Source organism: Emydura macquarii, unplaced genomic scaffold, assembly GCF_026122565.2.
Source record: "Emydura macquarii macquarii isolate MOO-44397 ecotype Brisbane River unplaced genomic scaffold, CSIRO-AGI_Emac_v2 contig_1253, whole genome shotgun sequence".
In the NCBI taxonomy this organism is placed as follows: Eukaryota; Metazoa; Chordata; order Testudines; family Chelidae; genus Emydura; species Emydura macquarii.
The window spans coordinates 13,187,792-13,476,149 of record NW_027131390.1 but is presented as its reverse complement, the minus strand read 5'-3'; the positions used below and the strand labels follow the sequence as shown (position 1 = coordinate 13,476,149).

At 40.4% G+C, this 288,358-nt stretch overlaps 2 protein-coding genes and 1 long non-coding RNA gene across 8 annotated transcripts; 1 reads left to right on the top strand and 2 right to left on the bottom strand.

Annotated features, from left to right (window-relative positions):
• Nucleotides 1–57,576: 57,576 nt before the first annotated feature.
• STAG2 (STAG2 cohesin complex component) lies at nucleotides 57,577–221,255 on the bottom strand. Of its 4 annotated transcripts, none has more exons than XM_067548195.1 (35): nucleotides 220,822–221,255; nucleotides 187,273–187,348; nucleotides 159,404–159,546; nucleotides 146,054–146,132; nucleotides 138,180–138,341; nucleotides 134,332–134,428; nucleotides 131,184–131,260; nucleotides 129,849–130,053; nucleotides 127,416–127,567; nucleotides 124,902–124,975; nucleotides 124,677–124,800; nucleotides 117,071–117,169; nucleotides 116,887–116,966; nucleotides 115,446–115,553; nucleotides 111,715–111,826; nucleotides 110,874–110,991; nucleotides 100,538–100,641; nucleotides 100,219–100,311; nucleotides 99,884–99,973; nucleotides 98,631–98,834; nucleotides 96,548–96,618; nucleotides 96,095–96,182; nucleotides 95,914–95,994; nucleotides 91,281–91,373; nucleotides 85,449–85,623; nucleotides 82,886–83,025; nucleotides 80,531–80,632; nucleotides 77,455–77,603; nucleotides 76,518–76,646; nucleotides 70,915–71,120; nucleotides 70,212–70,401; nucleotides 70,011–70,124; nucleotides 67,745–67,871; nucleotides 63,693–63,770; nucleotides 57,577–60,306 (listed from the first exon to the last, which is right to left on the bottom strand). In XM_067548195.1, the coding sequence occupies exons 3-35, from the start codon at nucleotides 159,445–159,447 to the stop codon at nucleotides 60,283–60,285; spliced, it is 3,789 nt and encodes a 1,262-aa protein (XP_067404296.1). In that variant the 5' UTR covers nucleotides 159,448–159,546; nucleotides 187,273–187,348; nucleotides 220,822–221,255; the 3' UTR covers nucleotides 57,577–60,282. The 4 variants fall into 4 exon arrangements, with proteins under 4 accessions (XP_067404296.1, XP_067404295.1, XP_067404294.1 ...); XM_067548194.1 differs by lacking the exon at nucleotides 220,822–221,255 and adding an exon at nucleotides 189,560–191,124; XM_067548193.1 differs by lacking the exon at nucleotides 187,273–187,348.
• Nucleotides 221,256–225,881: 4,626 nt separating this feature from the next.
• On the top strand, nucleotides 225,882–231,675 carry LOC137153123 (uncharacterized). The gene is made up of 2 exons (XR_010919705.1): nucleotides 225,882–228,924; nucleotides 230,045–231,675. It is a non-coding gene; the product is annotated as an uncharacterized lncRNA (long non-coding RNA).
• A 15,972-nt stretch (nucleotides 231,676–247,647) lies between these two features.
• On the bottom strand, nucleotides 247,648–282,313 carry XIAP (X-linked inhibitor of apoptosis). 3 transcript variants are annotated; one of them, XM_067548190.1, is made up of 7 exons: nucleotides 282,253–282,313; nucleotides 262,687–263,600; nucleotides 259,993–260,092; nucleotides 255,884–255,962; nucleotides 253,869–253,902; nucleotides 252,171–252,374; nucleotides 247,648–249,408 (listed from the first exon to the last, which is right to left on the bottom strand). In XM_067548190.1, the coding sequence occupies exons 1-7, from the start codon at nucleotides 282,276–282,278 to the stop codon at nucleotides 249,215–249,217; spliced, it is 1,551 nt and encodes a 516-aa protein (XP_067404291.1). In that variant the 5' UTR covers nucleotides 282,279–282,313; the 3' UTR covers nucleotides 247,648–249,214. The 3 variants fall into 3 exon arrangements, with proteins under 3 accessions (XP_067404291.1, XP_067404292.1, XP_067404293.1); XM_067548191.1 differs by lacking the exon at nucleotides 282,253–282,313 and adding an exon at nucleotides 282,113–282,165; XM_067548192.1 differs by lacking the exon at nucleotides 282,253–282,313 and adding an exon at nucleotides 264,135–264,247.
• Between the last annotated feature and the right edge of the window lie 6,045 nt (nucleotides 282,314–288,358).

Sequence of the window (288,358 nt, the reverse complement as noted above, 5' to 3'; positions counted from 1 at the left end):
CACATCTGTCATGGGAGATTTTAAGCAGAGTAAAGAAATGAAGTGTTTGCTTAAAAGAATATTTTGCTTTTATTTCAGATGAGTATCACTATTATGCAATTTTAATCTGCTAACTAACTTTTTTATAGAAAAAGATCCGCGATGTACTTTGGGATACAAAGGTTTTAATACCAAAACTAGAAACGTTAATATCTGGTTCTGGTTTGGAACAGCTGCACTGTACTCAGTGATTATAAAGAAAAAAAACCGCTGACACACTGGCTTTGACCCAGTGCCACTGACTGTTATGCTGATTTTCACCAGCTGAGGATTTGGCTCATAAATAAATCTACTTGCTGATTTGTGCATAGAAGAGTTTGCTTTTTTAAAAGGTGAAATTGATGTTGGAAGAATAAGTCTTCTGTTCAACCAAAGACCGGATGCAGCCTGGGCAGCGGCCATGCAAGTCATTCCTACCTTCCTTCCACTCCCCCGCAGCAGTAAGGCCCACTCACTTGTCCGTCTGAGGAGCTAGGTCAGACTCGATATCATCCTACATTCAAGCCTGTCTGCTGGGACGTCCCGGGTGAGTGGAAGTGGAATTTGTGATGTTTTTAATTTTGTGGACTGAGATCCTCTACAACTCAGGTCTTATAGAAAATGGTTGTGGGTCTATGATAGCTGATTTGACGTGGCACACCCATGAACAGCTCAAACTAACTCATTATTCAGATCAGCTGGAGTCAAACCAGTGACTAGAGGCCAAAGGCTCCACAGCCCTCTATCACTTGAGCGACCCCAACACGTGAGGTTTGGTCCTTTTCCAATTCAGATAGAGGACCTGAAATGGCTCAGGGCATTCATAGAATGTCATATGAAACACCAGCAATTAAAATGTTCACAAACTTGAGTGAACAACTGTCAAACCTAGCAATCAAACTTCTGATCTTTGAAACAAAGTTGACCTACAATGTGTAAACCTTATGATTCACAGCCCAGGGTATTTTTCTTCATGAATCTAGTTGAATGGCCTTTTCCACTGTTATCACTTATCTCTCCAAGCATGCGCAATTGCATGAATATGAATCATACTTAACTAATTAATATGTTATAAGTGTGGGAGCCCTTCCTTGTACAGTCACTATATATGTAGTTGTGACTGCGGACTCCACAGAAAGGAGGAGGTTGTCCTAGGAGGGTGTATTATGCTACTGAATCAGAATTAATCTGAGCAAGACTAAGACAGATCCCACAGCAATTATATGACATGTTGTGGTTACTCAGTATAACAGCAGATGATAAAGTGCCTTAAAAAACCCAAAACATCCCTGACCATAGGTTAGCTATTCACAAGCTCTATACCAATGAAGTACATCTGATAGTTCTTGCTTCTACAGGTTGTGGTTGGTTTGTTTTATGTTTACACTTTGTGTGGTTTAACACAAATATCCATCACGATGGAGTATACTTCTAGGTGATGAACTGAAAAATTAAGTGTTGCATACACTCAGTGATGTATGTACTGACTTAAAGATCCTGTGAAAACCATTATGATAAACCTTTTAACACCTTGTTCGGAAGAAGACATGCAACACCTTGTGAAGGTCATGAAGTCTTGCTTCAAATAAAACAAAAAAACCCACCCAAATTAGCTTATGTATGTTCAGATGTATTATGTTCAAAATGTATTGGGGAAAGCTTGTAAAAGTCTCTCTCTCTCTCTCTCTCTCTCTTGTTTTGCTACCTTGTCTTCCTACTCCCACCCTTTTATACAAATCCTAGATAGTGAACTCTCTTGGGCAGGGACTTTGATCATTGTTCCTTGTTTCGAGACTTTAGGTGCTATCACAATATAAATAATGATAATTATATATTTTTATTAGATCCTTCACTAAATAAATTAAGCTTTTTTTTTAGAATAAAATCCTGCATTTTTTCCATTTTACAGTATAAATCAAAATAATCTCATTACATAAATCAATCTTCTTTTTGACTCTTAAAATGCACAATGATTCCTCCCCCGCCCTAGAACGCTCACCTCAAGATAAGGAAGATTTCATTTTATATGGATGCTTTTTCTGGCACACATTTTATCCTTTGTTCACAAATGCAAAACACTAAAAATAAAAATAAGCAATAAAAACTAGAATCTGAAGTAGCAATGTTATCCCATCGTCGATAGTGAATCCCTACTATACTTTCATATGATGCTTACTGAATCAATATTGATAGAAAAAAAAATCATTTAAGCCTCAGGTACTTAACAATGGGAAGTAACAAAACATACTTTTCCGTTTAGATATCTCGCCAAACAATCAGTCTGTGAAATTTCAAGTTCTAATACAACTATAATGGTTTGTAATGACACTAAACTGATAAAACTTTAACAGTAACCAGGATGTTAGGTTCGATATTGGCAGTCAACATCATTAGATTGTAGGAGTAATAATCCCCAGTAAATGTGCGCTTGTAAGTGGTAAATTCAGTGGGGAAATGGCATTTCATGTGGGAGTTGCCCACCAACGTGCATTGGCCAAAAGTGTTGAGTTTCCAGCCAAACTCTTCAGCATAACAGAGAGGAACAACGCTGCATAGTCTTTTCCCCGCTGAGAAAGTCAACAGAGTTCACTTTTTAAATGAGAGCGTGACCTTCATATTCGAAGTTTGTATGCAGTACATCACTGCCGGCTGGGATCATCAGAGCCTTTGATGCCTAGAAACAAACAAAAGAATTATAATTAATAAAACACAATATATGCAAAATATATCATACTTAGAGACTCTGCAGTGCCTTATGGTATAGTTAGGAGTGTCCATCTGGAATAAAATCTTCATATTGTATCTCAAGATCCACATCTTCTCTCTGTCTTATAACTTTTAACTCACTCTCTAAAGAAAAACCCAAACAAAATCTGTTTGTTCTCAGTTATTCTATTTGAAACTTACTCATTCCACTCCTTTTCATCCCAGCCCTATAGACATCACTCATTTGATATACTGTACCCGCCATAGTGCACTTCTTGTATGTATAGATTGTTGTCAGCTGTGAAATACTTTAGAACACATTTGTTTGAAAGATGCAAGGCCTGAATTGTATTATGTTGCATGGCAATTAATACACAGAAAGGATCCTGTACAATTTAACAATAGCTATAAAATTGCTTCCTCTACACTGGATGCTCAGAGAATAAATAAATGTTAGAATATGAACATTCTTTTTTGCTTCCACTCTGCTAAATCCTGTAGCATCCTTCATAACTCATTTCTTTTTCAAGATGACTTCTCGGAAGAAAACATTACCAACAGCTCTAAATGGAGTAACGTGCAATCTCAGTACAAGTCAAGGTTGTCTACTTTATTTTTTTAAGTGTAAAACTGTTGACCACTCAACAGTCCATAGGGAAAAGCTAGCTATCTGAAATCTAGCAGACTGCCAAATGTACATGCTAGGGAAAAAAGGGTATATGCAGCACAGTAACAAAGAAATGAAATGATTCATGTTTGGGAAAAAAAATCAGGTTTAATTAAGACTCGTTTCTTACAAGTTGCACTGAGAGAATCTTAATAATACTGCAACAGCAGATCATCTTTATATGGCTACAAATCTTGGAATGATGCTTCAAATATCAGTTCCACAGTGACACTAACAGGAATTGCTGGTTTGTGTCCTTTGACTATGAGCCAATTAATACCATTAATATTGCATCCTTGCCCAATCAACATAATCTGTTCTTTCCCCATGGTAATAATCATGTGTCTAAACAATTAATTGCAGTAATATACTACGTGAGAATGGTTGCCGTTAATGCACTATGTGACAATTTTTGTGAAAGGCCCAAGGCTATGATCAACTAAATATCCTCTTTTCAGTAACAGTACTCTTTGTAAAAAGAAAAAGAACAATTTAGTCAACATGAGAAAGAAAAGCACACTTCTCTAAGAGCTTAAAACTACAAGTTGCTAAGTCCCCCTTCAACTCCCACTGATCTAGATCATGCTCTTAAGAGAAAAGTTACAATTTTCACTTGTTTGGGGATCAACATTTTTTAAGACGACTATCTTTTAAAAAAGGATAATAAAAAAGACATTTTTATTATGGTTTTATTGTAACATACTGCTACATCTTTATGTAAGAGAACTCCCTATATTAAAGTTTGACCTGGCGCCTTTGAAGCCAATGGGAGTTTTGAGACTGAGCTTTACAGAAGTAGGATCAGACCCTTAGCTACTTATTCTTACACTCTGTGTGTAATAGCAGGTATATGTTGGGAGACATTAGGGATACTGAGGCCATGGGTTGAGGGACTAACTCATTAGTCAGTGTGTGTATAAATTTACAAAATGCTAGCTATTTTCATTTCTATTACTTTTGCCAGCGATCATGAGAGCAAGTTATTAAAACAGAGAGAGCAAGACAAGAGAAAGAGGTGGGGCTGACAGTTCCCCAAAAAGTTTCCTAGTACAAATGACAACCAAAGGAAAAGGAACTCAAGTTTTTTTGGGGGATTTGGTCAGAATTCTCTAGGGCATCCAGGATCCTTCCTCTCCCTCTTCTCCTCCTGCACAGCCTTGTCTTCTGGTTCTGATCTGTTCTCTTCTCTCTAAAATGGCCAGTGAGAGAACCTTCTTTTTATAGACTTCCAGTTCCCTTTGCTAGGTTGACCCCCTGGTTAGCCTCAAAAACCCAACCAGTAATCTGTTGCTTGATCATTACCCACCTGGAATCTAGACGTGAAAAACTGGTTTTCCTGATAGCCAGGTCTCTGTCCAAGGGTGGTTTCATTTGAATGGATGATCATCAAGATTATCGACCTTCCATTGTTAGCTCTCTGCAAGGTGCAAGAATTTTGTTTGATATAGATACATACAGAGAGCACATAACATCAAACAGAATTTGCATGTCATACACAGACAGGTACCCCCAGACTGTCAATTAAAGCATGGACCAAATTCAGGCTGGTGTAAGTGTATGCAATTCCTGTTAAAATCAGCTAGTATTGTGTCCATGTATATACCAGGAGTGAATTTGGCTCCATATACTTAACTGAAAATTAGCTGCTGTACATTAATCTTCTCATATGACAGGTGCTAAACATCTACTTTTTCAACATTCCTCTTCCTTATCTATCACTAGTGGCAAAGTATCCATTCAGCCTTCCTTACACCTTTTTATAAACCATCATATGTCAGAAACCTTCCTGGATTTTATTACTTTTCTACTGATATTGTTGTTAAAAGCTGTCCTCCTACCAGTCATCTGCTTCTTTTATGCACAATAAATTGCACTCATAGTGGGAAAGATTGGTCAATATTCACCTGATAGTTTGAAATATCTTTCATAGCCTGACAATAAACACTGATTTCACATCTCATGCCTATACACCCCATTCAGTTAGGACTCTACACTGTGTGTTACAAAAATGAGTCACTTTACCATCTTTCACATATAGTCTAAAAGCCACGTCTTAGTCTACAACAGTAGTATATGACATTTCTCACTATACTCTAAGATGCATTCACCCTAATCTCTAATACTGCTTTATGGAAACCCATTTAAAAATAAGCCAGTTACAATGATAAGCTTCCAATGCATCTAATCCGAAGATGTGCTTGTATAATAACACAGCAGAATCTCCACATTGAATATTCAAAAGCTCAACTTTCAACAAATATTTTATCAGTTACACATAGTTCTTCATTTCCACCTAACGAAGACACTCTCTAGATTACCTGAAAGATTCATTTCAATCAAGCACATCTTTCACTATGATGACTGTTGTTGTAAAATTGTTGTTGTATGATGCTGGTTGAAAAACAGCTTAGGAGAGAGAGAAGACTGAAATCCATCTCTCACTTTGAAAAACTTCCATTTCGTCCCAGTTTTACTGAGCTGTGGACAGTACCTTGTATTAAAGAGGATGTAGCAATGAGCATCACATTTGTCTATTGGATTAGAAATGCAAAATGAAAGCAGAGCTGAAGTTGTGGCTAGTAAATTGACGAGTTAATGTGTGCAGAGTCTTTTGAAATGGTGGAAGCATGGGCCCAAACAGGCCACCTTTGCTCCAGCTGAGTCGGACCTTTCTAAATTCACAGACCCATTGATTTCAATGGGCCTACTGTGCAGTAACTGTGAGGGGAGAGCCACTGGGCCCTAGGGAAGTGCTGCAATGTGTGTTTTTTGTTGTTACATACCAGAAAAACGAAAACTTAAAATGAAGTTGAAAGGGACCAATTAGAAATCGAAACATCTGGTCTAAAATGCTAGAGACTGTCTGGAACCACAATCCTAGCAACCCTTCAAGTCCTGTTAGGTAGATAAACTCAGTGCCATGTAATTTATCATGTATAAGGGTCTTTTGGATGGGACCTTAACACTTGTTTATGGTCAGAAAACCAGCTATTTTTAATGTGGCACTAATTTATTCAGTACTGCCAATGTCAAGCATTTAGAAATCATGAGATAGCCCCCTCAAAAATCATGATTGGGTTAAAAATCATGATTTTTTTTTAAAAAAAAGTTATCCACGGGGGGGTTCTTTTTCCTTTGCCTTTTGGTTAATGAGCCTGTAGGTCACCCCCAGGTCATGTTTCCAAGCGTTTTTCATAAGGGCTAGAAACATACTTTTAAAAAATGAAAGCTAGGATTCTTACTTAATTACCGGTCTCGGGGAATTGGAGTTTAAGGAAACATGCCAAACTTTGCAAGAGTTGTGAATCCTCATTACTCCATAATTGTGGTCCCTGGGTGTATTGAGAATCATATCTGCTTATTGTAGTGGTTGAAATAAGTTAGCAGTACTACCTACTCCCTGGCTAACACGGCAGACCCAATACAGCTGTGGCAGGGTGAGCTAGATTCTATTCTGCCTCTCACATCGTTAGCAGAATTGTGCACTAATTCCTTACTGCAGAATCTTTATATTTGGTGATACCCAGCTGGGTTTTTTCAAGCCTAAACACTAGGATCCAGGAAGAGTTTGCGGAGCACAAAGCGGACCCCAGCTGAGTTCACTCTTTTTCTGTGTTTAACAGCGAGTGGGATTTTAAGAGTTTTGAGCACGACTCAGTTGCAGGAGTGAGTACATGGGAGCAAATGCTGAGAATCGCTGAGCTGAGTTGACCTCAAAGTCCCCCTGGTCTTGCTACATCTGACAAGTTTAAAGACATTAAATGTTGTCATGCCACACAAATGGATTTCAACTAGGGAGGTTCACATGAGAGTGGTGACCCTAAAATGAGCACAAATCAACCTAGCACCTAGAACAATAGAAACAAAGGAGAGAGAAAAGGAGCACTTAACAAAATCCAGTCGTCATCCTTTCTAAATGAAAAGGAGAAGCAAGACAATGAGAGTTAGCACTGTCCTGTGCTGGCTGACACAGTGAAAGCCACAACCTGTGGGTGTATTTCTTTACTTGCAGGCACCGGCCAGCCCTTCCTGGACAAGTTAATACAACTGCAGGCCAGAAAGACTTGAAAAAAAAAAGATCCCTACATAAATCAGCACCCCTGCCACTGAGAAAACACGGGATTGGTCCAGTCTTCTCGTAAACCACCTGGTGAAGCCATTGCTCCTATGAATTATCTCCTAGCAAAGCTCCAGAAATACAAATGCTATGTTATTACAACACCCTCCCCGCATGACATGCCTACCTACAGCTGTTTCTTCTTGTTTTCCCTTCCTCACTGCAATAGACAAACCTTGTTCTGTTCCATTTCCAGTGCTTTTCAGGACCCTCATTCTGTAAGGCCAAAATTGAGTAGTATCATGGGGCTATTCATGGGCTTAAAGATAGGCATGTACTTAAATACCTTGCTTAATCTGGGTCTATTAGCCGAAGATGAAGACAAATCTCTGTGCTTCCTATTATTGCAGGAGTATGGGGAAAGTACCAGTTCCCAAGCGATTGAGTAATTGCTTTCCAGAGATAGTGGCAAGTATCCCCCTCCACAGAGCCCTCTGATAAGCCCCAAAAGTCACTTTGGCCTCCTAGCCTCATTTTCAAGATTATTTATTTTGGATAAAAGGAAGGACACTTCCGTTTCCACAAATGACATTCTATGCTGCAGGGCATGCATTTTATTTTCCATGTTGTTGGTCTGTTTCTCCATGTATCAGTTTTATTAATCAGATTAATAAAGGATTATTTAATTCCTGTAGGGTATTACTGATCTCGCAGATATGCCAGGCAATTTTTTTCCATCCCCTCCCCCCACACACACACAGCTCCCAGGGGGATGGTCTCTACATATTTGTGATGTTTAAAAGTGTCCCATGGACTTTCTTTGAGGCATGGCACTGTAGGTGAGGAAGAAGGCAGAGAGGAGGATGGAAATGCAAAACTTTTCATCATGTTGCTTCACGGTGCCGTTTTGCCTGAGTATTAGTTTGTCCAGCATGTAAAATGCATACAGGGAACTGGAGAAAAGGACCTTCATTGTAACTGGAGGTCTAATAGAACTTCCTGACAACTGCTATCTGGAGAGTTTGCTGTTGTGATTAAATGTATTTGTAGTGTGGGTTATTCAGATTCACATGGTTTTAAAATCCATAGGCTCATATTAATTACCGGATAATTTGGGGTCAGTTTTAGATCATGGTTCACATCAAGAGTGTGGGTGCAGCCAGTTCTTTCCCTCTTAACCATAGTGAAGCTGTCTGTGCATGAGATTCAGACATTTACCCCATTATTTTCCTTTGCAACTCATTCAACCCACCTGAGAGTCTCAATTCCATGGTGACTAAAAGAAAAGAACTGGATGGAATTTCCTTCCTACATCCTTTGTGCCCTGTGGGACCTGGTACACATCTATCTCGAGCAATGCGATCGGCTCTGTGCTGCTCATGTCACCCTCGCAGTGCTAGATGAGAGACGAAGAGGATAAGTTCCACGAGCTGCATTCATGCTACCGTGCAGAACCTATTATTAGCTCACTGGGGCCCAGCCACTTGGTCTGTTAGGTTAGAACGCATACAGCCATACTCATATTTGGAAACTGAGGAAGTCTGGCCTCTGCTTGACCTAGCTCAGGGTTTAATTTTAGACATATTTTGATGGTCCCCCTGTTGAGCACCACTTCAGTTTAACCATTAGGCCTTAATAAGGTTGTGTTTATTTATCTGGCTTTTGGCTTGATAGATAAAATAAAGTTATACCAAATCTCAGCAAATGAACCTAACAAGTGTCGGTTGCTCATAGATTGTAAAGTAAAATAACTGTGGTGAGCTCATTGTGCAAAGGAAATAAAAAGTGTTTTAAAACTGATGTGAAGACAGCTGTGAACCTTTTTGTCACCCTTATCTAAGTGGGTTACAATTGCGCTCATGAATTCAAAATGATATACTAACACTTTTACCACTGCTGCTGCTGGTTCTGTCTGTCATTTCCCTAGTCCTCTCCCATGACTACTACTTTAGAATAGCCCAGGAACAGATCCTAGCGCATGAGATGCACTTTTTTCCGCATACGAGAGCCAGAGGAAGAGGACAAAGTCATGAACTGCCATCTTTTGTGACAGAATAGTGATTTATGTCTGCTTCATTTCTGCCGTTGAAATATAGATCGAGAAATGTTGTCAACACACATTCTTCCCTGACAAACATTGAACTGATTTTTGGAATGTATACACAGGTTAATAGCAAGGCCTTCTGCCAGTGTCACAGCTGAAGTGACTTCTTTGCTTTCATAGTTAGTTTGTACTTGAGCTAGGAAGCAATGCAAATGTCTGATAAGTAGAAGCACCCGCTTAAATAGGGATCTTCTTACTGACTTCTCAAATGGGCAGATAACAATAGCATACAAGATAACAGTGTTTCTACTACAGGAAGCCACAACATACGTCTCTTCGATGCTGTGTTTTCCAACATGCCAAAAATAAGTAGGTGGTTTGTTCAAAAAGCCTGCTGCATAGAAAGAGAGATTTTGAATGAGTTGGACTCAGTCCTTGAGTAGTATATTTTGTACTTCGATATGGGTCAAAAATATTTATACTTAGTGGCAGACCAGAATAAGCTTAGTTAATGTCCGAGAACTGAGTCATGCAAGATCTACTTCAAAGAAATCCTCAACTTTCTTTGACTTTCAGATTGAGGATGCTCACCCTCCGTTTAATATTGGTCAAGCGTATGCTGCCTTCCAGCAATACATTAACTACCCTGAAGGAAGTTACTGTCACACCTAATTACATAGCAAGCCTACATTCCTCTTCTTCAGTCTCTATGCAGTGAGTCTCCCACCTGTGCTACAGGTGCACAGGCCCTCTGCTGGCTAGTTAGCTCTTGTGCAAGACTCCCGTTGGGGCTGGGATGTGGCAAAGCAGGTGTGTTTTTAAAACTATTCAAGTACTTTAAAACTGTTGTGAAGTGGGAGGGTTAAGACAAGCATTCAAGAGGAACTGGCCAGTAAAGCCTAGAGAGAGAAACACAGCTTTAAAAGGCTGGACATGAATGAAGAAAGAAGATGAATTTAAGGAACAAAAAATAAACGTTGATTTAAGACTGTTTGTGATGCACCTCCCTAATGCTGGGCTTTTGATTCATTAAGCAGTAGCTTCACAGCTTGACACTGCTTTCTGCTTGGCAGCTGAGTTTTAATGCAATGTCAGATTATAAAGCCCTGGTTAGAAAAACTGGACATTTCCACAGACTCTTGAACAACTTCTAAGCATATTTATTTAATGTAACATCAAAGAACTCAAGGTTTTAAGACAGGCTGAAACTATTGAAATTTTGGACAGTCTCTCCTCAGTAAAAGCCTGGATCTGCTCTGTTAATAATTATTAATACATGAATAGACTGCTGTCTGACAGCAAAGCGAATGTGCTATATATGATGGCACTGTGGATTACAGCAATGTACAATAAGAGTTCAAAGCTTTTCTTGAGTTCTTCAGGCTCACTCTGCACCTTGCGCGTGGTGACATGCTTGGTTCCAAACTCTTGATACTTTCAGAAAAGCCCAAGATGGTCCTGAGTCACAAAGCTTGGACTCGAGACAAACATTTCCAAAATTTGAGGGAAAGGGTAGGTTGGATTCAGACTTTGGGTCCATGCCATTGTGGAGAGTTGGACCAGCCACAGAATTCAGATGCATGGTGAAATCCTATCACCACTGAATTCAGTGGGGCCAGGTTTTCACTCCTGGATTCAGATGCAAACTGCTCCAATATTTGGGAGTGTTTGGACATGGAAGTTTCAGTTTGGGCCCAGGCCTTAGAAAAATGCAACATATTTGCTGGCGGTTTAATTATTGCACAAAATAAAGGGCATTGGAAAAATATTGACAATTTTGTGGTTTCTATAGTACCATTCTCTATATCATATTGCTTTCTGTCATTACCATTGAAATCATGGAGCGATTTATAGAACTCTCCCAGTTTCTCTATCAAGAGCAATGGCTGCCGCTTCTGACAACCAGTTTCTGACTGACAAGTGTCAAATCAGGTTTATCACTTATCCTGAAGAACAAAGAATATAATATACATTTATCAGTGCTCAGCGGGTACACTGAAACCAGCCCTCATCTTGCCCAAGTCTGATATTTTCCTAAAAAGCAACTACAAACTGACTGGATTCACCTTCGTCTTGATTTTGAGAAGGAATTAGAGAGTAAAGGAGAAATTCCTCTCAAAAATTAAAAGCATCGAGGTGTAACTGATAGATTTTATAGATTAACTTTCCCCTTCCCAAATAAAAGAGACAAAGGTATGAGCACACAGATTACCTAATAATATTTTAAATTAATACAGCACTTTACAGGGTCCCATCAAACACTCAGACATCTCTTCACTCGCTGCTCACGTGCCATCCGCCTATCTCTGGGGTAGAAGGCAATGGCCAAGAGAATAAACTTGCAGCAGAAGAGGAATGGAAATTTGGAGCCAGGGTTTACTGGAAGCATCCTCTCTTTTTGCAGCACCAGTGGGTGTTGAGTGGATCAAAAGAGGGCCACCTCTACCTTCTGTTGTTCATTTATAGGTGGGCCACTTATCAGCTAGTCAATCCTAGAACTTAAAATAAACAAAGAGGGATGCAATGGGCTGCTGTGGCCTATCAGTGTGACTCACCTTCCACGGACTCACCCCACAGTTGAGGTTGACTGTGAATAGCTAGTTCTAGTTCATACAAAGCATACAGGACCTTAGGTTTTAAAGCGCAGCTCAACTCTGAAGAGTGACTCTAAAATGCATCCTGCATAAACTACAACAGAATGGGATTCATGCAGAATCAGGCTTCAAATAATCTTGCTGAAGATGTTGTATTTCATTATAAAGGAATAAGTCACTTTGATTAACCTGATAAGCTAATCAGAATTCTGAGGAGAGAAATTAACCCTGTGTAATTCCAGTTTCAGAACTTGTTAGACTCATCACCAAGTTAATATTTTTAAATTACATTTTGTTCTAAAACATTAGAATCAGAATAAAATATTTCCATGTATGAATTATGGGGTACTAATTCATGTTTAATTGCTTTGATTTGCACTGAGAGTTTTAAACATCTGTCTGATAACTACTCAAACTAATTTATCATACAGAATACAATAAAATATTAATCGTGTTAGTGTTTAGACTAGATGATTCTCCTGCCATCAAAGGAAATGAAATGATAAAAGTTTGTTCAGGTGGAAAGCCTTGGCATCGTTGGTAAAAATCAAGCTTTCTTGGTCTCTGCATTTAGATTGTATGCGGAGGGATAGAAGGAGGAGGAGGAGGAAAGAGGGGCACGAATTATGTAAGTGGAATTACCACTAAAGAAAAGAAAATACTTGATGACAAAGAGAGAACTTCAAGCAGTGCATATTTCTTAACCTGTCAGGACACTGGTTTCTTCTAACCCCAGCTATGCCACTGACTTATTGTGTGACTTGGGTGAGACATTTCATTTCTGTCCCTCTGTTTTCCTGTGAATCTTTTCTCTCTCGTCTACCACACCGTAAGCTCTTTGGGGCAGTGACAGTCTCCCATTATATGTCTGTACAGTGCATAACGCACTGGGTCCCCATTCTCAGTTGGGGCCCCTGGGAGCTCCCATAATAAAAATGAATAAATAACACAAAACTAAAATGTTGAGAACTAAAGGAGTAGTTCCCATTTCTTTTGTACTTCTAAACTAAAAGTCTTTACAAATAAAACTGCTAGGACTATCAGGATATTCCCATATTTCCTTTTTTTCTCCTTTACCTGCCATTGTCTACCACTGATGTGTATGGTGATACCAGCAGTTCAAATTTAACAATAATTATAATAATGTGTCATACTCTGCTGAACGGCCTCCCTTGGAACTCTGGGTATTGCACAATTAAAATGTAATGTGCACATCCACCCCCCTCTGAAGGAATGAGCATTCTCTTATCCTGCAGTTAGCTAAACTGAAACTAGATAGAAAGGAGGCTTACAAAAGGGAAGAAGCCAAGTGCTGATAAATCCATCTATTCTCCCACCTATTTTGGAGTGTGTTAATTACACTTTATTCAACTCTTCTGTAGACTGAATTACTGAATCTCTCTTGGAGGAAGAGTTTGTGTCTTATTTATTTGCACAGCTGTGAGCACAATCAGCCATTGACCCATTTATAGTATGTCCATTCTGTGCACCCTAAAACAACTGAATCATTGAAGTCCGTTGTGATTTATTCTGATGAAGAAAATTTGATGGCTCAACTTTATGATGATTTTGTCTGCCTCAATTTACAGGTGTCTCACTACACACCGCTCAAAAGGGTATGATTTTCAGAGGATGGGTGCTCAGCATTTCTGAAAATTGGAGGCAGACAGACACACACACAAAACTTGTGTTCCCAAAATCATTAGTCACTTTTGAAAATCTTAGCCTAATTTTTCAGGCAGTAAAATGGCGTTATCATCAGTTACTACATCACTGATACAATTAAATAGCTGCTCAGAAACTAGATAGGTAACTAAAATATGATGTCCATCTCAAGGTGAAGTAGCTTAATCTTTAGTTTCTGTTTACATATGAATGGGGTGGTCACTTCTAAATATTAGCAGTGGATAGCTATGTCCAATGATAATCTCTCTCTCTCTCTCTCTCTCTCTCACACACACACTATTATCTACTCAACAGTTAAGAAATACCAGACTCATGGTTACCTGCTCAACCTTAATTTGGCCCCTTTTCCATATGTACTACAATAATGGATGGTGCTCACTGAATGAGCAACTATTCATTCCGTTTCTTTCTCCTTGTTTTTCAGTGTGCCCTAGGCATTAATTATTGCACATTGTTCAAACCTGCTCCGAAGACCAAATTATTAATTTCCGCATGGGTAATTTTATGGAACCCGTCCCTATAGTATCTGAGTCCTTCACAAACGTTCATTAATGTATCTTCACAATGCCTGTGTGAGACTGCAGGGGGGGTATTATCCCCATTTTATAGATGGATAACTATGGCACAGAAACACAAAGGACAAAAGTATCCAATGATTTTGGATGCCAAACTTGAGACATCTAGTACCTGATTTTTCAGAGTACCCATCTTACAGTATCTTACTTTATATATTCAAGCACAGCTCCCACTGACTTCAGATACATCAGTGAGTGTTCAACGCTTCTGAAAATCAAACCCCAGGGTGTCATGTTGGGCCCCCAGAAAATGAGGAACACACAATTAGTGACCACCTGTGAAATGTTGGTTTAAGTGACTTGCCCAGCATCATACAAGAACTCTGTGGCAGAGGCAGGTATAGAATCGAGTTTTCCAGGAAAGCAGGCAACCAGGAGACCATCCCTTCTCTTCCTGAAATCCCTCTCATTCGCTACACACCTTCCAACTTCTGCAACAAATGAGGCTGTGGCTCTACAGACAACAGCCTCCTTCAGTACACAACCCGGATTTCTCCCCAGAAGTCCATGCTGTGCACTAAATGAGACGGCAATCTTGTGGAAAAAATTGTATGCGAGAACGTAATTAAAGACTGTATAATAATGCATACACACAAAGAGGCTGAATTAAAGTTGCACAAGCCACCTTAATGGTGGCATTTCCTAACTGTTGACTTTACCATCTTAATAATGTTCTTTCAGTGCAGGCCTTTAGGTGTATAAATTCCTCAGTTTTTTAAAAAGCAAATTGAAAAAGCAGACATTGTGTCACGTGATATCAGATGACACCACACAGATCATCAGCGGGGTTGGAACCTTTAGACCCTCCATATGGAGCTCTGCAATTTGAGCCAACAGAGTAACTGAGAGCAACACTAGATATTCATGACCAGCACTGGAGGGGGATGAGACACACACTTCACCAGTGCCTTTCTCGGATATTTGCTGACAGCAGAGGAATGGTGAGACTCCAGAATCTCAGGTTCCATTCCAGGCTCTGGAGGGGATGTTCTCTAATGGGCACAGACTTCTGCCTATTTCACTAGGTTGAACTCCTTCTGCCTCATCCCCTTCAACATGTCCCTGTCCCGGTCTTATCTCGTCCTCGTCTCTGGCTCTTTGTCCCATTCTCCTCACTAACCTAGTCCCAGCCTCCACTCCTTAGCCTTCTCATCCCAGTCCTTGTCCCCTTGCCCCATAAAGCCTAATCTCACTACTCCAGACTCTGCTTCCCAGTTCCAGTCTCCATGATTGCCACCCCCAATCTCCCTACACAGCCACTCCCAGTCATAATCGTCTCAGTGCTTAAAGAACAGGTTCAGGACTATTTAGAAAGGCTGGACATGCACAAGTCCATGGGGCCAGATGCAATGCATCTGAGAGTGCGGAGGGAGTTGGCTGACGTGATTACAGAGCCATTGGCCATTATCTTTGAAAACTTGAGGCAAATGGGGGAGATCCCGGATGATTGGAAAAAAGGCAAATATAGTGCCCATCTTCAAAAAAGGGAAGGAGGAGGATCTGGGAAACTACAGACCAGTCAGCCTCACCTCAGTCCCTGGAAAAATCATGGATCAGGTCCTCCAGGAATCCATTTTAAGGACTTGGAAGAGAGGAAGGTTATCAGGAAGAGTCAGCCTGGATTCACCAAGGGCAAGTTATGTCTGACCAACCTGATTGCCTTCTATGATGAGATGACTGACTCGGTGGATGTGGGGAAAGCGGTGGACGTGATATATCTTGACTTTAGTAAAGCCTTTGATATGGTCTCCCACAGTATTCTTACCAGCAATTTAAGTAGTATGGGTTGGATGAATGGACTATAAAATGGATAGAAATCTGGCTAGATCATCAGGCTCAATGGGTAGTGATCAACGGCTCGATGTCTAGTAGGCAGCCGGTAACAAGCGGAGTGCCCCAGGGTCGGTGCTGGCGCCGGTTTTTTTCCACATCTTCATTAATGATCTGGAGGATGAGGTGGATTGCACCCTCAGCAAGTTTGAAGATGACTCTAAGCTGGGGGGAGTGGTAGATAAGTTGGAGGGCAAGGATAGGATACAGAGAGACTTAGACAAACTAGAGGATTGGGTCAAAAGAAATCTGATGAGATTCAACAAGGACAAGTGCAGAGTCTGGCACTTAGGACGGAAGAATCTCATGCACTGCTACAGACTGGGGACCAACTGGATAGGCAGCAGTTTGGCAGAAAAGGACCTGGGGGTAACAACGGACAGGAAGCTGGATGTGTGTCAACAGCATGCTCTTATTGCCAAGAAGGCTAATGTCATATTGGGCTGCATTAGTAGGAGCAATGCCAGCAGATCCAGGGAAGTGATTATTCCCCTCTATTTGGCACTGGTGAGGCCTCATTTGAAGTAGTGTATCAAGTTTTAGGCCCCCCACTACAGAAAGGATATAGATAAATTGGAAAGAGTCCAGCGGAGGGCAACGAAAATGATTAGGGGGCTGGAGCACAAGACTTATGAGGAGAGGCTGAGGAAACTAGGAAAAGAAGAATGAGGGGGATTTGATAGCGGCCTTTAACTACCTGAAAGGGAGTTCCAGGTAGGATGCAGCTAGGCTGTTTTCAGTGGTAGTAGAGACCATTGCTCCTAGTTCTGTCATCAAGTTGCAGTGGCGGAGGTCTAGGTTGGCTATTATGAAAAACTTTTTCACTAGGGGGGTGGTGAAGCACTGGGATGGGTTACCTAGGGAGCTGATGGAATCTCCATCCTTAGAGGTTTTTAAGGTATGACTTGACAAAGCCCTGGCTGGGATAATTTAGTTGGGGTTGGTCCTGCTCTGAGAAGGGGGGCTTGGACTAGATGATTTGCTGCGGTCTCTTCCAACCCTAATCTTCTATGATTCCATGATAACCCTGGCATGTGGATGAGTTCCAGAGGGGTAGCCATGTTAGTCTGTTTTTAGCAAAACAGCGAGAGTCCTGTGGCACTTTAAAGACTAACAAATGTATTTGGGCATAAGCTTTCGTGGGCAGAAACCCACTTCATCGGACTCTCGCTGTTATGATAACCTTATTGCGCCCTCCCCGCCTTCTTGGTCCCATTCTCCTTATCCAATCAGTCACAATTTCCCTTCCAATCTGTCTCTTTCTACCCTGGCCATCTTCCCTTTCTCTACTGGCTCCCAGTCCCAGTCTCCCTCTCAGGGCTTTTTGACCAATCTCAGTGACCACACCCCTTGGTTCCTTCTCCCATTCAGTCCCAGTTATCCCCCTACCCTCTAGATCTTCCTCAGATCCATCCCCTTCCACCTCCCTTTCCTCTTTCTCCAGTCCCAGCCTCCTTATCCAGTCAGTCCAAGTATCCCCGCCCAGCTCCCGTCCAAGCCTCCCCCCAACTGCTAATCCCAGTTTCCCTTCCTCCCACTACCACCAGACATCAGTCCCAGTCTGTCCCCCGTCCCCAGGGTCCTCATTTCAATCTACTCACCCCACCCTTCTCCCTCAACCCCCTTGAGTCCAGATCTTGTACTCTTTGCATTTGTGTCAGGCAGCTTCCTCCTCCACACAGCCCGGGCACCACCGGGGTATCGTTAGAGCAGAAGAAAGACAGGCTCTCTGCTCTGTTTCAGTGCCCAGCACACCCCAGCCAAGATAAGCTAGGAGCTTACAGGGAAAGGCCAGCTTCACCTCTGTAGCCCTTTGCTTAAGTGAGTATGGTTGGTCAACTCTGTAAGCATGCACCTGTGCATCTAGTCACACACAGGGGCTGTGAGGGGATGGAGCATGTTCAACGAGCATGGGATCATTGGACATTTTAGCTGCTGAAGTCTAAGTCTTCTCTACTGAACATGTGTGAGCTGAGACTTTTCAAATGGATGCATTTCAAATGGCCAGATTAGGGCATATTGTCCCAGGAAAGCACAAAGGCCTGACACAAGGCCACTCCCATGCCAAATTTCAAGACCCCACCCCAAGCATAGGGCCTCTTGAGATTTTTTAAGGAAGGTCTCAAGAATTTTTTTTTTTTTTTTTTTAAACATGAACAAAACAATGTATTTTCCCCTAGCCTTGTTCTTGGACACAGCTGAACTATTTTGACTGAAACTGTCCCCACAAACTGAGCCTGAGGTAGACACCTGGCATGGAAAAATCCAACCCAGACAGTTAAAGTGTGGCAACGTTATCAGCAACGGCAAACAGGGTCTTGTAATGGGAATAACAAATCAGGCCTGCCTGTAACCACTAGTCAGTCTCATGAAGCAAAACGAAAGCTGTGGGATTTCTCTACAGATGTGGAGAAGAGGAGAAAACGCTGTGTGTTACAGCTTTGTGTTCTGAAGCTCAAATACCTGGAAGGGCAAAGCAGCAAGAAGCAAGGAGAAGATATAACAGGGTTTGAATATTTTAAACTCCTCTGACAACAATGCACTGAAGTGCACTTTATCTTTGTGAGATCTTGCAGCAACCGGAGCTTTACAGCTAGAATCCCAGAGAGCAGACGTTATATAACGCTTAGCTTGCAGCATCTGACTGAATTTTACAACCACTGCAAAACTTCACTCTCTGTTTTCAAAAAGGGATGCAGCACAATGGTCTTTATTTTGCAAGTCATGACTTTAAAACAATTATAGTGGTTTTTAGAGAGAGAATGAAAGAATGAGCTGACTCAGAGGGGTTGTTCTCAAGAAATATATCATGGGTAGCCCTTCTAATTGGATTGAGTATCAGAACGACATGTCATCATCCCCTGTATTCAAGAACCTTTCACCAGTAACGTGCCCCAAGCAGGGACCATGTACTCAAGAACAAACATGATGTATAGGAACCCAAGTACAAGAACACAGGAGTGCACGATGTATTCTTGATCCTACCCCCACCACTCCCTCGTCATCTCCTGCACAAGTTGCTCCTCACATAATCATTTCATTGGGAGGTGGGGACAGACCATGCCCACACACCCTGCAGAGCCCCAAGGATTTGCAGGAGAAAAGGTCTGCCAGCACACAAGCCCCGGGCCTCTGCTGCAGTCCATGCTCCTGGTAAGGCTCTGGTCCCCAGAGCACAGCTCCGGTCATCTAGGAGGAAGCAAATTTTACTTAACTGAGAGTCATGTTTGCAACTTGCCAGGAACTTAAGGGCCACACGTTTCTACACACTAGAGCAGATTGCAACCACCCTTTCCTTTAATATATTGGCACAGCCTGCAGCACGTGGCCCCTGGAAATCAGAGATATCATTGTACATTGGGACCATGGGCCCCTCTCCTCATTAAAGGGCTAATTGTAGAGGTGAATGGGCCACACTCACATTTGGCCTAACGAATACACTTTGAACACCCTTGGGGAATCACACCCTAATCACAGTAGGCCCTGCAATAAATCTTGCATAAACCATTCTCTTTTCCAGGTCCAAATCCAGTGGTAACAAATGCCATCTTTTAAACAGACTTGTCTACAATGTTAGAAGTCCTTACCCCATGCATTCCACAAATCAATTCATGTTTCTTACTCTCTGCTATGGTCTTTCTTTTTTATTTATTTGCCTGTGCAATTTTATTGTTTAACCCTGTAAAACATATTGGGATACAATTTGCATGAAAGATGCTCTGCAAAATGAACTTGCATTCCATTAACTGGTAGAAAGGCAAGGAATGAGAACCATCAGCACACAGAGAATATTAGAGGGGCTCATGCATTTAACACGACATTAATTTCTATCTAGAGTCTTTCATACAAAGTATCATAAAATAATTTACAGTAAACTACAACCAAAGAGGTGGTTTATTTATGACACCATGTGTATTATTATACAAGATCCTGATGGAATATTTCTATCTGAAAATGTACAGATACTGCAGGAGTTTGGCTAAATTTGGATTAGTTAAAACTAAACTCAACCTGGATTGGGGTCCCAGGACTCCTCAGCTTTGGATGTACAGAATTTTTTTAAATGGAAGATTTAGACAAAAACAGGATCTTAGCTTTTGTGGTTTCCAATAGGCATCTAGAGTGCTTTTTCCATCAATCACCTTTGATATATGGGAACAGAAGTCCAAGTTACTTCATTAAAAGCACTCAGACATAACTGGATACATTTACATATTAAGCAGGCAACTGAGACTCTAATCTTTCTATTTTATGTACAACTGTAATCATTTGTTAGAGTCAGAATGCCTGTTAAATACCCTGAATACCACCGAGTGCTCTAAAAATCAAGATAAGTGCAGGTGACAAGGAAGGGCTTATATTTACAATGCTGATGTACAGTGCAGTTCTTTTAGCTCTGTAAATAATTTTTTTGCTTTAGTAGCATTAACTCAGCTCTCATAAAATGATTTTATTCCAGCAATGTATTTTACACCAGGAAATGTATTCCTATTACACTAAAGAGCTTCACAATTGTCTGGGAAATAGTGCATTCTGTTAAATGTTCTCCTTCCTGGAGCCTGAGCAGCAAAGGACAGTCAAGTACTCCATGGTCAATACTCAGTAGATCATGCAACTCCCTTCTACTGGACAGCAAGGTAAGCCTGAGGTATGCTACTGCTTCATACAGGCTGTGACACAATAATAGGGCTCAAGAATGTTGGGATATTCTTCAGAAAGTGATGCCTTTCGGGAGAGTGATTAAGAAGCAGGAAAGGCAAAGACTATACATCCTTTCACGGACAGAGCTGGACATGACTTTTACTTGAGAGGCAAAGGGTTGAACCCTTAGCTAAGGCTGAGCTCCATTCGGAGAAGCTGGCATATGGATTTATATTACTTTTATATCCATCCCTTTGCAATCACTCCTGGACCTGTTTGACATCTTCAGGGCTTCTCTAAATTGCACTGGTTGATAACTCAAGGGCTACTCCATCAGCAAGAGATCACTGGAGCACAGCGGTACTCCAGCCGTGACCCCTTCCCTAGACTCCCCACATGTCCACTGTCTTCAGGTGAGTGAAAATGTAAAGTATTTCAGACAGGGCAGATCAATGAGCCAGAGGTGTATGTTTTATGCACAGTAGATCACTCATCTCAAATCTCCATTGCCATGGTGCTCTCACTGTGTCTGCTCACATTATCTCCCCTTTTTGCATGTGAAGCATTTCCAAGATAGGAATTTGTTTGCTTAGCAGGTGTATCATTCTAACTGAGTTCATTCTTTTCCTCTGCTTTTTTTAATACTATTTCGTGAACTCAATGTCCCAACAATGGTGTCTTAATCCTCTTGCAAACTTTGTCCATTTCCCCAGCTAAAATTAGGATCCTAAATAATGAGGAGTTGACCCACCATGTGCTTAATAATCACATGGAAATGAGGAGCCACGGTCCTGATCCAAACACTGTTGAAGTAAAGCGATAGACTCCTTTTCACCCTAATGGGCTTTTGATCAGGCCCCAAATTCAGAGATGTTCTGTAAGGTGATATAATTATGCATCAGGAAATGTATTTAAGCAACTTTGTCCCAGCAGCTACAGGTCACAATGTAACATGCTGTAATTAACAAACTGAGGTGCTAAAAAGAGGTGTGAGATAATGTGGTTACTTTAGCATACATCTCCTTGAACACCCCAGTTACTTGCTTTTTCTGCTTCATTCCTCTATTCCAGCCCCATCAACTTTAAAAAATATGGCTCTTAGAGCCCCTGAGATCCATTTACTGACACGCAACATATGCAGCCTTGCACACCACCACAGAATTTGGCCTGAATTTCACCAGCCTTTGAGTTGCTGTTGTAGTTCTGATCATCATACGACAGCAGATAACATCTAGAAGAAGAAGAATTTGTGGATTCTTTAATATAACCTGTCCAGCAGGCTCTGTGCTTCTGAGTCACTGAAGTACATCATATCCGGGCAGACTGGCAGCAAGCTAAGGCCTGTCTTTTAAGAACATTCAGGAAAGATCGGCCCACATTGTCTGAGTGATGTCATGTACTCACCCACACCATATTTCTCAGCCACAAAAAAGAAAGGGGGTGGGACATGAAATTACAATTACTTTTGTCAAGGAAGTAGCCTGTGGTGATATTTCCTTTTGCAGACCTGCCCATTTATGTTTTCTGCTGTTTTATTAAACAAAGGGGGAAAAAATGTGGGAATTTATCAACTCACCGGAGAGCACTGACTGTGCCTGGCTTATTGCTTGGGGAGGGGGGATTCTTTGTCTGTTTTTAAAATAGACTCTCTCTGTTAGTTAAAAAGCTGTGAATGTGCGGAAGTTTAAGCATGGGTATTGGCAGGGATACGTCATGTGCCCCAAAGCATTCGCTGTTTTTCTCCAAGGGGCAGTAACATTTGTCTCGTTCTTTTTGTCCTTCATCTGCCCTTAAAATTGAAATAGCTGCCCTCTCTGCTTTAGTTCTGTATCTTCATTTTTGGTGTTAGACCCCCACCGCCCTTCAACACCACAGGAAATCATGGTGATACTACAGCCGGGGGGCACAAGTATCGACCAACGAGTGTGCACATTTCAAATTGCTAGCTATGCACATGTTTAAATAGAATAACCTCAATGCCCAGAGCTTTTATTTATTTAGTTTGTAATGATCTGTATGTGGTCCTGATTTCATTTCTCATTCTAAAACAGGGAACTGCTTCCATTGTTGCAGAATCACTCAGCTTCAGCAGAGTGTGTAAATCACACACACAAAAATAACAGTAAAGTAAGCAGGGTACAGAAGGCAACATGATGAATGTCACCAAATGCTGCATTTATCAAGGGTGGAGAAATCTCCAGTTTCTCATGTCATTCCCATAAGCAGCTCTCCAAAAGCCACTGCTATAATTCTGAAGTATCCAAAACATTTTTTTTTTCTAAAGTGTGTGGGGGGAGGGAAGGGAAGGTGGGAGGAAGGAGAATGAAAAACCTAGAGAAAACAATTCACTCCTGAAGGCCAAGTTGGAGAATGAAATTAAAATGTAATGGCCAGGCTGCGGTATCACCAAAATCTGGAGTCACTGGCAACATGACTGTTAGACAAGGGTATGCTAGCGAGCAGCCAGCTAATAAAACAAGTGACTTTTTGTTAAAGACGTTAGGAGAGATCATTACTGCTTTCGTTTTATATGTGCCTGGGCAGTCCTGTTTCAAGGCAGACACCTGTCCATTACCCAGCTGTCACATTTAATTCCTGTAAAACCTACTTCACAATTAGACAAAGAAATTAAAGTGTTTATAGGTGTCTCTGGAGTAGTTGTGTGTAAAGCAGCCCGGTGCCCACAGCTGGCACATAAATAGCAATGGTCTGCTCTTGCCCCTAAAAATATATATTTTAATAATAATTTTACTTAGAAGACACCACAAAACAGTAATAGAACAATGGACCTCCAGGCCTTCCCTTCCCCCCACCCACTTACAATCTTAAGGGTAAAATGTCTTCATCAGCTTCCATGGACTTAAACCTGCAGTCCCAGGATACCCAATAGCAGATGCACAATTGCATTCTGAGGTGTATGAACACTGGACTCAGAACTCTCCGAAGGCCTATGCCAATAATTATTTTTATACTCACTCTTGTGTTATGTTGGTAACAGGGTTTGTTGGTGGTTCAGGAAACTTCCAACATCAAAGTGCACTCAGCAAAATCCACTTTGTTTTTTTGCCTTTTCTAATCAGTGCAGAATTTACAAAGATGTCATCAGGGTAAGAGACAATCCCTGTTGCCTGTTAACAAAGTATTAGGCAATGTTACAAGTAACCAGGGAGTTAATTTTCTCAAAGGGTCTGGCACATGCAATAAGCTATAGTCCTGGTAGTGAACTGTTGATGTACAGTACTAACCGAATACTAACACCATCACTAGAGAGGTGTGTGCTTGCATGCTGCTGAGCCGTGAAACATATCTCAATGCAGTAGAATAAAATTTTAGGGACCTACCCCCCTCCACTATGAACACACTTCCTCAGACAGACAGGCCCACTGAACGGCTTCTTGCAGGAGTAAATGTTGCAGGACTGGATGCATATTTTGCGTAAGCTCTCTTACAATCATCGTGCCCCAAAGTGCCTTACAAAATTAAATAACCCAGTCACAATTTAACAGAACAGGAAAGGAAAGGAACAAAGAATTAAGGCCAGAAGAAGAGAGAGATGTGGTCAGATGAGAACTGATCAAAGAAGCAGAGCTGATAAGGAGCAGAAACAGAAGCAGCTGGCTACAGTTAAAGGGCTAAGGGGGCAGAGAGGACATTGGTATCAGTATCAGATGAGCCCTGGGAGCAGGGAACCATACAGAGAGAGGAGAACTCAGCAATAAGCTGGAGCAAGCTCATAGAGCAGTGGTTTACACCTGTGGTCCACAGACCCCTGGGGTCTGCAGACTATGTCTAAGATTTCCGAAAGGGTCCATTTGAAATTGTGTTGGGGTCCACAAATGAAAAAGGTTGAAACCACTGTCATAGAGGCTTCTTAGAACAAGGAGGCAGTTCTGATCTGGATTTATTTCAGTGTGCAGGGATTTATGCAAGTAACTGCCTTTATCACTAGTGGGAGTTGCATGTGCAAATCCCCATCCTCAGAAGGGAGAACAGAATTCCCTGGATTTCCTAATGGATTAGAATGACAGAAACATACAGCTCTGCTAACTTAGTTCTTGCTGATCTACTGTAGACAAATGTGTAAAGTTCAATAGCCTTCAGAAACTCGCATTCCTTCTCGAGCAGATGAAGTTCTATAATCCTGCTGTGGTTTAGACCACCCCAAGGACCTGTTCTATTGTTTTTAATTACTGTACTATGAAAAGGTCTCCAATCTCTATAGGCTGGACATAATTATACATAGAAAACAAGGCAGGACAACTGGATAGTACAAATCCAGAGTTTCCCATTGGAACCCTGAGCCCGGAATGCCCTCATGGAAGATGAATCCTGACCCCACGAATTTGGTTCTGAGAGAGAGCTCTTGTCCCGATCCAGCATGGGGAAAACCTGATTAGATCAACGAATATCTCAATATTCCCTCTTTACCGGGAATGAAATCTCACAAGCAAAGCTCACAAGATTTTTGGCGCTGCTGAATCCAAACTAGAATCCGCCTACATATTAACCCCAGCCTTGCCTCCTAACCCCACGCCCTCTCTCAGATCCGATCCATGACCCCCCTCAGTCCATATAGCCAAGACTATTTTTATTTATTTATTTTTTTAAAGTGGTAACCTAAAGCTATTTCCTGTACTTGTCCTTTACATTCTGCCTTTATAATCCTCACATTAGAAGAGCTGGCAGAAGCTCCTGGGTACGTACAAATGGCAATGCAAACATTAAAAGTCTCACATAAATTAAACAAATTGCTTGGACTTTAAAAGTGCACGCTGTGATGTACTGGCTCATGTGCACCGCTGCCCTCTGATGGCGAGAGTGACAAACCTTCTTGGACATTCATGATTGTCTAATTTTTTTTTAGTGGCTGGCCTACAGAGAGGTGATAAAATAATTCACTATGGTCTTTAGATTGTGTGTTCTGGGATCTGGGTTTAATTCACACATACATGAATGCTGCTCCGCTGGCAACTCTGCAAGCAGACTATAAAATAAAGCTTCCAACGACTCTAAAACAGTGGCAGGGATTTGTCTGTCAGAGAAGGGCTTATAAAAAGTCAGCTGCAATGTGGTGGTCCCCAAAGGGAACCCTGCAAATTCTGGTCTTTTGCCCTGTAAGATTGCTATGCTTTTCAAGGGATGGTAATGTGCAAGGCCAGCCAGACTCCTCACACGGAACAGAGTACAGAGGACATTACCAGAAGGGCCAATATGAAATAATGGGACCTGGCTTACCTGAGATGCAATAGGTAACTTTTAGGGATGCATAAATAGTGAATTCATCTCTGAGGCGGAGAAGGTTTTCAACTTTCCGCTGATGCTGCCTCTGCTTTGTGCTTCTCTCTCTGCATATCAACAGCCAAAAAACATTTTACAAAATCAAAAAGTAAATATTTGCTCCTGATGTTTGTGTTCTGGTGGATGGAGGTGGAAGGGGGATGAGGGTAGAGCAGTGAAAGAAAGAATAGGAGGGACAGAGAGTGTCTCTCTGCAGCCCGAAAGCCAGCTCTGATCACGGGCACCTCCCACAATTAATCCAAATGCATTGCCAGTAAGACTACAGGTGTACTCAATTGGAGCATGGGGAAATGTGATTGGGAGACGTATGGTGATTGCCAATACAGAACAATCACTTTTACATCTGTCATCTAGTTACATATTTTTTCCATAATACTTGCTTTAGCAGCCAAGCACCTGCACCTAAGAGAAAGGGGAAAGTCACCAAAGAGCCAGAGCTGGCACCATTAAGGGGCATTCCCAGCACACACAAAGCCTGAAGGAAGCAATTGAAATGACTAGCAGCCTTTTCACATGCCAGAAATGAATACAACTAAAACTCCTGTCCGAGGTTAGCAAAGCTCACCCCCTCCCACTCACAAACTCTCCTTCATTGGAAGAGTGTCTCGAAGAACATCAGTTACTGGTAAATAACCTTATTTTCTTCTTCGAGTGCTTGCTCATGTCCATTCCACTATAGGTGACTAACAATCCATACCTTGGAGGTGGGTAGGAGTTACCAGTGAGCTGCCCTCAGCACCGCTCTGCCAAATCCCACGTCCTCTCTCGTCTGCTGGACGATGGCGTAGTGTGATGTGAAGGTATGCACCAACGACCAGGTGGCAGCTTTGCAGATGTCCTGCAGTGGCACTCTCACCAGGAGGGCTGTAGATGAGGCTTGAGCTCTGGTTGACAGGATGGATTGTGGCTCCAGCCCCATCTGGATACCCCATGGGGCCCGATAAGGCCATTGCTGGGGTCATTGACCCTGGGGCCAACTCGGGTCTGACTGCGCCACGGGCTGTGATGCTTTGTGGGGGCGTTGGCTCTCCCGACGGCTGCCCCCCCCCCCGGGAGACCTCAAGTCACTGGACCAGAGTGCCATGTACGTCCTCGGTCCCGGGCATCCTTCCGTGCCGAGGACCGCCCTATCAACGCCTCTGATCTGGAGGACGACGAGGACTGCCTCCATCACCACGAACGGAGGTGCGCTCTGAAGAGCTAGAGGTACCGGAGCGTCGTCTTGGTACCGATGACTTCCAGAGCCGCTTGCTGTGTGGCCCTTTTGGTGTGGCCCTTTTGGTGACCAAGGTCAGCGCCACTCCAAGCTCCTCGGTGCCAAGCTGGACTCCAGCGACCAGGTTCCGCATTGTGCACACGGGTTCTGCGCCACCTCAGTGCGGGCAAACTCCTCAGTGCCTGGGAACTTGGACAGGAGCTGTCCGAGTGCTGCCTCCTGGCCTGCACTGCCTCTGGTGCCGGGGATCGATGTTGGCGTCGAGAGGGAGACCCCGCGTCCTGAGTTGAAGCAGGCCAGCTTGACCATGCCGACCTGGAGTGACTGCTGGGGGAGCATCCCTGCTCTATCCCCGGTGGCCGTCCAGCGGGAGATCTTCCTCCCCATACCAGGGATTTCCATCGCCCTTCGGGAGGACCCAATGCAGGTTTTCCCCATGACACCGGCACCTTCTCCCTCGGTGGAGGTGGCGTAGGCAAGGCCAACAAGGCTCTTGCCGCCTGAAAAGCCTCCGGTGTCGACAGCGTTGGCAGGGGCACTCTCCCACTTCCAGGAGTCTGGGGAAGCTCCCTGATTGGAGATGCAGGCACCGGAGCAGACTCAACGGGCTGGGTCTAGTGCATCTCCGTACTCAACCCCGCCTGTACCAACGGCACAGGGAAGTGTCCGTACTCCACGTGCTGCTTCTTCCTCTTCAGCACCGGAGATGTTGCTCGGTGCCAAGTTGAGGCCGGTGCCGTTGGTGCGCTCTGCACCGAGGTCACGCTCGGTGCTGAGGTGGAGCGAGCCAGCTCGGCCGCCGGGCAGAGCGCTGCCTCCATCAGCAGGGCTTTTAACCGGATCTCTTGGTCCTTCTGAGTCCTCGGTTTAAAAGCCCTGCAGATCTTGCACTTTTCTTTTCTGTGCGCCTCCCCCAAGCACTTAAGGCAGCGGTCGTGGGGATCGCTGAGTGGTAAGGCCTTCTCGCAGGAGGTACAAGGCTTGAATCCCGGCGACCAGGCATAGCCCAGCCGCTTTAAGTCCCCACAGGGACTTGCCTTATCTCTACTCCTTTTAACAACATTTAACAACTACTTAACTAACTAAACTACTTAGAATAATGAACAAGTTCAAAGAAGGGGAATAGTACTTGCAGAGAGCAAGGCTAGTTCCAGCAACCGTCATGGGCGGAAAGAAGAAACTGAGGGAGCGTAGGGCCGTCAGTGCCTCATATACCACAGCATGTGCACGGGACTTCAGGGGGCACCAGAGCCAGCCCTACGGGATCTGCTAAGGGGGGAAAAGTTCCAGGAACCATGCACGGAGGCGTGCACACACCTGTAGTGGAATGGAAATGAGCAAGCACTCGAAGAAGAGTTAATTTGGAAATAATAAAGTCTACAGGAATGGTAGAAACAGAATCCTGACCCGAGGGTGTATCAGCCAGTGAAAACTGTGCTGGTGGAGTTTTGTGGGGTTTAGGCTGTGATGTTAATGGGAGATGGGTGCTTCGTTCCCTTAGGTTCCTTTGATACTCCCAGACTGGGAACTGTGTTAAATGATCTTACATTGGGAGGCTTTTGTAGAGAGTAAAAGATAATTTTTCCCACCTTGTTGCCATTCACCACTCAGTTAAGCACTTATAAAATTCAGCTATTTTATCTAGCTTATCTTTGGACTCTTCTTCATTGTAGTTTCATTTCTAATTGTATTATTGTTCATTGAACCTGCAATAGTATCCAAAGTTCTCATTCAGGACCAAGTTTGCTAGGTGCTGTACAAACACACTACAGTGGTATCCAAACCAGTTCAGAGGTTCGCTAGGGATATGCCAAGTCCAGGCTGCAGAAGAACAGAATCAGGATTAAACTGCAATCATGATCATCAGTGCTGCTTGTGAAAGTGCTGTGTGTGTGTGTTACATTTTCCTACCTCATTGAAATGGGCAGATCTTTTGAGTGAGAATGTGGGAGTGGAGAATCATTGAATCTTAGGCAGTTTCCCAAGGAAGAGTAGTATAGTGTCATGTCCTTGAATTCAGATATGTAACTAGGCTTCTTAATTTGGGAAGTCAAATGCAGCAATTTCTAAAGGCCAAGAATTACCAAGAAAAAACATTATTATTCCTATTACAATGTTATTCTTACCATAGTCTAATACAGACACCTTTAGCATGTGACTTTACTTCCACTCAGGATCCCATTGTCTTACAAAGGAGGATGCCTGCCTTGAGACTCATTATCTCTCAATATTTTCCATCTTAACCTGCTACAATTACTCATTCAAGAATTGTAAATGAAGCAAGATGTAATGTCTAAATATCATTCTCTGATTAGACTGAAACTTGGAGGGGGGTGTCACCTCCTTCCTTTACTCCCTCTGCTGTCACTTATTGAGAACTAAATTTTATTCTTATATAAACCAAAAAGGGAAATGAGCTTATAATGATCCTGTAGCAAATAGGCGTGGCCTTCCTCGGAGATTAGCAGTGAGGGAGGGCCAGACCCCCTCCAGTGGGCGGAACCAGGAAAGCCGTACCCGCCACACCGGAAGCAGGGGGGAGGGACCAAGACAAGAAGTACAAAAAGCAGGTCCTGCCTACAGCTCAACTAGGAGAATGCTGCCAAGGAGGACAGAGGGATCCTATCAGCTCCGATAGCCAGAGGAGTTGCTGGGGCTGCTGCCAGAGGACTGGCCTGGGCCACTGACGGACCAGGAGCCAGCAGAGGTGCTGGGACTGCCATTTGCAGTGTATCCCTGGGAGACAGAGGACAACCCCGAGCTGCAGGTACACTACAAAGGGGGCGGGGGAAGTAGCCGGGGGTAGCTGACCTCAGTCTAGCAGGGCTCGGGCGCCTGTCAGCGAGTTTCGGCCGCAGCCCCGCTGACCCAGTGGTGGAAGGCTCTGCCACTGTTAGGGCCCTGGGCTGGGACGCAGTGGAGTTGCGAGGGCCCGCGTCCCATTCCCCCCTTGCTATCTCACCCCTGAGGTGGCAGCTTCACCCCGGCCTGTGAAGCCTCCCTGGGCTATAGCCTGCTTGCCTGTCCCACCCTGCCTGAGGGCTTGAGGCCGTAGACTGTGAAGAGAGCTAATCCCCTACCTAAAACTTGCCCACACAGGTATGGCCGCGAGGGGGCATGGCCTCCCGCCGAGATTGACAAGGAGGGACAGGTCCCCTCCTCTACAGATTCCTATCATAATCACTAGTTTATCCACTTCACTAAACCTCCATCCAATTAGTAACCACTATCAGTCACTGCCTGCCCACACTGGTTCCAAATAATTCTTTTAAAGCACTTTTTATAAAAGAGATGAAATCAATATGTTGGTTCCATATTTGATTATTTTTTGCCATATTTTTTATTCTCTTTTTTCCTGTGCTGTTTTTCCTTTATGCCCTTGGCATTTTGTGCTTAAGGATCTCAGTGTAAGCAGGTTCTTCAACATTCATGCTGGCATAAAATCTTACATAAATCAAATGTACTGTGGTTTCAATGCCATTAATGGACAGTCTCAGCTTGAAATTTAGGGAATTGTTTAGAAGTGACACAAAAGTAGTTTCAAGTACCTGCTGCCAATATTTTATGGCTTAAGAATCATGCTTTCATTTTTTGTGTGTGTGTTTCTTTCCTCCGTGGCTGCCTGAAAGACCAACACAGACAATGGATGGAGATTGAGCAAGGCGATGGATTTCACAAATACTTGAGCATATGCCTAAATACTTGCAGAACTGGGCTAACTGACTATAAACTAAAGGCCATCACTTTCACCAAACAAACAAGTGAAATAAAGAGCATTTTTTCTACTCTCCTTTAGTCATAACCACCTTAGGTGTTATAAACATTTTCCAATGGAAGTGTGGTTTTTAAACTATTGGAGACTATTTGACATGAAATGTAACCTTTAAACAAATATGATCACACCAGGCAGATTAACTGGATGTAACATGGTCATATAGATGTAACTTCAACACCACCACCAAACAACAGTAGCAGAACTTCCTTGAAATTAAAATGTGAAGACCATCAAAACATTTTTTTAAATACAGAATTTCACATGGTTTGTGTTCATTAATTTTAATTTAAAAAATTGTTCTTAGATGACATGTCATCAAATATAAAAATAGAATCCAAACCCAAGTATTACACAACGCTCCACTGTGCTCTGCAAACACCGCAACCTACATGCTTGTAGCTAATCCTCTCTTGTGGCTTTGTTCATCTGGCTTGAGCTGAGAAAACAATCATACTGTCCAAAGAGGGCCCTAGGCTATATGAAGCATTGTCTTCACTGAAAAAAAATGTGTGTATCATGGGTAACTAACACACATTAGCTATCCTGCTGTAAGATCCTAGTGGAGACAAGGCACTTATAGTTTTACCATTAGCTAAAACAAGATGATGTGAACCATGGGTGAGAGTATAGTGATGAATTCACCTAGCTATTCCCAGGCAATTTCCAGGCCAAAATGCCAACAAAAGTTGAGAGAACAACTGTTGAGTGTCTCTCCTTACTTTAAAAAAAAAAAAAAAAAATGCAAATTACATTTCACTTTATCAGCTCTGCATAGTCCTAGGTGTCAGCACTCTCCTAAACATTTTATCTACCCACAGAGTTACAGCAATGAGCTTTTAAAATGAAAGGGAGAAAGAAAAGACCCAACTCTTATCTATGGCAAGGCGATGAAATTACTTTTTAATCAGTGCTAAGCAGAGTTACTAAATGGGAAATACACTTTCAGAAAACACTTTGAAAAGTCCCAAACTAATCTCTCTGCTCTCTCCCTCTCCCCACCCACATTATTGTGTATCACATTAAATGTTTGCCAGCCAATCAGTTAGCTGGGTGGCTGACATTTTCTGATAAGGAGGGGGAGAAGGGAATTAAACTTTCAGCCACAGAATAATTTATTAATGGAACCACAGTATCCTTTATAAGACTCATTTAAGAGATAAACTACTCTCTGATTGGCTGAAGCACAGTACAAGGCCAATCCTGCAAGCAGATCCTCTTGCACAAGCCCCCATGTAGGGGTGTTGTAAGGCAATCAAAAGGAAGATTAATAATGTTACAATGGACAATTGTCTGTGCAAACTTTATTTGGTCTCCCTTGGGCATATTATGATACAGCCTTCAAGTATACTATCACATACTATTTTTTCCACAGGATCCCTCTTAGTCAGGGTCCAGGATGGACCTGCTCTGCGGAAGAATCAGTTTGATAGTATAGGAGGCTATTGTCCGTAGGAAGCCGTGTCTCATTTGTTGCAGAAGTTGAAAGGTGGGTACCTATTGTGGTACTGGGCGAGAGCAAACCTAAGCCCCTTTGTAAAAGTCCCCTGCTGTGGGTGGGGCCGGTGGCCCTTCCTCACCATCAATCTCTGAGGGAGGCCACACCTTCCAGCGCCTGCATCCGGTGGGGAGTTCTAACAAAAGGGAACAGTCTCCAGCCCTTAGTAGAGCAAGACTCCAGTTCCAGGCCCCAGCCCTTACGCAGGGCAGGTCAAGCAAATGGGGAAGTACTCTTTAGGCCTCAGTGGGGTGAGCACACAGTTCCAGGGCCCAGCCCTCAGGCAAGACGGGCCAAGCAAACAGGGAAGTAGGCTTTGGCCCTCAGGGCCTTGGCAGTGATGGGTTGTCCCATCACTGGGTCAGCGGGGCTCCAGCCGAAACTTGCTGACTCAGCTACAAGCCATAACACAGCCGGACAGGTATCTGGCTCCTCTGGGCTTCTTTCTTCCCCCCTTTCCCTAGAGTACCTGGTCCGCCGAGTCACTCCCCGTTTCCTTGGGATACTCTGCCCAAGGGAAGTTCCAGAATCCCTCAGCCTCATCGCTTGATGGCAGATTCGGGAACTCTTCGGAGCCATCCATGGAGGGCAGCTCCTCTAGCTTGCAGGGTCCTGGGGTCTCCTCTGGCTCACAGGGGGCTGGCAGGTGGGCAGCTCCTCCAAGTTGCAAGATCCAGGGGTCTCCTCCGGCACACAGGGCTCAGGTAGCTCCTCCAGGTCCTCAGGGCACCAGGCAATTAGCAGCTCCGGCAGCCATTCCACTGGGTAACAGTCTGGTCCAGGCCCAGGCCCCAGCACTAAGGGAGAGACGTCGTCCTCCCTCGGATGCCTTTTCCTTACTGAGCGAGAAGACCTGCCTTTTATACTTCCTGTTCTGCCTATCTGCTTCTGGTCAGGTGGGGTGGCTCAGAGGGGGTTTGGCTCTCCCTCGCTGTCAATCTCTGAGGAAGACCACATCTCCCAGCTGACACCATCCATAACTGAAGGCCCTCTCCTGCAACCAAGGGGGTTGAAAGGTAGGTAGTGAACAAGGCAGAGGAGTGCCAGAAGAAAAAGGAAGGACTTATGATTATGGCCCCAAAGAACTCAATTCTATCCCTGCCTCTGCTACTGAGTTCCTGTGTGATGCTAAGAAAGCCACTTAAACCTAATTTTTCCACAGGGGGTCACTGAAATTGTGCACTCCTCATTTTCTGATTGCCCAACCTAAGACCCTGGCCCTGAGTTGCAGAAGTGCTGAGCGCTCAGAGTTGCAACTGAAGTCAGTGAGAGATGTGCTTGAATATATAAATGCTGTATAATGTTAAGTATTCATAGTGGGAAAGGTAGGAAAATTTTAATTATACACAGTGCTACCAGCCCGCCTGTAATAACACCATTTTTAAAAGACCTCACAACAAAAAGTGTTTATTAAAAGACCTTCCCAAGCTTATAGGAACTTGGCAGTGAAAAGTGCCATTTATGTTACAATAATTTTAAAGCCAGAAAAATGATGTATTGGTTGATGTCACCCTACTTCAGTGGGTCTCAGCTGAGGATACCAGATTCAGGACAAACTGCTTAGAAATGGGGTAGACTCTTCCCACAATGGTGGTTATTCTTTCATAAGATGTATCAAGTCAGCAATAAAAGTAAACTTGTGGCTCACCACACTAGTTGACAAGAAGTCAGAAAAGCAGTTTCTTTAGATATCTCCGCCCTTGTTTCACCACCCAAACAATAGACTTTATGAGTGGTTATTTAAAACCAATTTAATCAAACAAAGGGTTCTTCCCAGTCCCAAGAGATCAGCCACAGAGCCAGGCCAATCTATAACTCAGATCTTACCCAATAAACACGCTGCTGCCAATCCTTTACTATCTAATATCTAAAGGTTTATTCATAGGGAAAAGAAAGAAGAGAGTTAAAATGGCCAAAGAATCACATACAATCATTGCAAAGTTCTTAGATCAGATTGTAGCAGTGGTGAAATAAACTGCTGATTTGCAAAGTCTCTGGAAATTACCCAAACAGCTTGGGGGTTTTTAGTCCTTATTTAAAGTTTCCTTGTTAGAAATCCAGTCCAGAGATATGAAGCAGGAGATGAAGACAAAATGGAGATGGTAAAGCTGCCTTACATACTTTTCCCCATGTGGGTAGGTGCTTTTAGTCTTAGCTCGTGGAATTTTACAGGCACAAGGTGGAGTCCAGGATAGCATGAGTGAGTCACATGTCCTTGCATGCTTTGTTGAGTCATGGGAGCAGCCATTGTCCATGTTCTGGCTAAAACATTTACAGGGAGGCCTATCGGGTGGGGACAGGCTTCTTCTATGGTCCACTGTGCAAGCTAAGTGTCCTTAAATGGACCATTAACTTGCATAGTCCATTCTCAATGAGCTGTCTGGCTTCAATGTATATTGTACCTAGTGGGTGTTACTCAGGAATGCAGTATATATGCAGGATGCCAGTACACAGTCAATATCTATAACTTTGGATACAAAATCTATATTTCAGATACAAAATGATATATGCATATAAACAGGATAATCATACTTAGCAAATCACAACATTTCCATTGACACCTTACATGACATAGTTTGCATAAGTTTTGTGCCCAATTGCTTAATTTGCAACTGGATTAGAAAATTAGATTGAAATGGGTGTTGGGATTTTCCAAAGTGCTTAAGGAAGTTAAACACTCAACTCCTACCGGAAGTGAAGGAGAGTTATGAACCTAAAACGGCTTTTGCAAATCCCACCCTGGGAGTCTAGGACTTTGAAGAAGTAGCACTGCAGCAATAATGGGATTTGGAGCCCTTGGTCAGGGCTCCCTGACCTGATAATAACAAACACCACCATGAGGATTTCATACCAGTTTTAATCAATTTTCAGATCTGGCACATTAGGCCCTCTGTTGAAATTAAACCATCAGGAACCTTTCCACTCCCCTTCCTAAACCTAGAAGAGAGATTGTATGTGGAGAAAGTCATGCATTTGATGGGATATAATAATCAAGGTCATTTTGGGGAAAATCAGCAAGGTTTCGCCATGTGTTTATGGTAAGAAAATTAATATGATGGTTATCTTCATGAGAACCAGCAAAATGCTCTCTATTGTTTGGCAGTTTTCCTGTCATATGGGGGACTTTTTTGCCCAGCTCCATTATTAAAGCTCTTTGAATGGTGAAATGAAAGTGGACTTTGAACATGTGCTCTCTGGTAGGCAAAGTACTGGTGAGGAAAATGAAAGAATTAAGAAGAGTGAAGCTGAGTATTTTTTCTCCTTCACACGTGTATCCTGAAAAATTTGGGAAGGCTAATAGACTTCAAAGCTTGGAAATATCTTCAAAAAGTAAACAGATTGTTGTAAGGATTTCACGACTAATTTGATATCACAGGCACATGGCTAAGGATGAATTCCTGCAGTAGTCTTGAAAGAATTTTGGTTCGTACATTTCAGTGTTGGAAACAGGCTTTGGTTGCAACTAAAATCTCAACGTGTGTAGGATATTTGACTCAGTGCAACTGTCACAAGTCTCTTGGCTGCAAACATGCTGCCCTCAACAAACAACTATGCCTCTCTGCTATCTCTGGGCTGTCCTGCAAATGCACACTTCCCCTGTGATACTGAAGCTTAGCGCTAGTAATTTGGCACTGTTGGGCACACACGAAGAGTCCTTCTGAAATTACCGTACAGCTTTGTGGGGCATACACTTTACATTTGTCAGGGGCTGCACTGGCTTCCAATTTATTTCTGAGTGAAATCCAAAGAGTTTGTTTAAAATCTAACAAATCTTCCGAGTTTGTTTCCCGGCTGCCAGAGACACCAACTCTCCATTGTCATCAGAAGGCAGGAAGATCTCAGTGGTGTTGACTATGGAACATACCTTAGTCCTTAGACTGTCAAGCTGGGTGACCTTTAGGGCCTGCTGCCTATTCTCTGCCGTTCCCAGAATGAGGCTGTTAAGGAAGAAAGGGTTTAGGTTTGGTCGGTTGGGAGTCTTTTATGGACCGATACTGCATCAGCCTACCAAATCGTGGATACACCTTTGAAGTATATGGGGCCTAGCACACAGGAAGGGCACTTTATCAACATCAAGGGGTTCTCACACTCATCCAGTAGGAGCAACTGGAGGGCTACTTTAGAATGACACATTGGCACCCAGGTAGTGCAGCTGTCCTACAGGGAAAGGTGGGGAGATAAATCTGCACTTTTCAAGGTTTTTTTAAAAGGAGAAATTCCATTTTTTCCCTCAAAAACCCTGATGGTTTTCAGAAGAGTTTGTCTGAAGTGGGGCTCTCATTCCTCCCCTTACTCTGCACTAAGCAATCCTTCTCTAATCTTTCAGAGCCTGGTAAAATGACAATGTCTGTCTTCGGCCCACACAGCCCCCTTGTGTGTTTTGTGAGGTAACATGGAACGGGACTGAGCTGGACACTACTCCTATTGTGATAGTGTCGGGTGTGCAGCTATGTCAGCAATGCAGCAATGGACACAGCCATGTTCTTTGGTATGTATTACACAATCCCATTTCTTCTTTCCATGTAACCAGGTAATTCAACTAGCCTGAGAGTGTGGAGGCCTTTTCATACCTGGATTATACTGGCCATTCTAAGCCCAGACAGTTTGTATACTTCTGGAATGTGCTCTTACACTTCGAGATCATTTGTTTAGTTTGCTAAGTTACAACAACAATTCTTTGCACTTACATTGTACTTTAAATCTGAGACTCTCTCAACCCTGAAACCCTGAATTAAGTCAGACAACGGCTTGTGAATACAGTATTATCATCTCTACTAAAGAAAGGAAAACAGTCAGAGAAAGGTTAAGTGACTCCCAGTCATGTGCACTCACATCCTTCTCTGGTCTCTAATTAAAACACATTAGTGAAAACCCATTCAGACTACTTCTTTTGGGAAACCGTACTTCTGAGAGTTACAGAAATGGAGTTAACAGTGGGACTGAATATTCATATATGGTGTTGGAAATAAAATCATAAACAATCAGTATTTACATTCTCATGAAGCAAATTTGTTATCATCCCACTTTCTTTCTTGCTGGTTTTCTCACAGCTGTTCAGTTAATAGTCTAAGCCAACAAAGACAAGAATTTCTGACTTAGTGGCACTTTCTTTGTCTGGAGCACAGAATATTTAAATGACTAACAGCTCTCTGTGTAGTGTCAGATTTTTATTTCCAAAGTGCTTATTTATACTTCAATTTTTTTCACTACTTGCACACACACAGATCAAAATTTCTTTCACATTATTTCACATAATTAAATCACAAAATTTCTTTCACATTCACATCTAAAAAAGAAGGGTCAGTTTCTGATAGTAACTGCAGTTCTTAGAGATGCGTGTTTCCTGGGGATAGTAGGAGTGGCATTGTTCTATGAGTCTGAGAGCTGATGATTCGTCACTTACAACATCCATTGGTCCATGCCTGCACCTCCTCGTGCAGCAAACTGAGGGCATAAGGAGTGGTGTGGACGTACCACCTCTCCAGTTCCTACTCTGCTAATATCTTGAGTTTGTCGGTAAGGACCTGCACTTTCTCCAGAGGAATCTTGAAAGTCTTCGCCATCCTGCTCAAGACAGCCTGGCATTGTCTATCATCTGGTGGCACTGGTGAGAGTGGGACTAGGTGGTGCAGCTGTTCCTCTTGCTCATAACACTCCTGGGGGCAGGTGGTGAGGCTCTTCCCTGAAAAGCAACCTTGGTCTAAATGCCCACTCAGTCTTAGTATCCAAGAGATCTAAAGTAAAGGTCCCAGGAGCCACAGTGAGGCTAGCAGGTGGGATCATAGGGATATGAAGGGGATGTCTATGGAGGATACCATTTGTTTTGAGTCCCATAATGTGCCGTACAGGAGTGAGAGGGTACTCAGAAACTCTGGAACCCCTGTTGGGACTTCTGTCCTGTCTCAGGACCATCGTGGGGTGGAACATCCTAATCCCAACACAATCTATAGAGAGGCTATTTACAGCAAGAACCTGAATGAGAGCAGGAATGCTAACAAAGCTTGTGGACTCCGAAGGGTTCTGTCTCAGACCACAGGTGGTAGAAAGGAACTGAGGAGATGGCTGGTCTGAACCACCCCTTATGCCCTCAGTGCGGAACATGAGGTTGAGCAGGCATGGACCAGAAGACACTGCTGGTGAAATAGCTTCCAGTCTCGGGTGCATGGAACACATGCACACCCACAAGGAAGATCTATAGCAGGGGTTCTCAAACTTTTTTTTGCTGGGACCCCCTTAGAAGATATTTCAGGCTGTGATGAGCCCCCCCCCCCAAAAAGTGATGACCCCCCATGTCATGCCACCCACCAGCAGCCGCTGCTTTCCAGCCACCCAGCTCTAAATGGCTCTGGCTGTCAGCCAGACAGCTCACAAGCCCCCTGAGGGGTTGCAATCACCAGTTTGAGAACCTCTGATCCATAGGAACCATCACTAGAAGACCCAATATTGTATTCTCTTATTTCTGGATATAAGGTATAGTCCAGATATACTAAGGGCCAGATATTCAAGAGTTCAGTATCCAGTAGCTCCAATTTTGGCACCTAAATAAATAGACACTCCCATTTAAGCACCAAAATTAAGTTGCCAGATTTTCAAAAATGCTCAGCTCCCAAGCAACTCTTTATTCAGATCTGGCTCCTGCTCTTTTGAAAATATGGCCACAGAAGTGTGCTAAATGATACAGTTCTGTTTCATAAGAGATTCTTAATAATGAAAAACAATATTTGCCCAGCTGAGTTAAATGTCATGTAGGGCTTTGAACATGGACAGTGAAATAAAAACTCAGCATTTCTGTATTATTAGTCATCAAAATCAAGATATTCAGCATGTAACCTGCAACAAAATCACACCATGATTATTTTATCATAATCAATAATACTTTATGCTTTTATAGCTCCTTCCACCTGAGAAGTTCAAAGTACCTCACAAACATTAATGAATTAGGATTTGAACCTCTCCCTACCCATTTTACAGATGAGAAAACTGAGTCATGGACTAAATGACTTGCCAAGGGTCACTCAGGAAAGCAATAAATGGAAAAGTCAAGAACAGAAACCAGAGTTCCTGAGTCGTAGTCCATCTTCTGGCCACAAGACCATATTTATCACTTGTGGTTCTCTGTTGTTCTATTCAGTGATGAAGTTGTTCTTCAGCGACTCACCAATGGAATCTCATTGCTCCCAAAGGAACATCTAATTATTTATCACACTTCCATAGTTACTCAGGTAGGAAATCAAAGGCATCAAGTTCACCTACTACTTCCCCCTCACAATCATCTCCTTTGTCTGTAAGATAATTAAATGAGAGAGAGTCCACCAGACCTGGAGAGATTTCCTAGAATCTGTCAGATTGCATATTCTGGAATACTGACCCTGCTATTGAGAGGGCGGGGGAAACAAACCCCAAATAAAAGCAGTTTAGACCTAGCTCCTGGGCTGAAGTGATTAATCAATAAATCCAAAAACAAGCTTAAAGTTTATACAGAAGATGGAGCTCATTTTTTTAACTAACTTCTTTCACCTAAGGGAAGCGTTAATATTGCAGCAGTAGCATCAATACTGCTGCATTGACTGCTCCATGGTTACTACAGGTTCAGATGAGGGAAGAAAGAATTATCAGTGTGATTCTAGCATAACTCAGACTCGCTGCTATAGAGTACCCCTACAGTGCTGTCTGCCCCAATTATTTGAAAGGGTTCTGATTAACCTTACCATGGAAACAGCAGGTATTAAAATATCTGCCGCCTTATATTTAATCCAAGAGGATAAAACCACTCATTTAGCTATTAAGAATGATTCTTTATTTGATGTTATGAAATCAGACAGCTAGAATTCAGCATTTGATCTGTATTAATCTATGATCTGTGCTACTGAGAGACAGTACCACAGCTCCTGTTCCTTTTCTCTCTCTCTTTTTATTCCCATATTCACCAGCATATTAATCGGGCTAAAAAAAAATTGCAGATCCTAGAGCTCAGGTCCCCTTGCAATTTCTACTACTCTTTACAGACTCCAAAGTTTTTTTCTTTTTGTAAGTGAATGTTTTAATCCCTTTCCATTATAAACCCTGCAAGTGCACTTTTGGGACCTTATCATGCTACTGAATCTCATGTGGAGCACTGCTGACTGCAATAGGAGTCTACCAGCAGGGACCTAGCTGCAGGATTAGGGCCATCATCTGTTAAACCAGACCTAATAATGATCATTTTGTGTTTATAGCAGTGGTTTTCATCCCCTGGGGATACGCAGACTATGTCTTAGATTTCCAAAGGGGTCTGCACCTCCATTTGAAAATGTATAGGAGTCTGCAAATGAAAATAAGGTTGAAAACCACTGCTTTGTAGGGTGCTCATATCCAAAGACTTCTCAAGAAAACTATCTCCAGTCAAAGAAGTTATGAAGTCCAAACCAGAAGTTCTTACTCATATGGTTGGTTCAGCTGAAAAGTATGACTGACTAGCCAATGGGACCACTCAAAGGAGCAAGGGCTGCAGGACCAGACCTGAGCCAAAGCCCAATGAATTCAATAGGGAAGGTTCCATTGACTTCACTATGTTTTGGACAAAGCCCTATAACAGTAGCAAAGATACCCTCTCATTCGTATCAATGTGCCACATTTTGACTTGTAATGAGTGAACCTCAAAAGCCTTTAAATCTGATTTGGAGAAGCATTAAAAATTGTGCTAATGGAAGTTCCACCAGTGAAAGTCTCTCTCTCCTCATCCTAGCAGTGAGTTGCATTTCCTGTTTTCCCTTGTACAAGCAGAGTGTCAACATATCATTTCCCATCTTATCATTAGTAATTAGGTTTATTATATTTAAGTTGGCTTCCTAATCACTCTATAAAATGGAAAGGAAAAGTATTTCCACAGAACATCACCATTTTCCTGTAAGCACAGATTTTAAAACCCAGTTCAACAGTTCAGACATTAACTAAACTGCAATCCCTCTTCACTTGTTACTGAGTTTACCTTCTTTCTAGTATTAAGCCCTTGCAAAAGCCCTTCTAGTTACCAGGTAGCCTCTTTGGCTACTAATTAACTCTTTTCTTTTGTTGTGTTTTCTTGTATTTTTCCTTGAAGCCTTAGCTCACTACATTTTGGCTCCATTGACTCCCCTCCACTTCCAGCACAGGCAATTTTTTGTCCTCAAATCTTACAGCCGTTCTTCTGGCAGTTGCATTAGCCATTTTTGTTCCCTGTGATTTTCAGTCTGGTTTTTTCTTGTCTGCGGAACCATTCCCCATTTACACTCTCTCTCCCTGTTGTTTCTACCAATATTGTATCTCCATAAAGAATGATTATAATTATATGAATGACAGAGGAGAATGCTGAGCTATACAACAGTTTATAGCAAGCATGTGATGCTAGTATGAAAAACTCTACTCTATGAAAGTATGCAACTGCAGTCATGGACCAAAACTCCATTGTGTTAGACATCGTGCAAACACAGAACAAAAAAACAATCCCTGCCCCAAAGATCATACCATCTTCTCTACTCGTATGTAAATTAGCTACTCTTCCCCCCTTCCCCAGCCTCTGTCTGCTTGTCTATCTGTCCTGAGGGCTTGTTCACACTTACCCGGAAATCCGGCGGCAGTCGATGGAGTTCCCGTCGACTGCTTCTGTGCGCTGTTCATATTGCGCTGAGCCGATGGGAAAAGCGTTCCCATCGGCTCAGCACTATGCTAGTTGAGGAGGTGGACTTATTAAGTCGACTCCCTCATCGATTGATTGAGTGGTCAGTGAGACCCGCTCAATCATGAAAGATCGATCTGGCAGCGGCAATTTTGCCGCCGCCAGTGTAAACATAGCCTTAGATTGTGAACTCCTGAGAGCAGGGACTGTTCTTCATGAGTGTCTGGAAAGCACATAGCAGGTGCTTTCATGATTTAATAAGCATGGGGCCCTCCTTTGTTTGTCTGCAGTGACACAAATCAGTTCATGGTGGAAGTCATTGTAGGACACAGTTTATAATCTTTCCTAATACCTTTGAAATGCTCAATATAACCAGTTATGTGCCAGGATAATGGAAGGTTGAGTCCATACTTCAGGTTCTGTGTTCTGTTTGGCTGTGCAACATTGCATTATTTGAATGCAAAAATATGGCAAATATTAACAATCCAGAGACCAGGGTTGATACGAGTTTGCAGATAAATCTCCACAATGGGTTAGAAAGTGGACTATTGCAATACATGTGAATGAATGACCCGGGGAATTGCAGAATTTAGTTGACAGCAGACAGACCAGCATCATTGCACATTGCTGGTGGCCTTGCAGTTTCTCCCAATTCTGTAATATATACCCAAAGAATTTCTGCAAATTTGTCAACTTTTTAAAAAAACAATCCACGCTGGCTCCCCTGAAATATTCTGTAATTGTTCCCAGTATTAATATTTCCAATATGCCACCCACTATGGAAATCGGTACTCTAGATTTTGTGGATCCTACAGGTCAGCCTCTGTCTCACTGTACAATTCTAATGCCAGAGCCTCCCTTTTTTGTTCAAATTAATCATGGTAATTCAGCAGATGGCAATGTCTGTTGAGTTCACAAGTTTCTGGGCATCCCTGAGTGAATTATTCCTATCCTAAAGTGCACAAGATTGGAACACGGCAGGTTCAAAGCAGAGATTGTAGGCCAATGATAGAATATCCTAGAAGGACTCTGCCAAAGAGACAGTGAAGTCATGCCCCAGCTAACTTTGGCAGACTAAATGTCATAAGCGCAGAAAGCCTCTTCTCAGCCCCAGAGCCTCGAGTCTTCTGCTGTGGAATTACCTCATTTAACCACCTAAATCCAGGATTGCATCTCCAGATACTAAGAAAAAGCAGCAAAGGAGACACTCCTTCCCAGAATTCATCCCACTGGGAGAAGAAAGAGGCATGGAAGTACTAACAGCAATCTGCTCTCCCTCAAAACTGACCATTTCTTCCTGGTGGCTAGGGTAGAGAGCAACTGGGACCTCCAACTAACAGAAACTGTTAGCACCCCCTTCACAGAGAGTATCTACTATCCCCCTTGAAGCATATAATAAACTGATCAGTAGTGAAGAAACTATCATTTAATGTCAGACAGCTCACAGATTACTGCCCAGATCCCTAAGTAACTTTTCTAAGCAAGCAAATCAAAAAGTTAGTTTAAAAGAGTCTCCAACATGACATGCCAGTAGCCAAAATCCTAGAGTGCTCTCAGTCAGGCATCAGACCAGGGAACATTATGGAGCCAGTGCAAATGGATGATCCGTTCCTAGTAATTTATAAGGAACACATTCCCATAGTCCCCCTTCCTGGACTTCTCTGTGGCATTCAACACCATTGATCAAATATTCTTGTTTTGTCTCCCAACAGGCTGCAGAAACACATGGAAACACCCTGAAATGGCTCGAATGCTTAGCCTGAATCCAGAAGGTCAATGTGAACCTCTCAGAAGAGTTTACAAACATTAAGATTCACAGCGCCTTGTGAAATAGGTAAGCTAATGACCTGAATTCTTAGTTATGCTAAAGATAACAGGGACTTTTATAGTTGAAAATAAGTCCCAGTATGTTTATTACATAAATGGGCAAACTGATTACATTGTTACCCAAGTTCCTCTGCTCTAACCACAACATATGCTTCCTTCTATATACATAATAATATCTTGCTGATACGTGGACGATCCTACAGAATTTTACTATTGTTTAAGATAAAATCACCTCCAGTACTAAACAGACAAATTATCATCAAGAGAGAAACTTGTTATTTAACTGAGAAAACAGGCAAATTTGATAGATTCTAGAAATTTTTTTAATGGTATTGAATAAAACATGAAGGGTAGCGTTGCAAATATATGACATTAGTTAAGAAGTTCTGCGTACAAAATGTAAAATCATTTAATTCAAATTTGAAGAGTTTGTGCAAATTTGTAAATTAAATTGTGTTTTCTTGTCCGTATACTATGTAAAGAATTTTTTTGACAGTTGATTTTTCAATCATATGATGAGCTATGTTATTATCTGAAGATAACATCTGTTTTAGAAAAAGGAAGGTTTAAATGCTTCAGTACAATGGAGAAAAGCATGTATGCAACACACTTTATAGTGTGATGATTTGATGCATGCCACTTTGAAGAACTGATTAGGTTGATGCATCGTTTCAGTAACACCTACTTGTAAAATTTATCATTTATTATTTAATAAATAGCACTGGGATTGTTGTTTCTCTCACATTATCGGTTTTATAGTTTATAGGCGGCTTCCTAATGTTATTCACTCTATTCCATATTACAGTAGGGCTTCTGGTGTGTTGGTTATGGGGCTCTTTAGCTTTGTTCGGTGTGGAATCAAATCTTATTCATTGGATTAAGTTTTGTTTTAGTATATAGTTTTATTCTTTTGAACACTGTCAAAACATGTATGGACTCTCCTCAAATCCCTGATCAAGTGACAACTATGAAATCCTCCTTCCCCAAGCCCAGATGCACTCATTGCCAAGTGTGTGGCACTCTTTCATAGTCTCAATGGATTTCTGACCTCAGTCCAGTCAAAGCCATATAATCCACCTCTGACACTGATCTTCTTTCCTATGGCACAAAATGACAACCCGGCACTCCAACCCACCTCCCAAATCCTCACCACACTGCAGAGGTGCCATTTCATGTCAAAACTGTGATATTCCAAATCCCAATTGAGACACAGTGAAATTGTGTAATCTCTTTCTCATCCTCCTCAATCCCAGTTAAAATCCTGTAAACACCAACCGGCATTTTCCCTTCCCCAGATGAAAAACCTTCTGCTCCTACACCTTCCACTAGACCTTTTTCTCAAGGTGGTAAAGTTTTAATGGAGATGCATAGAAGTTGGTGCATTTTAACATATCATTGCAATCTATCTAAAGATAATGGGGATTGCCTCTTTTGTTCTTTCATTTTGTTAGCTGAAAGACAAAAAGGTCTAGAATTACAGCTTTTCGTATGTCCAGTTAAACACCGCATATATAGAGAAAATGAAAAGAAACAACACTGAATGAACAGTTTGCTGCCAAACAAGCCTATGGATACAGGGAGAAATTTACAAGCATCCTTCTCAGCCCTGAAAAGATCTCAGCTTTGAAGCCACCATCAAAACTAGCCAGGCAAAAACAAAAATGAAAAAAATCACACGTACTGTCTGTACAATACACATATTGAAAGAGCCTCAAAGCTGTTCTTATTGTACAGACCAGAGCTCTGGAACCTGCTTTAAGCAATATATTTTCTTCATTTTTATTCTTCTTCTGGATAAACACAGTAATAATATTAACTAATTTTTATCTTTTTCCGTAAGTGACTGATCATAACCCTTTGATGATTTTCTCTGTAAAAAGCAAAGCCTTTAAAAGAAAATGGTATTACTATATGCAAAAGATATGTTCTCTGTGAATACTCTGTACGTTGCTCTTGTGATGTGGCTGATGATGTGTGAAGACCTGCAGGTGCAATGTGAAAAAATGCAAGGAAGGCTGGAAGAGTTACATACAGGTCATTTTATGCACAAAGTTTTACAGTAGATGACAAAATGTAGCTTTATTTCCTGCTAGTAGTTAAAAATAGGGCAGATCCTCAATGGAGCTATGACAATTTACACCAGCCGAGGGTAGGCCCCTAGTACTTTCCAACATCCAATTAAGCTTTCTTCATCTGGCAAACTACTACAAATTACAAAATGCTCAAGTTATTTGGGAAGTACTTACAGTATCCCACTGGAGTCTTTGCCCTATCTGGTTTTGAGGCAAGTACAACATGACCATTGTCTCTTGCTGTAAATGGTCTCAGAACACAGATTTACATGTCAATGTTAAATTACCTGCTTTCAGATGTACCAAACTCCATGTATAACAGAATCAATAGCAACATTACATAACTTTCTGGTGACAGAAATTAAAGCGCTGTCTTAATTTAGTAAGAAGTTTATAAACATAATTTTCTGGTGCAGGTTTATGCATTTATAGAAAACAAGGGTAAGTTAATGTAAAACAAACTGAAGAAAAGTCTGGGAAAGAAACCAAGACAATGAACAATAAAGACGCTTCCTCGAGGTTAGAAATTTCCTCATTCTTGCTCACCTCTACCATCTGTCTTTCCAGACAGAACCAGACGTTACACCCTTCACAAGGTAACACCCTACATGTGCCTACTGAAGAATATCATCTTCTAAACAATAATATTTTACATGTAACTACCATAAAGTATTTTGCTTTGGGGAATTTCTGTGGATATACATATTGCAATTAAAATGAAATTTAAAAGAAAAAAGTAAGTAACTCAATGTGCCAACTTGTGTCTAAATATATCACATTCCTCAGACAGGCTGTATATGACAGCATGGTGAAAAGTACACCATAGACATTTACACTTCCTAGTGTCACAGAGCAGCACTGCAGCTTTCCAAACAATTCCTGTTCAGGATGAGTGCTGCCCTACAAGAGTACAGCTAAGATAGGAAAAGTGGTCCAGTGTACTTAACATGTAGCTACCCTTGACCATTTTCCTAGTCTAGATGCTGAATAAACTCCTTTTCCCTCAAATTAGCAGATTTCCATAGGGTCAGCTTTGACTAGCTAAATCAAGGTAAAAAGTGTTTATCTTGCACTTGGCTGAGTAAAAGGTAGAGATTAGCTACAACATGTTAACCAACCTCAACCACTTTTCTTAGTCTCAACATATCCTAAGTGCCTGCTGCTGGTCAGAGCTAGGAGAATATTGGAAAAAATCCTAGAATATTCTTAAATTTTTTTTAAACAAATTTGCTTTGACTATATTCACAACGCTTTTGCATGAGCAGCGGTTATAATAGGCTTGGGGATCCCCCGCAGTCAGTTCCCAACCCAGGGCACTTTGGGAGCACCCCGCCTCCGGGGCCATTTGCAAGCACTTACCCCACTGATCCTCTGCCACACCCGCCCAGGGAACGGGCTGCACCTTGCACTGGGGTCCCTCGGAGCACTGGAGCTGCCAGGAAGGGAATGGGTGCTTCGCTGTTTCCGGAGCTGCTCAGCTCCAGCATGCAGGATACTCCTCTGGTCCTGCGTAGCCAGTTGGTGCCTTTGGCATCTCAGCACCCAGCGCTAGCCCCTGCAAAGGCCAGGCATCTATGGTGAGAGGATCTCGGGATCCCTCCTCGAGGCCTGCCCGCCACTCACGCCTCTCAGGGGAAGTGGCAGAGCAGGGGGCAGGACCATTGTCCAGGGTGCTGGTGCCTCCTGACCAGCCTCACCAAAGGCAGGAGTCACGTGCAACCCTTTTGTATTGGCTCTCTTAAAATATTCTAGCAGATGCCAGTAAAAACTAACAGGGATATGCACTAAACAACCATTTTAAAGTAGATATTAAAGAATATTCATGGAAATTGAATTCTGAATCCACAATCAGGAGCCTAAAGAAAATATTCTCAATCTAAGAACAAAACCAGCCATTTGTCCTAGGTGACCAACCAAAATATCAGAAACTGAGAAGTGAACACTCACTAAGAACTGTATATGAACGCACTATAGAGCATGTTTTATTTTCTTGATAATTTTTAACAAGTATATTTGAGAAATACATGATCTGCCTGGACAATCAAAGCAGAAAGAGAGGCCAAAATCAATAAATTATTTGCCTGATTCTGCTGCTAGTATAGTGTTAAAGGGATGAGATTAACCAGACTTAGATATATGGTGATAAAATGCAGTGGCAATAAGAGACTTTTGCTGACCTTTTTTTGGTATGATTACAAGTCACTACTTTGAAGATGTCTTCGTGCTGAATTGAGTCTGATATTGAATATTCCTGTTACTACTAATTTGAGCAGTTATTTCTGGCACAATTTCATTAGTGCTGTCATTTTATAGTTTAATTCTTTAGTAATCAAGTGCCATAGAACATAATATACTTAGTTTACTTGATGAAACATGTCCATTCTCAATCCATAACAAATATACAACGAGTCTTTCCCCTCTCACACAATCATATAAAAAACACTCTGGACCTACCTGATAACTTAATAGAAAAGCTTCTTTCTTTGGAACAAATCTCTCCAGATTCACCATTCTTAAACTCAGAAGGGAACAGAAGCATACAGCTTTGTTCATGTTACACAGGTTGAAGGGTTGCAGATGTCATCTTGATGGAGATTCTTCAGAATTCACTTTCTTCTCATTTAAATTCCCTATGGTGAACACTTACCTCCCCACCCTGCCCCTCCCCCCGCCGCCCATCTACAATAATGTTTGAGGAAGATTTGATGGAATCTATCTTGTATTGTTCTTCAGACTAGTTAAATATCGGATGAGAGATTGGAACAAAAAGGCCATCTTAAAATCACATTGAAAATGGAAAATAAAGATAAGTGGACATTTCAACCCTGAGGCCTTCTTCAGGAATAATCTATAAAAGAAATAGCAAAGTCAGTTGATTCACTTTACTTTTTCTCTTTATAAAATATTTCCTGAAGAAGTTTTCATAGGTAAAATGTCACCACTACCTTTATTTTCTATGTTCAGCATAGATTTAAGATATTTTTTTTGTTCCATTTGCAGTTCTAATGCTGATGTAGCAATACTCCTTTTTTATTCCCAAAAGATGTTATTCTAACAGCTTGCTTGTTGGCCAAGACTTTGACTTGCTCCATAACTTTTTTCTGGTAAATTAAAAAGAAAATTTAGTTATTTCACTTTTTAAATGGGTTACTCCACTCAATCCATTTCTGTTAACCATCAAAAAGAGGAAAAGCCATCAAATAATCTGAAAACATTAAAAAGGAAAGTCACTCACCATGTGCAGTAACTGACATTCTTTGAGATGTACGTCCCTATAGGGACTCCACTGTATGTGACTGTAGAATAGTGTCCCTAGGTGTAAGGCTAGAGCTTCGGAGTGGTGACCAATAAGGAGAAGAGGATGGTGCATCCTAGTAGGGCATCTGATGCTGCATCATGGGTAATTGCATAGTGTTGGCTAAAAGTGCTTGCAGATGCCTAAGTGGCCGCTTTGCAAATGTTAGTGATTAGCATATGGTTGAGAAAGGCAATTGAGGTGGGGGGGAGGAAGGGGAAGAATGTACTCAAGTTCCAGGTGGAAGTAACTGGTTGCGCAGTTGATATGCACTTACAGTATGCACTGTAAGATCCACTTGGAAAGATGTTGTTTGGATGCAGCCACTCCCTTCGATCATTCAGCAGTTGAGAGGAATAAGTGTGGCAATTGTCAGAAAGATTTAGTTCCATCAAAGTAAAAGTCTAATGTTTGCTTAATGTCTAAGGTGGATAGCGTTGCTTCATGTTTGTATGTATGTGGCTTTGTGAAGGAAGAAGGGGAAGAGATGGGTTCAAATGGATGGACAGCACACTGGATACGAATTTTGGATGCATGCATAATGTGACCTTATTCTTATGAAAAACTGTGTACAGGGGGTATGCCATGAGAAACAGCCTATTTCTCCTATTGTTCGGGCAGATGTGATGGCTACGAGAAATGCTGCTTTCATGGGAAGATGATGTAGGAGTAGTTTGCCAGGGGCTCACATGGTGGTCTGGTGAAACTGTGCAAGATGAGGTTGGGGTTCCAGGATGGGAGGGGATGACATACATGAGGGTAGATGTTCAAAAGACCTTGAATACCTCATGAGCAGGTGGGTGAATTCAGGATAGCCAACTATATTGGGGTAGAATGCTGTGATGGCAGCCAAGTGCACATGAACGGAGTTTGTAGATAGGACTGATCTTTTAAGATCTAGAATATATATATATTAGAATGAGTGGTAATGGGGTGCTCATCACTGAGGAATAATTGGCTGTGCACTAGGATCAGAATCTTTCCTATTTTTCGAGGAAAATACGGCGAGTCATGTTCTGTCTACTATTTAAGAGAATCTTTTTTACTGCCTCTGAAGAGGTCATCTCCAAAACCATGAAGGAGTCATTCCTTCAGATGAAAGAGACAGATTGGGATGGAGGATTCAGCCCGCATCCAGCGAAGGGAGGTATGAATCAATTTCAGGGTGATCAGGTTGATACTATCATGCGTGGGAGGTAAGGATACCAAATTTGTCGTGGCTATGTTGGGGCTATGAGGATGACTCAGACTCATTCCACCTGTTTTTTGTGAAGAACCTTGAAAAAAGGTGGAGAGGTGGAGAGTAGTGGAGCATCCCATGTAATAAGGAAGGCGTCTCCCAGAAACCTGTAGTCTAAACCCACTCATGAGCAGAACTGAAGGCATTTAGTGTTCTTTAGAGTGGCAAAGATATCTATGTGGGGAAATCCCCAGTGGTTGAATATGCGCTGAAGGACTCTTATATCTACTTCCCACTCCTGATCTTGTAAGAATCATCTGCTCAGTGAGTCTGCCGTTGCGTTCTGGTATCCAAGCAGGTATGCGGCCAAAATGTTGATGTGTTGGATACACTGGTTCCACAATTTCAGTGCTTCTGACCATAGGAAGTGGGACCTCGCTCTGCCTTGTCTGTTGATAGAACATGCAGGTGATATGGTCTGTCACAACCTTTATGGTCCCTACATTCTCTAAAGGACTCTAGAGCGACTCTTCCATGTGCTCAGCAAATAGTTTGGAACTCTCAAAGAATAGATCCCCAACTGTGGTTTGTACCTCTTTAGGGAGTCTGAAAATATGAAGCTATGATACTCATCTCTACCACAGTTGTTGCGATGGAGTGGGCAGCCTTGTCTGTGGAATCCAGGGAAGCTTGTAGTGCTGTGTGGGCAGCAATGTATCCTTCAGACAAGTGCGTGGAATTGCTCCTTCTGATTGTCTGGCAAATGTTGACAGAATGTCTGTATTTTAAAACAGTTTGTATGATTGTATTTGGCCATAAGAACTTTGTAATTGGCAATACAGAACTGGAGTGTCGCAGAATAATATGCTTTGCGACTGAACCAGTCTAATTACTTCAAGTCTCTGTCAGAGGGGGTTGCCCTGGGATAGTGTTGATGTCCCTTTTCCTGTACCTTATTCATGACCAGCAAGTTTAGAGTAGGATGGGAAAAAAGACATTTCAAGACCTTAGCAGGGACATAGTATTTTTTGTCTACTCACTTGCAGGCTGGCAGTATGGATGCCGGGGACTGCCAGAGCACCTTGGCAAGGTCCAACAGGGCCTCATTAATAGGGAATGTTATCTTCGCCGATGTGGAGGCACGTAGGATATCGAGCAGCTTGTGTGGTTGCTCTTTGACTTCCTCCAGCAGGATCTGGAGAGATTCTGCGAATCTGCAGAATAGTTCTTAAAAGTGTCTGAAATCATCTGCCAATGTAGGAGATAGTGGAATGATGGCCCATCAGGGGAAGAGAAGTGGAGTGGCGATGTAATCTCTTGCTCTGTTTCTTCCTGCTGTTCCTCTGTTGTTACTGGGTCGACATCAGGTGGTCGAGGGATGGATGAGGATGACGATCATGCATGTTTCTGACTGCTCTATGGGTGGTTTGGGAAACTGTGCCCTATATATAGCCCATGTGTCCAATAGGGCCAATGTGGAGGAATTGGTATGTGGGGTTGCATCCATTGGGGTCCGTATAAGGGCCCCGGTTCAGTTCTTGGTTCTAGATAAGATGGACAAGCAGGGGATTGTTTGTGTGTGTGTTTTGGATATGCAGGTGGAACAGAGTACTCTTCTTCATCCTCTTACTTGCTGGGAAAGGGCGGTGCAGCTCTCGGTAGTGAAGAGGAATAGTGCAATTCTGGGGGGGAGGCATGAAGTATAGGGAGCTCACTACAGAGAAACAGACACTCAGGTGTATCAGCAATGACCAGGTCTCTCTGATATCTGAACTGCTGTGGAGGATGCAAGAGCATAATTGGCACCAGTGCTTGTTTGGAAAGTGAAGGAACTATTGTTGCTGAGGGTGGAGTGCATTCCTTTGAGCAGCCAGTAGATGGGGTCTCATCGGTGCTGAGGTTCATGCCAGTGTCAAGGGTTTACTTGATGTTGAGGATTTGGAATGTGCTGAAAGAGTTGTTGGTGCTGAAGCACCCAAGGTTGGCTTGGACGAGGCACTCGATACCATTTTGGAAGCTCTTGCACTGTGCTTCTTGGTCCCGAGAGACAGCGTGTCTCCCTGTAGTCCTGTCCATTTAGGGTTCTTGGACTTCTGTTTAGCTCCAGTACCAGAGATACCCTGGTTGTAGGAGCTAAGTCTCATTCCTGAGAACATTGAGGATGCTGACTTCACAGGGGATGGCTCTCTCTTCTTGAGTGGTCTTTGGAAGGCAATGTAGTGGCCCATTTTTTCCAATCTGATTTCCTCTTGGATGGTCACGGTGAGCAGAGGATGGCTGATGACTGAGCCATGGGTGAGAGCCACTCCAGTCAGGTATCAAGGCTGGGGTCTAAAGCTGGCCATGGAGAACTCTTTGAGAATTTTCAGTCTGAGATCACGGTCCCTTTGGGCCCAGGCAATCAATACAATGGGTGCACTTTTGTGCAATGTGGCCCTCCACATTGCAGCTGATGCACCGTGACTGATGCTTACAGGAAAGGCCTCCTGACAAGAGAGGCACCTCTTGAATCTAGGGGATCGCAGCATAGTCCCGAGGGGAAGAGCTCCCAATCGGAGAGGGTGGGAAACAGATAAGTGTAAGGTAATCGGGAGAGAAATGTAACGAAAACATTTATTTTTGCTTTGGTTTTTTTTTGGAGGAAATTAATGGTAACAACTAATCACTACTAATGTAAGGTAAGTTAATGAGAGTACTGCTAAAGGTTAAGGAGGTAGAAGGGCTCTGCTCTGGATTCCATCCCAGATCAAAGATGGTTGAGAAGGAACTGATGACGGTTGGACTGCACAACACTATATAGATGTCGCTCATGGTGCAAGACAGGGTGGAGCGCATGTGCAGCCTGATGGGCACTGCTACTGAAGATCTCCGATCCCAGGCACAGGGGGGTGTTGCTGCAGCTACAGTGGAGCACCCATAGGGACACTACTTGAAGAACCAATGCTTTACCAACAGGGACCCAACAAACTGAATGACATGTCCTTCAAATTCTGCATATGGATAGAATGACCCAAACACACTGCCTCAGACTGAAAAAGAAAAGAATTTGTGATTGGAAATTGCTTCCAGACTGTTAGTCCAGATCCATAACTTGAAGTTTAACTTTGACAAAAATCTCAAGTTACCCTACCATAATAAAAAACCTGTAATTAACCAGATATTCTGCTTGGTCAATTATGAATGAATCCCAGAGAAAGAAAGGCCAGGCACCTGAAACTCCTCAGCACCAAGCTGGAATCTCACTACAAAATGTTTCACACACTGTGCCACCCGCTTTATATCAGACATACAAAGTCAGTTCTGTCTGTCGTGCATATCATTTACCCATCAAACACAAGGGGAACCAGAAAGATTTTTTAATTTACTTTTATTCTAGAGGGGGAGATGCAGTGTTCCAAGAGATAAAGAGCGAGACACTGTAAGGAAAGTCACTTAAAAATAGAATCTGTTACCTTTTAGTTTTAGATCATATGTTCCTGCAAACTTCTTTTAGCCAAGTATTAGCTATTAAAAGTAATAGGAAACATTTTGTTTCTTAAATGAAAGACTCCATCTTCCAATTGTCTAGTAATATTTCTGATAGAGTTGTCACAGCAAAAATACAAATTCATCAGCTTCTACAATTACGAACACAGTATGGCTTTGAAAATTGTAAGCCAAGGCATCTAAAAATAGTGTAAAAATTTCACTGGCAAAACTGCATTGCTAGAGTTTAGAATCAGCATTATTCACACTTTAATTTATTTCAACTCACGGCTGTAATGGAAAACTTCAGTAATTGGAACTGGTAAACCACCTGCTATTTAGAAAGGAAAAAAAAATTTCAACCTGATGAGAAGGGACATGTTGAGATCTGTGATCAATTGGTATATATGAAACAAAATTGTGTAACGCAATTCAGTATTTTGGAAAAGTGAAAATCTACATGTAAAAAGATAAAAAGCAAGGTGTTAAAACCTGTCTAACATCACATCTGGTTTTCAGTAAGGTTGTTCATGCATAATATGAAAAACAAGTGGATGTGGTTTGCTTTTGCTTATTGAGGTTCAAACGTTAGAAAAACAGAATGTAAAGCTGTGACAGCAATGTGATAGTAAAAAAGATCTGTCTACGTGTCACTCAAGAACTGTGGTTTAACTGCTGCTTAAAAGAAAAAAGCAAAACACATGGCTTCCTGGAATGATCATATGGTGTGGCAAATAGCAAGCACTGTTTTATGGAACTGCTAAATTTTCAACATGTTGAAGTATTCTGTAGAACACCTAGGTTAATGGGCAGGCAGACCAGTTAACTGAGATGATGCTCAGTCACTCCATAGCTCTGAGTCAACCAAAGAGAAACATCTATGGATGGAACTATAAAGAAACATATTATCCTACTGTACCTCTGACAGTTGTAATAACTTTAAGGTCAAACCCAACATTCAAGACTGAATTTGCGTCATGGCTGAGTCCTAGTTGATCAAGCACCATCCCTAATCATGATGGGAAACCAGATTAAAGAAAAGCACGTCTCCCCAACTCACACCACTATATCCTTTAGTTTTGGCAGCTCAATTATAACATTGCTAGTGTCTAGGATGGAAGTTTCTCAGCTAACAACATTATTTAGAATAGAGGAATGGAAAACTTCTTACCTGGTAATTTTCTTCTAACAAATTAGCTATTCCTCTTACCTACAGAATTTCAAACACTGAACTGGTGTTGCTGGAGACTTCAGGATTACTGCCCTCCATTTCAGGTCACCAGAAATTCTGCCTTTGGCAGCATAACAAGTTAGAGGTTCAATTTCTCCCAATCATTTAGTTTTATAACTTCAATTTGTATTTCTTTTTCATGAATTAGTGACCTCATTTCAACACTTAGCTCTTCTCAGGTGAAGAACCTTTGGAGCATTGAGGCTGTATGTCATTTTAAATTTTACATGCCATGTACACTTCATGTAATTATTTCCAGTTCTATTTTTTTAATTGACTTATTTTATAACTCCTATTTTATAAGACTTTTAATACAACTTCTTTAAAGGATGGATTTTTTGAGGGGTGAGGGGTAACTACAGAATACTAACTGACTGCTGCTTGTCCAATACTGGGATTTCATTTTTCAGGATTTGTAATATGGTTTTCATTCTTTATATAGCTAGTGATATAAACAAATTGTTCTTCTATCAAAAACCAGCTCTATCATAAAGTGAAATTATAAAATTCAAACTCTGATTATATGTTTTAAAAGTTAGTTTTGGGAGATCCATAATGATACCCTGAAAAAAATGCAGACATGGATTCATTTATAAACAATGGCCAAAATTCAAACATAAGCCTAATCCAAAACCCATTCAGTTAAATGGAAAAAATCCTAGCACAATAATCAGTCTTTTGGTATAGGAAACTGTATCTGTATTTAAATATGTTAAAAAGTTGCCTGATTTTCAGAAGGGGATAGTATTTACGAAAAGCAGAACAAATATGCAATTAAACCTGTTTAAATAGGAAGGGAAACACATACAAAGTTTTAGTTTCAAAAAGGTCCACTGTAAAAAAAAAAAAAAAAAAAAAGGTGCCATGATTTTTCACTCAGGGAAAACTAAGGAATTTAAGTAATCAGACAGACAAGACATTTAAGGCTCATCAGCGTGGGAATGGGAGGAAAAGAAGAGAGGTGAGCAAAAAAGATGAGCTGACAAGTTACCACGAGTTGCACTTTTGTTCTTTTTGTATAAACCACTATCATATGGCAGATATTCTCTTACATTATCTTGTCTTCTTGGTACATAAATGGCTTTTGAACAAACATACGTGTGTGTGTAGCTGATATCACTGCAGACCAAACCAGAAATATATAATCCCAGGCTATGTTTACAGTACCAAAAATGGGGCTAGGAGTGATCTGGGGAATTACATCAGTAAGCCTTTACATCAGCACCACATAGAATTCTATTTAATATTTAGTTTTAACCAGTTTAAGACTACATGATCACAATATAGAAGGGACTGAACAGCAAAGTTTCTACAAAAGAAAACTGAATTTCACTCATCTATCAGAATTCTTTGGACACATCAGCAAAACCAAAGATAAAGGAGAACAGATTGCCAATTATATGCACCTTCTAAAGGCATCTGACAAAGTCCCTCACAATAAGTTATTAAGGAAACTAAGTAGTAATGAAAGGCAAACTACTGTCATGAGCCAGAAACTGTCTGAGACATAAAACAGTAGGTGTACATTTCATTATAGGTAAAGGTTAGCAATGGGGTTGTTAACCTGAGGTTCTGTGTTAGGACTGATGCATTTTGTTACTGATCTGAAAAAGGATGACGAGCAGTAAAGTGGCAAAATTTGCAAAGGACACGAAGTTAGTTAGATAAATCAAGACCAAAGACAATCACAAGTAACTTCAGAGGGACCTTGCAAGCTAAGTGAATGGGCAACATGATGGCAGATGAGGTAATGCATACTGATAGGAGTAATTTGAATGTACAAATTTTACCAGGCTCTAGATTAACTCAGAACTCAAGGGGAAAAAAAGACATTGGTCATCACTGTTGGCTTCTCTATGAAAACATATGCTCTATTATCAGAGAATTGGAAGTGACTTCCATAAGCAAAGGGATTGAAAAGATTGGGACTTTTTTGGGAGTTTTTAGGAGACACATTAAAAGTATACAAAATAATGGATAAGTACAAAGAAGGTAAAGAGTGTGCTGCTATTTACCCACTTCCATAGTACAAAAAGGCGACCGTGAATGAAACTGTAGGGGAACAAATTTAAAATTGATAAAAGAAAATACCTTCTATAAAATGCAGAAATGTCACAAACTATTATTTAGGCTAAAGGTTTAACAGGATTTAGAAAAGGTCAGAACATTTATAAGGATAATGAGAACATTCAGAGTTATATACTTCTAATTCTTCCTAATGTATCAATAACTTTTAAACAACCATTAATTTGCAATGACAGGACAAGTAGAGGAGGGAGGCCTGCCAAAGCAGATCTTTTTAAAAAAAGATACCAAAAATGTGTGTATATTTGTTTTATGAAGTTCATTTTTTGTATATTTTAACTTTCCTTGCTGTTTCTTTCTCTTAATTAAGCTTGATCGGTTTAATTTCTAGTATCAGGAGTAAATTTATTGTGTGCAACAAATGGAGATTGCTCAGCAATGAGTTAGTGATCACAGCAAAAGAACCATCACCTTTAATGACATACCAACTCATGTAACCATTCCTGCTCAATGTGATCATTTTCACACACTTTCAGTAGCTGAATTAAAACAGCAGTTATAAATGTCAGACAAGGTCAGTTAGTAATGGAAAAGACTCTGACATACCCTTAAGAACAGAAATGCTACAGCAGCTACTGTCACACTTGATCAGGTTTTTTTAAACCAATTAGCCATTGATTTTTTGGCATACAAAAGTATTGTACAAATCTTAAATTTTATTTTCAGGTACTACCCTCTTTAAAAGCTTACTTTGTATTTACACTGCTAAAGTTTTGTATAACAAGTTTATCCCAAATTAAAGAATATTTAAAACAATCATGATTGCATAACTTTTCTACTTTAAATTATTAACCCAATTAGTGCTTTATTTACATTTTAAAAACTTGTACAATTTATTACAAATATAAAACAGTGCAGTTTTCCATACATTATCCCAACTCTGAGACAAACACTTAAAAGACATGGAAAAAGATTTAATTTCTATAAACATAACATTTGCATCACTCACATCCTTATTTTCAACATCCTTCCCTACACCCCCTGATTTAAAAAGATCAAACATACAACATACTGTAGGTTTATTTTTATTCAAAAAGTTACTGTCTCAAGACATAAATACAAATCAGAAAACAGTACAATTAGGACAATAGAATGTGGAGGACAACAGGTTAAGGTAAATATATAAAACATTTTAGCTGGTTGAAAACATAAAGCTGTAAGAACTGCTTTCACAAAGAAACACTCCTTCAAGAGTAAGAAAAAAATCAATTTAAGTTTAAAATCATATATACAGTCCTCTCAGCAGTTCTATTAAATGCAGTGGTGTGAAAAAACAATATAGGCAGTTCTTTTAGACATGAGAATATTTATTTATGTAAAATGAGTTAGGCAGATCTGGTTTTGAGTATATTGTTATCCCATGACTTAGTAAAATAATTACATTTTATCATGATCCTTTAGATAATCTATGGTTTTTGGCTACCACAGCCCAATGTTTAATTTCTGAATCTAAAAACAGGAAGCCTTTTTATGTTCACCCATTTGGGAGATTCTTGTATTGCAAGCGTATTAAGGCATGGAATGATTAAAATAATATACCTCAAGAACTGAGAGACAACTGACAAAAAATATACCTATGTAATATAAGTTAATATTTCCTTTAAAATGATGTCTAGCTGCCTAAGCCTTGCAAAGTAAGTTGATGTCAAAATGGCATAGATCCACTTTATTTTAAACTGATTTAATTTATTTGTGAAAGAACAAAAAATGAAGTTTAAAGCTTAGCTTTCAAAGAATATTATGGGAGGTTTATGAATTTCTATTATCCAATCTAATTTACATACAGAGGAAATGTACTGTAACCTGTTAGAAGTATCTTTAACCTGAAGACTGCTTGCAAAGACAGATAGATAAAACAATATAAAATACAAATTTAAAAATCATTTTTAAAGCATGAATTCTCATGCTTTTCTATTTTTAAACATTGTTAAACTTTCAATATATTTCTGAAACCTCATAATTTTAAGTTGGAATTTAAAAGTAAGAAAAAACTAAACAAACTGCGCAATTATAAAATCAGCACCAATTTATATATATATATAATTTTATTTAAAATTTAGATCCCTATTCCCACACTCTAATAAGCTGTATAATTTTTGTTTAGAATTTTTCTGCAAACATACTACAATAAGCTTCTTTTATTTGGAGACAAAATACAGTGGCACTACTGGAAGGAATTTCACAACATTACATTTTTCTTAAAGGACAAGCAAACTTTCAGGGTTGATAATGGGGCAAGCATGATTGAGTTCTGTTACTTTCTGGCAGTTCATGGTTTCTGGACATTTCTGAGAAGGCTAGAATGAAGCTTTTGGACTTGAAATATATTTTAGATGAAAAAATTGACAAAATTCTGCATTAAAGTTTACTTTTCTCCATGATTATCTTAATTAAAACAAAGCCTCTCAATGCAGTTTAAGCATTTAATTTAAAATGCCAAAACTCTTCTGGTTCTACAACTCTAGGAAATCAATCCATCTGTCATTTCAGTTCCTGGATGTAAACAAATCCATCAGAGCTCATGATTATTTAGTACACCCAATAAATGTACAAAATGAGGGGCTCAAATCTGTACCAAGCACCTCTCAGAATGTTACATTAAAATAAAGATGGAATACTTCTTATGATACGGAAATAAATTGATAGCACATAAAATATTGGTTTTCCAACAAAAACTGTAGCTTATCCTTAAATTGTTTACTTGTCCTTTACATTTCATTTTTCAGGCAAACAAAACTGCCTCTTCAATGCACTTGATCTTGAAAGCACGTCATTCTCCTTAGAGAAAAATCTGTTCAGAATTTCACTGTATCTACCACAATTTTGTATTTAAAAACTTCCTCTTCCACTTAGAAAATGACTTCATCACGGATTTATCTGCTGCTCTGGTATTAAAACATTGACACCCCAAGAACCTAAAACAAAGAGAAAAAGGGTATGTATTAAAAATGGCCTGTCAATCAATTTATATTTTTCTACAAATTCTAACTTAAATGTAAAGAATAAGACACAGAATGTACTATGTAGATTACATCACTTCAAGGCACATACAAAATGCCTCCAATATATTTTAAGCTTTCTATCCTCCCCTCAATCCAAAATTAGCAAAAAATAAGGAGGAAATTACCAAGTATGTAGTATTGGAAACAAGACATATCGTATCTATTTATTAGAGGGTCCTCAAAAAAATTAAAATATACGCATCGTCAAAAAACAGTACAGCTCTTCATCATATTTCTATAAATTTTGGTAATAAGTAAAAATTAGCTAGTTTTTCATGAGTTACCTATCTGGAATTTTTTGAAGATGATAATTTCTCAAGCCCAAAATAGAAGTCAAGTACCTTGTTATGCAGTCTCCAGAACTGTTAAAAAGCAGTTAGTCTTGGATGGAGTGGCCTATATGCACCTACTGTCTGGTGCAGAGACTGTGTCTATAAAGAAGACATCTGGCCTCTCAGTTGCTGTCCAGGATATAGAGACTAAACGGGGGGGTACTGATGAAGGCAACATATTCAGAAAAATACAACTAGTAAGTAACCCAATAAAACCAAAGCCTCATTTAAAAGAGGCTACATGATTAAGTGAAGAAAAACTGGATCTGGGTGAAGAATCTGCTCAGACTTCTAGGACGAATCTGACACTAATCAGAGCACGCTGCTCCCTGAACTATAAAATCAGATTCTAGGACTGACGGCCCCAAACCAAAAATATCTGGATGTGTTCATTTTCCTCCTTTGCTTTGCATAGGACTTTGAGGATCAAAAAGCACAATGCAGCTGTATAAAAGGTTCATGCCCTATTATAGCAAGGATTTATCTAATGTTGATGTTCACCTACTCCTCTCTCTGGCATCAAACCAACTCTTAATGTTGATCTTGGCACTGATAATTAATTCAACATGCAACTACAAGTAAACTACAAGAGGCGTACTCAGAAATACATTGTGATGACCTATCAGTAGTCCAGGTGCCAGTGACATTGTATGTGCCACAAAACAAGTGAGACTGAAAGGAACTATCATGACTTTTTTATAAACTAAATTTTGGATTCAGATGGCGTATGTGTCAAGGCACACAGACCCATTGTAACTTAACTGCTTTTAATGTGTCTAGGGTCCATGTCAAAAGGCACAAACTCTAAGAGTGAGGGATCTGTACAAGCACTTCCATGAAAAAACCTACACTAGCCCTACCCAGGAAGAGTGTGTTTGTGCTTGTAAAATTTGACGGCATAACTGATTTAGTTTTTTTTAAATATTGAGTGATACAATTCCTGAGTGATGTTTTTATATGGATTACTCATTGTCTTTGAAATAACCAGTTGTTCAAGACAGGTTTTTCTTCTTTAAATGGAACCAGATTAATTTAGTCTTGCAAATTCACTTGACTCAAATATGCTCTGGATGCATGCACTTGCAATACTGTAATTTATCGTTTGCTGCCATCATGTGGTAATACTGATTAACTGCAAGTACAGATGCATGTTTACATTTAAGCTCTATTTTAGGGTGAAAATCCTAGGTAAAAGTATAAGCTCTGTGTGGGTGTTTTAGTGGGCATGGAGTAAAAGGAGGGGGCAGGTGGCAGCAAAGGCATAGAAATGAGCTTATAGTAAATATGTAACATGGTTTAATTTTAAGGTCAGAACCATCAGACTGGAAATGTATAACGGTCCTGGATTCAGAGGAATGATCCCTGTGTCATATGAAATTGGTCACTGGGCTGAAAATCATTAACATTTCAGTAAGATGAAAAAGATGTTTACGACAGTTCCACTATTTATAATTAATGGAAATCAAGGAATATGGGGAAGGCATTGTATTTTACATTTGAAATAAAGCTTAGTGGGTGGTGGTGTTCCCCACATGTGCTATCTGAAGAGTACGCAAAAATCCTATTAAAAAAGTCTACTAGTGCATACCGTGGAATGCCTGACAATATGTATGTGGGTGAGGTTGATGGATGGATGGATGGATGTTAAAAGTGTTTAATGGCATTTATATTGTCTAGCCTTCCACTAAATAAATACCACCCCGCTATCATTTTGACTATATGTAGAGGTCAAGTGATTTTTTTCCTAATTTCAAATTTTCTTCCTCACAACCCTAGTTTCCTGGACCCACAGAACACCTTCTCCAGGTGCTCTTCACTACCAGAGTCTGGCTGCCTGGGTTGCTGCAGCTTGTTATTCCCAATGTAAATGTGTAATAATAGTAAGAGAATGCTGAACATGGTTAAAAATGACAGCTGGTTCTGAGACAGAAGGGAAAAGGATGTTTTCAGCTGTTTCCTTTCAGAATTTCTCACTCCATTTCTGCTGCATTCCACCCAGACAGCTGCAGGATTTCAAAGAAACATTGCCATTTCTCCTTCCCAGCACAGGCATTGTGCTCAGCAGCACTAAAAGAGTAACCAAACTACTCTGAACTGGACCTGACTGATGAAAGTTGCTGTATTAAAGGTTCCTGGCTTAGCTTGTTGACCTATGATGACAAGTTTATATGGACACAGCAGAGAAAGTGTGTAGAGGAAGGGAAAAAACAGTTCAAGTGGGGAATCACAGGCTTTAGTGGTCTGTGCAGCTAAAGCTTTCAATATGAAAAAGAAAATGCCTCTGCCCACTATATATAATAGGGGAAATATATTTAAACAGTTCTCCCCTATTTAAATTTTGAAACCTATGTAACAAAGTATGCAAGTGACACACATTTTGATCAGTAAGGAGACCCCAGCCAACCACTGCTGACAACTGGCTGTGAAATCACCTGAATGGTTCAATCAGTCAGAACAGGGATGTTTGCCTTAGAGTCTACTCAGATATTATATAATACATACAAATAACTGCTACCAAAGAAATCTCCACATTAGCAGTACTATCCCTCTTTTTCATTTTGATTTTGACCTAACTACAGAGAATTACATTCAGAACCCTGGAAATCAGATACTTGCAAATACCTTAGTATCAACAGACTGTGGTATTTCTGTTATCCCTAGTTAGAAATTGAAGAATACCATTTACATTAATTACTTTTCCTGGGATGAAAAAAAGCCATTACTGATCTCATATGAAATATCTTAGTTTCAGAATTTGACTATGTAATATTTTACAAAGCAGAATTACAGCAGAAGGTAGATTCATCAGCTGAATACCAGTCATCAAAATAATCACAAGGTAGTCCTTAGTATCTGATTAAGTTGCCACCATCTTGGGTATTCCTTTCCAATTACACACCCACTTTTATGATACATTTAATTTCAATTAACATTGGTATTAGTTTTCCCCCCTTTTACTGAACCTACTGATTCATCCATGATTGAAGCAGGGTCAAAGAAATCTGGTTTTAGCTCCGTTCTCTCTCTCCTGTTCTTTGATGGTGGCTAAAAAAAAGGAAGCAAATAAACTGTCACCAAATATAACCAATAAGTTAAATTAAAGATAAAGAAAAAAAGAACCACTTATTTTGAGTATAGATGATGTTCATACTTAAAAAGGATAAAAAGTATTAAGGTAAAAACTAATTTTTATTCCTGCATAACTGTCTTTTTTTTATGACAGTTTGAACAAGTAGTTTGTTAAGTGCCAAGTATTATTTTAACAATACACACAAACTCAACAAAATAAACTTCAAGAAATAAAGGAATGTTATTTCAACTGAAATTCTTTGAGATGTGTGGTCCCTATGGCTTATCACTGTGCGGTGTGCATGCACTCTTTGCACCCAAGATTGAAAAGTCTTCAACAGCAGTGTCCATTGGTTCGTGCCTGCACTTCATCATGCTCCCAACCAAGGACATAAATGGTGGCATGGTCCAACAACTTTTCCAGTTCTACCCGAGCAGAGGGGAAGTAGGGTGGGTTGTAACTATCCACAAGAACCACACATCTTGGAAAATTCCAGTTATTATAAAGTAACCAACCTTCCTTTTTATTCAAGTACTGGTCCCTATGTATCTTCACTGTGGGAGACTCCCAAGAAGGGCCAGTTGAGGAGGAGGGTATGAGGAAGTATGCTGTATGAGTGGAGGACTGTTGAGCCAAAGGAGGCATCTCCAGCCAAAGCTTGAACCATAGCATAATGCCTGGTGAAGGTGTGTATGGAACTCCAAGTAGTTGCGCCATGCATTTCCAAGGGAGGGATTCCCTGTAAGGAGGCTACTACCAATGTTGATTGGGCTCTCATAACATGGGCCCTGACAGTTTAAGGAGGAGGGGCTTTCAAAAGATCACAGCAAAGGGCACGCCATGGAAATCCATAGGAAATCCACTTACAGAGCCTTTGGGAAGAGATAGTTTTCCCTTAATTCTTTTGGCAATAGTGTGCCAAGGCACTCCTTGTTCTGTCAGGCTACAAAGAGATCCCAAGACTCTCTCCTCCTCCTGCCCCACTGCTGAAAGATGTGCTGCACTATAAAGGTGTAGAGTTCCCATTCAAGATCTCTGTGGAAATGCCTGCTGTGGTTGTCTGCCAGGGAATTCACTACTCCTGCAACATGTGCTGCTGGGAGTGTGATCTAATGCACCAATTCCAGACCGAGACTGCTTCTCTGCAGAATGGGGTGGGTCTCACTCATCCCTGCTTATTTCCATAGTAGATGATTGTCTGGTTTTGACCTGCATGCATGAGGTCCAAATAACGGATACAAATGTCTTGCATAGTTTGTGAACTGCCCAAAGCTTGAACAGGTTGATTCGTAGCCTGGATTTGTGAGAGGACCAGGAAACTTGGGCTGTCTGGTTGTCAAGATGCACTCCTTATCCCAGTAGGGAAGCAACCACAAAAAGAGTGTCTTTGTAAACCATGTGGGAATGAAGACGACTCCCGCACACACACTTACTCTGTGTTTTCCCAACAAGTGAGCAACGTCAACATGTCCTATGGAGAAGAAACTTTCTTGTCCAAGGAATCATTGTTCGGGGCACAGACGCTCTGTAACCAGATTTGAAGGCACCACAGGAACAGCCATATGAATGGGATGACACAGGTGCACACTGCCCTGTGGACTAACAGGACTAAGCACGATCAGACTGTAATCTGAGATGTAGCCAGCTGATGAGATTCCTCCTGGCAAGGAATCAGTCCTCAAGTAAATAGGCCCTCCCTGTGACTGAGTTCAGATCTGCCCCGATGAGTTGCATGGTTTGTGAGGATATTAATAGGGGCTTGCCTAAGTTTACTTGGAGTCCCAAGGAACGAGTTGAAGTGCAATGGTGGTTGCTACATACTTCCTGACATGGCTGACCTAAGAGCAGCCAATCCAGATAGGAAAATATTGGTCTGCTTTGCCTGCAAAGGTAAGTTGCCACCACTGCAAGCACTTTTGTAAAGACCTTGGGGCTATTAAGAGGCCAGTGTAGCACCCTGTATTGAAAATGTTTCAGGCCCACTATGAAGTGAAGGAACCTCCTGAGAGAGCTGGGTGAATTTCCAAATGAAAATCTGAGGCTCATAAACCAGTAGCCTGAGTTGAGGGAGAGTATTATAAAGGCCAGAGTGGTCATCCTTTGAATGTCGTATGAAGACAGTCAAGTGTCTGAGGTCCAAAATGGGTTTCCAGACCTCCTCCTTTTGGGGGGTTAGAAAGTACCTTCGGTAAAAGCCTTTCCATATGTCAGAAGGTGGTAGGGGCTCTATTAACCCCAGCTGAAGAAGGGAATCCAATGCCTGCTTAAGAATCTTCTTGTAAGAGAGGTCCCTGAAAAGGGATGGCGAGGGATGTTTTGGGAGGGGGTAGGGTGAAGCAATTCTAGGGTGTAACTTTTTTATATAATGTCCCATCTATCCATTGTAATAGTGTTCCACTTTGGGAGAAAATGGGCCAGGTGGCCACAGAACAGAATGTCATATCTGGACTGCAAAATCTGGTAAACTGCTATTTGGAATACTAAACTGTCCAATGAGAAAAATCTTCCTTCTGAAGAGGGCTAACTGCGCTTTGCATCTTTGTCCAGAGGAGTGGACTTGGGCTGGTGCAGCCGCTTTTCCTGTGACAGCCTGGACCACCAAGGAGTTTGGATTAGGCTGAGAAAAGAAATATTCTGCTGCCAAGGGGAATGAAAACATTGTTTCTTGGGCCTCTTTGGGGTAAAGTCACAGGTAGCCAGTGTGTGCCAAACCACTCTGACAGGTTCATAATGAGCTGGGTTATCAAAAGTAACACTCTGGAGGGAATCACAGCCTGGAGAATATGCAGGAACTTCTGGGTCAGATCTTGGACCTCCTCCACCAGAACCGGACAAGAGTCCATGATTCTCCTGAAAGGTTCTTGGTGCTGCTTAAAGTTGTCCATTGGTGATGGAGGAGGAATAGCACCATATCCACCAGCTGTGCTTTCTTTGTCCTCTCCAGATGAGGCAATATCACCAGTCTCTCCATCAACTGTTCCAGGATCTGGAAGTACCTTATAGAGATCTCCATCTGGACAGACAATCAGGTGGATGGTGCAGGAGGAAGGGTCAAGGAAGCTCTTTCTTTAGAGGATTTAATAAATTTGTCCCTCTTCTTGCAGGTGTGTTTGCCCTTACCTTCCTCATGCTTTCACTTCATGGAGTCCTTATGTTTGCTCAAGGACAAGTGGGACAATGGACAAATCCATTGGGAGCAGATGCTGGGGGGAGGAGAGGAAGGGGGAAGCGCTGCCCAGACAGAGATCTCTATAAGGAGATTGAGCCTGAGATTGTCTGGGTACATGATGTGGGAAGTGCAGCAGATGCCACATTTCAAAGAGATGTGTGCTTCTCCAAGGCAATACTGATAGGTCTTGTGTAGGTTACTCACCAAGAAAACCTAGGAGCATTCCACACAAGGCTTGAAGCCTGGAAATTTGGACATAATAGGTGCCTGAAACAGTGGGGGAACTGAAGGGGTTTAGGGAGGAGGGGACCCGCCTTATCCCCCCTGACTATCCAAAAGTTTAACCGCTCTTTATATTTACAGGTATGATGATGCAGAACACTGAAGAGCAGAAACAGACACTGGATGTCTGTCCCAGACCATGTGCGGTAGAAAAGGAACTGCAGAGGTGATCAATCTATTACACCCTTAATGCCCTCAGTTACATGCATGAGGAGGTGCACGGGCAGACCAACAGACACTGCTATTGAAGAGTTTCTGGTCCTGGGCACTCAGAGTGTATATGCGCAACCAACACTGAATACCCATAGGGACCGTAACTTGAAGAGAAACTTTGAAAAGAAACAAAAGAATCTTTTTAAAATTTTTTTTTTAAACATGACCACTAATTGTTCTGTGATGCAAAGAAAAGTGAAGTTTATTTAAGTAGAATCACTGGCTTTAACTAATATTGAAATAATACTAGGCTTAAATTTTTTTTAAAAAAATCAATTTTCTTACCAAGTCTATGTCCATGGTGTCAAAATCCATGCCTTCATTTAGGTCTTCGATTCGCCCTTCTGATGACATCATCACATCTTCAACAATCGGCTCCTCATCATCTTCCATCAGGCTTGTACCACGACGACTGAAGAAATTAGAAGAAAAAAAATTATTTAACATTGGATCTGAGCTACTAAAAATAAAAAATAAAAAATTATTAAAAAACCCTCAAGTCTACTATAGAACTGAATATGAATTACAATTGTAATGAAATGTGATGGAACTAAAGAAAAGAAGTGAGTGTTTGGTTTGGTGATTTTTCACTGAACTTGATTGATGTAAAACCAAGCCCAGACCATGAAAAAAGCTCTCTTTTGCATTTCGTATGAAGAAAGGAGACTGGGAACCATAACAAGGTTTGTTTTGCACCATCAATATGCAAACGTAGAAGATCTCAGAAAATATCACACTCGTGGCCAATTTATGCGGCTCAAAGGAATGATGATTGTTATTACTTTTCACAGTCTAAGATGCTTAAATTGCCTGGAATTTTTCATTTGGATTTGAGATCTTAATGAAGCCCAATTTTTGTTTTGCTTTATCACATAAATGAACAGAACCAAGGGCAAGTCTGCTTGAGACACTATGGGGATCTTCTCTCTAGGAAGGATCAGAGGGCTAGATTTTCAGGAGTTTTTTGAGATCCCAAACTGAAAGTGTTGGAAAAAGAGCTCCTTTGTGACAGATGAAGAATCTGTATGCAGGCCAACCTTGGATATCTTTCATTACACAATGGGCAGCCTTCACCTTATCAACCATCCTTTTGATACCAAATGGCAATGTTAACAGCAATGCCCAACATACTAAGAGACTGTAGAAGTTTAATTAAAAAAATAAAATAATGGAAAAGCACATCTAGAAACACTAGAGAACACAAGAGTTCAGAGCAGCTAATAGAAAGCAACTAGCTGGAGGAACCAAGAGTGATTCCCACCGGATAACCTGGTAGCTCAAAGGAACGGAGAGATGAGTCCTTTTATATGCCTGGGTCCAAATGTTCAGAGCCATGAGGGAGCATGGCTTCAAAGGCCAAAGCTTTTTAGCATGTTCTGGTAATGATGTGGATGTGAAGGTTCTTCCCAAATGAATGGATCTGTACAGGTAATTCTTGAACATACCCTTCCAAAGCCTCCTTCACACTTTCCCAATCCACTACAAATTATTAGCCCAAGAAAGCAGCATTAATGCCACAGAATACACTATGATGGTGACATTACACCCATCACTAACAACAACCTCTGAGTATGGGATGTGTGTTTTCCCTCCCTGCTTAACAAAAATGAATTAAAATTTTAACATTCTTGGTTTAAAAAATTAAAAATATATTTTTATTTTGCAAAATCATGCAATTGTTAAAAATATGAACTCCTGGAACTTCTTTTATCCCTCCCCATAAAACCTAGCTCTGGCATATGAGTTGACCAGGATAATTAGCCGTTGGTGACATAACACTCACTGAGTGACAACCAGATTGGCACTGAGAATGCTTAATGTGAGAGACACAGTGTTTATTAATTTATAATGTGTTAAATTCCATTGTTAGTCTCGTCATTTGAAACAACTAGTCAATGTTTTACAGTTCTACTTTTTTAGATCTGTGTAAGTCAGTCTGGATAATCATGAGTATACAGACCACTGGACTTCTTGAACTCAACAATTCTCTAAACTTTTAGGGTTCGTTTTTCACAAGTCACAAAAATTGAATAAGATCTTGGAATCAAGGCTTCAGAGCAAATATTATCCCTTCTACATTCTATCCCTTCCTTATTTTAAGAATCTTTTTACTTAAAAAGAAGATATTGTATTCAAAGTGTATTCTCAACTACAATTCAATACAGTATACCAAAATTTGCCAAAGATAACAGTTCATTTAGCATCAGATTTAAGTTCACATTTGTATCAAACTCATGTCATGCTAAAAGATATGCTATTATTTAAAAGCTCTGGAATTTGTATGAAAAAATAAAAACAGTAAGAAACCAAGCAGTTTAAATAGCTTAGTCATATGAGCTAAGTTCGTCTTAGCTTCATTTCTATTTTACCATTGCGTCCATCTCTAGGCATTTCCAAAATGCCAATTTCCAAGATATCAAGGCAACTCAAAAATAGTAAAATTTTAAAAAATGTATGCGGGGACTATATAGATATAGATGTTGTATGAATGAAGCCATGCACAAGAAAACTGGAAAAAAAAATTATAATCTTTTAGCTCAGTCTTACTCACATGGCATGCTGCAGGTTAGTTCGCAGTTTGACGTAGTTCATCGCTGCCCTCTCCTGCTGTTGCCTAGCTGCTTCTTCTTGTTGTCTTTGAGCCAACATCCACGTTACTTGTGTGCTTAAAAAAAAGTATGCCTCCTTTAAATGTGAACTGGCTTCATATTTGAACAGTAATATTGTGTATATATTAGCTGTCTCTACATACTTGTAATCAAGTGGAGCTTGATGGTGTTCTGGCTGCATTGGATATACACCCATGTAACTTTCTTCAGGTCGCAGCCTCTTGGGCTCCCTCATGATTGTGGAAGTGAGTTGTGGCGTCTGCAACATGACTGGTGTGTGCATTGTCTGCTCCCTGTTCAACCACATGCTGTCACTACTACTGCTTTCTTCAGCTGCAAGTGAAAAACAGTACCAACATACACTTTTCAAACCAATTTAAAATCAAATTATTTAAATATGACAAATATATAGTGATATATCTTTCAAGTATATGTGTTGGGGATCAATAATGAATGTCTTAACTTTTAAGAATCTGCAGAGTAAAATGTACTCAAGAATGCCATGGCACAATTGACCATTGCATAAATTATTTTAAATACTTTAGCACTCCCTCTGCAATTCTTTCATTAAAAGTACATTGAATTTTTCCCTCACGTTTTGTGCCAATGTCATATCATTCAGACTTCCTATTCAAGGTAGCATTATATGAAATATATATATACACAAAATTAGGTTATAGAGATACATTAAAGGACTGAGATACTCTTATCAATCTGACAAATATGAAGACTTAAGGTCAAATCTCCAGCTTGTGTAAATGAGGTTGGCTCCCTTAATGTCTGAAGATGTCAGTATATTTTGTAAGGGGGGGGGGGGGGGGCGGCGGGGGCGGCGGCGAATCATACCTTCAGGTATTTTCCGCTTCCCTGTTGCTGGTTTTGTTTTCTTATTCCTTACTGTAGATCCTCGACTGCTGATTCCACTAATGACTGACATAGTATCATCATCACCTCCAGCTAGTAAGGAGTTCCTATAAGACATGAGAGGAAGCCACACATCTTCTCTTCGTAGAGACATCTGAAAGGTCATGAACTTCTCCAAGTAAACATACCTTTAAAAGAAGTAATTATTATAAATATGCAGAATATCTTAAGACAATTCTATATTTCAAAAAATGTAAACCTATTTGATTACTCAAATATTTGCTTCATAATGTGGTCTTCATTCCTAATTTCAAAGATTTATAATTTAATTTAAAAAGAATCTTTGCCAACAGCAAAAAACCTCAACAAGGTATCTAGACTTCTTCATCCACCCTGGTATGAAAATAACAAACAGTTTGCCTTGTTGTGATCATACTTGTTTGTTCCACTCTAAAAGTTACTCGTGGCATATCAAAAATTCCATTTTAGAGATTATATACACATTTAGTGTATGCAATAAATGAAGGTTACTTGTAACCGGAGTTCTTTGAGGTGACTTCCCACATTCACACTGATGGGTAATGTGCTGACCGATGTAGCCTAACAGTTGAACCTTCCCTAAGCAGTGCCTATGACAACGCATGTGCGCTCTACTACCCCCTGCCATCAGTGTTCATAAACATTCTGAGGGTGAGAGGCTATATAAGTGGGTGCTATGCCCTCCACCATCTCAATAACATCTACTGCTGACCCAGAAAAACCAAGATAGGGCTCTGAGAAAGAGTGGAAGGTGGCCTCAAATTACAAGTAAGAATACTTCATTTATTCATATCCTAAATGTATATATAATCTATAATATGGATTTTTGTCACTTTGCTTTGACTAAGGCTTGGATTTTAATGAACTCGTCTTTTGTTGAGATTGTAAGGAAGAAGCTGTTTGCTGGTGTTGTTACTGCCTTTCAGTTGAAAGATACAATTTTATCCTCAGTCTACATTGTATCTGGTAATGAAAGAAAAGAGCAGCAGTGGAAAACAAACCAAGCAAATGAACAATAGACTTACTCTTAACTTTTGCAAAAGCTTGTCCTCCTTGTTACTGAAAAGACCATCACCCTCAAAGGTGAGATCCTCAACTTTAAACCTAGTGTCCATGGTCATCAACAGATCATGGATGTCTTCTCAAAGTAAAAGCAGATGATAAGTCTCTGCCTGAAGAATCAAAAACATCAAAAGAAGCCCTGGGAGCATGCTTTGTCACATTATGTCCTTCTCTTAAGATAGCATTGGCTATCCTCTGATCGTCTAGTAATTTGCACAAATGTAGCCACTTTCTTCCTACAGATAGAATTTATAATGGGACATTGCCACTTGGCAATTAGCTACTCTAGTATTTAGAAATTAAGAGGGAAAAAAAAAAAACCTTCCTTCTGAGGGCATCCAAATTCTTCCATTTGCTATCTGTGGGGGTTGAATGAGCTTGACCAGACCTAAATAGACTACTCATTACTGCAGCCACCAAAGAATTTGGCAAGGGACAAATAAGAAAACACAAAAATCCCTCACATGAGATTTGATACAGTACATCTGCCTTCTTAGAAACGGGCTGACAGGAAGCAGGGGTAACATACTGCCTTAGTCTCTTGCAACTGGCTATCCAAAATACATAAAGACATCCCATTCTTCAAAGGAGCACAAAGAATGTCAAATACTGGATGTTACACCTCTTCCATAGCAATTGAAGGAAAGTTCAAAGTAAATGTCAGAGCATCCTGTGAAGGAGACAAAGCAGACCAGGAGCGTGCGCAGGAATTTAAATTCTAGCACTTTTGGAGGGGCACATATTGTGCCCTGGCCTGGGCCCCAGAGGAGTTCACACACCTGTCCTGCTGATTACTGGGGAGCCTGAGCCCTGGCTTGCTGGACATGAGCCCTGCACATGAGCAACACATCTCGAAGAACAGCTATGGAAGGTCAATAACCGTTTTTTCTTTTTCGAGTGCTTGCTCATGTCCATTCCTGTAGGTGCCTCCCAAGCAAATGTAGGAGAAGGGTTCAGAGTTCATTGACAAGCACACTGTAGCACTGCTCTGCCAAATCCAGCATCATATCTGGCCGGCTGAGTGGTGGCATAGTGCATTGCAAAAGTGTGGACCAAAGACTATATTGCCACTCTACAGATGTCCTGGATGTGAATCTGTGCCATGAATGCAGCTGAAGATGTTTGTGCCCTTGTGGAATGTGCTGTTAGGGCCGGAAGCAGGGACTTTCAGCAGGTCATAGCATGTGCAGATACAAGAAGTGATTCATGATTCTCTAAGCTGAGACTGGGAGACCTTTCATACTGTCTGCCACTCCCATGAAAAAGCTGAGTAGTTTTCCAAAACAATTTAGTCCTTTCTATGCAGAAGGCAAGTGCCCGCCTGACATCTAGTGAATGAAGTCTCTGTTTCTGCCTATTAGCATGCAGCTTCGGGTAAAAGACTGGGAGAAATATGTCCTGGTTATTGTGGAATTGTGACCCCACCTTTGGGAGGAAAGCTGAGTGAGGGCACAGCTGGATATTGTCCTTGAAGAATACCATGTATGGAGGCTCTGAAGTGAGGGCCCTAATCTCCAAGACCTTTCTGGCCAAGGTGATAGTCACCAGGAAGGCCAACTTCTAGGACAAGCAGAGTAGAGAACATGTAGCTAAGGCCTTGAAAGGGGGAAGTGTGAGTCTAGACAATACCAGGTTTAGGTCCCAGGACAGGATAGGCTGTCTCACCTGTGGGTACAGTCTGTTCAGTCCCTTGAGAAACTGGCTACAGATCTAGTTTGCAAAGATGAAGCTGTCATTCACCCATGGGTGAAAAGCTGAAATCGCAGCCAGGTGGACTCTAATCAAAGACACCAATAGCTCCTGAAGCTTCAGGTGTAGCAAATAGTCCAGAATACATGGTACTGATGATCATGGGTGAGACCCCTTTTTTCTGACCAGATCAAGAACCTTTTCCACGTTGCCAGGTACATGGCTCTAGTAGGCAGCTTTCTGCTCCCTAGAACTTCTTGAATTGGACTGGAGCATGCTAGCTCCAAGGGGTTCAGTCATGCAGCGTCCAGGACATGAGATGAAGGGACTTGAGGTTTGAGTGATGTAAGCATCTGTGATTCTGGGAGATGAGATCCGGAAACAGAGGTAGCTGATTGGTGTTTCCACCGAAAAGTCCAGAAGGGTGGTGAACCAGTGCTGGTGAGGCCAGGCCAGAGCTATCAGGATCAGGTTTGTTCCATGGTTCCAGAGACCATGCAGAACTGGGTCTGAGACCACTGTTGGCCTTTGGGATTAGGAAACAACAGGAGTAGAACCCTCTGCCCTTCAGTTCCGGAGGAACCTCCTCTACTGCTCCCACTTGCTGGAGTATTTGCACCTCCTGGATTAGAATTTGCTCATGAGAAGGGTTCCTGAAGAAAGGAAGAACTGAATTGCAGGGTGTGCCCCAGTCTTAGTGTGTGTAGTACCCAATGGTCTGAGGTGATATGGGCCCAGGCCCAAGAGAGGTAGAATAACCAGTCCAAAAAATTAGGGGAGAGTGGATCCAGACACTGTCCTGGTACGCCATCCTCGGGAGTACAATCAAAAGATTTGCTTAGACCCTGACAACTGCCCAGCGTGGCCAGGCCTGTGGGCTGACGAGGAAGCCTTCTCTTGTAGCCCCTACTCTGCCTCCTATTGTAATTCTGCCTTGACCAAGGCTGGTAAAAACGGGGCAGTGGCAAGGGCTTAAAGTGCTTTCTTGATAGAGTCCAGACATGTAGCCCTAGGGATTTTCAGGTAGCTCTAGAGTCCTTTAAGATGTGGAGCTTAGAGTCTGTCTGTTCCAGGAAGAGCTACATGCCCTCGAATGGGAGGTCCTGGACCATCTGCTGCACTTTGTAGGGGAGGACTGAGGCCTGCAGCCATGATCTCCTCCTCTGACCACAGCTGAGGCCATGGTTCATGCAGCCTCGGTGGAGAGTGCAACGGTACCAGTCTCGATGGGTCACTTCCCTGGGTCAGAGTCAACGGTACCTATCTGGCCACTGTTGAGTCCAAGTGGCCCGGCATGGGTCTTGCTCTGCCGGTTTCCATGTGACCGGCTGGCTTCAGAGCGGGGGAGCGCTCCCTGTCTGTTTTGTTTTGCTTCTTTCTAGGCTCCGGTGACAGAAGCAGCGCTGAGAGTCCCGTTGAGGCCCCCTCTGCAACGGAAAGTCCTGATGGTGCTGAGAGTCCTGGGACGCAGACAAGGAGTCCTTCCTTGGTGCCGAAGAGGCTGAGCTGCACTGCCTGTCTGTCAGAGAAGCTGGTGTGCCTCTCATTGAGGTGCTCAATGCCGAGTTGGCATCACTCAGCTCTGAAGGGTGATGGACACCTACCTCCACAAGGAGAAATCTGAGCCTCTGGTCTCTGTCCTTTTTGGTACGGGGTTTGAACCCCTTACAAATCCTGCAGCACTCTTGCAGGCTGAACTCCCCCAAGCACTTAAAGCAGGTAGAATGGGGATCACTAATAGGCATGGGCTTATGTCAAGCCGCACTTGGCTTAAACCCAGGAGACAACGGCATGCCCTGCTGCTGGGAAAGGGATAACCCTGGAAAGCGGGTTCTAATCTATTAATTAATATCTAACACTACAAGGTAAATTCTAAGTACTATATTATTAACTGTATACAAGAAAAAGTCCACTGGGGAGAGCACTTGCATGAACACAAAGATGAGCAGAAGTTCCAGCGACCATCATGGGTGGTAAGAAGGAACTGAGGGATCAGCGGGTTGGCAGGGCCATATATATTGGTGCTATGAGGACGCGACTCCCAAAGACACCAGACCTTAACTGATGGATACCACTGAGGGAAAAACTTTCCAGCAGCGGTGCTCGAGACGAGCACACTTTGCAATGGACACGAGCAAGCACTCAAAGAAGAAAGAGTGTGACTGTCAGTGAGGCACTAAAAACACCTCAAATGATCATCCAAGACACTAAGGAACAATTCACTTCCATCTAGCATTAGCAGTTGGAAAGAATTGCAGTGGCAGAGGGTACAGAACACCTTTATATAACCTCACTCTGAGAACATTCATGAAATTGGTATGAGGAGATGCACCTGCGTTCTAACAGGCACTGCTCAAAAAGGCTACATACTTAGGCTGAACTGGTCAGCTGATTACCCATATAATAAGGAATATACACAACCACTTGAAAAAGTGCAAGCTTTTTGAAAGGCTAATGCTACTTATTCTTTCTATGAAAAGCTATGATTTCAATAGCTGAAAGCAAAACAGGAGAAATCAAGTAATCTATAGAAGAGCTAACATTTCCTGCTTAGTTTTTAAGTAATGCTATATACATATTACAAAAATTAGGGACTCTACTATACTGGCATGCCTTTTCCTGGCTTTTCTATTAATTCTAAATGTTACTGAAGTTTATTTCAATATTAGCAAAGGCAATTTTTTGCCTAGTTAATAATAAAGATGGCATTAAAAATAAAATGGTATAAATTTTTAACTATGATGTTTTAGTCATTTAATATTTCAGAATATTAAGAATTTTCAGAAAATACTTACACTGTTCTTTTGTCTTGTCTGAGAAGTTTGGAGGAGAACTCACTCAGAATATCAAGAAATGCCAAATTTAAAGGTGGATGACTCTCACCTTGTGGATTAGGCTCTTTAAAAGCAAACTCTATGCCATCCCTGAAAACAGAAGTTAAAAATTAAGATTTAGAAGAATTAACTATTTTTACATTAGGTTACATAGGATACCAAATATGTGGGGGTGGAAGAGAGGAGGGAGGGAGGACGGTGTGTGTGCGTGTGTGTGTGTGTGTGCGTGCGTGCGTGCGTGCGTCCGTCCCCCTAAAGATCTATTTTACAGTTTTATATAGCACCACCCACACGACCAAAGTGCCTAATCACAGACAAAGCTTTGTCATTTCACTCCTTTCCCTCTGCGTTAAATCATGAAGATGATGATCCAGGTCAAATCCAGCAGTCTTCCTGATGTATTGGCTAGGACACCCTTGAAGGCTGTCAGTGTTACTCCTATATGAACTGAAGGTATTGCTGTTTCTATCTTTCTTGATCCTCTCTATGGAGGAACCTGGTTCTCCCACATGACAAGGAAGAGTACTACCAGTAGTCAACTGGGTCAGCCCTATTTAATCAACATCAAGATGTTGAAAACACTTTTTCATGACACACTGCACGAAATGCTGTCAAGTTAGAGGACCTAAAATGATGCTGAACAGTAAAATTAGTCAGTGCTTTAAGAGTTTTAATTTTGGAATAGTAGTGCCAGGTGCCACATAAAGCTGTGGAAAACATGGTTCTTAGAATCAATTGAAACTACAGTAGCAAACTACTTTCTTCACCTCTACCTGATTGGCAAAATAAAAAATCCTCAATTAGTATTAATGCATTTTGTATTAACACACTACTTTTGTCAAATCAGAAACAAAATTTGTTTGCAGGAATGAAGTAAAAAAAAAAATCTGACAATTACTTGTGTAACATGGCGATAGCTTCTCTTGTTTTCAGTTGATCAAGTCCAAATGTTAAAGCAAAACGTCGAGCAAGTTCCTTAATACCACTAAATGTCGGTGATGATCTGTCAAAATTATAACCATTTTCTTGTATCATCTCATTGAAAAGCTGCATGAAATCAGAAAGAAAGACATTTACTGTTTAAAGTATACCAAATGTTGTAAAAAACTAGATTGAGAACTAAAGATTTCTCATTTTTGTGATTGTAAGAAAATAAATTTTGTATAATTAGGCTAAGTTGACAAGATAGTGAAACCTTGCAATTTAGGAAAACCTCGGTCTACAAACACATCTCGTTGCCAAGTCAGGATTGGTCCTTAAAGTATATTCTCTAATATGTTTAGTCTAAATTAAGATACCCTGGGATACGAGACTTACAGCAATTTTCTAATGAGAAAACTGCAGTTTAGCACACTGTTCTCAGGACAATTCCTTGGATTTCTATCCCAAATATCTGCTATTTGTCTATCTACATGGGTTCTCATGTGACTCCTATTACTGTAGTATGTGAGTGCCTACTCAACCCATTAATTTCTAGTTCACCCCTTTGTACCACCCTAAATAAAAATTCCCTCTCTCCACCTCTATGGTGAAATGCTCACCCCACTGAATAAATGGCAAAACTCCCATTGATTTCAGTGGGGCCTAGATTTCACCCCCAGCGTTTATATCCTTCATTTACTTATAGACTTTATGGTCAGAAGGGACCAATATGATCCTCTAGTCTAACCTCCTGCACAACTAAGGCCACAGAAGCTTGGTCACCCTCCCACTCCTGTAATAGACTCCTAACCTATGACTAAATTATTGAAGTCCTCAAATCATGTTTAAAGACTTCAAGGTACAGAGAATCCACCAGCAAGTGAGCTGTGCCCCGTGCTACGGAGGAAGAAAAAAAAACCCCAGGCCTCTGCCAATCTGTCCTGATGGAAAATTCCTTCCCGACCCCAAATATGGTGATCAGCTAAATCCTGAGCACATGGGCAAGACTCACCAGACAGACACCCAAGAAAGAATTCTCTGTAGTAACTCAGAACCCAACCCTTCAAACATCCCATCAAAGACAATTGGTATATTTACCACTAGTAGTTAAAGATCAATTAATTGCCAAATTAGGCTGTCCCATCATACTATCCCCTCCATAAATTTATCAAGCTCAGTTTTGAAGCCAGCTAGGTTTTTTGCCCCCCACTGCTCCCCTTGGAAGACTGTTCCAGAACTTCACTCCTCTGATGGTTAGAAACCTTCATCTAATTTCAAGTCTAAACTTCCTGATGGTCAGTTTATATCCATTTGTTCTTGTGTCCACAATGGCGCTGAACCAATAATTCCTCTCCCTCCTTGGTATTTATCCCTCTGATGTATTTATAGAGAGCAATCATATCATCCCTCAACCTACTTCTGGTTAAGCTAAACAAGCCAAGCTCTTTGAGTATCCTCTTCTAAGGCAGGTTTTCCATTCATCCTAGGAGCCCTTCTCTGTAGGCCTACATCAATATTTGGCAAAACTGAACACACTGAACTCTTTTAATCTTTCCTCTTAAATCAATACTTCTAGCTTCCCACTTTATTCCTGTTCTCTAAACTTCTTTCCATTTGTCAGTATCTTTTTTGTAACAAGGTACTTGGAACAGAACACAATCTACAAGCATTCATGAACAAAATGATTGTTAGCAGCTTGTTCCATGAAGTATTATTAATGCAGTTCTTTGTCTTTTTTGCAGTTATATTACACTGCAAAATCAGGTCTTTTTTTTTTTTTTGGGGGGGGGGGGGTATACTACAGGTATGCCTACATATGCCAGATATGCCTACTACAGGGATAAAAAACCCATAGGTGGCTCAGGTCAGCTGACTTGAGCTCTGAAAAAAATCACTGTGCAGATATTTGGGCTCAGGCCCTATGAGGCTGGAGGGTCCCAGAACTTGAGCTCCAGTCTGAACCTCTATGCAGTGACTTTTAACTTCACGGCCCGAGCCCTATGAGCACAAGTCAGCTGACCCAGGCCAAACACACCCATGATGTAGGTCCTTTAGCTTTGTGTAGGCATACCCTACCAGTCCTACAGTCTCCTTTCTGTTCTTCTACTTCCTTCAGTTTTTGTACTTTCCCCTATATTTTCCTAGATGCATCAAGTAAGCATTTTTCCATGTTTAATATATTTTCCACATTGTCTAGGTCCCTTTGTATTTTTTCTCTGACCACACTGGTATTTGAAACTCCTGTGAAGTTGGCATTATATGACTGCTATTAGTATGCTGTTTACTACCTTTTTTAGATCATTAGGTTGTCTATAGGATACATGCAGAGGCGGCTGATCAGACAGTTACATTTTCTGATTTCACAAAAAATTACTAATTTAAACCTGTTGGATATAGTCAAAAACTGTATAAAGAGAAATTAGCAGTTACTTGAACATTTTTATTTCTAGGGTCACAATCCTACGGTGACAGCCATGTGTGTGGACCCCTGCACAAACATAGCATCCCACTGAAGTCAACGTGTGTCCACCTGAATGATGTCATTGCTGAATGAGGGTTTTAAATGATATTTCAGTTTCTGAGATGAGTACCGCCTTTGCCAAGCACTGATGTGTAATGAATAAGTTAGGTGTTTTCATTGTTCAATAGAATGAAAACAATAGTAAGAAAAGAATGGGAGCTATTTTTTCTTGTTGCTCTGCTCAAGTATATGTAATTAAAGTTTTGTATGCATTTATCACATTATTAAAATGAACAGGTGGCTCCACTCACTGTTCTAGAACTGGAACATATTATGAGAATCCCCCTTCATTAGATTTTTACAATCTTTTCCTGCCTTTCATTAACATAATGCTTGAAGACAAATGCAGAAGGAGCAGGGTTTTTCAAAATCACCTTAAAAATAATTGTAGTTTTACTTTACAGTGTAATTCCTCCTTCTAACCTCCCCACCACACAATTTCCTATGAATTCTTCAAGTTACCCACAACCAACAAAGAACATTTTATTATTCTGCATTTATATATGAAAATTTACAAATTAATAATTCTTACCTGTTGTAAACTAAGAATAAGCGTCTTCGCGCATTGAATTTTGTCGATCTGTCTTGTTTTACTCATTGTTTCTTTGATAATATCTCCATAGTCATTGTAATACTAGAAAAAATCCACACAAAATAGCTTGAACTTTAGATTTTAGAAAAAATACATTTTACTACTGAGCACCTCACTAAAGAATAATGAATTATTATGTATTTTATTTAGCATGTGCCTGTTATAAACATCTTCAGTACCTAACAAGGAGGAAAAGAAGAAATAGCTTTAAGTGATTCAGTGTTAAAAAACACAGTTTTCACCACTATAAAATTATCAAAATTATACTTTAAAAATCTAATAAAAAATATTGCCATTTAACAGAAATTTTCCATTGCTTTTTGTACACTGTTTAATAAACACTAGTCTTTGTTTAGCGGCAGAATGACCTATTTAGCTTCATGGTTGACAGGCAGCCATACTTATTAAATACACAAGCATTAGTAGCACTGCCTTTCTCAGGAGGAGAGCTTGTTCTAATCAGTTCTAGTAATTCTTGAGGACTGTGCTGTGGAAAGCCCTTTTCTTTGTGGCAAAGGCAGTATTCCTCCCCCAACTTCCACAGGAGAGCTACCTGGCCTCCACAGCTGCCTTCTTTAATAATAATAATTTCTGCCATTGTTTCTTAAAAGTATTTAAAATTGAATCAAGACCTATATCTACTCCTTAGTTATCCAGGAAGCATGTTAAAACAATCAGGGGAGAACCTCTGCCACTGTGGTAAAAAAAAAAAGCTGTACAAGCTGTATGCAAGTTACAGCTTAAGTTGGTACAAGTAGGGCCCTACCAAATTCACGGCCCATTTTGGTCACTTTTCATGGCCAGAGATTTTTTAAATTAGTCAGTTTCACATTTTCAGATATTTACATCTGAAATTTCATGGTGTAACCCTGAGGGTCCCAACCCAAAAGACAGTTGGGGAGGTGGGGGTTGCAAGGCTGTTGCAGGAGGGTCATGGGATTGCCATCCTTTCTTCTGCCCTGCTGCTGGTAAGGGAGCTGCCTTCAGAGCTGGGCAGTCAGAAGAGAAGGCTGCTGGCCAGGTGCCAAGCTCTAAAGCCAGCACCCCCACCAGCAGCAGTGCAGAAATGAGGGTTACAGGGTATTGGGGGGAGTCCATATGTCCAGTTTTTCCAACAGTCTACTGTGTGGGGTCGACAGCTAGAGCCACAGCCTCCCCAGGCGGGTCGGGGGGCCTGACAGCTGGAGACGCAGAGCTTCCTGCAGGAAGGTGGGTCTGACCTGCTCTGCAATCAGCATCTGTAGGAGAAGAGGAAGTCCAACCCTCCCCCTCCCCAGCCAGGACTAACAGGATAGAAGCCCCCTACTGGGCACCTGATTTCATGGGGGAGATCAGATTTCATGGTTTGTGACATGTTTTTCACAGCTGTGAATTTAGTAGGGCCATAGGTATAAGTTATGTTGCCCAGGGGTGTAAATAAGCCACCCCTCTGGCGACTAAGTTACACAGACCTAAGCGCCGGTGTAGTCAGAGCTCTCCCGTCGACATAGCTACCACTGATTACGGGGGCTGGAGTAATTAAGTAGACAAGAGAGCTCTCTCACATTGGCTTAGAGTATCTGTACTAGCAGTGTTCTAGTGGTGTAGCTAAGCTGCTGTAAACTCAGTAGTGTAGTGTAGCCATAGGTTCAGAGGGAGAATGGCATGCAAGAGTTCATAAATGTTTTGTACAGCTAAGGAGCAAAGCAGTAGTATGTTCACAGACAGAAGGTTCAGGATTAGTAGATACAGCTCTGGATCCCAGGAACAGAGTATTATTTACTGAACTAAAGCAATAATCTATTTGTACTGAGTGAAATTTCTATTTGTTGGGAAAATCTGTCCCCTGAGCTCAATAATTTTTCCCTCCTACAAAACTCTAAAAGGTCCTGTGCATATAAATTTTTTTTAAATGTCCTTTTTCATTTACAATTAGCCATCATTCCACTGATTTTTATTCATCTGTAGTAACAAGACAAAAACAAAGCATGTAACCTTCCCATACCCAAACAAGAAATAAAACAGACCATGTATCAGGATGGGAAAATAAATCTACTGAAAGGGCTAAAGATTAGTTGTGGGAATATTTTTTATACAATAGAAAGGAATGTGTTACTCTGACACAATAAAGTTGTCTTTGCAATTTTCCATATGGAAAACTGTTTGGGGAACTACCACCTGTTTATATTATGTTTAAAATATATCTTTCATATAATGAAAGAAACAGGCACCCACAAGGTATAGTAACAAGTACAGATTTTGTTATACTGAAGTATTTTTTAATGTTTTACTATTATATAAAATTTTCAAATTTACCTTCATATATTGCTTGAAAATATCTGCAGCAGTATTCATTTCCACCACAGTATATACAATAAGTTTACAAAAAGCTGCAAGCAAATTTCTTCTTTTGTGCAATGCTTCAATCTTGCTAGCTTCATCATCCTGCTGTCCATCTGGAAAGTATGCAAAAGCATTAAACTACCAAGGCCTTTTTTTATTTTTTTATTCAAGTCATTTACTTACTCAGGGCAGGTCTACACTACACTTAAGTCAATCTAAATTATTATGCTCAGGGGTATGAAAGACATCTCCGAGCAGACCTAAGTTAAAGTGACGTAAGCACAGTTCACACCGACACTACTTCGGTGGGAGACGCTCTCCTGCTGACATAGCTTCTGCGTCTCACGGAGGTGGAGTGATTATGCCGACAGTAGAGCACACTCTCATTGGCATACAGCATCTTCACCAGATGCGTTACAGCAAGGCAGCTGCACCGACGTGGTACTTTTTGTGTAGACCTGCCCTCGCTGGCTGAATACTTTACATTTCAGCCTTCTACTTCTATATGAAGGAGAGTTACAGCAAAGCATCAAGAGTCAAGGTTCAAGAGTTCTAGTCTCAGTTTTTCCAGTGACACACAGTGTTACCTTGAGACAAAATGACTTTACATGCCTGAAAAATGTGAGTAATACCTATATCAAAGGAATGTTGCAAGGTTTAAATAAGGCAGAATTCTAAAGTACTTTGAGATCCTTGAATGGGAAGTGTTACTTTACCCTAAATGTAACTCCTAGTAATAAAGGAGTGAGATTACTGGGACAAACTGTTAATTTCAATTGTGCATGGCAGAGTTTGCCTAAAGTAATATATTTTTAATATTTGCTACAAGCAGCTTGTTACTACAGTTTATTTTCTACTCTTTGGTAATGAAAAGTTGGTGCGATGTTTACATAAACAGTTACATTCTGACCAAATCTTATAACATACATCAACTCTGTCATGGGAGAAACACTTCTATAAGTGACAGAGTACCTTGCATTTCCTTGACACACTCAAATTATATGACTTTTTAGAGACTGTCAACAAATATGCCAATTGTAGTAGAGATTTGTGTAGCTGCCACTTTCTTCATAATCTCTAAACCACCATTTTATTCCATATGGACACACTGTAACTATTTTTAGTCTGTCATACTGGACTGATCTGAACCAGAGGTAAATGTGAAATGCCCTACAGCCTTATTATCGCATGCTGTTATCAAGTCCCTATTTCACTTTACACCCTTGTTAACTAATCATCAGCTTTGTGAAATATTGAGTAGCATAGCATTTACTTCGATTACAACCAAGAAAAACAAATATAGAAGCTTACAAGCAAAATTGTAGAGAAGTTCAGTGCCAAGGTTAACAATGTGGTTTTAAAACACAGGATAACTAAATCACACAGATTAATTAATTTGCTACCCAAGGTCACAGAGTAATCTTGCAACTAACAGATTAGCATTTAGGATACCCTGGTTTCTAGACTCTTTTGCTTTAACCAGTAAATCTTTTACACTCCTAAAAAAATAAACCAGATGACACACAAGGTGTTTGTGTTGTGCGGTGTTTTTTACTGTATATAAAAATAAGATTTACAAATAATTTTGGGCCTAATCTGCACCATAGACGTCAATGAAAATTTTACTACTGACTTCAATAGTAGCAAGTTAGGGCCATTTATTTGGACCAAAAAATTATTTTACAGGATTTTTTTCTAATTTTAAAAAAATACATATATAGAAGTTAGCACTGGAAGAAAGCTCATGGCTCTGCTTGCCAATTCTGGATTGTTTCCCACATTACATTTTCTAGTGTTTTCTCCAGTCTATATTTAAACATCCCAAGTGATGGAACTTCTCTACTACTTCACTGGGAGACTACTCCACAGCCTAATAAGTCTGCCTGAATCTCCTACCCCAACCCTCCTGACAAATATTCAGTCTGAATGTTTTCTTTCTTACATTAAAGAGTAAAAATATCTTTTGCATCACCCTAAATAATTTCTCTCTATTCACAGTGTTTGTTACTCTTCAAATACTTATATAATAACTGGCTAGGATAACTTAAGATGCTTACGAAACAATTACAATATGTCGACTTAAGTTGCTTTTATTTACCATACACATACATACATACATGCACATTAGAAACATATCCATGTGATAAATTATTTATCATGATCCTCTGGTCACTTCACCTGTCTTCTATCTACCAATACAAATCTGTCTCCCCTAGACTTACAACATCCCAAAATCATGAATAGTTTCAAATGGCTGCCTCTATGTTCATGTACACTTTGGTGTTTTCATGTACACAAGAATTGACAAGAGTGCACAAGAGCATGGATACAGGACAGTGAGCACAAGTGCACAAGCTATAAGGTAAAGTGAACAGAGTGAAAACACCTGACAGATTTTACACACACACACACACACACACACACACACACACACACACACACACACACACACACACACACACACACACACACACACACACACACACACACACACACACACACACACACACACACACACACACACACACAGATATACCTGCACTATTGCTGTCATCATCCTGGTCAATGAAGACATGATCTAGAATAAAGCTGAGCAGTTCAGACTGTAATGAAGAATCAGGAGTGTAAACAAGTGGCTCTAACATGTCACGCCCTCCTGACATAATTTGATGGCTGAAGATCATCAAGACATCACACAGAATAGTGAAAGCCTATAAAAAAAATTAGAGACTTCCTATATTAAGTTTCTTAAACTTCTGCTCTGTCATCAGAAATTAGAAGTTAAACATCAACAAAAAGGTACTTATGTTCTCAGCGCAGAAAATATTTTAAATTCAAAGCATGAACCTGAAGACACATTACTAATTTTACTCACATGGAATAGTCCAACTGGATGCAGTGAGACTACCCACATGAATGAAGTTTCTCATGTGTGTGGCTTGCCGCATTAGGATCCGACTCTTAAATAAGAGCACTCTCAGGATGAAGTCTATTTTAAATATTTTGATATTTGTAAGATTTCACAAACAAAATTCTGATGTCTCTTAACAGAAGTTTTGTCTGAAAGGTATTGTGGCGTATTTATAAAAAAGAAACAAAACTGGGAAAATGTAAGGGGTCCTCCACTTAAAAATAAAACCAGCATATTAGTAACGTCTGAAAACTTCATACTTAATGTTCATATAATAAGTAAGAATGCTAGAAATGGAGCCCTGCATTTTTCACAAATGCAAAACACACAAAATAAAGTGAAAACAAAGAATAAAACAAAATAAAACAAAAAACAACTAATGTAATGAAATGAAATAGAATGTATTCACCCCTTAATGGTGGCATCCTGCTCCAGGCATTGCAACCTGGTTCAAAGGGTCACAGCACTGCTCAGGCTTGGCCCAGTTGCCATGTTGTCATGACAACCTTCTCCATCCTCCTTCCCACCCCCCTCCCTCCCCAGGGCCACCCACAACTGTGGCAGGACCTGACAACCATTCCAGGGCCTCTCAGCACAGAGCGCAGGACCTGACTGTCCCCCTACTGGGCATTTAATTCCTATTAACATCTAATAACTATTATTTCAAATATAAATAAAGAGGAGAAGGTTACTCAGCCTGTGTAGTAACCGAGGTTCTTTGAAACGTGTCCCCCTGTGGGTGCTCCACTCTAGGTGTTGGTGCATCCTCGATGGGAGATTTTTGACAGCAGTGATTGTCTGGGTCACACATGTGCCATCCATCTCACAGCACCATTGATGCCCTTTTCAGCACACGACCCAACCCCCTCTGTTCCTTCTCTACTGTGGAGCCATATATCTAGACTCCAAAGTAGACGGGAGGAGGATGGGTAGTGGGAGCACCCACAGGTACACACATCTCGAAGAACCTCAGTTACTCTACAGGGTGAGTAACCTTTTCTTCTTCGTCGAGTAGTGTCCCTGTGGGTGCCCCACTCTAGGTGACTCTCGAGTAGCAATCTTAATTGGTGGAAGGGACTTCAGAGTCAGTAGGTTGCATAGAGGAGAGTACTGATAGTCCTACTGATGCGTCGGATCTAGATGCTTGGTCAATGGTATAATGTTTTGTGAACGTATGAACAGAGGCTCAGGTAGCTGCTCTACATATGTCTAAAATTGGCATATTATATAGGAAAACTGTGGACATACAGACCGATCTGGAAGAATGTGTTTTGACCCCCTTTGGTGGTGACGCACCTCTTTGTGTGTAGCAGGGGTTCTCAACCGGTGGCACGCGTACCACCAGTGGTACGCGGAAGACGGCTCGGTGGTACGCGATGGAAAACGTGCCGCCGATTCCGCCGCCGAATCCCCCTCTCACCGCCGCCGATAAACCCTGCCGCCGCGGAATCCCCCCCTACCTGCCGCCGAAAAGTGTGAAACGGCGGCAGGGTTTCGGCGGAGGGCATTGATCCCTCACGCAACCCCTCAATTTTACTGAGTCCTACTCTGGCCAGGTACATTTAGGTGAAGGGGTACTTGACCCGACTGTACCTGACCCGAGTGGTACTCTGTAAAAAAAGGTTGAGAACCGCTGGTGTGTAGCATGTATGGATGCAACCTAAAATCCACTTTGAGAGCTTTTGTGTGGTTATGGCATTGCCTTTGGATCATTTGCAATTGATACGAAAAGTTTGGGGGATTTTCTAAAGGGTTTTTTTCTTTCCAGGTAGAATGCAATTGCTGGTCTGACATCCAATGTGTGCAAGACCGCATCATATATGTTGCTGTGGGGTTTTGGGTAGAACATAGGTAGGTGAATTGATTGGTTTAAATGAAAAGGTTGATGTAACTTCGGGGAGGAATTTTGAGTAGGGCCTGAGCATAACTTTGTCCTTATAGAAGATTGTGTATGGAGGGTGGGCCATGAGTGCTCGAGATCGTCTATCTGACGAGCTGATGTGATGGTCACTAAGAATGATACCTCATTGACATATGCATTAGTGAGCATGTTGCTATGGCCTCAAATGGTAGTTTAATAATTGTCCTTAGGACTAAGTTACGGTCCCATGGTGTTATAGGGGTGCGTCTATCTGGTTGTACGTTCTGAATATAGGTAATGAAACATTTCACTGTTGGATGTGCAAAAGTGTCTTATCATCTATCTGATTGTGGAAGGTGGTGATCACTGCTAGACGGACTTTGAATGAGCTAATTGATAATCCTGCTTCTTTTAGGTTTAAGAGGTAGTCCAGTAAGATTGGAATCAGTGCACTGATCCCATTCCCAGCCCTGCTCGCGAAAAGAAGTGAAGGCATCTGTGATTCTGTGACATAGCGAAGAGATCAATGGTAGGGTAACCCCATTGTTGAAAATATTTTGCAGGATCCTGTTCAACTCCCATTTGTGATTGCAATCGAACTGCCTCCTGATGTTATCTGCAACGGTGTTCTGACTCCACAGTAAGCACATGGCTGATATTTTGATGTTGTGATGGATGCACCAGTTTCAGAGTTTTATTGCGTCTGTGCTGAGGGAGTGGGATCTTGCTCCTCCTTGTCGATTGATATAAAACATACATGTGAGGTTGTCTGTCATTATCTTTATCATTTTGTCTGCTATGAGAGGTAGAAAGTGGATGCACGCATCGCAGACTACGCAGAGCTCTAACAGATGTATGTGTAAATTCTTCAATCACCTTCCTTTGTACAGTGTATTTCTGTAGCCTATCAGGGATGAATCTGTGGTAATCATGATTGAGGGCGTTTTCCCATGTGACCAGGATCCCTGTGATCATGTTGTCGGGTTACGTCCTCCATGTTGATTGTTTGACACTGTTTGGCATCAACAATGTTTTGTTTAGTGAGTGCTTGTGTGATCTGTAGACTGTTGACAGCCATAGCTGTAGGGCATGCACGTGTAATCATGCATGTTGGCACTACAAAATCGGTGGCCACAATATGTTCCAGCATTTGTAAGTGTATATGCATGCACTCAAGGTCAGGCTGTTCCTTATTGATGACACCAGGTTTACTATAGTTGCAAACCAGAGCATCACTATCGAAGGCCAGACTGTTAGGGAGTCCAGGTGAGCACCTATGAATTTTAGTTGCTGTGCAGAGTCAAAAGAGGACTTCTTGTTGTTTATCATCATTCCCAGCTTTTGAAATAGTGACTTTGTTTGTTGGATGGCTTGAGTGGCTTGCAGTTGACTGTGCACCTTTATCAAACTGTGGTCCAGGTAAGGGAATATTGTGATCCCTTCCCTGTGCAGATGTGCTGCTACTATGGCCAGCATTTTGGGAAAAAACCCTTGGTGCAGTAGAAAGGCCAAAGGGTAACACCGTGTATTGGGAGTGATTGGTTCCCAGAGTGAATCTCAAGAATCGTCTGTATGTTGAGTGAACAGTGACATGAAAGTTGGCGTCCTGAAGGTCAAAGGCGGTAAACCAGTCCCCCTGTTCTAGTGCCGGTATTATTGTAGACAGTGTGACTATCCTGAATTTTTGTACCTTTCCAAACTTTTCAGTCTTCTGAGGTCTAAGATGAGTCTCCATACTCCTTTTTTCTTTTAGGTTAAGAAGTAGTGGGAATAGAAACCTTCTCCTCTGTGTTGATAAGGGACATACTCTATGGCACCTAAGCATAGGAGATGTTCCACCTCTTGCTGTAATAGGCGCTCATGAGATGGGTCCCTGAAGAGGGACGGGGAAGGGGTTGGATAACAGGAATGGATGTAAAGAGGATGGTATATCCCAACTGAATAATTTCTAAGACCCATTTGTCTGTTGTGATGTTCGCCGAGTTGTGGTGGAAGGGGCACAGTCAGTATTCGAACAGGGTGGTCATTGTCATTATTGGCACTGGATGTTGAGGTCGTGCAGACATTCGACCAAAGCTTCAAAATTGCCATTTGGAAGGTGCCGACTCAGATGTCGATGGTTGTTGATTTGACTGTTGATGTTTTTGAGGTCTCTGTCTAGTGCGTGACTGTTCGTATCATCTATGCTGTGGGTATTGTGGGTACCTCTGAGGTAAGGTTGATATCTATATTGTTTCCTCCTAACTGCAGATGTATATATTCCCAGGGTGCACAGCGTGGCTCATGAATCCTTCATTGCATGCAGGACCTCATCAATTTTCTCCGTGAAGAGCTTCACCTTATTGAATAGGTGGTCTTCTATGGTGGATTGCAACTGTCTGGGTAAAGCTGCGGAGTGGAGCTACGAAACCCTGCACATGGCAATGGCTGTCACTACTGTTCTGGTGTTGGTGTCAGCAACATAAAGAGAGGCTTGCAATGTAGTTTTTGCAACCAGTTAACCCTCATTTATAAGAGATTGGAATTGCTCTTTTTTGTTGTCAGGAATGTTGCCAATAAATTTAATGATCTTTGTATAACCGTTGTGGTCATAACTGGGTAAGAGCACTGCATAATTAGCTAATCGTAGCTGTAATGTTGCCAATGTATAGACCTTTCTGCCAAATAAGTCTAATCTTTTCCTATCCTTGTCCTGCAGTGTCGATTTATACTGTTGTTGCTTGCCCCTTTGATTGCTGCCTCGATGGCTATGGAGTTCGGTGCAGCATGGGTAAGAAGGAACTCTGTACCCTTAGTGGGGACATAGTATTTCTTGTCTGCCCTTATGCTGTAGGGAAGGATAGTGGCTGGTGTTTGCCAGATATAATTGGCTGGTTCCATTAACACAACACATTGTGAATGTTTGTCAGATGCTGGGATTGTGTCCCTACACGAGGTGCATCTTTTAATACTCGGTGAACCTGGCATGATGCAAGGGAACAAAAGGAAATGCTATCTTACTCTGTGAGGGAAAGAGAAGGATTTTTGGGAGGGGGGGAGTTACAAGGAAGGTAAATACTGAAAATATTGAGTACATTTAACATTATACCTAACTAGTAACTAACTATTTGACGAGCTGGGGAAGAACTGCTGAGGGCTCTGTCTCGAACTGCGGACAGTTGAAAAGGAACTGAGGGGGTCGGGTCGTGCATGCTGAAAAGGGCGCCAACGGCACCGCGAGACAGGGACAGTGCATGCATGACCTGGACGGGCACTGCTGTCAAAAATCTCCGATCAAGGAGGCGAGGAAGTACCAACACCTAGAGTGGAGCCATCCTGAGAGTTCGTATTTGCTGCCTATGGCTGTCTGAAGGAAATGAGTTGTAGTTGGGCATACACGCCTCTTTTATATTGTCCAAGGGGAAATGAGGCAGAATACATGTGCAGCACTACTGGACACTGCTATTCATGAAGCTTGAGCATCCAGCAAGCTGCACATAATCACCTACCCATGCAGGCAATGCAAAAAGAATTACTTCTTGTTTAGATTGTTTAAACACTATGAAAAGCAAACAAATCACCGTTATAAAAGAGTAAGGCTCAGAACAATCACTAACCTGCTCTTTAACAGCAGTGTTTACGTTGGTCAGGTAGTGCTGACAGATTTGACAGAATACCCTCATCTGTTTCTTTAAACGTAGAAGGTCCTCCTTTAAAAATAAAACATTTTAAATATAAATTAAATATTGTTTAACTTCATATTGAAGAATAAATATTCTATATATTGAAACAGGAGCTAAGTGTTTAACTCTCAGGTGCCTTTGAAAATTCCAGTCCATATGAATTTGAGAGACACATATTGTAGTAGACACAGTACTTCATCACCCCTGATATACCCAGCCAAAACATACTTACAGGATTGAATTTAAGATATGCTCAAGGAGCAGAGAAAAGCTCTCAAGTTTGAAGCAGTGATCTCTCTCATCTTTGTGTGTTGGTTAAAGAGCTCCTATGCATGGATGAATGGGAGCTCTCCCTTCCTTTCCCCCGGCAGCATATGAAAAATAAGAGAAACTTCCCCACTGCTTTTCCTGTCTATTTTAAATAAAAGAATCTGTGAGGGAGAGGCTGTATTCAGGTTCACAGACTTCTGATGGTGAAAACACTCCAGAAGGTTAGGTAAACCTAGATAAAACTGAATGAAACTTGTGCATACGGCTACCTCACCAACTCACTAATTTTTATCCATGACACTAAACCTATGTTTTTTTGAACAGATATTTAATACCTCTCCAGTCACGGGGTGCGAGTGGGGGGGGGGGGAAGGCCTCCACAAAACTGCACCTTCTGACAGGACACAGGTAAAATGAATCCTAATCCTACTATCCTTTGGGCTATAGGAAGGTTAACTGGGCTGGGAGCTGGAGACCACAAATTCTAGTCTCACCTCAAGCTCATGAGTGGTCAATCATAAAGGTTATGAAATGCACAGAATTATCAACAAGATTAAATGTCTCTAGGCTAGGAAAGAAGCATGCAGCACCATTATTTCAGAGAAGGAGAAACTGAGAGGTTGCACAGGACACTTCTGATAGAACTGAGAAAAAAAAACTCAGGACACTAATATGGCAGACTTGAACCTCAGCCACAAGTATGCTGCCTTTCAAAAAGAATCTGCCAGATCCATGCACTTTAGCACACAGTCTATATGTAAACCCACTGTGTTTCAGTTTTATGTATTTCTCTCTGGTGACTGGTCTATAGAGGATAATAGACTACTACTGCTCCCATCTAAGGTAGTTATTACTTTAACCCAAGTGGTAAGAAGGTCTGTGCTGCTGTCACCAGTGTTCAGAACCTGATGTGAGGCCCAAAGAGTGGAGCCTAAACAGGGACTGAATTCTAGTAGACCTCGGACACTTGAAATGTGGCTTCCTATAACACAGAAGTATGTAAAACCCATTGATTCAGTGTGTTAAATGCCCCCTTTGAATGGGTAGCCCACAAAGATTATTATTACTGGTGCCAGCTGAGGTTTAACTTGTTCTTGAGTTCAGGCAACATGTTCTATCTTTACATGCTTTGTCACTGCAACCTTAATATTGCTTTAATGTATTTTTACATAATACATGAAACATATACCCATTTCATCCACCACTCAAATAGATTACATGAAGTCAATGGGAGATTACACACATGAATAAGAGATTCTGAATTACATCCGCTCTCACCTCTTTAAACAAAATGTATGTATTTATTTATTCTGATCCTCGCTTTGACCTTGGCTTGATTTGGACTTTGCCTCCTGACTTGGACTCTGACCTTGGTATTGACCCTGGCCTGGAACCTGACTACAGACTCCTCTGCTACTCCTAGCCCCTGGTCTGCCTCTTCTCTGACCCTTGGCTCTAACCACCATTATTGGGATCCTGACATAGCTTTAGTGAACTATCACTGTTTCCATTCTTAAACCCCATTATTCAGTATTTAACTCTATTTCAATCAATCAATCATCCTGGTGACAAACCTTAATTATCAGACACTAAAATTTTTGTTAACCACATTTCAGACAATTTCCGTTTTGTTTATTTACTGAGCATCAAAAACAGGGAACCTGAAATTTTCATTAATACTCCATATCCCTCAAGTACCCCTACACCACACAAGAAGCTAACCTTTTAAGACTTACTACATTTTGCTTTGTCAGCCCCTTTAAACACAGAAAAAAATCACTATATTAAGCAATGCTAATATTTCTTTTTGCAAAAATATCAATGGACAAAAAACTGAGGAAATTCAAAGTCAAGTCCCTAATTTGAACTATTTCATATTTGAAAAGGAGAGACACAATCAGCAAAGTACAGTCACCTAATTCAGCACATATCCACAAACTGTAATTTCTGGACTTTTATCAGGTAAAGTTTGATTCCTTATGAGTTTTTCATAATAGCTTGCATACTTTTAATTTAGATTGTATTTTGTTCATAGTTTACTAACTTTTAAAATGTTTAATATTTAGCCAACAGACTATTTTGATGCACTTCCAGTCTGTTAACTAGATCTTTAGACTGAGGATTACTGATTCAATAAGATCACAATTGTTCTTTGGAGCAATGAAGCACTAGCATGGTAGAAAATAAAAACCAGGAACACAAAATGTTTGTTATATATAGATGCTCACAGTAATAAAGAGTAAGTGAAAAGTAGTAAGTGTAAGTAGTCTTACAAAGAATGCTTTTCAAAATGTGCTATGATCAAGCAGACGCTCTGAAGTATCAGATAAAAAATGTAGATAATTAAAATTGCAGATAATTCAATACATTGTGATTTGAAAAAGTGTTTAGGGAGCAAGTTAAAGGGTTATTCAAGTAGCATTAACATATTGAGAATCTTCTTGATTTTCTCCCTATTATTTTAATTATTAGCATATAAGTTTACACCACACCCACTAATACTCATTAATTACAGGTGTGACATGCAAGAAAACTATTTTAATTTTGTCATTTCATCCTTTATGTCTGAAGTGTTTCCATTTCATAATACAGTGATAGAAAATACAGTGTCACTCTATCTAAACTTTGTGTTATGAAATGTAGTTACGTCTCTGTCGCTAGACTGGATGAGAATTTCTAGTGAGCTTTGCAGAAAGGTTCAGTGTGCTCTTCACTGCAACATGGGTAGGGGTACCCAGAGAACAACCTCCTCTAAGATTATAACAATTTGTCACTGTGTTTCTAGCCTTAAGGACCAAAAATGCCATCATTTTAAGATGGCTGACCTCTCAAAAGCTGTCTTACATTCAGATCACCACATGCAGCCTTTTCAAAGCTAGATACCTCTTTCTCCCCTCCTCCTCCCATCAACCAAATGACACCCAGTATACGCAAGGGTTTCAAGTGTTGTTCCCTAGGATTTTCAAACAAGATTAAGCTGTGTATTGCATGATCTTGAGATGCTGAAATTTGCCAAATAAATGTGCTCCAATATTGTTGCAAATAAACAGAACCATCGTATCATTTGTACAAGAAAATTTTGTCCAGCTATTGTTACAAGTTATACTTATTATGGTAGTGAAAAGGGTCAGAGCAAAATTTCTACTTTTTTCAGATTATGTTCGAGAGCTAATTTCATTGTTTATAGGCAGTTTCATTGTGCCCTGTGTATAGTTCAAGTCAGCTTCTCCTGTTTGAGCAGCTCTTTCACACATCAACAAGGGAGAAGGAAATTTCAAGGTAAAAAACCCACAAAAATGTAAATCACAAAAATTGGTACATTCATCAAACAGAAGTGTAATATCTGGAACTCCTTTAACATTTTTTAAATTAGCTAGAATTTATTTAACCTTTATTTTTTTTTAAATGTGAACTGACTGCAAAGTAATGCAGTATTGTCTTCCTGAGTCTGTAGATTTCCAGAGCAACAGCTCTAGGATGCTTATTGACCAATCAATCTAAATCTGGAGGCTAATGATGACATAAATAAGAATCAACATTTTTCTCTATTTCACAGCTGGTGATTTTAGTACAAACATCTAGCCAACTGCATCCCACACTGTGTCCCATGTGTTCTCAAGTGCTAGGAGTTTCAAGTTTTCCGTATACAGCGGCCAAAATCTTCAGCTCTCTCCATATAACACAACTCCATTATTGAAGTTATCACTAAAAAATACTTGTTGCATGCCAGAAACATGAAAGTAGCACAGGCTGAAACAATACAGAAACGAACTGCAGGATACTGTAGAGACTGTCTTATTAAATTTAATATTTAACAAATAAAAACCTCTTCAGTTAAATGAATTACCACAGATACCGCAGGGCTTTTGCACAATTTAGATCCAGTTCCTGCAGGGCACCAAGAGCCTTCCTTGATTATACTATACTTTGTACACTTAGCTCTCTATTCTGTATTAAGATTTTTATTCTGATATGTATCACAGTGACAGAGTAGCTAATTTGTATCTGAGTAACTTTGCTACTGTTATCTTAAATTAGATTTTTAAAGTTCTACAGCTTGTTTATTTAAACAGACACAATGTTAGTTTTTAAATAGTAGAAATGCAAAAGTGGAGAGGGAGGAAATTCACAGAGTTGAAAAAAATTATCATTTTTCCTTCTTAATTTCAAACAATTTAAACCCGCCCTAAAACTTTGGGATAAGTGGGGGTGATCCTAGAGGTCAGAAATCAACAGACTTTCACAATTCTATAAAGACTATACATTCCATTGGACTTTCCACGCAAGCATGACATACCTTTGTGGAGCTGCTTTCAGTAATTTTTGCTAACTGCCAAAGGATTACATAATGAGTACACTGCAGTGCATGAATAACAATCTGTGATTAAGAAAAAAAAATTAGATGCAAAAATCCCAATAAAAGTATTAACAAGGTATATTCACTGTTGTACTTATATGTGTATATTTTAAATACAAACCTGTTCTGGCATGTCTCCATTTTCAATGCCAGTTTTCAATAATTTGTAGTTGCAACCAAACAAATCCCATCTTGACAGGTCATGAGCACTGGAGAAAGCAGAAATGAAGCAGAGTTGTAACAGATCAAATGGCTATATTTTATTACACTAATTCTGGAGTTTAGTATTTAATTATTACTCTACACTTTTAACTCCCCTAGTGAAGAAACCAGAGACAGTTCAGTTTAAATTATAAGTCTGAAGTATATTTTTGTATAAATGTTTTTGTATTTAAATTACAACAGTTTTCTATTCAAGATTTGCCAATGTCATGCACAGTTCCCAATTTAACACCGAACAAAAAATAAGTTTCACATAAGTTGTAACATGGCCATATTAACATAAGTAAGCATAAGAAACAATACTATGCTGCAAATATGAAAATCAAGATATTCAGGCTAAGATTCCACTTACTTGTGGAAAGCAGTGATTCTCTTTAATGTAGACAAGACTTGATAAGCATCATCTTCATCAGGTTCCTCACCCTGTTACACAATTATTTTGTTGTAAGGATTGCAATAAAGAAAGTGTGTTAAATAAACTAGTACGAAGGTATCAACATATTTTAGAACAATTCATATCTGTGTTAGGAAAAGCTGAGTTACAACAAGTTGGAAAACTCTAGTTAGAATATATCATAACACCTATCAATCCTATGTTTCAGGTAAATTGTTTGTCAGAGCTAAGGTCAGGTAGATAATTCCTACATGACATAGCACAGCACAATCGGGCAGGTGTTTACTGAAGGTGATTCAAGTTTTTCTATAGAATCCAGCAGAGGCCACTGTCACACAACAGATATTGGACTAGATGGACCACTGGTCAGTACTGATTTAGCAAGTACCTCAGTCATAAAACAATTATTTTTCCACCTAGCAAAAGAAATATGGAAACTTTCATCCTACTGAACTCTTTAGGAACATCCTCACACTCCATTCTAAACCAAAACAAAAGAGAGAGGAGAAAAACTTAAAGATATCATTCTTTCCCTGATTTGTACCTCACTTCCACACTTCTCCCTGCCCCCCATTCCTATCCTGTCTCCTCAAAGAGTTCCCTGACAACTCAAATATAGCATATCCCCTATGTGGCTACTGTTTCCTAGGAATTTAATTGCTATTAAGCAGTCACTGGGGTAGACTTTCAGTATCAAATTAATTTTAACAAGTAAGTTGTTCCTCCTGCTGTCAGAATTTCAACAAAAAGGCATTGGGGAGACAGCAATTGAAGTTTCTTGAATAAAATGGCTGACCAGCAGGCAACACATGCTCATCAATATGCTTATTTGGGGAAAGGCTATTCTGGCACTCTGACTCACCTATGAAGAGGATATATATACTTTTTAAAATTTTCACTAGAAGAAATCTCATTAGATATTTAAAAGCTAAATTATATCAAATTGGCTCCATAAAAAAAGAGAGCACTTTAAGCCACGGAGTTGGTTCTTTGCAGTATGAATAAACTCCTATATAAGTATATATAAGTATAATATAAGTATAATGTAATCTGGGTTCAGTTTCAATTCAGTTAGCTAAGTCACAAGGCAGAATTCTGCTAAATGTCTTGGATTATTTTTGGAAATACCTAAGTGTCCAGTATTTGCATTCTTTTTTTTTTTTTTTTTTTTTTTTTTAAAACTTGCAGTCAACTGGGCTATTTCTGAGGAGATTCTGTACATAGAGACCATAAGGATGAAAGATCTTCTGGCTAAGGCATCAAACTTGGAGACTTGAGTCCTATTCCTAGCGCTTTCCTCTTTTGAAATATGGTTAATACTTATTGACCTTGCAGAGGTGCTGCAATAAATTTAGAATTTTTTCTATTTTGCAACACAGATTTGCAGTAATTACTTTATTTTAGATTTATAAAAATTCACCCCAGCACTGTATAGTCATTTGAGATCATCAGATAGAAGGTACTATAAATGCCAAATATTACCACCACCGCCTCAGCAGCCAATTTCTATTTCCATCACGATCCCTGAGGGTGATATAACCCCTGGGACTGTTAGAATACATGGGGTAGAGAGAAGAGGACACAAATGCAATGGCACAAGTCCTCGCTTGACAATACTCAAAAGCCAGTGATGAATGTATTAGTATAGACCAGATTTTCAGTCTCCTATGATTGGTGGGGGAGGGAAAAACTGTGTGTTTCTGGAAAAAGGACCCAAAACAGGATACCTAAATCTGTTACAAAACGACCATGAGGCTGGGGGAGGCGAGAGGGGAGGCCTAAGGGGGAGGAAGGGAAGGGTCCCTTAACCACTTAAAGTTGACTTGATAGTGTTTCTCCTTTCTAGCCTGAAGAAGCTCAACCTTACAAAGATCTGAACATTTCTTAATGGCAACAAACTAAGTCTCCCTCATACAACTTGATGCCCTCAGGGAAGGCCTGCACCAAACTGGATCTAGCTAAATCTTCTGTTTCTGAAGTCCAAACCTAAGGCAACAAGATATATTAAGATAGGAAAAAGATCATCATGCACATGATTTACCTCTTGCAGAAAATCTTCCAGAAGTCGGTTAAACTTGTCTGCCAGCTCATCTATTAATTGACTTCTTGCAATGTCAACTCTGTTAAAGATTGTGAATTCTTCATTACAGAGTGCATGGTATGTTTTAGAACATGCTTCCAAAACATCCGTATCTGTGTGCTTCTCTACAATATCCCGGATCTGTCGCAATAAGGCATCCAAATGCTATAAAAGTAAAAACAAAGCTCAAATTATATTCTAGTTACGAAAGCAAAAATTTGTATTGTTTTGTTAATTTCATGACTGTATCATATAGAATGTAAGAACACTATTCTAGAAAATTGCCAAGTCTCTAGAGAGAATGAGAATAGCAACCCGCTTCAATACAAAAAAACAAATGGGCGTGTGTGTGTGTGCGCATCTGTCAGTGAAGGCTACAGATTTAAAGCACATACCAAAATTAATGTTTAAAATACAAAACACAAAAGCAAAAGTTTAGCTAGTAGTTGAACTGATGGTTGCATAGTGTGTAGAAATAACACTTATTTCCCACTCAAACACTTGTATTTGTACATAAGGTCACCAAAAAAACCTTTTCAGGTTGTGTTGTAATTAAATATATGATATACAGGTAATACTGTGGTAATACCTAGTAATCAAAAGCAAAATGGAAAAGCTTTTAAGAGCAACCCCTGTACTTATAAACACATATCAAGTATATTTTCTCTGTACCACTGCAGAGGGAAAATATCAAAAAATCACCTCTCGAATTGTAATACCATAAACAATTTTACTAACAATAAAAATTTTACAACTATGGTATGTAGCTCTACAGACATCACCTTGCAAATACAAGTTTTATGTTTTACTAGTTTTAGTACTTACAAAAAAAAGAACCAAATTATATTAGCTACATCTAAGATTAGCACCAGCTTCTCTCCTCAGATGGTGTACATGTCCTAAAATATAGTAACTTAGATAACCCAGAACTGGGATGCTCTTATATGATGATCACGTGTCTGGAAAGACTCTCCTCCACAGACCTTGGCAAAGAAGTCTTTCAAAAGCACAAATGTAGACTCTCAGATTGTATAGAACAAATAGCCAGACCGTGAAGTTCAGGCCTTGTCTTCACCGGTGTAGATGCACCAGAGCAAACAGCATTTACACAAGCAGTTTTCACCAGTGTGGCGGCACTGATGTCTGAAATTCCAGTGAAAAAGAGGTCTCAGTTCAGTTATTTTCCTCTTAAATTTTATTTTATATTATCTTACCTTTTCTAATCGTCCTGTTGTATAGATTTCCAAATCAAAATACTGTGGCAGCTGCAACAAATTGGTCACTTTTTCTGCATCTACAGAATACTGTCAAATTAACAAAAATAATTAAGGCCTATAAGGTTTTTTTGGAGCTATTACAATAATATTCTTAGCTATACAAGACCTAGGTATTATTACTAACACATATTCAAAACAAAAAAAAGCTAAACAAGTATCTAATATAAATATATTGTAATTTCTAATGATATACAAGACATTGGGAGACATGCACAATTTGCCTAACATTTTGACAACACACAACCACCACCTCCAGCTGGAATTAAACTTACTTTTGCTAGTAACTGAGGAAGTGCCACTGCAAAAAGCTCTGTAATTCTTGTCCTGTCATCCAACTGTGTTTTTTTCTCTTTTGCTGTCAGCACCTAAGTTATTGATGTAAGGAAGATTTTATAACTAAAAACTGACATTTTGTATTTTAATCAGATTTTGGGACTAAACTATTTTACACTCATCTTAATCAGTACAGCCAAAAAATAAGGGCTATAAAAGGCTTAAGTACCAAAATAATAGAAAAAACAATAAAAAGTCAGAAGTTTACAGAATTTCTCTCTCAACAATATATGTTGTTTCAAAGTTTATAGGTCATACCCTTTTCCCTGTTCCTCTTCCCACAGGTGGATGGCATTCTGCTGCTTGTCGAATTGTACACAGCATTATTTCAATCAGTGCACTTTCCTGTCTGTCAGTTAAAGCTGAAATTAAAAAGAAAACAGACTATAATTGCAATTTATTTGCCACCTTCTCATAAATATTAGTTCCTTAGCACAGGATTCATTAGACATCAGGTAACAAGGCTTTTACCTCAAAGTTTGTAAGCCAAGAGCTTATGGCCCTGTGTGGTGCAGAGAGCCCTCAACTTTTATTGAAATCAAGAGAAACTGATGGTGCTCAGCACCTCACAGGATCAGACAGAAAATATACAAAGGAATGATACAACAGAGTCATGTAATCTGTGCTGTAAATTTGGTGTGTGTTTTTTAGTTTCCCTAGTATAAATAAGGCTAGACTTGTGTCACAGGAGTGGCAGGGTATATAATTTTTCTATTCTGCCCTCCCCCCCAATCTATTACTTTTGGCATTTCATTATTTTTGCATGTGGGTTTGTAGACATGACAATAAACAGAACCAGTTTCCCTAAGGACCTTAAATGTATTCATCTATAAGAATTCTACAAGATGACCTCTTCACATTAAGAGTCTTGGGATGCACTGGCAGTGCAGGTTGGACCTGTGGAACATTCTGACCCAGCAGCAGCTGCCATGAGGGCACTCTCCTCTGCCTCTTTTTTCCTTGTGCAGCTCCAAAATGTTTAGAGAGTAGGGCTATAAAAGCTGACATGGTGTACAGGTTGTTGCAGTTTCTTCCACCGCATTCTCAGGTTCAGACTTGAAATTAGAATTCCAAAGAGAACAGAAAGGTATGCAGGCAGTATGAATGTGCAGAATCCATCTTGAGAACAGGTGAGTATCATTCAATTCTTCTTCAAGTTGTCTTTGCACATTTGCATTCTTGAGAGACTGGCAAACAGTACTCCTCCCTCCAGATAGTGTGAAAGGAGGCCTAGTTAAACAGAGATTGTAATTCTGCTTCATCAAATTGTGCATCTGGATCTAAATACCTGTTCTAAGAAATAAAGTTTTGTGGAAGTACAAATAAAGTTCCAAATGGCAGCTCTATAGGTTTTTTACCATGGGAATATGTCTAAAGCTGAAGGTGGAACTGGGCTTTGCTCTAATTAAGTGTGCTCTAAACCCTTCTGGAAGAGGAATAGATGTGTGTTTATAACATTCTTCAATACAGAGTCCAAGACCATTTAGAAAAGCACTAGGATGCAACAGCCTGAGCTTCACTCTTTCTCCATAAAAGACATACAGTTTAGGTGATTTCCTGTATTCCTGAGATCTACTCAAACAGAAGGCTAATGCTGTTGTAGCATCCAAGCCATGTAGCTACTTCCTGAGTGAGAGTGAGGTCTAGGAAAAAATACTAGAAAATGTACAAACTTGTTAAGATGAAATTCTGTTATCAGCTTAGGCAAAAATTGTGGGTATGGAAGAAGGACAACTTTATCTTTGGGAAATACCATAGAAGGGCATGGGAGGGTGTCAGAGAGACAAGGTGGAGGAGGTATTATCTTTTATTGGACCAAATTCTTTTAGTGAAAGAGGCAAGCTTCCCAGCTACATACACAAAGCTCTTCTTCAGACCTGAAAGAGTCCTGAAGAACAGCTCTGTGTAGTTCTAAAGCTTATCTCTTTCACCCACAGAAGCTGGTCTAATGAAAGATATTATCTCATCCACCTTGTTTCTCTGATTTCCTGGGACCAACATAGCTACAACCCCACTGCAAACAACATGGCAGAGTGTGTCAGCTATGAAAGTCTGTCTCTTACTCATTCTTCTAGCAGATTAATAGTTACAATATATGTTGTCTTGAGAGAGAAAAAAGGTAACTTTCTCCCATGAGTCTGGAGGGAAGTTTCATGACCAAGTACTAGATTGAGATCCCACAGTTGCTAGTGTGCAGCTTGGGGTAGAAGACCAGGAGAAAAATGTCCTGATTAAGGTGAAACTGAGAGACTACCTTTGGGAGGAATGCTGGGTACGGTCGCAGACGAACCTTGTCCTTGAAAAACACCATGTATGACGGTTCCATCGTGAAAGCTTTTGGCTCCAACATCCTCCTAGCTGATGTAATGGCTACTAGGAAGGCCACCTTCCATGACAGGTACAAGAGGGAACATGTTGCCAGTGGTTCAAATGATGTTCTCAACAGTGTAGACAGCACCAAATTAAGGTCCCATTGAGGAACCAGATGATGAGTTTGAGGGAATATTCTGTCAAGACCCTTGAAAACGGCTCACTGTGTGGTTCAAGAAGACTGAACGTCCCTCTACCCATGGATGGAATGCAGAGATTGCTGCTAGGTGGACCTTCAGTGAGGATACTGATGGCCCTTGATGCTTAAGGTGCAACAGATAGTCCAAGATAAGCGGTATAAATGAAGCCTCCGGGGAAACCCCTTTCTGCCAGGAACAGAGGGAGAATCTCTTCTACTTTGCCCTGTAGGTAGCTCTTGTGGAAAGTTTCATACTATCCATTAGGATCTCCTTAACCTGCTCTGAGCATTGCAACTCCTACTGGTTCAGCCATGGAACTTCAAAGCCGTGAGATGAAGAGATTGCAGGTTTGGGTGACGAAGGCAACCCCAATCCTGTGTAATTAGGTCTGGTAGCAATGGAAGGCCGAAAGGGATCTCTACAGCGAGCTCAAGCAGCCTGCTGAACCAATGTTGGCACGGCCACGCCGGGGCAATCAGGATTATCACCGACTTGTCTCTTTTCACTTTCAGAAGGACCTTGTGTATTAATGGGATCAGTGGAAAAGCGTAAAACAGATGACCCGACCAGGGAATGAGGAAAGCATCTGCTATTGAGCCCTGACTATGTCCTTGGAAAGAACAAAACCTCATGCATTTCCTGTTGAACCTCATCACAAACAGGTCTACTTGGAGAATTCCCCACATCCAGAAGATGCTGTTTGCCACGTCTGGGCGTAGACCGCTCATGGGCAGTTACTGACCCGTCGAGGAAGTCCGCTAGCACATTCTGGGATCCCAGGAGTTAAGATGATTCTATATGGATTTTGTAAGTTATACATAAATGCCAGAGGTCCAGGGCTTCCTGACACAGGGGAGAGGAGTGAGTACCCCCGTTTGTTTATATAAAACATCACTGTCATGTTGTCTGTTTTTACTGTGATGCATTTTTCCACCAGATGATCCTTGAAGGCTTGACATGCTAACCGTACTCCTCTCAACCCTCTCATGTTTATATGAGCAGACAGGTCCCTTTGTTACCACTGACCCTGAGTTCTTATCTGGACTAGATGGGCCCCTCAACCCGAGTCCAAGGTGTCGGTTACCAGTGTTATGGTGGGCTGTGGGCTCAAGAAGAAGACTCCTCCACAGACCACTCCCCGATCTAGCCATTACCAAAGCGAAATTAACACTGGTGATGGGATCAACACTTTGTCTATACAATCCTGAGGGAGGAGGGGGGGTAGACTGATGCCAGCCAGGCCTGTAGGGGTCTGAGATATAGCTTGGCGTACTGAACTACCTGAGTGCAGGCTGCCAGGTGTCGCAGCAGTCTTAGACAGCTTCTGATTGTGACCATAGGATGGCGGTTCCACTCTTCTATGATAGAGAGAATGTTGTGAAAACAAGAATCTGGCAGGAAGGTCCTGGACTCATTTGAATCCAAAACCACCTCTATGAATGTTATCCTTTGCATGGGGGTGAGGACAGACTTGTGTGTGTTAACCAAGAGGCTCAGACAGATGAATGTTAGCTTTATGAACCCTATGACCGATTCTATCTGTTTTCCAGACTTCCCTTTGATCAGGCAGTCATCCAGATACATGAAGACCTGTATCCCCTGCTTCCTAAGGAAGGCAGCTACCACAGTCATGCATTTTCTGAAGACTCAGAGAGGTTAAGAGCCAAACAGAAACACAGTAAACTGCTGACCACGAATCTGAGGAATCTCCTGTGTTTTGGGATGACTAACACATGAAAATACGCATCCTTGAGGTTGAGGGTGGCATACCAAGCTCCTGGATCCAGGGAGGGGATGATCGACACCAGCGAAATCATAAGAAACCTCAGCTTTTTTATGAGCTTGTTGAGGTTCCGTAGGTCCAGTATTGGCCTGAGGCCACCCTTGTCTTTCAGAATTAGGAAATACCATGAACAAAACCCCTTCCCCTTAACTCCATAGGAACCTCTTCTACCGCTCCCACCTCCAGGAGCTGCTGAACATCTTGAATTAGAAGTTGCTCGTGAGAGGGGTCCCTGAAGGAGGACTGGGAATGGGGGGAGAGGGCATAAAGGTGGGAGGGAGTGGAACTGATAGGGTATCCTAGTTCTACCATGCGTAGGGCCCATGTTTTTGAAGTAATTTGGGTCCACACACAGTAGAAATGGGATAAATGGTTTGAAAATAATAAGGGTGGAGGATCAGAGTGCTGTACTGTTATGCTGTCCTCAAGCACAGAAAGTTTTGTTTTGGGCCCAAGGGCTGCTTCGTGGGGCCCTCGTTTCCATAACATGAGAACGGGTAGGGCTTTCTTCAGTAGTTGTTGTTTCTGCCCCTCCTATGATTAAATCCTGCCTCTAATGGGCTGGTAAAACTGTGGAAAAGTTTGCATCTGAACGGTCTCTTCTGGGGCACTGGTGTCTGCAGCCCCAAGGACTTAAGGGTAGCCCTAGAGTCCTTTAAACTGTGCAATTTTGCATCTGAGAACAGCAACTAGCCCTTGAAGAGTAAGTTTGTTGAACCTCATGGGGGAGGCCCGATGCTTGCAACCAAGAGCTGTGATATCCCCAAGGCCAGTCCGGGCAGCTGCATCCATCGCATCTGAAGGCCCTTTTAATGAAGCTTTTGCTGTTGTCTTGCCCTTCTCCACGAGGGCCACAAACTTTTTTGGAGTGAGCAGGGATAGACTCTGCAAACTTTTGGATAGACCCCCAGGTGTTATAGGAGTATCTGCTCAGGACAGCCTGTTGATTCGCCACCCGGAGCTGTAGGCCCCCGGTGGAATACACCTTCCTACCTAATAGGTCCGTTTTCTTGGCCTCCTTGCTTTAAGTGTAGGGTCTTGGCTCCCCTGCCTTTCCCTCTCATTCGCAGCCACAACGACCAGGGAGCCTGGAGGTGGGGTGGGTATACAGTTACTCGTAACCCTTAGATGGGATTAAGTACTTGCGCTCGACCCTTTTTGCGGTTGGGGAGATTTGAGAATGGGGTTTGCCAAATTGACTTCATATTTTTGTCAATAGTTTTTATTAATGGTAAGGCCACCCTTGATGGCCCCAATGGGGACAATATATCAGTCATTGGGTCTGTTTCCACTTCAATAACCTCCTCCATCTGGATTCCCAAGTTCTATGCAACAGAAGGTGGGTCCTGGTGTGTCCTATTGTCCTCGATTGCCAGTGTCAGAGTGGCGTCCACCACTGCCTCGTCCGGTGAGGAGGATGACGACTCCCTTAATAGGCCAGTCTCTTGACGCTCGGCGCCCAGAGGGTCATGAGCGATCCATCTTCTCCATGGTGCCAGTGGCACTCGACTTGATACCAACATAGGTGCCTCCATAATCAGTGCTGTGTCCAGGACTGAGATCTTGCTTGGTACCAGTGTCAGTGTTGGGTCAGGAGATGGTCTCCAATCTAGTCTGGAAGAGCCTGCTTCCCAACACTAAGGACAAGGACTGACTGATTGGGGTCCCTGGGCCTGGTGAAAAGCCCACAGGGTCAAGAAGCACCATTGGGACGGGTTTTGCCACTGAGGGAGCCACAGCATCACGAAAGGCTGATGCATCTCTTGGCCTCGGTGCCGACTCCTGTCCTGGCACTGACTCCTCTGTGAGGCGAGGGATTCTGCCTCGGACTCTGATCTGGACCCGCTTCCCAGAGACCATGGTTGCGCGGTGCCCCTCGGTGATGGTGACCGGTGCCAGGGCGACAGTTGTCGGGACATCAGAACGGGCTTTCGCTTGGAAAGTACTGACTTGCGTGCACCGGTGCTAACCCCTCCGGTGGTCTTCCCCAGGACTGCAGTTGCTGCGGCACTGTGCTCTCGATGAACTCCCTGGCCACTTCAGATGTCTCCAGGGTGGAGGGTGACTGAACGTCCTCCACCTCATCATCCAGCTCCCTGGAGGGGTGAGTGTTTGGCGACGGACTTGACGCACCCCTCTCTGGGGCTGGAATCAACGGTGCCGTGGTTCCACGAGTAGTACTCAAGTGGCCCGATGAAGGTCTCACTACACTATCTCCCTTATCCCCCAATGCTTTCAGAGTGGGTGAGTGACCCTTCTGACTTCTTGTGCCTCTTCCTAGGGGCCAGTGAATGGAAGCGTTGCTGAGCATTCTCCATTTTCGGTGCCAGTGACTCCTTACTGTGCCGAGGGTCTCAAGTACTCAAGTCCTTCCTCAGCACTGGGTCATGGGACAGAGGCTGGGGTGCTTCTAACTGACGCCAATGTACTGGGTACCGGTTCCGACAGGCTCGCAGATGGTCGAAGAATCGCCTCCATCAGGAGGAACTTCAACCTCTGGCTCCTGTCTATCTGAGTGCGAGGGTGGAATCCCCTGCAGATTTTGCACCCGTCTTTCTGGTGTGCCTCCCTGAGACACTTAAGGCACATGGGATGCAGGTCACTCCTTGACATGGGCTTCTTGCACTCCTTGCACAGTTTGAATACAGGGGACCGAGGCATGCCCTGGTCCCTGGACAAACACACTGATCCCCTAAGGGTTCTGCCTAAACTACCTAACTAACTACTAACTGTTCTTAATTGCCTACTATTAATGCTAATTGAACTATTTATGAAGTGATTGAAGAACTGTGAGAAAAGAACTCTTGCCAAGCAAGAGGCAATGGATTCCAGCTGACAGTCAAAGGCGGAAAGAAGGAACTGAGGAGGTGAGGGTCAGCAGGCCCTTATATGGAGTGCTATGGGCGCACGACTGGAGGGGGCTCCAGAGCCGACCCTACAAGTACTACTCGGGGAAAACCCTTTTGGCAACTGTGCACGAGTCTCTGGGGATTTTCTATATGGGAATTTGAATCTAGTAGCAAATGAACTTCTGATTTTAGGAAATTCTTATGTGAAGGATCCCTGAAGAGGGAGGGAGAGTGGGTTGGGGGAGAGAGTCAGTGTTGAACAGAATGGAGTAACCTGCTGGACAACCTCCAAGATCAATCTCTCCAGATATCTATAAAATGGGAAAGAATAGGAGGCAAAGGCAGCTAGTAGGCTTAAAACTAGTCTTGATTTTTCATGTGTCCCTTCAAACCTGAGGCTGAGAGGATGGTGAAGAGAAAGATGATGCAACAAACTTTTCATTAACTCATGGTTTGTAAGGTCTGGATCTCTGCTGAAGCTGAATAGGATGCTATTGCTTCCTTTGAAATGAAGTAGCAGAGAATGGGTATAGTTGCTTTGGGAAGAGAACACTGGTATCTCAAATCTTTTTCTAGAAGATTGAGAAATCCCTAGAGACCTTGCAGTAGACCTGATGTCTTTCAGTTTCTCTAGAACCACATCTGCCTAGCCCTTCATCAACAAATGGGAGATTTTCCACTCTAGTTCTTGTTTCTGGATGAAGTAGAAATTAACATAACCACAAGTGATGACTTGAGGTAAGTGTGGATGTCACAGCTCTCTATGCAGTACTAAAAGCATCAAAGAATACTCTCAAGTTGTGCCTAGCAACAGACCGCTCTGACCAGTTTACCACTGGTCTCCTAGCAGTGACTGAGTAAACATTCTCCCCAGTAATACTGACACGTGGACATTACTGCCTGTTAGTCTGATTCCTAGTATGGGAGAGGAAAGCATTCTACCCATAGTATTGCTTCTTCCCATCTATCTGAAAGGACAGAGGGGACTTAACCGCCTTTAGCTCTTTGGACAGCAGACTCCACTACAAAGGAATTTGGACCTGGGTAGGTCTTGGAGAACAAGAAGCATTCATGAGAAAGATGGTATAACTTATCTAAACTTTTTAGAATTTGCCAGTCCAGGTGATGGATTTAATCAGCCATTTTTACCAGCTGTAATAAACCATCTAAAACTGGCAATGTAATCTTATTCCTAGATGGTGAGCCCAGAATATAAAAAAACAGGTGTATAGTTTCCCCTAAGGTTACTGAAAGGAAGCTTAAGGTAGTAGCAGTCTGTTCTACAAGTCTGTGAATTTTGATCTCTCTCCTGAAGGCGAGGAAGATGACACGCCCATGATGTTATCTGGAGAATTTTGAACATCCAGATCAGTACCTACATCTGAAATTTGATAGGCCCTTCTAGTTCTTCAGACTGCTTGTCTGGGACAAGTAAAGAAGACTGTTCACTTAGTGCTGGCAGGAGTGAAGGAACCAGGCGGGACAGTTCCAGTACAGTACACTTTTGATGAACTCTTTTGGGAGAAAGCTCCTTTTGCATTTCCTTTTTTCACCCCTTTTACATTCAGGTCAACACTTACGGAAGACAATATCACCATATTGCCCATGGTAGTACCTCTCAGTCCTGCCAGCACCCAGTAGAGAATTCGCTATCATGATTCATGGGCAAGAGAAGATGATCTTGAGGTTTGACAGGTTGGAAGAGAATGTCAACAACATTCTCTTAGTTCCCTGAACCATTCCTTGGGAGGAGAAGGGCAAGGAAACGTGTCAGACTGATAGTGGCCTGATTATAGATCGAAATGTGGATTTGAGACCATTTCCAAGAAGTGAAAAGCTGAAAGGCATGAGACATTTCCCCTGGGTAAACAGGGGTGGGGGAAAGATCCTAGAAGGAAATTCATGTATTTCTGTGCTGAGACTTTGCTGGTCTTTTCAACCCCCGGAGGGTCATCTAGGAGCAGAGGCTGCTTTCCCAGCACCTACAGTTCCATGCATTTTGGAGGTGGCAGGTTTAACTGCTTATGCTTCCTATAATAGCACCGCTTGGAAGCATTTCTGATGTTAATTTCTGGCCCTTGTAAAGCTGCTGCATATGGAGCAGTAAGAATGCAGGGGTCTCCCCCACTGTCTGGTCAAACAACACATATGTGCATTTAAATCAGGAAAAACTGCAATGCAAAAAGATTACGTCTTCAATCCTGGTTTCTTTGTCTTTGGTTCTCACATATTAGAAAACAAAGACCTACACCATTTTTACTCAAAAATAAGAAAAGGAATTATAGAAAATAAGGAACTAACACCCAACTACATTATGAAGGTGGGAGCAGTGAGAAAGATTCATTTTGATGAATCCATGTCCAAGGACGTTGTGAGGTTCCTGGTCTGTCTCTCACTGTAGTTAGAAGGAAGCGAGGCAGTCAACACATTACACACCCTATTTTATTCCTGCCCTCTCAACATTCAGAGCAGAAAGGAGAGGGATACAGGTCACAAGAGCATTCTAACAGGCACTGCTATTAGAAGGTTACACTGCTCCAAGATACACTGCCAGCAAGCAGATCCCAAGAATGGGAATATGCAGAGGCCATTCAAAGAAAAATCTGGGCTTCTTTGAAAGCTCAAAGCAAAACCTCTCATAATTATCTGTGATAAACCACAAGCACTGTGAATGTTACCAATTCTGCCATTACTGGTTTTCAGAAAAGCTCATAGAACTGGTTTAAAAAAAAGATTCTATACCACACTGATCCTCCTGCTGCTTTTAGAAGCTAAAAAAAGAAAACATGCTAAAAAGGAGGTAGCAGCAACTCCTGATCGTTCCACTTTTGAGCACTGTTGCTCTGGGACAAACAGCAGGCACCAGAATGTTAAAAGAATAGTTAAAAGAATTTACCACCACCCAACCCCTTTGAAATATCTATGACTTTTAACATTTAAGTAGTTTTGTGTGGGGGCATTGTTTATGCAGCTGAAGGCTAAATTCAGACCTCTGCATTTGAAAATATGAATGCACACACACAAATACCTGTCCAGCACACTAATTTAACTGGCTTTCAAATAACATATTTTCAATCTTCTGTTACAAAAAGTTCACTACTACTTTAAGAAAATTTAATCTCTGGCTGTGGGGGGTCACAGAATTTCTTACTGTGAAAACATTGTTAATGGATACATCAGATTTTCGAGTTTCAAAAGATTAAAAGTTACAATATGAAAAAAGGCTTCCCACATAGGATATAATTTTAACCATCATGTACTAATTCCATTGTGACTACAATAAGTCAAATTTTAGTGATCTAATCTGGGCAGTCCATATCAATCTGAAGTTATTTACATTCTGTTAAAATTACTCTAAAAATTTGTGAGAGTCTCAGTATCTTAACAATATTAAATACTGAAAAATGAACAACTTATCAATTTGGACCACAAGATATAATGAAATCACTTACGTTCCTCTCCATTGAGCGGCTCCTCCAACAGAAGACTATTCATACATTCCCAGTCCTTCAAGAGCTCTGTTGCACAGTCCCACATGCTATCCACAAGATAAGCAGCATGCTCATGTAACTAAAAAGAATATAGTAGTTATATTCTCCAACCAATGAAAAAGATGTCATAAAAGTGGCTACAATGTAATTGGTTTCTCTTGCTCCTTTTTGCCAGTGACATGGGTTTCTAACTCCAAAGGGAAAATAGATTTTAATTTTGTGGCACATTAATCCAGAATGATCTACATTGTTACAGAGAATATGGAATACAGTGACTTTAAAAATACAAATATTCTTACCATTCATTGGTCTCTATTTTAACATTTTCAATTTGCTGAGTCACTAACAGTTACTTGGACAGAGTTTGAAGCAGTAGAAAGCAAACTCTGTGAGTTGTCTGAATCCAAATTGTTATGTGAGAACACTGTATGCCTAATTTTCCCAACTAACAGGTCTGATCCTGCATGACACTGAGCACCCTTATCTCCCATTTATTTACAAGGGACATTTAGCACCTAGCAAGGCCCCCAACGCACAGACTTCTACTATCTTCCATTTTCTTGGTGCTCTTACATATATTAATCATATATTTATAAGTGACTAGCTGTCTATTCCATTAAATGGCTTCCTGTACTCTGCAGCTCTTCAAAGATATACTATGCTATATAGAATGAAGTTTTGAGTTTCCCAGAGAAACCATTTAAGGCAGGAAACCAGCATGGACATGAGGTATGTGACAGCAGGAAAGAATGAACCTCTCTGTTAGCCAAAGTGATAAAATGGATAACATGAAACAACTTACTTCGCTTTCCAAAAAGAAAAACACCAATGTCTTCACAAGGTTAGCATTTGGACCTTGTCTCCCCCTCCTTTTAAGTAGTCCATCATCTTCAGGCTCTCTGCGACTGAAAAGCCTAAGAAAACAAAGTATTTTTAACATAACACAAATATTTCCTTGAAGGAAATAAGAAGTGCTATATTAAAACAGACTAAAGATATTAGTATCCTGTTTCCAGCAGTAACCAATGCTGAATATTTCAAAGGAGGAGGTAAATCCCTATCAGTGCACCTAGCTATGCAATACTGTACTCCAGAAACATATTTCTTGACACCAGCAGGTGATCATTTATGCTCTGAAACACAAGGACGAACCATAATTTTATCCTAAATAACTGAAACTCAGATGTCTCTTATTCATACAAAATGCTTATTTTTTTAAAACATAAACAAGGTATTTAACTAGTTAGCCTGCAGCAATGAATGTTCAAGTTTTATGTTAAGTACTAGACTATATCCTTTTATCAGTTTCTTTTATTAATGTAGAAAGGTAAAATGCAGTAACACAGAACAATATTGTCGTAGTTCAGAGATACAAATGAACTGCTGTAAAGCAAAAACACAATATAAATGTAATATTGTCATAATCGGTTTATATCAAAACACTGCTGTAGACGTCTTTGTAATATTGCATGTTTTGCTTGTGGATCTAGATTAACTTGAAGGGGATGGGTTAGTTGGACAAGCTGTCTTTAAATCAGTTTTATATTTCCTGCCTTTTGATTTCACTGTGTGCATCAGATGGATCCTATGGCAATCACAAAATCTTCTAAAAGGAATGCAGAGATCAGAGTGGACCTGCACAACCTCATGAACTCCAATTTTTGGTAAGCCTTCCTTACTGCTTTATGAAATTGCCTCTACAGACCTCCCCAATGCAGAAGACTAGAAAGCAGCAAAAAGCATATCAGAAGGGAAGAAAAGTATTACTAAAAGTATTACTGAAGTACTGCTCTTTACTTTTCAGAAACAAGCATCCAATCAACTTCTGAGTCAAATAACAATGCTTTGCAAAAGCATGCTTTTCTGAAACAGGTATCAGATCTAGCCTCTGAGCATGCTTTGCTAAATCATGAGGAGTTCCAAGAGGCAGCTTTGTAAGTTTCAGGAATTGATATAGCTGCCCTTCCATTACTGGCATGCAGAATTTAGAACTTAAATCCAACAAAAGCTTATGCAAGTGCTTTAGGCATCTCAGTTCAGTGGAACTAATCAAGTGTTTAAAGTTGAGCAAGTGTGTAAGTCTTTGCAGGACTGAGGCCTAAATCTTAATGACACATACTCCAGATAGATGAAAGCAAGTGTGCGTAACAAATTATCCATTTTTATAATCTCTTATAAATGGCCTAAATTTCTTAAAGAATTTAGGTGCAATACAAAAGGAGTTTGCACTATCCAAGTAATTATTTATTATTTGAACATAAGAACATGGCCATACTGGGTCAGACCAATAGTCCACCTAGTCCAATATCTTGTCTTCTGACAGTGGCCAATGGCAGCTGCTTCAGAGGGAATGAACAGAACAGGTAATCATCAAGTGATCCATCACATTGCCCATTCCCAGTTTCTGGGAACAGCAATCCCTGCCCAGCTGGCTAATAGCCATTGATGGACCTATCCTCCATGAACTTATCTAGTTCTTTTTTGAACCCCGTTATAATCTTGGCCTTCGCACCATCCTCTGGCAAGGATTTCCACAGGCTGACTGTGTGTTCTGTGAAGAAATACTTCTTTTTGTTCATTTCAAACTTGCTGCCTATTAATTTCATTTGGTGACTCCTATAAATTCTTGTGTTATGACAAGGAGTAAATAATACTTCCTTATTTACTTTCTCCACACCAGTCATGATTTTATAGACCTCTATCATATCCTCCCTTAGTCATCTCTTTTCAAAGCTGAAAAGTTCCAGTATTATTAATCTCTCCTCAGCTGGAAGTTTTTCCATATCCCTAATAATTTTTGTTGCCTTTTTCTGTACCTTTTCCAATTCAATATCTCTTTTTTGAGATGGGACGATCAGATGTGCATGCAGTATTCAAAATTGGGAGTACCATGGATTCATAAAGAGGCAATAGAATATTTTCTGTTTTAATAACTATCCCCTTCCTAAAGATTCCTAACATTCTGTTAACTTTCTTGACTGTCACTGCTCACTGAGTGGATGTTTTCAGAGAACTATCCACAATGACTCCAAAATCTTTTTCTTGAGTGCTAACAGCTAATTTAGACCTCATCATTTTATTTGTATGGTTGGGATTATGTTTTCCAATGTGCATTACTTTGGCAAATTAAATTAAATGTTGCATTTTGCTGCCCAGTCACCCAATTTTGTAAAATCCCTCTGTAACTCTTTGCAGTCTTCTTTGTTCTTAACTATCTTGAGTAGTTTTTTATCATCTGCAAATTTTGTCACCTCATGGTTTACTCTTTTTCCAGATCATTTATGAATCTATTGAACAGTACCGGTCCCAGTACAGACCCCTGGAGGACATCACTATTTACTTCTCCCCATGCTGAAAACTGACCATTTATTCCTATCCTTTGTGTCCTATCTTTTAACCAGTTACTGATCCAGGAGAGGACCTTCCCTCTTATCCCATGACAGCTTACTTTGCTTAAAAGCCTTTGGTGAGGGCCCAGTATTATCATACTGCCTAGGAGACCTGACCATGGACCAAGACCCCATTATGCTAGGAGCTGTACAAGAACAGTACAAAAAGACAGTCCCTGCCCCAAAGATCTTACAATCTCAGTAACTTTGTAATAGTTACAAGATAACAGTTTGAGAAGTAATAGAATTGAGTGGCTTTTATATCCAGTTTATGCAACCTGCCATCAGTAGAATAGCTGAAGCAATAGCCACTAGAAATACACGCTACAGAGAGACAACATTATCGCAAAAGGGTAAGCTTAGTAAGGACCAAAGCTTAGCTAAAGACCAAATTCAAATCCCACAGACTTGTAGATTTAGAAGTTGGTGGATACAGATTTAACAGATCCTTAATGAATCGTTTTACTGAAAATGAGGGGGAAAATGGAAGCTTACACAAGCGTGCTAAACCACAATGGCTGTCAGATGTATCAAGATAGCAGACAATCAAAAATAATCTGGATCAGTCATGTAAGAAAAAGAAATACATAACCTAATCAATTTCTTAAAACATCTCCATTTCTAAGCATAATATATGCTACATTTTACATAGCATTCATGAGATCAAGGTATATTCTTTGCATAATTTAGCTGGGATGGCCACATCACAAGCGAGAAAACTACGAGCAACTTATGCAAGTGTATATTTCATGCACATACTACATTACACAAAAAAAGGTATTTTAAAAATTTTCTAAAACGTTTCACATGAAACAGGATTACAACTTGTGGGGTCGTGCCAGATTTCCTGCAGTTTCTGGATTTCCAAATAGCAGCCATAGAACTATTTCTCCTATCTGAGTGTGGGTTGTGACTTTTTTTTTTAAATGTAGTTATTCCCAGTTATCCATGCCTTTGTCACTTACAGTCTCAACTGTGATCTACAGTGGACCCATATTTTAAAATAAAAGTATTTTAACACCTACTTTCGTACTCAGATTTCCCTTTTCCTAACTAGAAGGTAAATAATATCCATAATATTAGTACTTTTAAGATAGTCCACAGATTAAAAAGGTAATCAAACATTAAGTACATTGCCCCTCACTTTTTATAAAGAAACTCCCCTGCTGCTACTGCTACTGGCCGGTGAGCTGAGTAAACCAGATGGTAGACATTTTCACAGTCTTCTGCAGTTAGAACTTCTTCACTACTCCTAGGAAGAGAAAGGGAAAAAAAATACATTGAGAAAAATGTTAAGTAATTAGACAGGAGAAAAGGGAAAAGTCAAAAAAAAGCCTGGTCTTTAAAATGTCCTCAAATACTTTAAAAAAAAAAACAAAAAAAAAAAAAAAAAAAAAAAAAAAAAAAAAAACCCCAAGCCAATAATCCTTCTACACAGAGGGTACAATACTGCTAAAATGTCAGTCTAATTTGTTGGGCAATTCTTTGCTTTGCCTACATGTGCAATTCTTTTAAATCAACCAGGGGTGCTGAAACTATCACATCACAAACAAAATCAAATCATGCCTGTCTCCAGTTACATATTCTGTAGCAAGCTAGCTCTTCTGTCTCATGCCATCTCATCTTGTTATGGATAAGAAAGTTTAATACTAGGGTTAAGATTATCAATGCATTCTAGGGGACTTAGATATCTTCCAATAAAATTAATCAAGACTGTGTCTAAATGGCCTATGGTTAACCTCACCTTAAGATTTCAGTGTCCTGTATCCATTTCACCTATAGTATCTGTTTAGAAAAAGACCTTAATCTAAAACTATACTAGTCCAAACCAGAGAATCTTTTAAATAAACGGTCTACTGATTGTCAAAAAGTTTCTCAAGATACAAAAAGTTCTATTTTTAAAATGGCATTCCACAAATTTACACTACATTGTCTAAAACATATCCAAGATACACCAAATTGTGACTGAAGATTTAGCTTACTTCAATTATTGCCTCCTATCAGACACATTCCGTCTGCAGTGTATCTTTTTAGTTCAGCTTTAGTATGAAAACTTCAAATTGAAATGAGGGTTGTAATATTTCTAGCATTCAAATGCTTAATTCAGGTAAAAGTTTGAGTGATATCCTGGCTAGAAACATCACCGCTGACTATTTCTAAAACATATCACTGTGCTAGTGTAAAACAGACAAAACTTCTCTCAGACTGTATATTGAGGTGTCTGACTCAGGCTATGTCTACACTGACAGCGGCAAAGTCACTGCCGTCAGATCGACTTTTCTGGATTGACTGAGCGGGTCTTCACTGACCGCTCAGCCAATCCAGATGTCAATGCTGTTAATCCACCTCCGCCAGTGGTACAGCATTGTGTCGACGGGAACTGTGTTCCCGTCGGCGCAGTGCAGTGAAGACGGCGCACAGAAGAGAAGCACAGCAGTTGACGGGAGTTATGCAAGTTTTCTGCGTAGTTTGCGTAACTCCCATCAAATCGCTGGGCTAAGTGTAGACCAAGCCTTTCACACACATACCCCGATATTTTTAAAATTCTTATACTTCATATTGGTTAGAAATACATATATACTTACTGTAAAACAAGAGTAAGTAATTTTATTGCTTGGACTGCAACATCATATTCTTTGTCAAGGGTCATAGAAACAATTCTATCCTAAGAACAAAAAGAAAACTATTTTCAAAGCAGCACAAAGTAAAAAGGAACATTTTTTAAAAATCTTAAAATCTGTTTTCTTGAAAATATCCAACTATACTAACCTTGAATCGACTGGTGAAGAGTTCCAATTTGGAATTAAGTTCTTTATTATAGTAAAGTCCTTGCAAAGCAGTAAGACATTTGAGTCTTACCTCTCCTTGCTAAAATAAAATTAAGAACTGGATTAAAACCAAGTATTTTAAGTGTGTTTAATCTCCAAAGCATATATAATTTTCCACTCTAAAATCTGAATTAGTCTGAATGAAATCAAGTTCTTGTGGCTCACATTATCTTGTTTTTCACATCACTGGCATGATCATCAAAAGCTATTCGCTTGAGCAACAAATTAACAGATTATCTTCATGATATTGATGTCATGGTTACATTTGTATCATGATTACATATTTGTTTTACGCTTTCAGGGTGTAAAAACCGGTTACTAACCTTTTGTAACTGTTGTTCTTCAAGATGTCCATTTCACTCTTCGTGCGTACACACCCCACACAGGAGTTACTGGAAATTTTTCCCTCTGTTTGGGCGGCTTGAGCATCCTCTGCTGCTGCATGCCATTAGAGCAGGTATAAAATGCCCAGTCGATGTCGCTGTTTTTTTTCTTCTGGAAACTCGATGTAGAAGAGTAGGAGGGCGGGTCGTGGAATGGACATGTGCAACACATCTCAAAGAACAACAGTGATCAAAGTTTAGTCACCACTTTTAATTCAAGTGATTGCACATGTGCATTCCACTCTTGGTGATTCCCAAGCAGCGATATAGGCGGAGGGATTGGAGTTCACAGATCGAAACACAGCCCAGCCAAACTTGGCATCATCCCTAAAGTACTGAATGATGGTGTAATGGGAGGAGAACGTGTGCACTGATAACATGGTTGCTGCTTTACAAATGTCCTGAATAAGGATCTGCACTAAGAATGCCGCTGAGGATGCTTACAATCTTGTAGAATGAGCCGCCAGGTTACTTGGTAGTGAAACACCTGCCTGATCGTAACAAATGTGAATACACGAAGTTATCCAGGATGAAATCCTTTGTGAAGAGATCAGGAGACCTCTCATTCTGTCCGATACAGAAATAAACAGTTGGGCAGACTGCCAAAATGGTTTAGTCCTTTCTATGTAGGATGCTAGAGCCCGTCTAACATCCGAAGAGTAAAAGCAACGTTCACTCTTATTTACATAAGTTTGGGATAAAAAACAAGTAAGGAAAATGTCTGATTGCTATGAAACTGCAAAACTACTTTCAGGAGGAAACTGGGGTAAGGATGTAAATACATCTTAATTTTAAAGAAGACTGTATATGATGTGAGGGCACAGAGTTCCATAAGTTTTGACAAGACCAGGTTCAGGTCCCAAGGAGGAACGGGGTTCCTTTACTTGAGGGTGCAGCCTTTCTTGGCCTTTGGCGAATGTGACTGTCAAGTCGTTTGAAAAAATAGAATGGTTATCTACCTGAGGGCAAAAAGCTGATATTGCTGTCAGGTGGACCTTGATAGAGGTACAGTAAAACCTCAGAGTTATAAACTGACAAGTCAACCACACAACTGATTTGGAACCAGAAGTATGCAATCAGGGAGCAGCAGCAATTAAAAAAAAGGAAACAGTACAGTACTGTGTTAGACAAACTACTACAAAAGGGAAAGCAGCATTTTTCTTCTGCATGGTAAAGTTTCAAAGCTGTATTAAGTCAATGTTCAGTTGTAAACTTTTGAAAGAACAACCTTAATGTTCTGTTCAGAGATGTACAAACAACCTCCATTCCTGAGGTGTTTGAGGTTTGACTATAATTGCTAAGACTTGCTATTTCAGGCGTAACAAATAGTCGAGCATATTTTGAATGGATGACTGCATCAGTGAGATTCTGGCTTGGGAAACCCAGACCAAGAACCACTTCCATTTTGACAGGTAGGCAGTGCTGGTGGACAGCTTTCTACCACTTACTAAGACCTGGCAAACTTGCTCTGAACACACCTGTTCTCTGGGATCCATGGAACTTCCACACTGTTAAATGAAAGGAACCCATGCTTGGGTGGAGCAGCCAACTGTGGCCCTGAAAGATCAGATCTGGGTACAACATGAGCAAGGTTGGTGTCACCACCAAGAGGTCTAACATAGCACAGAACAGTGCTATTGGGGCCATGCTGGGGCTATTAATATAACCCAGGCATGGTCCCACTTAATTTTTAATAGCAGTTTGTGTAGGACTGGAATTGGGGAGAAAGCATAATAAAGCTGTCCAGTACAGGGTAGCAGGGAGGCACCCATGATGGAACCCCGACTGCAGCCTTGAAGGGAGCAGAACTGGTGACACTTTCTGTTGACCTTTGTTCGCAAACAGATCTATTTGGGGAGTCCCCCAGTGCTGGAAAACGTCTCTGGCTACATCTGGGCAAAGAGACCACTTGTGGTGACTGGAGAAAGATCTGCTCATGAGTTCCTTCTGTCCTGCTTAGGTAAAACATGTCTGCAGAGCTGTCTCTAAGAACAAATAAACATGTGCCTCTGATATGAGGTAGGAACATCTGACAGACAAGACGAACCGCTCTGAACTCTCTGATGTTGATATGAAAAGAGGTCTGCCCGAGACAAACAGCCTTGAGTTCTGAGCGGCCCCAGATGACCTCCAGATCCTAGTTCTGACCAGAGACTGATGGTTGAGGGCAGATGACGGGAATGCCCACACAAATGTGGAGAGAATCCAATCATCAGTCCAGGGAGATAAGAACCTGCAAAGGTACCATGAGCACAGTGTCCAGATGGAGACAATTTGGTGAGTACACTGAGGCCAGCCACATCTGGAGGGGTCAGAAATGCAGTATCGTGTGTTGTAGCACAGAGTTGCATAAGGCCACGCAGCCCAGTGTCCTCATACAGTTTCGGACTGTTGTGATTGGATGACATTTGAAGTGTGTCACCAGGAAACAGATCAATTGGAAACATAACTCCTGGCCTGGGTCAAGTCCAACACTGCCCCAAAAAACTCTACTCTCCGTACTGGACAAAGGGTAGATTTGTCTGCACTGATTAGAAGGTCTAGGACCTTGAATGTTGACTGGATTAATCCAACGCTGGACACCACATGAGCCCTGGTCTGGCCCTTTGACTAGTAGTTGTTCAGATAAGGGTAGGTCGGCATCCCTAATCGTCTAAGGAATGCTGCCACTATGGCCATACATTTTGTAATATTCGAGGGGCTGCAGACAGGTTGAATGGAAGCACCATGCAAGTAGTAGTGTAGATGGTTCACTATGAAACTGAGGAAATTTCTGTGCTCTCAGTAAAATGACATATGGAAGTAGGTGTCTTTTAAATGGAGGGTGGCATACCAGTCTCTGGGATCAAGAGGGGGAATAATGGATGCCAGGGTGACCATGAGGAACTTTATCTTTTTGAGATAGCTGTTGAGTTGGCACAAGTCTAGAACAGACGTGAGACCTCCCTTAGCCTTTGGAATTAGGAAATAATGGAGTAGAAACACTTCCTCAACTTCTGTGGAACATCTTCTACAGCTCCCACCTGAAGCAGGGACTGAACCTCCTGGTTAGAAGTTATTTGTGAGAGGGGTCCCCTGAAGAGTGACAGGGAACCAGGAAGGAAAAGAGGGGTATAAATGAACTGGAGAATGTATAGCACTTTTACATTGCTCAACATCCAATGGTCCATGATAATACGGGACCAGGCACTGAGGCAGTGGGAAAAGTTGTTTGCAAATGAAGGAAAAATAGGGTCTTGCATCATGGGAACTGGTATGGCATCCTCAAGTGTCCCATCAAACAGCCTGCTTAAAACTCAATGGATGTCTGGGTGGGCCAGGCATTGATACAGAGGTAGAAAAAGTTGATGGGCTACGCCTATAACCCCTATTTCTTTTTCTCTATGGGTCCTGATGGGTAGCTGGGGCAGAAGTACCGGAGGGTTTGTTGCAGCCTGTAGTGTTTCCAGGGAAGAGGCTGGGGTGTACAATCCAAGGACTTCAGGGTCACTGTGGAGTCCTTTAGGCCATGGAGCTTCATGTCTATCTGCTCCAAAAAAGAATGAGGATCATGAAAGTTCACGTCCTGAACAGTCTGTTGGACCTCCTGCGGGAGCCCAGAGAACTGTAACCAGGAACTCCTACACATGGTCACTATAGAAACCATGGACCTAGCAGTCGAGTCAGCTGCATTCAGAATAGCCTGCAAAGAGGCCCTCACCACCGATTTTTCCTTGTCCAGTACTGAGGAGAACTCCTGCCTAGTCTCTTGTGCAAGCAAGTCTTTGAATTTTTGCATGGAGTCCCACAAGTTGAAATCACACCTGTCCAATAGCACTTGCTGGTTTGCAATACTGAGCTGCAATCCCCTGGTAGAATGAACTTTCCTACCAAACAGGTCTAGGTTTTTTAAGTCCTTTGATTTCAGGGCTACACCCTGTTGTCCTTGCCTTTCTCTCTCATCAGCAGCAGACACTACAAGGGACCCTGGAGCGGGGACAGGTGTAGAGAAACTTAACCTTGGCAACATAGGTAGTGTTTTTTGAAGTGGGGGGAAAGGATGCGGAAGTCTGCCAGAGACTCTTAACTGGGCCCATAATGTCTTCATTGAGAGGCAGGTCCACTCTGGAAGGACCTACAGCAGCTAGAATGTCTACCAGGCTGTGGGAGGACTCTTTTATTACCTCCATCTGAACACACAGATTTAAGGCTCCCATATAACAACACTTGATGAGCCTTACAGTTCATCTGGGGAAGGAGACATGCCCCCTCCTGGTACTGCCTCATCCAGGGAGGAGGAAGAGGATACCAGTAGTGGCTATGGGTGCTCTTATTCCCCTTATTCATCTACAGGGTCCCTTTGAGCTGGCTCTTGGGGCTCAGTACTGGAGTCTGGAACAGGTGCTGCACTGTGGGAAGGCGACATGAGCGTTTCCAAGGCACCCGAATAGAAGCACCTGAAATATGCCCAAGAAACTGAGGGAAACACCCATGGATTCCAAAGAGGCCACTGTACTGGCGCAGGTCCCCAATGACCTCCTTGCCAACTACTCAACTATACTCCTCTAACTGGATCCATGGAAGGTTTGAGATGTCTGAAGGAATAACAAGAGTGGCTCTAAGGGAGAAGTAGGACCCAATCTCTGATTTGAAAGAGGACGAGTCTTCTTCCGCTGACCACAGGGGTACTATTTCCGATGGTGCGGGTGATCAGTGCCAAGAAAACAAGGCAAGAATTGCAGATTTTCCCTTTGATGGTATTGAAGGACAAATTATCTAAAGTATGTGAGGCTGACACAGTACAGAGCATTGTAACAACCCAGCCGATTCTCCCATGCCTGTCAGCATTGATAACAATGACTCTTGTGGTGCCAGGATACCGGTACTGACAATGAAAGGAGATCCCTGGTAGCCGCAAATGCCTCTGGTGTAGTTGGTATTAAGACAGTATCAATACAGTGTGGTGCTGCTGAGATGGAAGCTCTTTCTGGCTGTGGACTCAATGGTACCTGCGTAGATGCCAAAGTCAATCGTGCCAGCTTCTGTGGTACCAAGGAATGCTTGGGTTTAGACTGCACTCTACTCTGATCCCCATGCCTGGCAGTATTCAGTGCTGGGGATTGTTGCCTCTTTCAGCAGCCTGTTTCTTATGCCTTTTTCTAGACACTAAGGACAGCAATCAGTGCTGTGACTCTTATACAGTAGAAGGAGCACTCCTTACTGACGCCGAGGCACTTAATGCAGAGTCTGACCAATCTTGCTCAGATGGAGGATTCAGTGCCACCTCCATGAGCAGAAACTTTGGCCTGGCCTCCTGATCGTTCTCTATGTGTGGCTTAAAGTCCTTGCAGATTTGGCAACGGTCCCCAGTATGAGCTTTCCAGAGGCACTTCAGGCAGCTTTAGTATGGGTGGCTCAGGGGCACAGACTTGTTGCAGGAGATACAGGGCTAGAAACCCAATGACTGTCATCAGCACCAAAGATGGGATGAAAAACTGATCAACATAAAAAACTAGCTATTTAACTAACTACAGTAACTATTTACAATATACAGAGAAAAATCAACTGAGATAATTTGTGAATGCAAAAAGAGCAGTTCCAGCAACCATCACAGATGGTAAGAAGGGGGTGCAGGGTTGGCTGGGTGCTTTATACTGGCGCTAATAGCACAGCAGCAGAGGGCATTTGAGCTGCCCTAACAGAAATAATTTCTGGCAACCATGCACGAGGCGCGCGCACGCCAAGAGTGGAATGCACATGTGCAATCACTTGAAGAATTTTAGTGCTCAAGACATTCATTTTAGTGTAGAATTCCACATACTGCTTTTCTTTTCCACCTCAATCCAAACTAGCAGCTTCCATATTTTTAAGTACCAAGTTTTTCCACAGCTGAAAGCCAAGAGCAGGTGCTCAGACAAATCCTCCTGAAATTTAAATTTTACTCTGCTGCAGAAAAGATTAAGACTATTGCAACTAGCAAAACTGTTCAACTACTATAGCAAGCAGACAGCATCAGCCAGAGAAACAAACTGTAGGAGTAATCCAATGGCATAATCAGTGTAAAAAACAAACTTAAAATTATAGAAGGGAAATCAGTGCTGAAGACACTGACTAAACAAACTTTTTTTAAAAAATACTTTTTTACAGTTATTTCCTTTAAGATGTTTGATATCTAAATTTCTGTCTAAAATATACATGATCTACCTTTTAAAATGCACATGTAATGAGAATGACGACTCCAGTAAAATCTCTATAATTTATCTAATCAAACTTAAAAAAATAAATTCCTTAGACATGTATTTGTACAACTTTAATCTATGTTGTGAAATAAAGTAATAGACGAAGAGGTAATATGAACTCATTTAGTTTTTGTATGACAGAAAAGTCTTCTTTTACAAACAAGATAAACTTTTTAAAAATTAAACTGCACTGATGTAGTATTTATACTGTGACACAGATCATGAAAATGTTGAAACTAACACTCTCATCAACATTCCATATTTTACAATGGTAGTATGAGTTTATAAATTCCATTTATCATGATCAAAATTTAAAAAATTGGTACCTAAAGTTAGGTATGTACATCCACGTCTGATGCTAATCACCTAGCATTCCCACACTTCAATAGGAGTTGAGAATGTTCAACACCTCTGAAAAATTAGGTCACTTAAATCCATATTTAGACACACAAATTAAGACCTACAATTTCCAAAAGTGACTAGCAATTTTTGGGTGTCCAACTTGAGATACCTTAAAGCAACCTCTTTTTTATAAAGTGCATGGAACCCATCCTCTGAAAATCAAGCCGTTTTAGAGATGTCAAGTTGGACACTTAAATTGAAGCATCCACAATCACTGCTCACTTTTGAAAATGTAGGCAAATGTGCTTAACTTCATGGAAATTATGAAAATGTTGGCTAATATGGTGCTATGTTATTCATATAGAACTGGATGAGTTGAGTATGTATTGCACTCCCGTACTACTAGATTTCAACAGTAGTTTAGCCATTAGTTTCATTGCAAATAGGATCACAGGCTGAGTATGTCAGGTTTTTTTTAATTGGTTTCATTTTTCACTCTGCTCAAATACTAATTCTGAGTCTAGCAATTTGAAAATAGGTGAGCTAACTTTTAAACAAAAATAACTCGTGGGTACAAATAGCACTGTTCCACCATACAGCTTACCTTATCATGCATAGTCCAACCTACATATTTTAAATAGCTGTCATTAAGAAAGGCATCACTATACATTTTCATCCATATTCCAATCTCTTCAATACAGATTGCTCTTATTTCAGCTATTGCATCTCTGCAAGGGGGAAACAAAAAGGTAATTATGAAAGGTAAAAGTATTTACAACAAACCCCCTGAAGTTTAAAAAGCTACAAATTACGGAACAAGTAAACTCACCGGTATCTATGCACAAAAACACCTTTAAATATTGCATTCATCATATTTTCTATTTCATCCTGATTTTCTTGAAGCTGAAAACAAAAACATAGTAAGTACATAATCACTGAATGATTATTTTAAAATGTGAAAAAACGATACTAGATGAAGTATGCCAAATGTATATTTTATAGTCATGTTTATTATTTTATTGATGAGTCTTATATGACAGATTCTACTAAAGAGCAAATTGATTCCAAATTGTTTTGACAGTTCAGTCTATTCTGCTGTGAATATTTTTGTAAGTGCCCGTTTTCAGCATCATGCTCCAATACAGAAGACGCTTTAAATATTGCAGCATGTCGATAACTATAATGTTGACAATGAGAAAAGGAGACCAAGTGTTTTCCTCCTCTATTACAAAAACATTTTAACTTTCAGTAAATTCCTTTTATCTAATAATTTTGTTTGTAAGAAACAGTCATTTAAATTAAATGTATTGAGTTTCCCCATCTGGCTTTCATTGTTTTAACTCTCTCCCCCTATTACTTCACTGGCGGAAAAAAGGGAAATTGAATGAGGGACTTGTGAATGAATTTAAAGGAAGAGTGTGAAACTAGAAATGGAGGTAAAACATCTTCCACATATAGAGAGCGAGTAGAAGAAAGCATAATCAAAACAGTGAGACAAAAATGAAGGACCCAGTTATCTGTGGAGTTTGGGTGAACAGAGGAGAAGAAATGTGCAGAGCTATAAAGGCAAGAACCAGGAGTTTAAATTTAATGCAAAAGGTGAAGAAAAAGTCAGTTAAAAGATTTAAAGAGGGGGATGCATATTGTTAGGGCAGCATGCAAGAATTAATTTTAGTAGCAGCATTTTGGAGGGACAACAATGGATGGAGAAGGGTACAGCAGGAGGCAAGAGTCAAAAGACCACAGAAGAAGAGACTGCAGTAGACAAAGTTGGTATGTCTGGTAACAGATATCCTCACCTGGACATGAGACTAAGAGGAAAAAATATGGAGGTGGGACATAAGATTTCTCCTGTGGAGGTTCAAGGCAAGAATCTGGGACAGAGTTCCCATAACCCCAAAGGATCTTAATGTCAAAAGAAAGGGAAGAGCCTTAAAATGGGAGGAAACTGAGGGAGAAGAGTATACAATGGTTAAGTTATCTTACTTAACCTTTCCCGTTAAAAACAGGGAATAGTCAGTTAGAAAAAGGCTAAACAAAAATTTAACTGAAAAAGGGCTGAAAATAGGAAAGTTTTACAAAATTAAATAAAAATGGATGTGAAACAAAAAGGAAACAGGAAAATTAAGAAGTAGTTAGGCATAGTTAAGATCGCAGACAAACTGAAATCAGGCAATGTTAAATGAAAACAAGAGACAAACATCCTATGAGAAGGAAAATTGGATTAATTAACCAAAGCTACAAAAGGTTGACAGAGAAAGTCTAAAAACCAAACAAAATAAAATAAAGCCAAAATAAGACAAAATAAGCCAGGACAGTCTCAATTCTTACACCCTTTCCCCTTTGGAGCCCGTGTGCTGTCTAATCAAGCCCTAATCCAGTTGAGTAGTCCCAATGAATTAAACAGGACTGTTCATGTGTAAGTGTTTAAAGGATCATGGCCTTAAACGAAAGCTCTTAGGAAGACAAACATGAGACCATCTTAATAGTAATATCTAATATTATATTTCCATTGTTCAAACTGAAAAGAATTAGTAAATAACTGCATAAAAGATGAAAAGAAAAATTAAAACATTTCTCTGTTTTAATCATCTAGAATATTTTAATATAGGTGAGAAGATTGGTTTTAATTTCTTTTATTTTTTTTTTAACTTTTAAACATAAAAGTACCTGCCATTTTTAATGTTTAAAATAAATTGGGGCTCATGAAAAGTGCTACGCTGACAGCAGTAAATTAGCAGAGTTCCCTATATAGAAAAAGGGAACGATAGTGAGGCAGCTTAAGTTATCAGCTTTACCTCAATTTTGACGTCAGATAGGACAACTTCTATGGACAAGAAAACAGTCCACAGGACTTCTGCTGAGATTGTTTTTTTGTGACAAGGGCATCTGTTTATTACTTTGAGATAACCTATTTCTTTACCTTGACCAAAAAGAATAGTCAAGGGATGGTAAATTTTGTTCATTATCTAGCTACGGTCAATTTGAACCATTGATCAAGAGATGAAATATGATGTAACCGATTACCAATTAGTCCCTAAAAACACTGCTCCTTACTCATTATACTCCTTACTCAATGCCACTAAATTCTGAAAAATAACTGAGGTACTTATAGTCCATATAATGTCTTCTGAACGTCTAATTTTTATAACACAAGCATGTTCTCACGTGTTTAGCAAAATTATGTTTGACAGTTATGTGCAATTTAAACATGAAACAAAATGGTAAAAAAATTCCCTTCACAAAAACAAATTCTTACAACAAGATTATCATTTTTTCATCAAGGTTTTCCCTCCTTCATCCATCACGCATTGAAGCTAGAAATATAGACAATTGCTCTAACCTCCTTCCTTTTTTGTAGCAAGAGTTCCAGCCTATCATTAGCTCGTTTTCCAATTATTTTATTTCGCTCTGCTTCATACTGCCGTTGTGTATTGTCCATGTTAATGCTAAGATTTAATGCCACATTCACTAAAGCAGTCATCAGCTTCATAGCTACAAAAAAAGTAAAAAAGTGAGAACTGATTAAAAAAGTTACCTATGTAACAAAAATGAAAACAAATAAGTTATTTTAACTATTAAAGTAAAATACCCTAGTACCACTTGTAAATAGAATTGCTGCATATATTAAAATGTTATGAATATATCAATAAAACTGTTTTAAACTTTAAGACATCCATAAAAATTGCATAAATACAAAAATAAAAGCAGAGTTTTGGTGGTCACTACTAATGTAGAAAAATAAAAAATTACTCAAAATGCATTATTTATTAAAATTGGTTAGCAATGCATATAAGGCATAAAAAATACAGACAAGACAAACTTGTGGAAAAAACTACCCTAATGTTTTTACTCAATAATTAGCTATTTTATTCTCTTTACTTTTTCATGCTTTGACCATCATTGTGATCTCTGAAACACAACATATACATTTACTTAACAGAGCCTTATTTCATTTAGCTGATCAAATATAAAAGTCAAAGAGTGTAGCCAAGGAAACATTAAATTAAGAGGACTCTACCATTAAATTAGTTAATATAATCCCTCACTCCCTCAAACCTCACAAAAACAAGTCAATAATACAGATCTTAATACTTACTTTACACAAGTAGTTCCACTGATCTCTATGCAGCTACTGATGTGAATAAGATTTGCTCATATGACTATGGGCTGCAGGATCTTGGCCATAATTAAAAACTATCATTTTACTTGATTTAAATTAGTGGTTCTCAACTTGGGGTCCACAGACTAAGTCTAAAGTGTCCATGAAAAGTTGTTACCACCACAGAATAGTGGTTTTCAACCTGTGGTTCATGGACCCTGTATCTAAGATTTCCAAATGGGTCCTCAAATGAAAAAATGGTTGAAAACCACTGATCTAAATTAACGTACAAATGGGATAATTCCTGCCGCCTTTTTTAGGCCCAACTCCCCTTTACTTCAGTGAGAGTATTGCTCAATCAACAGCTACAAGATTTGGTTCCAAGTAACTAAATTTACATCACAGATATGGTATAATACAAGTAAGATAACTGTATGATGTGACAGACAAAAGGATGTGAGAAAATCAACGTCTTCTCTGGACAGTAATATGGGTTTACGTTTTTGCTTATTTATCATAAATGCTTTGACAGCATCTCAGCAGCAATCTGACAGCAGGAGCCAATGGGCTGTATCATGGTGTTCTATTCCACTGACGGTATGTCTTGAATATACAAGTGACTGAATAACCAGAGTGTGGATTGTGAAGTTTACTTCCAAATACGATCTAGTTAGTTTACTTTTAGCAGGTGCCATTATCAACTTGGTCACAAATACAATGCAAACTTATCCCTGGGATTTGGTTTTAACAAGATTGAAATTAACACCACACAACACAAAGTTCATCTTAAACCTCAGGTTTGGCCATTCCTAACTGCCCTGTTTTAGAGAGCCTCTCCCACTTGCCTGCTCTCTGCATGGTGTAAGAAGCCATCTGCATTTGAGCCATCAGAACTCAATTAACTATTTCTCAGAAGTATCAGTTTGTTTTATTTAAACACTAACAGTCTGTTACATTCTCTTCATGGTGGACAAGCTTTTATTTTAATAAATATATTCAAAAACATGCCAAAAGAAGTATCAATTGTTCCACAAGAATATTTAAAATAGTTTATCAGTGGCTGATTCATGGTTAAATTTTTTTTTTAAACTTTTAAATGAAAACAATGCATTCATAGACCGTGACATTATGATAGGAGTTCATTTAAAAGCACAGTAACTTTTACTGCAAGTAAAAACAACGAGAAGACAATTATACTCGATTTAAAAAAATATATTCTGACAATGGGAGATGTTTAGGGTCGTAACAAAATATTTCTCCTTACAAAGGATAAAAGAAAACATTGTAAGCATTTTAAAAAATAGAAAATCTATCAGGTCAACTTTAACATAGTTCATATTTATTTATTAATTCTGTTTCTCTACTGATCTAAAGCAACAAATGCAATAAGTACTACGATAATCAGAGCAGTTAGGGAATTCTTTCCAAAGAACATTTTAATACTAAAGATTATTTTTTTAAAAGTTATAAAAACTAGAACTAGGAAAAAAACTGATCCAGAATTCAAAATTGAATAAATGAATGAAAATGAAATGATTAAAACCCAATGCAACAAAATGTGAAAGAACTAAATACTGAATATTTAGAAAGTTTTACAAAATGTTTCTTCTCAGATAACACAGAAAACTGAAAAGAAAATTTATACAGAAGCTGAATAAAGAAAAGGATGCTGACCTGCCAGTGTGCTAGTGTGTCGAAATGCTCTGACTTGTGAGTCTGATAGTCCTGTAAGCAGTGAAATGACTGTATCCATCATATATTCATCATATATGATACTATATTGACACTGTCGGACCAATACTCCAATGAACTCACAGAAACTGGATTTGAATTTCTTCCACTGAGGACCAGCCATGGTAAGTGGATAATCTCCACTATCCTACAAATACAAAAATAATATCTTCAAACATTAGCCAGCATATAACTAAAACTATAAAAAATTACATATTTTATATTGTTGATTAGAATATAACAGAACAGAATACAGAGAAGTTGAAGGATGAAAAAGCTTCATTCAACCAGACAGAGCTCAGTTCTCTGCTGGCATAAACTAGCACACTCAGTATTTGGCCCAAAATCTTATACTTACTTGTCAATTCTATTTTGCTAAGCACAGAGCAAGCACTCAACTAACAGAATTCAGTAAGTCTGACATTCCTTGCACAAAAATAATAAATATATTGAACTAATGTTCCACTGACTCCATTTTTTTCATAAAGTAACAAATAAAAGAACCCCCCCAAAACAACAACAAAAAGATTTAGTGTAACCAGAGCTAGATTAACAGAAGGGCTATGTAAACAGTGTGAGAGTTATATACCAAGCTCATGAGCCAAGAACTATTGACAGCAATAACTGGCAAAGCACAGTTGCACAATTTTATTGGATATCACGTGAAATGTGCAATATTTGGTGACAAGCTGCAAGTCATTTACCTTTTCAAAATTTTTTAAATGAAAATTAATTTAAAAAATCTGGGAGCAGATGAAGTTGGACGTTTCTTTTAAAAAGCGTTGATACTATTGAAAAAGCTTCATTTTTTAAAAATGTCCTCAGGTTTTGCCACTCCTTTCAATAGCGTTTTCTTCTGCTGAGATTCTAAGATTTGCAATTTCCATTTTAAAAAACTGAATATTTTAATCAAATATCCTGCTGCTACCTTTAAAAAAAATCTTTAATTTCTCATACTCAGACTGAACTCAAATTTGATTTTAAGAATCCAGAACACTGTATATAATAAAACTCTCAATTTAATCTCATGATGAAATGATGCATTTTTTGAAATTTCCAGCCAGGGGATGCGCTACTAGCTGGATATAAAGTTTGTCAAATATGGTAATTTTTTCTAGTATCTACTTATTTTTCCCATATTAATATATTTACAGTTGCTCCTAGTTTAGAAGTTTATTACTAGAAACACTGTCATCCTGCAATCTGAATAAGTGAATTTCAAATTCATGAAATAGATCCTAGGAGATTCTCAGAACTTTTATGTGTTATAATAATTACCTCATCAAATTCTTCAGTCATTTTTCGGATTATTTCAGAATTCTGCATATGTCGAAACATCTCCGCTGTAACAACTCCTACAATTCAGATATCAGATTATTAATACTGTAGATATGAAAGAGGCACCCAGATTATCTAGCAACTGAAAAAAGTTAAATGGACAACGGTCAATTTATAGCCTTTAAACATCTGAAGTTTTTCATATAAAATAAAATTATACAGAATGACAAAAAAAAAAAATGATTTACTCCAGCACACTCATTGGTTGTACACTAACAATCCTTTGGAGAACTGTTAATGTAACTATTGATGTTGAACAGCAGAAGCACCCGCATATATTTTGGGGAACATTATATATACATATATAATTTATAAGATTCATACATTCCCCTTCAAATTGTAAAAATTTTGAGAAGTACATCAAGTTTTGAGCCTAAAAACATGGATGGGCTGGCTCCCATTTCTAGAAGTACAGATACAATTATTTCTGAGAACTTCAGTTTGATACATTTGAGAACAATCATTTTGCAAAGTTACATAATTCACTGCAAAATAATTTAATTGTGAGATAATTACTAAGCACAAAATGTTTTAAGGTGACAAACCCTCAACTCAAAATGAAACAGAGGATTTGAATGAGTTCAGAATCTCACGGGATTAAGACACTAAATTAGGAATATAACATTACATTTTATATCATTATTTTTATCAAGCCTCCCTCTGCCAAAAAACCTAAACAATGGCAAAAATAAACCAAAAATCCAACATTCAAAGCTGAAAATTGAAAATTAACTCAAGTTTTAAGCAAGGACTAGAAGCAAGGACTAGAAGTATTGCAGAGGTAGGTTGCTCAGACTTCCTCAGGATAGGAACTATTGCATCATACTTTGGGATCCCCTCCAGACAACTAAGGCACAGAACAACAAGCTCAAGAGTAAACCAATCTCCACAAACCTCACCCAGGGGTCTGATATGGTGTGGTGCCTCTGATGACAAAGTGTACATTTTCGGAAATGGGGACTCCAAGATGACCTCTCCTAATCAAGAACGAACTACAACCATTGTAAAGTACCAGGTCCAAGTACCACACCTCCTTTTGTAGAAAACGTGGAATAGCTCCCATTTCTACGAATGAATGGCACTTGAACCTGATCACCACACTGGATGAGAACTTGTATTCAGGTGAAATGACCTCAGAGTATCCAAGGTGCTAAATAGTATCATAAAATGATGTTCAACACTTACTGCTACCATAATGTTTTTTTAGAAGAAATTTTCAGCTACAGATAACTAAGGGCTGGTCTACACTAGCAAGTTTCATCAGCAAGTCAACTTTACTCGACAAAACAGTGGAAGTGTACAGACTAAAATGCTCCTCCCACCAATGTAACTCCCTTGCTATGTCAACATAGTAAAACCACCTCAACGAGAGGTGTAGGGCTTATGTTGGCTAAGTTAAAGCAACGCAGTGTCAATGTACATCAGCTATGGCGCTGTCATTCTTGTCAATTTCACTGCTCTGCTAGAGAGGTGAAATTGACCAGAAAGCCCCCCAAAGAGCTAAGCAGCTGGTCTCCACTCCCAGCTGGGAAGGGGTCAGTCATTGCTCCCAAATGGAAGTGGGATAAGAAGCCCGGGTGCTTCTCCACCCACTTCCCAGTGGGGAGTGGGCGGACTGGGGCAAGAAGCCAGGGCAGCTGGACCCCACTCTTTAGGGGCGAGAAACCCTGGGTAGTTTCCCCCTCGGAATGGGGAGGAGGAATCCCCGGGTAGCTTCTGGTGTAGAATGGGAAGTGGAGGGGGTGAGAGGTACCCTACCTGGAGCTTGGGAGCCTGTGGGGCTCCAACAGGGAGCTGAGAGACCGGGTTCTCAGCTCCCCACACTGCCCCTTTTACGTCAGTGGAAGTGCTCCTGGTGAGGCCGCACTCCTCTGACCGAAGGAAGGTATTGTGGACATCAGCCATCACTTTAATTACTGCAGGGGCTGTAAGACGACCTATGTTATGTCGACTTATTTTTCTAGTCGAGACAAGACCTAAGTGATTTCATATATTGAAATGACTATTTCCCTTAAACATTAACAGGTGGATTTCAAAAAGTGATACAAGGGCATAAAACAGACCTCTTAGTTCCTTTTGCAACTGTATTCACTGCTTCATAAGACGGATCATGATAAAAAATAAAGGATTCTGGAACTTTAGTGCCAATATCAAAAAGATTCACTACTGAACGCAGTCCTGCTCTTGGAGGCATGGGGAGCTCTAGACGGACACTGGAGGTAACGTGCATGTTCAAGGGATGAGGAAATGCCTGAAGATCACTTTACATCCCACCTATCTAGAATATCACCCCACTGACTCCTGAGTAAGCCATTTACAATCTCTTCTTCTGAAAAGGGAGAAGTTAAGGGGAAAAAGGAGACGAAGGAGCGAAACTGGTTGGAGGGAAATCACAAGGCTCAAAACCAACAGTCGAATCCACCTCTCTCAAGACTACTCAATAAAGATCTTTCAAAACAAATAAAGTCAGAAAAAAAAAGCTATATTGGACTTCAAATTTAAAATTTTTGCAACATGGAACAAATTAGAGGCATTGCATGACAATCAGTGCCAACAAAATTGCTGAAAGTCTTTCTGGAAAGTTCAACTATAGTGAAAGTCATCGGGGGCAAAAAAACCCAAACAAACCCCATCACATTCTTTCCAATGTGGGCTGGTTGAAGTCTGGTTTGAACTTAAGAGTTTCACCTGTGTAACTATTTTGGTTAAAAAAAATCAAAGTAGTTATAAAGGTAAAATCCCTAGTGCGGATGAAGTTATTATGATATAAAAATGACATATCAGTAGAGTTATTCCCTTTCCTGTACAGGAACAGCTATACTGATTAAAAAAAAGCACTTTTATACTGGTATAACTGCATCCATCTATGGGGATTGTACAGTTTGCTTTAACTATAACAGTATAATTAAAGAGTACAACTGCCTAGTATAGACTAGCCATAAGAGTGAGAAGGCACTCACTACACCATCAGCATAATAGCAAAGGCTACTAAAGAGAGATCTGGCAGACAATTATCTAAAAAGGAGTGGATGTACGATAGCTAGAGAAGTATTTTAACTTAATTTGCTTCCAAAAATATACATCTTACCTTTGCAGCCTGAACACTGAATAAAGAAGTTGATGAGGTCAAGAAGCGCTATATCTCTGTCATGTTTGTATGACTCTATCCAGTCATCCACTACAGACTGGGTTGTCAGGGAGGGCAGGGGAGGACGTAGAGAAAAAAAAACAAAAATATCTTTATTAGCTTTTAAAAAGTGAACAGTGCAGTTTCTGAACTGCTTCTCAGGAACACACAAACATGAAAAGTGTTCTTCTCCCATTAGCAAAATGGAACCCTTAAAATTAACTACCTCATATTGGTAAAAGTTTTGAATCCTCCATTACTATTAAAATAATTTCCTTCAAGAAACGGATGCCTGCTTTACCCTGCCAATATGTACAAGCACAAAACTGACCATTACATGTGTGCAACTGACCAAAAAGCATATAAATAGTACATTTCCTCCAACTGACTGAAAATGTAGTGCAAAGCCCTGCAACCCTATTAGTAAGAGGAGGTGGAGAAATTCCTCATCCAGAAACTTATTAATCAGTCTGTGATAGGGAGCTGAGCAAGGACTGCTGCATCAGCCACGTCACGCCAGCTCCCATTTAGGGAGGTAAATTGGAAATGGCTGGAGAAAATCAGCATCTAATTGGACAATTAGAGGCAGCTCACAGCGCAATTAGCCTGGGGCTGTATAAAAGGATGAAGGGAAGGAAACATAAGAGGGAAGGAAGGAGCTGGGGAGTAGAAGCAGAGCGTGGCTCTTCCTTCCTGGGTCTAACTGCTAAAAAGGCAAGCTATATACAAACTGTGGTGGGAGCACTTGTAAATAAATCTGCACCAGTGGTTATGGAATCAAAGGTCTCTGAGTGACTTTGTGACCAGAGAAAAAGCGGAAGCAGAGCAGGGCCACAGAGGGTCATGCTACACGCGGGGGGGCTTGTCCGGGACTTTAAGCCAGAGCAAGAGATTGGTAGCCTGGAGATGGAGGAGACCCCGCAATGGCTGGTGAAACAGCAAAGCTTCCGGCAATCCCACCAGCTGGAGAGGCAGGCCTTGCGTAGTTGGCAAGCCAAACAGCAGAAGAGCTTGCAGGACTTCATTCGAGAGCAGACCACTGTACAACAGCAGTTCCTACAGAGGATGGTGAGTCCCACGGTGGGGGCTGGCATTTGGGTGCCGGGCTTTGGACTGTGTAAGATGGGCTCTGTGGATGACCCCGATGCATTCCTAGGCACCTTTGAGCGGGTAGCCATGTGGGCAGGCTAGGATAAGGCAACCTGGGCCCTACACCTTGCGCCCTACCTGGCTAGTGAAGCCTGAGTGACCTACATGGATGGCCCTAAGTGAAGAACAATCCAGGAGCTATGAAGTGGTAAAGACGGCCATCTGGATCAGGTGGGGCTGTCGGACAGAAAGTACCGCTAGAGATTCAGGGCAGCGAGGTGGATGGGAGGTTTGTGGCCCCAGGCATTCGCTCAAAAGTTAATGGATTGGGCCACCCGATGGCTGAGGCCTGACACCCAGACTGTGGGGGAGATCACTGATGCACTCGTTCTAGATCAGTTTTTACTTGGCCTCCCCAAAAGCATACAGGTATGGGTGAGACAGCGCCAACAGAGTACGATAGAGGCCACAGTAAAACTGACGGAGGAGTACGCAGAGGCAGATTTCCCCAGGAAAGAAGGATGCCCAGATAAGGAGGAGGAAATGGGGAGAAAATCCAGAGAACCCCCAACTGAGAAGGGTCTAGAGAAGAGAGAGAGACTAACTAAGGAGCCCTCACTGGAACCAGACCGCTCATATGCTGGCAATGTGGGTGACCAGGAAAAAAAAAAGGGACTGCCCAGACATGGAGTGCAGTTTTACTGAATTTTGTGGGCAGACCCACACTGGGAGACAAGAGAAGGGACAGACACTATCCACCATTCCCGTGATGGTGGGGAGGAGACCCCAGCAGGGCCTTATGGACATGGCCTCAGCCTGCTCTCTCATTGGGTGGGGAGGAATGCTAGTGAAGGCGCAATGGCTCATCCCAGGGGCCAAAATGAATTAGGGGTACATCCACGGGACAAGAGGCAGTGCCCAGTGGCCTCTAGAGGTTCGGGGCAAGTTCCGCTGGAAACAGGTCAGGGTAGTAGGGGGCTTGCCATATCCAATGGTGGTGGGCACTGACTGAGACCCTTTCCCCAAAGGGAAAAGAGGTTAGGTGAGTCAGCCCATGGTGGAAAAAGGGGGACATTCCCCGAGAAAAGGGGTAGAAACCCCTGAATCGGAAAGTCCTAGACAATAGAGCCCGAGTAAGGGAAGATGTAAGGAACAAGGTGGGATGGAGATATACACCCAAGGGCTCATCACAGAGCCAAAAGGCTCACCAGAACTTCCTGTAAGTGGACCCCTGGGAAACGAGATCCAGCCCCCACTTGACAGGAAAGGGGATCCTGAAATCCTGGGGGTCCAGAGGAGAGCAGGGCCCAACCCCAAATCCCTGCCAGAAGTGAAGGGGGGAAGGGAAGGGGGCCCATTAGGGGTGTGAGGATCTGTGGGTGTTGTCAGAGCTATGCGGGCATCCGCCCGCTACACAATGTAGTAGTTTATGTGGGTAGGGGATGGACGTACCTCAAGGGTGAACCCCATATAGTTAACCCCAAGTCACTGGACTGGTATGAGGGGCCTCCCCTGTAAAGCCTCCCCAGTAGAGCGAGAAGAGAACGCAGGTGGGCGAACCTTGCAGTTAGAGACAGGGGGGAAGGTGTGTGACAGGGTGCTGAGCAAGGACTGCTGAGTCCACCCCATGTCAAACCAGCTCCCATTTAGGGAGGTAAATTGGAGATGGCTAGAGAAAATCAACACCTAATTGGACAATTAGAGGCAGATACCAGCCCAATTAACCTGGGGCTGTATAAAGGCCTGAAGGGAAGGCAGCAGAAGAGGGAAGGAAGGAGCTGGGAAGCAGAAGCAGAAGCAGAGCGGTGGCTCTTTCCTCCTGAGTCTAACTGGAAAGAAGGCAAGCTGTATACAAACGGTGGTGGGATTACTTGTAAATAATCTTACACCAGTGATTATGGAAACAAGAGACTCTGAGTGACTGTGACCAGAGAAGAAACAAAAGCAGAGCAGGGCCAGAGAGGGCCCTGCTAGTCTCAAATTTCCTAGTCAGAGTTCAACCCAACTTCTGTTCACATCATATATATTAACAACAAACAGTTCAACAAATTAATTTGTGGCAGAAATTGACAGGTCTTCAGTGGTGGAAACTTTACTTACCAGTTAATTTTATCCTTGTCCGTTTTAAGAAGTCTAAGAACTCCCATATTACACTTAGTTATTAAACAGTCACAAAATCCTTCCCTTTAAATGTTTAGTTTTAATCTTCCCTACTTTAACTTTTTAATAAGCTCTGGTAACCCCCCTATACTTTATATTGCAACTTTATTGTTATTATGTGCCCTTTAACTATAAACATGATCTACATCTGACTATTTAGTTATTCAAACTATTTAAAGGGACAATTTAAAAATCATGGTGTAAACAAAAGAAATAATATCCTATATTATTGAGAAATTATATGGTTAAAAGTCTTTCCATTTTACGTCACTAGTTATCCTTATTACTTTTTTCATTTCAATGAAAATTAATTAAATCCTTTCACTTGTTTAGAGTCAGTTTCACTTGTAGGTTCTTAGTAGTGCAAAATTTGGGTTTCAAACACTGTAGGGGAATATTTGTTTTTAAAAGGTTGCTATTAAAATTTATTGTTTAAAATTTGTGGAAAAACCTGTAGTGGGGGTTTAATTTTTATAAAATCTTTTTTATACAAAATTAAAATTTGCAGCTGAATTTGAAGTTGAGCATCCTTTTAAACCCTAAAGAGATTCAGATCTTACCTGCATAGCACTCTTGCCCATTTTAACAACCTCAAACAACATCATGTTTTCCACACCATTCTGTTGGTGATGTCCATTCATCCGGTTTGGACCAGCAGGTTTCCCTCCTCCGTTTCCACCTTTCCCCTTTTCTCCTGGGCCTTTTTTCCCTTTTTTACAGGTCTGCAATCGAATCAAAAACAACTTTCAAATCACTATAAAGTAAGCAAAATGTAAACTAGAACTATCATCAATAAAATGACAACAATATTCAGGGTTTGTGCCTCAAATAAGCCTATGGATTTCTAAAACCCTTATTTGTGAATTATTTTAATTTGAAAATGAAGTTTAACCTGGAAAGGGGAAGTTACTTACTGTAACAGGAGGTTCTTTGAAACGTGTGGTCCCTATTTGGTTTCCAGACGTGATGCGCATGCGTGTCATGCGTCGGAACTGTTTGTAGTAGTGTCCACTGACCTGCACTGTGTGGTGTGCATCAGCCACATGGTGTGTCCAAGGCTTTAAGAGGTTATGCTGGCTGACACCACTCCAGGTCTCTCTTACCAGTAAGCGCTGAAGTCCGCAGCAGAGGGGATGCAGGGCGGGTTTTGGAATCCAAATAAGGACCACACATCTCAAAGTATCTCCAACTACAGTAATTAACCTCGCCTTCTTCTTCAAGAGATGGTACCTATCTGGTTTCCAGACATGGGAGAGTAGTGAGCAGTGCTCAGCGTGGAGGTGGGTGTAAGGACTTGCAAGATGTCAGTCTGTAGCACAGTGCGGCCAACTGCCATATCTACCACTGCCACTGGGGCAATGGTATAGTGGGCAGAAAAGGTGTGGATGGAGGATCATGTGGCTGCCTTACAAATGTCCTGCCAAGGTACATCGACGAGGAAGGCTGACATGGTGGCATGTAGGGTACCCATGTAGAATGGGCTGTGACTCCTGTGTGCAGAACAACATGAGAGAAAGCATAACATTCCTGAATACAATGGAAGATCCATTTAGAGAGGTGTTGCGAGGAGAGGGTGTGCCCCAGCACTGCTCCCCAATCGTGAGAAAGTCTGGATGAGGCACGAAAGGCACAGATGCATTGGAGATAAAAGGCTAGCAGCTGACAGACATCAAGAGAATGCAATGTCCATGCCCTGGGGGAGATGTGTGGCTTAGGGTAGAAGATTGGAAAGTGGATGCATTGGATGAGGTGGAATGAATAGGTCGTCTTGGGCAGAAATATGGGGTTCAGGAACAGGGAGACTGTCTTTGTGGAAGCCAGTAAAGGGCAGGTTGGCCATCATGACCACCAGCTCGCTAACCCGTCTAGTTGAGGTGATGGCCACCAAAAAGATCACCTTCATGGAGAGATGGGTGAGAGAACAGGTCATGAGAGGTTTGAAGGATGGTTTAGTGAGGGCAGAGAGAATGAGATTCAGGTCCTAAGATGGGGTAGATTTCCGCACTGACAGGAAGGTGCTGAGTACACCATGAAGGAAGCGGATGGCAGTTGGATGAGTGAAGATGGAAGAAACATCCACAGGGGGTAAGGAGAAGAGCATTGTCCTGGAAGCCTAGCCTGAGAGCTCCTCCGGAGCAGAAGAGGGCAAGTTTCTGATTAGCAGCCATCATGAAGAAATCCCAATGTGGTCTGCCCCACTAGCAAAAGACCGAGTAAAGTGTGGGGTTGTGGAGCTCCCACTCATGATTCATGTAGAAGGATCAGCTGAGCATGCCCACCAGACACTTGCTGGTGCCCAGGAGGTGTACAGCATGGAGGGTGACCCCCGTGACTGAGGCACCAGAGTTCCAGACGTGGATGGCCTCCGCACCCGAGGGAAGGGGACCGGGCGCCATCATGCTTGTTAATATACACAACCACCATCATGTTGCTGGACAGTGGCTGAATGTGACAGGAACTGATGAGGGGCAGGAGGCAAGGCAGGAAGCCTTCAATTCCAGTATGTTGATGTGCATCTGCACCTCCCATAGTATCCAGATGCCCTAGGCCGTATGGCCCTCCAAGTGACTGCCCCAACCAACGAGGAAGGCTTCAGTGGTAAGAGTGATATTGATAGCTGTGAACCAGGCCCCATGGGGGAGGAATGAAAGGGAGCGTGGCCATCCGGAACCAGAATCTGCATATGAATTTGTTCAGAGACCGGAGATCCAGAATGGGGCAGTAGCCACCCCCCTTTTTCAGCACAAGGAAATAAGGGGAATAGAATTCACGGCCCCGATAATGGTGGGGGTGTATTCATTCTATGGGGTCCTTCTGAAGGAGTGTGTGCTTTTTCTCGGAGAATCCTTGACGGAGCGGAGGGATTCATCTGTCTTGTTGCTGAAGAGTTTGTGGTTGTCAATGGGGAGGTCCGCAAAGGTGGTCTGGACCTCCTTAGGGAAGCCGGACGATTGGAGCCAGGAATCCTGGCAGAGCTTGATACCGATCCCCAAAGTATGGGATGCAGCATCAACCATGGCTTAGAGGGCCATCTTGGCGATGAGCTTACCCTGATCAAGTAGCGCCTGCAAGTCCTACTGTTTCTCAGCCACAAGGAAGGCCTGGAACTCTGCCAGCTTTAAGTAGGAGAGGAAATCGTATTTTGCCAAAACGGCCTGGTAATTGGCAATAGGGAACTGGAGGCCCATGGAGGAGAAAACCTTGCACCCCAAAAGATCCAATTTATTCACTGCCCAGTCCAGTGGGGTGACCCAGAGGTGCTGCTTTCAGGTGCATTCAGTCACTGCATGGACCATGAGCAAGTTGTGGGGTGGATGGGTAAAACAAGAAGTCCATACCCTTAGATGAGACAAAGTAGCAGTGCTCAATGCGCTTCGAGGTGGGGGCATAGGAGTCTGGGGCATGCCAGATCGCCTGGGCCAGTTGAAGGACGTCTTCATGGACTGGGAGGGTAAACCGGGAGGGCTCTGACAGGTGCAGAATGTCACGGAACTGGTTTTGAGAGTCCTGGACCTCCTCCACCAGGAGTTTGAGAGCCATGTGCTGAAACAAGTCATGGTATTGTGTATGGTCATCCGGAGAAGATAGGGTGGATGGAATGATTGCATTGTCCAGGGGAGACGTGGCCCTGGTAGGGACTGGCAGCACTGGTGGTACGAAAACATCCTGCAGTTCATCATAAACAGAGGGGGGCCTGGCCATTAAGGGTGGTAGTGGTGACACCCCACAGTCCCCCGTAAATGTCCAAAGCTGGCCATTAGAGCCAAGCAGACAGGCAACCAGGCATTGACGGCCCCCATGGATAACGAAACCACGTCAGCAGGAGGTCCATACATGGGTGGGTAGGGTGGCTGGTGCCAAAGGTGCAGGGGAAAAAGCGGGGTTCAGCTTGTAAAACCACTCAGACTCAGAGTACAGGTCTGGCAAAGGCAGGGCTATTGATACCATTGGTGCGAGGGGTGGCAGGGAAGTGTATTACTCTGAAACGAATAGGAGATGTTCATCAGCTGGAGATGGAAAACTCAGAGTGTCCAGGCAACAGGGGTGCCAAGGAGAGGCAGCATATGGCAGCAACAGCTGAGACAGGCAGCCTGGCATTTGTGGAACCAGGGGAGAGTCTGGAAGAGCCTGGCGGCATGGACAGGACCAAAAAGTGAAGGCAGCAGACTGGGGGACATGGCTGGAGGTGGCGCTGGCGGTGCTTCACCTTATGCTCCATACAAGGTTTCTTAAGAGGCAGGGCAACTGAGTCAATGTGTGACTTCTCACCCAACCTAGTGGGAGAAGGCAACACTGTGTTTAGGGGTAGTCCCCATTGGAGATCTGCTTTTATGCCCATGGCCATGCTTCTTATGCACATGGTGCTTCTGCAGTGGCGATGGTACCTCAGGCACAGGTGCACAGGAGCTGGGAGAGCACTCATCAGCGATAATAGGCACCACTCCAGCGGATCCATCAATCCCAGGTCCGACTGCACACATGGGCACATAGCCTCCTCCATCAGATACTTACAGAGGCAAAGTTCTCTAGCTTCCCACGTGAGGTGGGAACGAGCAGTAGATCTGGCAGCAATGATGTGGGCTTTGCTGATGCAATAGAGACAGCACTGATGCTCATTCCTCACAGAGAAGGAGCGCAGGCAGGAAGCCCAGCTCTTGAAGCCAGCTTGTTGAGGCATAATGCCTGGAAGGGTGGGACGGGTCATCCCATGAGAGAGAGAAGTCCAAAGGAAAAAATGAAAACTAATTAACAACAGGGTAACTATATACAACTAGAAAAAAACTATGCAAAGCAAAGGACAAGAGCTCTTTTAGCAAGCTAAGAGCACTGAAGAACAAGGGTTCAGACTGGCCATGCGGCAGTAAAAGGGAACGGGAGCTGCGTCGACCCGCATGACCTCTTAAAGCCTTTGATCCACCACGTGGCCAATGCACATGCAGGTCAATGGAAACTATTACAAACTGTTCCAGCTCCAGCAAAGGAGTGCATGCATCCATGTCTGGAATCCATATAAGGACCATCATTCAAAGAAGAATCATTATATAGCCACACACTTAGAAAAAAGGATTGGTAAATAATAATTGCATGTAGTGAGAATACTATCAAAGTATTTTCTATTTGTTAGGAAATCTTTTACCATCTGTTTTATGGTCTACCTAAAACAGCTGCTGCAACCCTCCTATAACATACTCCAAGCAAAACAGCCTGCATCTCAAAAGAATTCAGAGGTGAAGGGATTAACGTATATAATTGTGTAAAAAAGCGGTTCAGATAAATGAGTAGATACCTAAAACAGAGTTGAGAAGAAAACAAAACCTATTATACAAATAAAACAAATTTAATTGTTTGAAATTTATAAAAATTTCCAATGCAATGTTTTGATTAACCAAATCTTCTCTGTTTCTGGGATAAAGGAATCCATAGATGAAAACTTTAATATTTACAAAAATAAGTCTTCACTGAATAACATGATTTTTTGTTCCAATACTTTTACAGAAGGAGCACAGCATTAATTACACTAGTCAATCAAGAGTCCTGTATCAGTTTGTGATTTCTATGCAGATAACAGTTCAGTGAGATGAAATGCAAAAAGCAATTAAAATGTCTTTTTAATTTTAATAATGTTCTAAAAAGTCAAGTAAATCCACAAGAGAGACAAACACTGAGATAAAAGGAGAATATGGGAGGAATATTACATTCACTGGGCATAACAGATAGTATTCAAAGGTTATATAATAACTGGAGTTCTTTGAGATGTTCAGTCCATAACTGGCTCCATATGCCTGAAACTGGAAGACTTTTGCTATCAGTGACTGTCTGTGCAAGGGGTTGAAAGGGAGCTTTCATTGATGCTGGTAGGATTAGGCTAAGGTCCCACATCAGCGTAGGTTTCAGTATCAGAGAAGGAAGCTTCTGACAAGTCCATCAGAAAGCGCCGTGTAGGAGGACAGCTGAAAATTGAATGGTTGATCACTGGAGGGTGAAAGGTACTAACAGTTGCCACATGAATGTGCAAGTGAGTTGAGAGAGATGTGTTTCTCCCTTTGTGTGGTAGCAAATTGTAAAGCATAATATTGTAAGTATCCATAATTCCTTATGTCGTGTTAATACATAAAATTCACAATGATATTGCTCACCAGTAATAGGCTTTCATAAAACACACAATTCAATAAACTTTGTATACAAAATTACTGTATTATCAATCAGTAGATTTAATAGCTTATAACCTGAAGTTCAGGCTCCCCATCTTTATAGACCAGTAAACCTTTTAAATAGATTCTTCTGAAGATTATGCCTCAAAGTAAAATTTATTCAAGCTGTGAGGAAGGTGATATGGAGTCTGGTGGTGAAGGAAGTTCCATGCTTTTTCTTTCCCCCTTCCGGTGTTTGCTAAAATGCAAATTGTTCTGTTTCTTGCAATCTTCCCCCCTTCCCCGCCCCCCTTTTTTACTCCTTACATATAAATTGAGGTAAACCCACATTCCTTTGTCTAAAGCAGAATATGCTTATGCATGCATGGCTTGCAGAACACATTTGTGTAATTCTATCACATATTCATAACATTTTGTAAACACCCTGTAAACACAACATACAAGAATATTAATGATCCATGAGTTATTAGTTTGTCAATATCTTACATGCCACCTTTTAGACACAGATTATGACAACAGTGCTGAGTGTGTCAGGCCTGACAAGAGCTGCTGACACAAAGCAGTGAACCACACTGTAGCTCTGTGTCACAGGGAAACTTTCCCACTGGCACTGGATTCATTCAAGGATGAGGCAGCTTCAATGTCAATAAGTGGTGCCAACTGTATGAAGGTTGGGGGTATCTTATTATGCCCCTATGGGTTGACAGAATCAATGACTGGCTCTCTCTCTCATGCTGACCTCATGGTGTGAGGATCTCCCTCGTTAGAACTGGATCTGACAGTACTGGAGCATCTGGATCCACGTAAATAGTAATGTCCTTTTGGGTGGTGTATCTAGCCCTTGGCGTAAAGAAGCAGGTTGGTGCCAGGGATGTTGGTCGTGACACAGTTTTGGGGATCTGCAGCTTTTGTCAGCGTGGCTGGCATCTGTTACCTTCTTTCCCTTGCCAGTACCAAGGACTGTCCCACTCCTTAGGTGTCAGTTTTAGGGCATTCTAAGTAATCTGTGCTGCAAAACAGTACGCTACACCTGAATCTCATCCAATTTAAAGGTGTCAGAGTGGGGATCCTCTTTTTGGATGGGAACCTAGAGAGGGACTTCTCATATTTCTTGCGAGAGAATGTCTGACCTCCTGCCTTTGTTTGGAGAAGTCCTTAGTTCTACTCCGATCAAATCCAAAAATGGAGATTGCCCTGTTCAAAAGATGCTCCTGAGTGCCTCTGCCCAGTGTACAGGAAGGTCTGACAGGTCAGATTCAGACTGGGGCCTCACTGAGCAATCCTTTAAGAATCTTCTGAGCCTACACCATGTACTTGACAGGTAGGCTTGGAAAAGACCAACAAATGCTGCACTTGGAGGGAATATGAGCTTCCCTGAGGCAGTAGACACACCTGTCATGGTTGTCACAGAATAGAAAGGACATGCAATTCTTGAATCCTGGGCATAATAAGGGGGTATCCAAGTTGGGGGGGCATACCAAGCACTAAACTACTTAAAATTACTAAGAGCACATTAATTATAAAGATTTTAAAACTATTTACTGATAAGAACATCTGAAAAGGAATGCTACTCAACACTGCAGGCATTGAACAGTTTATGTCTCAGATCCTGGATGGATGAAGTAACTGGAAAAGTGGTCAGTCAGTGTCACGCTTTATGTGCTTGGTTTGGAGCATGAGGAAATAAGGGGTACAGGCGCAGACCAACAGAGATTGCTAGCAAAAATCTTCCAGTCTCAGATCTGGAGCATATGCATACCCAGAGTCTACACACACACAGGACCATCAATCAAAGAAGAAAAAAAAATGTGATATGTAAGGATACGATTCTGTAATGGAGGTCACGGATTCCGTGACTTTCCAGGACCTCCATGACGTCTTCTGGGGCAAGGTTGGCGCAACTGTCAACCCTGGGGCTGCTAGAACAACTGACCATGGCCAGCCCCCGGCCCAGCGGCTATGGTTGTGGCAGCTCCCTTGAGGATGGAGCAGCAGCAGGAGTGGAGCAGCTACAAGCCCCAGAAGCACTCTATTTGTCTCCTCTCCCACAGGTACTTTTTAGTAAAAGTCAGGGATAGGTTGTGGACTTCCGAGACAGAATCTTAACTTTAGTAATATGTTAAGAACTTTTTTACAAGAAAAAAAATTTTTTTAAGGGATTTCTAGTTCTATTTTTCCCCCCACAATGGTACAGCCACATAACCAGCATTAAAACAATTCTTGCACTCTTCAGTCTGCACAAAATTTCAAGTGTATCAATATCCCCGATAAACTAAACATACTTTTCCTTTGCCTTGTTTTTGATTTTTTCCTTCAATATCTTCAAAGTCTGTATCAGAAGAAAAGTGTGTTTCAGACTCCCTGTAATGACAAACAAATGTTTACATACTACATCAGAAACATTAATATCAAAATTTTAGCTATATTATCTACATCTTCAATAAGCCTATGTCCATTCTGTACGAACAAATACTTAAATCTTGACCTTTCATTTTTAATCCACTGCCCTAAAAACTAACTAACATGCTAGAGAATGATAAATAAAAGGTTCCTTCTGTTGACAACACAGGAAGGTGTAATTCTGTTAAATCAAATGGTTACGGACTTTCTTCTTCTTTTTTTTTTCCACAATAAACTTACAGAAATCCAACTACTGAACACTGAAGCTGGCTGAAAAAATTTGAATTTTCAACAAAAAATTTTACAAAAAAAATTCTGGCTTTTTCAACCAGCTGTATTAGAGTATGTCTACACTGCCGGATTGATGCAGCAAGATCAATTGAGCAAGCTGGGGAAACCAGCTCAATCGATACTGGAAGTGCTCTCCAGTCGACGCAATTAATCCACCTCCCCCAAAAAAGAGTAAGGCTGGATCGACCAGAGGGTGTCTCCCATCAACACAGCGCAGTGAAGACGCCATGGTATGGCAATGTAATACGTCGACGGAAGATACACAAGCTATGTCACAGTGCAGATCAGGCCTTAGACAGTAGATAAAAAGACAGTAAGAATCCTGCTCTAATATCTTTATGCGCTCCACTTGTTATCTTTACCTAGTTCCTGCTTTGAAAAATAAAATACAAAGCTACTTCACGTACATTTAATCAAAACTCAAATTTTGTAAAAGGTAAATTGTAGTCAAGAAAAATACAACATTCGGTCAAGACTTTAATGAAAATGTTGACTTGCTGTTTACTCAAAACATGCTTACATAGTGCTTTTTAAAGTCTTGACCCCACAAATATTTTATTATTTTAATTGTACAAAGAGCTTTTGCAGAGATAGAGGCTAAGAAAGTCATTTCTGGCCATATTTGATGAAATTATACTATTGGTAACAAGTGATATAATATATTCACCATATTTAAATATTCTTGATCCCTTTCTTAATTTAGGTTTGATTTAGGAAAGCACTTAGCATCTCTTTCAGTTCAGTCCTACACAGAAAAGTGCTGAGGTGCTTGCACACAGGGCACTAAGATAAGCGTGTGTTTTTTAAGTGTTGTCCTGAAGAGTGATGCTTTCCTGAATCAGGGCCTAAAAAGTATGAAGTTCAGATTCTTAACTACATAAAAGTTGCTTAAATTGATGTTTTGTGAAATGGCAAGATGATACAGAAAAGAGAGGTTCCTCACCCTCTGCAGTATCTACTTCTTTGAAATGTGTTTAGCTATGGGAGCTCCATTTCAGGTGCATGTGTCCCATGCACCTCTGATTTGAGATTTTTGTTAGCAACAACCGCTCAGTGAGTGCATATGCTGCTGCTATCTTCATGACCTATGCTGAGACTATATCAGGCTGCACAGGCAAACCACCCTGAGTTCCTTCTCCACCCACCACCAAGTTTCAAAAGAAAACTCTGAAGCAGAGGGAAAGGAAAACCCATAGGGGACGCATCTTGAAAAACTACAGTCACTGCACAGGGTGAGTATCCGCTCTCTCAGAATAGTGTCCCTATGAGCGTTCCACTTCAGGTGATTCCTGAGTAATAAAGAGAAAGGAGCTTCAGAATCGAGTCCAGAACTGAGGAAAGAACTGCATTGCCATATCAGATCTAGACTAGGGCGTAGCACCTGAAGAAGATATGTAACCAAATACCATCTAGCAGTTCTGCAGATCTCAGATATTGGGACACTATTAAGTAAAGCTATCTATGTAGACTCTGACCTCGTAGAGTGAGCCGACACACAAGAAGGAGGTGGAATGCTGGCTGCACTATAACAAGCAAATAATACAGCATAAATCCACTTCAATGGTCTTTGGGTAGTAATAGCAGAACCTTTAGATCTGTCGGCAAATGAAACAAACAGGACTAAATCCTTTCAGAAATTTCCTAGACTATTTAGGTAGAAAGCCGATGCCCCTCCTGACATCTAGAGTATGGAACGCAGTCTCCAGATTGGAATTAAATGGGCTTTGGAAAGAAAATTGGTAGGTAACTGATCTGATTCAGATGAAACTCAGAAGATACTTTAGAAAGGAAACTGGGGTGTGACTATAAGGAAACCTTGTCCTTACAGAATATTGTGAATGGAGGATCTGTCATTAAGTCCACAATTTCTCTTAATCTGCGGGCTGATATAACCGTCACTAAGAAAACAGTCTTTGTAGACAAATTCATTAAGGAGCAGGTCACCATTGGTTCAAAAGGAGGTTTCGTGAGCTTTAAGAAGTAAATTATGATCCCAACCTGGAGTGAGGACTTATGTGTGGGAAAGGATTTCCCACACTATTCATGAAGCTTTCACATTTGTAGGGTGAACAAACAATTAAAACTCCTCAATTGTGGTCTGATAAATTGTTAAAGCAGCCAATGCACCTTGAGTTAATCCACTGACAGTCCTGTTTTCTTTAGTTGCAGCAGGTAATCCAGAACAAGCAAAAGTGAGGCAGATTCAGCAACAATTTTCTGGTGTTTGCACTAGTGACTAAATAGTCTCCATTCAGTAATATCTGTTGTGCCTTGGAGAACTGTTGATGATAAGCTGCCCATGGATCCTAATATGGCCACTGAGGACCACATGGTGAAGCGAGTAGGATTCAGGGCCCTTCCCACCAAGAACCATGAAGTCTCAAGACATTCTCCCTTTCTTTTTGAAAAAGGGGTCTCCTAGGTGGATATGTAGGAGAACCCTAGATAGAGACTAATGATACTGAAGGGAGGTCTCCATCATTGTCCTCTTGTTCCTCTAACAGACAAGGGAGGTGAATAAGATGGTGGTAGAGATATATCAGGATCCGGACAGCAAGTGGTTCTCAGTACTGAGAGATGTTTGGTACTTATAAGCAATGGAGATTCTAGTTCAGCAGTCCTTCAGGTACATGAAGTCTTGCAAATCGAGCAGAGCGCAATTCCAGCACTGAGTGAGGCTGTGGTATGTGCTGACAGAATTGTATGCTTGTCCCTAGAGACAGCACCAAGGGTTTTGAGCACTTCACAGATGGTGCTGATGTAGATGAAGGCTTAATCTTACATAGTACTGAGGAACTGGATAGAGATCAAGTGAGTGGTTAAGTCCCATGATACTAGTCTTCTGTATTTGCACTGACCAGCTCCGCTAGATGATAGCAGGGTCTTTTCAGAGCCATGCTTACTTTCAGAACAGCTATGGGATATTCCTGTCTCACCAGTACCAGAGGAGCGATTGCCTCTGCAAGATGGAGCCTTGAGACTGAAGATTCTGAGGCTGTTAACCTGCTCAGACAGCGAAATCTTTTCTAAGTGGATTACTAGAGGAGAGTTATAGCTCTTCTTCTTGGAACCTTTAGATGAGGTCTCAAAGACTTTCCCCTTTCTGGAAGAATGTTGCACCAAGGTAGAAAGGGCACTAGATATCCCTGGAGACTGGTGTACAGGGGAATTCTTGTGAACTGGCTCCAAAGTGAGATGAAGGGAGAGCTCCATCATTAACAGTCTCTGCTTGATTTCCCAATTCTTCCGTGCCCTGGATTTGAGGGCAACACAGAAGTTACACTTCTGTGGGATATGCGATTCCCCTACACCACTGGTTCTCAACTAGGGGTATACTTAGGTGTGCACAGAGGTCTTCCGAGGGGGGGGGAGGGGGTACATCAACTCATCTAGATATTTCCCTAATTTTACAACAGGCTACAGAAAAAGCACTAGCAAAATCGATCAATACAAACTAAAATTTGATAAAATGACTTGTTTCTACTACTTTATATACTATACATTGAAATGTAAGCACAATATAAACAATTTATTTTTTAATTATATGGCAAAAATGAGAGAGTAAGCAATTTTTCAGTAACAGTGTACTGTTACACTTAGTATTTTTGTGTCTAATTTTCTAAGCAAGTAAATTTAAGTGAGGTGAAATTTGGGGTATGCAAGATAAATCAGACTCCTGAAAGGGATCAGTAATCCAGAAAGGTTGAAAACCACTGCCTTGGCCAATAAACATTCTTAAGAGTTGTTGTCATTGACCAGGATAGCCTCTCTAAATTTAAACCCTGGTTAACTAGTCATGCCTCTCCCAGGAAGGACCCCCAAGAGGAACTAAAACAACTTAAAAACAAATTAATTAAAATAAACCTAACTAGACCGAAATCAGCAGGCAGTCAAGGCGCACGCAATGCAGATACACAGACCAAGGTGGCTGGGAAGGAACTGAGGACTGTTCACTCATGCAACCTGATATAGCCTTGGTGATAGGTACAAGGATATCAGCAGGGCATGCATAGGCCAAACAGATACTGCTAATGAAAATCTCTGATCAAATGCACATGGGGCACATGCACACCTGAAGTGGAGCACCCGTACGGACACTACTCAAAGAAGACCCATTTGTTTTTTAGACACCTAATAGAAATAGTTACAATTGAACATAATACGGCAGAATATTTACAATTTACTAAAAGTGTTTCACAAGAGTAAGTTTAGTTCAATATTCAACATGCTTATATTTTAAAAAGGTAAGATGAAAAAAGTGCCATTACCCTTTAAGATCAATATATAGAAGAATTTTCATTAAATAAGACATCTTAACAGAACAGAAGGGCTTTTTTTCTTATATAAAGAAAACTCATAACACCTTGGGGCAAAGGGAGACAAAAAAGGATAAGACAACTAATAAAATTGGAGCTTCTCAGCTTCTTCTAAACTGGGAATGTGCATGAGACCATACCACATGTATGTTTTAGTGAGACTTGTATGCTGCACTTCACTAAATTTTCCTAATATCTGCCATGCTACTGTAAATCTGAAGGCTTCCCTCTCTCCAAACCTTGTAAGCAGGGCTGTTGTTCTCCTGATACTATTAGAAAATATAAATGCATGTCAATGGGAGTTACACATATATTAAGAGAATAGGGACAGAGAATACATCTACTGTGGTTCAATTCTGAGACGTTTTCTACAAAAGTTTCAAAAATATTGGCAAGAGTAGCAATTTTTGTATTTTCTAACTAAGCTTCTATTTTAACATATCATACTTCTAAAAAAAATACTATACTATAAATTTAAGTGTTAGGAAACACAAAGGTCACCTGCTCTTAAAGCAGTATTAACTTGGCTAAATTTCACATATGTAATATTTATAAATCTAGTTTTTAAAACATTGTATGTGTATCTTAAATTATACAGACTATGCATTATATGCAAATTATTGTTGCTGTAGAACCTATAACTATTGCATTTGCTGATTCATGTTTTAAGCTATGCAATCTTAAACCTAATCTGCAAAAGGAAAAAGTGTATTTTTCCGTACTTGCTTCTTCATGTTAAAGATGGCAGAAAGTTAAGAGCCTCTCCGCCTCCGCCCCCCCGGCCAGTGTCAAAAAAGATTTTCAAGCTTGTTTGTTTATTTTTTAAACTTTAGAACCATCAGGTATACCAATATTTTGTTGTTCCTGTTTTTGTAGATGAGGACACAGATATGGATTGGAATCATCCCCAACCATTAAAGGGAACAAGGTGGTAAGTCTTCAATAAAAAAACCTTTCATTTCAAAACTTGTCATGTTTGAGTTTAATAGGTGTGAAAACCCAAATTCTAAACATCTGACTAAGGCAGGGGTCCGCGGGCCACACATGGCCTGTCTGAGCTTTTTATCAGGCCTTCCAGCTCAACCAGTGGTCCGCGAGCTCCATTCAGGCGGTCCGCGGAAAGGTTGCAGAACAAGGCGGCAGCCGCTCCCCCTTCCAGCCCCGCACCTTCCCCCTGCTCCTCTTCCACTACGTGGGCCCAGCAGCACTCTGGCTGGATCACAGCGGCTACTCCCTCCTCCCGGCCTCGCCCCTGCCCCCCCCCCACCCTTCTCCCTAGCGGCACCCTGACAGGAACCACTCCTGGAGCATTAATGGCCCGCCGTACAATTTCTATGCCTAGATATGGCCCTCAGGCCAAAACGTTTGCCCACCCCTGGACTAAGGCCTGGTCTACACAAAATAAGGTGTACCAATTTTACTTGAAATATGACTCTAAACAGATTTAGTTTAACTAATAAAAAGGCTGTATGTACACTTCTATGTTGCCTTAAATCACATTTATTTCAATTTGCCTTAAACTGGAATCAGTTTAAGCTACACCAAAATAAGCTAATCTTCAAATTAAATAAAAGGTGCCCATACAGATTTTTGCACCAATTTAAATCAACTGAAGTTAAACTGGTGCAATTTTTTCTTGTAAATGAGGCCTAAGAATTTCTTCTTCCCCTCTCAACATTCAGTACTGTGTTGTCATGATCTTATTAGCTCTCCAGAGGTCACTACAGTCTTTCAAGAAAAACTGGACAAAAGCTATGTCTTGCATAATCAACACACATACCACTTATAAGTTTTAATTTTAAAACCCTTTCAGAAAACACATTGTGAAGCAGCAAATAAATCGCACAAACCCAATTCCAATTTGCAGACACACACAATTTGCAGAAATTCTCTCTTAATTTAACAGTTTGTGTGTATTTAATTTTCTTGGGGAGGAAGTGGGGGGGAAGAAAGAGCAGGGTAGGGATTAAAAGGGTTAAGCGACTGTGCTTAATAACAGTTCGTTTTAAAACTGACTGAAAGATAACCTTAGAAATCTGATAGATTCTACTAATAAATATATTTTTAAATGAAGTTACTTACTGTAAATGGAGGTTCTTTGAGATGTGTGTTCCCTAACTGGATTCCAAACGTGGGTGTGCATGTGTGCCATGCACCGGAGCCACAACCGTTCGTAGCAGTGTTTGTCAACCCACATGGGCATCGTGCGTCGGCCACATGGTGCATTCGAGGTCTTCTGAGGCTGCACGGGTCAACGCCTCTCCAGATCCTTCTCATTATTAGGCACAGAGCCTACAGCAGAGAGTAAGGAGGGAGGGACTGGAATCCAGATAGGGACCACACATCTCAAAGAACCTTCAGTTACAGTAAATATCCTTCATTTCTTCTTCAAGTGCTGGTCCCTATGTGGATTCCAAACATGGGTAGCGTAGCAAGCAGCACTCAGTGTGGAGGTGGGACTGAGGACTCATCAGAAGTGAGACTCTGCAGGACTGCATGGCCAACTACTCTATCCACTGTTGTTGATGGGGCTATGGCATAGCGAGCGGTGAAAGTGGATAGCGACCATGTTGGCTGCTTTATAAATGTCCTCCAATGGAACATCTGAGAGGAGGGCGAACATGGTCGCTTGCATCCATGTGTAATGAGCAGTGATGCCAGATGGCAGAGAAACTTGAGAACGGAAGTAACACTCCTCAATGCAGTGAGAGATCCAGTTGGAGAGAAGTTGAGAGGAAAGGGCACAGCTCCGGCAACGTTTTGCAATGGCAACGAAAACCAAGGTACAAAAGTCATGCGTGCACTGGAGGCAGAAAGCCAATGCACAATGGACGTCGAGAGAGTGCAGAATGCACGCTCTCTGAGAGACGCACAGTTTTGGATAGAAGGCTGGGAGGCGAATGGATTGGTTGAGATAAAATGGGCAAATTACCTTAGGTAGGAACTTAGAATGGAGTCATAAGGGCACCTTATGGAAGACTGTGAAGGCAGATCCACCATCATAGCTGACGGTTCGCTAACCCATCGGGCGGATGTGATTACTACCTTCATGGAAAGGTGGGCAAGACAGCAACTAATCAGTGGTTCGAAGGGAGGTTTGGTGAATGTCAAAAGGATGAGGTTCAGGTTCGGGTGGGGGAGAGGGGAAAGGTGTTAGGCTGACAGGAAGAAGTTGAAAAGACCATGGAGGAAGCAGGTCAAAGTAGGGTGGCTAAAGCAGAGAACCCATCCATTGCCAGGAGGAAGGCAATCTAAGCGCCCGGATGGAGGAGTGGGCAAGACCTGACTGTTGAAGGTGGAGAAGGTAGTCAAAGGATAGAGACTGGGATGAGGGTGAAAGGCCCTGCCCACACCGTGAAGAGTTTCCACTTTGCTTGCTAACATGCTCTAGTGGATGGGCACCTGCTATGCGAAAGGGTATTGTGTACTAGTATTGAGCATGTGTTGTCTGCTCGTGAACACTATCCAAATACCAGATCGTGAGGTGGAATGGTTCAGGATGGGAAGTCAGAGTGGGCCATGTTGCTGTGGGAGGAGATCTGGGAGAGAAGGAAGGCAAATTGATGGGTAAACCAAGAGAAAAAGGAGTTGGTGAACCAGTACTGGCAAGGCGACAAGAGAGCGATGAAGACTGCACGGTCTCGGTGTATTTTGCGCAGGATATCTGGAAAGCGTAGTACGGGAGGGGAAGGCAAACTGGAGATTGGGTCATCAAGGAAGGAAAAGTGCATCCCCCTGAGAGCCTTGTCCAAGAGCACCTCTAAAGCACAAAAGGGGGAGCTTGCGGTTGGCAGGAGCTGCAAAGAGGTCCCAGCGTGGCGTGCCTCACTTGCGGAAGATGGATCTGAGATTGGGGTCATTGAGCTCTCACTTGTGGTTGTTGTGTAAGGAGCAACTGGGGGTGTCCACAAGGGTGCCCAGAAGATGGACCGCATGAAGCGTTACGTTATGCCTGAGGCACCAATTCCAGAGATGAATGGCTTCCACGCGAAGTGTTGGGGATCGGGCTCTACCCTGATTGTATAAATGATGGCCGTTATGCTGTCCGAGAGGAGTTGCACATGACATGATAGGAGGAAGGGTAGGAATGCCTGACAAGTGAGGCAAACTGCTTGTAATTTCAGGATGTTGATGCTGATGTGCATCCTGGCCTCTCTGGGGGACCATAGTCCTTGGGCAGTGTGGCTCTCCAGATGAGCACCCCAGCCTACAAGCGAAGCATCCACAGTGAAGGTGGTACTGGGCATGGGCGGACTGAAGGGGGTGTAGGCCATAACTTTGGCCAGGTCGCACCACCATGTGAGGGAAATCAAGACTGAGGCGGAAGAAGTATCCTTTTGTGGAGGTGGTCTACGTGTGGGTCATAGATGGTACACAGCCGTGGTTGGAGATATTGCATGTGGAGATGTGCATGGAGGGTGACCAAGGTGCACACCGTCATACGACCCAGAAAGTAGATGCACTGTTGGAGATGTGTGCAATGAGAGACGTGAGGGCTACGAAGCAGTCTGACGGCAGAAAAGCTCATACTGCAATGGAGTTTAGCCGAGTTCATATGAAAGTGAGCTCGCGGGTCAGTACAAGAGTTGACTTGTCCTCATTGACATAGATCCCCAGCCTCACAAGGAGGCTGCAGATAGTGGTCAGGAGACATTCCTGGAATGATGTGACTAGTAGCCAGTCATCTAGATATGGGAACAAGTGATCGAGCCATCTCATATAGGCCGCCACTACTGCAAAGACCATCATAAAGATGCATGGAGCAATGGCTATTCCGAATGGCGAAACTCAGAACTGATAATATGAGTGGTCCACCATGAGCCAAAGGAATTTGCAATGGGCAGGATATATGTCTCCATGAAAAAAAAGCATCTTTAATATCGAGAGCTGCGAACCAGGCTCCAGGGGGAAAGCAGAGGACAGGGTAACTGGGGAAGGGTAACTGTGTCGAATTGAAACTTGTGAATGAAGCAGTTCAGAGTTCGGAGGTCTAAAATGGGGTGAAGTCTGCCCCCTTACTCCGGTATAAGGAAATAGGCGGAGTAAAAACCACAGCCATGATATTGACATGAAACATGTTCTATTGCACCCTTTCATAGGAGGGTATTTGCTTCCTCTCGGAGGAGATTGTGTTGTAATAGATCTCCCATGGCCTCAAGGGAGGGGGTGACAAGGGGGAAAAGGACAGAAACTATGTACTCCTGGTGCATGATGTCCAACACCCAGCGATCAGTGGTAATCTTGCTCCAGTTAAGAGCAAATTGAGCAAAATGGCCCTGAAGGTAACAGGAGGAACAGCATGAGAAGGGGAGGGTGGTTCACAGGTCTTGAGGGAGGAGTCAAAATGGGTTTGGACGGGCATTGCGGGAAAGCAGCAGCAGTGGACAAGGTAGCAGCAGCAGGGCATCATAGCTGCTGCAAGCGTTGATGGCGATGCGGTTGATCCTGCTGGCATGGAAGGTATGGCTGGTAGGCAGGGCAGGAAGGGTACCAGGGGTGGAAAGATGACCTGTACTGGCACCAAGTTGGGGCTGGTGTTTAAAGGCCCAAGTACCGCAGAGAGGTGCGAGAGTCCTAAAGCGAATGTAGGCTCTAGTCAGTTTTATCACTAAAGAGTTTTTGGTTATCAAAAGGGAGGTCCTCAAGCGTAGTCTGGGCCTCCTCTGGGAACTCCCATGTCTGTAACCAAGAGCTCCTGCATAGTAACACCCCAAAGGCCAAGAAGCAGGATGCTGTGACTGCTGCATCTACCATGGCCTGAAGGGTGACTTTGGCCACTAACTTGTCTTCCTTGACAAGAGATTGAAACTCGGCCAGTTTATCCTCCGGGAGAGAAGCCTGAAACTCTGCCAGTTTGGTATATGTTCGAAAGTTGCAATTCGCCAGTATAGCCTGCTAACTGCTAATTGCAGGTCCACCAAGATACAGACTTTATGTCTAATAAGGTCAACTTTCTTGGCTCCTCGATATAGTGGGTGGCCTTGAAGTGCTATTGTCTAGCGCACTCTGTTGACATCTGGACCACTAGCAAAATTTGGTGGTGGATGTGTAAACAGAAAGTCCGTTATCTTTTGTACGGACAAAGTATCTGCATTCTGCCCTTTTAGGTGTAGATTGCCCGAGTTGGTTGAAGTGCACTGTTTATGGGAAGAGCAGTGCTCAAGGGTCACATTGGCTGTAGGATGTCCAGAAACTAATCCTGGGGTCCTTTATATCCTCTGCCAGTAGGTTAAGGTGCCTCGCTATGTGCTGAAGCAGCTCTTGGTATTGACCATGGTCATCTGGGATGGCGAGATAAGTGCCTCATCTGCGGAGGAAGATGCTCCATGGAGATTGGTGGTTCCATTGGTGCTGATGGTGTGCCATCTTGGGGTTCCTCATAATTCCAGGAAGCAGCCGTATTAACAGGGGAAGGATGGTGATGAGGTGCAGCAGTGCCCCGCAGCCACGGTACAGGTCCCAATGGTGCCAGATAGTCCAAGCATACTGATCCATCGGAGCCGGTGGACCACAATGGCACCAGAACCATGCATCGGTGGGAGGTCCATACACTGCTGCATAGGGCAGGCATCGCTATTCCAGACTGGTTGGTGAAAAGGCGGGCTCCCGGTCCAAAGACCACTCTGAGTCGGAACATTGGTCTGGACATGGTGGTGCCACTGTAATGACTGGAGCTGGCGCAGAGGATCTCTGCAAAAATGTGCTCACTAGCTGCTCCAACAGTGGAAAGAGGAATGGTTTGGGGCAGTGGCTTAACAGGAGCGGTTCATCCGCCAGTGATGGAGGGCGTATGGTTCTGGCAATCCGGGATGTGATGGTGAACTAGTATACGAAAGAAGAAGTTTGGCCATAGGTGTCAGGCGGCCGGGTGTGTGTGCCACCAGGCATGAGATTCCCAATCATCCCGGCAGTGTAGATAGAGCCGGGGGTGGAGGCAGCAGTTCCGCAGCAGAAATCAAAGACAAAGCTGATTGGTCTCTACAGTGTTTAGACTTGTGCTCCATCTGAGACTTTTTGAGTGGAAGGGCAGCCAAGTCCACATGCAACTTCTCACCCGACTGGCATGAGGCATGGCGTGAGGCCAAATGCTCCAGTGGATCTGCCGGTGTGCCATCCAAGTGCACGCACAGGTGCATTGCTTCCTCCGTGAGATGTTTGTGAAGTCAGAGCTCCCTAACCTCACGAGTCCACACTGGGAAGGAGCGACACATGGAGCATTGGGCAACAACGTGGGCTTCACCCAAGCAACAAAGACGATGGTATTTGTCGCTCACAGAGGAGGAGCACAGACACAACACACAGCTTTTAAAGCTGGCTTGCTGGGGGATAGTCCCTCTGAGCGGGTGGGACTCCCCGCACGGAGTAAACGGACAACTATTACTAATTCCTAACTACTAAAACTACACTTATCTGTGTAAATAAAAAACCTACATACAATAATGCTAAGAAGGCTACTAATAAAAGATAGGAAAAGGGTTGCGACTTTGGCTATGCGTCGGTAAGAGGGAACTGGAGAGGCGTCGACCCGCGCAACCTCATAAGACCTTGGGTGCAACACGTGGCCAACACACAATGCCCACACATGTCAACGAACACTGCTACAAACAGTTCCAGTTATGATGCACATGTGCAGCCACATTTGGAATCCACATAGGACCAATACTTGTAGAAGTTTTAAATACTACTGATGATGATCTAAATCAATTTTTTCCAATCACATATTATTTCTCCCCCACCATACTTTTTTTAATGTCCCCCAACCAACCCAAGGAAAGTCAGTACTCTTCATTAAGCACAGTTAACATATAGAGATCAAATTCAGGTGCTTTTCAAATGAAATCATGACTCAAAGAAGGGTTTTTAGAATTACATAAAGGTGAACTACAAAGGAAAAAATGGATTATGTATAAAGAAGGCCTAAAATGTTTCTGTACCCATGAGAAGCATTTTGCTTTTTTCTCCTAATTGTGTTCATTCATTTCTATTTATTTTAAACATTAGGAACCCAGATTTTGGATGATTGGAGAACCAGTAGGATGGTCTCACAGGTATCTGAGAAATGATATCTACAGTTAAACTTTATGATCATATATATAAAACATCTGTCAGAAAAGCAGCTCTCTTTTTTAAGAATTAAGCAACCCTAGCCCTCAAATCAAGAGCTAACACCTCAATCAACATCTGTCTCCAACAAAAAAGGAACAAAAAGACTTGACGTTACTGGTATTTCTGTCAAAAAAGTTTCTAATCCAAAAAAAGGTTTTTCAAAAAGCAATGAGCATCAGAAAAACGTTGCAATAATGAAAACCATTTTGTGACCATAACGATAGCGTCTCTTACTAGCAAAACACTTTATTAAAGATTCTAAAAATCTACAGTAAAAAGTAACGTTAAACCACTTATAATATGGCTATTTTAACTATCTCTAGAAACACAGGACGCTATTCAAGCAATGCTTTAGATTTATGTCACTGTAACTCCTTGACAGAATAACCTTGCATTGCATTAAGAATTGTTCATCTTTCTGTTTTCTTTAGCAATTATGATAGTGTATTCCGTCATTACAATTAAGAAAAAACGTGTTTGTACCTTTAAAAGTTTGCCACTGCAATTTTAACTACTTACTGAAGGAGAGTAAAATCAGTTGGTATTTCTGGAGCTGCTATCATTTCTTTATCATCTTCTGGACCACCACTGTATTGGAAATATGTTCAAAAAACAGTTTATGATGGACACGCTCGCTTTCTTCCTTTCACAATAGACAATTCCTGTTTAAAAACAAACAAACAAACAAACAAACTAGGTCAATCTTTACTCCTAATGAAAGGTGCAAAAATGTTACTGTCATTAATGTCTTGTACTGTGTATCAGCCTCTAATGTATGTTTCAGAAGATCAGAAATTTATTTTTCTCCTTTTAAATTACAAATGTTATAATTGCTGTAGGCTACCTCCTCGCTGATCTCCTGTCCCCCTGGTTGCAGCAGGGAAACCGCATGCATCCTGTAGCCCTCTGCACTCTACCTGGGTCCCTAAGCAGTGGCTCCCTTCTGTAGCCAAGCAGACGGAAACATCAGTGCTCCCATCCCTCTGGCTACAGCAGGGACCCTAGCACCTATGGACCCAGGCAAAGCACTTTGCTGTGCTCCCTGTTACAGGAAGGGGGAGGTGAGCACTGATCTTCCATCCCCTTGGCTGCAGCAAGGAGCCTGATCAAGTCTTTTAGCCCCACGGCAATGTGTTCCACCTGGGTCCTTAGGCAGCTCTTCGAAAACCCCTGCGGGCCACTTTTGGTGGGAACCAGTGGACTAGACAAATATACAGAAATTTACTCAGAAAGGAGTGGGGAGGGAAAGAAGGATTCACAGTCATTAAATCTCCTCCCTCCACACAAAACAGATGCAGAGCCATTACGCCTCTCCCATAAACAAAACTATCACAGCTATTTCCCAATCTAACACTTCCCGCACGCTCAACAAGCAAACAACCCACATTAAAGGCCCAATATTAATAAACCCACTTCTCCCCTTTCAACAAAAATCCTCTTCATGCCCTCCCACACCCTTAGACAAACCTTAGTGATATGAAAAGTTCCATGGTAATAAGGGGCTGTGGAGAGGCCATTCCCTTCCTGCTCTATTCCTCATCCTGCTGCTTATGAGTCCATAGTATTTACAGCAGGAAGGAGGGGCCACCTGCCCCACTTTCCCCTCCTTGTGATCTGGGAGACTAAGAGTCATAGGAGGGAGAGGGCAGACATTCTGAAAACATTGTGATTGGCTAGATTCTTCTGGAACAGCAGCAGTTAGAAACAGACCTGAATAGCTGGTGGTTGACTAAAATACAATAAATACCTCAATCTATAGAACCTTCCAGCACTAGTGAGACATTAATGTGATAATTTATTATGACAAGTTAGGGAAAGCCAAAATCATTTGTATGGAAATTTTTCAATAGATATGAACATGGAAAAATGTTCAAGATAAGTGCAAGTTCTCTTCTTCTGATTATGTGATTGATACATGTAGATAGAGCGGAGAAACACTAGTTAAAATCTTGTGATGGGTGTCCATACTGTCAAAGACAGATTATTTCAGTCAAACAGCATGAAAGGCAAAACCAGTCTGCATCAAAATTTGTTTTTTTCTGTGCACTTTCCTTCTACTTCATCTTTGGCGGAAGCATCACAAAGTATGCCTTCTGATATGAGTGACAATGAAAATGAAACTAATTCCATTTCTTCATCTTCTAATCATAAGACTTCTGCAGCTCCATCACAGCTTCAGCATCAAAAACTTCTACTTTGGGAAAGCCTTCAGATGTTCATCAATTTGGTATTAAGAAGTTTCTGGATAGAATGTCCTACAACCAGGAAAACTAATCTGATCCTACACTCACTAGAGGTATTTATGCTGGCAATACACCATTTAATATAGTCACAAACCCTTATGCGCCAGCAGTTTTTCATAAATTGCATCCAATTTATAAAGTACTGAGTCAGAAATGGTTTGCAATAGTCTTCTGAATGCCAAAGCAGATGATGTGAAAAAGACAATTTGTGTCGTTATTGCAGAAGCTCCTCATGTCTCTCTAGTGTCTGAGGGAAGGAGCAATATTCACAATGAGGGTGTCATCAATTTAATGGTAGTAACTGCACAACCAGCATTTTACTCATTCCAATACACAACTAAGCATCACCAGCCAGCCCAATATATTGCTGACGCATTTAAAAATTCAATGAATAAATTGTGACCTCAGGAAACAAAGTATATGTCACCTCAAGAAAAGATGCAGAGGTAAAATGTCTGGACACTAAGAACGACTGCTTCTTGGAGCAGCTAATCCTGGAACCCACAAGGATAGATGCAATTCTTGATTTAGTCCTAAGTGACACACAAGATATTGTGCAAGAGGTTAATATAGCTAAACCACTTGGTAATAGTGACCATAACATAATTAAATTTAAAATCCTCTTAGGGTGGGAAATACCAAAGAAATGCACCACAACTATAATTTAACTTAAAAAAAAAGAAAAGAGAAAGAAAACAACACAAAAAAGAGGAAGCAAGTTACAAAGAAATTAAAAGAAACAGTCACAAGAGCGAAATGCCTGCAAGCTGCATGGAAACTTGAGGCTCAAACTGTATGTATACCCCAAATAAAGAATAATTTTTTTTAAAAAAAGCAAGACAACTAAAGAAATGCCACCATAGCTAAACAGAGAAAGAACAAGTAAAAACAGCAAGACAACCAAAAAACTGAATAAAAAAGGCAATCAGAAACAAAAAGACATCCTTTAAAAATTGAAAATCAAATCCTACTGAGGAAAATAGAAAAGAGAGTAACTCTGACTAATTAGGCAGGCCAAAAAAGAATTTGAAGAACAAGCAAAAGATACAAAACCAGCAAAATTTCTCTACATCAGAAGCAGGAAGCCTCCTAAACAATCAGTGGGGTCCATTGGATGATCGTGGTACTAAAGGAGTGCTCAAGGAAGACAAGGCCGTTACAGAGAAGCTAAATGAATTTTCTGCATATGTCTTCACTGCAGAGGATATGAGGGAGATTCTCACACCTGAGCCATTCTTTTTAGGTGACGTATCTGAGGAATATGTCCCGACTGAGGAAGTTTGGGAACAAACTGGTAAACTAAATAGTAATATGTCACCAGGACCAGATGGTATTCACCCAGGAGTTCTGAAGGAACTCAAATATGAAATTGCAGAACTACTAGCTGTGGTACATAACCTATCACTTAAGTCAGCCTCTGTACCTGATGCTGAGAGAATAGCTAATGTAACACCAATTTTTTAAAAAGACCCAGAGGCAACCTTGGCAATTACAGGCCAGTAAGCCTAACTTCAGCAACCAGGCAAATTGGTTGAAATTATAGTGAAGAACAGAATTATCAGATACATAGATGAACACAATATGTTGGGGAAGTCTCAACACAGCTTGTATAAAGGAAAACCATGCCTCACCAATCTACTAGAATTCTTTGAAAGGGTCAACAAACATGTGGGCAAAGGTGATCCAATGGATATAGCGTACTTGGACTTTCAGAAAGCCTCTGACAAGGTCCCAAACCAAAGGCTCTTAAGCAAAATAAGCAATCATGGGGTCAGAGGGAAGTCCTCTCATGGATCAGTAACTAGTTAAAAGATAGGAAACAAAGGGTAGGAATAAATGGTCATTTTCAGAATGGAGAGAGGTAAATAGTGGTGTCCACCAAGAAACGGTACAGGGACCACTGCTGTTCAACACCTTCATAAATGATCTGGGAAAAGCAATAAAAAGTGAAGTGGCAAAGTCTACAGATGATACAAAATTACTCAAGATAGTTGAGTCCAAAGCTGACTGAGAACAGTTACAAAGGGCTCTCACAAAACTGGGTGACTGGGCAACAAAATGGTAAATTAAATTCAATGTTGATAAATACAAAGTAATGCATATTGGAAAACAATCCCAACTATACACAAAAAATGATGAGGTCTAACTTAGCTGTTACCTTCTTGATCTACACTTCGAGGGCCAAAACCTTTGACTTTGAATTTGATTCAGCATATGACCTCACAGTGACTGTTGCAAATTTTAAGGATATACAAACAATTCTGACAAATGTAGCAAATTATAAAGCAAAAAGCAGCCCATTCAGTTGTAAAATAATGTGGAGTGCAATCCCAACAGCTCAATCAAAACAGCTTGCTTCATCATGGTGGAAAGGGTCATATCCTCCTCACACTCTAGCTATAGTGGTAGAAATTCTTTTAGTACTTCAGTGTACTACTGTATGTGCAGAATGAAATAGGTCTGTTTGGGGAATTCATGCATTCAAAAGCCAGATATAGACTAAAGACCTCCACTGCTAGGAAGGTTGTGATACATGATTACCATTTAAGATGAGACAAGAAAGTGACCGATGAAGAGTTTATCAATATTCATCATATGAGGAGAAAGGAGATAATAATGATGAATTTGATTATTATAGATGAAGATATAGATGAAGCAGCTGAAGATGATAAAGATAACGAAAAGCAAGATGCTTGAAGATTTGGCCTGCTGCCTACCTAGCATAAGTGCTTTACAAAATGACGTTACTTTTATATTTGTGATGTTTTATTTCTGTTTAATTTCAATTTTCTTTTGTAACTGTTCAGTCTTGAATAACCATTTATAGCGTTCAACAACACTCATTCAAATGCTAACCTAACATTGCTAAAAAAGGCAATTATTTTTATTTTTTAGAGCTACATTTCACTGTTTCACATTTTTCTGAGTTAAAATAGCTCACTTAAGCAACTTGTTTTTTGTAATTAGACATAGGTATCTAAGGCTAAGCCAACTGGAGAGCATTAAGTCTTACTCATTTTTGTTACTAATAAATTAATGCCTCAAAATATCTGAGCATTTTTTACATTACTTATAATATGTGATCAGTCAATTGATCAGTTATTTTTGGAACGGTCAAATGCCCAGTCCTACTCTGTGATCACTACAGTACACTCCTATCCAGAACTTGTAATACAACATAAGGTGCCGAAGTCACAACATTTGTCAGCTATTAAGCGAACACATATGAAACCCCTACTGGGAAAAATGTGTGTATCATCCTCTAACAGATGGTCCACATAAAAGATAGTCTCCTATTACTATCCATTACTCAGGTTAGTGAAGTGGTAGATGTATGTGCTGTAGATACAGTGTATCCAAACCTTGGCAATGATGCAAACTGGAGGATCAATGCAGTTCCACTGATGGAAATTTTTTTTCTATTTATTGTTTTAAAAGTTTAGAAAATGATATATAAAAAACCTGTAAAAGGAACATTAAGGTTGTTTATGTCTAAACTGAATTATTGGTGCAATTTTAGAAACTTAATCTTCAAGACTTTTTTTCAAGTAATCCATATAATTGTCTAATCCTTAATTTGGAGAAACTGAGGCAGAGAAGTAAAGTTATTTGCCCGCCGTCACAGAGGGTGTCAGTGTCTGAGCAGGAATTACAACACATTCCTAGTTCTGCACTTAATCTGTCTCAATATCAGAAATATAGTTCTGAATAATAGTTTCATCGAACCACAAAAACTTTTAAAGAATATAATCACCACAAACTAAGTAAAGAAATGTAAAAGCTGCTTAAAAATAATCTCAATATAGAATTACATACTTGGTGCATCTCACATTCTGAAATTAAAGATGTTGCTTATTAAAACTAGGTATCTAGAGTTTTGTGGCGACACCCCCTGTAAAGTTCATAATTAGGTTCCTAGAATGGGCAACAAAGAAACCTGGATGATTTTGCCTAAATTAAGTATTGAACACCTTCTAACTCTAAAACAAGAGAGAGATAAAGGGTGACCAGACAGCAAGTGTGAAAAATCAGGATGGGGGTGTGGCAATAATAAGCACCTATATAAGAAAAAGCCCCAAATATCCTGATTTTTATAGGGACTATCCTGATATCTGGTCACCCTAGAGGGATATCAACCTGTCTTTTGGAGCTAAAGAGTCTGTGTTACAAAAATTGTAAGTGTTTTGGGATTATGTTTTGGGGAGGGGAGAAGAACAGAAGGAAAGAAGGACTAGCATTTGCCCAACAACTTTCTCAACACGATATGAGATGCCAGTAAATTATTTACATAATATAAGTGTGAAAAATGCTTTTATACAGTATGATGACAGATATATGCCCTATGAGAGTTTACAACATTAATCCCAGCAGAGGGGGATAAAAAAAGGCTGTTGAGGTTATAAACAGGATTAGGATAATAAACTGAAAAAGGCAGAGACGTATGCTTTTGTTATATGCCTATCTTGTTAGGTCCGTCAACTTAAAAAAAAAAGTATATTATATTTTGATGTAGTTAATTCAGAGAAGGCAGCAAAAGAGTCTATTTCGCAGATGTTATTCCAACCAGCAAAAAAACAATTATCCACAGTAAGCACACATTTCAAGCCAGACCTTTAGCATCTGGCGCTGCTATACGTATCTGTCTATACTAAGTTAACATATCTCTCTAATTATCATGAAACTGCAGCTATTTTTCAGATGTTCATAACTAAGCCATTTTAATTTTTTATATATTTCATACAGTTGTCAGTGTTTGTTGGCAAAATTAAGCTGAATTATAAGTTTATCCATAAATGTCAGAAGACCATGGAGTTTTGCTAAAATATAATTAACTTATTAACTTTTAAAAGAAAATGTATCATACTGAAAGATCACAAGGTGGAGCTCTAGCCTAAAGCTAACTAAAGAAACTCTAAAAGGCAGGTCACCCAGAGGTTGACCTAGTTATTTCTTTACAATAAACTTAATACATTGTTAAAATAGCAACATACTGTAGCATATTTTGCTTACATTTGCCAAATCTCTATACAAAACAGTTCAAATACACCAAAAAAAAAAGTTCCTGCATCTTTGGCGAAATTAAAGAATATATTTATTTGGGAATCATTCTGGATTCTCCTTGGATACAAAAATGTCAAGGGTAACTATATAATGACCTTGCTGAACTTTGCAGACAGTTCCAAAAGTAACAAAAAGATTTAAATTACATTTTCCTACAGTAGTAGCATCTCCCACAGTGATATATCACTATATTGTAAACAAAGCCCTTTGTTTTCAGTTTCTATTTTGTTTATAATTTCCTGAAAATTTATCAGTGTTTATTAAAAAATTAAAAAATGGGTGAAAATTGGTGCAAAAAATTAACTTCTGTTTTCTGGGTAAATATTGGGGGAAGGGAGTACAGTAAAAAAGCAATCAAGAGAACAGTAAGAGTACTTCTGACATGGCTTCCCATTATGGAAGGCAAGATGGCAGCATGGTGACCTGGGTAAAAACTGAAAGTGAAGGGCCTTGAATATAACCTACCATTAAAGATTTAACAAGAAGTGTAATACCATTTTGATTCATTAAAGCAACAAAAAAGTCTCCCATGACACTAGTCAGTCATTTAATTATACATGTAAGTTAGTTTATCAACTGAGGATTCCAATACAAACACCTATGATGTTACATAGCAAGGACTAAATTAAGCTTCAAGCTCTATTCAGAATTGGAGCTGGACTTTGCTGCAAAGTTAACTCAAATTACGACTTGTCCCCAAGTCCATTCCTTCACAAAAAAGAAACCTTCAGTTTGATGACACTTTTAACTCAAGTTGGCTGGCCTGTGATGGGGCACAGGTTAAAAATGGATTATGCATAACTCATTATCTGTTACCACAATCACAAGCTAGCACCATTCAATGCCTTCCCTCGCCTTATGTACAAAAAAAACAGACATTCTCCCACAATTCACTGGGGAAAAATTTAGAGAGAGACTCCTTTTATTACAGAGCTAAGAACCATGGATATGCCCCCGAAGTCTTGGCATCACACACAAGTGAGTATGAGTGTGGACACACCAACTTGAGTGCTACTTTGCAATGTGGCCACTCTTACTTGAGCTAAGTTAAGTCAAGAGAAGTAGCTCAAGTGTAGATAACATCTTAACTCTGACATGAAAACATATCTTTAGTCAAACTTTACTTAAATGTGGCAGCAGATACCTGTAACATAAAAGTCACCACGGAGCAAACAACCCAGTAATATGTAATCGAACATACAGTGTTGAAGGGTCTAGTTTAATTCAGAATTTGTTATAAATGGCAATACAGAGAAAGCAAGATATCTGAACTGAATTTACAATGTCCCATTGTTCAGATATTTAACGCTTACGGAGACTTAGAAAGAAATTAGGAACAGTTTTATATCAGCTCTACTTTTTTAAAACTAAGCTCACATCTCTTAAGGAGAATATTTCACATTTAAAATTCAGGATAAACTTAATTAGGAAGAGATGCAAGGAAGAGAATGATGGTCTTATGGACAGGTCAAACACTGCAGATTAGGATTCAATTTCCCACTGAGCCACAAACTTCCTATTTGACTTCGGGAAAGTCACTTAATCTACCTTCTGCCTCACTTTCTCATCTGTAAAATGGGGTTAATACTTTCCTAACTCACAAGGATGTTGTGAGAATTAAAATCTATTAAGGATTGTGAGGCACTTAAATACAGCAATGATGATGACCACATTGAACAGAAGTTCATTGATAACTAGATAATTCCGTGTTGAATTAAGTGCTGATGTTTATCAGGTATGCAACATAGCTCAAGTGTTTCAAAAATTTCCGACCAAGTTGGTGTAATGGTTCTGACAGGCCTTTGCCAGTCTGAGAAACTGGAAACAAGGACTAATACTTTTCTGCAAAATAATTCCTCTTTCAGAAAACAAGTGTAAACTATATTGTGCCCCTCTCACCATATTGGAAAATAACTGATAATCATCTCTACAGATTAACTGGCACATGTCAATACTACACCGATCTCCTCCCTACAGATCAGTTGCAGTTTCTTTCAGTCACAAATGTAGATCCACACAGCCAATCTACAGAGGTTACAGAGCCATGATACAGAAGGGGTTTTTAAAAGCACGACTTTTGAGAAGACCATTCCCAAAGGTCTTAAAGAGTGCATTATCCCTACTGATATTGCACAAGTTACTATTTCAAATGTCATCGAGGTTTACTCAAATTACAGAAACACTCAAAAATGATAACTATACAAATGTAACAAAATAGAACGCTTGAAGCGACAATTGGACTTTTCAAATGCTCTAGATAGAATTGATCACATTACAGTAACCACAACCAGAGTGAATTGCTAAAGTGTGTTGCAATGCGACTAGAACCATTAGATGGGTGAATTCTTTTATTTTACCAGAGCTGCATATTTAATATGTAAGGGATTAAAATATTTTACAAGAATATTTTAAATATAGACAATATTTAACTTCTTCCATGCTTATGAACATTGTTCTGAGAAAAGGACAATGCCAATGATCATTACCCACATACCAGATGCTACTAAGGATGGTTTAATACCCCAATAAAAGGCAAACAGGAGTGGTGTGACAGACCTTACATAATTATCCATTTCTTAATTTATATAGCTTTGTATAAATGACACCTCATGTAGTTCTAATATTTTTAATGTCTCCTCGCATGGAAGGATCTCAGTGTCCCTAATAATTTTTGTTGCCTTTCTCCACCCTTTTTATTTCTTCTTTATCCTTTATTAAGCAGGGTGACCAGACGCAAACACAAACAGCGTTATGGTATACCACTGATATCATGCTGTCATTATATAAACTTAAATTAGGCTGTTATTCTCCATCCCTTTCTTTACAAAAATTGAACACTATTTGCTTTTTTGATCTTCTGCATACTAAGGAAGTGTAGTCACTGAGCTTTCTACAGTAACATCAAGTTCTCTCCATGACCTCCCTCCCAAAAAAAACCTATCCATAAGTAGTTACAGTAAATTTAATACTCAAACATGAGTAGTTCATATACATTTTTCAGCCTCACTGCTCACACCATTTTCTATAGCAACAACACTGATCCCAGTACAGATCCCTGGGCATCTCTATCTTAGCCTCTTGCCACGATAAAATCCTTTGATTTTTAAATAAAGTTTGATCAGATATTTGATATTACAGAAGTAAAAGTTTTAAATGTACAGACATCAAAACAATCATCAGTTTATAACTATGAACATCTTAAAAGTAGCACGGGTTCTCAAGGTCTCTCTTTCAATCAGGATACAAATGACAATTTTGTTAGCATTATTCTTCAGTCTTAATTAGGTTGGTATACTTTCCTTGCCTTCTATCTTAAAAATAAATTAGTAATTCAAGAATTTAAAAAAACGTTAAAAAGAGTAAAGGTTTAAAGTGTGTTCCAATAAAGCCTAGCTCAAACCTCAAATGCTATATTACAAAAATGTTACAGATTTATGAAATGCTGAATATTAAAGAGAGATTTTCAAAGGGATTCAGAATTAGCCTTACCCTATCACCATTAGAATACTGGTAAAACTCCCATTTGTTTTGTTCTGTAATAAACAAAACTCCCATTTGTTTTATTCTGTGTTGTTGGATTTATACTTTATTTATTATACGTGTAATAAATATTTTGTAATGTATGTCAGAGTTATAAGATTACTCGGTTTGATGCCCTGATCAATAGAATTATTTTTATAAACAATAACTTTTATGAATTAGAATAAATGAGGCTGTTTTATATATGTACTCTTGTGGGTTTATGCATGCCTTGCAAGTTTGTTTTTAAACTATATTACACTGTCCAGCAACAGGGGTTTTTAAATCAGTAATGGTATTAGTATTGCAGTATACAGGATTCTCATCCCTGGAACTAAGTTTTTTTTTAAATCACAATATTTGCAAAACTCCTAGATCTAAAAATAAACACTTTTTTAAACCATTCATAAGAATGGTAGTGGGATAGCGCAAGAGCTCAGTCCCCTATTGTTTGTCATGCACACCACACTTTGGTAAATAAATGATGCCCTCTAGATGTTCCAGTCAATTCCTTGGACTCCATGGAAAACAAAGCTCGCAGGGGGAAAAAAAAAATAAAAGCCAATTTAGGATAGCCAATGTACAGTCAAAAATAGGTCTTATTGAAAAATGAATACCAAGGTTCAAGAGAAATGCCACATAAAAGTGAAACCTCCAAACTCTGAAGGAAAGTAAGCAGAGGTAAGCAAGGATCCTGAGAGGTAACTTTAGAGAAACAGAATTACAGGTAAGAAAAATTCTCAGTTGCTACTTTGCCCAAGAACTAGAAAAACAATTAAGAAAAGATTGGCTGGGATTTTCAAGAGCTTAAAGGAGTTAGGTACCCAAGTCACACCCAAGCCTATTGGGTTTGAGCATTTAATTTCTTCAGACTTCTTGAAAACTTCCAACCTAAATTAAAATTAGATCAATACTCCCCCACTTAAGAAACAAACTGTTCTTATTGTGCCCTTCCTTTCTCAAAAGCCTGGTTACTGCAGAAGATACAGAGTAAGTACACACTCACCATACACAGTAAACAAGCAGCTAGTTACATAACAAAAACTAAGACTGAATAACCTTTAATTTACACTGGTTCAATTGGAGAGGTAGCATGATCCAGCAGATAGGACACTGGACTGGAACTCAGAAGAATGCTATTCTTTGTTCTTCTATTAAGTCGCTACTTGACCCAGCACACTTCATTTAACCTTTTCTGCCTCTGTTTCTCCTCTCATCTTTTGGCTTTGGCTATTTAGTCTGGAATTTTCAAAGGGGCTTAAGGAAGTGTGACAGAGTACTGGGACTCAGCAAATGAACCATCACTCTAGTCACTGGTTAACCAATCAGGCTCCCAGATGCGTCCTGAATAAGGAGAGGCGTACCTAATTACCATATCAGATGAGGTCTGTGTAGCTAATGAGCTAATTAGCCCATTAACAAGAAGACTGGATAAAAGAGCACAGGAGGGACGTGCAGGGAGGGGAAGCAGAAAAGAGAGAGAAAAGGCTACCTGGGCCTGATAAAGGGAGCGCTCTGTGCAGAAAGATGTTTCCCACCTCTTCAGAGAAGGGGTTGTTAATTGAATGACTCTGTAAATAGTATGGCTGCATAAGTATGTAAAAGTTGGTAAGGTGAAGCACTGTAAATAAATTACACAGAGGTATCTACAAAAGGAAGGTCTCTGAGCAGTCTGTGAAGAAGGGAACAGAGGGTGCCTCATCACAAGGAGTTACATGCCTCACTTCCTTTGGCCTCTGAAAATCCCAGCCTTAAATTGTACACTCCATGGGAAGGGACTATCTTAATAAAGGACCGCTAGTAAGACAGAAAATACAATGTTATATATAAATCCATGGTACACCCAGTCTTGAATACTGCATGCAATTCTAATCGCCCCATCTCACAAAAGATCATTAGAGCTAGGGAAAAGGAACAAAAATGAATGGGGTATCCAATTGCTTCCATATGAGGAGAGATTAAAAACAATGACTGTTCAGTTTAGAGAAGAGATGACTACGGGGGGATATGACAGAAGTCTATAAAATCATGAATGGTGTGGAGAAAGTGAATAAGGAAGTGTAATTTACCCCTTCATATAACACAACTAGGTGTCACCCAGTGAAATGAATAGGCAGCAAGTTTAAAACAAACAGAAGGATGTACTTCTTCACACAATGCAGAGACAACCTATGGAATTCATTGACGGGGGATGTTGTGAAAGCCAGAAGTATAACTGGGTTCAAAAAAGAGTGAGATAAGTTCATGAAAGATAGGTCCATTAATGGCTACTAACCAAGATGGTCAGACACACAACCCCATCTCCTGGTTGTCCCTAAGCCTCTCGTTGCTAGAAGCTGCAACTGAATGACAGGGGATAGGATCACTTGACAACTGCCCTGTTCTGTTCGTTCCCTCCGAAGCATCTGTCACTGCCAGAAGACAAGATATTGGGCTAGATGGATCATGGGTCTGACCCAGCATGACCATTCCTATCTTCTTAATATGTATTTGTACAATGCCTATTACAGTGGGTTACCTCAAGGTGCTACTGTAATACAAATAGTAAATTACTACTACTAGAACAAACAGCTACAACTACAGCATACTCTATTTCATTGGCCTCTGCAGGCCTGACTCAAAGGAAAAAGTCAATATATTGGCTGAATTTGAATGGCTGCCTATTTGTGCAAGGACTCTGACTCTAAGCATATTTGGCTATATGGTTTGACTGCAAGTCTTATGTAGAATGGAAGCTTTAGAGACGAAGAGTCTTCACTAACGCACAGTACAAATACTTATTAGCATAATAATTCTGAGAAGAATAGCAGAGCTCTCTATTCATACTGATGCTCCGGACACTGCTGTTATACAGGTTAATGAATATCAGTTCCAGTGTTTAAACTACTGGTGCAGAAGATGACTGAATGTTACGAGTTCATCTATGCCACTGGAATCTGAACAGGAAATTTAAAAAGAGTGGAACAAACACTGTGCTTCATTAAAACTTTATTGTTTGAAAGACTTGTAAAAACTAAAACCTAAATAGATCTTGGGTCTTGAATTTTGCTTTTTTTAGACTACCATTTTGTATAAAGATTTCCATAAAAGCTTTCACACTCAATATTGATAAAAAGTCTGTTTCTCCCTGTAACACAGGAAACCTAGATAAAGAATATTCTATCTTCACATTAAACATTATCTTCGTAATTTCACCCCACCTACATTTGTGCCATATACATCAGTCATAACTTAAAGATCATTTAATATTCATTTTTCAGCATATAGTCAATCAAAAGACTTGGGCTAAGGTCCACATTATTTGTTCAGCAATCTGTGGTACTAAATACTACTGTTTTTTTAAGTGAGACAGCAGCAGTATATTGCATGACTTTCATGCAACTTACACACTAAATGATCTTACACAGAATATTAAGATTGGAAGGGACCTCGAGAGGTCATCTAGTCCAGTACCCTGCACTTATGGCAGGACTAAGTATTTATCTTTCTAGACCATAGTTTCTCAACCTGTGGTACGCGTACCCCTGGGAGTATGCGAGACAAAGGCAGGGGGTACCCAGGAAAAAACAGAGTGAAGGGGACACAGGCAGCAGCTGACGACTTCTAGGGAAGCCGGGTGGCGGCAGCCCACTTCCCGCCCAGTCACTGCTCCCAGCTGGGAGGCGGGTGGCAGCTGCCACAGTCCCGGGAAGCCAGGCTGCAATCTCCCACTTCCCGCTCGGTCCCAGCTGGGATGCAGGCTGCAGCCGCCGGCTTTTAGAGAAGGCGCGCAGCAGCCGCCCACTTCCTGCCCGTTCGCAGCTCCCAGCTGGGAAGCAAGCAACAGCTGCCAGCTCTTCGGGGAGATTGGCGGCAGCCCCCTGCTTCCTGCCAGGTCCCAGCTCCCAGGTGGGAGCTGACCTTGCAGCTGGGGCAGCCAACCGTGACCCGGCTCCAAGCCAAGGGACAGCCTCAAGCACCCCAGCTTGAAGATGGGCGGCAGCCGCCTGCCCACATCCCTGGGTCCCAGCCGGCGTGGAAGCCTCGTCTGCTCCAGCTCGGATTGGGAGGCAGTCGCCCACCTCCCAGGCTGGCAGCCAGACAGCAGCTGCTTGCAACATGCCCAGATGGCAGCCCCCCTCCCTGGCTCAAAGCCCAGTACCCAGAAAACTTGTCAATTTCACTGCTCTATGACAGCCCCAGATTTTACCAGTTACCCTCTTTTCCTGTCTCTCTCGCCCTCCTTCCCTGTCTCTCTCTCACCCCTTCCTCTTCTCAAATCTATGACAAAAAATTTGGCACAGCACTTTATATTCCCCAGCATTGGCATGCTCCTCAAAGCCTACTAGCTTTGGCCAACATCACCTCTATCCCAAGTACATACTTGAGTTGTGCACCTCTGATGTAAAGGTGGTAATCCTACCCACACTAGATCGGACATCTGTCATATCACAGCCTTATATACTCAGCCCTTCTTCCAACATATGGCTCACATTAGTCTGTAAATATAAAATCCCATGGAAAATTGAGTGTTGGGGTACTTATTACAAGCAGGAAAAGGTACTGCAGGTGGGTCTGATCTCTCCCGGCTCTCAAGGCAACACAGAAGGCAACCTACAACAGGTTTGCGACCTCCACTCTCCAGCAACCTTATTTTGGGTTGGGACCCACACCGTGAAATTTCAGATGAAAAGATCTGAAATTGTGAAATGGGACAATTTTCAAATCCTGCGGCCATGAAATTGACAAGAGGGGATCATGAATTTGGTAAGGCCCTAGTCATAATTGTCTCAATCTAGTTTCCAGTGCATACTTTTTTGTATCCAAAAACTACCACAAAAGTTCAGCATTATTCAAGTCCAGCATCCTTTTAGTTCTGGAAAGAATTATTTCTGGCAGGTCAAGATTTGTGTGTATCAAAAAAACTGTATCATGCTAGCTTTTACAAAACTCAGGAAAAAAATCCAAAGTATCTGTTTTAAAAAGGCAACAACAAATAAGTCAACTACTATCAATTTGTCCTTAAGTAATTCAGTATGAGGGATTTACAAAGGTACCTAAACATTTAAAAGCACGAAGTCCCATTGACTAAATCCCTTAGATGATTTTGAAAAGTCTTCCCATAAAGCCCTAAAGATATTAGGCATCAAGCTTATTAATGCTAATCAACCTAAATTCTAATTGAACTAAAGGGATGCAATGGTGTTAAAGAATGTGTTTAAACTGCAACAAAATGTGCCCTATAATAATTCTATCCATATATCCATGTTCTTGAAAAAAATCGTAAAATAATGTTTAAGTAAAGACAGTGAGTAAGCTGCAGACAGATGTCTCAAACCACTTACATACGCTATGAATTCCCCCCCCCCCCCATAATTTTTATTAAGAGAAATAATGGAATCCAATACCCCCTACTATCTCAGCTCACTAAATTATGAGAATTCCTCCACACTCAGCATACCATGAAGATCACACAGAGTACAGGGCTCAAAAGGTATCAATGAAACTATTTCAGCTGTTTATTGTCACATTCACCTAGGCTACATACACACTTTTTCCGAATCGATTGAGGGCAGTGAAGACACACTCAATCGACCCAGAAGTCAATCTATTAAAACCACCCCCAAAAAAGCATAGCGCTGTGTTGACGGGAACACATTTCCCGTTGGCGCAGCACAGTAGAGATGGCACACTAAAGGGAAGCTACAAAGTCGACAGGAGTTACACAAGCTACTCTACATAGCTTATGTAACTCCCATCAACTGCCGCCCAATTTTGCCGGCAGTGTAGACCTGTCCCTCCTCGCATGAAAGTTCTCAAGTGTTAAAAATAAGTATTTTTGAAAAAAATATAGGCTTCTGTGAAGACTGACAAAAATACATTTGATATAACCAAAACAGGTTATATCGGGCAAAGTATGTCACAGTATCTTATACTCAGCACCATATTTCAGCTACATACTGAACAGCCTTTTGCTATTGCTTATTGCTGCTACTATACAAGGCTACTATTTTGGGACATTCTCTGCTAAGAAGTTATCCACTGTACATTTTTACAGATTTTTATTGCAATTAACGCTACAGTTATTGGAAATAAAATGACATTTTACTGTGAGATTCTAGTTTCCATAATAGTTTAATATTTGTAATATAGTGAATTTTTTAATATGGCAAATCCAATCTGACTCATTTCTGGGTTAAGCTGAGGAATGTAACTCAAACAGTCTGCTCCTACCGGTATGGGAAACTTCTCCAGGCACTCACTGGTTTAGTTTTTAACCCAATATTTTGACTTGTATCATCCTGTGTTTTGCAGTTTCTGTTGATGCCTAATTTGACATCATCAATTACTTTTATTTTTTAAAATTTATTACGTATCAGGTACTATACTGGCTACTGAATCTCCCTGCTAATTTATGTTTTATTTTTTTTAGTATTTCTTTTCCTTGTTTCTGTGTGAAAGACCCACAAAAACAGGATAAATTGATTAACTATACAAGGGCAGCAATGAAACTGACTAAACACACAGGGCTGTCAAGTACATAAAAAGAAAAATCCCTACCGTTTTCTCCAAGTTTTTTCAATTATACTAATCTTAAGTATTACTTGGTAACAATAGCAGGCAAAAAATTCAGACAGATGAGTGATTATTTAAAGTTGACTATCATTTTTAAGCCGCTATACTCCTTCTAGTCTTTCCTTTTCTGAGGCTACACCCTATTAAAATGATGTATTATTTGAATATTAGTGAATATATTTCTCTAAAAATTGCTTTCCATGATGTTTGCCACCAATAGTAATAATATTTTCAATTTTAAGGCAAACTTTTTAATAAGTATTTATTCAAGGGCAATGCTTCTTTGATCTAATGTTAGCCACCAATTGCAGAATTACTACTTAGCACTCCCTAAATCAAGAAAGGTGGTGACTGACCAAGATTCTGCTGTGACTTATTACTAGCAGATGTAGTTCTTGTTGGGGATTTTACCAATAGCTTGTGATCATTGTTCTCATAATTCCATCATCAGCTTGTTAAGTCCACAGCCTGTTAAAGAGGTATTTTTAAAGTTAAAAAGACAAGTTTTCATAATTGAAATACTTTTACTGCTATTTATAGTAACGTCTTGATATTTGAAACTAAAGTCTACTTTTTTAAAAATATTTTTTCAGTCACATAACTGTTGTGCTGGCCTTCTGATGCTGGGAGCAAGGGAACAGCTTAAGAAAACAGAATTTGATTTAGAAATCACACACAAAATTGGGATAGGTTAATTTAATAATTTAGCATTTTATGGGGTACTGGCAACTAGTGCATTTTTCAAAATATATGCTTCAAATACTCCAATAATTCTTTTAATAAGACTGATGGATCGACAGTGAATAACATTGTGATATGCTAATCTCTTTAGATGTGAGAATACAATGCCAATCGTGTATACTGCATATTCAAAAGGGCACATAATGTTGAGAATTGCTGTTTATATGAAATGTCAACAGAAAAGTTTCATGCTGTCTAGCCAAGTAAGATTAAGAACACAATTTAATTTACTTGATTATTCTGCATTTTAAATTTTCCAGAATTTAAATAAGTTTTCTGACAGACTCTATATTAAGCAACTCACATAACAAAAGAGTTACATGTAACCAGTAGTTGCACTTGTGTGGTGGTGATTTCATAACTTCACGATGGACATGTTAAAAGACATTTAGATACTGTAGAACCTCAAAGTTTTAAACACCAGAGTTACGAACTGACCGGTCAACCGAACACCATGTGGAACCGGAAGTAAGCAATCAGGCAGCAGCGGGGGAGAGGGAGGGGGAGCGAACACTATACTGGGCCTGTATTGCATCTTAAAGGTCGGCACATCTGGGTTTCCTGTCCTCAATTTCATTTGCCATGTGAGGGGCAGCCACTTACAGATAGGAAGTGAAGACAGTGAGGTTCACAGGCACTGCTGTGAGCCCCTGCTGCCAGCCCAAGACAGCTCAACTCGAGCATGCAGAGCAGAAGCAGCCTGGGATCTGCGCTGTTTCCTGTAAGCCACGGACACTGTTCTACTGGAGGGGGAAGCTATTTTCATCACCACCACCACCCTCCATCAGGAGGGGGACAAGTTTACAAGCTCAGTCTGAGTCTGAGCCTGGGAAAGACCAATCTGCTGATGCTGCTGCAAAGGAACTGAAGAAAGCTGCTGGCTAGGACGGGAGCTGCTGCTGTTGCAGCCAAGTCCTGGCTTGGAGCAGGAGCCAGAGTCCAAGCTGCTGCCTGCAGGCTGTGCTCTGGGGGAGTTTTAAAGGGCCACAGTCTGTGCACCAATACATCCCAAGCTTTGCCCAGGGCTGCAATACTGGGTCCTGCCAGCACCTCTGGGAGTGCAAGAAGCAGAGGAGGGAGAGGCGCTGGCAGCAGGCTGGCACTAACCCCCTGACACATGCTGCCTCTGGAGCGAAGCGGGTAGTGCACAGAGCAGGGCAAGTTGTGGGGAGAGGAGGCTGAGGGCTGGGGCTTGTAGTACCTAGGTGCAGGGCAGGCCTCCCCAGTTCAGTCCAAAGGCAAAAAACAGGAATAGGGCAGGGAGCTGCTTGCAAACCAGGCAGTGCTGCCAGGTGCCACCTTTGCAGAGATCTCTCCCAGCTTCAGCTGGAAGACACTGACTGCAAGGTACTGTACCATCATGTTTTGTTCAGAGTTACAAACATTTCAGAGATACAAACAACCCCCATTCCTGAGGTGATCATATCTTTGAGGTTCTACTGTACAACAGAATCTGGTCACAATCTGACTACTTATCTATAAGACAAGATGCATAAATAATTTTTATAAGCAATCAATTGTTTTGAAAGAGTAATTTTAATAACCCTGCTTAAACACTTCCAGTGTTTAAGGCAATTTAAATCACCAAATGCAAAGTGTATATTTAAATCACCGATTTTAGTCAACTTTCCCATTTGTACCTCAGTTATTTTCTCAAAAAGGCATATTCGCCATGGTTGATATAACCATTAAAACATGTTGATTTACAATTACAGCCTTTACACTAGATGTTAAACCTTTTGGCACCCAAAAGAGTACACTACAACTATATATGCATTTATTTAAGCAATTATATAGCTTAATATTTTCAGATTCTTATTGATTGTACATTTTTAGTATGTTAGAAAATACATTGCTTATTTACTACTATTGCATCATATTTATAAAGCTTGACCTCAAAAGTCAGAATCAGGGGGAAAACATCTTTCTTTCTATTGAAAAACAGCCTTTAACTCAAAGTTTTTGATAGAAGCACACAATTTAGCATATTTACATGTTTTAATACGTTTTAAGTAGTTTAGGCCTTTAAAATATTTTGTATTAAATTCAGATTTTAATTTAAACAGATTTTTAAAAAGAAAAACTTACAATTAATTTAAATAAAAAATTCCATTTTTATCCACCCTGATACTAACTATTTATTACCTCTATTGTTAGCAAATTCGGAAGAGAAAATTATAGCTTTTTTAAACAATAAATATGAATGCTAAAGTTGTGGGGTTTTTAACAAAATTCCAATATCACTGACTGATGCATGTCAGAGACTACAAACTAAAGAGAGTTCTGTTTTATGGTATGGATTATGCTTAGATTATATTTCTTAATACCCTGCTGAACAAGCTTGCTGCGGATCATAAATATCGGTATCTTATGCCTTGCAATTCCATAAATTTGAAGAGTATAACTAATAACTTCACTCCAAGGATATTTGGCATCAGAGCATGAAGATGGTTTATCTTCATCCTTAAACCCAAACAAAGAAAAATCAAGTTTTAGGGAAGAAGCTCAAGGAAACATTAGTATCTAACTCAGTTATAAGACAAGAAAACTTCTGGCTGAGTGTAAAATTATGTCTGGCAGTTGTTCAACCTGACCTCTACTTAAAACATTACATCTATAGGGTATGAAAATTCTCGATAATTAAATGCCATCAATTTGGTTCTGTAAGTAACAGGAGGAGCCTGCAACATCATTTTTCATAGAAGTGTTTAATTCCTGTTAAACATTTTCAAGTCACAACAGTAGTGACTCTACTGTTAAAGCCACGTCCAAACTTCCATTATAACCCTATTTTCTTAATATAGTCCAACTTTAATTAGAAGGCCACACACACTCAGTCAAATCATAATAGGTGCGAAGAATTTTTCCTTAAAATTCAGAAACAAAAGATGAACTTTCAACTTTATTTAACCCAAACTATTTTTAATTATATCTATTTTTACAGAGGTTTGGGCTTTTTTGGCCACTTTTTCTTATTACAGGAAACAGTTAAGAATGCCAAATTTCACATATATACAATTCACTAAACACTCAACATATAGTAGTTTCCATAGAAAGGACATTTTTCTAGTTATCAATGATTCTTCATTATTATGAATGGATCTCCGCTAAAAGTTGTTAAAATGATGTAAGCTTTAATTACTGTGTAATTAAAACTTCAAGTGCCAAGCATGTAACTGTTTTCTAGAACTGCCAGAAAACTTATAAGCTTAGTAGATCACATGAGAAACAGGACAGAGATAGAGTAACAGGATGGTGTCCAAGCACCTTTGGCAGCTGATACACCTGCTATGGTTTAACCAATCGGTTGGAAAGCAGAGTGGGATGGGCACAGAGGGAATCAAAGAGACTGGCAGGCCAGAAGCTGAAGCATGGAAGTTCGGACTGGTGTTAGACCATGGAATGGGGCTGCACCTAGGAAATGACTGGCTTCGGTCTGGAATTGGGGAGGCAGGACTGGGAACCAAGGCATGAGATTGCACAGCTAGGGAGCTACTCAGGTAAAGCTACTAAAAGGATCATAGTGGCATGTGGAGGAGTGTGAGGGAGAGAGAGAAGAATGACAACACAACAGGAGACACCTGAGGACACCCACTAAAGAAAGCTTTAATGGACAATCAAGCTGTCACCTGATTGTGTGTAAAGTACTAAGTAGCAGGAGCCTGGCGCAGTATCATATCAGATATTTAAATAAACACACACAAACAAATGGAAATTCCAAAACCAAAACATTTTTAGTCAAATTTTTTCAAGATATGATGCATCATTACCCAAATCTTCAAAAATAACTAATGTTGAAAACTACAAAAATAAGCTAAAAGTTACAAATCTGATATCAAGCTCAACACCCAATTTACAATTTAAACACTCAATGACTAGCCCCTCTGCAACTATAACTGCTCCTGTAACAAGACAGTCACAAGGATTGCTAAGTATAAATTACTCATACAGCTTTCTCAAATGTACATACAAACTTTAATATCTTACTCCTATAAGTTTGGTTTTATACAAAATTCACAAAAATTAAAGGACCCTTTACCAATTCAGATCTACTGGAATCTCATCTGCTTATATCAGTTCTCTATGGCATCCATCACTGCAGTATACTAGCACATACAAATAGTAATCTGTTCCAAATGAGCAAAATTCCATGTAACTAGTCAAACTATAATCAAAGACATTATTGTCTGAATACAAACTAAACAATTCATGTTGATTTAGCAAGACTATTCTAATCACAGAAATATTCTTTATATTAAAAAGGAACTATTTGTTTAATAATCTAAATCGATACTGCATAACAAGCAGCACTCCATTTTCAATTTCAATGGTAGTCAGCTCAAGTCTCAAAACATCAACAGATTCTGAGGCAGAGTTAAGGTTTTTTAGGTGCTAGTGTATGCAAAATGAGCTCAGTCATTTAATGACATCATCATCAGCCAGGTGGATAGCCAGTAGTCCACTATCAAAATGAGTCAATGGGGTAAATAAGTCAATTGACAATACGATGTGAAAATCTGGAGATGGCAGCTGCATCACGGGTCATTATAAAAACTCCATTTAAAGAGATTGGCTGCACAGTTGCCCTGTCCTGTCTGAAAATAGTTCAGAGATGACCACAGGTGTCTTGGCAGATCAAAACCTGGTGGACAGATGGTTGGGTCAGCAACAAGAGAGTGATTAATGACTGTCATCATTAACCACTCGTTGCACCAACCAGATTCCACCGTCATGTCCTGTGGTGGCATAAATGACCAAAAGGGTATCAAGAAGACAGGCAAGTTGGTATGTAGTTGAAGAGGTCTGCATACAATGGCAGATCTCTATTTTCATATATCTTGGACAACAGTGACACAGAGGCCTTCTCACAGTGAATGTGGGTCGGTGCTATGTTGGTAAGTATCGATAGCCATGGCATCGGAGTTGCCTGTAAAGTCTCAGTAATAATACAGATAGCTTTGTTAAGCTCTATATCAGTGTTTCTCAAACTTTTAAGTAACAAGCACCCCATAACTTCTGAAAATTTTAATAAGTACCCCACCGCTCAATTTTCCATGGGATTTTATATTTACAGACTAATATAAGCCACATGTTGGAAGAAGGGCTGAGTATATAAGGCCCTGATATGACAGATGTCAGATCTAGTGTGGGTAGGGTTACCATCTTTACACCAGGGGTGTGCAACTCAAAAATGTACCGGGGCTAGAGATGATGTTGGTCAAAGCGAATAGGCTTTGAGAGGCATGCCAATGCTGGGGAATATAAAGTGTCGCGCCAAATTTTTTGCCATAGATTTGAGAGGAGGAAGGGGTGAGAAGACAGGGAAGGAGGGCAGGAGAGAGAGAGAAAGGAAAAGAGGGTAACTGGTAAAATCTGGGGCTGTCATAGTAGTCAATTTCACTGCTCAGCTACAGCAGTGAAATTGACACGTTTTCTGGGCACTGGGCTTTGAGCCAGGGAGGGGGGCTGCCACCTGGGCAAGTTGCAGGCGGCTGCCGCTTGGCTGCCAGCCCGGGAGGTGGGAAACTGCCACCCAATCTGAGCTGGGGCAGAGGAGGTTTCTGCGCCGGCTGGGACCCAGGGATGTGGGCAGGCGGCTGCTGTCCGTCTTTTCACTGTGGCAACGGAGGCTGTTCCTCGGCTCAGAGCCAGGGAGCGGGTGGCTGCCACCCAGCTGCGAGGCCAGCTCATGAGATGCAGGCGGGCTGCCACCAGGCTCCCACCTGGGAGCTGGGACCCGGCGGGAAATGGGAGCCTGCTGCCCGCCTCCCCCAGAAGCTAGCAGCTGCTACCCGCCTCCCAGCTGGGAGCTGGGACCAGGAGGGAAGCAGGGGGCTGCCGCCCGCCTTCCCCAGAAGCTGGGGGCTGCCACTTGCCTCCCAGCTGGGAGCTGGGACCAGTTGGGAAGTGGGCTGCTGCCGCCCAGCTTCCCCAGAAGGCGGCAGCTGCCACCTGTATCCCCCCTTCACTGTGTTTTTCCCCAGGTACCCCCTGACTGTGTCTCGCGTACCCTGTACTACATAGATAAGCCTCCTGTGAGATGAGCAACACCAGACAGAAGCACAATACTCTGTTGCTGAATAGCAAAAGGCAAGGGCTGATGTTCTAAGGGTCTGGGTGCTTGCAACCCAGATTGAACTGGCCAATTTTCTGAGAAGACTGTTCCGAGTGCTGACTTTGGCTGCCACTTTCCTCAAGTGGTTGCAGTACATTAATGACCTATCCTATGTCACACTGAGGTAAACTGGGTTTGGCCATTGAGGAAACCTTTTAACTGGTGACTGGTGCTTGCATTATGCAGCTGGAATACACTAGAAAACATCTTAGAAAAGCTTGGCAGCAGGTGCCATCAACTACAGTAATCTACCATGAACTTCATATCCTCATTCAAGGTTTTGTCAGTTTCTGAGAAGGACTGAGCTTGGTAGCTGCAGCAGATGTCATTGGCATGGATAAACTTGCTTGAGAGTGTAGCTGGCAGGTCGTTGATGTACACATTGAACAGAATTGGTGAAAGAACTGAGCCTTGAGGGAGGCCGTTGATCTGAGTGCTAGTTATAAAGAAGGTTTTTGTTTAATGGTCCATGTGTGAATTGAGTGCTAAAGGTTAATATCAGAATTATTTACAGATGTGTTTAATGGTACATCTTTTGAATACACATAGCAACCTTGCCTGTAATTTTATTATTTTTGGTTCTAGGACAAGATGAATAATCTACAGTTTTCATATTGTTTAAGGTTTAGAGGACTTTGATTTCCTCTCCTAACTGCAACAAAAAGACAGATAGGAGTCTAAATGAATCAGCCTTCTGTATACGCTGTGATCACTTAGAATAACATGAAGCAATTCCTACCTAAAAGGTTTCAAGATGACTCCACGGGGTTCCCAGTACTTGCTGGCCTAAGGCACTCATGACTCAAACCTGAATCTCACAAAGCAGTATAAAGAGTTGCCATAAGTGACTTTCATTACCAGTAACACTTCTCTGTTCACACAGGAAGACAATACTTCTTGTAGAAGGATATTTTTATTTGGAAATCATATATTTATTATTTGTATTACTGTAGCGCCTAGAAGCCACACTAATGAACAAGGATTATATTGTGCTAGACTCTGTATAAACATGAAACAAAAGACAGTCCCTGCCCCAATAAGTTTACAATCTATGTATCTACAATTTATATCCTTGCCCTTCTATACTTGTTAATGTGTCTTAAGTTTTTAATACCATTTCTACACATGACTATTTCCTATCACCCAGGGAGTAGACAGAACTCAACTATGATACCTACTACTCCCTACAAAACGTAAATGGTTGAAAACAAATGTGATAGCATGTTTTCAGCTTGTATATATTAAAGGTTTGATAAAATTAAATTCAAATCTATGACTGGTTAATGAAGCAACTAAATTGTTATTGTTATCGTTACTGCCCTGTTACACTGAAGTAGCAATGGTTAAATTTGTATTGATTTCCAAATAGGTCAATATAAGCAAGTGTGACAGTGTCAATATTTGCATGCCAGAAAGAGTGACAAAATAGGAACACAAAAGAATGTAAGGAGCCAAACAGTGTTTATGTTTTATTGAATATGGGATGGAAAAGAAAAGAAAGTGCTATAGTATGTGCTACTGTTCCTGTCATGTGCCTTGAAATTAAATTTATTGCCAATAATCTTAAAGGTTGCACAATATAAAAGAAAATCAATATTTTTTTCACAAGAATGAACCTGAATTTCCTAAAAATATGCTTGCAGGACAAAAGTTTCTGAATGAAATATCAAAGTGATCACTGAATGTTTAAGAGATGAAACTAATAAAAGTAGAAACTTTTCCCTCATTTCCATATTCTTGTGTAGGGAATGATGGAAGAAAAACAGTGAATAATGATTTGTATGTAAATATATCAAAAACGTTTTAAAAAAAAAGTATCAGGTGTTGCGAGAGCTTTTCTAGTACCAAGTAGAAAGAGTTGTATGTATAAACCAGGAGTACAGACATGATCCCAAGAAAGGAATAGACCTGGAATAAATATACTTAAGAGGGGGAACCTGAATAGACACAAAAGCAGATGGATGAGGCAGAGGCAAAGGAGATGCTGACTCTAGTGTACAGTGGCTACATAGCTTTGATTAAGTGCTTACCACTCATTTTTTGGAATCATATCCCATAAAACAGAAGTGACTGGGAGGACTGGGACAGTTTGCCCCTTTTCGGCGGCGGGGGGACTTCGGCGGCGGGCACTGCCCCGCCCTCCCCCCCACGGAACCCCGCCGCCGCCATGAAACCGCGCCGCCGCCAAATTCTCCCCCGCCGCCAGGGCCACCATCAGGCCCTTGACATAAAAAAGGTTCCCCACCCCTGCATTAGACAGACACCTTGAAACAGAGTTCCTTCAGTTGCTAAGCCAACTTTTCACAGCAGTACCTTCCTCTGCAGGCACAGAGAGAATATTTTCATTGTTTGGTATTATTCATTCAAAACTGGGTCTTGAAAGAGCAAGAAAACTCGTATTTCTGTTTCAGTCTGTGAATAAAAATGACAGTGGGAGTGGGGAAGATGAGAGCTAGTTGTAGAAGTTTTAAGGACAGCTTATGTTTACTGCTGTGATGACTTGTCTGTTAGTTAATAAAATTTGAAAATTAAAAAAAAAAGAGTTTAAGGACAGCCGTTAGCCAGCAACTCAGCAGACTGCTACAATTGCAAATGTGAAACATTTATGTAACATTTAAGATTTAGTTTCATAGAATATAAGTGCTATTGTGTTTATGTGTGTGATTTAGTTCTTACCATTCCTCATGTACTGCTGCTGCATATGCAGCTTGACAGAGGTAATGAGTATTATGTACTATTTCCTAAATTAATAAAAATCAAGTTATCCAAAAAATTACAGACGTATACCCTCCTAGATGTTGTAAAATGCTGTACTGAGTTGTAAATTAACATGTTTTAGTGATCAGATTTGTACCATTGTTTAAGAAATATGTGAAGAAGTATCAGTGGGAAACTTGATATAAATAAATTCACCCTGCTCGGAGGGAGGAAGGGTGTTTCCACACCCAAGTGACAAAAGTTTTGTTGGCATAAATGCTGGTGTAGACAGGGCCTAAGTCTTAGCTACAAGGAAGCATTTTATCGTTATTTCTCTTGTAACCATTTCTGACTTTGATATTTTGTACTTGTACTCACTTAATCTCTCTTTATAGTAAAATAAACCTGTTTTAGTCTTTAATCAAAACTAATCCAGTGTTGTGTTTAAACTGAATTGTCTGATAACTCCAATTAAAGTAGCAAACTGCTGACACCTTATAGGGGCAACAGGCCTCTAATACCTGAACTGTTCAGGAGAGGACTGGACAGTGCAGAACGCAAGTTTTTGGGGAAAATCCAGGACTAAGAATGTGTGGGGGTTACTCTATAAGTGGTAAGGAAGGCTGATGGAAGCCGGAGTGTTGACCGGAGTGTGATTCACAGACTACAGCTACACACAGACACCCTGAGTATGACCAGCATGCTTGTTTGGCTGTTTGTGAGGGGTCCAGATTGGCAGCTACAGCAGCAAAGCATTGTGAGGCACCCAAGGTTGCGGGATGGATGGTGACAACCCTTCACTAATCTGGATTGCACTCCAGAATGGGACAGAGCGAAAGGAAAATGGGCTGAGGAAGACTGTATATGAGGTTTCAATTTTCAAAAATGTCTACCTTTTATAATTGTCAAAATAAACTCAGAAATAACCCACTTAAAATATTTTAGTCACCATCGCCATCTTTGAAAGGATGCATGTGTGTATTTTGGAAGGGGATGTTGGAAAAAGAAAACAGAAGATCCAACTTGAGATGAAAATTAAAACAGATATATTAGTCCAAAAATGTTGCTTTTCAGTAGTGTACATTATTTACGGAGAAATCACGTTAAAATTAGCATACTTCCAATGCCAAAAAAACACAACTAATACTAATTTTTTAATTATAATGGAAAGAATGCTGAAACTAACAATGCTTTTTAAAATAAGAGGATTAACAAATTAACACCAGCAAATATGACAGTTTGGTGAATGTGGGGTTTAATCACTTTCTGCACAAAAGTTTCTAACATTTATAGTTGCAAAGAAAGATCTTTAAAGGTGTACTGAATGTAAACTCTGTCTATGCATCTTCCAGCAAATAGCATGAAACCACAGATTGGCTGTGGGTTCTCTGGTTCTACCTATCTACACTGGGTGGTTCTCCAAAACTCTGGTAAAGGATGCTTCCTATTTGTCTTACCTAGTTCACTTTATAGCAGCAGAGTCCTTGTTGATTTGCCACTACTCCCACTTCAGTGCTGCTGCGCACCCCTCATCTGTGAAGATAGAGAATGGATGGAGAATCTGTCTACAGAAGATCTTCAGCATTCCAATCCTTACTAAACATCAATACACAGAATTCCCACACAGTTTTTCAGCTAAAAGGCTGTTTGCCTTCTTAGCATGAGTTCCCCAAATCCTTCCTCAGCTACACACTATAAGAGGCCCTCAACGGTTGAAGACCAGGCAATAGCTGTCCTCTGGAAGATGTGAACAGTCTCCGCTCGTTTCAAAGTAGTATTAATTCTGAAGTCTCTCTGCATCTTAGTTTACTCTTGAAAGTTGTGTGAAATTTCTGGGAGGATTCATTAATTTCCCCCTCATCTATCTCAAATCCTAAACACACTTGAAATGCTGACAGTGAGTAGCATAAATCTGACTAGTGAGCTACCAGATAATTTGTCAAAGGTTGACAAACAAAAATGAAACCTAAAGTGTGCTGCTATGCATCTCAGACACAGCACTAAAGCTAAGAGCAGAAGAATGTGCCTCCTTTAACAGCTGTTTTTATGTATATTTTTATGTTTACAGAAAATATTAGCAGGCATACGTATATTTCGCAGAAAGCCACCACTAAGTATGTCAAAGAAGATATATTCCTAAAAATATGCTATTAATCTAACAGTTATCCACCTCCATCAGGAAAGGCAACCCTTGTATTGTTCCCTGAGAGTCAACAGACACTAACACTGTCAAGACGGAGATGGAAAGGGTATAAATTTAAAATACAAGACCTTCCAACTGAGAACAGTCTGCTAACATCCCCCAGATGCTCAAATTCAGGTAGCTAAATAAAAGATGCTGAGCTGACCTCACTTGTTTTGACAACATGGGGGAGGAAAAGTGGTCTCTTAAGTAGCAAGGACTCAAACCATATACGGCTTTATGCCTCAAAGTAAATAATTTCAATTATAACTGGAAGGTAATGTGGTCTTCAGAAAGTTAGTGTACTGTACACTATCAAACAGGGAGCCAGCCAAATTCTTTGGGAGCTGTAGCTTTTAGGGTAGTGTTCTAGGATAGGTGCATTTACTGTACAGAGAATTGCAGTAATTCAATCTGGAATGGCATGGAAAAGTAGAACTGAATGCAAACCTTTTTCACTATACATAACTCCAAGAGAAATCAGAGATTCAAATGCACCCTCAAAATACAGATTTTCTTCACTAAGGCTAGCTACATCAAATGGGGGAATACTGCTGCACACCAAATTCTCTAGAAGCTCACCCCATTCTGCTAGCATTACCTAACTTATCTTTAGTGAACTGCACTGTCATCCAAGTCCCAATTTTGGCCAAGCACCAGGAAAGCAAAGGCCCCTCCACCCAACTGTTGTGAAGGAATTCAGCCACTGGTTCCCATGCATTTTAAACCTCCGGAGTATTAACAAAGCTAATGCATTTTTCTTATCTTGGGGACTCTGGGAACATTCTCATGGTGCAAAGCCTCTAGCTAGTACCTTCTCCTGAGAGCTGTGATCATGCAGCCCACTGCCCATTCCCTGCAATCCATGCTGACCCCTCAGACTTCCTTTGTAATTTAAATAAACCTTCTCCCAGAATTCCGCCAGATGGATGCTCTGAGGCCCACAGTTTACCTCTTCTAAGGTAGAAGTAGTATAACATAAGACATACACTTTGCACAGGACTCTAAAATCATTGTTCTTTACTTAAATCACCTAAGAAATACATTGATCTATACAAAATAAATCTTACATGCCTTTCCTTGCATTACTTTCCTCACCACTCCAGAAATTTCTTTGGGCTGGAGTCAGGGTCTGCTAGTGCAAACCAGTTTTGCTGCGGTACATGGTTTGTGTTCTGAATCATGGAGCTTTCTCTCCTGGCCAAAACTTTGTGTGGGGCTCTCAGTCTTGATTCTGCTGTTGGTAACTTTCCACTCTCCAAACTTCTAGCCCCTTATATACAAACTGAAGGAAATGACTTCTCTCAGAATATCAACTGAGCAGTCAGAGTAGTCGTTAAAGTCAAGTACTCTCCATTGTCCTTCATAGATTCCAAGGCCAGATGGGACCACTGTGGTCATCTAGTCTGACATCCTGTATAACAAAGGCCATAGAACTTCCCCAAAATAATTCCTAGAGCGTATCGTTTAGAAAAACATCCAATCTTGATTTAAAAATTGCCAGTGATAAGAGAATCCACCATTACCCTTAGTAAGTTGTTCCAAGGGATAATTACACTCACTGTTAAAAATGTACACCTCATTTCCAGTCTGAATCGGTCTGGCTTCAGCTCACAGCCACTGGATCGTGTTATACCTTTCTCTGCTAAACAAAAGAGTCTACCAACAAAATATGTTAACCATATAGCTATGTACAGAACGTAATCAAAATCACTCCTTAACTTTCTCTTTGTTAAGCTAAATAGATTTTTCTCCTTCCATTTATCACTATATAGCAGGTTTTCTAATCCTTTAATCATTCTCAGGACTCTCTCCAATTTATCAACTTGGATAATTCAGCTCTCCTTGAATTGTGGACACCAGAACTGGACACAGTATTGCAGTAGAAATCACATCAGTGCCAAATAAAGAGGGAAAATAACCTTTCTACTTCTACTCAAGATTCCCCTATTTCTGCAACAAAGGATCACATTTAGCCTTTTGGCCACAGCATAACAGTGGAAGCTCATGTTCAGCTGATTATCCATCACCACCCCAAATCTTTTTCAGAGTCACTGTAAACATGTCCTATATTCTTTGTTCCTAGATATATACATTTAGCCATATTAAAACACGTTGCTTATTTGCACCATTTATCAAGCAATCCATACTACTCTGCCTGACCTCTTCATTATTTACCACTCCCTCAATTTGTGGGTCATCTACAAACTTTATCAATGAAGATTTTATGTTTTCTTCCAAATCATTAACAAAAGTGTTAAAATAGTGTAAGGCCAAGAACCAAGCCCCAGAAATACACTCACTCAATTACATTTTGAGACCTATCAGTTAGCCAGCTTTTAATCCATTTAATGTGTGCCATATTAATTTTATATCATTCTAGGTTTTTTTTTAAAACCAAAATGTCATGCTATACCAAGTCAAATGTCTTACACAAGTCTATTATAACAACACTATTACCTTTATCAACCAAACTTGTAACCTTAACAAAAAAAATTATTAAATTAGTTTGAAAGGAGCTATTTCCAATGCTGATTAGAATTAATTTTAATTACTCTCGTTTAACTCTTGAGTTCCACATCAGCCACTCCATTATCTTATTCAGAATCGATAGACTGACAGTCCTATAATTACCTGGGTCATCACATTTACCCTTTTTAAGTATTGGCAAAACACTGGGTAAGTTCCAGAAGACTGGAAGAAAGCTAGTGTTCCAAGACATACTGAAAATCAACATTTATAGTCCAGCAAGCTCTTTAGCCAGCTCTTTTATAACTCTTAGATGCCAGTTATCCAGATCTACTGATTTTGAAAAGTCTAATTTTAGTAGCTGCTGTTTAACATCCTCCTGAGACATTAGTGGAATGGGGGAAAAAAAGGAGTGTTATCATATGATATGACATCATCATCTTTATTTCCCCAAATACAAAACAAATATTTACTGAACATTTCTGCCTTTTCTACATTATTAATAATGTTATCATTTCCATCTAGTAATGCACCAATATTATTGTTAGGATTCTTTTTGTTCCTAGAATACACAAACTCCTTATTATCCATAATTCTGCTGGCCCTTGCTTCCTTCTTGTGCCCCCCTTGCTTCACTTATCAATATTATAGAATACCTAGCTTTTGATTTATGTTCATTAATGTCACCCCCCCCCCTTCTTCCATTTGTTTATATATTTTATAGCTGCCTTCACTTCCCCCGTAAACTGGCGTTTTTTTTTTGTTTTTTAACCAATAGAGCCTTCTTCCTCGATTATGGCTTTTTTCAGCATCTAGTACAGTGTTCTCAAATAATTCCCATTCATTCACATTTTTCTGGTTAAATTCTTCCTCCCAGCTGACCTGGCTCATAATTGTTTTCAGCTTTGTGAAATTGGCCCTTTTGAAGCACCAAATATATATATTACTGGTCTGGACTTTATTCTGTTAGCACATTATAAATGTGACCAAGCCACGATCACTCAGACCAAAGCTACCATTAATTATGTTCCTGTAAAAAGTTCCTTTTTACTTGTCAATGTAAGGTCTAATGTGAATTCCCATGTTGATGCAACATTTTTTGAGTTAGGAAATTGCCATCTATAATATTTAGAAATTCCAAGGACGTTTCAGTACTGCAGCATGAGACCTCCAGCATATGTCCCTCAAATTAAAGTGCCGCATAACGATACAGCTTTTTTATGTATTATAGATAGCTGTATAAGGAGCCATCCTCTTCTCTATTGTGATCTAACAGTCTGTAGCAGTCACCAACTAATATCCCATCTTGTGCTTTATCTATTCAGACACTGATCCATAAACATTCAAAATCATTGTCTTCTGAGTTATCAGTGGCAATCCATTTTACTCTGGTGTGTCCTGACAACAACGGTGGATACACAAGGATACACAGATACTAGCATTCCATGATACAACAATTTCATAATATCACATTCACAGTATCAACCAGAATTCCTAAGTTGTACAGACAGACTTCTCAAATCTTCACATTACTCCCTCCTCAAATAAAAAACAAGCATCCTGAGGATATTTTGGCGCTTCAACTTCTAGACAGAGAATCTGCTGTTAAACTTCATATATTCAGTCAGTAAACTAATCTCATGATCATAGTTACATAAAAACACTATTGGTCAGTTTCTATCTACATCATATAAATAAATTTCCTGCCTTATCTTAGGAAAGGGGTAGACAGGGAAGAGTTTGTGGGGTCTGCAAATGCTATTGTCATCCCAATCTTCTGACTGGTTTGGGGAGATATGACAAATTTGGCCCCCTGCAGGGTGGGTCTTTGGCACTGCTGTGCCTCAGTGAAGTGAATGGTCCCAAGAGATGTGGAATCTCCCCCACTTATCTTGAGCCCAGTACCCTACTTAACACCTCCAGGGGAGAAGGGAATTGTGCTTGCTCTACTATCCCTCTCAGGTTCATTTACATCTTGACTGAACCTCCTGAAACCATAAACTAAGGGGAACTTTCCACCTGCATTTCCCCAAGTATTTGCTTCCCACCACTTCGGAGCCATTCCCACCTTCTGTGGGTATCATAAATGTGGCAGTATTATTTACCACCCCGTTTCTCTATTTCTCATAGAGTTCTGGCACACAGAACCTTTTGGACATGCCTCAGTTTCCTCACTTCCAGCAGGATTTTTGACCACTGACAGTCCACACTGACTTAATTTTCCCACCAAGGGCAAGCAGAATGCTTGCCTCCTGTGCCACTGAGTCTGGCTTTCGCGTGTATCCGAGATTGTTATGGCCAGCATCCTAGAACCTTTTTAGCGTCCATTTCAACTGGCTATATGCAGGATGATGGGGCTCATCACAGGGATTTTTACCCATATCTGTTTGCCTTCCAGCACCTGACTGGTGTACAGCACACAGGATCCGTCACCCCACAAGAGTTTTTTCTCTAATTCGCACCTCCCATTTCCACTGGGGGTCTGGCTGTGTTGAACTCTCTAGGGTACAACACAACATATATGTAGAGGATTGAGGTGTAAATTCATATGCCTGCACATTATACACACACATCCTATGTTTGTACTCATAGGGTTAGCTTACATCACTTATGAGACAGTGCCCCAACCCATCTCTGGATGGGCTGCCACAAAGGTAATCTGCTGTGAGGCAGAGTCAGCTCCCTGGCACATGGGCGTTGGGCAGTTTATCTTTTCGGGCCGCTGTCCCTGAAGGACATGGATACCTTAATGTCTTGAAATCAGTCCTTGGGGGTTGGCTTTGGGCTTCTGCTTCCCTGGGCTTGGGACAAAAAAAGGAAACCGCCTATGGCCATTCACCATGAAACTGGCCACACAACATAAAACACCTGGGGATTCAGTGGCTACATCCCTCACAGCCGTCTGGTAAGTGGCCAAAAGGAATCATGCAACTGGAGCCGAGACACACCCCTAATGCTAACTCAATGTATCTGTGACCTCCAATGTAGTTAGGCTTCAAAGGATTAGAGATTTCTATTGGTAAATGTCAGTAAACAGATTTCACTGTACAACACAGATGAAAAAATATTCCCATACATAAAGAAATGTAATGGTAAGCAAAGTAAGAAAAATGTTGCTTTGAGAACCTAAGAGTTTGATCTAAGGATATTTACTTTGCATATTTTGACATGCGATGTTGCAACTTGTTTAACAATTATAAAGCTTTAACTTTTTGAATCTCAACGTCTCCTATCATTAAACTATCATTGTCTAACTTCCCCACATTACCTGACCCATACCATAATTTTCCACAACTGAAAATTTAAAAAAAAAAAGGTCAAAAAACAAACAATATTACTTGTCAATTATAAAACAAAAACTGAATTCTGCCAAGCCTATGTTGCTGTCATCTTGGGCTTTCACACTTCTACTCTCCTGGTTCTGCTCCTACTTCTCTGATCACTCCATTTTATTAGGTGTTCTACATAATATAATAGCACACTCCCTGCAACAAAGAGTTTACAACCTAACTGCAGACTCAACAGTGAGCATAAACGGCAAGAATTGTGCTAATTAAACACATTCCAAAGAGCTGAATTGAGGAGTAAAGTCTATATGGAAGCCTATGCTGGGATACTTGAACTCTGATAATCTTCCTCCATCAATAGATAATAAAGACGAAGAGGATTCTGAGGAGTCTGAATATCAGCAACTGTTCTACATTTGTTCATTTTTTAAAATCATGTTGCTTTCTTGACATTTTTTCCTGGACACACTTTTTGTGCGGAGGAAAATCCCTGGGTGGGGATGGGGGACACAATCAGAACAGAATCAGGTTCCTAGTGCTGTACAGTGAGCCGCAAGAAGAATGCAGTAAGTGTGGGTGTCAGAAACATAGGGGAAATCCCTGCTTGCATCTCTCCAGCCATCTGCTCTGCCTGCTGCAAGTGATAAAGTATGATTCCTTAAATGGGACACTGGAGATTTTGAATATGGAGTGTCCTATCTGAGATTTCTTCAGCTTTTAACAATTTCCTTACAAGTGCTTGTTTGAGCTTTCCCAGTGGCAGTTACTACTGTGGTCCCTTCAGCCTGTCCCTCCTTTGACAGCTCTTCTACCTTTAATTCATTGCACAGAAAAGGATCCAACCCATGAGAAGGCTTAGGGAAAATACTAACAAGGAAATAATTCTCTTTTTGAATCTAATACAATAGGATTGTGCTACCATGTCTCTGACAACAGGGCATAATCAGAGTGTTCTTCAAGCTGTTCAAGTTCTTCAAGGGGTGAGATATAAAAGCTTAACAAGGTAGAAGCGATTCATAAAAAGGCAAAAAAAAACATTGCAACGTGGCTGATGCTGAATATAATCAAGAAACTTATATTCATTAGTTTTACCTGGGAAATAAAATAATTTGGTCTTTATTAAGTGAAAGTAATACTACTGCTTCTCCTGCAGTATTTGTTTGAATTATTTCAACAAGGTTTTTAATTAAGTGAAATTAGCTTTTAAATGTACTCCTCTCTAGTTATTAGCAACTTTACTAACAATTATAATTAAATTTTCCTTTTTAAATATGATTAGATGGGAAAAAACTGATAGTGAGGAAAAAAATCTGACCAAACTGGAATGTCTCAAAAAAATCAGATCCACAATACAATTTATTTTTAAAAAGAAAAAAAGCGGAATCGATCTGCCTCTTAAGATAGATATGAGTAGTCGTATCTTTGAGAAACTAACAACTCTAAACTGTCTCTATGGCACTGGAGATTTCTAGAATCAAAAGATCAGTTTCTTACTCTTTGCCACATGGATGTCCAGCAATCCATCACTGAAGATGTCTTGCTCAGAAGTCTGAAGTCAGTGACAGCACAAGTGTTACTAGGAGCCCTCACCCCTGACAATATGATCAGAAGATACTGAACAGATTCATATTTGAAAACAAACTAACTACAAAAATGGTTAACTATAAAATTTTCAACTTTTTAAAACGTGTGGAATAACTCTGCAATCCACAGAGAGACTAGATAAAAGGGTAATGCCTTGGGCAGGGATTCTAATATAGATTTCTTGCAATAGTCTTTGAGTCCAAAAAGACCAATCTTTTGGGAAACGATAACTTGGTCCCATCCAAATAATCCAATGGGAGTTCAACAGATGTCATCAAATAAAAGCTGTAAAAGGATGATCAAAATACCACTTTGCACATTTCTGTAGAATTGCCTGCCTGCCTACAAGAGAGTCATAGATTTTTAAGTCCAGAAGGGACCCTCAAATAGACTAGAGGCTGACCTCCTGCAGTTCACAAGCCATTAAACATCACCCAGCCAAAACCAATAATCAGAATTAGACCAAAGCATTACAGCCCTCAAAAGACTAAACTACCATTGGGAGGAAAATGCACCAATTCCTGAGGTCAACTGATTTACTATTCTTGTTGACTGAGCATTTATTCAAGAGTGGATCCATCCTCATATCTTTACATATGTTGATGTAATGTTCTAATACACCTTGTTAACAGATTATTGAGATACTTCCTCTATAAAGGATGGTGGAAAGTAACTATATCAACCAATACTACTGTTTTAAGACATTGATAGTGACTCCACTGTTAAAACAGTGCTGAGATTTGCAGTGAAAACAGGCCTAAAAATCAAACTGTTAAATTTAGTCTCCAGATTTTACAATTCTTTAAAGGGAAACTGAATTTTCCACATTTAAAACCCTTCACTACCAACCTAACTTTTGCAGAAGAAATTTTTCAAGATTGCCCCTTTAGGAAATTTAATCTTGATAATCTCACCTTTTCTGCCTCTTTCTAAACCACCACCATTTACAAATTCCCATCTTTTCTCTCACACTCTTTAATAACTTTGCAGACATAGGTCACATTTCATATTCTACACTGAAAGATCACCAAGACATTTCCACCAAGGAAAAATTAATAGAACTGCTCAGTTCCTTCAGCTACTTCCATATTCTGATGCTTCAGAGAGTAGCTGCCTCCACAGCAGAGCTGAAAACATCACTTGTCTGGCAACTTATGTTTCTATTCTCCATCTCTACATGCTTCCTCTATGTTCCCTTATAACTAAGAGACAAGAAAAGAGCAACGGTTGGGGTGCACTGATAGAGTTACACCCAAAATACAAAGCTTGTCATTATAATGTAGAGGCATTGCCTCCTATGAACTTCTCACAGCTTGACAGGGCAGGAGGGCCTCTTGCTCTAATAGTCCTAAGGAACTCAGTAGGATTAGAACTCGCTAGGCCTAAAAGTTGTATGCAAGCAGGAGAGAGTTGCCGCCTGGGTTGAGAACAGGATTCACATTGCATCCTTGACCCCCGCTGTCTACCCTGCCTCCATCCTGCAGGTTCACGTTGACCACAATGCTCACTTTGGTTCTCCAGTATATTCCTCAAAGTCCTCTTCTACCCCATTCTATCTATCTACGGTGGATGTTCCTGTTGCTATTGCTACAGAGATGTCCAATCTCCCAGGAGGAATTTAAGAGGAAAGCCAATGTTATCTCTCGATAGAATCCAGCTTTAAAAAGAAAAAAACTGCCTGTTTCTGATCTGTATGGAACAGTGTTGCATCAACATGTCCAATATCATGCATGCTATGGCAGCATATGAAGCAACAGATGATTTCAATACCTCTGTTGAAAGGGAGTTTTCAGTCTTCCGGTCAGCTAAATCTTTTACAGAACCTATTCCACAGACAGATCAAAATAGTTTCCTCTCCTCTCCCTCCCTCCCCCAAAGAACTATTCTGAGGTAAAAGAAGGATGAGTCAATCTTCAGGTCGAAGAACTCTTTGGTCTCATCCAAACGGTTTTTCAAAGACCCTGTTTTTTGTGTGTGTGTGTGTGTGTGTGTGTGTGTGAGAGAGAGAGAGAGCGTGTGTGTGTCATGTTGGATCACTTTTCAAGTCAATTTTTCCCAACAAATTCCAGTATGGGGAAAATGAATTTGTCTTTCCTACACCTTCCCCACAGTCTGTTAAGAAACAGGGATGATCCAAACAACCCAACTCAGAGTACTAGGAAAATGGTGGGGGTGTTTTTGCTTCTGGGGAAATCACTGAAAGAAGCCAGTTTAATTCTCTTGGGAACAGTTTTTATGGTTCCTGCATCAAGAATCATGAAACAGAAGAAAGCTCCATCTTAACTTCTTTTACTGGGACAGTGAGTTGCTCATAAGAACGGCCATATAAGGTCAGACCAATGGATCATATAGCCCAGTGGCCAATGCCAAGTGTTTCAGAGGGAATGAACAGAGCAAGCACTCCAATGATCCACCCCATCATCCAATCCCAGCTTCTGCAACCTCAAAAGCATGGGGCTGCATCCCTATCCATCTTAACTAATAGCCATTCATGGACCTAGCCTCGATCAACTTATCTAGTTCTTTTTTGAACCCCAATATAATTTTTCCCTTCACAACATTTCCTGGCAATGAGTTACAGGTTAACTGTGCATTGACTGTGCTGTCCTTTTTTTAAAAACCTGCTGTCTATTAATTTCATTGGGTGACCCCCGGTCATTGTATTATGCAAAGGACTAAATAACACTTCCTTACGCACTTTCTCCACACCATTCATGATTTTATAGATTTCCATCATATCCTCCTTAGTTGGCTCTCTTCCATACTGAAAAGTCCCAGTTTTTTTAATCTCGCCTCATACGGAAGATGTTCCATACACCCTTAATCATTTTTGTTGCCCTACTCTGTACCTTTTTCAATTTTAATGCATCTTTTTTGAAATGGGGCAACCAGAGGTGCATGCAATATTCAACCTCTAGGTGTACCATGAATGTATATAGTTGCATTATATCTTCTGTCTTACCATCTATCCCTTTCTAAATGGTTCCTAACAAACAGCTTTTTTGACTGGTGCTGCTCACTGAGTGGATGTTTTCAGAGAACTATACATGATGATTCCAAGATCTCTTTATTGAGTGGTAACAGCTAAGCTAGAGCCCCATCATTTTACATATGTAGTTGAGATGTTTTCCAATATGCATTACTTTGCATTTATCAACAGTGAATATCATCTGCCATTCTGTTGCCCAGTTATCCAGTTTTGTGAGATCCCTTTATAACTCTTCACAGTCTACCTTGAACTTAACTATCTTGAGTAATTTTGTGTAGATTACAAAACTTTGCCATCTCACTGTTTATCCCTTTTTCCAGATTATTCATGATTATGTTGAACAGCACTGGTCCCAGTACCTGGGGAGACACTACTACTTACTTCTTTCCATTCCGAAAACTGACCTTTTATTACAACCCTTTGTTTCCCATCTTTTAACTAGTTACTAATCCATGAAAGGGCCTTCTCTCTTACCCCATGCCTTTGGTAAGGGACCCTGTCAAAGGCTTTCTGAAAGTCCAAGTACACTATACACAATGGATCACTGTTGTTCATGTTTGTTGACAAACTCAAAGAATTCTAATAGATTGGTGGGGCATGGTTTTCCTTTACAAAAAACTATGCTCCCCAACATAACATATTCATCTATGTCTGATAATTCTTTTCTTTACTATAGTTTCAGCTAATTTACCTGGTACTTAAGTTAGGCTTTCCACAAATCACAATAACGATGTCTTGAGCCTTTTTTTTAAAAAGTGTCACAATTAGTTATCCTCCAGTCATCTGGTATAGAAGCTGATTTAAATGCTAGGTTACATACCACACTTAGTTCTGCAATTTCATATTTGAGTTCCTTTAGAACTTTGGGTGAATACGGTCTGGTACTGGTGACTTACTACTGTTTCATTTATCAATTTGTTCCAAAATCTCCTCTACTGATCCCTCAATCTGGGACAGCTCCTCAGATTGGTCACCTAAAAAAAAAGGGTTCAGGTGCGGGAACCTCCTTCAGATCCTCTGCAGTGAAGACTGATGCAAAGAATTAATTTAGCTTCTCTACCATGGCCTGATATGGAGGTGATGAGACGGACCTAATACCAAGAACATTATAAGAGATTTGGATTTGCAGGAAGCTAGCCAGAAATACTATAACATAGGTCATGGGTACATGGGTGAAACCACATACAGTCCTTACAATGAAGTTTGGGGGGAGGAGGAGATGATCTTTTTTCAGATTGAAACAAGCCTCCTGAGAGAAGACAGAGCATGATTAGCAGATAGCAAACTGAAAATGCTGCTAGATAGACTTTAATAGAACTGAATGAAAGACTGGCCTGTTTCACATATATCAGATAGTCAAGGTTTTTCGGTACCAAGACTTGGAACAGGTCCAGATAACGCTGAGCAGCCCATATTGAGAACCTCTTCCAACGTCTGGTCTGGTGTGGAAGGACCTTCTTTCTGTAGCGCTGTAAGATCATTTCTGAGCAGTCTGGGAGCTGGACTGGAAGCTGAACAGATATTTGCAACAGGTCTGTCAGCCAAATCTGCCTTGGTCAATACAGGACAACAAGAATGACCCTGGACCTCTCTCTCCTGATCTTGGAAATTACCCTGGTAATCAATGTCCACTGTTCCATTGTAGAAGAAAGGCATCCAGTAACGATCCTGGGCTCAGTCTGCCATTAGCATTGTCCTTGGTGGCAAACAAGTCTGTGGAATGGTCACAAATAGTGGAAGAGTGGTCTTACAATGGATACATTCAAGACCATTCTTAGTTGGTTACCGTATGCCCACCCAGGAAATGTACCAGATCATTGCTAACTCCAAAGAGGTGAAGGGCTTTTGGGGGTCGCTCTGCTCAGGTGGGCACCAAATCCAGAACTTGATGGCTTCCAGAGAGAAGGGTAATGAATGGGGTGCACTCTTGTTTGTTTATGTAGAACTAAACTGTTGTGTTGACTGCATACATTTGTACTACAGAGTTTTGGACAACAGGAAAGAACGCCATGTGATCTCCAGGACATTCATATGTAACTCCAAGTTGCCCTGGGCCCTTGAACCTGTAGTTCCCCAGCCTGTTCCTAGTGTGGTGGAAACAGGGGGTGCTGTTTTTCTTCCTCTGCTCACCATTCCAGGTAGCCAATATCCGGCTCCAGTATCTGTGGCCTAGGTAGCAATGTTGACAAAGAATCTGATCTCCATCTCTTCCTGGACCCATAGGAAGGGGTTCTGTTGCAGGACACCTGAAACGATAATCTCTAGTAGGATCAATATGGCAAGAGTCACATTGTGTATGAGCATTGCAGCTGTGGCCCAATGCCATTCATGTCTCCTTTGCAGCAGCACCCTGGAAAAGGAATTGCCAGAACACGTCCTAATGTCGCTTTCAGAATGTAGAGGAGAGGCATCCCTGCTCAGCACCAAGGCATAATCTGGCAACAGTGTGTTTCCTTTCCTGCTTTTCTTTCCCTGCTAGACTCTGGGATGTAGTGTCTACTCAGAGAGGCACTTGCTGAAGACGAACCCTTAGGGTTCTTTGGAGGTGGCTGCCTCCTCCAAGTCTGAGGTGATGCACATCAACTGCCTAAGTAGGTGTTCTTTCAGCCATCCGTCCCTTGACTTGCAAGTCCTCGATGGAATGATCTGCACACGAACACCTACTGGTGGTGTGGGCTCTCCTCCAGATAGAAAAAACATGGGTTATACCTGTCGATAAGGGAAATGAGCCCATCACAGGTTGGCCAAGGCTTAAACCCTGTAGGTTAGTCTACCATGGAGGCTGGCGTGAAGCGTCTCTCTCATCTGTGCAAGGGCTAATCTTTCCGTTTGGCTTTAAGGAACATCTAAATTTTTTTAAAATTAATTAATACAGGGAAGATGAAAAAGGATTTCTTCACAAACCTACTCTAAAAGAGGAGTTTGAAGCTTGAAAAAAAAAAGTAGCTGGTTGGACACCTACCAAGTTCATCTAACAGTCATGGGCAAAACCAGGAAACTGAGGAAAGGTAGGGACCACCCCACCCTTACAGACACTACCATTAAAAAACTCTCACATGCAGGGGACACATGAGGACCTACAGTGAGATCCACCTGACCCATACCTGAAGCAGCAGCCTTAAAGCTAGATTTCTGACTCAAAGCTAACTGAAAAGGACGGTTGGAACTGAGAAATTGCATCAATGGATGTCACTGGAATCCAGAGGGCAGCTGAAGAAATATCCATTGGGAAACTACTATCTTTCTCTGGCCACAGTCAAGAAGGAACTGACCAATGTTTGAAAAGCAGCATTTATCAATGATACAACGTGGGTCTTAAAGTACAGGGCCTGCCTCATGCTCTATCCAGCTATCACTGCCCTGAAAGGTCAAAAAACCCTGAGAACTAAGTGGAGCGCCACCACTTTTGCACTAAGGAGCAGAAGCCTGAACATATGCTGTCTTAGAGAAAGTTATGTTTATTAAATACAAAAGCAAAACGATTTTTCATTTTAGGGCTACATTTTTCATTACCTTATTTTAAAAAAAGAAAAAAAAAACTTTGTAAATTGTTTAATGAGGTGAATTCTCTGAGAGGATAAAACATCCAATTTGTCTGCTAAGAAAGTCAATATGTAAGAACAACAAAAATAAAACCAACCAACCAACCTTTTATGGCATCCAGCCAACAATAAGGCAAGATTTATGCATTTGATTATTCTTGGGAATACTGCTATCATATTTGGTTTAGGATGTCTGCTTATTTACACATGACCAAGGCCACGCAACATATTAAGCTAGGTTTTTATTTCTATTAAGTAATGATGTGCTTTATTATAGATATATGAAAGGCTATACTTGTTTAAATTAATTGTTCCTACAAAAGCTTTTAATATGGTCTCTAACTTGCTGCATTGCTTTTAATATTTATATCATTTATATTCATTTTTATATTTATATCATTTTTTCATTGAGACATTCACTGAGAATATTCTTATTGAGAATCATCATTTTCTACTATTCTATTTTCAGTTCTTTAATTTTACATTTCTCATGTTCAACTTGATTATCTTGTTTTCTGTCCCTGTGATATCCCCTCCCCCTCCCTTAATGAACGCGCACGCACACACACTCTCTCACTTTATCCTCAGCTTTTGTCTTCTCAACCTGGAAATTCTAGTGCAACATGAAACCATCTGTGCAATGTACCTCAAATGAGAGGGGGTTTGTACAGATATGGTAATAAATTTGCTTACTGTCCATCAGCTGCAAAAAGATGCACTAACTATTGTAACCCGTCTGCTATAAAAACAACTCATTTTCAAAGCATGACAATTTGAAGTAATAGCTTGAAGGAAAATTTTAAACTAAGAAAACCCAGATAACAACCCATGCACATTTCTGGAGCACTTGCACAATTAGACAAAATACTGTCTGATTTTTTATCATCATTTGGAAAGCTGGTGACAAAGTTAGAGTAGTCTACTTCCCTGTCACTGAGCAACAAGGAAATTTGCATTATACCTCATAGTGACATGTTATTCTCCAGTAGCACTAGAATACTACACAGTGAAACCTGTTTTACATGTCTACTCAACTGCATTCATTTCTTATTTAGGTGGTCTTCTAATTAAAGTGTAGTAAAATTGTACTTCATTATTTGAACTGTTCACCTAATTAGGTGGTCGCCTAATAAAAGTGGTCTTTTTTTAGATTTCACTACACCAATCCTACAACAGCAGTCCAATATAACTAGTCTGTTGTGGTGTGAATTGTTCTTTTCATCTGCAAACCTATATTGTCCCTTATTTGTCATTTGGGCACCCAAGCTATAATGCTACAAGGTGTCAAAACCCAGAAGTTACTTGGATGCTAATTGTATAAAAAACTACTTAACTGATACTTATTTAAAAATTGAACTAGTGATTTGAAATATTTACATGTCCCTTAATGGAAGAATGTTTTAGACTAAACCTTTATTATATAAAATGTACAATTAGAAACATAAAATGTATGAACCGTGATTACACAAAACCTTACTTTTCAAATAAATTCATCATACATCATTTTCAGATTTCTTTACTGTTTTTCTTGTGTCCCTTAGTTGGGTCTTTGTCTCTTTTTGGGTCTTCAAGATGTAACATGTCTTCAGAAAACTAGTTGCACAAAAGAAAAAAAATTGGCAAAATACTATATAGACATTTTATTGTTCTATCAATTTTAAATAGACACTGAAAGTGATTTTATAAAAATACACCTGACAGACTGTTAATTTAAATAAAGCTATTTTCTGCTCCTCAGAGGCAGGGCCATCTTTCCCTATGAGCTTGTCTACACACAGTTTTGCTAAGTAAATCAGCACATGCAAAAAAACTGTTTAGACTAGCGTGATGTGTCTGAAAAGCAACTAGTACAATAACACAACCCTGATCACAACTGGGGTCTCTGGGTATTGCCGCAATACCAACAAACAACTTCTCACAGCAATACTCAAGTGATTCAGTAAAAAGATATCCCCTATATTATCTACTACAATAACAGTATGACATTCAGTTCAAGTCATTGATGCAAAAAGAGAGACTTATTTCAGAACACTAGTACGTTTTACCAAGCAGATCTAAAAAGTTTTGTTTAAATTCTCTGATTACTGTTAAACAAGGGTAAATTTAAAGTAGTATCAGGCACACCATAATTACCAATATTTCAGATAAAAGTTACAAATAACCAGCTTTATTCAACTACAGATCACCCTCTTCGTTTAGCAGTTAAATAGTTACAAGAGCATAGAAACAGAAACTAGTTACATTAGAAATGTTGAAAATGTTTTTCCTTTGTGAGCATATTTATTGTTTAACATGTGACAATTAAAAAAAAGCAATGAAACAAGAATCTTGAAAACTGCACACAGATTTATATCCAAGTAGTTTTGACTAACATGGTCAAATGGCAACAGAATATAAAGAAAGATCAACAGATACCATTTAAAGAAGAATAGTGCTTAAAGCCTGAACAGTAGTAGCATACCTGAATTTGGCTGCTATAGGTGATATTTAAGTTTTTGCACCTTTAAAATTTTTTTTAGTTCTCTACCAGTATTAGTCTTTATTTTTACATCATCACTATATATTTTCATAATTACACAATCAAAGTGCAAAACATCCAAGAAATATATATATATTATATATAAATAAATAAATAAATAAATGGACATGTTAAAAACTCGATCCCAGAGTAAATTAAACAAAACACTTTTTTTGGTCCCAGAATACATTAGAGGAGAGACTGTATGTGTTATCAAATGTATTATTTTCCAAGACAGAATATTCCTACTATTTCACCTCCCAATTCGTTTCTTAACTTTGAATGAACGAATAAACTAGTCATAGAACTGAACACACTGAATAAATTGAAATGAAGAAAATATTCTCTTTGCACCTACGGAAGCTATTACTATCAAAAAAGTGAACAAACTCTGGTTCCAGGTGCTTAGGCAATAACTTCCACCACGATTTGACTGTCTTTAAAACTTGGCAACAAATATGTACTACTTTGTATATTTTTTAATTAATGTAAATGATATTAATAGATTATAGTAATCTTAGGCCTTAACATGTTAATTTCAAATTTAATTCTAACTAGGTGTATTTTTAAAAAATACTGAAGTTGATTTTTAAAAAATTTAAAAATCCATTTGAAATTTTTTTTAAATCTGATTTTTTTTAAATCATCAATTTTTATCCACCGATTGATATCTTTATAACCTTAATTATAATTCATTTTAACAATTACTTGAGGACGAAGAAAAAAAAAAAACAGCAATTTTCTCAAAAAACAAATGTTAGGAAACCTGGAAATTCAAAGTTAAGGTTATTGACTACATGTACGTGTTTTAAAAAAAAGTCCTAGAGGAACATTTTGAATGCAGTCGCTTTTGGTGAAGAGACGCGTAAACCTGTTTGCCTTTCCAGCAACTACATGTGGCCGTAAAGTCACCAGCATATACAGCTGCAAAGCAGTACTATTTAAAACAGTAGTTTACAGTCAATCAACAGCACAAGCAAGACAGTTTAGTTAAATCACTTCCTCATTTTCTAAGTCCAAGACATAGTTTCAGCACGGCCTATGGAACTTTAGGGGGAAAAAATCCCACCAGCTATACTGATGTTAGTCTTACTTATAGTAGGGTTCCTCCCAGTGCTAATGGCTTTTGGAGCTTTGATTATCATGTTAGTTAAACCTACCTTGAACAAGTTTAACTGAAAACTTCCCTCTACAATAAATCACATGCCACTAAAACCATGAAGAAAAAAATATACAGAAGATGCCTCATACTGTAAATATATTAAAAAATTAAAATCACTTTCAATTTAAGAATTATTGTTTTAAAATTTCTCAATATGACATTTCATAAATGTTTCAGAATTATGTTCAGAATGAACACTTCTCTCGCAATAAGGTAAGGGGGGGAAGGGAAGAAAAGATTTATTCAACTTTCAATTGAAATTTCAATGGCCATTACCCTAAAATACAGAGTTCCTATGCAGATTATTTTTGTCCCTCGCTCAACTCAACATTTTTCATGCTACAATAAACTTCAGGAGAACAAAATGACATGCAATGTATGTTTATAGAATGAAAACAATTACTCTAACTACAATACAGTCACAAAGGCAAAGTGAACAATTACTCCAAAAAGGGTGGGCCATTATAACCAGTTCCACATTACGCCTAATTTACAAAGGCAGATATTGGGCTCAGAAATCAAACAAAAATCAGTTAATATTTGCAAAAGGCTCTGAATATGCAAAAGTGCTGTATAAGTGCTAAGTATTAAGTCTACCCACACTCTCATTTTGGCATTCCTCCAAGCAGGAAAGTCCCACAGAAGCACTTCAACAGCAGCAATGAGAAATTGACTTGGATCAAATAATTTTAGTCAGTTCCATACTGGTACCACTAAGGTTCACTTACAAAATCAAAAGTCTCCCACCAAAAATGCTCATTTATCCAGTGCCATTTGCAAGTGACTTTAAAACAGTCCCTTCCCCAACGAGATTACAATCAGACATTATGAACATCATGAATCCCTATTCTGCTCCTAACACAGCACCCAAGCACCATATACACACACATTCCCTCCCCACCTAGTGTATTATTTTATTCTTAATTTCAATTTAAAACAAACCCTAGCCTGAGCTTCTTCCTGAGCTTCTTCTAGGGTTTTTCCCAGTATTTTCTCCTCTCACTCCCTAATCCTCTAGACTCAGAGTAGGACATGCAAACCTTTTTATATGCTGGACTGAATCTGACAAGACCTACCTAGTCTTGCTGACAGCACAAGCTAACGTGAGTCAGCAGCATAACCCTGAGTTTCCCTGCAGACTTCTATAATTTGACATCCAGTTACACTACAGTGCAGCAAGCACACTATATTTGAGCAAATGAAATTAGGATTACAACAAAGATTATGGGATTAGTTTTGTTGTCATCACGTCAGTTCCAAGTTTTAGGAGACTAAACCCTGGCACGAGACGGCACTGGAGTGGAATTTAGTATGTGATTCTTCTCCTGTTACTGGAAGCACTTGAAAAGAGACAAAAACAGACTCCACTGCCTGCCAGCTCACCCATCCAATTCTGAAGTCTCATGAAAGAACAATAAAGTTATTCTCTTTTTCCACCATCTCATTCTGATGCATATTAAAAAAAAAAACCCTTCTTCACGCATCTTCATCAGCTGCTAATCTGTTTTTTCCTCCCCTTTCTCTACCCCCCAAAAAGGTTAACTCCACCACTTTTCAACCCCTACCTTGCCTCCTTCGCATCAGGCTTATTCAAATTTTTTTACCTTATACATCCCATATGATCTCGGGATGCTTCACACGCAATTTATATAAAAGCTTTGTGCACTTCACATCGGTACAACTATTAAATTTTGATGATTATCAGTATACTCCACAACAAAAGCCTCAGTTGTAAATAGTGCAATACTGTGCACTGCATATCCACAGATACTTTCAGAAGCAGACAAATTCTTTCCCACAACTTCTTTCCTGTCTTCCTTAGTTTTATTTCCTTCTCCTTCTCCATCTTTTATTTGATTTTCTAGGAGGCTTTGCTCTTGTTCTTTATTCAAAGGAAGTTTACTTAAAAAGCTTCAGTAAAAAAAAATTTAAATTGCCTAACTACTTGGAATATGGCCCCAATCCTATCTTCACTTAATTAACTGGATTTTCTCACATTACCCTCCATAACACCAGGATTGATTCCTACATTTGTACGGTTGAAATGTCACCACCACATTAAAAGAAAAGCTAAATAATTCCTCCCTCCCCTAACAAGTCCTAAATTCAAAATGCTTTGCTTATGTCTTCAATAGTGGTAGGGGAAACAGACTCCTAAAACAGAACCAGGAGTGCAGTTTTAGAAGGCTGAAACATCAATGCCTGTTGTAGTGGGAAATAAGGAATCTTGAAGTCTGATTTTTTCATATAAGTGAAAGTAAAATTTGGTTTTCATGCATTTTGTTCTCAAATGTATTTATTCACAGTATTACTGATTTGGGATTTTCAAAATGTACTCTGTTCATTTTTAAATATTGTTGATGCACAATAATTTGTCTTGCTGTATGTGTGTACTAGTTTAAAATTGTATTTTGCATTAACAAGATACTGCTCTGAGGCACCAGCACGCTCATTTCTGTGTTCAGGGTATTATTAAATTTCATATGACTGACACTGCACTGAACAGACTAGAAGTTGAGCAATGCAACTAAGAAGAGAACACAAGATGGCAAATAACAGTGAAATACCCAGAGCATCTTGGGCTCCTAGAACTGACACTTTCAAATAATTTTCAGGTGTTGAGCCCCATGTGCTTTAGTGTATGGACTTTGTTCAACGTACTCATATGGTACAATAATACAGAACATGTGTATACTTACTTGAGTGATGCATTTTAAAAATAAACACATTGGGTACAGTGATTTAGATATCAAAGGTTATCAAAATAAAATGAAAAGAAATCCACTTCATAAAATGGAAAGATATGAGGTGTCTATGAGATGCACAAATAAAAATGAAAGCCTGAAATGGGCTACTGTGAAGAAATCTCACTCCCCCCTCTGCAGGCAAACTGCCTTAATAATCCATTTCCTTGGTTGGTGGAACAATATGCATAGGCCAATTTCAATTTTGGGGGAGCCAATCTTTTATAAGAAAAGTAGAGATAGAACTATAATACAGATGCAGCAGAGATACTAGTACAGCTTTGCTTCTAGTTACCATGGTTGCAAATGAACTGTGGATTTCTGGAAATAATAAAAGTAGTTATGAGAAGGAATAGGAGAATGCCATTTGATTATTTAAACATAAAAACTAATTTAAAAACCAATACCCAAAGAACGCTTTTCATCTATATCTCACTGATGGATAGGTAAGAAAGAAGGCAGTTTGTCTAAAAAAGGAACGAGTCTTTATTAATAGACTATTTATGGTATCATTGTAGGAAAGTGTCACAAAAAGGGCAAAAGAAGATAAATGACAGAGGCAACAAGAAAAGCCACGGACATGTTTTTATTTTAAACTCTTTTGTGAAAACCATTTATATATCCCTGCCTGGTGCATCCCCCAATAAAAAATGCAAGCCTCCTCTCACCCAAGTCATTCACTTGTGGTGCTCAAGACAAGATATTTTTCAGTGCATGTAGCTATGGCGTTTCAGTAACACTTTATTCTTAAAAATAAACTTTTCCCCCTTTAACTGTGTCTAAATCAAGGTTTTTAAACAAACTACTGAAATAATCAAGACCTGAGTTGTCTTTAGAAATGGGGGATGAGGAGGAGAAGGGATGAGTTTTAAGTCATTTCATAGAACTGACACCACAACTAAGAAGTATCTCCTGTTTATATTAGATGCGTAAAACGACAGCTTTACTTCAGATCAGGAACACAGGTATTTATATAATACCTAAATATATTAAGAGTATTTAGGACGCAATCTTGCAGATATACATATATGTAACAGAAGTAATTTCTGCAAGTTCACTGGTGAATAACAACAACTGTAATGTTAGTCATAAGTGTGTCTAGGGAATAGGATCAGGACATCTTGGTGTTCTATAGTTCACATTAAAGACAGAAGTCTTACTTATCCGTTGAAGTTGCAGCACAAGTAGTAACAATGCAAGCTTCTCCGACCTCCCAAACAAGAAGTAGCTAAATAGACATAGTTTAAAAAATAAATCACATTTTAAATGCTTACTTATGCTACTAATACCCTAGATTATTAAAACAATTTTCTATATCTAATTTACTTTTTACCATTTGTGTTGGTTCTTCTGTACTCCTCACTTGGTTGTACAATGGAAAGCAGACAGTCAATTTCACTTTCTTGTTTTCATACTCAAACAAGATCTCAAGGTTAGAGCAGTTGTGTAAATTCAAACAAACTGCATTCAGTTAATTTCTATAATTAGGTTTCCAGAGATCTTTAAAAAAAAAAAAAAAAAAAAAAAGGCCACAACTCCCAAGCAATATCATCATGATTAATGAATCCTCAGCCTCTGATGAGACTGCCAATAAAAGTGACAATTTTGCAGTGGACCACTCATTACTCAGAAATAAGCTCATTTAGTCAGCCAATTTCAAATACATGAATTCTGTTAATGGGTCAGTTACCCAAGAACAAAGTTACTTGTGTTATTAGAACCTACTGATATTTATATCCTTTGATGTTCCTATACTTTTAATTATATACCCTTGTTTAGAGATTTTATCGATATTAAAAATATGAATATCCTGCATCCCCATTCCCAAAATTCCACCACAAACAAGCCAGACTTTCAACACTCTCTCTTCAGCTCTGTTCTGTGAAACCACGCTCATGCAAGCGAAACAATCCATTGTATGCAAATATGCTGTTATTTTTATATACTTTCTGTTCATTAAAATAGTACATATTCCCAGAAAGACACCTAAAAATCTCATGGTGTTCAATTTTTAATTATACTTTCTACAGTCCACAGTTTTTAAACAAGTCAAAAGATTATAAGATTCAGAAAGTAAACTTCTTAAAGGGCCTGTTTTAATTATAACAAAGTAACTAACAGATTTGTTTGAAAATCCACAGTAAATTCAATCTTCATTCTTAGATTATGTGTTGTAAATCTCAGGAAAATATTCTGCATGAAAAACAGAAGTCGAATCCCTGCTCTAATCTGAACCCAACCATAAATAAGAAACTGCTATTGTTGCCTCTATAATTATAGCGACACCAGGCAGTCACTCCATATTTAGGGGGTTGCATTCCAAAAATGGACTTAAAATGGGGGCACTCTACTCCTCCACCCCCAAACACACCATTATCACAACTACAGCACACCACAAACCAAGCACCACAACTTGCCTGTTACTGCCAGACTTCCCATCTCCTCATTTAACCACCCTTCTGCACACAAACATTTACTAAAATACAGCAGAACCTCAGAGTTACGAACACCAGAGTTACGAACTGACCGGTCAACCACACACCTCATCTGGAATCAGAAGTACACAATCAGGCAGTAGCACAGACACCAAAAAAAAATAAAAAATAAGCAAATACAGTTAAATGTAAACTAATTGAAAAAATTAAGGGAAAGCAGCATTTTTCTTCTGCATAATAGTTTCAAAGCTGTATTAAGTCAATGTTCAGTTGTAAACATTTGAAAGAACAACCATAAGATTTTGTTCAGAGTTACGAACATTTCAGAATTATGGACAACCTCCATTCCCGAGGTGTTCGTAACTCTTGAGGTTCTACTGTACTCTTTCCCAACCCAACCAGCTACCATGCCTACTCCTCATGTCCTAAAAACAACAAGCTAGTAGAGGGTGAAAACTGAGCAAAGTTATGTTTGCGCATGGTCTTTTGTAATGGTTTTGATAATGGTAAAGTGCATGCCTCTGGGTGACAAACTAAAGTGTATGCAGCACTGAAAGGTAGCTTAACTTTTCATTTCCTTAATATTGTGGGTTTGTGTCAGGCAAGTTTTGCATGCACTAATCGCACCTGCTTAACAACCAAGTTTTCTGACTATTAATATGTTTATTTTTTCTAACATTTTTAAGGTTTCCTAGACCAGCGATTCCCAATCTGTGGTCCGCGAGGCTACAACAGTGGGTCCATAGAAAAGAAAAATAACATTCTCACCAAGGAAATGTACAATTTCAAATAAAACTAGTAGCATATGGTGATCCACAAGATGTTTGGAGGTTGCAAAAGGGGTCCGCACATGCGAGGAGGTTAGGAATCGCTGCCCTAGACTATATGTACCCTTTCATAAAAGGGTTGGAAGGGACCTCATTAGGTCATCTAGTCCAACCCCCTGCTCAAAGCAGGACCAACCCTAACTCTCTTCCTGAAACTCAATTTCAGCAACAGTTCCAATAAAAGATTCCCCAAGAATATTAGTCATGAGCCCACAGCACGGATCCACTAGTACTGCCCCGAGTTTGCATCAGGATAAAATAGCATCATGACAGTCTTTTAAATTAAATGATCGCGTGCTTCCAAAATGGAAGAGGAGTGGAGGAGTAGAATTGAGATTATGCAGGCAATCTTTATTTTTGGTATTACTTGACCTTGAGTGATTAACTTTGAAACTTTAATATCTTTTTAACTAATCTGAACTCTATTGGTGACACGGACTGTCCAAATCCAGGTTCTTCATTACCTGATTGAAGGCCTTTTGATGTAACCTCTGTGTACATTTCCAGCAGTGTACTACTGGCATCTCCCTCACACACATTATTGGTGGGAGGAGGCATTAATGGGGAGGGGATCAAGGACATCACTCATGTATTCCCTATTCATTCACTGTGCACCCTCAAACTTGCACAATGAATTAGACAGGAAGTTTGAAAAAAAAATTTCAATTATTTTTTAAAAAACTAAGAAATTTTATAGTATAGAATAATTTACTAGGCAATAAAACAAAACAATTTTTCACAATGCATATTAAATGAGAATGGCTACTTCAGAAATCTACTAACTTTAACAAGAGTTGGATTTGACCCTAAATTTGGATGCGGCAAATGAGGCCGGGCTTTTTCAAAACCCCATCTTATTTCACAAGCACTCTTCCAAAATCAGAAGATCTTTCTCAACTTAAAAGATTTAAAAAAACCTTAGACCTGGTCTACACTACTGAGTTAGGTCGATATAACGCAGCTTACATTAACCTAACTCTGTCAGTGTCTACACTGCAATAGTGCTCCCACTGATATAAGTCACCCACTACATCGACTTAACGCCAACTCCACAAGAGGCATAGCGCTTAGGTCGATGTAGGTAGCGTGATGCAGTGTCAATGTAAACACAGTGTTATTTACATCATCTGTTGGCGGTGAGCCCCCTGGCAGGCTGACAGCTGGAGTCCCCCCTTCCTCAGTGCTAACAACCCAACCTAGCTTCACTCTTAACTAAATTTCACAGCAGAGAGCCTACCAGCAGTGAAATTGACATTCTTGTCAGTTTCAGGGCTGCTGTTATTTCACCTTTTTGTCACAGGCTCTGGCTGTCCTGGGACAGGGGAACTTCAGCTGTGAGCCCCACATAGCTGTCAGTGACCACACTCCAGCTGTCAGCATCCATAATGCCCCACTTCAGTAGGTGTGGGAACTCTTCGTGAGGATGCGCACCGCCAACAGAAGGAGGGCAGTGTGGATACCAACAGCCAATTACATTGCTGTGGTGGCTATAGGTTAACCTAACTTAAGTAGGCCTAATTTTGTAGACAAGCCCTTAGTTAAAACAATTACATACATTCTCAAAAGTATATGTTTTAAATTCTCAACTCTTCTGAATCAAAATAGACCACCAAAAGGTAAATGTCCAAATTGATTACTATCATCATATCAAGCTTCAAAGCTGTCCCTCAAACTATGTTAGAGCTGTTAAAAAGTTACAGATAGAGATGATGTCTAGAATATTTTCCCACCCCTCCCCTTACTCTTTGTATTCAGTGAACCATTATTTTGTTCAAGCTTCCTAAAGACAAAACAAATACGAACCACATATGCACCACCAAAAAGAGAAATGATTATAGGAGGGATCTTAGATTCTGAAAATTGTGCCCAAAAAGTAGAAGTTTAATAAAGATATAAGCAACTGAAATGAGTCCTTTGGAATAGAAGCAACTTAGGCTACCTTAACTACAGCTCTTGCTCCAGCAACATCAACAAGAGAATTGCACATTCTGTTGCTTCTGTAGGCCAAATGCACTGCATACACGATGGGCTCCTTGCATTTCTCCATTGCCTCCCAATGTACCACCTTTCCATTCCCCTCTTTTTCAAGGATTCTCTGCGGCCCCTCCTTCCCCTCTACCCCTCATGTCGGGGGTTCTGAATATCCTCCCATTCCTTTATCCTGTCTCCCATTACCATCATGCAACAGACTCTGTGTGCTCCCTTTGCCCCATCCTATTGTGCCCCATTATCCCGGGTTCTGTGTCTCTCCTCATTCCCCACTATGGCAGGGGCTCCGTGTGCACACACCCCATTTCCTCCTCCAACACATCAGGTTCTTTATGTTCCCATGTATCCTTCCCCTACTACTATGGCCCTCCGTTCTCCCCCCCATGGTAGGGTCCCCTCCCCTTCTGCACCCTCAGCAGGGATTGTGTGCCCCCTCCATGCCAGGGGACCTGTGTGTGCCCCCATTTCCGCCATCTCAATTCTTTTCTCTCCGTCTGGGAAAGAAGTTTTTCAGGGTGTCAACATTTAAAACGGTGTTAGGAGGATGAGCAGGGCTAAGATGATGGCAACCAGTAATAAATTCTAGCATAACTACATCCTTCAACAGATTATTTGATCTACAGACAATTACATAAGTGGTTCAAGTTTCTGTTTCTGCTAACAAGATGCCAGGGATTCCATGTGTCCCCCATTTTCTCCTTTCAGTTTTTTTTTTTTTTTTTTACAATTTTCACCAAAGTCAAGAGTGTTCTGGTTATTGACGCCTAAAATACCCCTGAACTTTTGGAAGAAATTAGATGCAGTGTTCAAGTCATCACGTTACAGGCAGAAATAAAACCAGACAAGAAAATATTAATGAACCACAAGTGACATTTTTTGCAAAAAATCATAGGCTAGGACACTGTACAGGCTCCCAAGACTCCTATAACTAGAACCAGCATAACTTCCACAGAACCTAATTTTATACTATGCTGTGAAATTTGCTTAACGCTGATACAGAAAGTAATACAGAACTATCATGATTACAAGAAACCCACGCAAAGTTCTTCCAGATCACACTGCACCTGAACCATAGTGTCAAAAAGAGCAGTCAAATAAAAATGAAAATGTGTTCTGGCACATCAGAAAATATTACAACCAACGTTTTGTAATCTAAACAAGTTTAATATAGTCTATTCCATAAACACGAGTACTTTTCTCCAAAAGGGTTACATCATATAGCTATTTTCTATAGGAGACTATGCAACTGCCATGTAATATCCAATAGATAAAAGATGTGTAAATAGAAGTTTAGACAACTAGTCTTAAATTGACTCAGCTAATGTTTGTAAGATATAGTATTACAGAAACCCTTAGAAAATAAAAGGACATTTAATGAATTACGTGGTTTCACATCTCTTTTCAAGTCGAACATAAATGAATTTCTGCATTTAATAAACTCAGTATTTTAGTTTATAAGAACACAGTTGTAGTGAGATGATTTAACCTATGATAAAGCACTGTGGAGCTTGTTGAGTTAAATCAATGATTTACTAGCTAAATTTTCATGTTTCGGAAAGGGAATGTTCTTTGGTTCTACAGTACATCAACATATTCCTTCTTCATTGCCAAAAGGTTACATTCAATATTTTTAAGAAAAAAATTATAAAAAACATCCTTTTTCCTGTAAGTGCTCCCAAATATCTCACTATTCCTTTTAAAGCATCACTCTATCCTTAGTTAGAGAAAAACAACTGGAATATACCTAGCAAACACAAATGATAACTCTACTTTCCAACTGCAAAGAGCAAATAGCAAGCTTTGCCTGGTGTTTAAAGGGTAGGGGCTTATAACACTAATTTTTGTAAAATTGAAATTCTGTTATTTATAGCTGCAATATAATCTTCTGAACATGAACAGTATTTGCAATGTTGTCTTCCTGAAGCTGCAGATACCTGAAACAACAGATTTCAACTGCCTACAGCCCAAACCTTCCCCTCACTGCACAATCTGAGCAGGTATCTGTGTATTCAGGAATTCCTATGGGAACCCCTGCTTGGCCACTGAGCAGGAGCAAAGTGGTCCCCTGATCACTATTCTAAACTAAAACTGGGCAGGAAACAGTTTTCATTAGTCAGCATTATCCAACAAACAATTTTGTCAAAAAAATTCTCAACCACTCTAGACATGGACATGGAACACCCTCAATTTTACTTGTAAACTCACTATAGTGGAGTGGAATTCGTGGTAGATCCCTGCAGAAACAGATCAAACCCTAATCCCTATTATAAAGAAAGGGGCAGAGAGCACTAACAGAGCTGGATTTAATACAAAGAAAGCATGCATCAACTTTATAGGCTCCCCAAATCATGTCCCATACCATGTGCAGCAACACAATATTGGTGTTTCCACAAAGGTGCTCTCAACAACAACAGGGGGCAGGGAGTAGGATTTACCCATTAAGAAATAGGAATTATTTCCAGTCATCTCTTCAACATGATAATTTTGAAGCTTCTATCTTAGTTTTACCCCCCTAAACTGTTGCATGTCTACAAACCCCATGGGTCTTTAACCACCACCAATAGTCCAAACCTTGTGCATATTGCAAGCAGTGGAGTTTGAGAAATCTGACTACTAACCTATGGATGATATGTCATAAATTGTTGCATTTTTATTTTTATCAAGATGATCACTTTCATACTAAGAAGCACCAAGTAATGTTGTTACTGAGGCTTGGCCTATACTTTAATGTTAGGTCGACATAGCTACCTCACTCAGGTGTGAAAACCACACACTCCTGACCATCAGAGCTATGCTGAACTAAGCCCCAATGTAGACACAGTTATGTTGATGGAAGAAAACTACACTGACAGGAGTAAACTCCATGCAGGAAAGTAGTGTTCTCTACTGATGGAAAAACCCCATCTGCCAGTATAGGCTTCGTCTACACTACAGCATCATGCCGGCATAGCTACGCCGAAATAGTTGTGCCAACGGTCTCCATAACAAAGACATACATAACTGTTGAAGCCCCGCCCTCCCCCAAAAAAGTTTTAATTCGTATTATAAGACCACAGCAGAGTATCATGATCGGTATTTTCTGTAAAATCATGGACAGGGAAATAAACTTCCTCTTTGACACAGGACTAACGTGAAGATCAGTTGTGTTTGTAACTCACCTGTTAACTATAAAATACTAACTCACATGATAAATATTATCTATACACCACCAATGAGACTACACACAATACTAGGCACAGTTCCAGGTACTTTTTCTGATAGAGGTAAATGATTGGGAAAAAATTCAGAAAAGAATGAAAAGCATCCAGGTTAAGGAGAACTTCAAGGATATAACTTTCTGTGGGGCCAAGGGTTAAAACTAGAAGCAGTGGGATGAAACTGAACAATGGAAAATTAGAATGAATTTTAATAAGATTCTGTAATCATGAAGTTTATTATATTGTGGAATATGCTATTAAGGAAAATGGTTGAAGCCAGTCACCAATCTTTTAAAACAAGACTAGTCAAAACATTCAAGAAGATACTGTAAAGAACAATCCAGCACTGACCCACAGAAAGCGGACCTAACAGGAGTTTTCCAGTTCTAATTTCTGTTAGTATATTATATCAACTGTGTTCCTTTCAGGGATCCAAAGCATGAGCACTAATTTTATTTAATGAAGCACATTCTTACTGATTTCTGAACTCTGTACACTTCAGACATATTGCAAACAGAACTAGCTCTGAGAGCCCAGACTTTCTAAAATAACTACAAACGGCACTGAATGCCTTACTGTGCCACACATCCGTTTACATTTCTGAAGCACAGACCCCAAGTACCCTAAATCCACTGAGCTCTCGCCCCCAAGGGAGCAAGCAAGCCACCTCCTTCTCCGTGTGCGCTCACCAATGGGAAGAAAGGAAAGGCGGGTGAGTGCTCCGAGGACATGAACAAACACAGCCGGCTCTCTAGCAGGCCCCATTAGAGCTGCGTGTGACGCACTTCGGTAACCCGACTCCCCACCCCCGTTGAGACTAGCCACGGCGCTGACACACAACCCCTCCTCCCCGAAGGAGAGCAGGGAGGCGAGGACAGTGAGAGAAAAGCAAGGTTTTTTTTAACCGGTCCAGGCTACCTCCAGGAAGAACTCCTCATCCCAGCCTCTCACGGGAAAGGAATCTCTCCTCTCAACCCTACACCTGATAGTAGGGGAGAGAAGGGATGAGTCACCAGATCAAGCTGCTAATGAGACCAGGTCCAAAGACACAAACACAGGTGTGGCTGCAGGGAGCACCAGAGGAGGGAGTACCTGAAGGGGAAATCAAAGAGTTTTAAACCAGAACAACTGGGAAGTTATTAAAAACTGGGAACTAAATCTTTCCTTGGTTGTTACAGAAAAGTTTAACAGCAAAATGCATAATCTTGTGGGAAAACAGAGTAACCGATTTGAAAAGAGAAAAACAGACATTCAATTGTCACTGCTGGTTTGGGGGGGAAGGAGAGGGGGAAAATCAGCCAGCCTGTTTGTCTCGGGTATTTTCAGGGAAAACAAGTACAATACTACTGGCTGGGGAAGGAGGTGACCAAGGAGCAGACCATACAGACTCCAAGGGCACCAGCATCACCAGAAGCAAGCGTTGTGTTCACGGGGATCTAAAGAATATGAGAACAAGTTTCCTCGAAGAATTCCACCGGGATTTCAATAATTTCCACCCCACCATCAACCTCAGCCTGGACCAGTTCACACAAGAAATCCACTTCCTGGACACTACAATACAAATAAAGGATGGTCACATTAATACCACCCTATGCCGAAAACCAACTAACCGCAATACATATCTTCATGCCTCCAGCTTCTATCCTGAACACATTACACTATCCACTGTCTACAACCAAGCCCTAAGATACAACCGGATTTGCTCCGATCCCTCAGACAGAGACAAACACCTACAGGATCTCCATAAAACATTCTTAAAACTACAATACCCACCTGGGGAGGTGAAGAAAAACTGACAGAGCCAGACGGGTACCCAGAAGTCACCTACTACAGGACAGACCCAACAAAGAAAACAATGGAACACTACTGGCTATCACCTACAGTCCCCAGCTAAAATCTCTCCAACACACCATTAAAGATCTACAACCTATCCTAGTAGATGATCCCTCACTCGCTCAAGCCATAGTAGGCAGACCTATCCTTGCTTACAGACAGCCCCCCAACCTGAGGCAAATACTCACCAGCAACCATACACCATACAACAAGAACACTAACCCAGGAACCTATCCCTGCAACAAACCCCATTGCCAGCTATGCCCGCACATCGACTTTAGTGACACCATCACAGGTCCCAAACGCATCAGCCACACCATAATGAGCTCATTCACCTGCACATCTACGAATATAATATATGCCATCACGTGCCAGCAATGCCCTTCTGCCGTGTACATTAGCCAGACTGGACTGTCACTATGCAAAAGAATAAATGGACAAAATCAGACATAAAAAATGGTAACATCCATAAACCAGTGGAAGAGCACTTCAATCTCGCAGGACACTGTGTAACAGACTTGAAAGTTGCTATACTTCTACAAAAAAACAGACTTCAACGAGAAACTGCAGAGCTGAAACTCATATGCAAACTTGACACAATCAAACTGGGTCTGAATAGGGACTTGGAATGGTTATCTCATTATAAGAAGTAATTAACACTGTTCATTCCCCATTGTTGTTCCTTACCCTTGGACGTGTGTGTGTGTGTGTATATACACACACACCCCCTATTTGATTTCTATTTCTTGCATCTGACGAAGTGGGTTGCAGCCCAGGAAAGCTTATGCCTACAGAAATTTAATGTGTTAGTCTTTAAAGTGATACAGGACTCTTGTTTTTTCTTCCAAGTTCAGTGGAACTAACTTGATGCCACTGTGCTCTGCCCTTCCACCTCTCACTCCTCATCTCTGCCGGCTCCAACGAGTCCCTAAACACGTCTGCATGTGCGTACACAAGAAAGCCCAGAAAGGAAAAATGCTGGGAAAGCTGCTGCTTCCTACCTGGGCAGGGTTCAGCTCAGTTCAGTGCCTGTCGAGGAGGATTGGGAAGGGGGCGGGGGACGTTCTGGGCAAAGCTGTCTAAAACAAAAGTGGCGCCAAAAAAACCCAGTAATCAGCCTTCTTCCTCCTCCTCTTCCCCTCCCCCATCGTAGCCGGCTAGGGCCCAGCAGGGCTCCAGCAACACGCGGCTCCCGACACCGAAGCGGCCCCGGGACAAGTTTGCAATTGCCCTTCTTCTTCCAAAACTGAACTGAAACTGCCCTCGCAATCTCCTACGGGGGAGGTGGCGGGCGGGCGGGCAAACCCTTTGAACAAGTGATGTGGAAAGAGAGCGGGGGGGGGGGGGTGAGGGGGAGGGGAGCCGCTCCCCGAGACTCTCCGCAAAGGCCCTGCTCGCTCCCTCTCGCAACTCCCTCAGGGCGGGGGGAGGTCAGAACCCAGGTTTCCTTCGTGTCGGAAAGGCGCTTCCTCCATTCCTCCCCCGAGTGCAGTGCGGTGCAGGCAGAGGGCCGGGCCGGCCCGCGGCACGCCAGTCGAGGGTCCCCGTCGCTGGGAGGGCGCCCTGTCCCCTTGCCGTTGGGCGGTGGGGGCAGAAGGGCTGTCAGGCACGGAAACCCTTGGCCCCAGCCTCTTCACGGCGCACGAGTCCGACCCCGGGGCACAACCGGCCGCCCCACCATTTTCTCGCGCGCGCCGGGCCACCCCTGAGTGCGCGGCCGTCCTCTCGCTGGCCAGCGAGCGCGGCTCCCCCTCGCTCCGCGGCGGCTCCGTTCCCCTCCCCTCGAGCGGAGCTGCCCGGCCCGGCTCCCCACACACACAATGCCCGAGTCCTCCATCTTGCCAGCAGCCCCTGCTCGGCTCTGGGAGAAGGGGGAGGAGGAAGAGGAGGTTCTCCATTTTAGCTCGCGGAGCGCTGGGCCCGGGCCGCCTGTGGCCGAGAAGGGGGAGAGGGAAGGGGGCTCCTCCCGGGCGGGCAGGCAGCGGGGCCGCTTTCGGCGCGCTCTCTCTCCCCCTCCCTGCCGGGGAGCGCTGGAAAGGGGGGGTGTGGGAAGCGGGGGGCTGGAATGTTTTCGCGGCTCGGCCCCGCGTCCTCCATCTTGGCTGCACTGTAAGTCCTGTAGCCAACCGGCCCGGGGCCCCGCTCCCTCCCGCCGGGCCCCGGCCCGGTCTCTCCCCTTTGCCACACACTCGGCCCCCGAGTCCCCCCTCCAAACTTCCAGAAGCTTCGCCGCCATTTTCTAACTTACCTTGCCCAGTGTCGGCGCAGGCAGCTCGGAGGCCCGGGCCGGCGGCTCCGTCCCTGTCCCCTCCCCCCCCGCGCGCCCGGTTGCGGGGTACGTGTGCGCCCGGCCGGCTCAGAAACTCCGCGGCGGACGGGTTTAGAAACGGCGCTAGGAGCGGGCAGGTTATTTAATTTGGCGGCGGCGCTGGGGATTGTTTGGGGTGTTCGCTGCTCGGCAGCTCGTACGCGAATGGAGGGCGCAGGCGCCACCTGGCGGCTATCGGGCAAGGCCGGCTCTCCTGGACGTGGGGCGACATCTGCCGGCTGGGCTGGGGAGGCCGTTGCGCTCCCCTCCCCGCCCGGCTCGGAGCGGGTAAACAAGGTGGCGCGCATGTCCGGCCTGCCTGTTCCCAACCCCTCCCCCGATCTCCCAAGTCCCTCTCCCAGCCTGGGGCGGGGCGGGGCGGGGCCGGGCACGCGCTCAGATCACTTCAGCGCTGGTAGACGGGTGTCGGCGCGAGCTTGTGGGGGGGGGGGGGCGGTTCGAGTAGCGCGCGCGCGGCGGTTGGGACCTTGCGAAGGAAGAAAGGGCGTGGGGCGGGCGCCGGAGACACACAGGGGCCACGAGCGCAGTGAGGGAGGGCGGAGACAACCGCGTCCAGCCCCGCCCCCTGCGGGGCGGTGCCGACAGTTCAGCGGGAGGAGGAGCTAAGGGAGCAGCGAGGCAAGTTGCCGTGAGTTTAGCAGCGCGTGACACTGCTCTGTTCCCTCACGTACGCCTGGCGTAGCCCAGCCGCCCCTGGGGCACGGCCTGGCTCACCCAGCCCCACAGCTCAGCGGCGACGGTTGTGTGGGGTTGGCCCTCGAAGTTCCCCGGCTCCGCTGAGACCCACAGGACGGTGCCGGCAGCACCGCGCGCTGATCCGAGGCCCCTCACGCAAGTGGCAGGCAGCGCCATGAAGGGAGGACGAAAACCTCCCCCAAGTTGTGTCAGGACCGGGAGGGACTGGCCCGTGCCCAGGGGGCTGGGTCCACGCAGGGAATTCGCTCCCTGGGTGTCGCCAGTTATGTAACGAACCAGGAAAAGCCAGCCTTGTGGAAGGGAAATAGACCAGCCCCCCACCAAACAAATCTCCCCGCCTGATTCATTTTTTCAAGTAAGTACCGTGTCAGTCAGTCAGATTGTTACCGACCGACTAAGCACGGTGCTGGGCTCTGCGAAGTGGGCTGTGTGCGCTGCTAACAAGGTCAGCTGTTTAGTTCATTCAAAGTGACACGGTAGAAGTGACTGAAGTAAGAGAAAGGCACTATGGGAAGAAGAAATCTTGCACATATCTTGAAACCAATGTCACAACACACAAAATAGTAATACTTCCACTAGGAATTACTGACTGATAGTGACTGACAAACTGTTTAGTGGGGATATAATTGCAGTGAAACATAATTCTGTATATGAACACAAGTATCCAGTGTTTCCCCTTAGTTTTCTAATTAGTTCCCAAAAGGTAAGTTACTGGTGAGTGTGAGAAAACTTTAACTGACATTTTTCATTAATTTGATTGCATGAGTTGTTTACATCCTTTCCAATACCCTCATGTCAGCTTGTTCTTTAGAGTAGCCACAGGCAGATCTGTGTTATTTTAGATTACTTTTTAAAAACCGTGCTAAGATTCTTCTTATATTTAATCAAGGGTTGTTGTATTTTGCAGAGACATTTAGAATTGCACGCACTGTGCATGTATGTTAATTTCACTCATTAGACCTATCTGGAGAACTGTGGACTGGTATGGAGACATGAGAGAAATACTGATGATATTGGTAACAGTTCTTCCAGTTAAGATCAGTCTTCCTCAAAATTTGTTATTTTTGTTCATTGCTAAGAGTGTTTTCAGTTGAAATTAGTTTTTGCTCTTAGGCTCTGAAGGAGACAGCCCATCTGATGACTTTCTTGCAGGCATTTATGTAAAATTTTAAACGGCCAAGGTCACACACAGAAGTATTACTTGAACATGTTTTATTATCTGTATTAACCATTACAAATTTTAAGACTGATTATGGTATTCTGTTTTTTACCAAAATCACACAGTCCAAGAGTGCTACATCAAGGGGTTATACAAATATTGGGTGCGGAGTCCTCAAAGTGTTGGTAATCCACAATAATGGAACAAATTGATTGGTTGTCAGAGATTAGAAGAGATTATAGGAAAAGTAGTTTTGAACTTCAACCAGTTCACTTTCAGGGTCTGAGTTTGCAGGATTGCACCCTCCATGAGCAATCCCATTCTACCATCATACGATTTTTGGCCTGGCATAGTTAGGGCATGCTGCCACTGTGGATCATAAGTAGTGCTACTAGTTAGATCTTTTGGTGTTCGAGAGGAATAATTATGATGATTTCCAGAAGGGTTTAGTCCTGTCCAAATAAAAGGTTAATATGCGCCTCACGTCTAGGTTGTGTAAAGCTGCTTCCTGTTGATTACTGTAAGAGTTCAGGAAGAAGCAAGTGAGATGTATCAGTTGGTTGAGATGACAATTGAGAATTGAGATTTTTGGGACCATAGGTAACAATCTTGGGTGTGTAACTTTGTCCTTATAAAACACTCTGTATGGTGGATATGCTATGAAGGCCACAATTTTGCATAGCAGAGGTGATGGCAAAAAGAAAAACTATTTCCAATGATAGATGTAGGTAAGACTAGGTTGCCATTGGTTCAAATGAGAGTCTAGTCAAAGAACGTAGGACTAGGCTGGGGTCCCAGGCCAGGGTCAGGTTTCATATATGGAGATAGAGATTTTGGCTACCCCTCAAGAAGCACTTCGTAAGTGAGTGTGCAAAGAGAATGCCCATCAGTAGGGGAATGGAAGATAGTGATTGCCGCCACGTGTACCCTAATAGAGCTGTAAATCAATCCTGACTGTTTAAGACATAGAATGTAGTCAAGAATAAGTGATAATGGAGCATCTGCTGCATTAACCTGGTGAGAGTCACACCAGGAATGAACTCTAGGCCATTTGTGAATATAAGTGCATCTGGTTGTGTCATGCCTGCTATTCAAAAATATTTGTTTGACTGCATCTGAGCAGAGTCCGGCTTTTAGATGGAGCATCTTAGGATGTGTCCTGTGAAAGGAGCTTCGGTGTTACATGGAGAGGGATCAGTCAGCGTACCATCATGCATATAAGGTACGTATACCAGACCTGTCGTGGCCATGTTGGAGCTATTAGTATGACATGAGCTCAGTCCTTCTATATTCTGCAAAGTACCAGATCTGTTATAGTCAAGGATCTGTGAGGTGATAGGAAGGCTCTGGCTTATATGGCATCCAACTGTGCATCAAAGAATTCCAGCTGTTGTACTGGCATTAGAGTGAACTTTCTAGTTTCACAAGGAAGCCTAGCTCAAACAGGTCCATTGTTATGTGGATGACTTGGAAAACAAAGATTTCGGGTGGGATCTAGAGGAGACAGTCATCCAAGTATGGAAAAATAATGATTCCCTGTTTCCTTAGGTAGGCCGGGAGGACCTTGGAGAACACCCGTGGTGCCATGGATAGTCTGAAGGGCAGTACTTTGTACTGGTAGCAGTTGGTGATGTATGGAAATATGAAAGTATGCATCTGGGAGATCAAAGGCCAAGAACCAGTCCCCCTGTTCCCGTATTGGGATAATAGTGGAGAGGGTAACCATCTTGAAACGTTGTAGCTTGACGAATTTCTTTAGCTTGTGAAGAGCCAGATGGGATGCCAGTCACCGGACTTCTTCTAAATCAGAAACTAATAGGAGTAGAAATCCTGTCCCATGTGTTGGGAAGGGACCTTTTCTATGATGACTTATTTGTCATCCTAGAATGGACTTGAGAGGGGTCCCTGAAGAGGGATGGGGGGGACAGGATAGATAGTCAAGGAAGGATACTCCACCCCCTTCCTATCTCTAGAACCAACTTATCCAAGGTGATGAGACTCTAAGGTGGGAAAAATGGAGTTACTCAATTGCCAAACTGTTGGAACATCAGAGATAGTGGAGATGACTAGAACAAGGGAAGACTTCTCGGGGCCTCTACCACACCTTCAAAATTGTTGCTTTGGTGCAGAGGTATGAGAAGTAGCTCCTTATACAGCACCTGTCGATGTTTAGTCAGATGCTTTGTCGATGGTGATGTAGTGCCATTGAGGGGTGTATATCTTACATAGAAGAGAGGGTGTATGTCTCTGAAATTTCAGAAAATAAGAGACTTGGCCAGCATCAATGACTTGGCCAGTGCCAAAGGCTTGCCCCGTGTCAAAGATTTGGTGTCAATTATTCAGTTAGTGTCGGTGACTTGGCCAGTGCCAATTACTCGGTGCCAACAGCCATCATCAGTGTTAGAAATGGTGTTGGTGCCATAGCTCCTACAGGCTGCTCATCTTGTTCCCCAGAGCTGGGAAATGGCACCAGGAGCTGAAGATCTGCTCATTTAGGGTCTTTAGACACTTTCTTTGAACCAGTATCAGAGGTTACGTGGACAAGCCCCGGAGCTATGTCCCCTATCAGATGAGGTTGAGGCCACCTACCTAGCTGGGGACTATATTCTGCTAGTCTGTGCCTCAAAGTGTGAGGAGGAGGAAACCTGTTTGTCACCCGCACGATCATGGGAGGGCTTTCTCTTCACAGGGCGTGGAGAGTGAGGGTTGGCAGACAGTAGAGCGTGATGTAGACAGTAGGGTGTGATGGCCTCTCTGGGGAAGAGTCCCAGCCCACGTCCGATGCCGCATGTAGTGATTTCTCCATGAGGACGAGTTTCAATCTGATGTACCCATCCTTCCTGGCTCTGGGTTTCAGGCTGAGGCAGTGGGAACACTTTTGAGGGACGTGTCGCTCTCCCAGAAAGCAGATACACTGCAGGTGGCCATCTATTATTGGGAAAGTGGCCCTGCCCAAAATGCACCTCTTAAACCAAGGGGAGCCGGGTATAAGGGGGTGAAAGGAAAAGGCTTCCCTGACAGGAAGCAGGAGGGAGGGGAAGGAAAAACAGACACCTAAGCTATGAGAAGAACTGTAAAGTTAAAACAATTTAAAAAAAAAAAAAAGAAAGAAGAAAGAAGAAAAGGGAAATCCTAACTACACTATCAGGTAAGGCACTATCTAGTGAAGGAATAGGAGAAGCAGGTTCTGCTAGCGGATTCCGTCCCAGACCATAGGCAGTAGAGAGGGAACTGGGGGAGTCGGACCGCACAGCACTATAGATATGTCCCATGCATAGCATGAGAGAGGAGAGGTGCACATGTGCAGTCCAATGGGCACTGCTAGTAAAGATCTCCAATCCCAGACTCAGGAGGCGCTGCTGGACTTACAGTGGAACACTCATAGGGACAGCTCTCAAAGAAGAATATTCAAATTCTATTACTGGTATATTCATTCCTTAAAAGAGTAAATTCAGTAATGGAAACATACATAGTGACCATTATCCCAGTTGCTTCTTGTTGATTAATGTCCATCTGTAAGAGAGGCATGCTATAGGCACTTGTAGCTACTGATTAATACACAGCATATAAGGGATGGGCATCTGTCCCAAAATTATGAAACATACAAATAGTCTGTTGTGAATAAATTTGGATATTAGTAAGTCATTACTAATACATCTCTAAGATGCCAAAAGAGCTGAAAGATAGTACAGCAATGTGCATCACAACACTAACTTGCACATATTTCTTGCAAAGAAATAAATGTTGCACATGAAAGAGACCATTGGTGAAATCCTGGCTCCATATGAGGTCAGTGGCAAAACTCACATTGATTTCCAACAGGATCAGGAATCCACCTTCTGTACCTTTAAAAAGTAAATACCAGAGAAACAGCAATTTTTTTAAATATGACCCCAGTTTCACAACCTGAAGTGTCACCCTAGAGTCTCCTCCTCTCACCTTGACATAACATCCCACTGTGACAATATTATTTTTTCCAACTGATTTTTCCTCTGTGCCAGTGGTTAAAACAAAATCTTCCATCTTGACTACTGCAGACTCCTTATCTCTAGCTTCCTTGATGTCCACCATAACCCTCTTCGAAACACAGCTGCTAAAAAATTCTCCCTCTCACTAGAGGTGGTCAACATTTCAATGAATTTTTTTTAAAAAAGTAAGATTTTAGAAATAATTACATTTTTAGTTAAAATATGGAAGGTTATGGAAAATTCCTAAATACATAAATAGCATGATAATTTCATTTTTTAAAAATCATCTTTCTATTTAATTCCCAAACCCTTTTCAGTTTTCTGTTTTTTCCTATTTCCCTCTCCCACTCTTTGTCAGTGGGGAAAAAAAGAAAAAGGGAGTAAGGGGAGAAAAGGAAGAGCAAAGGCTGGGGGGAGGGGGACATCATGGAAGTTTTATAAACCAAATATTTGATAAAAATTTTCAAACATTTTAAATTAAAAACTATTTCCTTTAGAAACCTGTACAATGAAAAAAAATTTTCCATGACAAATCTACCATTTTTTGACCAGCTGTCATACTCTCTCAAGTATCGGTCATCTCCATTTTTAAAATCCTTCTACTGCACGCCACATTAAGTACAAACTTTTTGTTCTGGCCTTTGAGCCCTACACAACTGCCATGGCAAACACCTCAGACATTATTTCTTCTCATGTGACTCTTGACTCCTCTGCTCACCCTATGATGCCTGTGTGATAGGCTGAAATAAAGGATGGAAACTTATGGGCTAAGTATTTTTTCACTGCCCCCTATGACCGCTTCACCCAATTTACCACCCTCTACTCATTCAAATCCCTCCTAAAAACCCACTTCTTCCACAGGCCCCATAAGAAGTGAGTGTACAGTAGTAGGGAGAAGATGCACATTTTTAAAACACTTCTTTATTCCTGTCTCATTGAGTCCTTGTTTACGTATAGTATGTAGCTCTTCAGTGCTTCAAGCCAGGGCCTTTTTCTTGCATATTGCACAATGCCAAGCACATTGTTGGTGCTAACAAAATAATAATCTTGTTGCATGTACATATCTAGCTGGAGCACTGAGCACCACAAATTCTTGCTTGACTCTTCATTCCTTAAGCACCCTGTCCTCTTGTTTGAACATTCATAGAATGATAGAACTAATATCACCAACTTGAGTATTCTAGCCACCTGTCCACAAAGGGTAAATAACTCAGAGGTTGGAAGGGATATTGAGAAGTCATCTGGTAGTCCATTCCCCCAGCACTGAGACAAGGCCAAGTAAATATCAACCATCCCCGAAAGGTGTTTCTCTAACTTGTTCTTTAAAATCTCCAATAATGCCACAACCTCCTTCGGTAACTTATTCCAGCACTTAACTATACTTATACTTAAAGTTTTTCCTAATAGCTAACAAATCTCCCTTGCTGTAGATTCAGCAGATTCCTCCTTATCCTGTCTTCACTGGACATGGAGAACTGGTCACTGTCCACTTTATAACAGCCATTAATATATTTGAAGACTATTACTGGGGGCCCTTTTAGTCTTTTTTCTCAGTATTAAACATACCCAGCTTTAACCTTTACTCAGAGGTCAGATTTTCTAAACCTTTTATTTTTGTTGCTCTCCTCTGTCGTGCCCAGAACTGGACATAGTACTCCTACTGAGGTGAGGCCTTGCCAATGCCAAGTAGAGATATTACCTCCTACGTCTTCTATATGACACTTCTGTTAAAACATCCCAGAATTATATTAGCCTTTTTCAAAACTGAATCACTCCTCACTTATATTCAATTTGTGATCCACTCTAACCCCCCAGATCCTTTTCAGCAGTACTACTGCCTTGTCAGTTATTTTCCATTTTGTATTTGTGCAGTTGATTTTTCCTTCTTAAGGGCAGGAATTGAATTTAATTTCATCTTGTTGATTTCAGACCAATTCAGTCTTTTGCATTCTAATCCTATTCTCCAAAGTTCTTGCAACCCCTTCCAGCTTGGTGTCTTCCACAAGTTTTGTAAGCATATTCTTCACTCCATTATCCAGGTCATTAATAAAAATATTGACTTGTGCCAAACTCCCCCACTATATACAGCCTCCCAGTTTGACAGCGATCATAATCCAGTGGAGTGCCTGGAGAGAAAAATATCCATTAATAGATGTGGTCTTCTAGTAACTGGAGTGAGTCTTCATTGATCAAATGGGGGTAAAGGGATTTTTTTAATAAATAAATGACTGCTGCAATCATTTGTATTGTCTAATTGTTCCATGTGTAATCAATCAGTTGATACATGCAAACATGTATTTGAAAGGCATATGAACATAAATTAAAATATATGCTATAATTAGAATTTGCTTCCATGAGAATACAGGTTCTTTTCCCCTTTCCCTAATTCCCAAATTAAAGGGAATCATGAGGATAAGCAAACAAAATGTCTTGAAAGCAGATAACATTTTTAAAAAAAAACTACAGCTTCTATTGATTGGTATTTTGGGGGGGAAAGTTAAAAGGAGTGAGAAGGTTTTCGTAGAAGCAAATGTATGGGGTATAAAAATTAAGTGTGTTGGAAAAGTCCTGTTATAAGACTTTTGGTACACCCTGAAATAATACCTTGAATGCCTAGTCACAGAACTACATTCAAAGTGTTATTTTCATTCAAAGTGTTATTTTCATGTTTTACACATAGAAACAAAGGTGCTGATTATGGGCTTGCAAATACCTATTTGGAAGTTGTGGATGAAGTGTGAATTAATAGATATTCATGTGCAAAAAACTTAGCTATATTTAAAAGCTGGGGTTGTTATGTAAACATGTTAAATGAGACAAAAAAAGACAGGAATGACGTAGGTCCATCTATCTGCCCCCTACAATTGCAAGAAATTGACTGCACATGGTACACCCACTTTACATTAAAACAAGCTATGTGCCATCAAAAAAGTTTCTAGTGTACCTGAGTTTGTGGTACGCTGTCATTTTGCCTGAAATATAATAGGCCTGCTCAGATGAAAGCTCAAACCAGAAAATTTGAAGATTACCCAAATCTACTGCAAAAGCTCATAAAAGCACAAAAGTGAAGCAGATTCAGCTGCACATCAAATCCAAATATTAATGAGCTCCCCATATTTAGTATATTGAGAAAACAAAGTTCAAATGCAGTCGTGTCAAATTTATAGCTGAGATTTTTTAATGTAAATGACTGAGAAAATTTAGGTAGTTTAGCTATTTACTTCCCCCCCCCCCCTCCCCCCCAGTCTCTTTGGAATTCTTACCTTTGTATTGTCCCTTTAACTGAGACCAAGCAATGGACCTTTTTGTGTTCTTTTAGCTTCTTGGGAGAATCTGAAGAATGATCTAAAGTTCCTGACGTGGCTTCCTGCTTCCTAGGGGTCCTCATTCCCAATAAGATGAAGATGAACTATGCTAAAAAGGCCACGTTATCCCAGGATGTGAGGGAAGAGAGACCGTAATAAAATTTCCCACCTCCCCACAAAGTATCTGTAGTATCCTAGAACAGAAAGTACTATGGGAATTACGTAGAGAAATTGAGTCCTTTGCAGCTGTAGCTCATCTATTCCAAGAGCTACCCAGATTAGCTTCAAAGCCTATTCTTTGTGGTGCTGAAGCCAACTTCGACAGCCTCTGGAATGGAGATGCCACAACACAGAACTCTTGCTCCACTGAATCAAAGTACAATTTTCATCAGACACAGCCATTTAAGAAGGCACCACAGAAGGGTGACAAAGGCACCAGCACCAACAGACCTGAATTGCCAATCACAGGAAAATAATGCTGCAAATGACACCAGAGAAGCCAAGGGCATCCTCAAGATCCCTGAATCCTTCCAGTCATCAGAACTGTGCTGATGCCACTCCCTCCTCCTCCTCTTTGAGATTACTGGAGCAGGAATCCTCACTGCAGCTCTGCTTCCTCTTTCTATGTAAAGAAAAGACCAGAACTAACTAGTCAGTCCTTTAAAGACAAAAATGTGCTTATGCAAGCAAAAGAGGTTGAGGGTTTGATTTACCCTTGCTGAAGCTGAGGAATTCAGCCCCAGGGAAGGACAGGTCTGTAACAAGCCAAACTAAATAAAAGTCACACCATGGATTATATATCTATATAATAACTGAGTGGAAGGGAAAACTCCCCTTGCCAGAGACTTTGCTTCCAAGTTTTCTGAAATTAGCGAAGCCCCCACCAGATGGATCTGCCTTCAAGTGCTTTTAAAGATGAACCCAATTACATGAGAAATAAAAATGGAGTACTTTCTCATTTCCTGGAGAGACATTTCACACCCCTAGGTCCCTCTATGTCTCTCCCTGTTCTGGGTGAAGTGTCCTCTTAATATATTCCACCTCACTTCTGTTTTCTGTTAGTTCTTGACAGGATTCCAGACTAAAGTCCTGACTACCGGTGTATCTATAATTTCCAGCCTAACAGGCTCCCCTTGTCCTGTCAAAGAGACTGTCTGGGATCGCAGAGATCCAACTTGATTCCTCACTGGAGAGAGAGGGCAATGTTCCTGCCCACCCTGGCCTTAAAAGCAATAAGCCAAACAGCCAGCTTCCTGCGATATCCCAGACATCACTAATTAACTCCCAGACAGGCAGTTTTATTCAGATCACTGGACCCCACCTTGAGTCCTTTCTCTTTCTTGTCTACACCTCTGCAGGCTAGACTTCCAAGATAGAGAGTCCATAAAGTTGTTTTAAGGCATATATTTAAGACAATTTAAAGCTCACACAGGCTTTAGTCAGAAACAAACTAATCCTAGATTCATGAGACAGGACTGGCATCCAGCTCAGCCCCAGGGAAGGATAGGTGTGTAACAAGGTGGGCAAATTTATGATCAACTGATGACTATTAAGGTTACACTTAAGGGAATATACAAATGAGCTCCTGAAGGAAGAGGGCTTCAAAGCCATCAAGATTTTTAATCTAAGTATCCTAGATTTTAAATCTAAATTTCAAGAGAGACAAATTTAAGTGACTTAATATAAGAAACAGAAAATAAACAGAACCTTGTAAGTGTGAATAATATTGTCAGTACAGTCAGAGAAAGCAGGAAATCCATCAAATACTTCAGACGAAGGGAAAAAAATCATTAATGGACCACTTTTTGTTCAGGGGCTTGAGTTTTCTTGTGGACTGGGTACAGGGAGTGGGAAGGAGGTTTGTTAATTTACAAATTTGTAAGCAGAGAAAAATAGGATTTTTGTGTCAGTGCTTCGTAATTAGAGACCAGGTAGGTGAGATAATATCTTTTATTGGACCAACATCTATTGGTGAGAGAGAAAAGCTTTTGAGCCACACCAAGCTCTTCTTCGGGTCTGGGAAAGGTACTCCCACCATCTCAGCAAAATGCAAGGTGGAACAGATTGTTTAGCATAAAGTAGTTAGTACATATTGTAAGGGACTGTGATGGGGCACACTCACCTCTTGTAAGTGCCTTCTGTCAGCTGGGTGGAAACCTGCACCTTTTCTGTCTCTCATGGTGCCCCCCGTTGGCTGTTGCCCATGTCAGGAGGTTCTTTAGTAGCTAAGCCCTCCAGCTAAGTCACCCATAGCCTAAGCTAAGTAACAAAGGTCCAACAAGGACTATCACTGTACCCTTGTTGGTATCAGCAGCCCTACCTCTGGGCTCAATTCTCAGCCCTTTTGGGAGTAGCTAAGTCTGTTCCTGCCGTTATATAGCACTGCCCCCCCGAGCTTTCTTCCTGAAGACTCTTTGACTTTAGCAGGTCAATGGTGTCCTAGCTCTCCATACAGGTTACTACTAAATTTTTAGGCTTTTACTATGGCATCTTATCCCCTTCTTGGGACTTGAGCCACTTCCCCAGAGGCTGAGGGGGCGGGGAGGGGCCAAGGCCCACACACTCTTCCAACTCCCAATCCAAGAACCCTATAGGTAGCTGCCACATACTACTTTATTTTGTTGCTACTGCTATTCCCACTCAGTCCCATCTCACTTCTGCACTTCCCACTCAATCCCATCACCTTCACCCATTACCTTAGGTTATAGCCCTTGGGTTCTATTTGTCTCCCTGTTTGCACAGGGTCTCTCCCAGGCCTCTTTGGCTGGAGAGTTTTTCTTCTGCCCTGCCACTGCTTGAGCGTCCTCTAAGCTTCATTGCCTGGAGAGTTTCTTCATCTTCCAGAACTTCCTCCCCCTTCTAACCCTAGCCAGGAACTGATCTGCTCAGCCCTGGCCCCTCCTTTTAACAGAGTCTGCTGCGCTCTGATTGGCTTCTTCCCTGCAGCCTTTCTTGGCAGATCTGGAAGACTCACCTTCACAGCTCCTTTTCTGGAATGGGGTATGGTAGAACTGCAAGGCCTCCAACAGGGGCCTCCTGTTACCTCATCATAGGCACCATTTTCAAGGTAAAGTGGCCCATTAACACCTCTGCAGTCACAGGACAAAAAGGGGGGGTTAATAGATTACGGATTGTTGTACTAAGCCATGAATCTAGTGTCTCTGTTCAGTCCATGATTTTTAGTGTCTAACACAGTTTCTCCCTGTGTAAAGAGGTTAATGCATGAAAGATAGCAGCTGATACAGCAATATGATTGATAAATTGGTTTAAAAGAATCATCTGTTGGCAGAGATATTCAAAATAGAGAAGACCAAAAAGGGCAGTTTTTCTAGGTTGCATTTTATCTATTTTAAAAGTGGATTTAGTGCTGTTGAAAAACGAGTGACAGTGAAAACTAAAATACTTTATTCATCACGTTATGGCAAAAGGTGGTGATGGCTAGCACATTAGGAGTCACTGATGGATAGGCACCCAGGACAAAACTTTCCATAGAATGGGCTAAAGATGCCATATGGAAACCCCCTCAAAGAGCTGCAGTCTTTTTGTCTGGGCTATTAGATGTATAGGAGCTTCCTTTATATTGATTGCAGAGCAGCTGTACAAAGAGCAATAATAGCCAGACCAACTGGCTATTGCAACCATTCAGTCTGAAGGGGTTGCAAAGACAAAGCAGGGGGATTTGGGGGAAGTGGAGGGAAGAGCAGAGACTGTAGTTAAGCAGTTGATCTGTTTGAGTTGTATGCAAGTCCTGGGGCATGTCTATACACAGGATAAGCTCAACCCATGTAACTATGTCTGCACACACAACTGAACTTTAGTTTAACTAAATTGGTCCAACATTGCATCTTCATTTAACCAGTGCAATTGTGTGTATAGACCAGGCCCTGAGAGATGGGCAGGGGTGTCTTACTGGAGGTTTCTGCAACAAGGAACAGCTTGGTGCAGTTGTGGCCACCCCTGAAACAGGATTGGTGTACATTTTATATATAAACAAACCCAAATGGGAAACTCACCTATACAACCCCAAAATGCACTCAGCAAAAAGGCAACTATTCATAGAACAGGTATGGTGGTATCAGTGCAAATCTCCCCCACCTTGCCCTGCCAATAGGACTTCATCTTGACAACCTGTGATAGCAAGACAGTAGATCAGTCCCCATGGCCCATTTTATCCTTAGCCTGTCTGCTAACACAGCCAGCCAGTGTACTGTAGCCACTTGCCCACAAGAAACTGAAATGAGATCAACAACTCATTTCACATAGATTACCAAACTGGCATCAGTTAATTATTTTCATACACCTACTGATCTGGGACTGATCTACACTAGAAAGCTTGTGTTGAAAGGCTCCCTCTCCCCTAAACCAAGATGTTTTTACAGCATCACCATGAGATGTTAATGTGGTAAATTAGGGCTATCAATGATATCAAGCCTTCCACATCATAGGAGGGCAAGAATGGGATTAGGATACGCCCTGAGGTTCACATCCAGTGGAGTTTTCTTTTGCATGATCCTCTCACAAAGAATAGGTTCAGTGAACTGTTTGGGAGGCAGGGGTCTCCAAATACAAAAAGTCCAGAGAGTTCTGTGAAACCCTTGCCCCAGCCCTAGGAAGTCCAGTGTCCATGTTGCCCTCCACAACTCACACAGGCACAAAACAACAGCGTGACTCCCAACAGCCACTGGCTGCCTCTGGCTATGACTGTGAAGTAATCTGAAGTAGTGTTTGATTTTCTCACACTACTTCTCTTGCCTTCTGCAGCAGCCTATGTATCACAGGTTGTTCCTAGTGCACAACTTGTTAAAATTCCCATACACCTTTAAAAACACATAGGCATTACAGACAGCCACATTTGCTTGTAATATTTTAATATACTAAAAACGTGTAGAACAGATGTGTGAAAACCCATGTGCAACACTGACAGAAAATATTTTATATACAATAAAAATATTATAGACAGGTCCTTGCAGTGTATTCTGTGATAGGATGGACCAAATTCTGCAGCAAATATTTACATTCTGTGGCAAAACTCTGGGCAATATCCTCTATTCCCATTCTGCCACCCTTACAAAAACTATAGTGTTTGGATGTTTGTTTTCATGATGTTCGGCACAGCTGGTGTCCAGGCAGACCAGCTCAGAACTTCTTTCTCCCTACCCGCTGTATATCAGAAGTGGGGGACTGAGAGACACCTTTAGCGTCTCTTCTCTGTAGAGCTTTAGGCAATGGCCACTGCACTATTCTACAGGCAGCCCAGCCTATACTTTTGGTTCACTCCATTTTCTGGCTGCAAGCAGGACTCCAGCTCTGGCTCCGCCATCTGCTGGTGCAGCTGGTTGGCTACATGGAACTGTCCTGGAAGCATGCACTGTAAACCAATTAATTCCCCATTGTAGGGAATGCTGGACAGCAAGAGGCAGCTATAAGCAGGTCCCAGATGGACGGAAACAAAACAAAAAACATCAGGCGCTTGGTGGCAGCAAAATGGCAAATTCCACAGCAAAAATGCTGAACTGTGTAGCATCTTGGAAAAATGCCAGAATCCCTGGCTGCAGAATAGAGTCCATAGGGGTCTGACTGAGCTAAATGAGGCAGTTAACATATCAGAACTATTGTTTCAGGCTGTCTGCAAACTTATGAAGATGCTACCATATCATTTACATTAGATTCACATTTTAAAAGTTATCTTTGCAACCACAAAAGCTAGAAACAATGCTTTTTTAAATGAAAGGATTCTGGAACACATTCTGCAGTAAGGGCTGAATTATTTGGCTAATTCCACAGTTGTGGATTCCTGGAAAACATAGGGCACTGATTAATGCATTGTTGTCCCTATGAGAACAAACTTCCATTTTTCAGCTCACATTCAGGCCAATTTCCTGACCAAAATGTTGGTTGAACCTCCATTCAAACTTTGTAACATTTTCTATTAAGAAACATTTTTAGACTAAAGTCGGCTATAAAATGTTACACCAACTCAATTAGAATTGTCTCTTCAAGATTCAGAAACAATCATTTTTGTGAAGAGAGAAGGTTTTGTTTTGTTTGTTAATTTGTGGCAGGACATAGTTTACCTGGGTACCAAGGAAGATCAGTGAAATATTTCTGTAAAAGTTTTTTGTGCTTTTGAGAGTACAAGGAACCATATTAAAATATATTTATCTTTTAAATGTTTTGTGTATAACAAACCAAACAAAACTACAGTGAAGTCCTTTAAGATAAGCTTTTGGAGGAATAAACCTGTTTGTTGTTTTAAACTCCAAAACTCTGAATTCAACCAATAGATAAAATATAAAAGTAAAAATTGACTTCAAACTAATATGCTTTAATTTTGGTAATAGAAAAGACACTTCCTAACACCCCAAAAGAGATTTCTTTAAAAAAAAAAAAAAAAAGGTTATACTTTTATAGCAGGTTTCTACCGTCTTCACAAATTTCAGATGGACTGCAGCAGAATCTGTCATTAAGAAGTTTTATAAAAGGATAGGAAGAAAGATTATAGGACGGTCCTATTCCTAGTAGCTTATAAGAGTTAAAATGAAGAAAATAATTTTAGCCTGACTCTCACTTTCAGTCAACCCATCCTCAGGTAGAGAGCTACATTTTGTTTTTGCTTAAGTGATATATCCCATTACAGCCATGCACAAAATACAGAGGGTTTTACATCAGACATTGTTACTGTGTCAGATTTCTACAGCAAGCATTAGATAGATCTGTAATACATGGATTCCCTGAGATTGCAAATACCAGACACTGAAAGAGATTTACAAGGATACTTTAAAAAGATGAAATATTAATTTAAATACATAGCTTACATCTGCATAAATTCAAGACAGATACTCCCTTCAATTCTGCAATGTTTACAGGTAAATGTATGCATTGCTGGTGTAAAGCACGAATAATTCTTTCTCCAAGAATTAGGCAGCACAGACAATACTGAAGAGGTTTATTCACGATACCAGGAAGTCTGACAAATCAGCTTCAACTTCATGGTGTTACAGTGATCAATTATATACACTTTCTTATCGATTACATAGTACGTTTTAAATTCTTTATCTATTCACTTACAAATACAGACGTTGTCCCATCCAGAGAGAACAACAGTGATAATGGTCGTTACATACATGCAGAGACACTTTTAATCACTCTACTTAAATCAAGGATTCTAGGGCTACATTCGGGGTGGGGTTCCTTACAGATAGGTGGCAGATGAGACAAAAATTCTAAAAGCAAATGTGCTGTTCTCATTAGAATCACTAAGAGGACATCTGGCTTCCTGAGCCATCGAATGCTTACACTAGCCCTTGTCCTTGTGGATCAGGCATGCTCGTTAGCCATTTACATGAGTTTCGACTTACACTTGTTAGCTGAAAACAACCTCAAGCCTTACACTGGCAAACTTGGATTACCAGTAATTACAATCCACATTGTGTAAACGAGGTCTTCCATGGTGTTTTCAGTGGGGCTCTTCGTAAGCTTTTGTTCTCCATTTTTTATTTTGTAGACCTCACTATCTTAATTGAGAGCAGTTCAAGTGCTCCTCAACATATTTCCAGTAGGTTTAACAGTCACCAGCCAACTTATCCATGCCTTCAGCTCCTCTCATCATTCCTATTGTAGGATGGGGCAGTATTAAGCAGTGTTGTTACCCTCAGAAGCAGAAGTTTTTCACTTATCATTCTAGGTATATCATGTTCCTAAAGTACCCGCAACCATCTTCTCAGCATATTTTTTTCCACACAGAATACTTTTTAAGGGACATGTCCAAAGCAAGTACTCTCCTTGTCTCCTTACATGGGCAAAGCAAGTGCCTCTAACAACACAGTCACAAAGTATCATCAATAGCACTGATCATATTTTTTTCCTTACTTTAATTTTGACGTCATCTTTGTTTAAATTGGGAATATCCATTGCCTCTTGCAAGGAATGTTACTGTATCTTTCTGCTGTGTGGCTGTGGAGAATGTTCACTATTATAAAGGAGTATTTGCTCACCATAGTCAGCCAAACAATGCTAATTTTGGCCTTATGGAACCACAGACTGTCCTCTTCCTAGGGGCCCAATATGATGTGTATTTTGGCAATTAAGTTAATGGAGAAGATTTGGAGGGATTCAGAGGTGTTCTCAACAATCTAAAGTGCAGGGCAGTTGGTGGTAAGGTTTATTCTTTGTTGGACAGATTTTCAGCAACCTGTGGAAATGTGTAAAGAAGATACATGGAATAAGTTATCCAGATGTCAGCTCTATCAATGGAACTCTGCTAAAAGGAGAAGAGGCGAGGCTCATTTAACCAATTGGTTCCTCCACTTGCTCCTCCTCCTCCCCCCCATCAAAAATAATTTTAAAAAAACTGGAAAGGGGAAAAAGGAGATAGGCGCCATTTCATACTGAACAGGAACAAGAACAAATGGACATGCAACCATTCCTTCTTCAATAATCTGGGGTGGAAAAGCCTGCACCACAGTAATGCTAAATGTATTTAAACGACAAAACAAACCTGTTCAGCACCTAGCCCTTCCCCCATGGGGTTGGATATAGGGGTTAATCCTATACACAATGGGAGAGGTAGGGTAAAAGAGTCAGGCTTAGAATCATGAGTTGCAGCCATGTAGGATTTCCACACATACAGCCAGTAAATCTGCAACTACACAATCTGAAGGGATTTGAAGATTTGGAGCGTTTAATCTTGCACATGTTGGATAGGCAGGAGTTATATATAGTCCACATATGTGGCATCCTGGAGTTTGCAGGCCCCAAAAGGTAACATTTTCTTTGGAGTAGAGTCTTTACTCTAGTACTATGATGATATATTTCACCGCTTTAGTTCAAGTTTCCTTTCAGGGCAAAATCATTTCAATTGTAGTTGAAGCTTAGCATATGTTATTAGCAAATGATAATCACATTTTAAGTGTTAATTCCTACCCACACATTTCAATTGTAGAAGACCATTCAAACATTTTCCTTTTTCTGGTTACAGTATAAATAAAAACAATTTTAAAAACTAGCGGTTGTACTGTTTTGTATTCTCTTTTAAAACTAATGGGCAAGGACAACAAATATACTGGGAATTCTGGCAGTAATTGCAAGATCTTTGTCCAAAAAATGAAGGATTGCAGTACTTATTTTTGTTGACTACTTTTGGTCCTACATTACTGTCAGACCTAATGTACAACACAAAGAAAGAGTTTTTAAAATACTTTTATTTTTTAAAAGGGCCATATCCAAAACAATGGAAATCTTCCCTTTGTGTGCAATGGGCTTTGGATCCAGCCCAAAATGAACCAGTTACAAATATAACCAAGATAAACAGACAGAACTGAGTATTTGTGGGGTTCTTCCTCCCAACCTGCAGAATCATCTGCAATAAGTTATCACATTTTGAACCTCATTTGGGAGGCATTAAGTAGGAATTAAAATAAATATCTAAACCTATGAAATATGGGCTGATAAATAAATGGAGGTTTCTTACCTGTAGCTGGAGGTTCTAGCATTTTTTGGGGGAGACTTTCTGCTTTGATCGAGAATAAATATGAATGCTCTAGGTTTGAGGCCCCTCCAAATAGCAGGATCTGAGAATAAGAGGGCCTGGGTTGGGATGTCTGGCCTTACTGGTCTTTTTAGTTATAGATCCAGAAAGGGTGAGATGCTGATGTAAGGTCTGAAATCCACAGGAAGTCTGAAAACCATTACTGGAACTGGGAGTTGGGAACAATGAGAAAGACTTGACCTTTATCATGGGATACATTTGCAGAACTTAAGGTATCAGTGAGATGGGAAGAAAGGCAAACTGAAGTATCTGACCAAAGTAGCGGGAAGGCATCACCCTTGGATCCCAAGCCCAGAGCTGCTCTGGAGCAGTACAGAGGAAATTTCTTTTTCATCTGGGAGGCAAACAGGTCCCAGGATGGCATTCCCCACTGGGTGAAGATCTTGTTCAGGATGGAATTGTGTAACTCCCATTTTTGGTCTGCTGAGAAGTGTCTGCTGAAATGGTCTGCTAGAGAGTTCTGCACACCTGGTAAATATGTTCCCAAGAGTGTTATGTGGTTTTTAAAGCACCAGTTCCATAAGTTGACTGCTTCTACACAGAGAGGAAGGGATTTTGCTCCACTCTGTTTATGTAGAAAATAGTTGTCATGTTGTCTGACATTATCTGGATATGCCAGGACTGAATAATTGGAAGGAATGCATTCCAGGCTAGGTGGACTGCTCTCAGTTGTAGTAGGTCAACATGTTCCTGGCTTCCCAAGGAGTCCAAGTAACCTGTGTGTTGTGATCATCAATGTGGGCTCCCCAACCTATGAGGAATGCGTCCGTGATAATAGTCACTTTGGATGTGTGTGTAAGGAGAGATACCCACAAGCACTCATTCAGGGTTTGTCTACCAAACAACAGAAACTGTGACCTTGGAGGGAATTGGAACCCTGGTATTCATGCTCTCTCTGTCTGGTAAGTAAACATACTGACGCCAGTCTTGTAGGCAACGGAGGTGGAGCCTGGCAACTGATGTTATGCAAGTACATGAGGCCATATGGCTTGGTGGGGAAAAAGCAGACCTTGACTGTGGTCTGAGGTCTGAGGGTGACTTGTTTTATCAAGCTGTTCATGGCTTGGAATTTTTCCATAGGTAGGTAGGCCTTTTCTGTAGTCAAGTCTAGGATCATTCCTATGAAGTCTGTGGATGTCAAAGTTGGCTTCTCTATGTTGAGACAGATTTGCAAGGAACATAGTGGACAAGGTCAGAATATGGTTGTTGAATCTGCCCATCAGGAGCCAGTTGTTCAGCTATGGAAAAATGGTGTAGCTGTTTCATCTAATTTGGGCCGCTACAATTGAGAAGACAATTGTGAAGACCTTGGATGCTGTAGATAGTCTAAATGGGAGCACTCTGAATTGGTAGTGTTCTTCTCCTACCAGAAATCTGGGGAAAATTCAGTGGGATGGGTGAATGTCCACATGAAAGCAAGCATCTTTCATGTTAAGAACTGTGAACCATGTGCTCCCTGTCAGAGAAGGTTTTATCGATGCCCATGTGTCCCCTGTATAATTTTAATAAAGACGTTCAGCTGGTGTAGATTGAAAAATGGTCTCCATTCTCCTTTTTTCTTGGAAACTAAGAAATATGAATAGAACCCTTCCACTGAAGTTGAGGTGACATATGATCTATAGCCTCTTGCTAAAGAACAGAGGCCACCCTCTGACAGAGGATCTCCTCATTAGAGTGGTCCCTGGACAGGGGCTGGGAAGGGGGTTTGTTATGGGGAGGTGACAAACTCAATATTGTAGCCAGAGTGAATGATCTCAAGACCCACTTGCCCATTGTTATTGCCCTCCAACTGTGTGTGAATTTGGCGAGGCAGCTACCAAAAGTTTGGGGACAGTACACGATGGCATCAACGGAGGAATGCGTTTCTTGAACATCCTGTCAAAAGAAACCACTAACTGGGGGGTAGGACTGAGCTGTGGTAGTAGATGTACAGGTAGCTGTGTACTTGGGTCTCTGTACCCTCTGGTATTTGCATGGTGGTTCATAAGGGCGCCAATGATAGAATGGTTATGGGGAACCTAAACGCTTGTTTGTCATATTTCTTCTTTGGTCTATATATTTGTTTATTGGATGTCTCCTTTGGAGTTTGAGAGTGAATGGACTCATAATTTTTTTCACTGAACAAGTTAAAGGCTAGGTTCTCAATGGTATTTTGTACCTTCTTGGGGAATCTCAAGGAGTGGAGACAAGACTTGTGTCTCATGACAACTGCTGTAGCTATCCCTCTGGAACTGGTGTCAACAGCATCCACTGCAGCCTGAACAGATGTTTTAGCTACCATTCTGCCTTCATCAATGACAGCTTAGAATCGGGCCTTGTCCTCCTGAGGGAGCCAATTCTTAAAGTCCAACAATTTGGAGTGGTTGGTGAAATTATATTTTGCTAATGGGGCTTGGTAGTTAGCAATTCAAAACTGAAGGCTAGTGGAAGAAAATACCTTCCCTCCCTAAGTAGTCAAAGCGTTTAGCATCTTTGCCAATGGGTGTTCCCTTGGGATGCTGTAGCCTAGACCTCAGTGGCTGCTTGTACCACCAGAGAATTGAGTGCTGGGTGCGTAAACAGAAACTCCATTTCCTTGGATAGTATACAATAATGCCTCTAGGTCCTTTTTAGAGTGGTGGTACAGGAAGCAGAAGTATACCAAACTACTTTGGCTGGTTCCATAATGACCTTGTTCACAGAAAGGGCCACCAGAAGACTGCAGAATGTCCAGGAGCTCATGCTGAGTATCCCGTACTGCCTCGGTTGGATGTGGAGCTCTGGTCTTGGCTCCTGAGATACTACCTGTGGTCATCGAGTGAGAATGGCTAAGATGGGGCAACTGCCTCATCTGGCAGATTTGAATGTATGTTCCAGTTCAACTGTTGAAACTGTCAGTACTGGTGGACAAATACTATGGCTAGGTGGAATAGGGAAGTATTCCCGTCTCAAGTTTTCTTTCTCTGGAGTTGTAATGTCTCTGTGTAGGGTCATACCTGAAAGGAGAGGAGATTGTGGATAAGGTAAAGATATCCTTTCCAGGTAGGGGTAGGTTTTGGTTTTGGTCTGTCCCAGAATGTTTCTGTGGTTGGTAACTACAGATCTGGTGCAACTCTAGTTATAGTGGATGTCAGTTCCTTAAGCGAGAGGAAAGGTGCTATAGCAGAGCATAGCCTGGAGCTCCATAATGCTGTTGGTGTGTGCTGATCCTTGAACTTATGCATTAGAACTCATCAGTACCAAAGGATCCTTACTACTTTGTGCTATACCCTCATATAGAGGAAATTTGAGAAGACCTAAGTCCTTAGGATGCACATGCGAAGACTCACCTGATTTGGATAGTTGGGGAGCGATCTTTTTGTTTAGGAGCAGATTTGTCCTTTGTTTATGAGAGTACCCATTACTCTTGTGAGAAGCCCTTAGTAATAATTATTTGGACTTAGCAGCTCTGGCCTTGGCTCTGGAGCTCGTGCATGGGAGGGCACTGCCGGCTGACTGAGGCCATTGTACAAGGGGGTCTCCCGAACCCAAGTCCACCAGAGGTCTCATGGCCTTCTCCATGAGATACTTCTTAAGTCAGAGTTCTCATCCCTCACGGGTTTGAGGAGGGAAGGAGTAACAAATGTTGAACTTATCAGAGATGTGAGCCTCCCCAAGGCTGTAAGGCTAGTGCTTGTCACTTCATGGAGGAATGAGGATAGGAGATGCAGTTCTTAAACTCTGGGACTCAGCACAGTCCTTGTCTGCGGGAAAAGGCTTTCGAAGACAAGACTAAAACGTTAAAGCTAACACTACCAAGAATAATTTTAAAATATTTTACAACATAGTGATAGATTTTGACAAATAAATGTAGAGGTAGCTTTGGACACAAAGGATTTTGACTCAGGCTATGCAGCAGTAAGAAGGAACTTGTTAGAAATCGCTGATCTAAGATGCACGTGCACAATACACACTGGGACCAGCACGCACAGAACAATCCCGTTTTGCTTTACACCCAATACATCTAACCTAAACATGTATTTTCAGTGTTTTCTAGTAAAACATTATAAATATTTCTAAACAATTAATATATAAAATTCCAGCATACACAATTACTTAAGAAATACCTGTGAAAAGTTCCATTGCTATAGCAGTGAATGGTTCTGCCCTAACTCAATGGAAGCTACCATCCCCAAGAATTAGGTTGAGTGAGACTCATTCTGCAGAGAAACAAGTGGTAAAAGCACCAGACTTTGAACGTTAAGTACTTCAATAGGTTGTTAAATGTAAACAACTGTGTAAATTAACTTATTGGCAGATGAGGGCCAGAAAGCATGTGTGGTCCTGCCACTAATGCCCTTCTCCAAATATGTGTGCTCCTTCCCACTTATTTGCATCCTTCATTTCTGCTATTTCTCTAAATGCTTAGTACTAGTCTCTAAGGAATTTTGCTGCATATTTAAATGAGACACTGAAAATCACAGTAGTTTTAAAAAATAATCTCCTAATTCAGTCAGCCACAATTTGATGGCTGTTAATTACTTTCTCACATTTAGTTTAAATGCAGCACTGATTACAAGTTTTAAAATTGCACTGACGGAGCAGCTCTCTTGCAATCTTACTAACAAATTTAGGTTTTTAACCCTTTATTGCCCCTGACAAATTAAATTTTGAAACACTGCCTATTGCAAAAATTAATGATTCTTCAAAATAAAAAATTCTGAAATAATTTAGAGACCCACTTGCCTCTCAAAGTTAGCATTAGCATGGAGTTTAAAATTAGATTCTTCTGCATTAAATGTATCTGAATAATATTTTGGTAATTCATTTGTTTTACATTTCAGGATTTTAAAAGATTGTAAGGCAATAAATATTAAAAAGCACTGTCATTCCCAACTTGCTCTCAAACACAGTTCACATACTATGCCATCCAAATATAGCTCTTTGCTGGGATTTGGAATTACTATCAGAAAAATTAACAATTTTGATCATACAATTAAGCTCAAACCATCTCCCCAGATTTGGCTGTTCAAAGGTTCCTTCTTCTGTACTACTTAGATTAGATCTCCTCTCTAGAGAGAGCCCCTCCTGCATGCCTTACATCTGGGCAGGGTAACAAACCACCTGCTTTAACAGAACATATTTTACGTGTGTTGATCCTATTGGAGAATATTAAATGAGTGAGCTGTTTCAAACACAAAATACAAGCCTATTTGGAAACACTTATTTTTCTTTCTTGACATTTAAAAAAATCTAATGGGTAGATTTTTCAAAGGCACAAATGGGAGTTTGGTGCTGAACCCTCAGTGACTTTTAAAGGGAGTTGGTCACCTAGCTGCCCGTTGCACCTTTGATCATCTCCCATGATGCAGAATTGTCTACAAATAGCATACTTAAATTACTAAACAAACTTTCTGCAAAGATAAGCAATAAAAATGGTAAATTAAAACCTAATTAGATTATGTGAAGAAAAATCCATTAAAATCCAGTTTTCCAGAAGCAGTTTAGTGATTAAACTAGATGCTGAATTCCTTAATTGTCATCTACTCCAATGGGCTAAATTCTATTCACATTACTCAGAAAAAACACTCCACAAAAGTTAACAGGACTAATACAAGTAAGGTAAACATGATTTGGCCATGGATGGACTATGAGTACTTTGCTGCTTCTTATTTGCAGTGTTGTTGTAGCCTTGTTGGTTCCAGGATCTTACAGAGACAAGGTAGGGGGGTAATATCTTTTATTCAACCAACTTCTGTTGGTAAAAGAGGCAAACTTTTCAGCTACACAGTTCTTTTTCAGGTCAATTATATTGTTCTTAGGCAATTATATTAATCTATAATTTACCATATTTATTAAATTAATTAATAACTTCCTATTATATTACATGTACAAAGCTAAGAAATTACAAATTGTGCCATCTTATTTTTGCATGTAAAATCAAAGACTGTATAACACAAACAGTAATTTCATTTAATCTATTTAAAATTATTCATAAAGTCAAACTAGAACCACAAAAAAGTTCTGTGAATATTTTACATGATCACAACAAATATTTAAAAAATAATCTGTTAAATTTCAGTCCACTGGACTATATTTCATGAAATTTTTAACAAAATGAAAAATTATATTCTATATTAAGCATCACTGATCAATGTTCCAATACATTGCACAAAATAATCATTCAGCTCAAAAGACTCTGTAATATATCAACATGTGCTAATACAGTCCATTTATTTTCACAAATTTGGAAATTACATTGTTCAAGAGAGGCATCATCAGCTAGTCTTACTTAAATCCAAAATTTAGATTTTTAAAACAAGATGAGAAAAGGGGAGGACAACAAGACCTAATACCAGCAGAAATACTATGAGCTGAAACAGATATCTTGAGAGCCAGAAGGTGAAAATGACTAGAAACAAAAATGAAAGTTTTATAAAACTGTCAAGTTGAGTGAAATACATAAAATAAAGCTGTATAAATGGAGATATGTAAATTTAACTTTTTAATTATGAAAACTGAACGATCTATAAAGTATTAACAGAAAAAGATATTTTATGCTGATATCCCATTATGCCCATGATAATATGTTAACCACAACCACAATAAACATATATTCTAAAACTACACCCTCCATGTCTTGAAAACCAAAAGTATATGAAGTCTATTAGTGTCTCTTGATGTATGGAGTGAATCTTTAGAAGATAAAAAGAGGAAAATAATTAAATAAGGAAACAGAGGAATTCCAATATAGAAACTCTAAGTCTGACAATCATTAAGTAAACGGCAGACATGCAATCTTGGACAGATGTTCCACTTTAAAATCAAAAGAAGAAATGGGCAAGAGAAAAGGGTAAAACAGAGACATCCAGCATAGACATTGACTTGATAAACTAAGATTTCTGTCAAACTGTCTGAATTATGTCACAACCTAAATTGTAAAAAATAAGGACATTATATTTTGTGCCTTTGTGAAACAAAAAGTAGAATATTAATTATATATGTGTAAATAAATAAGGCAATTTCTAAATGTACTAGTACATACAAGCATTATATTGGGGCTAATGCTATAGACTCTTAGGCATGTGCATTTATTTACATGAGGAATCCCATTTAAGTTAAGTGTTGGAAGGGAAGGACTCCACAATGAGGTCAATGGAACTACTCACATGAGTCAAGTTCTGCATGTGTATAGGAGTTTGCAGCATCAGGCCCATAGTCTTAAATTATAAATGATATACCTTGCCCTCTTTTATCAGTTAATATACAAAAATTGGATTGTAAGAAGAATATATTTTTAAATAAGAATTATTAAAATATATCTGACTTTGAAAGCAGAGTAATCGATAACAGATCATCTGATTACAGCCTGGGAACAAATCCAATCTTGAATATGTACAAATGGGATGATAAAATGGGTATGAAAATGAAAGTTTTGATTATTTAGGAATTCCATACCTGAACTATAATTCTATAATTCTCTAACTGGAATTTGTTAGCCACAGGATCCTCAAACATCCCAAATTCTCATCAAAGTACAACAGAAATTAACAAATTTTAACTACAGATGGCTTTAATATCCTGAGGCACTTAGAGCCAGAAGTTTTCATTCTCCATCTATCTGATCAATTCTATTGTTGGCAGTTATTCTGAAGCTCTTGTGACTTGGGGAAAACTCCAGATTAAATACAATCGTTTTTCAAACAAATGATTTTGTAAAACCTGAAAAGCAACTTTATCTAGTACCTCCAACCAAAAGGAAGAGAATAATACTTGGAAAATTTCTCTCTCCAAAAAACCTTATGCAAAGATTCTTCAGACTGGAAGCAGATACTGAGTCCTTATCTTCCAAAACTTAAGTAGTGGCGTACTCTAATAGAGCATTTAAAATTACCACCCAAAAGGGGAGGATGGAAAGCTGTGCATAAGATAGAGTGTTCTCTTAGGAGATATATTGAGAGCATTCATTGTAATTGTTCTTTATTTTTCACATTTGTAATTGCAGAAACCTCCTCCCCAAAATATGATCATGCAAGATGCTGAGAACCCTGAATTTATTCTGATAATAAATGAGAGTTGTTTGTTCAGAGCACTCAGCACCTTGCAAGATCAGACACTGTGGCCAGGTCTATCATTATACTGGAAAACCTGGCAGAGCTCAAACAATGCCAGGAGAGCTATTACAGTATATGTCATCACAATACTGCTTTAGACAATTTATTTGATAACTGTGTATAAACAACATTATCAAGAAACTTTCTTATATACATGATACAAATTGACTATGATTCTTTAAATGGCAATATAAAGGAACTGCCAATGAGTTAATCTAGCAAAAAAATTCAGGACAGCTATTTCTTGCTATACAGTGTTTATATTTGTTTTGGCTTTTCGAAACAGGACCAAGATTACTCCCTATTTGCAAGGGGATTATACAAAGGGCAAGCTAAAACTGTGAGCCTGCAAGATAAGGGGGGGAAAACCATACTTTTGTGATAGTTTAAAGATCCTTTTAATTATTGGGCTAGAAAAAAATCAGTCTTAAGGCAGTCTGAGTTGGAAAAATAAATGGGCTTAGTGTAATTTAAACGTTGATGCTACTATTGTTGGGGGAATGTAACTATGATATATACATTACAAGAATATAATTAGTTGAAATGAAAGGTGGAAGTGAAATTAGTCAGTTTTTAAAAAACATTTTACTGGAATAGGGAAGACTAATGTACGCTTGGAAGAGGGAACTGTGTGTTCAAAAAACAGAAAAGAAACATGGATGATGGTTTTGTAATTGTTCTGTCGTGAATAATTTTTACATTTTAGTGGTTTAGAAAAGGTCAGGAGACTTTAAAAGATGCATTTTTCTATAAGAAAAGTAATTTGTGTAACTGATTAATGTTTTACTGGGTTAGAAAAGGGCTTAACCCTGTTTAAGAGGAGATTAGATAGTCACTAAAATAATTAGCGTAAAAACTACATAAACTTTTAGCTATTTATTTCTCTCACTAAAATGTCACCATTCCTGAACGCACAAACATCTCCCTCCTTAAACAGAAGCTAACCCTTACTATTCTAGTTTTGGAAAATAAACATTTAGCAAGATAATATTAACAAAAACATAGCTGGATTTTTTTTATCACCTCCACTTTATAGTTTATTTCCCACATTCTATACCCTTTTTGAAAACTTGGTAGAGACACAGGATAAAGAGTGAGACAGGATGACAAATTCCAACCTACATTATTATTAATAGCATAGTTTTCACTCAATTTGATCACTCAGTTTGCCCAACTCCATTCTAGAAGAGTGAATAATATACTTAATTTATGGACTTTACAACAAATTAGAAAAGTGTGCACATTTCTGAAAGATGAGACTGTAGTAATGAAGAAATTCCAGTCTGTCACCTTAATTGAAGTGAAGGGACAAAAACTGGAGAGGAATAAAGAGGTTGCAGTTAAATGTGAGAGCTATAAGCACACATTTAGCAGCTTCTGATTGCCACTTCATGAGATTTTTGGGCACTGACTAAAACTTTGTTTTTATTATCCCAGAATTTTAGATTCTCCGTAAATACATTTGTGTGCTACAATGCTGAACATCCCAACTGTTTGATATCGCATTACAATGATTTTAAGCAATGTAATAGCAAACATTTGCACAAACAGCATGGTACATATGATTAATACATAAAAATTTTCTGTCTTTTTGTAATAATCATGCAACACAGAGGGCATTTATCAACTGCTTCAGAACATTCTTTACAAGCAACCAGATGGCCACAGGGAATAAAAACTATTGAGATGTCTTTATCCATACAGATTTTACACAGCTTTTCCTCCTGTAAACGTCTTAACTTCTCTTCAGTACTCAGATCTGAGGAAAAAGGAAGCACACAGAACAAGTTAACATATTTAATAATAGCAGCTAATCTCTTAAACTTCCCTCCCCATATAAACTAAGTTTTCTTGGTATGACAGGAACAGATCATCCCCTAAACAAGAAAAACCTGTGTTAGAGACAACAAACCTTATAATATGGACTCTCTTTATCATCATTCCACATGGTGGGAGAGAGATTATATCCCCTCAGTGGAGCAAGCAGGGAATTTAACCCTCTGTATATGCAGATCTAGAAATATCTGCAGAGGCTTTTATCTTGGGTTTCCCATTGGCAGCTGCCCCCAAACTCTGTAGTCAGGGGATGGAAAGGGAAGAGACTCGTTGTGTAGAGGGGGCCATCAGCATTGCTGTTGGAATAAACTGCCACGAACTGTATGGCATCATAACACAAAAGGGCCAGAATCCTAGTCATATGTCCAATTTAAAGAGGTTACTCTTTGTCGTGATGAACTGGCACAAAACCCAATGGATCAGAGCTGAGGAGATTTTCTCTGCATAGGAGGAATCATCCTGCTCCTGGCTGAAGACTTAGAGCCTATGGCTGGGGTGCTGCTATTATCTGGTTGATTCCCAGGTAGGGCCACAGGCACCAGCCTTAAGTCTCAGTAGCCATCAAGCCTCCTTAAAGTAATCTTTGTACTCCTTACTCCCACAGGCACCAAGCAGGCCTAAAATGTCTAAGGCTACGGCTACACTGACGGCAACAAATTCGCTGACGGCAACAAATAGATCGATTTCTCTGGATCGACTGAGTGGTCAGTGTAGACCCACTCAGTCGATCCAGAAATCGACGTACTAAGACCAGCTACAAAAGTAGCGTAGCGCTGCGTTGACAGGAACACTGTTCCCGTTGGCGCAGCGCAGTGCAGATGGAGCGCAGAAGAGAAGCTCAGCAGTTGACGGGAGTTACACAAGTTTTTTGCGTACTTTGCGTAACTTCCATCGACTGCTGCCGAATCTCACAGGTAAGTGTAGACAGGGCCTCAGTCTTTAAATCTAGGTGCGTATGTGTATGTATTCATATATTATACCTTACGATACGTGCCTAAAGTTGTAGAAAAAAAATGATATGCTGTTGCATTATTTGAGAAATATGTAAGACTACATTGAATACTGAATTATGCTTGCAAATGTTGAAGTCACATACACATTACCCAAATTTGACTTCTTAACTTTCATTAACATTATTGGGTTTGCATTTAACACACACTATGAAGCTTATGTGAGTGCTGGGAATGGAGGGGTGCTGAAGTAGGTAGTGGTGGTGAGAAGTAAATACTACTAAGATGTGGACAGAAAAGGGCAGTCCCTGACTTCAGAGTGTGTTGGAAAGGAGAAGTTTTGGGTACTCTGCTATTGCTCACATTGGAAGATTCAGCCATCAGATGATGAAGTCTGAGCTCTGAACTCAAACTCACAAAAGAAGAGAATACAGAGTTCTCACAAAAGCAAACATCACATTGCTCCATCTCACCTCCCCCTCGCCCCCCAACAAAAGTTAAATTGGAAAAAAAGGTGTCAACTGTTGTGTAAAATACTTCCTAAGTAGAATTTTTTATTCAGCTAGACAATAGGAAAAGATAATTGTTTTTATTTGGTTTTGTTATAGGCACTGAAGAGTGACTGTTTTGAGTTCATTTAAAAACTATACATTATAAAATTATGCCCTACTTGGAAAAAATCTGCTTCTATCTCAAATGCTGCCCCTCATGTTTGGGAGACACTCCCCATAAACATTTACAAAACTAATGCATTATCCTTAATGCAAAATCTCCTTAAAACTCTTCTGCTATGATGCCTACACAAAAACCTGACAGCATCTAGGCCATTGTTGCACTAATAAAACAGCCTATCATGCTGACCAATATTGTCTCATTGTTTCCTTGTATTCTCTGTCTGTCTGAATCCATCTATTGTCTCTTGTCTTGTATTCAGATTGTAAGGTGTTTGAAGCAGGGACCATATTTTTGTTGTGTTTGTACAGCAGCAGGCACAATGGGGCCCTGGGGCCATGATCAGGGCTCCAAGAAAACTAATAATAAATAATAAAATAAATATTTTTACAAGTAACATATCAACATTTTATAAGTGAAAGATTAGAGGAAACTAAAGTTTCTCTATTTTTTTTTTTTACATTTGTATACTAAACATTTGACAGCACTATGTGTATAGTCTATTTCATGGTTTCTCCTGTACACTCAGTTTCCTATCTGCTGTGTGCAATACTTACCCCAGCACCAGGGTGAGGGGATGAAGACATCTCTCTCTCTCTCTCTCTCTCTCACACACACACACACACACACACCACACACACCACACACACCACACACACACACGATAATAGCACAAATATCAGCAAAGAAATTTGGGAGCAGAACCTGAAACTACTTGTAACACATTTCTGAAAATAGCTAGATTTCAAGTAGACAGTGTTTCTTTAATACGATACATTATTGTAGCATCAGTGGTAGGCTGCTCTTCTCTAACATAAAGCAGAATATTCTTAAATGCTGCCGTTAAAGAAAATGTAATTTTTTTTTGTTTGTTTTAAGTTTTCTTTGTGCATGATTGCCCCAATGAATTCTTTTAAAAATTACATATATTACATGCATTTCTTTTGTGTTAAGCAAGACTGGAGTCAAAGACGGTGACAGAAGTATACCAATAAGATATTTAATATAATACAGAGCTGTTACAATGTTTTGCGTATATGTTTTGTAATTTTAAAAAATTCACCTTTCTGTAGTGAACTCTCACTGGATACTTCTCCCTGTATGTTTTCTTTTTGAGCATTTATTAAATCTGTAACTAGAACCTCAACAGATATATAGTTTTCTCCAGATGTCCGCAGTTTCTTCTCCATAATGTTCTTAATGTCAGACAAACTGAAACCCATACGCATGGCATCCTGTACCAATTCGTTTTGTAAGAGTTCATCATCTTTAACAAACATTGAGGGAAAAATCAATTTAGCCACAAGCAAATCAGAAATAGTCAATAGTGTTCACTGCAATTTTCGAAAGAATTTTATAACACTTAATCAAAAGTTGGACAATTAAATTTCTCTAACTGGTAATTTTGCCACTTGTTATAACTGTACTATGAAAAATAAATCAAACAAGTAGGATGCTTCACAGATTTGCTATATTCCCAACTCTCCCACTGGCCACTTCATTTATATTACAAAGACTCTTAGATTTTATCCATTCAGATCACTGAGTCAACTGAAATTGTCAACATATCTTTTTTACACAGAATGTTTCCTCACGTAACAGTAATCATAGATCTTACCACACCTGGATCCAAATTATCTTTATAATTTAGCTTAAATCCCTACATACAGGCAGTGTTTGTTTAATATACTTTCTTTCAATTTAGAAAAAATAAAAAGCCACCCAGACCCAGGCTATAAGCAACTTGCCAATTTATTAAGGTTACAAAACCAAAATGAAGTACAAGTAATAGTACTGTAATTTTATCTAATGTATGCCTTCCTGTCTTATCAGATACACATATAACATTAGGAAATTATTTTTCTACCATTATGCTTCCCCTTCCCTCCCAGTGGAATTCTTTGCATAGGATTATTAGCAAGGCATCTGCTATTTCCAATCATTTTGACTAAATTTAAGGGTTACTCAGTTCCTCTTTCCTTGGTGAAACTGCTTGCAGAGAGAAACAAGAGCTCTCTCATGTGAATATACTTTGAGACACTTATCTTCCAGTACATTTTATAAATGTAAGGTGTTATGGAATCACTGCATATCATTAATAGATATATTTTCCTACCTCTTTTTAAGTAACTATAAGATATTTCTCCTGCTATACTCTTCACTATTTTCTCACCTTTTTGTTTTATATTTATAAGAAAGAATACTAGAACCTCTCATACAGATATATGAAATAATTAGGCTCTTATTTAAGCTTTCCTGCGTATTTTTTAAACAACATTTTCATTCAAGAAGAGACCCAAACAATTTCAGCATTCCCTGATATTCTTCCTATAGTCTTAATAACTCAGTAATTGTAAAGTGTACTTACATAAAGTGTACTTACATAAAGATATAGAGGTGGAACTATACATTACATTTACTTCTACTGTGGTCTACACCTTTTTTCCCCATCATGTATTTGGCCACTCCCAAAATACTAGCTTTTCTCCCTATCAAGGCTAGAATTTATGCACTGATTCTTTTATCTTAAGGTTAATGAAGTGACTATCCATGTGTTGTGCTTGTCATTTATTTGTTTGGAAGCAAAAGAAGAGCATAATGTAATGAGTTAGCTTCCTTTTTCCTCTATACAAAACACAGTAGTATCACCTTCAAAATTAGCCATTTCTTTCACTCTCCCCACAAACATAAACCACAACAACAGAATCCAGTGAGGAAGGCACACTAAGAGAACACATACATTTAACTGTTTTACTGATACCTGTAAGTAGCAATGTCTTCTCAGAAGCTTCTATCTAAAACAGAAATATAAACGTAGATTAGAAATTTTTCTTTGATGGCAAGGGACCTAAACAGTTAAAGAGTAAGGAAAAGGCTGTTGCTATTCATAATGCCAAGCGTGTCCATAACTCAGATGAGCTTCAATAGGAATCAAATATTCAAAAGGACTGCACACACTTAAAAAACAACACCTAGCCCTTATGCAGCACTTTTCATCAACCCACCTCATAGCTCTTTATAAAGGAGGCCATTATCATAATCCCCATTTTACAGATGATGAAACTGAGGCACATAGAAGAAAAGTAATTTTCCTAAGATCACCCAGCAGCTGGTGGTGGCAGAGCCAAACGATCCTTTCATAAACAATATGTGCAAATTTCAAACCATCCTATAATAAACAATATGTACAGGATCATTTCAGCATTCATAAATGATCTGGAAAAAGTGGTAAACTGTGAGATGGCAAAGTTTGCAGAGGATACAAAATTACTCAAGATAGTTAAGTCCAAAGCAGACTGAAGAGTTACAAAGGGATCTCACAAAACTGGATGACTGGGCAACAAAATGGCAGATGAAATTCATTGTTGATAAATGCAAAGTAATGCATATTCAAAAACATAATCCCAACTATACATATAGAATGTTGGGGTCCAAATTAGCTGTAACCATTCAAGCAAGTGATCGTGGAGTCATTGTGGATAGTTCTCTAAAAACATCTGCTCAATGTGCAGCCACAGTCAAAAAAAGTGAATAGAATGTTAGGAAGCATTAGGAAAGGGATAGCTAGTAAGACAGTAAATATCATAATGTCACTATATAAATCCATGGTATGCCCACACTTTGAATACTAGGTGCAGTTCTTGTCACTCAGTCTCAAAAAAGATATATTTTAAGTGGAAAAGGTAGAGAGAAGAGCAAAAAAAAATGATTAAGGGTATGGAACAGATTCCATATGAGGCAAAATTAAAAAGACAGGGACCATTCAGCTTGGAAAAGAGACAACCAAGGTGGGGAATATGATACAAGTCTATAAAATCATGTGTGGTGTGGAGAAAGTGCATAAGGAAGTGTTATTTACCCCTTCACATAATACAAGAACTAGGGGTCACCCAATGAAATTAATAGGCCGCAGGCTTAATACAAAGAAAAGGAAGTACTTCTTCACACAACAGTCATCCAGTAGAACTCATTGCCAGGGGATGTTGTGAAGAGCAAAAGTATAAATAGGTTAAAAAAGATACGTTCATGGAGAATTGGTCCATCAATGGCTATTAGCCAACATGGTCAGGGATGTAGCCCCATGCTTTGGGTGTCCCTAAGCCTCTGACTGCCACATGCTGGGACTGGACGACAGGGGATGGGTCACTTAACGATCGCCCTGTTCTGTTCGTTGCCTTTGAAGCATCTGGCATTGGCCATTGTCAGAAGACAGGATACTGTGCTAGACGGACCATTGATCTAACACAGTATGGCTATTCTTATGTTCTTAGCCTTACCCTATGATCACGGAGTTGCAAAAACAATATTGTCTTTCCATCAGTGAAGACAATTTTCACACTGCTCCCAGTAAAACAGGAAACATTATCTTGAATATTGGTATCACCTATTGTAGCAGTTAATTCCCAGGCCAGAGTAGCTGCTATTTATTTGATAAGCACCAAGTATTGTACAAGATGCAGAGGAAGATGCTGTCTGTGGTCCAAGGAGTGTACAAACTAACAAGACAGTCAAGGATCTGACCCAAATATGAACTGGGAATCCTAGAAGAAGATTAGCAATATGATACCATGAGATTGTGTAAGTGTAATTGAATTCCTTCCACTTCCTGTTGATGATGAAAGCAGAGTAAAAAATATATATAGTACTATCACTAGATATATTTTGTATTCACGTCATAAAGTGATTTCACAAAAAGCTTAAAATTCTACAATGTTTTGTATAATTAATATTTTTAAAGCTATTCCAAAATAGTAGATGGTGAAAAAGACAACTTACTGAGGAATCCCTCCGTAAATGTGTTAAGTGAACACTGTTTACAAATTCTTGTCCCTTCTCTTGTACCAGATATTTGCATCTATAGTCATAAAAGATTTTAATTACAAAAAGCATTGTACACATGGGAAAATAAACTAAGCTGAACACACAATTTTCAAAAGGATTTGGGTAATTCTGCATCTCAAAGAATATTTCTGCTCTTGAAGTCCTTTCTCTGAAAATTTAACTGAAATCATATATGTCTTTTAAACATTTTTAAAACATTCTGACAGTAAAAGGAAATGAACTTCATAAGCAATGCTTATTTGTCACAGACTCAGGCACAGACTCAACTAGAAACACAAAAATTTACTTTCACAATCACTGATTCATAAAAGAAAAACTTTGCAAACCAGGAAAAATAATATAACTTTTAAATATAAATTCTTTTAACCTTTTTGTAAGCAGTGAACCCCAGTCATTGGATAAAGGGACATTTTCCTTACCTGTTATATCCCTCTTTTCAGTATCTTTAGAGCCTGGCACAAATACAAAAATTTGGATCCACATCCACGACAATTAACTTGTATCCGACACACAATCCACTCTCCACCTTTAGATATATCTGCATCTGCGCCTGCATCAGTCCCCTATCTCACTGTGCCTCTCAGGAGAAACATCTGTGTGAGTGTGTGTGTATTGTATAAGAAAGCTATATGCTTTATAAATGCACACACTATTATTATTTTAAACATAAATCTTATTATACGACAGGCATCAGAATAAATAGCCTTTTACAGAAAAAATAATAAAATAAACGTCTCAAGTCAATAATGCTTAAAATCACAAACTGAACTACAAAATAAAGAAGTTAGCTGCCTCCAAAAAGTTTTGTTGACTTTCCAAAAGCAGTTCATATATGAATTACATCACATAACTTTGAGATCTTGAAACTCAAGCATAAAACTTATGTGAAAGAAATAATCTTTGTAAAAGACAATGTTATTTTTAAAGGGAAAGAGTCTGGTCTGGCATAAAAATTCTCTCTCTTTTAACCATCTACTATGCCAGATCAACAGCTTGGAATCTCCCAAAGCAGAGGAGCCATACTATTCAGTAGGGAAGGATTAGCAATTCACAGCTGCCTGCATCACCCTTACTGAAGGAGGCAACATTTGATTCCTAAACATTAACTTGTAGGATTTACAGTATGAGAACAGTGAAGAATATGTAAACCTGGGGGTCACATTATATATGTCCTATAGCAACGCATACACCTTCTCAGCCCATTATGCAGCTAACTTTCTGATACAGCATACTTTGAAAGCTTCTAAACTATCTTGCCTGTTAGTTAAACAAACTTCCCCTGCTGAAAGCTTTTGCCCCTTGTGAAGAATTGGGAGCTGCCTCTTCTCCCCATTTTCTTCTCTTTTTCTATGGATCTTGTGCAGGACAGGCATTCCAAGGTCTAGAACTACTCAAACTTTTTAAAATGTTGATAGCAGCACCCTCATTCGATTCAGTGTTGGGACAAGCGTCTTTGTGTTTGCTAGTTCAGGGGCAGAAGGATGGTAATACTTTCTCCCAATTCAAGTGAAAAGGATATCACTACCTCAATATGAAGTGAGAAAAAATAAATCAGGTATGGTTCTTCACAGGACTGGGGCTTCTAGCTTTTCTAATCTCTTAGCTAAGACGGTAGCAAAAGAGGACCCAGACTTACTTTCCTACCCCTTAATGGAGGAGCTATACATTTAGAATCATGTGGTATGGGTGGCCTGGCTTGTTGACCAGCCTACTAAATCTAGTTAGGCCTGTGTACTTAGTATGCTAATATTGCTGACGAATGCATCTACAGATGTGTGATGCTGATGTTTATTACAATGTCCAGATCATTTTGAAGAAATTTCAATATATCAGCCATGGAAGAGGACACTAGGCTCACAGGTCATCTGTCACAACAGTGAGAAAACGTTCCCCAAATCCTCGCATCCTCGCTGGATGTGGACTAACTTCAGGAGTGTATCGTAATTATGAGGATTTTATCAAAAGTCATTTTTTCTAGTTTCTGCATTTTCAAAGTTTTGGCCACAAGCCTGAAGCTGGATGCGTCAAGCCCTGCATCAACAGATCACTTGTTAGAAGGTGGATCAGCTCTTCTGTTGATATCTTTGTCAGTTCAGGATATCAGGGCCATGCTGGTCAATTCTAGACACAAATGATGAAGGATCTGGCTATTAACTATAGCACCATACTTTTATAATGATCCAGAAAGGAAAAATGTACTCACACAATTGTCTAGGAACCAGGGATGCAAAACGAAGAAAGCAGAGAGGAAAGCATAAGATTAAGCTATGGAGGTAGATCCAATGAATAAAGGAATTCAACCTGAGTTAATGTCTCAAAAACTCCATTTAGAAACTCAATCCTCCGAGGAACGAATTTACTTTTCTAAAACCAGGACTGGGTTGGTGTAAGAGAAATTGTTGAAAAGTCAAACTAAATTTTCTTCTTTAACTGTGGATACTGCCATGGGTGATGTTATATGGGTTCATTCACTGAAGAAGCAGAATGGTCTTCTCCTCCAGTTAAATCCAGGAGCCAGCATGAAGGAGGTGGTAGTGTTCAGATCTATATGTGTTCAGATCCTTTCTGAAACACAGAAGGATTTATCCTTGTTGAAGGCGCCTCTCTTGATAAACTATGGCCATTCTCCCCATCAATATGATCTGACTTCTATAAAACTATCCTGGAAGCAGAGACGGAAACTGTATCCTAGACAATTTATGGTGAGGATGCTTGAGGTTCTTTCTATTTGCAGAAACTGTTGAATTCCTTGGAGCTCTAGTCTGATGAGGTGTACCTCTTTGAAAGAAAAGGCTGAGAGGCTCTGATGTCTGGTAGACTGACCGCTGCTTCAACTTTGTTAACTTTCTGATTGCTGTTGAGGCTGCTGTATATCTAGATGAGGTGTTAAGAGGCATCACACAAGTGGCAAGACCAAACCTAAACAAGGGAACATCTGGCTCCCTCTTATCTTGTTGTTTTTTTAAAATCACTCAGTCCTTTAATGCCCCATGAGAAGAGGGAGGAGGGAGGAACCCCCTGAAGGAGTCAGCTTTGAGTGTGAAATCCTGGTGGCATGAGCATATTTCCTAGAGTTTCTGACACAATCATTCCTGCAAGGGTTGGTCTGTTATACATGGGACTGAGAGACCACAGGCTGTTAGTGTCTCACATATTGCTGCAGAAGCTAAAAATCCACTTAGAGCTGTTCTGTTCTGTCTGTTGCAAAGGCTGCTGCACACCAGCATTCAGACCTACACCATTTTCTCCTTTGGTCAGGCCTCTCTCTCCTCGGCCAGAATGAGCAGAACATGCATACTGGAAATAAAAACAAGTGAACTCTGGAAGCCAGCAAATGGGGGATTGCATCAACAAAGTCTCAATGAACAGTGGTCTATTTGCCATCAGAGAAGAACTATACCCAAGCACATGGACAGAGAGACAATTGGAGAGAAAATTATATTTGATACTCTTTGGACTAAGTAATTAATAATTTCAAGTGCCCAACATAAGACATTTTAAGAGGGCTTTGTTTTCAGAAAGAAAAAAGAATGTGCTCTTTGAAAATTGGGGCACCCAAAATCACTATTGAAAATTTAGGCCTTTATCTTTAAGTGTAATTGTGCTGCATAAACATAAGTTTCAGTCTTCTCTTGGGACTTCTCCATTCTCAGTCGCAATACATCATAGCTACACAAAATGCTTATAACATAAGCAAAGACTCTTCTCTACAAAAGTATGCTGCAAGTGGAGTGGCAGTAAATGGGCCTCACTTAAGGGCACCTTGAAGGCCATGCTTTTCCTACTGATGAGAAGAAACAAAGCCACCCATGAAGACTACTACTGCTGCTGTCAGAGAGGTGCCTCTCCACAACAAAGTTAGGGAAGATACAGAGGTGATGATGAGAAGGGCATCTCAACCATTTCAAATTATTTGGATAAGCATCCAAACCACTGAATGCTTAGCCTTGAGGTCATATTGGTACATTCTCCTTCTGTTGCACATTCAATATGCTGTAAATGGAAGTGTGCACAACAAGAAAATATAGTAAAAAGTACCTTACCCTGGAAACCATTTAGCATGTTGCTCCCAAGGGTCTTCATTCTGCTGCCACTCTTGCAGTCCTCCACCACAGTGAAAGCACACAACATTATCACCATTACCTAAGGGGACAAGTAAGTGTGACATTACATACTTGTAAAATAAAAGACTGATTATGAAAATATTTGTTCTTGTAACAGAGAAGAAAAAGTTTCTTGCTACTGATAAAAGCAGCAAAAATGTGTCAATTTAATAATGAGCATCTAAGAATAAAAAGGATTATTTTAAACTACATGTCAGTGTAATTTGTGGTAACAAATGGTCAGGAAAACAAAGTAGCTTCTTGCACTATTTCCATTTAATAAAAAAATTCAAAAACCAAGTTTACATAGAAATGCTGCTTTCCTCAATTTTAGTTGACATTATATGGATATTAGAAAGGCTTCTGTTTGCTCACAAGTCCATTACCAATAACTTCTTGTTAGTGTGTTAAACTGTTAAGTAGGCTATAAAACCTACTGCCACAAAGATTCTAAGAAAAAAGCATTTGATACTATTTCTTTTATGTTCTTGATCAGTCTTCTCTATGTTAAGTCTCAGTTCCCCTTAAACAAGAATGGAATTCATTAACGGAAACCTAATTCACAAGGGTATTTATTTATTTGCATTTTTGGTTATTGGTTTTACCAGTCAAGACTAATGGGCTCTAAACAGCAGTGACATCAGAGACTAAGAGGATGTGGAAGGAAATTAAATTGTCTGAGCTCTAGCACAGTGCATATTATAATCAAAGACTACATCAGAAGCTGCTTACATATTAAGTGTATTGCAATGACAGGAGATATGGATACATTTCTTCCACTGAAAGTAAGTCCTTTTCAGTCCATAGGAAGGACATAGCACCTGGAATTTACTCTAACAACCAGCTGGTCTGATAAGCTACCCATTTTGCATGTCTTCCTAATACAGATCCCATTTGGCTTTGAAGCAGCTACATTTCTGGAGATCCCTCAAATGATATAAATAAGATGACACCATTAGTTATGAATGTATTCATTTTGTCTATATCACCTGTACAAAAAAATACCAAAAGTTTTATTTGGGGACAGGAAAGGATGGGAAGAAAATAAGAGAAAATAAATTAGAAAGCCAATGTTTTAAGAGCACAAAAAAGAGAAACCAACCATGGTGAGAAAGCTAGAAATTATCCTGGGTAATCCCTTGTTCTTCCTAACTAAAAATAGCACTACTTTGCATTTACTTTCCATTCAAGGATTTCAAAGTGAATTTCCAATATTGATGAATTAAGCCTAACATGTAATTAGTCCATTATATACATGAGGAATGTGATGCAGAGAGGCTAAGCAACTTGACCAAGTCTCACTAAGTTTTTAAGACTGGAAGCTCTTTGGGATATGGACCACATACTCCATGAGTTTGTACAGTACAATGGGCCTTTGATCCTGACTGGGACCTCTGGACAATGCCTCTCAAAACACAAATAAAAAATAATGGCAGAGCTAGGAATAGAATACAGATGTCCTTGTTCCTAGTCCTGTGTATAAACCACAAGACCACAGTTCCTCTCTTTAGGCCAGGTCAGGATAGCTGCAGGACAGTGTTCCATTCTTTCTAATGCAATAAGCAATGACTGACATCATTAAAAAAAGTTATCTTAAGAGCCAAAAGCTGAACAGGCATACATCTTAAGATGAGCTTAAAAGGCAAAAGTCACTACTTAATTCCCTTTCTTTAATGTTCTGCTGCTAGGACAGAGAATGATGTGACATTTCAGATTATGTGATCATTCAAAAAGAATGCTTGATATTTTGCATGCATTTTATAATAAAAACAAGGAGAACATACTTCATTAGCTAGTCTTAACTATTAATTTGAGCTAAATGAATGCAGAAGTAATTAAAAAGCATTTGAAGACACAGGTGTTAAACTTAAAACCTTAAATAAAATTTGTTTTGGCAAGTCATTCAGTATTAGATTAATGGAGGTGTGTCTCAACAGTGTACCCTTATTGCCAAGAAAGCTAATGGCATATTGGGCTGCATTAGTAGGAGCATTGCCAGCAGATCAAGGGAAGTGATTATTCCCCTCTATTCAGCACTGGTGAGGCCACATTTGGAATATTGGGTCCAGTTTTGGGCCCCCCACTACAAAAAGGATACGGACAAATTGGAGAGAGTCCAGTGGAGGGCAACAAAATTGATTAGGAAGCTGAAGCACATGACTTATGAGGAAAGGCTGAGGGAACCAGGTTTGTTTAATCTGCAGAAGAGAAGAATGAGGGGGGATTTGATAGCAGCCTTTAAACTACCTGAAAGGGGGTTCCTGGGAGGATGGAGCTAGGCGGTTCTCAGTGGTAGTAGATGACAGAATTAAGAGCAATGATCTCAAGTTGCACTTGGGGAGGTCTAGGTTGGATATTAGGAAAAGCTTTTCCACCAGGAGCGTGGTGAAGCACTGGAATGGGTTAGCTAGGGAGGTGGTGGAATCTCCATCCTTAGAGGTTTTTTAGGTGTGGCTTGACAAAGCCCTGGCTGGAATGATTTAATTGGGGTTGGTCCTGCTTTGAGCTAGATGACCTCCTGAGATCCCTTCCAAATAATCTTCTATGAGTCTATGAGATTCTGTTCAAAATCGTGTCATGCACAAATTCTGCTGTAACAGACAGACAGAGACATGAAAACCCCATCTAGCTTACCTATACTGTAGAACCCAGCTTCGGCAAGTTGCTCTTTAACAACCGAGTATCTCCAGTTCACAAATGTCTTGATCCGTGCTTCATATTCGGCCATAGATGGATTTCTCGGGTGATCTGCATCATTTAAGCCACTCCTGCCAACCTCAGCAAAATTAGATTCATTTAAGACACTTCCAACATTTCCAACATCACGGCCCAGGACAAAAAAGCACCTAGGAAAATGCCTCTTATGTTCTGACCAAGCTCGATCACAAGGTTCCCAGTTTTTCAGTTTTCCACCACAACAAAAGCACTCCACTTGATCATCAATACCTGTGTAATACAGTCCAGCATTGGCTAACTCCTTTGGTGTTAACGGGGCATAGCTTGGCCAGTTGTGAAAAGACCTTAACCTAGCTTCTTCACTGCACATAGCAGGGTTCCTGGGGTACATGCTATCTGACATGTCCACAACCTGCCCAGTTCTCAAAAGGTAATCTGCACTGAGATCAGATGATCTGTCAGAAGAGCACTGGAGGGTTGAATTTCCAGAACAATTTTCAACTCTGAATTGACAGTTGAGAGGAACAGGATGTATATCTTTTTTTAAAAAATTAAATTGAGTAATAAATTTGCAGTTTGGGGAAATTTTTCTGTGTCTTCCAACTGCTGAATCTCCATGCTCCCACCCTTTAATAGTTGCATGACAGCTGAAGCACTTCACTTCGTCTCCTTCTCCTGTATAAAAGAAGCCAGCTCTTGCTAGTGTTGATGCTGAAATAGGACAACAATTTGGAAAGTTGGCAAAAGTCCTCAATCTGTAGTTTTCTTCAGCCATCTGTTGGTCATGGTCAGAGTCTGGCATGGCACAAGCTTCAGAGTTATCTGGACTGTTACACATCATCTCTTCTTCAGGAGTGTGTGTCTCAGATTTCCTAAACAAAAGATGCTTTTTAATTTCATAGACAAAGCAAAAAACAATAACTTAACAACAGATCCAACATATTCCTTATGCAACCCCTATGCAAATAGTGGAATTAGGGGGATCAAAATATTCATCCTGTTAATGATGATCTTTCTTTCCCCTTTTTTCTTTCTCTGTTAATATTTTCAAGCACAGGAACATTCAAAAAGAAAATGATATGAAGAAAAACTAGGAGCATTGTCTTATATGAAGTTTTCTAGTAACACACATGTTAGCGCTTGTTACAGCTATCTCGTAATTGTCATCTGAATAAACAGTAAAGAGAGTTAACTGGAAAGCACACACAATTAAAAAAAGTTTATAAACTAAGAAAAAATAAAAAATATTTGTATTAATAAGGCAAACACTAGGAGACTAGATCTGATAAAAATATAAGAGGGATGTAAGGGGCCTCACACAAGATATGAACGAAAATCTAAGAAAAGGCTCAAAACATACAATGGCCACTGCTTTTATATATAGATTTAACCCATGTCACACTCACAATGTATTTTACTGCTCCAGTTGGAAGGATCCATGTTCAAAATCAGCCGACTATGTTACTCTTATATAAGCAGCTTTACCTTTCTTTTTAATTAAAAAAGTGCCCATCACACCTCTTCCCAAGTGCATACCATAATAAAGATTTCTAAATAAATGTAAAATAAATTGGCAAATGTCAAAATAAAAACAATACTCTGGGATTTGAGATTAAGTTGTGAAGAAATACATCCCAAATACACCTCAAAGGCCTGAGCAAACAGATTTTACATTATTCACTGAAGGACAAACAAAACCAAATTATTTCATAACCATGAGAAAAGGCAGTTCTAGTCCCAAGAGCAAGAATAATGGACTCAAACTGAAGATGTCCTGTCCCACCCCCACCATTAAATCAATGGACTATAAAAGCAAGAGTTCATCAGCTCATTTCAAATATTGTGACAAGTGCCTTAATATGATTTACTTTACCCTGTGCAGTGTCTGATGTGTAAAATACAGCCATGCAAAACAAAATACATTTGAAAATGTTTATACCTTAACTTTTCTGTTTTGTTTTCTAGATATCCCAAAAGTTTCACAAGCTCAGCCAATAGTCTGAATGTTGCTAAATTTGTGCTGTGCTGATACTGAGTCAAGCCTTAAATTGCAAGCTTCTTAAATCATCAATGAACCAGCCCGGACACTAGAGATTCCTGACTGGATCAAACACATTTATAAATGTTGTTTCAGTATAACAGGACTCATTATACATCAAGAGTCTTGATTATTTATTTGTTTTTAAACTGGTGGTTTGGGGAAAAGTAGGAAAGAGTTTGTTATAAAATGAGATATTTGGAGTATGGAAAAAAAATTTGAAAAATTCTCAGCTACGTTTGCCCCTTCCATTATATTATAGCTATGGACACAATGGGGCAGTCTAACAAAATATTTAACTTAGCAACCAACTTTTCCTGGTATTACATACATGCTCATAAGAATAGTCATACTGAGTCAGACCAGTGGTCCATCTAGCCCAGTTTCCTGTCTTCCAACAGTGGCCAATTCCAGATGCTTCAGAGGGAAAGAACAGAATGGGGCAATTATCAAGCGATCCACCCCTGTTGTCTACTCTCAGCTTCTGGCAGTCAGATTGGCATGAGATTGCATCCCTGATCATTTTGGCTAACAGCCGTTGATGGACTTATTATTCATGAACTTATCTAATTCTTTTTAGAACCCAGTTATAATTTTGGCCTTCAAACTATCCCTGGCAACAAGTTCCACAGGTATTCAGAACTGCCAATCCTGAATATTCAAAAGCCCATGAGACGTGCTTAAAAACAAACCCTAAAGACTCAAAACCCCAGTATGCAAATGATTTTAAAAACAACTTCTATTTCATAATTTTAAGCCATTCTCTGCAACCATGAAGACTAGAAACTTACACTTAAAATAAGGTGAGAGCTTCATAATTACAAATTCCCAGTTTCTGGAGTCATAAGGAAAACACCAAATATTACATGATTCATGAAGTGACAAGATCCAGCAATGCTGCATACATAATTCTAAGGCAGTAGAATGTGGCCAGAAGAAACAGGTAAGCATTCCATTGGATGAACTGAAGAGGTGCAGGTCTTTCAGAGGTCCTGAACAAAACATTAACTTTTATTTTTATTACTACTATGGTTGTGTTATTTTAATTCATTATGGATTTCACCAAAAACAACCTGTTTGCTGCCAAAAAACCCAAAGTAATTGTGAAATATATGTTTAAATTTCCACCAGTTTTTCTCTTACTATGCATATACAGAGAAAAGCTTGAAAGTAATGGACAACACGGAGCTCTGGTCTACAGTACAAACTTTTGTCGGTATAACTATGTCACTCGGGTGCAGAAAATCCACACCACTGAGCGACATAGTTATACCAACCAAATTTCCAACATAGACAGCGCTATGTCAACAGGATGGCTTCTCTATCAACACAGCTACTGCCTCTCAGGGAAGTAGAGTAACCACACTGACAAGAGAAGCTCTCCAGTCAGCACAGGTAGCATCTTCACTAAGTGCTATAGCTGTGCCACAGCAGCGCTGTAAGTATAGGCAAGCCCTGAGTAACCAACCCCAATGAGTAAAAAATAAGAGTGCAGAGGCAAATGGAGGTGGGGCCTTGCCTGAAGACCACCCTCACTCGAGTGCTTGTGGGCTCTCAGGCTGAGTCTGTAGGTGAGATCTTTAAGGGTATCACTACAACTGTGCTGCTGTAGTGCCATAGTGTAGATGCTTCCTACATCAACAGAAGGGCTTTTTCCATTGATGTAGGTAATCCACCTCTCAGAGACAGTAGTCAGGTCGATGGAAGAATTCTTCTGTCAACCTAGCCACGGCAGCTACACAGGGAATTAGGCAGACCTAACTATGATACACAGGGCACAATAATTTCCACAGCCCCGAGCGACGTAGATCTGGCCAAGGCTATCTGCTTTGGAGCCAAAGGTGTAATTTCCAGCTTGAGCTGACAGACCCACTCTAGCTCTGGTTGAGCTAGTGAACTAAAAATAGAAATGTAGCCGTGGCAGTGCAAGGGGATAGCTGCTAAAGTAGGTACCTAGTGTCTCGGATGGGATCATACTTGGGACAGCTAGCCTATCTTATTGCCATGGCTATACATCTATCTTTAGTGCACTAGCTCAAATATGTGGATTTGAGCTGGAAATTACACCTCAAGTTCCAGTGTAGACATACCTTAAGACCAATTGCAAAGTGTAGAGAGAAATACCAAAAACTAAAACCCCAGGTGTTTAGGAAAAAGGGACTATTACAAAAAAAAGGTTTCTCTCAGGGAAGGAGTCAGGTCCCCATTCCATTGCACATTGTGCTTTTTTTCCCATCGTTGCAATTGTCTTGTTTGTAGGACAAGTTATTTATTTCAGTAGTGTGACGTAGACCATGACACTCAGAAAAGAGAAAGAAGAAACAACAAGAGGTTTTTTTCCTCTAAAAATTCAACTCAACCCTTTCCCACCCCTCTTTGGGAAACTGGCTTTTTGTTGTTTTTTTGGGAGGTGGCGGGGGGAAAGAAAGGAGGTATTATAAATTGAGCTTTTTCCATCTAATACACTTCTGAATGGTTTAATCCTCAAAAGAAACAGGCAGTAACTATCCTTCATACTCTAGAACAGGATTCCACAAGAGGCTGCCTACTGCAATGCATACTTCAATCTTAGATTCTGAGCCACTAAAGACCACTATAGCCCCCTTTAGTTCCTTTCCCTCCCCCACTGGCATTTAGCTCAAGGAAGGGTGGAATAACACTTCAAGAGATTGTTTATCTAGATCCAGAATCTCTTCAACCAGCACTGTCAGTAGAGTGGAGATCTGTATGGAGGGTGGGGAGAAAGAAGCCCTCTAAACCCACAAACCAGCTCCAATCTTCAACAGCTGTGGGTTCTGGCCAATTTTGTTGTTATACACAAGTTATCCTTTATCCTTGGAATTTTGTAATGGTAAGACCAGACCCGCAATTACTTAGGGGTGTGCTAAACTTTACTATATTCAGCAGTCCAATTAAAATCAATGGGGCTTTTAACAGCAGTAAAGTTAATCATGTGCATGTTAGACAGCGAGTTTTAGTTCATGGTTTCTTACTTTGGTATTTTACTGAAAAATTTTCTAACACCTTATATATCACTGCTATGTTAACACTAGCCATTAAAATGTGTAAGAAAGAATGTACCAGGTTGCCACAATAAAATGGCACATTTTATGGATGAAAAAATAAAGCCAAACTTATTTATAAAAGTCCATAAGAAATAATTATAAACTTATTTATAAAAGTCCTAGAAATAATATGTAGTTTGACAGGCCAACACAAATATAGGAGGCCTACTCCTACTCTTCTGGCCGCATCCTACCATTACAGGTGTAATGTATAATTACACATTATCAGATGATGCAGTGAGAGGACTCTTTTGTTGTTGCAAGGAGCAGATAGCTCTCAACTCCTACTGATGAGGGTTCTCGATACCAGCGAGGTGCAAAGTTAGGGCCTAATCCCAAGAACTCTCACCAAAGAAGTCCCTATTCACACATGTAGTCTCAGACCATCACTTACATACATATTTACTGGAACTGCCCTACTGCAGATGCTTTAAGTGAATGAATAAATACTAAATTATTAGTGTGTTTTTTTAAATAAAGGTCAATAAAGTATTTAAAGTCTCAAAATGAATTAGCTTGAGTGTGAACTGGACAGAAAAAAGGCCAGAACTTTTCTCCCTAAGGTACCAATTTACCACCTGGCACTGCCCTGTTAAGTGTGATGTGTTTTATACCAATAAGGTACATAATGCAAAACAAAAGGATGGCACTTGATATTGTATTGTCAATACTTACTGTGCTTAAACTTTTTTTTTTTTTTTTAATTAAATGTTCTCCATACTGTCAGCAGTTATGGGCATCAAAGATTTTGGTTCAATGCTACATAAAAACCACAAACATTTATGTCTGCTGCATGCATTGAAGCCGAAGTTTTCACTCTGGAGACTGAGAAGAAAAAATCTTTTAAAAACTAATTCAAAAGACATCTAACAAAAGTGTGCCTTTAAGCAGTCAGTTTTGTAGTTTTCCCCCCTCCCATATTAATATTCATTACATTTTCAAAGGCCAAAATAGTTTTTATAATTTTACTTGGTTATAGAATACACTTAACAACCAAAGGATGAAGAAGAATATTTCAGAAAGTTCAGAGGATGAAAAAAATATTTTTGCACCCAAAGACTACCACTTGCATTGCCAAAAGACACAGATAGATGCCCAATGAGCACGTTAAGAAAATAAAAGGAATGGGAGAGCAGTTCTACATTTACAAGGTGTAATCACAGGAACAAGATAATTTGAGTACATCATTCCAATTCTAAACCCCAGCTTTACCCACTGGTAATTTTATACATAGTTTAATGACCTCTAAGGTTAATAATATGGATATGTTGTATCTTACAGAGTTGCTATCTTTCTATTTGCCTATTTCTTTAAAGAGCTACATCAGCTGATTTACAGATCTGACCTAGATAATTGTTTAGATTTTTGAAAGGCAAGGGCCCTCAGTAATTATGCAGAGGATCGGTGGGATCCATTACTTATTGGATAGTTAGAGAGCCAAACTCCTCCCCCCTTTTTTTTAAATAAATCAAATGTGGAACAGTTGGGGGGGGGGTTTAAGTGCTACTTGAATTTTGAAGTGTCTTAGGATAGTTTCTGTGAAGAACTCTATATAAGCATATGGGGGTATCATTATTACTACTACTAGAATGCATTAATAGAATACACTATTTATTTTTACTCTAGTAACTTTAGATATATCCAGGCAAGAAAAATATTCTTAAAAGACTTTCCAAGGGAAAACAAGTGGAGTACACTCTAAGATGGAAACCTCAGAAATACTAGAAAATCTGGACTTTAAAACACATGATGTTGGCAAACATCTCTCTCTCTTTATAAATAAAAGCTTCTAATTTTATTTAACTGGAAGGCGAAATGGGATACAGTAAACAGAAGGTAGCTTTCCCTGTGTATTTAATCAGAGGGTAATGGTGTCTTTCAGACAAATGGTAAATTTTTCATATATAAGTCCTTTGGTATCAGAGTCATAATTCTAAAACCCTTTTACTCAACTGCCACACAAAATGGATAAAAGATCATCTCACAATCACCGTGGGGTTTGGGGCACAGGATGATTTTTTTCCAGCCATTTTGTAGGAAGCAAATCAAGAAAGGTGTGGGGCCTGCAGCTGCTGTGGGGGTGAGGCAGGGCTTTTTCTTAATTTATTCTTTCCCCTACACCTGGCACTGGCTCAGAACCAGGATAGGGAAAGTGCCATTCCAAAGTGCTGCAAAGTCAGTTCTAAGACCTCATTGAAGTATTGCTTCCTTTGCTCCAGAGCCCAACCCTTGATAAAAATTGCAGGTGTATAGAAAGGAGCTGCTCTAGAACTGAATGGAGAACATTAGAGGTAGCAGCCCCTGCAGCATCAAGAGACAGGCTCCATCCCATCCCAGCTCAGGCTCCCACTGGATCTTAGAGGCATAAGGATACAGTAGCTCTGAACCAGCAGGATGCAATCCATCAGGCAGCCTTTCATGGACCACCAGATGAGCAGCAATACCATAAAGCATGTCTTTTTTATCCTTCTTACTATTAAACTGATTTACTACTTTATAGTACAACAAATTTAATTATATAGGTTTAAGTAATATCACTTCCTATACAGCCATATCTCCCGTCAGGGAGAAAAATCATCAGCCTCTTCCAATAAGGGTTAACTTTATATACATGGTTCTAAAACGAAAGCTCCAACTCTGCAAGCAAGCAAGCAGATCAGGAAATTCAAACAAAAGCCTGTTCACTCAAAAGATTCACTGGAGGGAAGGAGCCAGCATGAAAAGTTACATGGTTCAAATCCACTATATTTATTAAGTACATTGGAGAAGGTATTATGGAAAAACTCCCCACCCTATTCACCTCCCAGAAGAAGAATGCTCTGGCAGTTCCCTTGCAAGAGTTTCCTTCCCATTTTTCTGCCAGTGAAGTAGATTTTGCCCCCTCCCCAATGGAAATAGTGAGGTTGGAGGTCCCAAATATCATAGATCTCATTAATCCACAAAAGGATCTTTACACTGGTTTGTGGAGCCTTGCACACACACCATCTATTAGATGTACAGATACCACAGTGATGGGCACATGTTAGAATCTCCTTAGATAAAAAGTCATGTTGCTAGGCACTCCCTTGCCAGCAGCTGCCTATGGAGCCCTTCATCAAAGGGCATCACAATGCAGAAATGGTTATAGGATGTTTTGCGCAGAATCTCCCCCTAATGTCCAGGCACAGAGAAGGAAGAAAACATGACACACAGAGTAGTGACTCAATGTCTGCTAGCACAAACACTGCAACATGGGAGCTTCTAATACAAAGGAATGTTTAAATCCAAACTAATTTTTTTTAAAAAAGGATTTTAAAAAATCCTTTTAAAAACATTAGGGCTAGTAGTTTTTAAAATAGACTATGTGAACCCCCCTAAACTACCTAGTAGTGTCATCTTCAAAACAATTATATTTTTGCAAAGTGGTATTTTATTGCAAATTACCTTTGAATTAATTATTCCACTTCTGAGAAAATTTTTAATATGAAAGTAAATATTTTATTTTTAAGTAAACAATGTTTCTGTACCATTATACTAACATTGTTATGTGACCACTAAGTTCACCACATTACTCCTTAAAACATATCTCCTCCCAAAATGTCCTAAATACAATTTTAAACAGAAGACAAAGTGGTTGAGGGATACAATTCCCATAATGCACATTTTTAAAGCTCCAGCCATACATGTTCTGAAGTACAAAAGACTTGTCCAGCTAATCTTGGTTAATAAATCAGACCATGGAAACCTTTTATCACTGTGACTGCCGTCAGCTGCATCTTTTCAAGCTCAGCATTGTCCTTTTCATGACGTGTTAATCAGTACCAGATACAAAGAGATAAATACAAAGCTGGTGTAATTGAATGCAACTTCATTAATGTCAAAGTATTAGCTTACACCAGGTCTGAATTTATCCTAATAATCTAAATATGGTATTATTAGTAAGGCACTAACCAATCTGGCAAAGAAACATCGGTTTCTGAAGGTTTGGGTCCTACTATGAGCTCTGTGCGGGCAGACCACTGTGCCCATACACTCGTTATAGAATCAAAACCTCCCTATTAGCATCTTTCTAGATTCTTCTGCTTAAAATCTATTCTTCACAAAAACAAAGATATGATCAGAATATTGAGAAAGCAGGGTTTAAATGACTGGTATAACGTGTTAAAATTCTCTGACAACTTTCTCTAACATTTTGCATACCAAGGACCTCAAATGCTTTCCAAACTACACCATGTAGGTTTAACTTTAGCAGTGGCTTTCAAGTATCCAAAATTGACTTGCACTTCTTCCCCTCCCAGTCACTCTTCACATTTTAAAAATGTAGACTGGACAATCCTACACAGGAAAATATCACATGGGTGATGCTACTACCGACACAGAGTACTTTTCTAGTAAGAGTAGTAACACTGGATTGATGTTATTGAGCCCAGTCAGACTTATGGCAGTCTTATTCTAGTCATGTGCTGGTGCTTCTATGGAAGAGATGTGTAGTAACATAGGCATGATACTAAGGAACTGAGAAGGAAAAATTGGCGGAGAAGGACACACAGAGAAGGTGATCAAAACACAACTGAACTGCTAAATTTTAGGATGGAGATTGTATTTCATTCTCTTTTGTCTATCAGCCAATTAGACTGGTAGCCAAAATAAACAAAGTGGCCTTTAAGCCTAAAATTTGTATTTCTCTCCATTTGAATGTGCGTGTAGGGGAAATGCACTCTAACACAGTAATTCAATTCCAGCACAGGATGCACAGAAGAATCACTTTATTCACCTTGGCGAGAGATCAAGCAGTAGCTGTTTAAATGGTTCACAACAATACTTAGAACAATAACAGAGAAAAAATACTATATTTAAATAAACTTTAGGAAGAACAGAGGTAGGCAAATTGCAATTTTCATTCATTCATTTAGAATTTTAGCCAGAACATCAAAGCTCACACTCTTGTTGAAAGCGTAATAGGAACTTTAACGACATGTTATCAGGATCTTAATTTTACATCTCATTCAAAAACATCTCAAAACAGAAGTGTGTCACCAACACAATTATGAGACACTGATTCAGCATTAATGTACAAGAAGAGTGCTACTAATTCAATCACCAAATTTGTCTGCAGCATCAAGCTTTTCCCTGGAAATGTGCCATCTTGAGTTTAACTAATATCTCAGATTGCCAAAATAATATTTCTACATTAGTCATTGCTTTTATATATTTATTACTGATAAAATAGTCAGAACTTCAACCAACATAAGCAGAATGCTTTAACACATAGCAATTGCTAAGTACACTAGCTGCCTGTCACTTTACATCTTCCTAAATACTTCTCAAAGGAAGAGAGGAGATAGTCTCTTTGTGAAGAAAACCTTCCATTTGCAAACCAACTACTCCACCCTCAAATAATAATCACCTACATACTACAGCAATGGAGGTATTAAAGTACCTCACCTGTACTCCATCCCAATAAAGACTCATCACGTATTTAACAGTCCTTTTCTCTCTTACTGGATTTTTATCAAATGGAGAAGACACTCATAACTTAACACAAATTCCATCAATTTCAAACACATCATGTGTCCTTATAGTAATTTCCCAGATATGCAAAACAATCACTTTGAGACTGGTACCCTTATACCCTTATGCACTGAACTTTATATTCCATTAGACTATGTCATTCAAATTACGTTAAAAATAAATCCTTTTACATGGAAAATTAAAATTGTCCCGTTAAAATAAATTTCTATAAAGCTATCCCTTCTAACAAGTAATAAGTAATTCTGTATGTATTCAAATACATAACCAGGAGCCAACCCGAGTTCAATGAGTAGAGTTTGTGCGCACAAGCTAGTTACACTTATTTTAAATTTTGCCAGATTTTTTCATACAGTAAATCACATATTTATTAAAATTCATGGTAATCGAAATATTTAATTTTTATTAGCATGTACCTATATGCTATCTAAAGAGGCTTTCACAATTCAGAGCATAAAACAGCTTCTTTTGTACGCACTGAACAAATTCTATTTTAGCATGAAGCATTTCCAGGAGCACAGTCAGTCCTGTTTTTAAGAATCTTAAAGTATTAACCAGAAGACACCTCCCTGTTTTACATGTAGCAATTTGCAGAGTCAATTTGACTACAACATTTCGTTCATATCGGGTAAAAGAAGACAAGAACTCAACAGAAGTTCATGCCAGCAAATGTTAACATATAAATAAGAAAAGAGAATTATTCAAACTCCAAGACTACAAACTCTGGTTGTTCATATGAAACGTGTTTCAATTTGCTTTAAAAAGTAGCAAAAGATATGATTTAATGTACCAGGAATGACACCACTGAATTGCCACTTTTCTTTGAAACACCTCAATTCAAAGACTGGAACTCACTTTTTGTTCCAAGTAACTTTTATTGGGATTAAGGATGGAAATAATCACATGTTCAGTAAGAAAGGAGTTATTTTTCATTCTTTTCCTTTCCCATGTGACAAACATCAAGATAAAACAAATGTGTATGTGCAATGAATCAACAAACAGAACATACTGTACCAACTGACACACAGATTGTGCATGTGTCATTCATGTCACTTGGCTGAAGTTCACTCTGCGCCTGCAAAGCTGCACTAGATCAAGCAGGACACTATTTACTAATTAAGGCAGTACTTGAAAGGCTTAATACAATGCCATAGTATCGGATTTTTTTTTAAAAAACAAACAATGTTGTAAATGCATTTTTCTCCCCCCAAAGGTCAGTGGCCATTAGAAAAGCTGTATTTTATCTGGAGTGTTTGTTTCCTTTGTTTTATTTTATAAAGAGAGCAACATAGGTTAAACAAAGTCCTTTGATGTATTTGTATAAAGAATAGGTGCTGAGTCAGTATTGTGACTTTTCTGTAATTTATTTCACCAGAAAAGCTGTGCTCAACTCAACCTTATTCATCTGATTTTCAGACAGATCCTGCTTAATTTTCTGGCTGGATTTATTGGGCTACAAGAAAATCAACTGAGCTACTCAAGGTCACAGAAAGACTCTGCTTAGTATTCATTTGGACTATTTTATTTCTCTCCTTAAATAAAGCATATATCTTTTTATGGACTCAGTTTTCAGAGGTTTTCCATCCCCCCTTAATGAAGGGTCTAAAAAAATCAAAAATAAATGCAACTTTACCATATAACAAATTACAAAGTGATTCCTAACACAATTAGTAGGGTATAACTTCAATTACCACAGTAATACGGCTTATTTCACTCAGTTACTTAGAATCTTACAAAAAACTTTGTTTCCAAATGTAGTTGTGGTTGCTAAGTAACAATCATCTATCCCATTCTTTACAAAACATAACCATGCAAAAACACAAGAAAATTAAGTCATAGGTCTTATACTAGCCACATAATAAGCATCTTATGTTTAATGTATTTCATCAGAACACAACAACTTAACACTAATTATTATTATTATTATCAATGTGTATTACCAGAGCACATAGGAGCCACATTAGTCAGGTCTTGGGGTTGGCAGGGCAGACCTTGCTATGGGAGAGATGGGCTCTTTGCCAAAGGTCAAAGATGGAGGAGAATGAAGCATAGCAAGAATCTAAAATCAAATCAATGAAAAAAAAGAGGAGAGGGCTGAAAGCCAATGAGAAGTCATCAGTGTCGATGGACTGAAAGCCATGGAAAGGCAAGGTGAGTGTGGGAAGGGGACATAGGGGATGATGGGCAATGATGAAAGAAACAGGTGGTGACTGGACAGGGGGAACTCAATAAGAGATATCAGAGAAAGAACAGACAGTGCTTGGTGAAAACCTATTAAAATAATGGCACTTTTGGTGAGTGGGAGCATCGCACCAGGGCTGCAGATCAAATGAAGAGGTGAAGACAAGGAAAGGTGCAGCTAAAGAATAAAACAGGTAATCAACACTGAAGTCTAAGTCACAGAGGATAAGCATGGAAAACTGTGAGATGAGGAAGAGAGAAAGCCAGAAACTGAAATTGGAAAGAAAGGCTGATCTCAGGATAAACACGCACACTCTCTCTCTCTCTCTCTATACTTGGCCACAAAGATGTCTTACTTTTCCCCCAACCATCTTTATTCACCAAGTACTCACTTGTGGAGTAGGCACCATACAAATAAAAGTCAGACATTACCCTGCACTGAATTGCTTACAATCTGAGGTCCCAAGCCTGCAAGCTTCCCATGCTTAACTTTACACACAAGTAGTCCCGTTCACATCAACTCAAAGTTAAGCATGTATACAAGCATTTACAATATTGGGGGTGTAAGCAGCAGAAGTAGTATGACAGCTGCCTACTTATATCAGTTAACTGGGGTGTTTCCCATCTTGTATCTTAAATTAGAGCTCTCATCCCAATCCAGAACTTCCTTATTTTAGGGGACGCCTTCCACATACACATGAAGGACTACCTGTCTGCATATGAATTTCAAATTTTTTCCTCCTAACTAAATTTCAGATTTAGCTTTTCTATTTCATATTTCTTTCCCTTCAAAGATGGTTACTGTAACTTTGCACTCTGTTTCATAAAGTTACTGATCATTCTCTTAAACAAATTTAACATGAACCCTAACTGCAGTCAACAGGCTTTTTTAGTAGGAAAACAAGCTACAGAATTCATATAATAAAAAGCAGGAAGCTGCGGGCTACCTTGTCAGCACTGAAGGAGATCTGTCATATGTTTAAAATATAAAAACAACCCTACATCTGATACCATTATATACTAAAATGTAATTGGCAGAAATTTAGGTTATTTGTTTCACAGCAAGTTAGGAGTAAGAATTATATTTTTTCAGTGGCAGCACACTAAGTCAGGTGCTAGATACTGCAAAATACATTGAAGAAGAAATTACAACGTACCAGGACGTGCCAGTGGTAAATCTAAATGATTTAAATAGCAGTAGTATGGATGAACAGGCTTTATGAATTTGTGGCACACTATAGAGACACACAAGCACTTTCTGCTTTGCATAAAATGCACTGAATGTTTCAACTTCAGAAATCACAGATGAACGAATGGAATAATGAGTTGGAACCAGTTATGCCAAACATAAACAAATGAGCCATGCTAATAAGTTAGGTAAGAAAGGGACTGATCTGCTTTCAAATTTTTTCCCACAGGCTGTGAATCAGCTTTTAATTTGAGCAACCAAGACAGACTTCACAAAGGGCTCAATCCTGCACAGGACAGGCATGGAGTGTTGCATGAATAAACAAAGTAAAAGTGAAGAGTGGGATTTAAATACTGACCAAAATGTCCCAGTCTATTAGCTTGATTTAAAAAAAAAAAATTCAGACAAAAGTGTAGCTTTGATAACAAAGGTCAAATTTAAAATCTGTCTGTGATCTCTAGATACAGAGATCAGTATGTCATGAATGTGTACAGACATATATGTATATATATAAATAGAGATCATGTTATAATTTAAGAGAAAGCTGAAATATTCATTGCAACTTTTTTTTTAAATTACAGCATACCTTTCAGCTTCTACTAATTAATCCTAATTAGGACATCATACATGAAGTTATGTACTAAAACTGCAACTGTCGAGTAGTTACTTAAACTGCAGTTTACTTTCCTGGTTAACAGAAAATTGTTCAGAACATGACATGCAGAAGGAAGGATGATTAACTGGCAAGAAACATGCACCTTCAGTTCATATCCCTCAATGTTCATGGGGTTTTTTTTCCCCTCAATATTCATCAACACTAGATGGAATTATGACTTCAGAATCCAGATCCCATGAACTACATTTTTTAAATATATGTTGTTACTCCAGTTAAGATTTTGGATAGTTTTCAAGTCCAAAATTAAGTTGGAGCCTCACGGATTCTTTTATAACTGACTAATGTAAATTGTATATGCCCCATATTACAATTTTCACTTCTAAAAGAGGGATTTGCTCCCAAATTTAGATTTGCAAAATTTCCATTTAATAAAAAGAGCTAAAGTGCGAATGACCATCCTCACCCACCACAGGTGCACTGCAGGGTGCTAACCTGCAGTTAACAATAAATCCCATTGGACAGTTATGCAATGATAGGAGATGCTTGTTACTGTGACTTCCCATCCTTTATAATGTAATCCAGCTATCACTAGCAACAGCTCTAGCCTGAGTGCTGCTGGACAATCTAATTCATGTTCTCTGATATGTGCCTAGGCTCCTTAGGTCATTTGCCACCTTTACGAGCCTGAATGATTTTAGGCCATCCCTGATCATCATCCAATCACTTAGCAATGATCAAATTTAGAATTAGGTTAATTAATGGAGGGCCAATCCTAGTCTCTTCTCCCATCTTCCACTAATCCCTAAAATAGGTTGCAATTTTTAAATTCTTATTGATAGAAAAACAGAGGAAGGAAATTTTACAATCTTTCTTCAAGAGGTCAGAGCTACAGAACTAATTTGCTATCCGTAGCCCTTTTCAGATCATATCTACTGGGCAAGAAACCTGAATCAAAGTACATTCTATTCCTCACCCCAAAATGCCCCCACTATGTCCTTCAGCGAGCAATATTTGAGAGACGCCACCACCTTTGGAGAGAACAGCTGTAGAAGTAATGTCATTCAAAGGAGAATTCATGTTTCTAATACAAGAAAATGGATGAAGTGAGAAATTAGGTAGATATATTAGTTATCACTCAGTTGTTTTCAAGTATGATAAATTAATGCAATTTTATTTCTTCTTTTGGAGCCACATTGTTTTCAGCTCACCCCCTCTATTTAGCTTTATCATCATGTCCCAATTTTATTCTCAAGCTCAAAAAAGCATTAAAACTCAATTGTTATTTAATTATACATTCATGCTGTAGAGAAAAGTTTAATGTATAAGTCTGCATTTGGACCTATTATCTTAGATCAACAATGTCTTCTTGACTTCAAGGAACATGCAAATTCATGAAAAACTGTCAGTGTTTTCCTTCCAAAGCAGCAGGCTGACCTACATTAAGAGCTATTTAGCCGGCTCAGTGTTCTAAAGTGCATTAACTACATGCCTCTGTGCAAATTTACGCAAATGCTCTCTGAATATTTTACATAATTTCTTATTTTATTTCATTCTCAGTAAAACTTCTTTCTTGAAATGCATTTACTTTTTTGAGAGACACTGATTCTGTCTTAAGTCCTTTTGGAAAAAGACATAACCTCTGCCAGACGTTGATCATGCAGAGAGAGTATGATGTGTTTTTGCTTTACATAAACATAAGATACAAGACAGTATGTAGCAATAAGTAAATGGCTATCTAAAGATATACAAACAGAGCAGCTAGATAATACTTAGTCCTGTCATAAGTGCAGGGGACTGGACTAGATGACCTCTCAAGGTCCCCTCCAGTTGTACAATTCTACGATTCCACTTTCTTCTCCTGTAGAATACACTTCAAAAATTTAGTGGATTTCTCCACCTATGACTACAATTAAAGGTTAAACAAAATTGTCACCTATGCTCAAAGTGAATGCAGAGTGTGGGGTATGTGACTGGCATATTTGAAGCCTCTTGGAAGTTCCTAACTAACAGGCTGGCAGTATATGCCACTCTCTTTAGTGGACATTGATTCTCCTGGGAAAGATTAGTGGGTTCTACTGACTCTGCTGCAGGTAGCTTACTACCCTGCAGAGATAAAAAGGAGGTGTAAATTGTTCTCTACATAAAACTACTTAACAGCACAGGCTGAGTAGTCCTTGAAAAGGAATCCAGGGACCCAAGTCTTGAGTTGGATTTTATGTTTCATTTTCAATTCCTCTGTGAATAAAGCCCAGCTGTGGGCTGGTCTATGCTGCGAATTTATATCAGTATAACTACATTTCTCAAGGGTGTGGATTTTTCACATCGCCAAGAGATGTAGCTAAACCAACCTAACCCTCAGTGTAGACAGCGCTAGATCAATGGAACAATCCTTCTGTTGACCTAGCTACTGCTTCTGGGGGAGATGGATTACCTGCACTGACAGAAGAATCACTCCCATCTGCATATAGGTAGGACCTATATTGAAGCGCTACAAGGGTTTAAGTGTAGACATACCCTGTATGTGGAGCAGGAATGGATGGAGCTTTGCTCACAAAGATGTTTAGTAGTTTTAAGGAGTAAAACTAAGACAGAGATAGAAAGACATCAGAATTAACACTACCCTGAAATGTATGGAGACAATTTACACCTCTTTCAGGGGCTCACTGTACAAAAGAAATTTGGGGCTGGGGGATCTGCTGTTTGGTTTTCCTCACATTCACAAGGCCTGGAAGCTCATTTTTAAATGCTCTTAAATTCTACAAAACTAATGGATGAATCTCCAACACACCACATAAAGCTTCCTATTCCTCACTGGTGATTGGATAAGTAGATTTGTCAAGTTCTCATTTAAAACATAAGGGTCATGCCCCAATGTTTTCTGGCTACTTGCCTTAGGTCGGGTGATTCAATCCTCCTATTTCCCTCCCACCAATGCCCTGAATTGAATTTCTCAGAGCCAGAACCTGTGACTGATAAGATGTGTCATTTAACCAGGAATACATTTTTTTCTTCTGATTTTTCCTTCTTCCCCTCTTGTATCTGAACTCTTACCCTTTCTTGGATACTCATGCCCTTTTTACCCCACTTCCTTGTCACTCCCTCACCTATCCTAGATGTGATATCAACATACAGAAAGTGTGACTAATGCTTTAGTGTCTAATATTAGTATGGCCACCAGTGAACCTAATTGGACAGCATACTGAATTGTTCTGAAAACGTGCTGGATTGGTATTGCAGGTGCAGAGCAGCCTGAATTGAAGCCTGTCTACCAAAATATTAGAAACCAAACCAATCAGAAAACGTTTGTCAGTAACAGAGATATCTTTTTTTTAAAGTTTTTCTCATATCAGTGGGAACAGTCAGTAGAAACACGTATCACTTTTGCTTCTAAAAATATAGGGCAAAGTCACCAAAGTTCCTGAACTAGGGCTGGCTGGTTTCTTTGTTCACCAGCTTGGCTGACATTCTATGTGCACAGTTTTCTGTTACAGGAGTAGTTGGGTGTTCCATGAGAAACACCAAGCAAAAATACAAGGCATGCATGTAGCTAGCTATAAGAAGCAAATAGAAATCCTAAAAAAAAAATCCAGATTAATCTTAGTTTATAGATCGCACCGTATAAAAACAAAACAGTCTTTTATGTTTGCAAGCACAGTATGAAAGATAAATCTAGTAGGCCCTAAAAATGCTAACACATTGCAGGAAAACCAAAACCCAGTTTATAAAATAAATGGAATTTCTTCACTGTCTTTAATAAGGCAGCAGGAAAAATAATCCATTTGACATTTTGACTTGGTAAGGGTTTCTGGTATTTTTCAAGATGGCCTAAACTTGGCGGAATTGAAGTCCCTGACAATTTTTGTTCCTTAAATGAATAACCCATCAAAACCCGCCTTTATATATTAGGATAGAAGCCATGTTCTGTTCAGTGTCTTACAATGATAACACTTCCACAACGAACGTTTTTTTAAAGTAACATGGCAAAGAGCAGGTGCTCAGTCTGCATCTGTTTAAAAGGAGATGAGCAAAATATAGTCTGTTTTATTAAACTGAAATCTCCCAGATTAATAAACACTGACATTAAAAAGACAGCAAAACTCATATGAATGTTTTCTAGGGACTCAATCATCATAAGAAGTAAAATAATGTAAGATTTCTAGTAATAAATTAGATTTTATGTAGTTCTATATATCCCTAAAATCACATTCACAATCACAAGGGCAAGGAATTCAGATGGCTCTGGTCTACACCAGGGTGCCACAGCTGGAAATGGGAGAATTAGAAGCGAGTGAACCTTAGGGTGGGGTCAAAGTGACACAGCTCCCTGGCGGACTCAAGCCCGATTCCAGGGGTGGTCTGTCAGTCACTAAGACGTGTGGGGTCCTTCGTTTTACGGGTTCGTTTCCGTGTTGCAAAGTATTACCGGGGGTGGGCGAGTCTTGAGCCGTCACCGACAACGTGTTAAGCAATGATGCTGCCCTTGCCCTAGCAGCAGGGAAATCAGCGTCCCTCCCCCTCCCCCCGAGCCTTTCCCGCGGAGGTGGGGGTGGGGAGTGTCCCTCTCCCCCCCCCGGGCATGCCCCGTTGAGGTGAGTGGGGGATCAGAGTAAAGCCCCCCCGGCGTGCCCCGCTGAGGGGGGAGCAGTAACGCCCCCACCCCGAGGGGGGGTGACCCTGCCCGCCCCAGGCACTGCCCCGTTGGGGGGAGGGCGAGTAGTGTCCCGCCCCCGCCTGCCTCCTCCGCTGCCCAGGCCCACCCGCCAGCCCGCTCCCGCCGTGAAACTTACCACACGGACTCGCCTCCCCCGCGCCGCCGCCGCCGGCCCGCACGCCGCTCGGCTGTCGGTCCAGGAGGAAGAGCAGAGCCGCGAGAAGATGGCGGCTCGCAATGCCCGCCGACCCCTGCTCGCGGGCGGGAACGGCATACCTGAGCCCGTTGGCGTGCGGCGACATCTAGCGGCGGCGGCGGGAAGCGCGGCACGAGCGGCCGCGCGGGTCACTAGCGAGAGGCGGCTCCTGGCCTCGCCAGGTCGGTTCCTAGCCTAGCCCCGTCGAGAGCAGCGGGCCAGTGCACAGCTCCGGAAGTGGCGTGGGGGCTCGTGCCTGGTGGGGAGGCTGGGAGCGGCTTGTCTGCTCTGCCCTTTCCTGCCTGGGCCCTGGGCCAAGCCCCTGTGCCTCAGCATCCCCCTGGGAGCACAGCTGATGAACTCACAGCCCACCTAGCCCCCCGCAGGCCTGTGGCTGAACTCTGCTCCTGGCCTCCATCTAGCGCCTCCCACCTCATGGGCCTCCCCACTGTTGGCACAAGAGCCTTCTCCTCTGCAGCCCCTGCCATTGGGATGGGAACAGGCTCTCGCCCCAGCTCCTGTTTCCAAATCTCACCTGAAAACCTCTCTGGCCTCACTTTCTCTCTCCCCACGCTTCTAGTTTTTTAAATTACAGCGGTTGCATCCTCTTCTTTCATTATGTAAAGCCTATGGGGATACAGGCGGCACACAAAATACCCTCCCAAATGAAGCTGAATTATACAGTACAGTATTAGGCTCTGTCTGATCCTCCAAACTGTTACTAATGTGTCTTCCTCATTCCCATGAACGCTACATGAGTAATGGTTTGGGTATAGGGGCCTTAGTTACCCTTTTTTTTTTTTATAGATTGATGTCTCTGATATCCTCAAATGAAAGGGGCTATAATAGTCCAAAGTGTTATATTATATATTAATTAATTAAGTATTGAATTCATATACCTGTCTTAACTTGCCACATAAGGTTCTACAAAAGTCGGTGGGCTAGTAGAAGATAGCCTTTAATAAAAAAGTCAGATAAAATTACTCTGGAAACACTTCTTAAGTGGTCACTGAAAACATGAGGTTGCCTGTTGGAAGTGGTTCTTAGTGCAGTTTGACTGTATTACCACCAATTTTCCTTAACTCTAATACAAGATTCCATCATTATAATAGGCAAAGATGGTAGCACCATCTATTATTAAGGTTGCCTGACACTCCTATTATAAGACCCTGTTTTCAGTTGCTTGTAACTATTCCAAGTTTTAACTGAAATTTTTACATCTGGGTGTATGTCTGTATCAGAATTGTTCTGGAAAGTTTCAGCCAAAACCATGTAAGCATTTCCTGAGAATTAGGCTATGGAAAATGCATTAGTTTGCCATGTTAAAAAATTCTGACAAACATTTGTTTTAGAAGCTCGAGGCCCTTATCCTTTGATATGGAGACTTGAAATTTGGCAAGGGAGTTGGCTTTGTGTGGAGGATGTGGCTTTTGCTATCCCAGTGAAAATTCACCCAAATTTGATCAAGTTATAAACCTCTGAAAAGCTTAGTTTGTAAATGCTCAGTAGAGACCTGTTGGAGCTTTGCAGCTAAATTCTCTAAAGATTCTGGCTGGGCAAGCAGATTAGGACCAGGATCTGGAGGATGTCAATAGGACTACTCACGTGTAAAATTATACACATGCGTAAGTATTTCAGACTCAGGGCCTTAGACTGAAATCTCTTTAGCATGGAAACTGTCTCTCATTATGGTTATGTCTATATTTGAGATGGGATATCTGATTGTAGTAGTAGACCATGTTTAAAACTATTTAATGTTGCACTGTAACAGGGTTTTGTTAACACTTTTGATTCTTTGGGCCCATATATTTCATCTAAATTAATACAACAAATTACACCTTAATAGCAATGATGATTCCTAGAACTTATATTTGAATTTACTGCATTACACTTTATGTTAATATGAAAAGATGCTTCTTTTCCTGTTCAGAATTAGGTACAATATATATGGCTGCTTTCAATAACTGGGGATGAACTTCCATATGACCCACTGGTTATTTTGTTGGGACTTCAGATCAAAAGAGAGAATGGCCTGAAAACTGCAAAATTAGTCTCACATTTACTAGTTGCAGGCCCAAAGGTGAAATCACAGCCAATGGGAAACAAAAAGATTTTCCGGATTAGAAAAACAAAGATTCAAAAGAGTCTGAGATATGTTACAAATTGAAAAATTAACAGATAAGAAATAACTACAGGCAGTTCCATTTAGTATGTTTACTTTCCTATGATTTTATTGAAGAAAACAAGCCAAGAAATGTTATTCCTTTGCACTTCTATACACATGTTGATAATCTGCTACCTCCTGGAAATATTCCCCTGAAATATCAAATATTTTCTAAAAATGTTGTCATCTTGATTGTAGTTATTTGTTCAAAATGTGAAGTTCTTATCCTACAAAGACTTAGTGCACATGAGTAGTCCACTAAAGTTGCAATCTGCCCATTCCTCTTTTTACTGTATTACCTGTATGCTGCTGCTTCTGTAAAAATAAATAAAATAATTTTATTCCTTTTTTATAATGGCAACATTAGGCCTGATCCTCATTTGGTCCTTAATGAGAACAGTTAATTCCTCTACCCTCTTTGGGTCGAATCCTGTAGGGTGCTCAGTACCTCCCTCAATTTGAATACTTCTGAGCCACATGTATAAAAGAATCACAGGAAATGGAATAATTTCTGAACAAGAAAACCATTTAGTACTCAAAATACAGGGCAGTGTTCTGGTAAATTCTAAAAACAGTTTAAATGTTTTAAAGTTTGTTGTGTGCTCTCTGCTTCAAACTGAGATGGCCCCGGGAAGTGGTACAGGAGGAATGATTATAGGACTACATTATTATAGGGTTTACATACGCACAAAACTGAGTGAAGTATGGTCAGAAATGGAGCTCTTAATTAATTAGTCTTCCTTCTCATGCACACAAAACCTTTGTTCTTTTAAAGATATATTTTGTATTTCCCTAAAATAAACAAATTAATAAAAACTGAAAAGACTGAAGTGTCTTATTCCAAGTAGTGTTTAGACTCATAGACTTTAAGGCCAGAAGGGACCATCATTATCATCTAGTCCAGTGATACTCAGACCTCAATGGTTCAGGAGCCAAATTAGTGATCAACATTACCCAAAAAAGCCACAAAAGTATGAATGTATTGTTTCACTTACTATAGTACTATATATTCATATTTGAACAGTATGACAGGGGAAATATTTTGTGTGTGTGTGTATATATATCTATATAATTCTCATAGCAAAATGACTGACCAAGTATTTTATCAAATACAATTGGTTAATAACATAGAAAAGCATCCTGATTGGTTAATAATTAAATCACACAGTGATATTTTAATATCATGTGCTGCAAAGCACTCTCAAGCCTTAGTTTGAGTATCACTGATGTAGTCTGTCCTCCTGCACAGTATAGGCCACAGAACCTCATCCCTCCCACTTCTGTAATAGACCCATAACTTCTGGCTGAGTTACTGAAGTCCTCAAATCATGATTTAAAGATTTCCAATTATAGAGAATCCACAATTTACTGTAGTTTAAACCTGCAAGTGACCATACCCCATACTGCAGAGGAAGGCAAAAAAAAAACAAACCCAGGGTCTCTACCAATCTGACCCACTAGAAAATTCCTTCCCAACCCCAAATATGGTGGTCAGTTGAACCCTGAGCATTATGGGTTTATCTGAACCAACTGGGAATATAACTGAAGAATGAGTTTTCAGGTCCACAGCTGGCATGAGACATAAAGGAAATATTGCTTTTAAGTAATTACTAGAACAAACCAGAGGTAAACTAATAAACTGCTGTTCAAAGTCAATCCTTAGATGTTTTTAGCCACAAACAATTTTCCTGCAATTTAATTGCATTAATGCATCCTCATGTTTTCATGAATGGCTCCATAGAGATATGTTACTATGCTCTTCTGAAAATTTCAGGAGAATGAGCACACGCTGTTCAATAGCTGACAAATAAAGCTGGTCCAATAGTGGTGTTGTAGGTTGAACAAAACATCTTTGTAGCTGTTGAGTGTAAATGCCTCCCCTTATTTAAGATACCTGTAAGAAATAGGAGTTAAGTGCCTCTATGAAACATTAGCAACCTCTGCACCAAAACACAGGCACATGTGACTGCTCAAAACAAAGGTACCTCTGAGACACTTCCGAATTTGAACTATGTGGGTGAGGGGCTTGGCCGGATATTGTTTTAGTGTGTGTGAGAGAGAACACCACAGAAGCTAAGAAAGAAGCTATCAAGAAAGCACCAGACATAGCCTCAACAAACTGTGTGTGAGAGATCTTGGAAAAAAAGTCTAGAAAGAGAGATTCTAGGCCAGATTCTGGCTGAAAGGGGCATTGAAGCCGTGAGCAAAGAAACTGCCTCCTATTGTTCGATTCCTCCTGTGTTCAGGGAAACAGAACTTTGTACATTTTTTGTAAACAAACTGAATTGCATCCAAGATACTTGACTTCATCAGTTTTTTCTCCTAATGGAAACAACCTGCAGAGCCCTGAACTTTGACTAGCAACTTGCTTCAAAAGGGGTAATAGTATAAATCCATAGCAGAAAAATCTTTCAGCCTGATTCTGCCACCATTACTTAGGCAAAACATCCTTTAAAGTCAGTAGGAGTTATGCTTGAGTAGTGGCTGAAGGTTTAAAGGATATGTGGAGCAACACTATTGTATGCAATCCTGTTGTCACTGAAATTAATGGGAAAACTAAACTTCCATTGGAGGAAGGATTGAGTTTATACAAACATTGCCAATCTAAGCATTGCAAAATAGAAACACTCTGTAGATAAACAGTTTATCTACTGATGATATTTGGAAGGGCAGGGCTGTAAATATTTGCTGGAACTTTAAAATTATTTTGCTTTAGCCATGGTTGTGCCCCCTTTGTGTTTCCTATGAACATTTTGAGTGTTTGAGTTGTGCTGCTAACAATTTTCACAGGAAGCTAATATCAAAGCCACATGCATTAGTATTAATAAAAACCAACTTTTAAATTCATACATGCCTCTGAAGTCTCTGTACTTGAGCTATTCCTGGATGCTGGAATAATAATAGGCAATTGAGTGTGAGAGTAGCCATTAGGCTTCTCTAATTTACACTGGGGCGGCCAAGTAGGCCCTGAGGTGACTTCAAAATAGTTAAAGTGCAAAAGAGAATTTGAGCGACCTGGGCCCCTGACCAATCTCTTCCTGCACCAGACACAGTCTGGCCAAGATCATGAACTAAGATATAAAATTAATTACTTTATTAAAATTAATATTTAAATTAATTAGTATTAATAAAATGTATTTTTACATCAGACTTTATCTACTAATCCATAACTGTCCATTTGGACTTGAGGTATGAGATATATTTAATAAATCACTTCCATCCAAAGGATGGAGACTTTATTAAATGATCTTTGGCTCTTTGGCATATGATAAGTGATCATGTCAGTGTTTATTATGATGCCATTGCAGTATATTAATAAAATTTTTTATTCTTTTAAATCCTAGTAATATCTCAATAATAAGATATTTCTCAACAATTATGCTGTTTTTACAAGATACAAGAAATAATCTTGTTTCTGATCATTTTTCTAGAAAAACTAATTATTTTGTAGGGGTCACACGGTGCTTCTCCTGTGGTGAGATGCTTATTCTATTGGCTGTGATCCGTAAATCAAATTCTGTGGTGTCACATATTTTTGAGTTGCATAGCATTATTTTCATGCTTGTTTTCTCAAAAAAATGGTAACAATCAGGACTGCAAGGACTGAAAAATAAGAAACATAGTGGAAAAGAAAAGCATGTTTGGTGCAAGAAGGCAGGCTCATGTTCAGCTTAGCTTCTAATACACTTGAGCAACTTAAATTTCAGAGTTTGAAATGAAACAGTGAATCAATTAATAATAGCATAGACCAAGAGTAATAGTATCTCTGGTGACTTAACAAACTTAAAACTAATTATGTCACTTTAAAGCACTTCTCAGGCCTGGTCTATACTGCCGACAAAATTCAGCGGCAGTAGACGGGAGTTATGCAAGCTACGCAAGTTGCACAAACTACAACTCCCATCGACTTCATAACTTCTGTTTAGCGTGCTGTCTCCACTGCGCTGCGCTGACGGGAAATGCATACCCTTTGATGCAGTGCTACGCTTTTTTTGGAGGTGGTTTTAACAGATTGACTTCCA

Bases quoted from the DNA above. Each gene is read 5' to 3' on its own strand.
- STAG2 (XM_067548195.1), bottom strand. From the start codon at position 159,447: ATGATAGCAGCTCCAGAAATACCAACTGATTTTACTCTCCTTCA. The intron at 98,835-99,883 runs GTAAGATAATAT...TTACTTTTATAG, and splicing joins CAACAGGACGATTAGAAAAG to CATTTGGATGCCTTATTGCG. The intron at 95,995-96,094 runs GTTTGTATTTAA...TCTTAATCACAG, and splicing joins ATGGAGACATGCCAGAACAG to ATTGTTATTCATGCACTGCA.
- XIAP (XM_067548190.1), bottom strand. From the start codon at position 282,278: ATGTCGCCGCACGCCAACGGGCTCAG. The intron at 255,963-259,992 runs GTAAGGTACTTT...TTATGACTATAG, and splicing joins CATGCTAAATGGTTTCCAGG to ATGCAAATATCTGGTACAAG. The intron at 253,903-255,883 runs GTAAGTTGTCTT...TTTCTGTTTTAG, and splicing joins ATTTACGGAGGGATTCCTCA to ATAGAAGCTTCTGAGAAGAC.